Below are 245,428 nucleotides of genomic sequence, written 5' to 3'. Positions count from 1 at the left end.
ACACCTAACCCAGTTTAGTGATTCAGCTTTATTAAGGTGCTGGGTGGGTGATGCCTCAGGAAAGTTCTGTTGCTGTCCTGTGTGTCATCTCTCACTATGAACTCCTCTGTAATTGCTCTCGCAGCAAAGTCCTCAGTCTGCATTGTCTCTGGCAGCAAGATCTTCATGGGATGGGAGCAAAGAGTACTTATCACCCTGGCTTAGAGGCCCTGCTGCTTGGAAATGATCTCTTTGCCACAAAGTAAGGGGTCTTTCCCCCTCTGAAAGCCCATTACCCCCAAAAATATAGGTCCAAATGTAGTTATAGTCAAGGCCGGCTCCAGGCACCAGCTTGGCAAGCAGGTGCTTGGGGCGGCCACTCCCGCTCGGAGCTAAGGACCTCCCACCGAATTGCCGCCGCAGATCACGATCACGGCTTTTTTTTTTTTGGCTGCTTGGGGTGGCCAAAACCCTGGAGCCGGCCCTGGTTATGGTGACTCGTTCACCTTTGGAGCATCTGGCCATAGGGCTTGCACAAGAAAATACTAGGCAGAAATAGAAACTTAAAGGAAATCCGACAACTTGTCAAGTCAGTCTGCAGCTTAGGAGTGCTTCTGGACTTCTCACTGATGTTGAGTTCTCACACAGCAGCATTCATTGGAAATGGATTTACTGTCTCTGACTAGCTAAGAGACTGGAGCCCATCCTTGCTGCTGCTGCTGACCTGTCCTTGGTAATACAAGGCTGGTTCAGCAATAGCATTTCAATGTCCCTGGGCCTGAAAGTATTAGTCCTTAGACAACTACAGAATACAGTAGCTTACATTCACAACCACATCACCCTTTATTATGCTCATTCCACTGGCTTCCCATAGCTCAAGTTTAAGGTCTCGGTCCTTTATTTTAAGGTGCTCAGATATCATGGCCTGGGCCCAGGATAGGTAAAAGATCAATTTACATGCTGGGTCCTTGGCAGCTCCCAATAACTGACACAATAGAATTGTCTAGTGCAAAGATGAATCTCACCCCTGCTACAAATAAAGCCTTTTAAGGGCAGGTCTGAGACTGTGGAACTCGTTCCATGGGAACTAAGCATTACCTCAGAACTCACCACTTTTTGGTACAGATCTTCTTTTTCCGTGGCTTCACAAAAACAGAACAGAATATCATCTCAAAACACACACATTTCCTCAGGAGGAGGAGGGGTATGGAGAAAGAACCACACATGACAAATGTCAGGTACTTTGTTTAACTCATTCTTGAAAGATGCTTAGATATTATAGCGATGGATATACGATAAGATAAGAGCCTGAATTGAACGGAATGTAAAAGATCCTTTTGGAAAAAAAAGGGAGGAAAGTGTACAGCTAATTTGAGGATCTGGTCAGAGCTGTCCTGATCATCCCTGTGTTACTATTTCTTATTGACTCACTCTGTCAACAACAGCTCCACCGACAATTACAAAACACATACAATGCTTGTTATTTAGAAGGGAGTGGAAGGTTATCCCACCATATTTACTAACTTCCCACCTCAGTACTGCAGCCACATTTGTTTAAATACAAACTATAGTTTTCAGCATCCATTGTATTTTAATACATGTTATCACAGGGTCACAGAGAAAAGCTAGATGGGAAGGGAGAAAGTGTGTGTGTTTAACAGCCAAGACTGTTATTGTGGCTGAGATTTGTTTAGCTGTTGTTTGAAGGGTAAGTTTGGCTATAATTGAAAGCTAAAAACTACTGACCGATGGACGTAAGAACCATACTTCTCTAAAATGTTACCCTATCCCAATGAACTTATTGGATTTTGCACTGCAGCCAGGGCCAGCTCCTGGCACCAACTTGTCAAGCAGGTGCTTGGGGCGGCCGCTCCGGAGAGGGGCGGCGCGACCAGGTATTCGGCGGCAATTTGGCAGACGGTCCCTCACTCCACCTGGGAGCAAAGGATCTCCCGCCGAATTGCCGCTGCAGATCGCGATCGCAGCTTTTTTTTGGGGGGGGGGCTGCTTGGGGCGGCCAAAACCCTGGAGCCGGCCCTGACTGCAGCTTCTTGAAAGAGATGTTACACATCAACAATGGGGCCTGTTTCACTGTATGAGGAACACTGCTCTAAGGCATACTGAAAATAGAACACCTAAAAATTGCTACAGTCTAGAGTGTATTACAATTGTAGGGTAAATACTTTGGTGAAAAACAAGGTCAATATTTTATGTCTCATTGAGAAACAGTACTAGTATGCTACTCAAAACAAAAAATAGCAACAACAACAACAACTTATATTCAGCTCTGATTGGGAGTTTTGGTTGATTTAACCTTCTTGTGACTGGATTGGCTGGTTCTTTAGCATCCTGGACAACAACTGGGTTAAATTTCTTATTACCACATTGGTCCTTTCCTGATAATCCTCCTGGGTCTTGCCTAATTCTTTCTCAAAGACCAAAATGAGATGGATAATTTTATTGCCCTCAGTGACCAAATTCACCCCTGTATTCACATGCTATGCACTATTCTCTTTGTACAAAATATGCCTTGTGAGGTATCATTTGAAAAATAATAACTCACTGGTCAGTAATATCATGGGGAAATATGTATAGCAACATTGTATATAAAGATATGAACATAAGCTGAAATTATGACTGAAATGTGTTTACCAGACAGGTTTGGGGAAGGGGTAAACCTGTTTCTACAAGACAAAGGACAGAATGATTCATCCAGCCAGATGTCATCAAAGTTGATTGGCAATCACCAGTCAAGTGACCTTCCTTTGGCAATGGAGGGAAGAAGGAACAGATCAATCTGTGTAAGCAGAGTCTGGATGAGCTCTCCCCTGACATCTAGTGGTGAGCTGTGGGAAAAAAGACTTCAGAAGCTGATCTCGTTTGCACGAACACACCCACCCTGCCTAGGTGCTCAGCATGATAGGACTGTTGCCCAAATGATCACTTGTGGCTGGTGTTGGATCCCCAGCCTCCTGCAGGAGTAATAAAGGGTTGTTATCCTTGTTGTGTGAACTGAGGGCAGCAGAACTGTACCTGGCATACCCCAATGGAGGGACTCACCCTCAACTGAATAGCACTCACTAGGCAGGAGACATGTGTTCCTAAGCCCAATGAGTTGAAAAAGTGTGGGGGTAACTGTTTGACTCTTTTCATGACATAATAAAAGAGCTAATTTAGACTCAATTGAGAGACTTGTTATATGCTCCAGAGCTGAAATCACTGATATCTAGATTTAACTCAGGGGTCTCAAACATGTGGCCCATGGGCTGCATACAGCCTGCCAGGTGATTTTCTGTGGCCTGTGAGCCCCTTGCAGCCCCCCCCTGCCCTCCCCCAGTGTTTACCAGAGTGGCTGGATGAGCACTGGGAGCAGGGCAGCCTGCCTGCCTGCCCTGCCTTGCCCCGTACAGCTCCGGGAAGAGGCTGGAACGTGGGGAAGGGGAGCGGAGGGGCTGTGTGTGGCTGTTACTTTAGGCAGCGCTCCCAGCAGCTCCAATTGGCCGGGAATGGGGAACCACGGCCAATGGGAGCTGCTGGAGGCGGTACCTCAAGCAACAGAAACGAACAGCCCCTCCGCCCCTCCTTCCCCATGTTCCAGCCTCTTGCGGGGGCACGGCAGACAGGCAGGCAGACAGGGAGCCTGCCCTGCCCCCGGTATGCGCCGGGCCGGATCCTGCCCCCCGAACCCCTCCTGCAGCCGAACCCCCTGCCCTGAGCCCCTTGCTGCACCCCCGCACCCCGACCCCCTGCCATACCCTGCACCCCTCCTGCACCCCGACCCCCTGGGGTGGGGATTTCAGGGGAGGGGTTGGAATGGGGGCAGAGAAGGGGTGGGAAGAGGCAGGGCATGGGCGGGGCCTCATGGAAGGGGTGGAGTGGGGCGGGGCTGAGGGCAGTGGCAGGGGGAAAGGTGTCAGTAATGCGGCCCTCAGGCCAATGTACTAGTCCTCATGTGGCCCTTGTGGGTCATTTGAGTTTGAGACCCCTGATCTAACTATTAGATCTACTTTGGGACAGTGTCTATATTGCAAGAAACTGCCCAGTGTGCACCTGCAGTGAGGCTTTCCCACTAACAGCTGAAATCACTGAGAGCTGTGTTAAGTGTGTATGTGGGGGGAGGGCTGAAGACATCTTGGTGAGTGGGCAGCTGGTGGAGAGGTGTGGGAAGCGGCTAGGTGGTTGGTGGAGAGGCATGGCAAGCAGCCAGAAGAGAAACTGGTGGAGAGGGCCAGAGCAGAGCCCCACAGAGGTGTGGCAATCGGCTGTTGGGGTGACAAGCAAGTGCCTGAGCAGTGTAGCATGTAAGGTGCCTCCTTATCCTCTCTCCCACGCCTTCCACACAGCGTGAGGGATCAACCTCTGAACTCTGGGGCTGCACTGGCCAAGGACAGCAACTGTGAGTGGGGTACAAAGAAGGGATGGGCACATTAAAGGTACTTTTGGATTGCTAGATTTAAGACCCTGAGGCGAAAAGGACCCTGCCCAACTTACTTGGGGGTGGGTCTTTTGCTCATGGTTTGTGTTTATGAGCCCTAGTAGCAGGGTTTTCCCAAATGAATGCTGAGTTAATTCCTGCCTTTTATTAAAAGTTTTTGCTACACTCAGACTCTGTGCTAGTGAGAGGGGAAGTATTGCCTCTTGGAGGCTCCCAAGGGGTGGTGTGTAATTGTCCCTGGTCACTGGGTTGGGGCTCGAGCTGGTTTTGTGTTGTATTGTTGAAAAGGAATCCCTAGATACTGAACCCAGCTCTTGTTGCTGCTGGCTTCACCTGGCAGAAGGGTCACATCTGCATTTTAGCAAACAACAGCATAGAACTTCTTTCACTACGAGACTCCATGTCTCCATCCTCACAGCTGGAAGGAACTTTATCTAGGGGTAACCCTCGGGAAAATGCATTTCTAAGGGTGAGTAGACTATAAAAGTAAGGGGCAAAAACAGCCCACTGTTATCATTTTTCTCTTCCATTTTTTCCCCTCTTTCTCTCTCTCTCTCTTTCACCTAAGAAGACAAAGGAACCATCCTTTTTACTTTGGGTGTGATCCCAACATGAAAATTTGGTTAGCAATGTTGCTGGGAACATGTGGTAAGGATTTTACCTTGAACCAAGTCTAGTTTGTTACGTTTTAGCTACCAGAAAGTGTTTTATCTTTATTTCTCTTGTAACCATATCTCACCTTACTTCCTATACTTGTACTTACTTAAACTCTCTCTCTTTGTAGTTAAACAAACTTGTTTTATTCTTTAACCTAAACTAATCCAGTGTTGTGTTTAAACTGAATTGTTTGGTAACTCCAATTAAAGTAGCAAAAAGGGCCAAATGATCTCTAATACCTGAACTGTCCAGGAGAGGGTTGGACAGTTCAAAACACACCTTTTAGGGGGAAATCTGGGACTGGAGTGTGTTGGGATCACCCTGCAAGTGGTAACCAAGGCTGATGGAAGCCAGAGTGTGACTGGAATGTTGCTGATACGCTGGAGCTATACATAGACACTCAGGGTGTGACCTGTATGCTGTTTGGTCCAAGTTGAGAGCTACAGCAGCAAAGCATTGTGAGGCACCCAAGGTTGCAGGGCAGGTGGTGACACAATCCCTCACTAATCTAGATTGCACCACACAAAGTGATGCCCTCCTTATGTCTAGTCCACATTCATCCCTTTGTATGTTCAAACACCACATATCGTCATGGCGTCTCTATTTCCAATTACAGCTAAAAGCTTGACTCTCATAGTACATAGCCAGAGGTTACCCAGCTTCACTAAAACTTTTTATTGGCCCTGGGCTTGGCTTGGTTCAGTCTTGGATAGTATTGATGAGTTGGGCCCAACGGGTGCTTTGCTTAGGTAATCCATGAGCAAGGAGGGATTTCTTCTCCTACATTGCCGGGGTAGAAGAAAACTTATTTTCTGCTCTGGTGGATCTTCCTCATCCTTGGTTTCCTATGCTCCATCATTTGGACTTGCCTGGATTGTTTCTTCCTTTATTCTAGCCCAGAAAGCCATAACTAGCTCTTATGCAAGAACACTTTCTTTATGTGATGTGATATATCCAAAACCAATAAAACCATTTCCCCCAGGTGCTTTGGTACAGGGCATGGAACCTCCTAGACATGTCTGTCCATTTTACTGCTCTTTCCTTTAGATTTTATGGGGCAACACACCCAGATCAAGTCCCTGGACCAAAATGGGTTACATGACCATGTATTGATGCTTCTTCTGGAGAAGGAATTCTTCTCTTATGTGCTTACAGGCAAAGTATGCATTTTATTCAATGGAGTTCCATCAAATTATCCTCTAATAGCCATCTGTCTGACAACAGCTTTCTAAAGCCCATGGTTCTCTCCAAATACCTGAACAGCAAGCATGTACCTTTTTCCATTGTCTGATATACCATCACCAAGATAGTGCACATCCTGGACTCATGATTCCCCTTCATTAACAGATACAGCTGCATCTCCATTGTGTCCTGTTAAGTTATAATGCTTCACTATCACTGTAATAATCCATAGGAGATGCCATTTACAAGGAAATACAGTAGTCCAATTAATTGGATGTCATCATCCCTTAGGGAATCATGTTTACAACTGAGTTGAATTTTAATGTTCAGCATTCCATATTCTAAAAATGTCAAAAGAGCCATCGAATAATCTCAGGAGCTACTCCTCTGATGCCATGTCAGAGATAAATATTAATTTGTGGGATATAAATACAAGCAGTTGCCCTACAAAAACCACTTCAAATAATGTAAAATCCATCTCAGCATCCCATATTCAATAAATCAATGCACAGATCATGATATAATGATAATGTGAAATACCCAGTCAAATATCCAGTTAAAATTCATTAAATTTTGTACTTACAGGCACCTAAGGACAAATCAGTTAAGACAGTTTTGATAATGGCTGCTTGTGACAGAAACATTCATTTATCTTTAGATGCCTATAAGTATAAATTAAATAAGCATTTACTGATATTAATTTGCCTGCATATGGGTTTGACTGTTCATTAGCATATGAGGTGACTGTTGCTCATAAATGCAGTGTGCACAGGGCGGTATAATAGATGAGAAGATTTTCTATCCAGCCTGACTACGGATGTAATTGGTCATGCGTTAGCAAGATTGGCAACTAAATATCCACTCCTGCTCCAATTGAAGTCTATGGGAGTTAGCCACTGATATCAATAGGAGCGGGATTTGGCCCTGTATCACAAAGAAGAAAAGAATTCGGGACTCATTTAGTCACTCATGCTCTGCTTTCCCCATATTACAGATGAACAATATAAAAGATAATTTTAACATGGGGAAAGAACATTTCATTTTATCAGAACAAAAACAATAAGGACTCTAATTTAATTTCATCATGCAAATTTAGCCACCATTGATATTCATAAGAGTTAAGAAGCCTAGGGATAGGAAAATGGACCTCTGATTGTGGTAAAATGTTTTAAGAAAATTCTCTGGAGCTTTATAATAACCACAGAAAGTATGTATTCTTTTTTTCCAGTGGGAGAGGAGTTTGTTCTGCATCCACAAAGAGTCCTATAACATTATTCTTGATATAAACCTAGAGTTTGTAGGACAGAATCACTTCACAACCACATTTATAATCCCCCTCCTTCCAGCTCATAAAGTGTCAATGTTATTTACACACAGCCTTTTTATTTACAGCCTTTTTATGTATTTTATGTTTAATTTAATGTGCAATTTCAGGATCACATCATTTGAAGCACTCACCTCTAACAAATGTTACTAGAATTTGCATTTTACTAAATGCTTTTGCATGTTTCAGAATGTCAGCATGATAGTGAGTGTCGGGGTATGCTTATTCTCTAACAGCACTAAGTTGGTGTATATTATTTTTGATTATCCACCGAGAAGTATTTTTATTTAAAAAAACCAACACTGAGTATTTTGACCTTTGAGAACCAGGAACATTTGTCCCTCCTAATTTATTTTATCTTCCCACTAGTACATAAAACTATATTGATGTTGTCTTGTGGCATCACAATTTTTATTGTGCTACAGTGAGAGAGAAACCATAGGTAATATCTTGGCCTCATTGAAGTCAATGGCAAAACTCCCATTGACTTCAGTGGAGCCAGGATTTCACTCTAAATAATTAGGGACAAATCTGGCAAATTCCTGTTGAGACAGATCCTTTGAGGAGCTGAGCATGCCCAACTGGAATTTAAGATGTACAACATTCTGCAATATACCAAGTACCAGCTGAACAAGTGAAGTTTTTCGAGTAAAAATCCTGGATCTCAGAGTTTTATTTATGGTCAGTATTTAAAAAACAAACAAACAATAAAACAACAACTGGAAGACCTTTATAGCCTATGGAATTTCTATTTAAGTATGGTCAAATTCAGGTACTTTATTGTACATATCTTATTTAAGACGCTAAAGTTAAACCAATGCATAAATTTAAGTTCAAGTGGTCCCATTATAAACAAATCAATTGCATAAATCAATATTCAAAATTATTTTAAAGACAGCCTTTCACACTGGGGCAGATCCACAAGAGAATATTTATTTAAAATAAAAACATGAACAGCAGCTTTCTTCTGTAGTAATGTTCTGTATCTCCCTTGCTATTGTTGCAGCTATTTGTGTCTCATTACGAAAATTCTACCCCACAACCAGAGCTGGGAGAATAGAGAGAAAAAATTATTCTTAAGCATTTACTTCTAAATTCATGCTTTGATTGTCTGTGCACATTTAATTGCCAAAAGCAAATTAAAAGTGCCGTAAAGTTTTGTTTTTGCAAACATTTGCAGAAAGTAAATTTCAAGACTATTGCTGAAATAAAATGTCTTTTGGGCAGAAGCAGAATTAATTTGTAAAGGTTTATTCCATGTGACTTAGGTAGCCAATCATACTATTTGACTGTTGAATTGTGCATACTGAATATTTTAAAGAATATTTGCAATGAACAGTTGGCAAACAAATCCATAGACTAAAAATTGTTTGGAAAAAGAATACAGTGAGGAAATTGGAATGGCAAATAAATTAATAAAAATCTTAGTATGTTTGCAGACAATTCACAAACAGGAAGAAGGCTATAATGACTGAACAGTTCACCCAACTCTGCTGTCAAACAAGTGCCTTCTCCTGTTATAATGAGAGCATAAAGCAGAGTGCTATCACTGTATTGTCATGGTAATTGTGATGCCATGAATTCAGCATGATGACTTCACCGTTGGTTCAAGTAGGAGGAAATTATGGATTGTGGGAGAAAGGCTTAATTTAAATGTCAGTATAGATAATTGGCCAAAGGTCAAGAAAAATTATGCATAACACATGACATGTATATGTATTGCATTATTTAAGTGTGATCTATCTGAAAATTTTCCCACATAAAAATCCCTTTTCAGTATCCCTATGCAACATATTTCATGATTAGTGTGCTTAGCACTATCAAGAGAATTAAAACCTTACAGAAATGGAGATTGAATGCCATGAAGTACTGCACCTCCCCTCCCCACACAGACCATAATGTGCAGTGATGGTATTGTTTTTGACAATCTTAGCAGAAAGGCTAGGACTAATTGGATATACAAACTTCTCTCTCACACCAAAATGTAGTTCTTTCAGGTCAGAAAAAAGGTACATTGGAAGGGTGGTATGGGGAAAATTGTACTTTCCTTGTTCATGATGTACTGGTCTGATTTCTGTTCTGTGGAAAAACAGAAGACTTTGCTACTCAGAATTATTAATGTTCATAAACACTATATGTGAAATCCTGGCTCCACTGAAGTCAGTGGCAAAACTCCCCTCAATGGAGTCAGGATTTCACTCTAAGTGCCTGATCTAACCCTCATTAAAATAATTGATTATTTTTAAAGTATTGTTTATGAATCACTTAGTCACTTTATAAAATTACATAAAATATTTTTAAATCAGTCACCTTTGTATGATATTTTTCACTTAGGCCCTGATTCAGCAAGAACCTTAAGCAGATGTCCCATTGTAAGCACACAAGTAGTCCCATTGAGGTATGTACTTAAGTATCTTGTTGAACAGGAGGCATAGGCCCAGATCCTCAAAGATATTTAGGTGCCTGACTTCCATTGATCCCTCTGAAGATCTGGCCTTAGTTAGCTTTAAGGGCTTCATCTCTGGAACCAGAGAGTTTCTGGTCTTTTCTTGCAGAGAAAGCTCTATCTTTTGAGATAAACGAGCCACCCTCAAATCAATGTGAATTTTAAAAATTATGTTTACTTGAATGGTACTTTTGCAGATGAAATGACAGTAGGATGGAGCCAGTCTGAAAGCTGTTACAGTACTTGTAACTAGAGCCTTCTTTGGGAAGAAGTAAAAAATCGCATGAAAAATTAACTTGTTTTTCCTGCTTCTCATCAAAAAAATGTCGACAAAAATGTTTTGACTCCTTCTGCTCATAATGTATTTGGTGCCAGTACATCAAAATGCATTAATTATTGATATTGGTTTTGTTCTACTACCCAAGAACCTTAATCCAGGATCAGAGAGCCCCATTATACTAACTGCTCTACAAACAAACAAACAACACAAGGACAGTCAGTGCCCCAAAGAGCTCACAATCTAAGGTTTAGTCAAAACATGACATGTACATAAAGACAAAAAAAGAGACAAAAGATGGGAGAACATGGTTATATGAAAGGCAGGAGTGCATGGGGTATATAAACCCCATATGGGGCAGACAGGGAATGCTAGATCCAGGAAGCCCCACAGAACATAGTCGAATTGCAGATGCTCAGAAGGAGGGAGGTTGGGGAGGACAGACCTACTTTGAAGGCTCGTGACAGGGGTGCTGAAGAAGCTTCCAGGAGGGAGGAAGACTATAAACTGAGCCTGGCTGGTGCTGCTGGTTTGGTTACCTTTTCTCTTTCTTCTCACCTTATCTGGGACTGAGAGCAGGGAGAGAAAAGCAGCAGTAAGAAATGATGCGGAGAGAGTAACTCAGAAGCAGAGGTGAAAGTAAGCTGGTACGGTCAGGTACCGGCAAGAGCCGGTACGCCGTGCCAAACTGGACCGGCTTCTCTGGCGGTGATTTAAAGGGCCCAGGGCTTCAGCCACTGCGGGAAGACCTGGGCCCTTTAAATCACCACCAGAGCTCCGGCAGCCAGGCTTGGGTGGGGATTTAAAGGTCCTGGAGCTCCGGCCCCTAAGGGGAGCCCCAGACCCTTTAAAGCACCGCCCAAGCCCTGCTGCTGGAGCTCTGGCTGCGCTTTAAAGGGCCCGAAGCTCCCTGCAGTGGCAGGAGCACTGGGCCCTTTAAATCCCCACTGGAGCCCTGCCGGGGTAGCGGCGGCAGGGCTCCCGCGGTGATTTAAAGGGCCCGGAGCGCCGCGGTAGCTGGAGCCACAGGCCCTTTAATTCGTTCCTGAGCTCCCAACCGCCTCTGGAGCTGGTAGCTCTGGAGTGATATAATTTTAAATCTTAAATCCCACAGCCGAAGCCCCGGGGCCTTTCAATCTTGAAAGGCCCCGCCTCTTCTGGCTGAGGCCATGCCCCACTCAGGACTCCGGTATACCGGTAAGTCCTTTAAGTTACTTTCACCCCTGACTGCACCTCTGATTAAAAGAGAATCAGGACTGTAAGACCAATCCATCAGGAGGGGATACTAGGTGTGCTAACCACTAAGATACCTCACCCCCAAGGTCTCTGTTACACCCACATCATTCTTCTACTTGTATTAGTTGATCACTGGATGACTATGAGCCACCAATGTGATGTGTCTGTAAAAAGGGCTAATGCAGTCCTAGGATGCATCAGGCAAGGTATTTGCACTAGAGAAATGGAACTGTTAGTACCGTTATACAAGGAACTAGTGAGACCTCATCTGTAATACTATATGGAGTTCTCGTCTCCCATGTTTAAGAAAGATGAATTCAAACCAGAACTGGTGCAGAGAAGGGCTACTAGGATAATCCAAGGAATGGAAAACCTACCTTATGGAACGAGACTCAAAGAGCTTGGTTTTTTAGCCTAACCAAAAGAAGGCTGAAGGGAGATATGATTGCTCTTTATAAATTCATCAGAGGGATACCAGGGAGGGAGAGGAGTTATTAAAGTTAAGTTCCAATGTGGACACAAGAACAAATGGATATAAACTGGCCATCAACAAGTTTATGCTTGAAATTAGATGAAGGTTTCTAACCATCAGAGGAGTGAAGTTCTGGAACAGCCTTCCAAGGGGAGCAGTGGGACTTCAAGACTAAGCTTGATAAGTGTTTAGAGGGGATGGTATGATGAGACCACCTGCCAGAACCAACCCTAGGGGGCCCCACGCTTCGGGGGGCCCCATGGTGGCCAGCCCAAATTGCCATACCCTAGGGACGGCTCTGTGTGTGTGTCGGGTGTGGGGGTGCTAGTCTGGCCCAGTGGGGGTGGGTTAGGACACGGGGGGCCAGGCTGGCCCAGAGGGTTAGCAGGGGGCCTGGAACCAGCAATGGGGGTCAGGCCCTCACTTACCGGCAGGAAGTGGCAGCAGCAACCCCAGCCTGCCCCACTTTGCCCCGCCCACTCCCAGTGTCACCTGAAGTCTGTAAGTCTATGAGTCTACAAGTGGTTTCTATAGCTAGATCAATAATGTCAAACAGTACTGGCGGAGTTAGTAGTTATCTAATATCTCTAGGCTTGCCTTCAATTAGAGGAGGAGGGACAAAAATAGAAGTTCACTGATTCTTTATTTTTGGAGAGGAGACAGGGAGAGACTGTTTCATCACACACAGTCCTGAACTGCATCTATACCTGCTGCTGTAAGCTACTGTGACTCACAATTTATTCATACCTGAATACAGTATGCATCTGCTGTTTACTGATGTTTTGGTGCATTTTACTCATTATAGCTTGTGCTCATAATGAGTAAAGCTTCCAATTTCTGCGGAATATACAAATGTTGGTTATATATTACTTATGAAGGTCTCTTCCTCATTCCCCACACATAACATCAAAGGTTGAATAATGTGTTTCCTGCCTTTCATGTTAAGCAATATAAACATCAAAAGATGGATTAGTGTTTTATGTCTTTGACAACACTTAATCATTGTGTCAAATGTCACATGGTGTTTATATTTTTATTCCTATAAGCAAAGCAGTTGGCCAAACATTTTATTATTATTTGTATAGTCAGACCCAAACATTTTCAAGTTAAGCAAAATATTTACTCTCAGCCTGAGATTGTGGGTCAAGTTTCATTCTGGGAGAAACTTGTTTAGGTAGGTTATGAAAATTCTAGTTATTTATGTACGTAACCCTTCTGCCCATATAAGTCGGCAGCAACAAGGGCCGGGTTCTGTATCTAGGTGTTCCGTTTCAATAACGCAATGCAAAACTCGAGCCCCCACCCAGTGACCTGGGACAATGACATACCATCCCCTGTGTGCCTCTAAGAGGCAATACTTCCCCTCTCGCAAGCATGGAGTCTGAGTGTAGCAGAAAATGTTTAATAACATGAGGTAAACTACATCAGCATTAAATTGGAAAAACACCACAAACAGGATTCACAACACAAACCATGAGCAAAAAACCCACAGCAAATTGGGCTGTGTCCTTTCCCTTTGGCTCTTGAATCCAGCAACCCAAAAATCACCCAGAGGGTGGTATTTATGTGACCATCGCTTATTAACACAGTAGTGTCCAGGAAATGGACCGCTTGTGTGGATTGATCTAGGCTGAGGTTGATGGTGGGATGGAAATTATTGAAATCATGGTGAAATTCCTCAAGGGCTTCTTTTCCATGGGTCCAGATGATGAAGATGTCATCAATGTAGTGCAAGTAGAGTAGGGGCGTTAGGGGACGAGAGCTAAGGAAACGTTGTTCTAAGTCCAGTGCTGAGCTGGAATTGATATGCAAACTAGATACAACCAACTCGGGATTGAATAAGGACTGGGAATGGCTGAACCATTACAAACATTGAATCTATCTCCCCTTGTAAGGATTCTCACACTTCTTATCAAACTGTCTGTACTGGGCTAGCTTGATTATCACTTCAAACAAATTTTTTTCTCGTACTTAATTGGCCTCTCAGAGTTGGTAAGACAACTCCCACCTGTTCATGCTCTCTGTATGTATGTATATATATTTCCTCAATATATGTTCCACTCTATATGCATCCAAAGAAGTGGGCAGTTGCCCACGAAAGCTTATGCTCTAATAAATTTGTTAGTCTCTAAGGTGCCACAAGTATTCCTGTTCTTTTAGCTCTTTTGTGATTTCAGCTCTTAGTAGGGGAGCCCCAGTGCTGGTGCACCATTGGCCCAAAGTGAATTCAGCTCACTAGTCTGTAACTAGACTCCTAATGGAATCAAAGTTAGCTCTGACATTCAACAGTGGAGACAGAAGGTGGTACAATTGGTGTTTCAAGCCCTCAGAGGGGGCCCAGACTATCCAGTACAAATACCTACCCCCACCTTCTCTCAATTCACTGGAATAACCCATGCCCCTTGTCAAGCAAGTGCTACTTAGGTAATGGTGAAGGACTCACTTAGTCCTTCTGTCATACAACAGTTCCACTGGCCTTGATTCACAGAATCAGGGTAACAAAACTTTATTCTTCCTACCCCAATAACAGAGAAACTGGGGATTCGACACCAGCCAAAGTAACCACTTTCAGTTGCTGTTGTTTCATGCCAGGCGAGTGGGTGTGCCTATGCAAACAAGATCAGCCCCTGGAGTTCTTTTCCGCACTTGCCATAATTCACCACCAGATGTCAGGGTAGAGCTCATCCTGATTCTGCTTACATCTATATTATGTCATTGCTACTTTGCTATAATAACTTCAGTGGACTAGATTCAGCCTCAAGTAAATCTGTGTTCTACCAGCACAATCCCACATTCTAGCCTCCTGTAATTAATTGGAAAGGATCCCATGGATATGGCTGGAGGTGCAAAGTGGCTTGCCCCTGCAGGCGATCGGAGCTCAAAATATGAGTAGTAAGTGAAGGAGAGAGGAGGCCAGGGCTGCCTTGATCCAACACATCCTCTTCGCCCTCTGTTGCCAATCATCCTGTGGGACCCCTTAGAAAGTAAACAGCTTCCCTCTCACAGAAACCCAAAAGAAAGAAGATGACAATTCAAGAGCTTGGTTTCCTTGGGTGAATTCCCTGAGGTTCAGGGGGCCAGGCCCACATGGGGATTCATAAATTGTACCTCTTTGCACCTGCATTGGTAAATCCAGTCCAGCTTCAAGATTATCACAGTAGTAAAGGGTGGAATTTTACCTACCTAGCTAATAACATATTTCCTTTTAATCCATGCCTGTATGAATGTAGACATTGTTTTTGGCAACTCTAAATAAAGGAGATCTTTTGGAGGAGCAATAAAAGAGATAAGCTCGAATAAGAGGCCTTTGAGTCAGCAATACCATTGTCTACTTTGTACAAATTATAATAAGAGCTAGTTAGTATTAAATATGTGATAAGCTTTATTGTAAAAAAGGGAAGAAAACAATGTAGGCTGTTGAGAAAAATAAATATATTCTTGCCCCTCTCCTTTGTGTGACAGTAGCACTTCAGAAGCTGAAGTCAGTATTGTGGCCTGTTGTCTGGGTAATCTCCAAAAATAGATCCTGCAAATATATAGGTGCATAATTTTATTTACATGTGGAGTTCCACTAAAGTCAGTGGGACTACACATAGGGGCTAAGTCATGGAGGTCTGCAGGATTGGTATCTTAAAATGAAAGAGAGCCCCTATCCCAAAGAGTTTATAATTAGGACTGGGCAGAAAATGGTTTTCCCAACCCACAAGGACAAAATCAGGATAAAAAGTTGATCTCAAAAAACTCTAGTGAATTGACAAACCAAAACCAAAACACAAATGGGTCAATTGAAATGTTTTGATAATTTTGAAACAGTGCATTTTGATTTTGGCCTTTTTTCTTTTATTGGTATTAATAAAGTTATAGTCCTAAACTAATTAATTTTGAACCAAAAAATTAAACTATTCATTGACAATTTCTAAGTTTTTTGAGTAGGAAAACTTACTGAAACTCACCCTTTCCTATTAACAGTTTCAGTTTTGACAAATAGGTATTTTTCAGAAAAAAACATTTTGAGAATTTCTAAACAATATCTATTTATAATTCTGCAGTTGAATTCATGTGGTTGAACCCCTGCACCTGTGGGTAGTATTATTTAAATAATCTCTGATAAATCCTGGCAGACATCGTACTACATAGATTTTAGTAAAAACCTTTGGGACTCTCTTTTATTTTTCTCTTTTGTTTGCAAAGAGAAAATCAATTAACAATAAAAATCTTTGTTAACAATAAGTTACGGTTGCTTGCTATGGAGCTCAAAAGCTTGTCTTTCACCAACATAAATTGGTCAATAAAAGATATTAACTCACCCATCTTGTCTCTCTCAATTAAATAAAGGTACAGAAATTCTTGGAATTTAATCATTTACTTCAATGAAAGCAGAGTATGGCCAACATTGAATGCTTCAAGAAATCCCACCTGTGTGGAAAATAAGCTTTCAGATCATCTTCATGCATAATACATAAGCAAAAAAGGTTGATCTTTTTCTATTGCAGGTCACTATTAATGTTGATGATAGTGTCTCTGTAACAGGCTTTACTGCTGAGTAACCCTAAATTGAGAAGCTGAAACTCTTTATAACAATGCAGAGTAAATTAGTACCCTCATACTGGCAGGTGGCTTCATTTAGCACCAATCAGGATAAGAGTGGGAACTTTTATCAAGAGCAGAGAGTAATAGGATACAGGAAGTTTAGATACATGGAAAATGTAAGCATAGTCAATCTCAAGAAGAAAGGTTAGATTGAGGTTTATGTTTTATTGCAGTTATCTGAATACCTGATAAAAACAAAACTCAGGAATGGTTAAGTTTGGACTATATGCAATGTATGCATATTGTGGAGCAGGATGTAATCTGCTTACAAGCTCTTTAAAATAACATTTGGAACTGTACTGTAGAACATGGAGTGCATTTTGCTCTTCTGGTTTTTTTTTAAGTTTGTGTCTCCTTTGATCTAATATTTTCTAAACGTCACAGTCTTACATACGCTTTTCCATTGAATAAAGAGGTTATCATGTCTTGGAGTGTGAAATAGCTCTTTTAATCTACTGGACATTTCCTTGAACTGTATTAATTTAATTTTGAACATTGTTGGAATGGATATGACGTAGCCTCACATCTCCTGTATCACAAATTTCAACAATTTCTTAACCTTCAAAATCACACTATTTCATAACCAGACCTGTCAAGTCTCATTGATTTTGGAGAGAAACTCCCCCATTTGAGTTATTTTGAAGACAGTTATTGAAGTATTTCACTCTTATAAGAAATGACTTTGCTGTGTATCTCTCAATGAGACCTTTACAATCCCACTCTTAAAAATTGTAACTCTTTCCTCACTTACAGTTAAACCTGGACAAATAATTTATTCATTGTCAATTTTAAATTGTGTTCTTTGCAAAGTGTCTGAACAAATTATGAATTTCTTGAATTAATTCATTATTTTCATTATTTGCCTAATTACGCCTGGTCTATAGCTCATCGATGAGCAATTCATCACGAAGATTCAAAATCCAAGTTGTCTTGACTTTTTTTTTGGTATGGCAAAAGTAGAACAGTGAAAGGAGCAACATGACAACAGTTGGATCTTAAGTTCTCTTATCCAGTCTAGAGCAGAGGGAGTACCCCGGTGAATGGCTGCAACACCTCCAGGATGAGCATAAATTGGCAATCATCCGGAATGTGTCCAATAGTTTGCCGCACGCCACAGTCACAGTTCAGCGATTCCCTCACCTTCAATCTATGGAGTAAGTGTGAGCTTACTGTTGGGGGCGGATACGGATTAGTCCATATGCATCATGGGGAGGAGAAGTCTGGCACTTGCACATTTGGGTCATCAATTAGATTTTTGTTTGGTATGTCAGCAGCCGCCCAGGCTTCAGATCATCTTCCCTGAACATCCTTATCTTCCACAAGGAGGGCTGTGGGATGACACCAGAAAGGTTTTCTTGATTTTAGTTGGTGGTGAGGAGGTGTTCTAGGTCATGGTGTGGAGTGGTAGTGTGAGGGAGGAGATGATAACCTGCTTGTGGTCTCCCCTGCTACGTGCATAAGCACAACAAATGTCATCAAAGTGGTAATCAAATGTCTGGAAAAGGCCTTCTGGTCAGCAAAGCAATGGCAAAAATGGTTGTCTTGACTGAACACAGATCACATGTATCTCTCTCTTCCCTGACTGGAATCTTAGAATAAGATTTCTGGTGTGATTACTCACAGATAAAAAAAAAAGTTCACTTTCCATTAATATTTCTCAACATCTGCTTACAATGTATTCGTTTCATTAACATTCCTGTAAGTAAACCTGATCACTAGAATATTCACAGAAAGTAAATACTAATCGTATGTGAACACAGAGAGTGCAAATTAATTTATAATTGTGTACAAATATTCAGAGGAAAATGTTTGTAGTGTTCATCCAGCTCTATTCAAATTGCCACAGGTTGGGAACTCTTGTGTAATTCACTTTATTAGTTTCTTTCTGGATGGTAAATTTGCAAGACTACCTCTCTGTGTCTCACCTATTCCCTTGTATTACAGATTCTGTCAGGGTTTTTTATTTTTTTTTTTTTGTGGGGTGAGGGTGGGGGGCAGACACTGGATCAGAAGACAAAGCGTGAAGGGAGGAGGACACCAGAATACATGTGAGGAGTAGATACCACTACAAAGCACTACACACCCCTTCAGTGAACACTATTATAATCTTGATATTTACCACTCCTATACCATGAGTTCTCAAACTGGGGTCATAATCCCCCGGGGGTTGAAAACGGGTGTGAAGGGTGCACAAGAACCTCTTCCCTTCTCATTTTACTCCCGGACTTTAAATCTTACATTGTGAGACACCAGCAGCCAAAATGTTTGACAAATATCCAAAATGTGGAACACCTATATTTTATGTATAACACCATAATTTACAGATAATGGTTTGTAATAATAAAACCTGCTTTAAAGTTTGTTTTCTCACTGTGTGGATTAAATAAACCATTTAAAAATAAGAGAGAACTGGAAATAAAAATTCTATCATGTGCAACCAGAAAGTTCCCTGACATGGATCATCAGTAGAGTTTGAAAGCTGAATTTTCAGATCCCTAGCTTCGACCACTACCACTATCGGAATGACTATTATTGGTTATGTGGTCTAGCTACAAGTGGTTGGAGGCTGACAAACATTTTGCCAGAAGTCACACAACTATTCAGTAGAAAGTTGTAGGATATTGGAGTTCTGGTTCCTATCCCTGACTCTGGGAGGAGAGTGTGATGTAATGATGAGAGGATTTTGAAAGCATATATATTGGGCTCATTTATTCTGAAAGCCAGTATGGCTGGGAGGATAAGACCTGTGTTATGTAAGAGATTTGAACTCTAGTCCTAACTCTGCCTGAAAAGACAACAGCTCTGTTTATAAAATGGAGGAGGCCTTCTCATACCCATTCTATGACTACAAGGACTTGGTAAGTAATAAGGACTGTGAAATGCATGGAAATTTAAAGAGTAGCTAGAATAGATGAGATCTAAACTCATGATTTCCTTCTAGCTCAATGGATTTTCCTTTAGGCTATAGGGTATTTGGCTAATAAGTCTCTTTCGCTCCAGCAGTAGAATACTGCCCACCTCCCTAGTGCAGCAAAATAGGCAGCATGATCCAGCAGAATATGGAATATGCTGCAAAATCCAATACACGTGAGAGGTCTGGAAAAAGGGTTTGGGGGAAATGGTTGAGAACCACTGTTCTATCCCAGGATATCTGGGGCATTTCCTATGCTTAGGATGGGTGACATTATAGTAAATGCAGCTGCCACAGGCAATCAATCTTAAAATTTTAATGGTACCCACTGTATTGTGTTCTGTACAGATGGAAAGGAAAGGGATCAGAGAACACAAAACAATGAAAGACAAAGAGGGGGCAGAGAAGGAAGAGTTTTGTAAGAGAAAAAGAAAGTCAGGCACCTTGAAGAAAGGTAAGACAAACACTAGACAGGAGGAGAGAGAGGACAAGAAACAGAAAAAGGAAAAAAAATTGCTCCCCATTTGGAATCTCACTGAAGTTATTCGGGGTGTCTGCATTGTAGTGCCTAGCCCGAGCTAAAAAACGGGGAGCGGACAGACAAGGTGATGGCAGCTCAGGATGGGCGCGCGGGGGAAGGGGTGACTCCAAGCCAACGTGCACTGCAGGAGCTTAGCAGATACAACTGCTACATGAGCCACCCGGGAACAAAGACGATCCTTAATCGCCGCCGCCCCGGAGGTCTGCCCATGTTCCCGGCTGGAGCAGTGAGTACTCAACAGGCACCACCCTGCCCGCTCCTGCACGGGGCAGGGCTGGGGACGCGCGTCCCGGCTCCCCCGGGCAGGCGGAAGGTGGCCCGCGTTTGGCACCTGGAGGAAGGAGCCGCCCAGTGCCAGGCAGCGGCAGGAGTATCGGCAGCGGGCACTGGCTGCTTCCCCGGGCTTCCTTCCCGCCTCGGGCTGCGCGCCTCAGACCCACCCTGCCTCAGCCAGGGGCTGTCAGCCGGGCTCCGCGCTCCTTCCTTTGTGTGCGCGAGGGGGGCTGAGGAGGAGGGGGCGGGGGGCTGAGCCCGGCTGTCAGCGCTGCCCGGCAGGAGGCGGAGGCGCGGGGCGGAAGGACGGAGCTTGCGGAGGCGGCTCTGGGCACGGCCACAAGGGAACCCCCCGCGCCCCAGGCGGAGAGGAGGCAACTGGAAGCGCCGCGGGGCCTTTTCCCTGCCCTGCTGCCGAGCGGCGACCGCCAGCTGCACGCAGCAGCAGAGCCCTGCGACGCCTGAGCGGCGCGCAGCCAAGCCACCGGCCGCAGCTCGCTCGCTGGCTGAACAGGAAGCGCAGCCCCGGCGGCGGCGGCGGCTGCTGCTGCTTCGCACCGTGCGGCTCCCGCACTTGGCAATGGGCTGGGGGCAGCGGCGGCAGCCGGCCAGCAGCAGGAGCCGAAGCCGGAGTCGCAGCGGGGCTAGGAGCTAAGGAGGCAGGATGGCAGCGTCCAGTAACTCCAGTTTGTCCGGCTCCTCGGTTTCCTCCGGTAAGTTTCTCCCACCGTCCCCGTCTTTCGGTTGCTCGGCAGGAACCTCCCGCCCCCGGCTCAGCAGCCCCCGGGTGCTGCTGCTTTGCAGCGCTTCGATGCAGCTGTTGCCTTACTTTGTTTTCATTTGCCAGGGCGAATGTGTGGCTAGTCCCCCGCCCCATCGCCTCCTGCCAGCCGAAGAGGGGAGCGGGGGGAAGGCTGCTGCTGCGGGCAGTGTTTTCCTTTCACTTCGCAGGCAGCGAAAGGAAAGGGGGAAAGCAAGGAGCGGGATGGACACACACGTTGGTCCTGGCTGGCTGCCTCGGTGCTGCGAGGCAGAGCGACGGCGCCTCCCGCGGGTAGCGCGGCCGCGTGAAAAGTCAGGGACCCCCCCAAATCCTCCAGCAGGGATGGGACGCTGCGCCCGAGAGTAAAGGAGCAGCGAAGGGGCCCCCCGCTCCTGCCTCGCCTCGGTTTGTTTCAAGACTCAGCGGTTGTTCCGAGTCGGGAACGTACCTGCGCTTTGGCACTCGCCGTGCAACAGGGACTAGTCAGGTCAGCTCCCTGCTCAGGCAACGGGGTCAATGGGGCCACATTGGCAGCCCCTCTTTCTGGGCTTTTTCATGTCCCTGTGAGCGAGGTGTGACGGGAATGGGGTAGGACTTCCCCGATCTCCTCGTGGGTTCGTGGTAATGCCTTTGGATTATTGTGAAAGGCGGATTTGTCATTATTTCTTTATAGCGTGGTAGTGCCCGACAGGTCCTCGGCCCTTCTGAAATGCAGAGGAAGACGAAAGTCTTTGCCCCAAAGAGTTTGCAATATGCAAATTACCAACTGAGACTTTTAAGAGCCTGGTTGCTTCTTTCCTGGAGTTCATGGGTTCTCAACCTTGGAGGTTGGGAAAAGGTTTCAGAAAATCATGACCCCCCCACCCGCCCTTTTTAATGGCTAGGTGGGGTGTGTGTGTGGGGGGGGGTCTTTGAAACTCGGAAAGGTTGTGATCCACTGCTGTAGTTGATCATTTGGTCTAGTGAAGTAGCAGAAGAACTGAGAATGATACAAAAGTAGTACCATTGCTTCTGTCAGTATGACAGTTTTCTAAGCACAACAGCATAGCAGGAAAAGAATTCCTTCATACTTTCTTCTCAGCTCATTGAATCTTTATACTGACAAATCTTTAAATTGTGGTTGACAAGAAATTGGAAATAAACCATGTCATGGTAATTAAGAGAGAGAAACATTTAGGGGTAAATGTACTCACTGTACTTGTGGTTTGGTGCTTATGCTCTTTACTCTAAAATATTTTAAAAACCAGAGCCAAAATTCAAGCACTTATTCTAACAGTGAGAGAGATTTTCCAAAGACAGAAAATGTATTTAGCATGAAAGCTCTTCAAGGCAGGGACTGTGTTTGTGCAGAGCCTAGCACAATGGGGCCCAGTTCTTGTTAGCCCTTAGGCACTACCTTAATAAACATGATTAATAATAACAGTCATCAATTATTGGGAGTGGACCACAGCCACCCTGACTGAATTGGCCTTCAACACTGGTTTTCCACTTGTAAGGTAACTCCCTTCTCTTCATGTGCCAATATATATTTATGCCTGTACTGTATCTGCAATTTTCACTCCATGCATCTGAAGAAGTGGGTTTTTTTACCCACGAAAGCTTATGCCCAGATAAATCTGTCAGTCTTTAAGGTGCCACCGGACTCCTCATTGTTTTTAAAGTCATTAAAATAATTAAGCTGTTTTCACTCTAGTGAGAACTATAAATACTTAGCAATAAATATACTTAACTATGATGATAAACATGACAATTATATATTCCTGTGATGTGTAAAGATGGACTAGTGTGTATCTAGATGATATACGTCACCACTTTTCACACATTAACGCCTTAGGTTGTTATTTTTTTGTGATTATAGATTAAACAAAATTATTTTTTTCTGTCGTCTTGTTTTTTTTTTTTTTTAAGCCAAGGTTCCTACATACAGTAAAGTGCTCAATATTAGCAGCCCCATCATATCTGACTGTGTGGAGCCACATTTTGGCTGTCTGTGGTTTCAGTTCTCAGAACTCAGCAAGTCTTAGAGCACTTTTTTAATGTCATCTAACCACATATGCTTGGTTTTAACTTTACTCCGATAGAATTATATTTGTCTTCAACTTACCAAGATGAAGTCTTGCAAATGATATATAATTCTTATTATACTCAGCAGAAGTGGGCAGGTTATATTATGTTCTAGTAATGGAAGAGGAAATGTAGTCTAGTGGTGATAGCAGAATGCTAGGGGACAAGACTCCTAGCTTTACCAGTGACTTGCTGTTTAACCTTAAGTGAGTCATAGAACATCTCTGGCTCGGTTACCTAGCTCTAAAATAAATATATACACTAACCTACCTCACAGGAAAGTTCAAAGTTTAAATAAACGAGTGCTTGTGAAGTGGTTTGAGATTTACCCTAGCACTAGGATAAAATATATGTGCAATTCTAGGTGAATCAGTGTTTGTCTACATTAGGGATTTTCCTGTTGGTTGCTACACTGGTGCAACCCTTCCGAGTAGATGTACTGTGCCAGATGGATACCAGATTCTGGCCAATCTCCGAACAGTTGTTCGGTTGGAGAGAAGGCTTAAGTAGCTTCCTTTCCCAAGAACCTCTGAATGATGAAATTTCCTGAAAACCTCTGAAATTTCCATCAAGAATTTGTCCAGCCTGTGCTGTGTGAGCACGCAAGCAAGGGCTGGCCAAAATCTGGTCCATGGGTGGTATTGCATGTTTACAGAGTGGTAATAGTGGAAATTACTGCTAGAAGGATAGATGGGAAGATAAGTTTGCCTTTTTAACATAAATTTTGATGGGACAATTTCCTGCTTTTCTGACCTGCACTTCTTAGAACATTGCTAGTTCTGTTCCTCAGTGGGTGCCAAACTCTGGGTAAAGAGCTGTCAAGTTGACCATGGATCTGTTGTCGAGATAACGTAGTTTACGTTCAGCTCTGAGGAAAAAAGTACTTTATACGCACCAGCTCCCAAAGCCTAAGGACACACGACTGCACTTGACCATCTGCAGTGTAACATTTTCTCTTTCCTATATCTCCATTCTTTGTTAGAGAGAAGTGTAAAATAATGGCTCAAGTACGTGTGAAGAAGCTGCAAAATAATTTTTCTATTTAGACATTTTGTGAGCCCTGTTACGTTTTCTGATCTATTCTGTTAGCTTCTATCAACTTCATTAGGAATTGTCAGTCAAAAACATAATTTGGTCTTCTTTAAACAGTCAAATAGTCATTATAAACATGCTTTACAAACATTAATTAATTAGTACTCATAACACTACTGTTGTTTTACCGATGGGGAAACTGAGGTAGAGTGGCATAACCAGGGCTGCAGAGGGACGTAGTTTTAGAGCCATAGTTAGAACTCAGAATTTCTTTGTTCCTAGTTCTTTGCTTTAACAATTAGAGAACACCTCTTGTTCTCTTACAGAGAATTAACATTCCCTAATATTGGTCTCCTGTAGGTGCTACTGTCATGTTACTAATTATAGTCTCAATATTGTTGGATACTTGCTTGGGGCCTGATCCAACTACTATTGAAGTTAATCAGAGTCTTTTCATTGACTTCAGTGGGAACTGGATCAAGCCTTTAATGTAGAAGAGTGGGTGGAAATGGAGACTATTTGTGCTGTATTTCCTCAAATTCTATGTCACTAGGATCTGAGAATTATATACACTGCTCTTTAGGTCAATTTTTTGAAAGTACTTAAGTCCCATTGAAAGTTAGTGTGACTTGTGCACTTTTGAAAATGTGGATTATTAGTCACAAAAGACAGCATTTTCAAAAGTGTTTGAGGTAAATGGATAGAGCTATGTGAAAAGGAGGATAGTGGTATTAAGCAGTTCCAGTCAATATTCTTTTCTGGAGACTTGGTGGATCTGCACAGCATATGGAGTGTTGAAATTACAATTACTTCCATTGTGAATGCCTTCCTAGCTTCCCAGCAAATCTCCCATTCAAAGCACCCAGGTGAACTGCTGCTTTACACCATTCCCGCTCCTGCACCTGCTCTCCTCAGGAGTACTGATTCATTCACTATCATCAGCACCTTTTCTTCCCCTCATCACACCATCCCCTGCTTAGGTTGGCTCCTACTTTTACATTTCATCCTCCTTTCTCTCCTGCGCACTCTCCGCTCCCCCTCATGGTCTCTGCATCTCAACTTACTAACCCCTATTCTAACTCCTGGTCTTCCCCTCCCAACTCAACACCCCCCATCCCATGGTCTTCCCCCCTCCTGATCTTCCCTTCCTACAAACCATCCACACCTCCCACTTCAACTCGCAGTACTGTCCTTCCTGCTCTCCCCCAGTCGTACAGGTGGCTGAAGCTTTGTTTATACCTGATGAAGTGCCAGCTCCATTCTCACTTTCTATGGGACATAATTTCCATGGTGTGTGAGCTTCAGGTGAAGAGAACTCCATGTTTCCTTGTCCCTGTGGGCTTCCACTCCTCTATATTTGATCACACATGGATCCTGTCCCAGAAGAATATTTTGCACTATGCTTGTCACTTATCAGCAAGAGGGTATTGCCAGCAAGAGGCTCAGACATGTTAATTTTAATAACTTTTATTAAAATACAATTGATATGTTTAAAAATGTTTCTCATTCTGTGTATATTCAGAATGCTTTGCTGAAGAAAACTGGTTATACTTTCCTTTTTTGAAAAGAATGAGTAAATTTAGCTTGTTTCTTTTCTTATTTACAAATGTTAAAATACTAGTCTTAAATTTTTTTTAGCCATCCTGAAGTTTGGAATAAATATCTTAAAGTATCATTGGCCAGTGGTCCTTCATTAATTAACAATGAAATGTATGATTTATAAAAACAATTCTTGTAATAAATCTAAAAGGGTCAAAGGCTATTTTTATAAGCAAACTGATATATTTTGTATAAAGACAGTCTGATTGCAAACTAGGTGGTTTTACAAATAGTGTGCTTTGTGAAAAGGATGGGAAGGGGGAGACCTAGCAAATAAAGAAGAATATCAGGCAATTCTAGTAACTTAACAAGGTCAAAATAAAATATTAAAGAATAATAACTCCCTGGGGGGCCATGAAGGTGCTAAGATGTGAAATAGGCATATATTGTAAAAATGAAAGTCAACATAAGCTGATTTTAATTAAGATGCTAGCCAGTGAAAAGAAATGAAGTTGGTATTGAACACAGATTCAGTATGATTTTAATAGGGAAAAAGATTAGTGAGTGAATGTAGGTTTATTCTTAGTGATGTAATAGAGATAGTGTTATGAAAATGGAACATGAAAATTAGATATTCTGCTGATAAAGTGCTATTTTTGATTGTAAAACGGGTAGTAAAATTCATTTCTCCCTTTTCTCTGTGCAGTGCTTCTGCTAACTGTAGGGTTTAATCTTGACTTTAAGCTTACAAGTCATTTGTCATCTGTGTTTGAGAGACTGACGAACCTATAATTCAAGAAAAAATACAATACAAATTCAAAAGAAAAAAGGCCCAAGTGTCTATCATGATCTAATGACAAATCTAAAATTTACTTACTAACTGTATTGATTGCTGACTACTGAGGATTAATATTAATTAGGTAGCTGTTAGAAACACCTCTGCATTAGAATTGAGTTTGTATTTATTTGCTGAATAGAAAAAGTCCATTTTTCTTCATGATCGACTTGTCTCAAAGACATATGCTTAGACTGAGATGTCCACTGTTTCACTCTGTCGTTATGATGAGCATTTTGGATCCCTGTTAAATTGACGAGGTTCTTACCTTCTGTTTGTCTGGTTCTAGGGGGGTTTAGATGTGCCAGAACTCCAAGGGATTATAAGGGACTCTTGAGAGTGAGACCTTCTGCACTACCACATACGTCACTCATACATGGTTTTGCCCATGCTGTTTTTCAAAAGGATTTTTTTCCCCAGTAAACTGTTTATGTCAGTCTTAAACTGGAATGTTTTAGCTAAAGATTTAGTTAGAAAACATGTTAACAATTCTTTAAAAACAAACAAACAAAAATGTTCCTTATTCTGAAGGGCAATGATGACAATATTTTTCTTTCTGCTCTTTATGTGCTGGCAGAAAATGTTCTCATGCTGGGGGCCAGTCTGTTGTTCCTCAGTGTCTCTTGCTTTTGTAGAAGAGAAGAACTAGGAGAATTATATCTTCAGGAGAACTATATATTAAGACATGCCACATAAATATTGCATGAAAAAGCTTTTGTTGTGGAAAAATGTAACAGGATTTGTACTAAAAGCTATAAATCTATAATTTCATATACATCACTTTCTGTACAGGTATATTAACAATTCATCTGAGAATTATATACAGCAGCTAGCGTAAATGCATACTTTTAGCTTCAATGAATAATAATCCATTCTTGCATCTTTTTCTGACCTTTTGATTATGAGAAAATAAATTTGAGTTTTGCATTTAGAGATGGTTGTTACTAACTATGAATCATACATAGTTCAGCAACAATAGTTTCATCACCTTGTTTTACTCGGCAATAATCCAGTTCCTGAGGTGGGAGAATTAGCAGTTTATTCCTGGTACAAGGGAATTAGTGTTGCAATACAGTACTACAGTAACATTGGTGTGCTTTAAAGTTTGCAGGTAATATATTAGTACGTGACAATATGGACTCCTGCCTTTGGTAAGGTAAATACAATAGAAAAGATTTTAAAATTTAGGAGAATTTGAAGGTGTAGGGTGCTGTCTCACTGCATTGACTTTATTAAAAGGTAATATTAAGATTATCCTCAGAACAGACCATTTTTTCATTGAGCTGATGTTATCAGACATTCTGATTCGCCTTGGTCAAGATAGCTTACTTGTAGCATAATAACTGATAATATAACAAATGCTAGCTGAGCATGATGATAGGGTGTAATCAATAAATCAAATGCCAACCCCTGTTACTCTGTGTCAAGTCAGATTTCTTCATGTCAATCTCTAAGTTGTTACAAAGTATTTTCGTGTTGTTATTGCACCTTGCCATCTCCTCAGCTCCCATTTAAGCATTGATGTTCTTAACTCCTAGAAATTGTGGTAAAATACAATTCTGTGTTTTGCTACCAAAAGAAGGAAATGGAATGGTGGAAATGGTAGAGAACACCATTTGCTGACCCTCATTTGCCACCTTATCTGGCTTGCTTAAGGAAAGGCATGCTCAGCTGAGCGGCTGGAAGTAAACTGCCTTTTTGGTTTTAAAAAAATGACTTGTTGATCATGCCAGTCACTCACCAGTGGACTAATTTGAAAATCCAAAAACACTTAGGTCCCTCTCCTGCAAACACTTATTCATATGTTTAACTTCACTCATATAAGTAGTCCCATTGAAGTCAATTGAATGTAAATTCCTTAATACCGCACCTTACTGAGCATTGTGAAAGGGAAGTAAGGCTGAAAGATGGAAGACTGGTGAGAATAGGTGGGCAGAATAAAAACTGATTGGTTGCTCTTAATTGAGTATTTTTGTGCCTTTCAGTATGTGTGTGTTTTTAAATTGAAGCATTTTGCCTGAGAATAAGGTATATGACAGTTTTGTGTAACTAAAAACAACCAGTAAGCCAATAAACAACTAGCTAAATATCTCTTTTTGGGGAGATTTTGATAATGTTTATTCTCTGTCATTTAAGCTTTAAAAATTCTGATGTCATTTGTAGTATGGAGAAGAGTGAGTGTAGGTGTAAAAGAAAAGCCTGTGTTTCTCATGACATATTTGACATTTAACCTTCCACTAATGCCAGCAGCAAGTGATGTATGGTAAATCTATTAAAGATGGAATTTTTTGTGTAACTGTTTATACTTTTTTTTTCTTGTATATGTTCTGATGTGTGCTTGTGTATCAATCACTTTTGTTATTTCAACTTTAAACATATCTTTATCTGCATATTTAATGAAGGTTGCAGTGTAAGAATGAATTAGGAAATTACAATATTTTGACATATTGAAAGATTATTTGGTTACTCATTCGGGCTCTTTTCAAGGCACATAAGGGAACAGAACAACACTTATCTTGTAGACGTGCTGGGAGGGATCAAGTGAAGGGCAGAGACCTCTGTACAGTATGTTTCCTGGTGTTATGTGGTTCTTATGCAGAAACACAATGTATTAAGGGAGGTGTGGTCTGCTGGAAAGTGATGGGAGTCAGTCTCTTTAATGTGGAAAGTTTCTCTTTAAAAGACATGGAATTTGTTGAAATATTTTTCTGCTCCTCTGAGCTGTACTGAATCAACCTGAAAGCCAAATGGACCACTTCAGAGATGTCATATGAGCACAACTGACAGGAGGAAGACAGTGGCAGCACAGTGACAAGCCAGCCATTTTTAGCATTTCCAAGGTGTCCAGATGACAGGAGAAAACAATTTTTGTACCTGTATACTGTTGAAGTTCTGCGGGATTTCCATTGTGATTTCCTGCAAGTCTCAGGCCTGTTGTGGGGATATGAGGATATGTCTCCTGTCACTACTGCGCGTCCAGCAGGCCAGTCTCACTAAAGGGAGCATGCAATGAATCCTTAAGAGTGCTGATTGTCTTTCAGATGAAACCTGCACAATTGTGCCTCTGTATGTAGGAAGGGGAGGATATATCCTTGTTACTATTTTTAAATACACGTAATCATATGTAACATATTTTTTGCATACTTTATTATGCTCTATTGGTAGTTTAAAAGGCCATAGATATACTGCAATATTTTCACTTGATATATTAATATAGGATCAGATTCTGTCTTCCATATTGGCACAGAGGTACATGACAATGGCAGATTATTTATGCCTGTATTCTGGCTGGCAATGCCTCTCCCTCTTCCTCCCACCCCCCCAACATCACCCCCATACATATTATTCCAGTTAGCAGGGCCATGCACAAGGGGGGGGCAAGCAGGGGCACAGAGCTCCTCCAGCCCTGAGGCCATGGCAGGGACACAGAACGTGCCCCTCCAAAAGTGGTCAAATTTAAATTCCTGCGAATGTCCCTGCCAGTCAGAAAGAAATATAATCTGTGTGTTGTGTAAAGTACGTAGTTGTTGTTGCTGGGTCAGGTAGTATGCACATACAACAAATGGGCAAGCCCTGCCACAATATAGTCAACAGACCCTGAAATAGGGAAAAGGTTCTTGGGATTGAAATGTGGGATTTAGAAGTTCTGTCTTGTAGATCACACAACATGCTTTGTAGTATAGACAATATTATAGTATGTAATATAGAATAGCCTTGTGGTTAAAGTGCAGGGCCGGGAGTGCTCAGCTTCCTATTCCTAAGTCTGCAACTCACTTGTTGTGCCCTTGAAAAAGTTACTTAACCTCTCTCTGCCTCCATTTCACCCCGAAGTGTAGAAAAAATCATAATAGGCCCCTCCAAATAATGATATATGCTTACAAATCATTAAATAAATGAACAGATGTTGTGTTATTTTCACTCACATTTAAGTGCACTCAAGTGACTTATTCAAGATTTTTTTTTTCCCCAATCATGAGGGCTAAAAACTTACTGTATTTTTAAAATGAAAGCAGAAATTTTCATGTAATCACAGGTTTCAGAGTAGCAGGCATGTTAGTCTGTATCCGCAGAAAGAACAGGAGTACTTGTGGCACCTTAGAGACTAACAAATTTATTTGAGCGTAAGTTTTCATAGCCCACGAAAGCTTATGCTCAAATAAATTTGTTAGTCTCTAAGGTGCCACAAGTACTCCTGTTCTTTACTTGAAATCCTGTGATTACATGAAATCACAGCTGGGACTTTAAGAAAGATACTAAATATTGCAAGACCTGTAATAAAAATCACAGGAGTTGCCAATACCTCATGGAAAATTATATTTACATATTTCACAGAGGTGTTGTGAAGCTTATTAATTGTAAGGATTTGTGTGTGTGTGTGTGTGTGTGTGTGTGTGTGTGTGTGTGTAAAACCTTAAATGAGTGCACACCTTTAGGGCCTGACCTACAAAGTGTTGAGTTACTTCTGCTCCCAATGAAGCTGAGGTGGTAACTCAGTTGTTTGTAGGATTGGGAACATATTTATCTATTTTTTTACAATCACCATCATAATAGTATCTACTGTTGTTAAGGGCCAAATTATTATAGGTTTTATGGTGAACCAAAAAGGGAATCACCTCTACCCCGATATAATGCTGTCCTCGGGAGCCAAAAAATCTTACCGCTTTATAGGTGAAACCACGTTATATCGAACTTGCTTTGATCCGCTGGAGTGCGCAGCTCCCCCCCCCCCCCCCCCGCCCCGGAGCACTGCTTTACTGCATTCTATCTGAATTCGTGTTATATCGGGATAGAGGTGTACTGATACATAATACATTCAGTATTTTTTGTATTCACACTATGTGGATGAAGAATAAACCAGTTCCTCTAATAATGCATTTTCAAGAATTATGCACAACACTTAAATTATACATAATTTGTATAAATGTTTGCTCACTGAAAAAGCAGGGGGTTTTTTCTTCCCATTTCCAGGCAGGCAGACTGAGATGATGGACAGCTTTTAGTGACATGCTATTTTTATTCTACAGTTTTATTTTGAAATTCGAAACCTCTGGTTAGGCTGGGTTTTTTTTACTGATCAAACCAGTTACTGGGGAAATTAAAGTATACTGCACCCTATAATGTCTTTACATAAATTTGAGCCTCCTGAAGATTAAGTATTTTGATTTCAAGCTTCCTTTAGCTATGAAAGTATGAATTTGACATATTAGTGGATAGTGTAATTTTTCGTTCAAGCTCAGTGGATAACAGTAAATGATTGGACATGATTTAAACAAGGATGGCTGCCTTGGATAAAACTTTAAAGCTTTGGATCAAGAATGCTTGAGGCTAGGAGAAAAATTAAAGACATGGAAATGGTGATAGATGGGGATGCCCCCCCCCACCTTTTCTTTTTGCCTGAATACTACGAATAGTTCTAAAGATGGAATACCTTTGAGAAATCAAACAGATGAACTGGAAAACAATCTAGATGAGTAAATGTCAGGTTAGTTGGAGTCCAAGAAATTATGTAGAAAAAGGAAGTGAGATTTTATTTAATGCAATAGGAAGGTGAGAATACATAATTTTCAGTTCTCTTACAAAGTGGTGTGGTGAGTCAGACAACAATATTTAACAGAGGTAGATTTATAGACATTTTAAAATGATAGACTCTGGTCATCAGTTTAGTACCAGCTGAGTATATGTGAGTGAGAGAGAGAGAAAGTGAAGTCTTAAGCCTAAATATACACATTGATTAATATATTACTGAATGTTGTGTTAGTGTAGTTAAAAAACCTTGTGCTCTGATCCCATTGGATCTTGCTGGGTGAGTACATGAGTGTGAGACCTCCAAAGAACACCTAACGGCTGCAGGAAATTGTGTTGATAGTTTAGTATGTGCTCTTCTTCCCTCTGATTGAACCAACATAGATGTTGATCTGCTGGAGGAAGATGCATTCTTTTGCATGAGATTTTAAAGAGACTTAAGAATCCTATAGCACTCTTGAAAGAGGAGAGGGTTATAATTCGGTGTCTTTCAAAATTCCAACTTGAGCAATTACTCTGCTTGTTTAAATTCCACTTGAGAAGGCAGAGGGAATAGGTATTCTTCACAAACTGTTGTGTAGTGTCGATGTGCACTGCTAACACTGTTTATGTTGCATTGTTTTAACTCAGAAGTGCCTGTATTTAAATTCTGGATTAAATGATCCAGTATCGCCAACTGTAAGTGTGGTGGTGGTGTGTGTGTGTGTGTGTGTGTTTTTAATTGCAGATTCTCCTCATAAGATTTGTTTTAAAATGAATGCTTTCACGCAACCAAATTTGGTTTGTTTTCAGCCATTTTTTTTTCTCCATTCACTTCTTTATCCTCCTTCTCCCAGTGAAAGACTACTCAATACCTCGCTAGACTCTGGTGGCACAGATTCTGATTTCAGTTATACTAATGTAAGCCTGGAGTAACTTCACTGAGGTAACTACTCATAATCTGATGCTGTCATTCCTTGATCAGTTTTTTTTCTGATAGACATTTCAGAACATATTAGTTGCTTGGTATCTATTCAAGGTAGTTTGATGCTGTTAATTTCTGACACTATTAAAGTACCATGTGGAGTGACAGCTGCTGAGGTAACAACTTGTGGTTCTTTTACTCTTTGAAAAGCAAAATATTGTAGACATGCAAAACCTTTGCAAATGAGCAAGGACATATGGGTCCAAAATTTGCATATTTTCTTGTTTTAACAAAAGTATATATTCATGGGGGAATATTATCTCATTTGCAGATACTGAGTCATGCAAAAAAGTTTCAAATATTTTTTGTTATCTCTAATATTTTTGTTAGCTTCTGAATAATATTTTCTTTCCAACTCCCCTACCTTGCCATATGGAATAGAACTTTGAGAAATATGCTTCCAATCAGAAATGCTCTCTGATAAACTCTGTAGTTACTTCAGTTTACTATATCGCATAATTGTCTTAGGACCTGCATAGTCTATGTAAATACAGGCATTGGCCCTCATTTGATCTTGTTTACACTTGAATAAAACCAAAGTAAATCATTGGAAGTCCACAAATGAAGTAATTAAAATCCACTTAGTCATATCTAAATACTGGTAATGTCATAGCAGAATTTTCAGAAGCCTTCTTGATCCATCGCTAACTTTGCACACTCAGCAGTTGACCTCTCAGTGATCTGCTGCACACCATCTATCCATCTCCTTGCTGATCATCGCCTTACTATGATGTCCCACCACTGTTCTTTTTCTGATGACATTCATCAGGAGTACAGATGAAAATAACCTCATGTGACCAACATGCATAAGTTTGTACCTGTTGATTTCCAAGAGCAGAGTCTGCCTTGTGCCAATATTTCTAATATAAGGATTAGTCTTCTTTTCCATCCAGAGGATACAAAAGAGTCTTCACCAACTTCACATCTTAAATGTATTAATTTCCCAAGATTCACATTCATAAGTCGCTATGGAAAAAATTAAGCTTTTTACCAGTTGAACCTATGTACCTTTCAAGATGGCACAGTTTTCCCACACTTTTGTATGGGAGGCTATGGCTGAGCGAGCCATCCCCAGTCATCTTCTGATTTCTTTGGAGCAGTCTTCTTGGTTGTGTTTGGTCCAAAAACTACAGAAGGGAAAAACTAGTGTATGTGATATCAGGCTCAAGATCACTTTACAAAAAAATTGGATGAGAGGGAGTTATTTTAAAGCCAAACACACAAATTTGACCAGTCTATCCTGACCTCCAAAAATCAAATATATAGTCTTTAAAATCTATACTCCAGGAGCCAAGTTCTCTTTTAGGAACTTCATTTGAGTTAACAGACCTATTCCAATACTCCTGTTTCTCCCCGGGGTGTGGGGAGAAGCCAAGTGAGACTTAGGCCTGATATAATTTTCTTTCAAATCAATGAATCTTTCTACTGGGACTTCAGTGGGAGTTGGATAAGGCTCTTAGTTGCATTCTTGTGAGCATAAGTTTTATGTATGCTATCATTAACTAGGTCACCTTGTACTAACCTAATGGGCTTTTATATTCTTTCAGTGTGACACGCGATGAGGTTAAGGGGAAAATGTCTACACTAATCTTTAAATAAATGCACAACCAATTACCCATTTTACTTTTGAGTATCAAACCCTTGTACACTTTTGTTTCAAAATGTATTTGAACATAAATATTTAGATGATTTGTTATAATCTACTGGTTACATATGATGAGATTCTTTATTTTATTTTTTGTTTTGCCATTGACGTTGTACACGACTGTGGCCAAATCACAGTTGTTCCCCTTTTAGTGCTCTGGTTCCTCGAATTGTAAATCTGAGTAGAAGATCTTTGTTAGATAATTGTGTTTTTCTACTGAGATTCCCTAGCAATAGTACATTGTGACAGTCTGATTCTTATTTACACTTGGGTACCTTTACATCACTCTGGCAGTGTAAAGGTGCCTTAAAGTCGTTGTTATAATTTATTACTTCATACTGCCAGGATGGTGGAAAGGGGCATCCATGTAAATGAGAATCAGGCCCCCAAGTGTTTAATTTAAATGAGAATTAGTAGTCTATTGTATACAATATACTCTCTCTCTCTCTCTCTGAATTTTCCTTTGGACACTTTTGATTTTTCTTTCATTAAAATATTCAGGGAAACATCAATTCTTTGTATGCAGTTAGCTGTATGGAGCAGATTGGGCTTGGTGCACTATTGGGAAGTGGGGGAAGGGAGTGTGCTCCCATGCCTTGCATCTAAACCAGACCAGGCTCAGTCTTGGTCCTTGCACTCCCTGCCTGCGTCAGTGCTTGACATCCAAAAGTGGTATTGAGAGGCAGACTGGAATGCAGTTCTAACTAGCAAAGCTGGCCCAGCACAGTGCACCTCTAAAATGAGATTGCAGACATTACATTTTCCCTGCTTTCCAAAGCAATTGTGCAGATAGTGTCTCTTTTTGTGTGCTACTGCTGGAACCCCATTTTCCACCGATGAACTGTGGCTAAAAGCCATAGGTTATGTTATGTGTGACAACGGGGTCACTTAAATATTAGTTTTTGAAGGTTTTACTGGTTCTACCCATATTCCCCATTTTATATGTACACAGTTTCCAATCTGTAGAAACATTTAGTGTGTGTCCAGTATTGATGAGGATAGAGTGAGAGAGTTTAGCAGAAAGAATAATTTGTACATGTAGGAATTGGGAAATCATACCAGAGTTTTTCAGATTCTAAACTAGCAATATTATGATAGACTCTGGAGGAAATCTTCAGTAAACTCATATCCTGTCTAGTTAGCACCTTTTAAAAAGTGTAGACATGTGTAATAGTGTGTTCATAGGGCCAGGCAGTCCAGTGGTTGGCATGCCTGACTTTCGGTCCCTTGCTTCCCTGGCTGAGATGCCTCCGTTCTTAAGGAGGTGTGGGAAGGGAACTCTCCATATCCACTGGGTCCCAGCCCAGGGTCCTATGTGAAGCAATGCCAGTAGGGTCTTCATAGCAGAGTCTATGTCCACTGCCCTATGCTACTTCCTATCTCTGTCTCTAAGTTTGGGGCATGGCCCCCATAGTCCAAACAGTCTGTAGTGGTTTGCTTGAGTACTGTCTCCTTGTGGACATTTTGCAGCATTCTGTCACGGCCTCAGGTCCCTCTGGGCAAGTTGGATGTAAGATTGGAGGGGCTTAACCCTGCAATGTTTCTAAAGTTAAATCACATGGTTCACTCACTACTGGGTGCTCCTCAGTCCCCTCAGCAATCTCCTCAGTCAGGGATGCAGTACTTTTTCCCCATTGGCTATCCGGTGCCTTGTGATGCTCCCCTCATGTACGGAGGGAGCTAAGTCCTGCCTCTTCATCAGTCAGCCCGGACCTGAGCCAGGTTTTCTCCTTTTCTTCCCCTTCCAGGCCTGGCATTGGCTGCAAGTCAATTCTAGTCAAAACCTAGTTTATAGCGGGGTGGAACTAGCTGGGCCCATAGGCTCTTTTTAACCCTTTTCATGTTGGTGTAAATTTTCTGATCTTCATCACAATATTATTATGTATTGATTATTTTTTATCAGATACTTATGGTAAATATGAAGTCCATAAATATCAATTGTAGTTAATTTTATAACCAAGCAAACTTTGCCCTCCATCCTTTGCCTCTGTAGTAATCTTGTGTAAAGAATTTATAATGGATAGACCATACAGTAGATTCTGGAAATAGAAAACAAAGTTGAAGCAGGTTTCCCATTGTGAGATCTTATTTGATCAGAGGAAGAAATTGAAAAAGGTTATCCCTCAATTGCTACTCAGCAAGGCAACACTACATTTATTTCTTTTTTAAATCTAGCTAAGATTGCTTTTGTGTCCAAGCAATCTCTGAAGCTTGCTCTCGAGTTTGGTTTACTTTTAGGTCTTTGGAACTCTAAGATGATTCTATTAGTATAATATTCTACTTATCCTGTATTGTTAGAAATATTATTCAGAGTTGAGGGTGGGTGTCGAGATTTAATGTTTTTCTTGGAAGCATGAGACCCCTTCTCTTAACATACAGATTATTGCCATATCGATTGCTATGGCTTCAGCAATCAGATCAGTGTCTATTAATAAAGGCCTTTAATCAGCATGGCACCTACATAGTCTAAACAAATTTGATAAGGTATTAGAGGATTGTTAAGTGCTCTAAATGTATCCATATATACAAGCTTACAGATATTTAAACATTTTGAGGATTTTAGATCAGGATGCATCTATTGTTTGTGTGTAGTTTATTACCTGACATTTTATAAAACAGTCACAGTGGTGCTCAAAGAGAAGAAAATAGTAAGCCATTTAAAAATATTGTAATTCAGTGGAGAGAAAAATTTCTCTGATACCAACTCATCAAAAGAGTAAACTTAAAACACATTCTTTGTGAAAATCAGAATGATACCATTTAAACAGGAAGTGATTGCATAATTAATATGTACCCAGAGTCCTCTGCCATCTGATCCACCATGCTTAAATCTTCATGATTTACCACTGGGGGCAAGAAACACACACTTTTTGAAACCTTTTTAAAAACTAGAAACATTTACCTAAAATTAAAACTTCAGCTGTCTTTACATTTCCACTATTGGTTTCCGTTCTAACGTGCATTCCCTTATAACTTTCTGAAACTTTCATCTTTTCAGCTGTTATTCACAGAATTGGTCTTTGCCAGAAGATGAATTTTGGTTTCAATGCCTCTAGAACGCCAACCGATTCAAGGAAAAAGAGAGAAAATACATTGTTAAATGAACATCTTAAGAATTTTACTGTTGCGTAGATTAAAAGAACCTGAATTTTTCAAGCAATACTGTAGTCGTCTTTTATCCATTTTGGAAACAGAGGAACAAAAATTACAGTGTTCTGTGAACTATAATTTTGTTCACAAAGTGGAAAAAAGCAAGATAATCAGAATGAGGTACTTGTAAAAAATTGGGGTTCATCTAATATGGGAACAACATACACATACTTTTAAAATCTGTCAATAGTTCAACAAAATTTAAGTTTCTGGGTTCAAGATGATCTGGAATGGCTTGATGGAATGAACTGGGGCACATGTTAGGCTTTCTTTCTAAATCTGATACATTCTCCACTTTGTTTCAGTGAGCCATTTTTCATGCTCTTGATCCCTGAAAAAAGAACTGCTTACGACAGTAGCAGGACAGACATAAAATGGCCAGTTGGATTTTATAGGGAGAAGGGACTTAAGAGACTGTATAGATATTAACTATTTAGGTCTTTTGGAAATAAAGAGAATTCAAAAATAAACTTAAAAAACAAAAAAAGTGAATAATGAAATGTCTTCCAGAAAACATTTTGGTAGACCAGAAAAATATTTTCAGGGTTAGTAAACTTTCTTGGGAATTGGTTCTGGAAAATAGACAGATTTTGACCTTGTCACCAGGCCATCCTATCTGGTCTGTGCTTGCATTTGCTGTTGCTTCAGTTTTCCCTCTTGGGTGCCTCAATAATCCCACAAAAGGTGGTCTCTGTACAGTAAACCAAAGGTCAAAATGAAAACAAAACGCCCTTTGGCGACTGTGCCCTCTGACCAGGTCTCTCAGAATCCTGAATAAAGTCTGACACTACAACACAATGTTCATGGACTCAGGTTTGCCATTGTCTTGGGGGTTCCTCTTCAGTACTAGTCTCTTGATTCTCCTTTATCTCAGTAGCAACTCCCAGGGCATTTCTGCCTGGAGTCTATCTCTGCTTGTTTGCATGCAGCCACTTCCAGAGCTTTCTACCTGGAGTCTTTCTTACTCCAGAAGAGGATCCAAGACCTCCTTTCTCTGGGCCCTTCCACAAAACCTTGCCTACCTTATGACTCTTCCCGTTACCGTGAATGCCTTCCCTTAGCATCTCTCTTATGATTCAGATGCTAGATTTTCTAGAGCTGTAAATACTAGTTTATATACAAGAAAGAGCACACTGTCTAGTTCTGATTTAAGTTTTATATTTTTCAAAAAAATTGCAATTGGAAGCAGAGACATAGGTGAAATAACATCAATGCTAACAACATTTGTGGCTACTCCAAGAAAACTGGTAAATGAGGTGCTTTCAGTCGACTCAGTTGTCAGCAATTTCTGGAGACACTGAACAAACTTTAGGTCCAATGACTTCAATTTAAAGTTCTTGCATTCCATGTTTGCATCTTGCAGGGGCTATAATTTTAGCATTTTAAAACAATTTTTGTTTAGTAAGATGATTAACTACTTAAGTCTCCTATTCATTTGTAAGATGGCAGCTCTTAAACAAAACAACTTCTATGGACAAGTCTGACATTACCACATGTTTAATTGATAAAGGAATTAAAGCACTTCACTGACTAGAATTCAGCATAAAAGGAATTTTGGGGTTAACTGCAACCATAGTTTTTCAGCATACAGTAAGATCATGCAACAGGTTAATAGGGGAAGCAAGAAAGACTTGTATCTTATTTGAACTATAGAAGGGGTTGTAAGTAGGCAGAATTTTGGGTAATTGGCAAGGATATTGCAGTTAACACCTCTTGTGTAAAAAGGGTCATGAAATCTTTAGTGGTTCAAAGTGTTCTGTGCCTCTGTTTTATGTTTTGCTCAAAAGATTGACACATCCAGCAACACAGTGCCCTCTAATATCATGTTGTGACACTTGTTCAGTAATAAGTCAGAAGGAAAATACCACCTACTGAATCACCACCAATCCACGGACACTGGCTGGCTTGTCTTTCATAATTTCCCATCCAAATGCTCACCAGGACCAACTATTATTATTTCTTGATACTTGGCAAGGTCAATGTTCATGGTGTTATGGCTGCATGAATAAGGTAGTATTAACTAGAATATTGGAGGTAAAAGTATCTAGCAAAGTACTCCATCTATATAAGTTTTTAGTGGCTCATGCTTCAAAACAGAAATATGTATTTATAAAAATTGCAGCATAGCATATATTTCCAGGATACCAGATTGTAACCTCAACATTTGAATTAAAAGCATGGATACTCAGGCACTGTAGTTCATAAATGTATGTAAACATACTTATATTTTGGCAAAACATCCACTTACAGGAGGGTGTAGGGTATTCCAGGGAGATTTTTTTTTATTACTCTGAAAATCATTTTATATATAGTTGTGGAACATTTTATTATTTTTTTGCAATTTCTGTAAAGTGCTGTAGGGCTTTTCACTAATGTCTTGAATCTGATCATTAGACCTGTGGAAAGCTGCAAGCCTGGCCTGATGTTATCTCCCCATAATAACGCCACCAGGGTATTATTTTGTTACATTGTTTAGTACAGGAAACTGCTTTGCCTTTCATCTATAATTCTAGCCTTGCTAAATGTTTTGTTTTGAAGTCATGTTAGTTTTGAAATATCTATTAAAAGGGATAAGGTTATAATAAAGTATTTCTTGGTAGCCTGTATTTTTCAGTTAGTTCTCTCGTGTGAACTTTTGCTTTAGTTACACGCCCTGTATGTTCAAGTGTGGTTATGGTCAGAAAAGTAACAACATAAAAATAGCACCTTTTTTCTCAGCAGATTGTTCTGTGTTTCTTCAAGTCACATCTACAGTTTTTACTGATTATTATCTGAAGTTTTATACTAACACTAGCACTAATGAGCCGATTCAGGTATGTAAAAGTGAATTTAGGTCTGTTCTGTTTGCACTGAAAATGAAATCGTCAGCCATTGTGAAATGCAGAACCTTTGTTACTGGTGATGGTGGAAGAGGCAGAAAGAACAGAGAGAGTTTGACTTTCAGATTCCAGTTTGAGTTATCTCCTGATTTGCTTACTGAACATAGTTGATTTGGAAGTAATTAAGAATAAATATAGATGCTTTAATGTCATTTTAATAATAATAGATAATAGTAATATTTTTATAGCTCATTGTGGGTGAAATTATGGCTTCACTGAAGTCAGTGGCAAAACTCCCATTGATTACCATGGAGCCAGGATTTCACCTAAAATATTCAAAGCATTCTTTTACTTAATTAATTTCACAAGTCCCCTGTAAGCTAGGTGGGTAAGTACTATTCCCCTTGGGTTACAAACTGAGATAGGAAGATGAGGTGACTTGCTCAGTGCCGCACATGAATCAGCTGTGGCGCTAGGATTATAACTCAGGACCTAATGACTCAATCTTGTGCTCATTCCTGCATACTACACTGTCTTTGAGAGACAAGTTTCAGAGTAACTTTTCACAGTGTAAATGCATGTTTTTTGGCTTGTTTATTTTTCTTGACCTTTTCATTTTATCATGGACTTCCCTAACATTATTTTTTCTAGTTAATTTACAGCCGTTCTATTTCTGACTAACAGATATACTCTCATCCTTTTATGGCTATAACCGAGAACACTTTTAAATCATTCTCCTTATTGAGTTGGCTGCCTTCTCGCTGCAAGATGTGAGCATCTTTATCCTTTCACTTTTGTACAGTTACACTTAACAAATGTAGTTTAATTGCTCTGGTATCACCTTTTCCTTAAAACTTTATAAACTTTTGTTATTTGAGTAATTCTTTTCTGAAAATAACATTACTTATATTAAATCTATTTTCACATAGTTAATAGATGTATTCTATTATCAATGTGTAAATATTTGTTGAAGCACTTTCCTTCATATAGAAATAAGAATTTACCCAATTTCTGTATAGACTTATTTTTATAGTGCTGTAAATTACAGACAATTCAGTTGTATAATGTGAAATTCATAGACATGGTTTGGTTCTACATTGTATCCTGTACAAGAGCCTCAGTTATTCTTATAACAAAATATCACAACAATGGTGGAAGTGGCAGCTCCATCCAGTATCTTCACTGTGTCAATGGAAACTAATAATTTATCTTTAAAAAATTCCTAATTATTTCTCCAACCTATGTCTTGCCCTACTAGCTCTCAATTTTAATGTCCTACATTCTCCTCTATCAAATGATGGGGTTTTTTTTTTGTTTTTTTGTTTTTTGTTTTTTTGGAGCATACTGTCATATTATTGTGGTTTAATAGGTATTAATTGCTTTTTTGAGGAAGGAGGTTTAGCATATCCAATGCTCTGTGGTACCTCTTTTTTCCCCATGCTCAAGTCCCTGTTCTTTAGCAATCTTTCCCTCAAAGGATAAATGACCAGGGTCTCCCTTTAGAGCCAATCAGCCTTTCTTGTTAATTGGCATGAGGGTTGCTATTCAGTAAAATAAGGTACTCCCTTCTCCAAGGAAGAAACATAATGATCTGCAACAGTTTCGGATGCCTTTGGAGTGAGAGACCTGAATAAAGTTTTGAACATAGGTTTCTGTGTGTAGTACAAAATACTACTACCAAGCCATCCCTGCATGAGTGTTTCTAGCACTGTATTTCTCACACATATAGCATGGTTGTGCTATAGTATGGAGTTTTAATTCATTATATGCAAGTATTAAAATCTGAACATCAGTTGTTTTCCAATAAGCATTGTAATTAGAGATGGGCCAAAAGTGAAAACTTGATCCTGAACACTTTTGAGTTCTGGAGGCATTCAGATTTGAATCCCTGGCTACAAACCTGCCCCAGCCATTTTGAACCTAGGTCAGATCCAAAACCAAGAAGGGCCTGTCTCCCGATTCCAGTTGAGGTGCAGCCTGACACAGGTGTTTGCCTAACCTGCTCTTAAAAATCTCCAAGGATGGAGATTCCACAACCTCCCTAGGCAATTTATTCCAGTGCTTAACCACCCTGACAGTTAGGAAGTTTTTCCTAATGTCGAACCTAAACCTCCCTTGCTGCAATTTAAGCCCATTGCTTCTTGTCCTGTCCTCAGAGGTTAAGAACAATTTTTCTCCCTCCTCCTTGTAACAACCTTTTATGTACTTGAAAACTGTTATCATGTCCCCTCTGTCTTCTCTTTTCCAGATTAAAGAAACCCAATTTTTTCCATCTTCCATCATAGGTCATGTTTTCTAGACCTTTAATCATTTTTGTTGCTCTTCTCTGGACCTTCTCCAGTTTGTTCACATCTTTCCTGAAATGTGGCACCCAGAACTGGACACAACACTCCAGTTGAGGCCTAATCAGCGTGGAGTAGAGCGGAAGAATTACTTCTCGTGTCTTGCTTACAGTACTCCTGCTAATACATCCCAGAATGATGTTCGCTTTTTTTGCAACAGTGTTACACTGTTGACTCATATTTAGCTTGTGATCCACTATGACCTCCAGATCCCTTTCCGCAGTACTGCTTCGTAGGCAGTCATTTCCCATTTTGTATGTGTGCAACTGATTGTTCCTTCCTAAGTGGAGTACTTTGCATTTGTCCTTATTGAATTTCATCCTGTTTACTTCATACCATTTCTCCAGTTTGTCCAGATCATTTTGAATTTTAATCCTCCAAAGTGCTTGCAACCCCTCCCAGCTTGGTATCCTCCGCAGATTGAATTGCATTGAATACAAAATAGGAGTTTAAGTTCCTCAGTTACACTTGCTAATGCCACTGACTATAGTAGGTTTGCATCGGTGTAAAAGGAGGAAGAATTTGACTTCAACCGTATGTATTCCTCAAAATGTAGGGAAAGCATCCAGATAGGCACAGTCTTTAGGTCCAGCATTCCCTCAATAGATTACAAAAATATTAGCCAAAATATTACAGAGGTTGATAACGGGCTTCATTCCAAAATTATGAGTAATCATTTAAATCCAAGTGTACTTGATTTTTGTGGAGAAATTTAATGTTATTGGAAAACCATTTACATTCATTCTCACTCTTTCTAAATTGTGAACGGGCCAGATGGCGCTGTGCTATGCAGCTCTGAAAATGAATGACTGCTTTTGGTGGCATGACACCAATTTTATATGAAAATGAGCCCCAGTTTATTGATTGAAGCATGCACAGCGAAACCGCGGCACAGGGAAAGAGGGGAGTGCACTTGTGTGTCTGCTTCTCCCTCCTATTATTTTTTATGTGTTTTAACAAATGTCTTATGTAAATAAGAACCATTAAAGACATGTATTTGTTTTCTGCTGACGTGTCAGAAAATCCCCCCATCTCCTCCCAACCATTTTAGAAATTTGACGGTTTTGTTTCCTTACTCCTGCTCACAAGTTGTACCTTTTGGTAATTTGGTAAAAAAGTGTTGTATAGGTTTCTTCTCTGCATTTTCAAGGATATATAACCCCTCATCAGTGGCGACTGGTGCCCATAAATAAGGGCTGGGGCTGGAAGTTAGATACCACCCTCTGCCCCACACCAATTATTTTTGACCCCACACATGCAATCATTTCTGATCTCCCAAATAAAATCAACCTGCTAAAGTATTTGCTCCCCCTGTAAATAAATTCTGCTCCCCCAGCTCCTCTGCTGTAATTCCCACCTCCGCTCCTACTTAGCGTGAGCAGGCACTAGGGTGACCAGATGTCCCAATTTTATAGGGACAGTCCCGATATTTGGGCCTTTTTCTTATATAGGCTCCTATTACCCCCCCCCACCTCCTGTCCCGATTTTTCACACTTGCTATCTGGTCACCCTAGCATAGGGTTACCATTCGTCCGGATTTACCCGGACATGTCCTCCTTTTTGTGCCAAAAATAGCGTCCGGGGGGAATTTGTAAAGCACTCAAAATGTCCGGGATTTCCCCCCTCCCCCGGCAGAGCAGAGCGAGCGGCTGGGAGGGCTGCAGGGAAGTCACGGGCTGGACTCCGGAGCAGCTGTAGAGGAGCTCCGCCCTGCATTCTGAGCCGGCAGCTCTCCCCTGCAGCCCGGCTCCGGCAGCACTGTGCAGGGCCAGGGACCGGGTTTTGTTGTGCTGGGGAGCGCAGCCACGTGTCCGGCTCGCACAGAGCCCAACACCATGTTCTGAGCAGCAGGGTAAGGGGGCCAGGGGGCAGGAGAAGGGGCAGGGAGGTTCTGGAGGGGGCAGTCAAGAAACGGGGGGGGGGTTGGGAGTTCAGGGGGGGGCTTTTTGGGGGGAGTGGAGAAAGTTTTGGGCAGTCAGGGTACAGGTAGGGGGTAGGGTCCTGGGGGGCAGTTGGGGGGGGTCTTAGGAAGGGGCAGTCAGGGGATAAGGAACAGGGAGGCTTAGGTAGGGGGTGGGGTCCTGGAGGGCAGTTAGGAGCAGGGGTCCCAGGAGGGGGCAGTCAGGGGACAAGGAGCGGGGGGGTGGGGGGCTGGGAGTTCTGGGGGGGAGCTGTCGGGACAGGAGTGGGGAGAGGGATCGGAGCAGTCAGGGGACAGGGAGCAGAGGGGTTTAGATGGGTTGGGAGTTCTGGGGGGGCTGTCAGGGGGTGGGGAGTGGTTGGATGGGGCGTTGGAGTCCCAGGGGTCTGTCTGGGGGTGGGGGTGTGGATAAGGGTTGGGGCAGTCAGGGGACAAGAGGCAGGGAGGCTTAGATAGGGAGTGGAGTCCTGGGGGGCAGTTAGGGGCAGGGGACCCAGGAGGGGGCAGTCAGGGGACAAGGAACGGGGGGAGGGTTGGGGGTTCTGGGGGGGCGGGAAGTGGGAGGGGTAGGGGCGGGGCTAGGGCAGGGCTCCTCCCGTCCTCTTATTTGCTTGCTGAAATATGGTAACCCTACCCTAGCAGGCACCCACCCTCTAGAAACTCTATTTTCTACCTTCCCAGGTGACAGGCTCCGTCCCCTTTAATATCTCCTCCCCATGTCACAGGTTCCCTGTTGCTGCCGCAGGTCATAGCTTCTCCCTTCTTCCCATTTCTCCTCCTTCGTCAGAGGGTCCTAACTTCTGTCTCCTTGAAATTAAGACTGGTCAGCTACTCACTCCGTCTACCTCAGCTTTCCCCTGCTTAGGGCTTTGGTACTGTGCCTGAAGTAAGGGTGGAGCTCTTCCCTGAGGCTTCCCAGCCTCTTTGGAGCTTTCCTGTTTCACAGAGGCTTGGAAAGGCAGGCTGTGAGCACGTGCAGTTCAGTCCTGCTCTGTACTTTCAGTGGAAGGATGAGTTCTCATGGAAGTTAGGCTTCCACCAGCCCTGCCTGGCCCTGGCTGCACTCAATGGTGCATTTGTGCTGCAGGTGGGAGTGTGACTGCAGCACTTGTATCAGGGGGTAGCCGTGTTAGTCTGTATCTACAAAAACAACAAGGAGTCTGGTGGCACCTTAAAGACTAACAGATTTATTTGGGCATAAGCTTTCGTGAGTAAAAACCTCACTTCTTCGGATGCATAGAGTGAAAGTTACAGATGCAGGCATTATATACTGACACATGGAGAGCAGGGAGTTACTTCGCAAGTGGAGAACCAGTGTTGACAGGGCCAATTCAATCAGGGTGCATGTAGTCCACTCCCAATAATTGATGAGGAGGTGTCAATTCCAGGAGAGCACTTGTATTCATATCTGAGCTGGCTTTAGTCTAGCTAGCTCAGGTACCAATAGAAGTGAAGAAGTGGCAGCATGGACTTCAGCACAGGCTAGCTGTTCAAGTAAGTACCAGGGGCTGTGACGGGCTTGTACAGCCTATGCTGCTGTGGCTTCCCGGCTGTTGGTATCTGAGATAGCTTGATCAAGCTACCTCAGCTACCTCTACATGTGCTGCAGTCACACAATACCCAACTACAATGTAGACACACCGTATGGTGTTGCACTGAAGGGCTAGAATCTGCCATTTCCTAATCCTTTCCCTGACACACCCTGGCTGTTCTATCCTTTGTGCTGTGCAAAAGGAGGGAGAAAAGAAAGGCATATCTTGCAGAAAGGCATTTGTTTGTTTAGAGAGAGAGAGAGAGAGAAAAAGAAGAGGGGATTTAATATATGGGACTAAGCCCCGTTCATCCCTCAGTACCAGGCACCACGGTTAGGCCATTTGATCTTCAGGATGTAACTTTTATTAAATTAATGTTAATCAAATTGGGTGAAATTGTGCAGTAACCATTTCAATTTGGGAGAGGCTATAAGCCTTATTTTTCATGGTTTTGCAAGTTTTATGTAAAAGCTGATTTTTAAAATATATTTTACAAACAGCCAAAACAAAAGTAAAATATACCTCTAACTTGAACAACTTGAGATGCATCACAAGTTGTTCATCTTTTTCTCTTGTTACTTTTTTCAGAAGTTAGTCTAATTTTTAAACTATTATAATCTTAATTTGCTTGATTTAGCAGTTTGAACTACAGAATTGAACTGTGTATTGTAATGTGACCAAACAGTAGAGTTTACTATATGGGTAGATTTGGAATACTCTGTTTTAGATTATATGGGGAAAATGCTCTATATGGGACTTTTCTGTAAAGAAGTCAACCTTCTGATAAAATTATTCAGGTGTATTAAGACTTTATTTAACTTGGGTTCCAAGTGACCAATCTTATCTATAGCTGAAAGGCAACACTGAAAATTTGAGTCACAGGCCTTCTGTTTGGCCAGTGTTACAGGGTTACATTAGCAAACAAGTTTTAATCTCATGGTTGTCTGCTGCAGGGAGAAATTAGTTTTTGAGTTTTAACCTTAAAAGCAGAACTCCTGCTGAAATGTTATTTTCTTGGCCATATTTAGAAATATGTCATGAAGAAAAGAAGATGGTTAATGAATATAATACTTATGAAATATGTAAAACACCTCCATGCTGATTATGACAGTGTAGATGTCTCTAATTATTGTGGGTAGAATTCAGCAGTGAAATACACTGTATAGCCAGATTGCCAAAAACAGATGTAAGTAACGTTAAATTTCACTGATGAGGCGGGTTGTGAATATGCAAATCTAGTGTTAGCTTATCTATTCCTCCTGGTGGTAATACAGTAATGCGAAGAAGTTAGGAGACATGATGTAGCAGGAAAAGAATAATAATTAGTACTTGGCGTGTTTCGGCTGAGGATCAAAGTGTTTTGTGAATATTAAGTATTTAGATGGCCACATTAGAAATGCTGATAAATAGTGTTATTACAGACAGACAGACTGAGGCACAGAAATGTTTAGTGATCTATGTGAGGCAGGGGAAGTGTACAGCAGAGCCAGGAATGAAACCCACATCTCCTGATTCCCAGTCCTACCCCTTAACTATAAGATCAATAAGATGTTGCTGATTTTAAAAAAAAAAAAAAAAAGCGTGTGCCCGATAAAAATAATAGCTAAGCTCATGCAAAGGTGCTGTAAGGCCACCCAAACATGATCAGGGTGTAGGTAAAAGCACCCCTCCTCCACCTTCCCTCTTTCTTAAAATCTTTAAATGCACCATATTCTATAAACCATCCTCCACAAACTCCCTCTCTCACACAGTTATATGCACGCGCACAAACACACACACACACATCAGGGAGCCCACAAAGAAGCTGTTGTGTTCTAGGAAACAGGAACACCTTCTTCCAGGAAGCAGCCCTGATATATGTATACTACTCGTGGAGTAGATAAGCAGTAGGGCATAATTTGGGAAGCATTCTGTACAGGTGGCTTCAGCAGCATCATGAAGATCAGTTTCTGACAAAGGAAGCATCAGTGGGCATGTAGATGTAGGACAGATGCATCTGCAGGTGGAGATGATGAGTTGTCATCTTGCCTTGGTTGCCAGACCAATGCCATAGCTTGTCATAGCTCTGACATTTGCTATGTCAGGCAGTGTTTTCTCTGAGGACATTGCCTCATGAGTTTCTGTGGTGTGTGTGTGTGTGTATGTACATGATGGCAACTCTACCTTGCATCAGAGCTTCAAATATTAAAATTGTTGGGTTTTTTTATTCCTGCAAGTAGGAGTTGAAATATTAAAAATACATTATTGTATGCCAGATCTCTCCCAATAAAGGCTGCCATAGGTTTTTATTTTGTTATGAAAATAATTAAAAAGTTTATTAAATACCAGGTTATCGCAGCTGGCAGTCCTAAGAAACTGGAGTATGAATATGCATTTTAGCATGTGTGTCTATTTGAGCTGTGCAATATTTTTACATGAATTTAGCTGCAAGTGGAGACACCAGTTAGTTCAATAAACAGATATCATTATACGATGCCTTAAGAGGGAATAAAGAAAACAAAGGCAGCTGTATGTACTTATTATAACACCTTCATTGATATCAGAATTATTTTGAGTGTCCTTTATCTACATTACTAAAATTAGATTAGGTCTCCATTACTAAAATTAGATGAGTGATTCATTGGATTAGAAGTGCATTTTCTGATTCTTAAATGAATGAAAGGGGACCTCTTTTGATAAATCTGTAATAGAATTAAGTGTTCTGTATCACATCTCCTGAAATCTTACGGATAGAATATTAACTTTGTTATATCCACCAGATTAAAGAACATATCAAAAGATGTGGATGGGACAGGATTTTCTGAACTGGAGTTAGTTGGGGAAATAAGAGACATTACTCAGATAACCTTTGTTTTCATGTCACACACTGAATCCTGTATTGGACTCTGTCCTGCAGTTCTTATACAGGCAAAACTTCCACTGATTTCAGAAGTTTTGTCTATTTAGGCCTTGACCCTGCAACATGATGAGTACTTAGGACATTAATTTATTTGGGATTACTCTAATGCTCAAAGTTAAACTGTGCTTCAGTCCTTTGCTTGGTTGGAGCCAGAGTGCAATTTCAGTATTGGCCTCTTAAGATATTTCTACACTGCCGCTTTGGTCGACAGACTTGTGCTTGCGAGGTTTGAGCTAGCATGCTAAAAATAGTCCAAGCCACAAGGTCTGCACTGCTAGTTTTAATATGCTAGCTTGAGTCTATCTACCTGGGCTGGGAGAGTTGCTCCCAACTGCAGTGTAGATACACCCTTAGGAACTGCAGATCTGGGTCCATTTTCAGGAATTTTACACACTCACAGGATGCATTCATTACAACAGACAATATACGTGTGATACAGTATTTTCACACATTTAAAACATTTTTTACATGGCTGTTCCTCTGCAAATGTCATTTCATAGTTGAGTCATGCCCTAATTCTTCTCTGTTTGGCTATCTGGAACATAGATGCAGAGCAAATCCCCAGGAAAGATTTTACAGAAAAAAGGTCTTACCCGGTATCTGTATGGGAGCAAAGTCTCCTGTCTTAGTTTGCTGTCTCTTCTACCAAGCCAAAATAAAAACAAACAGATATTTCCTTGATTCTCTCTCCATTTGCTACCACCATTGTAATGGTCACCATTTGGGTTAGAGGGTAGAGTGCATGGCCTCGTCTCGTATTTTGCTGTAAGTTTTACTCTGTTAATTGGTCTGTTGGTCATAGGGATAAGACCAGCACTCAGTCTTCCTCCCTAGGACCAAGTGGGGTTATATTTAGCATGAGAAAGAAATTGTGTGTTCCATGGGCTTTCATGTAACTGGGTCATCAAGCTTGAGCTGTGTTGCTAACAGCTCTCAAATTATTATTTTAGCATTATGCAATGCATGCTGTGTAATGCAAGCCAGTAACTTTCACATCTGTTGTATTACATTTTACACAATGTAAATTGTGACATATATATTTCAAAATAACATTTTATTTACAGTTCTCATGACTGAACCTTCTTTTATTGGTGGCTGTCACCAGGTGAGCTGGCCTTTAATGGGAATTGGGCTTAGCTTCAGGAGTAACTTGAGCTAACTGTTTGTAATGAAGACCCAGACCTTCAGTTACCTTCTCCTGTCACATGATTCTGGAATTTATTGCTGCCACCTGGGGAGGTGGGGTAAACTTGGTGCAGGTGGGCTAACACTGCGGGGAATCCATGCAATGAATATGTAAGCCTCCATGCTGTGAAGCACCCATCCAAGGAAGAGGCTTTGACTTGGAGAGGAGGAGGAGGAAAGGGGCAGGTGGATCAGAGTTAATATGCATGCCTAGCTAACCCATCCTGTGGAGGGGTCAGAGAAATAGTGGCCAGAGGGTTTATTATATCCTAAGGCTGTAGTAGTGGCTGTGGAGTAGTTCTGCTAGTGCTCTGTGACCTGATGTGAGGAGAACTTCATTCCCTGCCGCTGGACCTAACAGTCAGACTAGTTAGGCTATGTGCTGAGAAGAGGATTTGCTCCTTAAGAATTATTTTTTTTCTTATTAGCATTTAAATATAGCATTTTAACTAACTAAGCCCCATAACCATATCATCATACCCATTTTATAGATGCGCTTACTGAGGCACATACCCTGTGGCCAAGAAACAAAAGTGAATCTATGATAGAACCAAGAAAAGAATCAAGGAGTGCAGATACACTTTCCCCTTACTAATCTAGTGCAGATCACTAGAAACATCAATGCTTCCTCAGAAGAAGGCACAGAAAAGACAGGTTTTGAATTAAAAATGTTATTTTAAATATGATTTTCAGTTTATATGTATGGTAGGAAGCATTGCTTTCTTTCAAACTTGGATTTGTGGGCTGGGTAATATGAGTGCAGCTTTCTGTTTTAAAAGAAGAAACACTGCACTTTCTAAAATGCATGTTTCACAATATGTATTGTTGAAAAATTAATTCCATTTAACTTCATTGAAAGAAATTTGAGGATCTGATGGTGTAATAAATTTCTGAAGTGTAGTTCTCTTCCAAATACAGTTAAATTCAAATTCAATCTTCTTTCTCTTGTTATATCTGGAAAAGTTTGACAGCTGAACCAGGTATTTCTAAGTAATCCTTTTTCACATATTAACTTTTTCGGTTACAATAGATTGGACTACAATAGAAAATTTTCTAAGTTTCTATTCTATTATTATGACAAAAATTACTAAATATTTCTAATGTAATAAATGCTAATATTACAGGATTGTACATATGTTAAAAGTGGGGAAGATTTATACCCCACTTTCAACAAACTGCTGTTAAACTTGCAATACGTTTCTGTTTGTCAGTGACAATATTCAAAATGAATAATGTCCACTGGCGAACTAGAATATACCTTTCTAATTTGTAGAAGGGTAGGGTAACTCTTCCCTGGAAAAGTATTTTGAGGATATGTGTTACCTGGTACAACTCATGCATCCCAGAAGCATGAAGTTGCTCTTTGGAAGTACAGTAAATATTTGAGATTGGAATAAAAGCCATTTCAGGCAGATATGGATTAGCTGTATCTAGAGCAGGGAAGAATTCCACTAGATGCAACCTTGCCCTTCTCCTTCAGTTTGAATATTGGTCAATGTAGGACATAGTTAAACACTTAATTATGTAAATTTTAGGGGAAAGGAGAGGTATGTTTGCCATACTTAATTATATTACATGGAAATCTGCATGCCTGGCTTGTGCACACATGCTGAACATAGGGAACCTGTATGACAGCTTTTCATTAGGAAACATGCAGACTGTTGATCATCCTACAATACTTAGTCATATTCATCCCTGGTATAATTGCTTTAGCTTCAGTAAGTTGCAGCAGGGATGACTTTGGTCCAATGCACCAAATTCAGCTCTTGAATACACTCGCATAACACCACTAACTTGATCTTTGCATAAACACTACAAAAACTTCCTGCATAAACATAAGGATCAATAAAGATTCCACTGATATCTTGACATAAGCATTGGAAAATATTTCTGCAAATGGACTTTTTACTCTTAAAAAATAGTTTTTAAAAATAGATATGTTATTTATATTTTACGATGCTTGGTGAAATGATAAAATGGATGATGGATTGCTTTCCTTTAGTATCGTCTAGCACAGGAACAGATTGTAATTAATCTTTATGTTGGATGTCTATGCAGGGGTGGTGTCTAGGTAGATGTTAGAAGTCTGTGAAGATGTCTAGGCAGGGATGGTGTCCTTAGCCTCTGTTTGCCAGAAGTTGGGAATGTGTGATGGGATGGATCACTTGGTGATTGCCTGTTTTGTTCTTTGCCTCTGAGGGCACCTGACATTGGCTGCTGTCGGAAGACAGGATACTGGGCTAGATGGACCTTTGGTCTGACCCAGTATGGCCATTCTTACGTTCTTATTATAAAGTGGTGGTTCTTCGTGTAAAAGGCAGTTAAAGACTCATAGACAGAAGTTTACTGAAATAAACTAGATAAGTTCTGGTTCTTTGGTTCTAACTTAATTACAAAGGGTCCATGCAACCCAAGCATTGGGAGATTGTCCATGGAGCATGGGTCTCAGGGGGAAAAAAAACAGTTAACCCTTTGCCAATTCAGTAACTGGACAGCTGTTGCAGTTAGATAGTATAGTGATGTACTTGTTGCTATGTTTGTTTATCTTCCATCACTACTTCTGCTATTGTTTAGATTTGTGTTTTTAGTTAGTCATAAAATAGTTATTTTTCCAAGCAGGATTGTTCCTTAGGGTAGAGTCTGTGATCATCCCACCATAAACATTTTGCCTATTACAGGGACATGAACAGACATACACGTAAGGCAGTGTTTGACATATAGAAATCCATTTCAGCACAAAAAACTATTAAAGTCACTGAATCCCAGAGGCCAAAAAACATTAAAGAATGATAAAATGTTGCATAACACTTTTAAAACCAAACCCAGGGTTTCATTTTTAACTAGCATATTTGAGGCAAGGCGTTTTTCATGCTAGAACCTGTGGATAGGATTAACAGAAGAGGTAATAGCACTTGAGCAATGTACATGCTAATTTCAAAATGCTTGAAGCTTATTCCTTTTTCTTCCTTGCTAAGTCTTCTCAGCTGATTAGTGATAAATCACTTTTGAGCTGGTGCACAGGGGAGAGTAGTACAAAGTAAATGAAAGAACTGCAGGCTGATTTACTGGCTTAGGCCGCCAACACATCTGATGTACTGCCATTAGCTACCTTGAGTCTGGAGTTCAGAGTGGCACTTGTCAATGACTTTCCAAAAGGATATGAGGTTCATTTTTCATGATGATGATAGTGGTGACAGCACAAGCAATGGAGACCAGAAGGGAAATAGAGCAACCTCTTTGTGCCTCTTTCAAAGAGGGAAATATGATTTACAGATACTAGATGCAGTGATATTTAGTAGTTAATGAATAACTACACATTGCATTGCCCCTAATCAAAGATTGGAACCATATTTTGAAAACAGAGATCTGGGGAGCAATCATCCAGACTGCCTTCACCCAAACTCTGTGCTACATACCTCTCTCTCTGTGAGGAGCGCTTGTGTTATGCAAGAATTCTTGTCCTATTTTACTGGAAAGGTCAAATCTGAATTCTCTTCCTGGGCCTGAGGAAACAGGTCAGAACACAAAGCAAGAACTGTTCTGTCTCCCTTGTTGGTGTTTGGCACAAACTGAGGCTCTGGAAACATTGAGACCACTATATGTGAAACCGACCCTTGGCTAGTGAAGAGGACTTGTGTCCAAGGTCATTAGTGCTTTTTTCAGAGAGGGCAGCCACAATGTACTGTGCAACAGCCAGCTGTTCTCAGTTGGAGCTGGGCAAGATTTCTTTCAGCCAAAACTTTTTTTGTTGTTGCAAAAACCAAGGTGCTCCGATCCTCATTTAAGCAAGTAACAAATCCTGCCAGAGCTGATGCAGTGTAGTGTTGATTGCATCAAGTAACGATGATATCCTTTTATAATGTTCGACATTGTTAGAACACCCATTTCTAGGCAAATCGTTAATTTAATCTGCTTGTGAAAGAAAGATTCCATGGCTGGGGGAGATCTTGGGAAGGTGGAGACTTGCCCACACTCATTCTCATATGGGTAATAAGACATTTTTTATGCCACTAGTCTTTGGTGCTTTAAATTTTGCAGTATGTTAGTATTGGATGGCATTATGTATGCTGTTTGCTGATTGTATTTTTCCCTGTCCAAGGATGAAGTTGACTGTGAAAGTAGAATTTTCATTATATTAGTATACCATTTAGGAAGAATCCCTGCAGGTGTAGTTTTATAATACTTTTACCAGACACTGTTGCTTTGCTGAACTAAAATATAAATATAATTTAGTTTGTGTCCAAGTTAGACTCTTCCTAGATAGGTAAGATTGTTTTCAGCTAAAGATATATGAAGTCAATTTTTAATTACATAGACAAAATTGGATCAGAGCAAATACATCATTTTTTCTTATTTTATATTTAATATGGTACTTCTTGGAATATAGTGGCCAAACTTATTTCTAAGTTTCTTCAGCAAAGAACTTACGAAAATTTGTACCTTTCAGAGTGAAAAGTTAGTATATACTTTTATTAATGGAGAAACATTTCTGTAAAAGCATGAAATAGGTAAATCATCAAAGCAGAATTAATACCAAACTAAGAAAAATCTTCAAGGGGATAGAATGTGAAGAATTCCCAATACAGAGAGTGGAAATCAAGAGAAGCCCGATCTATGTGATTTCAGTTTTTAGTTATTTATACAAGTTATAGGAAATAGGCTATGCTAATAAGGAAGTCAGCCTTTGAAGTACAAAGCATATGCAAATGTAGGAACCAAAATATGGAGTTTGGAATATAATTAAATGAGCAGAAGAAATATTGAGAGTGCAGAAATATTTGTGTGAATCCAGATGGCCCACTTTAGCTGTACAGTAAATCCTGTTTAGAAGAATTACTGATTAAAAAAACGAACTTTTGAGGTATGATTTCTCTGTCCCAAATCACTTTTATTCCTCTGGATTATAATTGCAGTTGTTAAAACAAAACAATATAGCAAGTTATTTCAGTTCAGGGATGGATCTAAAGGGTGGCATTGTTGCCAAATGCTGAGCTCCCTACTGCTTATGTAAATCAAAGGGGTGCAGCACTTGGCTTGCAACCCTTAGATCTAAGCAAGCACAGCTGGCTGTGGAGCTACTCTGAATTCGTTAGCTCTGCTCCTTCCCAGCTCCTCTTCTCTTCTCATCATGAGACTGCTCCTCCTCAACATCAGTGCTGAGCCCCTTAGAGGATGAGTGAAAGAGGAGGAAGAGTGGAGGGAATAAAGAAAACAGGAGAATGGAAGAGAGAAATAGTTAGAAATGTTTGCGGAAGGGGAAGAGACAGGAGGAGGAGAGAGGGGAATTGAGATACTTATAGAAAGGGAGATATAGAGACGTGGAGGGAGGAAAAGAGCTGAAGATGAAAATGACTCAGTGAGAGATAGGAGAGACAAAAGTAAATGAAAAAGCAAGAAATGAGGTATAACTTTAAGGCTAAAAACTTTTTTATGCTTGTCCTCAAAGTTCACAGTGGACCTTACTAGTTTATTTACTTACTGAACCTTCCCTTTAAATCTGCCTGTGCTTCAGCTCAGGGTTGTTTTTTTTTTTATAAGATATTTTCTTCCCCCCCCAGGCTTAGGCCCACTCCCACACTACTTGCTCTTGTGAATAGTCCCACTGACATGAATAAAGGTAGTGAGTAAAAGTGAGTAAAAGTTGCAGGATTGAGCACTTAGGCTCTGATCCTGCAAACTGTTTTGCATGTGAGTAGTGCCGCTCACACGAGGAGTCCCATTGATGGGACTGTTCACAGAAGCGAGTGCTGTAGGATTGGGCCCTAACAAAAGTAAGCATGAAAAGTCTACAAAAAATCAACTGATGATGCTCCATAGGACTACTTATATGAGTTAAGTTATTCCCATGCCCAAATGTTTGCAGCATTAGGCCCTAAGTCAGGAGTGGGCAAACTTTTTGGCCTGAGGGTTCCAAAACTGTGCGGTGGACTGGGTAAGGAAGGCTGTGCCTCTCCAAACAGCCTGGCCCCTGGCCCCTGCCCCCATCCACCCCCTCCCACTTCCCACCCCCTGACTGCCGCCCTCAGAACCACCTACCCATCCAACCCCCCTGCTCCTTATCCCCTGACTGCCCCCTCTTGGGACTCCCCACCCCTAACCGTCCCCAAGGGACCCCACCCCCTATTGAACACCCCCTGCTCCTTGTCCCCTGATGCCCAAACCCCTATCCACACCCCCACCCCCTGACAGGCCCCCTGGGACTCCCACACCTATCCAACCCTCCCTGTTCCCCATCCCCCCCAGAACCTCTGCCCCATCCAACCCCCCCCCCCCCGCTCCTTGTCCCCTGACTGCTCCCTGGGACCTCCTGTCCCTTACTCAACTCCCCCCCCCCGCTTTCCGCCCCCTTACCATGACGCTCAGAGCAGCATGTCTGGCAGCCATGCCGCCTGGCCGGAGCCAGTCACACCGTCGTGCTGCCTGGCAGGAGCTTGCCGGCCAGAGCACTGGCAGCACAGTGAGCTGAGGCTGCGGGGGAGGAGTGACAGCAGGGGAGGGGCCGGGGGCTAGTTTCCCGGCCGGGAGCCCAAGGGCCAGGCAGGACGGTAGTTTGCCCACCTCTGCCCTAAGTAATGGTTCCAACTTGTCACCAGACTCTGCCATTGGATGCAAACACATGGTTTCAGTCTTCTTTAGTGGATGACACATGCAAGCACCTGAAGGCAGAATTTGGTGGTAGGCTTTCAAGGTAACACCTAAGGCTTGGTCTACACTAAACCCCCAAATCGAACTAAGGTACGCAACTTCAGCTACGTGAATAACGTAGCTGAAGTTGACGTACTTTAGTTCGAACTTACCGCGGTCCAGACCTGGCAGGCAGGCTCCCCCGTCGACTCCGCGTACTCCTCGCGGCGAGCAGGATTACCGGAGTCGACGGGGAGCACTTCTGAGTTCGATTTATCGCGTCCAGATTAGACGCGATAAATCGAACCCAGAAGTTCGATTGCCTGCCGCCGAACCAGCGCGTAAGTATAGACAAGCCCTAAGTGAGGTGATTAGGCTAGCAAAGCAATAGATTTTTATCTTTGGGGTAGTGTAGCTTAGGGGAGGAGTGGTCTTTGCAACTGGATGGCTGTGCATTGGTTTACACTGTAAAGGTTGTAAGATAGTAGAGACTAGAAAAAATATTAAATGAAACCTTATCCTTCTGAAAAGGGATATATGAATAAAATACCTTGGCAATTTTTAACCCTTACACTGTAAGTATGTTCCTTTTTATTTCATTTGCTCAGTAAAATAAAATCGTATAAAAACAAAATCTCTGGAGATGTTTAAGAGTAGGTTAGATAAATGTCTATCAGGGATGGTCTAGACAGTATTTGGTCCTACCATGCAGGCAAGGGACTGGACTCGATGACTTCTTGAGGTCCCTTCCAGTCCTAGAATCTATGAATCTATGAAACAGATTGAGCAGTAAATGTCTCACTTGCAGGTGTCTGACTAGAATTTAGAGATATAAACCTCAAAGGGAAAAGAATCTTCAAAACGATGTCATGTTTAATTAGCCGATTACAAGCATTTGACCTCCAGAAGAATAAAAAGCTCCACATTCATAATCCTGGAAAAACTTCATAAGGTGTAACAAGATTGTAGATTTAAGAATAAAAAGCTGAATCTCAGGTACTAGCTGAACTAAATCTTTAATAACACTGAGGGCAATTTTATGAAATGTTACTATCAAAATGACTAAATCATTCTGATTTTCATTACTAAATGTCTGCTCTGAATTCTCAGTGGTTAAACACTTTGAAACACGTGCTGCGTTTGTTCTTTACTGCCCAGTTACTTTAATGCTTCTGTGCTAAGGAAATTGTATAGAAGTTCACTCCCACATACTTGCAGTCCTCTTGCAGTACATTCAGTTTGTTTGCATCCTGTTTTGTTAAACAGATAATGATTAAACACATTTTCAAAGGAGTACAGCACTTTCACAGAGGCTCTTACTGCTGCACAGTGGTCTTTGAAGATCCAGTATTTTAGCTCTGTTGAAAGAGATTTTAAAATGTTTCCATACTTCCTGTTATTGACAAGTATTTGGGTTTAGTTTCTTTTACTACTACGGAGTATTTTGTATCATCATATGGCCCAAAGGCCCCAGTTAGGATCTGGAATCTCTTGTGATAGGCACTGTACAAACACACGGGGAGGCACATTTCCTGCCTGAGTGAACCTGCTTTGTGCTTAGTCTGTCCTCAGAGATACATAAGTGCACAGACAGCTTTCAGAGGCCAAAAGTGAACACCTTGGATCCATGAACATGAACAGGCTGTGTTTAAAGAAGATTATGCTCCTTATGAAATGAACTTGTCTCTGTCTGTAGTCTCATCTTCATAGACAGAAGAGTGTGGAGTGCACAGTGTTTTTAAACGGACACATTTCTATTGAGAAAAATTGACTGGAATATTCTCCCTCACATAATCTGTGTATTAGTACTCTTCAGACCAAATTCTTTCCAGATGCTACAGTGCTATTTAGAATCTATTATGAAATCACAAGGAATATGGGATTGGGCCCTTTCTGTGTTTGTTTTTTGTTGCAAATATGAAGCATATAAAATAAAGTTGAACAGGGCTTTAACTAACAGAGAACACTTGTGGACTGAAAAGCCATAGCAATTTATTGATATTTACAGCCATACATCTAGAATGGGGTTGGAGAAGAGTTGTAGTGGTTTTGCTGGTTTGAGCTTGCTATACAGTCCAAAGACCTAGGTTTATTCCTTGGTCTTACCGTTATTGTCTGAAAGTCTACAACCTTTAGTAAAAATAGTTTGGTTTAATTTTATAAAGCATCATGATGCTATATTAAATTAATAAATAAGACAAATATAATTACTTCTGGGGATATTTGTCTTTCAGAGTGTGCTTTTTAAAAAACATTTACAAAAATATCCCGAAGAAAAATGAACTAGTGTTGACACACATTAATAAATTAGATTTTTGTGGGAAATACTTTTATGTCACACAGCCTCAGTTCCAAAGATGCACCCTGAAGCTAATAGGAAGCCAGTGTAGATCCTGGAGAACTAGTGTAATATGTTCTTTGTGTTGGTTACTGCCTATAAGGTAGATAGTAACATTCTGTACCTTTCAAATGGTGGATGCAATAATCCGGTCCAGAAGTGATAAAGGCTGTAAGAAGCCTGAATCCAAATGAAATTGTTATAATTTTCTTGTCAGATACTGGTGAAATATGCGCTTGTATCACTTGGGGTTCCAGAGCAGATGTGGGTGCAAGAGCATTCTGGAAATGTTTGCTTGGTGGACAACTCCCTTCACCAGTGGGGCATTCGCTTCTCTTCAATACCTTCAAGATTTGTACACCAATCCACTTGCACTAGCACTGTTGTGTTCAAATGGTGCTTTGGTCAGCTAACTTTCAGCAAACATGCAATCTCAAATAGGCACGGGGAGTGCACAGGTACAGCACCATTTGAGTCTTGTGAAAATAAAACATTTGGTGACAGAGCAGGAGCTAGAATATATCTAGCACCAGGCAAATGGAGAGCTGGCTTAAAGAGCCAGCTAGGGATTCACCTTGGATGGGTGAATCCAAGGTGAATCCCCAGGCGGTGTAAAACTGGCGTAGCTGGCTCTACGCCACCTTTTCCTGCTACTTCCCCCATGTAGTGGACAGGAGGATGCATAACTGGACCACGCTGGCTCCAGGGGTCCTGGCCTAATGGAATGACCCTTGCAAGGGCGGGTTTCCACTGGTGCAGGATAGAACAAACCTGAGACTGCTCTAGTTTAGTCAATAAAAAGATTCACACTTTTTTTTTTCTTTGTGGGGGTAGTTAGTATAGGCTTTAAGTATTAATTTAGAATTATTGAAGAGTTGAATGTTTATTATGTTTGTTATATCTTATCTTCTCCTCATTCTGCAAGAAAGATACCTCACAATATGCCACTATGCTTAAACCTATCAAGAATCAGGAGGTAAGAGACTGTTAGTCACCCAATCCTGCAGAGGATAAAACTCAGCCCACCACCTGCAGTTCGCATAGTTCCAAAGTCAATAACCCAAACTCAAAGAAGAGATTGGCAGTCTCACTTGATATAGAGGTGAATGACTGACAGACTTTCTAACCATGTAGTTCTTGGTACATATAGTCGTATTAGCACAACTATAGTGCATCTTTCTGACAGGATGGGCAAAATCATGACGAATCAAATTCCTGGTGAATTGTTTTCCCTTACTGGATGTTAGAGTGAAAAGTTCACTTCTCCTCCTGAGTTAAAAGCTTAAAAATACAGGTAAGCTGAACTATGATTATTTAGACGAAACTGGGTCAAGCAAATTCTGGTTTTAGTCTCCTCATATGGTGTGGCTGAGGTAGTCAGCTTGGAGTTATTATATTAATCCCTAATTGTTATGCAGTGAAAGGAATGCTGCTTATAATAGACTGACTTCAAATTTCCTATACAATCAGCATTTACATTTAAGTCTATAATTTGTTCTTTAATGTCTGTATTAAGGAAGCATGACATGACTGTACTGACTCTCTGAGATTAGAAGTGCAGAGTGAGTATAAATGTATTGTGAAAGAAACCACCCAGTAAACTTTGCAGACTAGTAATTCATTTTTTTTTCTATTATGCTGCCTATGCTTTAATTTACTCTGCACATGAAGGATTTTTTTTATTAAGGAAGCTTGAATCTAAAGGTAATGAAACAGTTGCCACTACAACATGATTGTTTTGAGAGATGCTCTGAAGGTTGATACCCCCAAATTTTACCTAGTAGTCATTTATTTTTATGGACTTGATCCAGTTTAGACCTGCCTCTAATTCTGCTGGCTTCAAAGCTTCCGGTGCCCAACCATCACCTCGTTCTGCCCTTTCTCCTCAGGCTGCATGGCTGCTTGAGACTGCTCTTTATTTATAGGTTGGAATATCATAATGCTGATTTCTGTATTACACAGCCATTCAAGACTTTTTTCCACATTTATGAGAATGAGGTTAGGGACACAGCGCGAATGGTCAGTGATGGTGGAAGGCAAGTACCCACTGTGATAAGAGGCCTATGTCTGTGGAGAGGGGCAACATCACCTACAGTTATGAGAAGGAGCCACCCAAACCAACAACTTGGATAGTGGGAGAGCATTCCTACTAATTTAAAGTATCTAAAATGTAGAGAGTTTAAAACAAATATCAAATCCAAATATTATTCTCACTCAAGCAGAGTGAAATTGACTAGCAGTCCAATCTTAAATGCTGATGCTGAGTGTCAGAGATCTGAATTTTAGTGACTCTTAAGGGGGTATGTTGCATGTGTACACAGAGTAAACCAAACAAGGAAACAAAACTTTAGGGATTGGAATGTGAGAGAAAGAACTCCAGTCTGGGGAAGAATGGTGATGTGTGAATGGCAACCCTTGCCCAGCTCAGATAAGTGTTGGTTGGTGAAAGGTGCAGATATTGCATCCATAAACTGATGGCATTATACCTCTAGATAGGGAGGCTCAAATATATTGCGAGTGACGTTACTGGTGCAGCCAGTGGAGAAATAAAAACTTCATGGAACAGTTTGCAAAAGTAAGTGATTTGGGATGCCTCCATTTTTGGGTGACCAATGTGAGACATCATAAAAGGGTCTGATTTTCAGAGTGAGAATGCCCAAGTGTTTTTGAAAATCAGGCCCCTTTAAGGCAGAGGTCCCCAAACTGTGGGGCACACCTCCCTGGGGGGGCACAGAGGAGAGTTCGGGGGAGGGATGTGGTGGAACCTGGGCCAGCCTCCATGGGGTGCAGGGAAGGAGTACCACCCAGCCCTGCTCTGCTCCAGCCCTGGTTCTGGCCCCAGCTACTGGCCCGGGTCCCGGCCCTGCCCTGCCCTCAGACCTTGGTGTGGCTCTGTTCCTGTCCCTGTCCCCTCACCCTACCCCAGATTCGGCCCCAGCCTCAGCCCCCTTACCGCTATCCACCACCACCCCTGATCCACAGCTCTGCTCCTGGCCCTGTGGGGGGGAGGGGGGTCTAGAAGTGTGGGACAAGCGTAAGGGATGGGTGCGCAACCCTGAAAAGTTTGAGGACAACTGCTTTAACATATCTTTATTTGGCACCCAAAAATTGAGGCATTCAGAATCACTGAGTGCTCTTGAAAATGTGGCCTAAATACTCAACTGGTAGGGAATTCATGGCACTGTTTATATTAATTAGTATTTAAAAATACTTTGAGATCCCCTGTGAAATACAAAGTGTTATCATTATGCTGATGTTTATACCAACAAAGAACTTAGAAGAAAAATGCCTCAGTGGTGTAAAAGTGCAACTTTTGTGTTTAATGAAATAAGAAAAGGTTAATTAATATATTTACAACCTAATGTTGTTTTGGAAGGAGTTGCACACTTTGTTCTTTTCTATTTGGTTCCAGGTTTTAATTAAAATAGAAAAACCTGCAATATTTTTGACTCAAATTTCTCTGGAGGTTCTTTAGCTTATTCCCTCACATGATGCTTGGAGGGTCACACTTTACAGAATGGGACAGAGCAGCTATACAGATCTGGTTGGAGAGGGCACCTTTTAAGCTTGTGCATGCTTATCATGTGCTTATCATGTGTCAGAAGAGGAGGATTATGGCAACTCATAAAAATGAGTCACCTGGATGACAGGTTAAATGCAGGTTTAGGCATGAATATGCCAAGGGTGGATAGTGGGAGAGCATATGCTTCTAACAGGTGGTCAAGACTAAAGACAATATCAAATTCTTTGGGTAGATAAAAGATGGTGCATTGAACACTATCACCAGCGAGGACAAATATAGTGCTTCCCTGGCTGGGTAACCCCCATGATCAAGGAAAATCCAGTTGTTTGGAAGATAGTTTATGTGTGGGGTTTACATTTAGAGAAGAGATGGTCAAACAGTTAAATCCTACCCTAGGACTTGAGAGACCTGGGATCAGCTCCCTGCTCTGCCACAGACTTCTGATGTGACCTCAGGCAAGGCACTTAGCCACTTTGGGCCTCAGTTCTCCATCTGTAAATTGGGGCTAATAATACTTCCTACTTCATAGGAATGTTGAGAATAAATATAATAAAGATTATCAAGATGGTCAGATACTATGGTGGTGGGATCAAGTTGCAGTTGATAAAGGGAAGGTGACCACCTGAAGATGCTCTAGAAGAGATACTGGCAATTACATGCAGGTGAGCCTAACTTCACTATTGGGCAAATTGGTAGAAACTATAGTAAATAACAAAATTATCAGGTACATAGTTAAACATGATTTTTTGGGGGAAGAGTCAACACTACTTTTGTAAAGGGAAGTCATGCCTCATCAATTTGTTTAGAATTCTTTGAGGGCATCAACAAGGGGAATCCAGTGACTATTGTGTTCTTGGATTTTCAAAAAGCCTTTGACAAGGTCCCTCACCAAAGGCTCTTAAAGAAACTAAGTAGCCATAGGATAGCGGGAAGGTCCTCTCATTGACCAGTAACTGGTTAAAAGACCAGAAAACAAGGCTAAGAATAAATGGTCACTTTTCACAATGGAGACAGGTTGACAGTGGGGTCCACCAAGGACTTGTAGTGGGACATGTGCTGATCAACATATTCACAGATAATCTGGAAAAAGGGGTAAACAGTGAAGTGGGAATGTTTGTATGTGATACAAAATTATTCAAGATAGCTAAGGCCAAGGCAGACTGTGAGGAGTTACAGGAGGATTGTACAAAACTGGATGACTGGGCAACAAAATGGCAGATAAAATTCACTGTTAAGTGCAAAGTAATGCATGCTGGAAAAAATTATCCCAACTATATATATACAATGATGGGTTCTAAATTAGGGGTTACCACCCATGAAAGATCTGAGTTACCATGGAAAGTTGTCTGAAAACTTCCATTCAGTGTGCAGCAGTGGTCAAAAAGGATAACAGTATGATAGGAACTATTAGGAAAGGGATAGAAAATAAGACAAAATATCATAATGCTGCTATATAAATCCATGGTGCACCTGCATCTTGAATACTGTAGCCAGTTCAGGTCACCCCATCTCAAAAAGGATATAGTGGAACTGGAAAAGATCTGGAGAAGTGCTCATTTTGAAAAGGATGATTTTCAGCATATAGGGCTCTTGTGGGATCATGAAGTTCTCCTACAAGCTAATGGGCACTCTCAACTTTCTTTGATTTCAGTGGAAACTGGGGGTACTTAGCTCCTCCCAGCACTGAATTTTCTATGTATAAGTACAAAGATGTTTCTGTTTCCTATTACAGTACTCAGAGCTTCCATAGGGGTCCGAATGTCAAAATACACAGTATGTTGAGCTTTTTTTCCCCTATCCGACATCTGCCGTCTTTGCCTTGTTTGACCCTTTTTAAAAAGCAATTCTTTTTAAAAGCCAAAAAGAGGCAACCCAGCTAAGCAAAAAATCCCTTCTGACATCTGCACTGCTGCTAACAAAGAGAATTTAGCCTTCCCCATGATGGGATCATTGCTTTCATTGATTTGCACTCAAAACTCCCATCACTTCAATGGAAGCTTTTGCATATAGGGATTGCAAATTCAGGTCCAAGAGTTAGCCTACAATAAAAACATATGCTCACTTGTTATCCATTTGTTCCTGAAATCCGTTTACGTTGGAAGAAAACAAAATAGAAATAAAGGGTAATATTTTCAAAAGCACTGAGTTGGCTAACTTTGTGCCCATTAAAAAATAAGGCCAATGTTGAGTGCTTTTGAAAATCTCACCCAAAAACACTGCAATACTCAGAAAGCAAAAGAGTTTTTGGGAAAAAAGTCACTAAACTCATAGCCTAGTATTGAAAAAGAATTTAGTCCTTTAAAATGCCATTGTTCAATCAATGTTGTTGTTTTTATAAAAAGCAACAATCATTTTGTGAGTTTCACTTGTGTATTTTGCCCTTCCTCTGTTGGCTCTGCAGTAGTGTTTAACTAAAAGCTTTTCTAGCGCTGTGCTGATACTAAACAATTATGTCAGTGAACAAACAAAAATGTTCTGTCAAGATAAGATGCTTACAGTACAAACAGAAGACATTGTTAAATAGAAATAGGTTTAGGTCCAATTTTTAGACATGGGCACAAATATGTGAGCTGAACTTGTTACTTGAGAATATTAAATAGGACTTTTTGAACCCAAGCGATGCTATTCGATCTGGACATTCTAGTCATAGAGTTTCGTCATGATCATCTAGTCTGACCATGTGTATCACAGACCATTAAATTTCACCCAGTTATCCCTGCATTGAGCCCAATAACTTCGCTGTCTAAAGTATAACTTAAGTTTTAGCAAAACACATCTTCCAGAAAGGCATCCAATCTTGTTTTGAAGACAGCAAGAGATGGAGAATTCACCACCTCTTTTGGTAGGTTTGTTCCAGTGGATCATCACCTGCACTGTTAAACTGTGCCAAATCTCTAATTTGAACATGGCTGGCTTCAGCTTCCAGACATGGGCATAAAACAGGAGCCATTCTCTACAAAATTAAAGACCCCTTTTGGTGTCAGTATTTTTCTCTCCATGAAGGTACTTAGACCCTGTAATTAAGTCACCTCTCAATCTTCTTTTTTGATAAGCTAAAAAAAAAAAAAAAAAAAATGGCACTCTTCGAGTCTCTCTCAGTAAGGCATTCTCTCCAGCTTTCAAATAATTTTTGTGGCTCTTTTACTGCACCCTCTTTACTTTTTCGTACGGCTGTTGATTAATCGCAGTTAACTCACGCGATTAACTCAAAAAAATTAATCGCGATTAATCGCAGTTTTAATCACACTGTTAAACAATAGAATGCCAATTTAAATTTATTAAATATTTTGGATGTTTTTCTACACTTTCATATATATTGTATTCTGTGTTGTAATTGAAATCAAAGTGTGTATTATTTTATTACAAATATTTGCACTGTAAAAATGATAAACAAAAGAAATAGTATTTTTCAGTTTACCCTCATACAAGGTAGTGCACTCTTTGTCATGAAAGTGCAGCTTACAAATGTAGATTTTTTTGTTTTTGTTCCATAACTACACTCAAAAACAAAACAACGTAAAACTTCAGAGCCTACAAATCCACTCAGTCCTACTTCTTGTTCAGTCAATTGCTAAGCCAAACAAGTTTGTTTACATTTACAGGAGATAATGCTGCCCTCTTCTTATTTAGAATGTCACCAGAAAGTGAGACGAGGTCTTTGCATGGCACTTTTGTAGCCGGCGTTGCAAGGTATTTACATGCCAGATATGCTAAACATTCGTATGCCCCTTCCATGCTTCGGCCACCATTCCAGAGGACATGCTTCCATGGTGATGATGCTCGTTTTAAAAAAAAAAAGTGTTAATTAAATTTAAAGTGACTGAACTCGTTGGGGAGAATTGCTCTGTTTTACTCTCATTCTGCCACATATTTCATGTTATAGCAGTCTCAGATGATGACTCAGCACATGTTCATTTTACGAACACTTTCACTGCAGATTTCACAAATCGCAAAGAAGGTACCAATGTGAGATTTCTAAAGATAGCTACAGAACTCGACCCAAGGTTTAAGAATCTGAAGTGCCTTCCAAAATCTGAGAGGGGCGAGGTTTGGAGCATGCTTTCAGAAGCCTTAAAAGAGCAACACTCCGATGAGGAAACTACAGAACCCAAACCACCAAAAAACAAAATCAACCTTCCGCTGATGGCATCTGACTCCGATAATTAAATTGAACATGCGTCAGTCTACACTGCTTTGGATTGTTATCGAGCAGAACCTGTCATCAGCATGAGCGCACTTCACCATGAACGGAGGTTGAAGCATGAAGTGACACATGAATCTTTACTTTAGCGCATTTGGCACGTAAATATCTTGCAGTGTTGGCTACAACAGTACTGTGAGATCGCCTGTTCTCACTTTCAGGTGACATTGTAAACAAGAAGCGGGCAGCATTATCTCCTGCAAATGTAAACAAACTTGTTTGTCTGAGTAATTGGCTGAACAAGAAGTAGGACTGTGTCGACTTGCAGGCTCTAAAATTTTATTTTTTTAATTAATTTTTTTTTGTACATAGTTCTACATTTGCAAGGCCAACTTTCATGATAAAGAGATTGCACTATAGTACTTGTATTAGGTGAATAGAAAAATACTATTTCTTTTGTTTTTTTTTTACAGTGCAAATACTTGTAATCAAAAATAAATATAAAGTGAGCGCTTTACACTTCGTATTCTGTGTTCTAATTGAAATCAATATATTTGAAAATGTAGAAAACATCCAGAAATATTTAAATAAATGGTATTCTATTATTGCTTAATTGCACAATTAATCGCAATTAATTTTTTAATCGCTTGACAGCCCTACTTTTTCAACATCCTTTTATAATGCAGACACCAGGATTTGAGGCCATATTCTAGTAGTGGTCTCACCAATGCCATATATGGAGGTAAAATCACCTCCTTACTCATATTCGTGACTCCCTTGTTTATTGATCCAAGGGTCACATTAGCTCTTTTTGCCACAGTATCAAACTGAGAGCTCATGCCGATTTCCTTGTCCAGTATGACCCCTAAATCCTTTTCAGAGTTACTGCTTTCAAGTGTCTAGTCACCCAGTTTTTATGTATAGCTTATATTCCTTGTTCCTAAATGTATAACTTTGAATTGGCTGTATGAAAATGCAGTTTGCTTGAATGGGCCCAAGTGATCCACATTGCTTTGTATGACTGCCCTGTGCGACACATTATTTACCATTTCGCTAATCTTCATGTTATCGGCGGGGTTTATCAGGAGTGATTTTATATTTGCATCCAAATCATTGTTGAAAATGTTGAATAGTGTCGGGCATAGCACTGATTCCTGCCAAACCCCCCTAGAAACACCCTCACTGAATGATGATTCCCCATTGATAGCTACTTTGAGATCTGTCAGACAGTTCTTAGTCCTATTAAGGTCTCCATATTTGAATATTTTTTCCCTTTCAGCTTCATCTACATTCAAACAACAGTGAAAAAAATAATTCACAGAAGAAAAAAATATGTCAGTGCTTCTTGAGTGAGTATTACCGACAGCAGAAAGTCTGGCTCTCCATTATAACTCCTTTTTGCTGCTCTGGCTATGTTAAACACCCATCCCCATTCCTACTCAAGAGGACTCTGGCTGGCATACTGCCAGTAGAATAGCTCTGTACTGAGTGCCCTCACAGATCATAGCAAAAGACACATGCTAAGGTATGACTAGGGACAGAGAGAGGTGCAGCTGGAATGCAATTATTCTTTGCTGTGGAATGACACTTAATTGGCCATTTCAGCGGAGTGTTAAGTTAGAACAGCCCTGAGGCTGCTGTAACGTTCATTGCAGATGACCTGGCCCCCAGCTGGCCTAAGAACAGAGTGATGCACAAGGCTTAAAGGCAACTTTGCACTTCTATGTCCTTTGCCAAGCACAGCTCAGCTGGAATGGAGAACTGGATCCAGAGAATTAAATAAACTACTGCTACTTCTCTGTACTTCATGCTTAATTTTCACCTGTCGTGAACTGATGTGGCAACTACAGAGTTTGTGTTGGAAGATGGTCTAGTTTTACTATAAAAATAATGAGGAGTCCTTGTGGCACCCTAGAGACTAATACATTTATTTGGACATAAGCTTTCGTGGGCTAAAACCCACTTCATCAGATGCATGGAGTGAAAAATACAGAAAGCAGTATAAATATTACAGCACATGAAAAGCTTGGAGTTGCCTTACCAAGTGGGGGGGTCAGTGCTAATTAGGCCAATTCAATTAAGGTGGAAGTGTAATCTGTAATCTGTATCATGCCTAATTTTACAAAGCAGCTTCTTTTGATCATGATTCATGTGTGGCTCACAACAAATATTCATCCTTATACCTACTCCAGCATCAATACATTGAAATAACTTACCCATGCTTACTTCCAACAGCAGGGAAAAAAGCTCTCACGAAAGCTTTGCTAAATAGGGCTAACAGCCCATTGTATGTTGATACATTGTTGATGATTTAGGCCCAATAATGTGTAGTGCTGAGAGTCCTCAATTCCCATGGAAGTCAATAAGAATTGAGGACCCTTCTGCATCTTTCAAGATTTGACATTTAAACTGTAAACTGAAACAGCATAGCCTAGTGGGTAAGGCATTAGATAGAGAGCCAGGTGACCTGGGTTCTAGTCCCAGCTTTGTTGCTGACTTGCCATGTGACCATGGGCAACCACCTCACTTCTTTGTGCCTCTGTTTCCCTTTCCATACTTTGCCTGTCTTATTTACAATGTAAACTCCTTTTTAAAAAAAGGTGTTACATTAGCTACCATCCAGTCATATGGTACAGAGGCTGGTTACATACTATAGTTAGTAGTTCTATAATTTAATATTTGCGTTCCTTCAGAACTCTTGGGTGAATACCATCAGGTTTTGGTGACTTATTACTGTTTAGTTTATACGTTGGTTCTAAAACCTCTTCTGTTGAGTCAGCAATTTGTCTACCAAAAAGACTAGCTCTGATGTGGGGATCTCCCTTACAACCTCTGCAGTCAAGACCAATGCAAAGAATTCATTTAGCTTCCCTGCTATGGCCATGTCTTCCTGGACTGCTCCTTTAACAACTTTGTTGTCTAGTGGCCCCGCTGTCTGTTTGGCAGGCTTCCTGCTTCTAATATACTTAAAGAATTACTGTTCATTTTTGCATCTTTCCTAAGTTACTTCTCAAATTCCTTCTTGGCCTGTCTTCTTATACTTTTACATTTTACTTGCCAGAGTTTGTGATCCTTCCTATTTTCCTCATTAGGATTTAAGTTCCAAAATTTAAACCATCATTTTTTTTTTGCCTCTAATGACCTCTACTATGCTGTTGTTTAGCCCTGGGGGCATTCTTTTGGTCCTTCTCTTCCTCCTGTCTTCTTTTTTAATTTGGGGTATACATTTAGTCTGATTCTCTATTATGGTGTATTTAAGTAGTCTCCATGCTGCTTGCATACATTTTATTCTTGTGACTGCTCGTTTTAATTTCCTTCTACCTAACATCTTCATGCTTGTGTAGTTTCCCTTTTTAAAGTTAAATGTTACTGTGATGGGTTTTTTTGGAAAATTCCCCCCTACATTTAATTACATTATGGTCACTAACTAGAGCTAGACCTCTTGGTAATATCTCTTGGACGAGATTCTGTGCTCACTTGGGACTAAATCAAGAATTACCTCTCCCCTTATGGGTTCCGGGACTAGTAAACAGTCATTTATGGTATCTAGAAATTTTCTCTCTGCATCAAGCCTTGAGATGACATCTACCCAGTCAGTATGAGGATAGTTCACATCCCCCATTATTATTGTGTTTTTGTCTTTAGTTTCTCTGATCTCCCTGAGCATTTCAGCATTACCATCTCGGTCAGGTGATCAATAGTATATTCCTTCTGCTATATTCTTCATGCATGGAATTTCTGTCCATACAGATTTTATGATAGTTTGATTAATTTAAGGTTTTCACCTTATTTGACTCTGCTTTTTTTTAAACATGTAGTCCCGCTCCCCGACCAGTACAACCTGCCCTGTCACGCCTATGTATTTTCTACCCTGGTGTTACCATGTCCCATTGATTATCTTCATTCCACCAAGTTTCCACAATACCTGTTATATCAATATCCTCATTTAATGCCTCGTTTAGTTTCCTTTAAGGAGCCAGCACTTTTGGGGGACTGGGAACTAACTGGACCACATACTGAGCTCTGTCCTTCTGTTTGTTCTCCTTCCCCATTGTAGTGGAACAAGCCAAAGGCTGATAGATACTCCTATAAAAAGACCCTCTTGGGAGCCACAAAAGGGAAGCTCTGCTAGGGATTCAGTAAAAGAAAGGGGCTCAGTTTAGATGGCTCATTGTGGTATCTGCAAGCCCACACAAGAGCCAAGACTCCTTTAGAAACATCTCTGTGAGGGTGAGTCTATCTTTCTCATCTCTTGGGAAACAAGTCAGACAATCTTCACCAACCAATGACTCTTCGGGGTAAAATCAAACAGCCCCTGAAGAAGAAAAAGAAAAACTCATAACACAAAAAAGAAATGCTTTTCCCTGCCGCCTCTCTGGGATATTGCTTTATTATGCTGGCTTCTGGTTGCCAGCCCTGCCCCAAACAGCAGTTAACTTGGTGGTTTGCCCTATAGGGAGGCGAGTAGCCTTCCATCCAGAAGAAGCTTTTTTCTGTCTTGTGCAGCTTGTTTCTCATCCTTCCTCCTAATTGCTCAGAAGAGGGGGTTTTTAAAGGTCACCAGCAGCCCCTAATTGGACTTAGGTGTCTCTAGTTATATTGAGGTAACCTCTTTTCAGTTCATAGGGAAAAAGGCCTTCACCATTCTAGGGCTGTGATATACACCTACTTTCCATTACTCTCTTATAGCTGTCAGGTCTGACTTTGTCACAAGAGTCAGTACTAAAGAAAATACGTATTAATGGGCATAAACCAAATGTTACCATACATCATAGATTCAATTACACTTGGTAGCATTTGGGGTAAATAAACTTGTTTTAAAGGATCTAAATAGGGAGTAAATACAAAAGTGAGAATTCCATTCTACTGGATAGATTTAACATTGTCTAGAAATTACATTGACATGACAGACTAGCAGTTTCAACTTTCTTGCAATTTCATGTTGGGGATGTGGTGTGTTTTTTTGGGTTTTTTTTGTTTGTTTGTTTGTTTTTGTTTTTTAAATAAGCTAGCATTCATTGCTTGGAGAAAATGCACCCAGTACTGACCAAGATACTACTACTACCTTGAGTGTTGCCAATTAAAAGTACACTGCTGAATATCTTCATTGTTCAGAACTGGTAGTGGTGATCTGCAGAAAGATTTCAAATAACTAAGGAACTGAATTTTAAAACAACATTAAGTTTCAGGAAATGGAAGGTGACTGCACATGCAGAAAATGCAAGTGCGTACCAAAGTGAATGCTGGTGCACACTCATAAATCTGCTTTCACTTTTTAAAAATTTGGCCCTAAGGGTCTGGCTCAAACTGGCAAAAAACAATAACCAGAGTAAACACTATGATTTCTATCTTTAACTTCTCAATTCTGCTACTGCACCCAATATGTTAGGAAAAGGCATTCACTGTTCACATTTACTAATGTGTTTAATTTGAATACTGTAAGTCACATTAACACTGGAGTTTCATACTCAATTTGCTAGCCTTTGTAAAGTTAAAGGAGGCCTTTAATCTTCACTTAGCATTCCCGTAACATCTGTATACTTTTGAATGAGCTGAGTCATTATCTATCAAATGTTGCTCACAAGGGAAGCTTCTTCAACTCAGGATATAGAAACTAAAACATGGTTTCCTGTCTGTGTGTCAAAAGAAGTCACTTTAATTATTTACATTTCTGTTACCATTTCCTACCTTTGTTTTAAATATGTTTGAAACTATTTTCAAACTGAATTAAGTATGGTTCTAAAGATACACTTTGAACAGAGTTATACAACAGTCAATTTTTAAATATGACCCAGATATGTTCTTCTCTGAACATGTTGCTAGATATTTAAGGCAAAATTCTACTATCAGAGACAGCCTGGTATCAGGGGGTAGCCGTGTTAGTCTGTATCTACAAAAACAACAAGGAGTCTGGTGGCACCTTAAAGACTAACAGATTTATTTGGGCATGAGCTTTCGTGAGTAAAAACCTCACTTCTTCGGATGCAACAGCCTGTGGAACTTTTCTGCATATTTTCCATTCTGCCTCCTTGCAGATCTACTTTTGATGTCAGTGGGTAAACTTTGCTTGCATAGGAACTGCAGAATATGCAGCAGAGATTGTACATCGTGGATTGGAAACAATTTTGCCTTTGACTAGAAACAGCAAAAAACAAACAAACAAACAAAAAGCCGCCCCTCCACCCCCCTTACTACATGTTAGACTCCATTCTCAGGGGATGTTACTGAACTTTCCAAATGACTATTTATGAACAGATTATTTTTCCAAAGTACTCTTATTATTGATTTTTTTAAATAAATAATAAGAGTACTTTGGAAAAATAATCTGTTCATAAATAATCTTCTTTCCTAAGCATATTGAAGACCAAATCTTGCACTGAGGTGAAATCAATTGTATTCAAATGCATATATCTAGCGACAGAATTTAGCCAAAACCTGTTACCACTGAAATCAATGGCCAAACACCTAAATGAACAGGCTTTGGTCCTACAAGATTCTATTTGCCATCAGCATTCCTTAAATTAATTTGTGAATCTACAATACTTGTGCCATATTATTTCACATCAGTATTCAAACATGTCTAAGAACACAAATCCAGCTCTGAGCTATATAGTTACAGGGAGGGTGCATGTGAGAGATTGAGTGAGAGATGTCTATTACTCCTGTGCAAATACTGGAGCAGGATCTCTTCATAGCAGTGTAAATGACCACTAGTGTGTCCTCTTTATATATTTATGTACAACACTATTGCTGTCAAACCAGCCATTCTTTCAAATAACTGAAGATTTCAATGATCTGTCCAGTAGCCATTTCACTTTTTCATTTCATGAAGGCCCACATCTTCCGTTCAATGTACAGCTAGAATATCAGACTCTGTGCTGGAGAAGCAAGCAGATGGAATCTCCCTCCAACCCTTTCTCACCTACACCTACCACTTCTGCAGCTCAGATGCTCCAGTAACCTCTGTGTCCTTAAGGAACATCCCACAAAGGGATAAGTACAGGAAGAGCCATGTAGCAGTGGATCCCTGGGAACACTTTGATCCATCCTTTGTGTGTTAGCACACAAGGAGCCACCATCGTACTGAGCTCTGTGCTGGCATATGGGAGAGGCAAGCACACACCTTGGTGACACCTTGCCCCCAAATCCTACACAGCACAGCAGAACCAGTTCCACTGCAAGGGGCCCTCCCTTCTTCCCCTCTCCCATCTCTGGGGGGGAAAGGATAGGATTTGCCTCAAGACGGCGAACATATATTAGGCATTTAGTTAAATGTCTGATAATAAGGAGTAAGTAATTGATTTCAGGCCTAAATTATACTACATTCTGCCCTCGCAACTTGCACAACCCCAAAGCCAATGGAGATGTATGAGATGAGGGTGGGGTAAATTAGTACAGAATTTGCCTGAGTCACTAAATTAAACCACCAAAGGAATAAGTGTTGCATTTTAGATACTGCCATAAAGATCCTCTGTTATCCAGTAATTGCAAAAGCTGGGTGGGTTTGTATCAATATGTACCTATGTACTGATGTAGGCAGGTGTAAGTGCCTTCCCCCTGCAAATACATGTCAGCTTCACCTTGTTTCTCTGGCTGATTCAAGAAGCCACTGTCACTGCTGCTTGTACTCCTCTGGAGCTTCTACCATGGAAGGGGCGATTTAAAATCCTGTGGGGTATTTCTACGAGTCATGTCAGTGGTCTGCTCAGGGAATGTACTAAGCACTGCACCCTTTGGTGGCTTCCAGTGGGCTTTCTTCCTTGGAGGCGGTCTGCCAGTGTTATACTTCAGAAGTCAACATAGACTTCAGGCTAAATTTAATTAATTATCTGCTACAGTGCAGTAGCTTTTAGAAGCATTTACACTTCCTGGCATTTTGTCCTCAGCATCTACATTTAGTGACTTCTTGACCCACAGTGGAAGATTCTTGTTAAACAGCCTTAATCCTACTTTATCTATTTTAAGTTTTTGTATAGCATCTATCACCATGGTATCTAAGTGTGCTTGAAACAAAAGAGCACAAAAGTCCAGTGCAAAAGATGTTCTTCTCTCTTTCTCTCTTCAGAGGAGGGGGTGTTGAAGATACAGTCTTCTCAAGATTTACATCATTTCAGTCAACCGCTTCTGAAGGTGTATCTCAAACAGGTTACGAGAAAGCATTAGCCTCCATATCCCTGATAGCTGTATGATATACACCGCTACCTCGATATAACACTACCCGATCTAACATGAATTCTGATATAACGTGGTAAAGCAGTGCTCCGGGAGGGGGACAGGGGGGGCGGCTGTGCACTCCGGTGGATCAAAGCAAGTTTAATATAACGTGGTTTTACCTATAATGCAGTAAGATTTTTTGGCTCCCTAGGACAGCGTTCTATCGAGGTAGAGGTGTATTGTCTAATCTATTTCACTGTGCACACAACGAGTACTATATATTATAGAATGGTAATATAAAGTTGGGCCTATTACTCTGAGCCTGATTCACCACTGCAGTACTCCATTTTACCCCAGTCTAACTCTTGATTTCAATGGAGTTACACTTGCATGAAACTGGAGTACCATGGTTGTAAATCAGCAGCAGGGTGCCATGTGTACCTTTCATTTGAAAGGCTGCTAATGGCATTGGATCACATTTTGATGCTTAAAAGTAAGGACTCTCGCTACTCAGTAGTATTGAATGCCACTAAGTAAAAATAATGCAGCCACTTCTTGATTATTCCAGGCAGATGTTGGGATGGAGTTCATTTTGTTTTATGCCTGGGGAGATTTCTTGAGGGCAGGGCCGGCTCCAGCGTTTTTGCCGCTCCAAGCTTCATTCTTCGGCGGCAATTCAGTGGCAGGTCCTTCCCTCCAAGAGGGACTGAGGGACCCACCGCAGAATTGCCGCCAAAGAGATGGACGTGCCGCCCCTTTCGGTTGGCCACCCCAAGCACCTGCTTGCTGTGCTTGTGCCTGGAGCCAGCCCTGCTTAAGGGATATTTATAGTGTCTTGTGGATGTGTTTTATCCTGTAGATTCTAGTGGGGGTTGTGATTTAGCTGTTCTGTTTTAGGGAGGGAAGAATCTTTTAACTGTCCTGATATATTTGATTCAAATGCATTTGGTTTCAGGTTCCTTTTATTCATAACTAGATATTACTGATGTTTCCATATTATTTAATATTTATTGCACCACTTTCAAGTCAAACTTTTGGCATCTCCGGTTTTCTCTATAATGCATTTAGCGTCCCTGATATGTCATCTGCAAAAATGACAGAACAACAAATATACACTGTTTCATTCAGTGTATCTGCTTGAACAAGAAACACAATGTATTCCTGGATTAATTCTATTACTGGAATGCCCAGAAAGAAATGTTGACCTTGACCTTTTAAAATTATTCCGTTTACCCAGTATGTCATCAGTGTGTAAAGTCTATTGCACAATTGTATTTCAGAATTATGTCTCTTAAGACGATATCTCAAAGGTCACCAGGCACTTCTCAAAAGATTTTTCAGTGACAAGTTGTTTACAAGATAAAATACCAAAGCCATAAATGAATAATGAATAGAGATAGAATTGAATTCATAATAATTGTGTTAAAAAAAAAGGGTATGTGTGTGAAGATGACTTTTTTGTATTTAAAAAGAAAACAAAGCATCAGATGAAAAACTAAAATGACATACAGACATGTAGTGCAGCAAGTTGAGAATTCTGTTCTTGAATCAAAGATAATCTTCTCTTCTGCAGCAATCTCTCCTATCTCTATGATTCTTTTCTCTTTCTTAGGTGCTTTGTCCTTGCCATGAAGGATTCACCACCTCCCTTAACTTTATGAAAAATCCTCAGGTGTCCTACAAGGGTTAAATCCTTTCTCCCTCTCTTTGGGCCTGTATTGCATCACTCCCCATTTCAGATGAGCAGGGCTGAATGTAATTCGGAGGTTGTGACAGGGGACGCTCACCTCCTGAGTGCCTCCTGGCAGCTGGGTGTGGTATTGCAATCTTTCCCCCCGCTCCTGTACTCACCCTATAGGTTGCTGACCTCACTAGGCAGGTCTTCAGTGGCTCAGCCCACCAGCCAAGTCACAGCCTTTCAAGGAAGCCCTGGAGGACCCACCTTCATTGCTCCGTTCCTGGGGCAGGGTGTGGTAGGACATGGGGCCTCCAGTAGGTGGCCATGAAGGGCCTAGCACATGTTTCCCAACCTTTTTGATACCAGGGACTGGCTTGCTGCCTTCCTAAACTGTGTCAAGGAAATCTCAGGGACTGATGCTGGTCCACGAACTGGTCACTGAGAAACACTGCCCAGCACACCTTGTCACAGAGCCCCACAATGCTGTTTGTTAATCATAAGGTGTTTAAACTTCCACTCAGCAACCTTCATCCCCCAAGAGATTAAGTGGCATTTTTCCAGGTAAATTTCTTCAGTGCAGACAAGATTTAGACTTTGAAGTTTAAATATTATTGCATGAATAGGTTTAAGGATAGCAGACTTCATACTTTATGGAGGTGAAAAAGAGAAAATGCTTTTCATGCATCATCAGGGCATTAGTAAAGGTACTGCACTTACACAAAGGTATTGGACTTCAGTAGTGTGGTACAATGAACGCCGAGGGCCTTATCCAGGCCCCACTGGCGTCAATGGATTCATTGATTTCCGTGGAGCTGGACCATGGCTTGAGAATATAATTGGAAGACAGTTATGTTGCACAGGTATAGCTTAGGGCTTAATTTGACCTGCAGCATCTTACTATTAGATGATGCATGAGAAGGGAAGATACTCGGTTTGAATTTGCAGAGCTGGCAGTTAATCTCTCTACGGGGAGATGGAGAAAACTTGCTATGGAATCTGTGAGATGCAGTATACTGCGAACTCCACAATACCAGTTTCAGGTCACTTGTCAGACGAACTGTGCTTTAAATTTAACAAGATTGAACAGTTCTATGAGAAGTTGCTGACAACTTTTCCAGTGTGATGTTACATATTCTGTTCGACTCCAATTTAGTCCTCTGATGGCGTTGGAATCTGCTATCTAAGCCAGTACATTAATGTTCCTTTGTCTAATCAGTACTATACAGTAGGATCTAATAAATCATGATTTAGTTTAAAATCAGAAGGTGATGTTTTGAACATGAAATTGCCATACTTTTTATTAGAATATTGATGTTTAAAGGTGTAGTGCACTTCAGACAAAAAATAAGTACTATCAAGTAGTTAGTCATTTTATTTCATTGAACAGAAGTGGTGGGCTTGTTTGAAGGCATTTTAATTACCAGCAGTTGGTTTGTTTGATTAGTGAAAAGGCTACTTAAAGCAATACTAGCCTTCAATGTAAGGTAGATGTAGTAGGGTGAAAGGTACAGCTCAGGGTCTGAGTTTAAAGCCACGAAGGTGAGCAGCCTAATGGCAATAAGTATATGTGCTGAAATGTTTGCAAGATCAGGCCCTTAGACAAACCATTTCAGCATGATGGCCAAGCACATGATTTAAAAAATATCAAGGGGCCATAATAAACAGTTAGTGGCAGTTTGCCTACCCTGGCTTGCTGACAGGCAGCGTTAGGGAAGCAGAAACCATATGAAAGTCTCCTACTAGGTTTTAACCCAGCATTCAGAAGTCCCCAGTGGGCATAGATCTTGCACAGCCACCTCCTTACACCTTCCTCTGTGCAGCCCTGGCAAAGGCACAGCACCTACACAAAGGTATGAGACTTCAGTGATGGTTGTACAATGAGCACTCTGGGCCTGATCCAGTCCCCACTGGCATCAGTGGAACGACTCATTGATTTCAGTGGAGCTGGATCAGGGCACATAGGGAACTCTGGGTCTTCTCAGCTGCATATGGGTCTTGAGGCAGAGTTGCCAGCTGGAGTAAATTAGAATAGCCCTGAGACTGTTCCAACCTGAACCAGCATTTTGCAGAGAAGCAGGGTGCTTTAACTAGTTGGTGGTTCTCAGGCGCGCTTTTACCCTGACTTTCCAGGGTTGCCCTGTGTGGAGAGGGGAGCCATCTTCACTAGGTGCTCCTCCAAGGTACAGCCAGTTGAGCTACTGTTCTGCTCTCCTTGGGACATCCACAGCCTGGCAGGGATGCAGCAAATGGAGCAGCCAGAGCTACAGTCTCTTCCTTTTCCCAGGCAGCAGAAGACCAGCTGAGGAGCTGCTGAACAGCTGCAGCCGGGAAGGGGAAGCGCTTCTCCTGGGGCTGCGGAGGAAGGAGTGGAAGCCAGGGAGGGATGGGTGAGGTGCTATCACCTCTCTTCTCCCCACAGCGGTGGCCTGATTCAAAGACTTCAGTTTTAAAAAATATCCAGGGAAAGCTCATTTTCAGTTCTCGTAATCAAATAACAATTTTCTTCTTCATGCAGTCATTGTCAATTGTCACAGTTTAGCGTTATGGTGGCCACTGTAGCCCTAAAATGTTATTTTTATGGAATTTTATATATTTAACCCTATGTTTAAAATATTATTGAATGAGCCTTGCATTGAACATTGGATTTTCTTCCCCCTCCGTACTGAGTGGCTTGTTTTGAAAATGCTTATTATTATTAATAGCAATAGTAATATTTAGTATTGGTATCACTGTAGGGCCTAGAGGCCTCAATGGTAATCAGGGTCCTATTGTAGTATGTGTTGTACATATTCATAGTAAGAGACAATTCCTCTCCCCAGGGGTGAAAGTAACTTACAGGACTTACCGGTACTACCGGAGTCCTGGGGGGGAGGGAGGGCCTCAACCGGAAGAGGCGGGGCCTCTCAAGATTTAAAGACCCTGGGGCACCGGCTGTGGCTGTGAGCCCCCGGGCCTTTAAATCATCCCAGGGCTCCCAGCTGCAGCGGTGGCTGGGAACCCCCGGGACTCAAGGGCAAATTAAAGGGCCCGGGGCTCCGGCCGCTGCGGAGCTCCGGGCCCTTTAAATCCCTGGCCACTGTGGGGCGGGATTCAAAGGCTCTGGGCTCCTCACAATGGCAGGGACTCTGAGCCCTTTAAATCCTGGCCCCAGCCCGGGCGCTGAACTGCAGGTGGGATTTAAAGGGCTCTGGGCTCCCCGCAGTGGCAGAGAGCTCTGAGCCCTTTAAATCCCAGCCCCAGCCCGGCTGCCGGGCTCGGGCGTGGATTTAAAGGGCCCGGAGCTCCTGCGGCTGCGGGGAGCCCTGAGCCTTGCCGGGCTGGGGCCGGGATTTAAAGGGCCCGGATCTCGCCACTGCGGGGAGCCCTGAGCCCTTTAAATCCCGGCCCCAGCCCAGCTGCTGGAGCTGCGAGCAGGATTCAAAGGGCTCTGGGCTCCCCACTGCGGCGGGAGCTCCCAGCCCTTTAAATCCCGGCCCCAGACCGGGCGCCGAGGGCAGCAGTGGGGAGCCCAGACCCCTTTATATCCCCGCCGCGGAAGCCGGAGCGGTCCGGCATGGCGTACTGGCTCTTGCCGGTATGCCATACCTCACCGTACCGGCTTACTTTCACCTCTGCCTCTCCCCAAATGTGTACAGTCTAAATAGATGGGAGAGGGAGGGAGAAAGGAAGTGTTATCTCCATTTTACAGAAGGGAAACAGAAAAACTTAATCCTTTAGTGACTTACCCAAAGTGATACAGTGTGTGCCTGGCAGAACCTGGACTTGAACCCAGATCTCTTAAATCCCAGTATAGTCCCTTAACTGCAAAACCATCCTTCAAGTCTTAGTGTCTTGTTGATAAGTTACTGGGCTATCTTTTTTTGTGCAATTAAGGATGTGAAAAATTAGTTTAAAGCTTTCAATAATTATGCAATGATTTTATTGTTGTACAATTTTATTTTGCAAATCAACTTTAAAAAGAGAGGAGAATGTACTGATTCTTTCAGCTAGTCAGTTGTTAAAAATCAACTTGAACTTAAATTTTTTTTCCAAACAGCAGCATTTAGTGTGGTATAGTTTATATCTAAACAATATTTTCAAGAATAAAAACTGAGGAGCATCTTGTTTGTATGCACATGTGTATATATATGTGTGTATATGTATACACACACACATGCTCATAGGATATTTCTCCATTTTTATTCTTAAAAAACAATGTAGTGTGTGACTGATTTTCATAGAATAATTAACAGGTTTTCTAATTATTGTAGTCCCCATTGATATAGCTTCTACTTGTTAGAAAGACTATAGATCTTGCTGCTTGATATGCATCTTTACTTAACTTATAATGTATTGCTCCAGCATTGGTCTTTAGAGCTGTAACAACGGGGGAACTTAATTCTGTAGTTTGTGTCTGTGATTAAAAGGATAAACAACTTTTATTCTATTTTCAGCTCCAATATTAGATGTAGTTCAGCACAGCCTGAAGAGAATTTTAAATGTCTGCTCAATTCTGCCTGTGGAGCAGTTTACTTCACAAACTAATTGCTAAGATTGTGGTCCACATTTATTCAAGTTGTGCTTTAGTCAGGATTGCTGAATCTTTTTCTATTTGCAGGGCCGGATTAACTTTTTTGTGGGCCCGGCGCCAAACATATTTGTGGGCCCCCATTGGGGAAATAGGGCATGTGATGTGGGGCGGTCCGCAGAGCAAGGGGCCGGTTGGGGGCAATGAGACGCAGCGCAGCAGGAGTGCCCCCACTCAGCCCAGCACAAGGGCTCTGTTTACAAGCCCCAACTGCTAGACGCACATTGGCTCGCCCAGCCCTGCGCTGCCAGTGTGCCCCTTCCACACTGCCCCCGGGCCCAGTGCCCTGCCCTTATGCCAGTGCCCCCTCACCCAGAGACTTCCCCCACAGATTCCTATGCCCAGCACCCCCTGCCTAGAGACCTCTCCCACTGACCTCCCACCAGAACTGCACAGCACCCTGCACAACATACTCCCTGCCCAGCTCCCCCACCCACAGATCCCCTACTGTCCAGCACCCTCCTCACAGTCCCACCATCACAGCTGTACAGTGCCCCATATTCCTGAGGGAATTCTGCATCAACTTCTGTGCATAATATTTTAAAATTCTGATTTTTTTTTTTATAATAAATGTGGAAGCTCCACCATGGCAGTGGGGAGCACAGGCCACTGGCTGCATGGAGATGGGAGAATACCCTGCAGCCTCCCCCACCTCCCTGGGACAGGGACTTGGCAGTGAGACTGAACCTGACCCTGACACAGCACAAGGGCCATGCCTGCCACAGAAACACCCTGGGGCCCTGCCCCTTTTGTGCCAGGTACACCAGATGTGGGCAGGGAGGCTCAGCCCGGCAGCAGGAGGGACTTAGTGTGGGGGTATACAGAGGGATACTTAGTGTGGGGGTATCCAGATGGGAGTAAGAGGGTTCTGTGGGGGGGGGGGGAGTAAGAGGGTTCTGTGGGGGGAAGGTGGGGGGGGTAAGAGGGTTCTGTGGGGGGAAGTCTGGGTGCAGGCAGCTCAGTGGGGGATCTGGATGCACAGGGAGGTGCCAGGTGCAGGGGCAATGGGAGTCTGCAGGGGGGACCAAGTGAACGTGGTTGGAGGTCAGTGGCTGAGGGGAGTCTGGGTGCAGGGGAGGTGGGGTGGTTGTACTTAAAGTACTGCACAGAATCTTTTCAGGGGGAATAAGGCAAACACCACATTCATTGGTAATACATGCATCAATCAACACTGTATTATATGCATATGATCTATAGTACACTCATGCACTCACATACACACACACACACACACACACACACACACTCCCTCTTGTTGTTGTTACCAACTAGTTGCTCCCCTTAACTTCACTGGCCATGTGAGTTAGATAGGGGAGGGGTGGAGCCGGGCTTCTGACGATCTGGATCAATGCTCCCATGTTGACAAGACCCAGGGTCCTCTGCAAGACACCTCACATTTATAGCAGCTTCCCTCTCATGCAAATCTATACCAGATTCAAAATCTGTGTCCGTTGGTCTGGTGGGGAAGGGGCATGGGATGGGGAAGAGAAGGGGATAGGGCAGGGATCGGCAACCTTTGGCGTGCGATCTGCCAGGGTAAGCCCCCTGGTGGGCCAGGCCAGTTTGTTTACCTGCCGCGTCCGCAGGTTCGGCCGATCACGGCTCCAGGCAAATGGGGGGCTGCAGGACGAGGGATGTGCTGGCTGCGGCTTCTCGCAGCCCCCATTGGCCTGGAGCGGCAAACCACGGCCAGTGGGAGCCGCAATCGGCCGAACCTGTGGACGCGGCAAGTAAACAAACTGGCCCGGCTCACCAGGGGGCTTACCCTGGCAGATCGCGTGCCAAAGGTTGCCGATCCCTGCCCTATCCCCTTCTCTTCCCCATCCCATGCCCCTTCCCCACCACTCCATCTCCTCCCCATCCCACCCCCTTCCTTCCCCACTGCCTCTGTCCCCCTGCCCTGCTTGCCCCACCATGGGCACTCACTGTTGTACAAGATGAAGGATGGCTCCCAGCACACAGAAGGGAGCAGCACTAGGACCCAGAAGGTGGTGTCCAGCTGCAAAGTCCCGGGAACTGAGCAGCATCTTCTTTTTTCAGCCTGGCTGTGCAGCTCTGCAGTCAGAGTAGGTCTCTCATTCCACCCCCACCTCTTCTCTGCCTCCTCTCCCCAGGTGAGCATGCTGCGGCTGTGCTCCTCCCCGACCCTCCTGATGGCAAACAGCTGATCGGCGGCAGGGAGAGGGAGGGCGGGAAGGGAGCAAGCTGTGAGAAGAGGAAGGGGAGGGGAGCTTGGCTACCCTATTGCAACAGGAGCCTCACTGCCAGGAGCACTTTAAGCTTCTGCCCCCACAGGAGAGAGCGGGGGGCCAAGAAGAGTGGACCTGGTTGGGGCCCCCCTGGAGTGTGGGCCCGGCTCCCTGGCGCCAGTGGCTCCATGGTAAATCCGCGTCTTCTCATTTCTGAGAAGGGAAGATTCTCATCACAGTATTGATGTAGAAACAAGTTTTAAACAGGAAGTGAATTAAAAAGTGCTTGGTACTGCTTCTTGTTCTGGGGTGCAGGTAATTTTAGATTAAGATTTCCCAGGAGAATGAATAGATTCTCATTAGCTCAGATACTGCAGTGCTCAGCAGAATCTGTGCTGATCAGCTGAATAGGCTGAGAGGTACTATTGTAGTGTGGACAATTTTAATCATTACTAATACAACAATTATTAATTTAATCTCTGACTAGAAGAGAGTGCCTGCTGTGTGGCGCAACTGTCATTGCTATGCAAGGCCATGGGGTGTGGCTGCAGAAACCAAATGCTTTCATTCTGGAAGGCAGAGCTCTAGATTGTGGCAGGGAAGGATCAGACAATGGCATGTTGCAGCTTACAACAGGCTCTGGTTTCTGTTATGAAATACTTGAATACAAATATTATTGTTGCTGTTAAATACAAGGTCTTGTAAAGAACAACACCCCTGATCACCAGCCCTGAGATCCCTGAGAGGAGTGTGTGAACCTGCTCATATTGATGCCAATGGAATACGGCAATTTACACAAGCTGAGGATCTGCCTCACCCACCTCCCCAAGTTGAAATAATGAACCAAACTTCTAATGTGATTGAGGTCTAGTTCAGTAGCAAGTTACTCTTTTTGCATACCCAAGAAATGGCAGTTTAATGCTAGTTATGTTTTACCACTTACTCCCATTTACATCCATTTTCTGACTAGTTTACATCCAGTATGTAACTTACAGCATGATTAAATCATCAGTGAGAATTTGACGCAGACTTTGGACAGAGGTAAGTAAAATCAGAGATCAGATTAATTGAGACAAATTCAGAGCTGCTTGAGCATGGAGCTGCAGGATCTGTCCTGGTGGTAGGAGGGGGAAAGGGTGGCATGCTGGCTGGACAGATCTGTACAAGAGCAGAAGCTGGTGTGAGAACATTTATACCAAGAGTGATATCCCTGACTTACAGGGATGTAGCAAAGGGTGTGGCTTCTGGGAAATGTTGAATGGTTGGGACACAGCCAGGTAGGTCACATTCAGAGCTAGTACAGAAAGGCAGCTAATACGCAAAGGGTGCTGAAACTTAGGTTTGGCTATTTTTACAGGAATCTAATAAGTTGCAAAGATCTCATTCATAGCAGACATCTAACACCATTGGTACTGAATCAATCATCTATTGTTACAAAACCAGTGGGGCATTTTTTAAAAGGCAAGTGAGCAGATGCTGTTGGGTTAGCATAGTACCCTTATTAAAATTAAAAATGGTGCTCTTTACATAGAATGTAGCATCCTTTCCAAATGTTTCTGTTGTATTAAAGGTGCCTGTAATACATTTCCTGAGATGCTACCTTTTGCAGCACCGACCATAGAACACTACCTCACGCTGATATTTTGCTGGTAATTTTGGAGTACACACAACCTCTGTGCCATTTAGACAGCAGATTGCGTTTTCAGTCTGGTTTTGTATACTGCTGTGTCATCATACATTGCCTCTGGTGAAAACTTGTGTTTCTCCTGTATTCCAGTATCTACTTACAATACTTAGGTGAAAAGAATGAGGAGTACTTGTGGCACCTTAGAGACTAACACATTTATTTGGGCATAAGCTTTCGTGGGTTAAAACCCACTTCATCGGATGCATGCAGTGGAAAATACAGTAGGAAGTTATATATACACAGAGAACATGAAAAAATGGGTGTTGCCATACTAACTATAACAAGACTAATCAATTAAGGTGGGCTATTATCAGCAGGAGAAAAAAAAACGTTTGTAGTGATAATCAGAATGGCCCATTTCCAACAGTTGACAAGGTGTGAGTAACACTAGGGGGAAAAAATTAGCATGCGGAAATAGTTTTACTTTGTGTAATGACCCATCCATTCCCAGTCTTTATTCAAGCCTAATTTAATGTTGTCCAGTTTGCAAATTAATTCCAATTCAGCAGTTTCTCGTTGGAGTCTGTTTTGAATTTTTTTTGTTGGAGTATTGCGACTTTTAGGTCTGTAATTGAGTGACCAGGGAGGTTAAAGTGTTCTCCGACTGGTTTTTGAATGTTATAATTCTTGACGTCTGATTTGTGTCCATTTATTCTTTTGCGTAGAGACTGTTCGGTTTGGCCAGTGTACATGGCAGAGGGGCATTGCTGGCACATGATGGCATATATCACATTGGAAGATGTGCAGGTGAACGAGCCTGTGATGGTGTGGCTGATGTGATTAGGTCCTATGATAGTGTCCCTTGAATAGATATGTGGACAGAGTTGGCAACGGGCTTTGTTGCAAGGATAGGTTCCTGGGTTAGTGTTTTTGTTGCGTGGTGTGTGGTTGCTGGTGAGTATTTGCCAATCCTCACTTACAGACAGCCCCCCAACCTGAAGCAAATACTCACCAGCAAGCCCACGAAAGCTTGTGCCCAAATAAATTTGTTAGTCTCTAAGGTGCCACAAGTACTTCTCATTCTTTTTGCTGATACAGACTAACACGGCTACCACTCTGAAATACTTAGGTGGTGGGCCTCACATTCCTCATTAATCTCCCTCCATGGCTCCAGTCAAGAAGCCAAAAAAGACTGTGAGGGGAAGATCTCCTACCTTCCGCAAGGGAAAGGATAGGACAGGGAACAAGCCAAGACCTGTGTCGGGCAGCTCAACATCCCCCTCAGGAAGTCGGGCCCCAGCTTAAGTCAAGTGGTGAAGCCCATGCCTTGCCTGCAACTCCAGATAGTGATGCAGGCCCTGGCCAGCTTCAGGTGCCGTCGACGCCCAAAGCCCTTCAAGCAGCTCAGGAGATCTTGATGCTCCCAGTGCCGCCCTCACCTGCTCCTGTGGTAACCTGGTCTGGGGGAAACCCGCGTTGGGACCTATGTGTGTGTGAGTCCGCCTCAATGGTACCATTCCCCATTGAGAGGGACGTCCCCCCCCCCCCAGTGTTTGCCCACCCACAGCTGTCACACCTCAGGACGGGAGAGGCAGACTCAGCGGAGCCCTCTTCAGTCCCTGCACCACAGGGGCACCAATCAAGGGACTAGTGGTGTACCTTGCCGGTAGATTGGCACAGACCCTCTGAGGCACATGCCACCTGTCAAGAACTCCGGGACCGGCTCCAACCATCTTCAAAGGCTTGGTACCAATCCTGGTACTGATCAGGTACCAGAAACCACTCATCGCGGGGCTGTCATCGTCTGTATCCAAAAGGAAGGTTGCCGTAATCAGGAGGATCCTCCCGGCAACTGGCTCATAGTAGCTCCCGGTCCCGCTCAACGTACCGGTCGAGTAGCATGAGGCGTGGATCGCCAGGTATCTGACGCAGATCCACTGAACGCTGTCAGTCCCCAAGAGCTGACCAAGACGGTCTCACTTGGACAGGTCTGCTTCAGGATGCAGCAACCAGCACTGGTTGGACAAGAGCTACCGCTCAGCCTGATCCTGGTCACCCAGTACTGACCGCTCTGCTGGTAGCTCTGGCTCGGAGCGAGGTTCCCTGACTGTGGGACAAGCCCTGTTACCAACGATGCTGACTACATTATCCGCACCGAAACTTGTCCCGTGACCCCAAGCATGGTGGCTGGCGCCATGGTACCCATGGAACCCTTGGGGATTCACCCAGCCTTCCCAGGGTGCCCGATCGGTGTCGGGAGCCTAGGAGAGGCCAGTGTCAGTATCCCGTCCCCCTCTGGTGCCTGAGGCTTTGGGAGGTAAGACTCTGCAAGTCCAGAAGGACCCAAGGGAGCAAGCTGCTGGACCACCAATGGATGTGGAGGTTCCCACGGCACCAGCATTGTCCTCGTCAACACCAGACAAGGCTATCATGGGGCCCCCTCACCCAGTTCCTCAGCCTGATTCCAAAGTGCACCAAGAACTTTTGAAGAGGGTCGCTTCTAACCTGGGGCTTCAGGCAGAGGAATTGGAGGAGCCCTTGGACTCTCTGTTTGACGACCTCTGCTCCTCGGGTCCTGCCGGGGAGCTCTACCCGTTCATGGAGGGGTTTCTAAGATCACTAATGCCCTGTGGCAGACCCCCTCTTCCCTGGCCCCTATCTCTAAAAGGGCCAAAAGCAAGTACTTTGTGCCAACCAAAGGACATGAGTGCCTATACTCTCACCCAGCCCCCAATTCCCTTGTGGTCGTGGCAGTTAACCACAAGGAGAGGCAGGGACAACCTGGGGCCACCCCCAAAAATAGAGACTCAAGGAGGCGGGATCTTTTCAGATGTAAGGTTTATTCATCTTCCAGCCTTCAGCTGAGAGTGACCAACCACCAAGCCCTCCTTGGCCAATATGACTTCAATATGTGGCAGGCCATGGCCAAGTTTGAAGGGTTGCTCCCTGAGGCTTCCAAGAAGGAGTTCTGAGTGATCCTCGATGAGGGCACGACCGCAGCCAGGGCGGCCCTCCAGGTGGCGTCAGGTGTCATGGACACTGCTACCTGCACCATGGCTTTCGCTATCTCCATGCGGTGAGCCTTTTGGCTGCTCCTCTCTGGGTTGTCCACCGAGACTCAGCAGTCAATGCAGGACCTGCCCTTCGACGGCCAGGCCCTATTTGCAGAGCAAACAGACAGCAAATTGCATGGCCTCAAGGACTCCTGCACCATCCTAAAAACCCTGGGTCTCTACATCCCAGCCCGGCGTGTAAGCGGTTCAAACTGCAGCACCTGCAGGGCCAGCGGAGTCAGCCTCAGCAGGACCAGCATCAGAAATGAGCCAAGGGCTACAAGCATCACCCAAGCCACCGGCCTCCATCCTCTGCCCGGTTGGGCTCGACCCATAATAAGCAGGGGGCCAAATGGTCGTTTTGAGGGTGTGCCTGAGGACAACCTACCAGACTATTCCCCGGATCCATCCTTTCCTGTGTTCTCCAGCCACCTTTCCCTCTTCCTCCCTGCCTGGATGGCTATAACCTCGGACCAATGGGTCCTCAGCATGGTGGAACCGGGTTCTACCCTCCAGTTCCTTTCTCCCCTCCAGTTCCTTTCTACTCCTGCCTTCCCTGTCCCTCTTCAGGGACCCCCTCACAAGAGTCCTCGCGCAGGAGGTAAAGGGGTTACTACTGGGTCACATGGAAGCGTGCGCTTACATGGTCCGCCATGCCAGGCTCTGGATGCAGTCCCTGCAACAATGGCTGGTGATGGTCTATTCCCAGTCCCGGGACCCCCTGGAAAAGATTGTTACCATTCCCTAGGTTATCCTTACCTTGCTGCGATGGTGGACTGACCACAGGAGAGTCCTGGAGGGGGTTCTGTTCATCAAGTTGGTGTTGGATGCCTTGGATCTTGACTGGGGTGCGCATCTCGGCAACCTCCAGACACAGGATGTGGTCCCCAGAGGAGACAAAGTTGCACATAAACATCAAAGAGCTATGAGCAGTCCGGCTGGCGTGTGATGTCTTCCTGCCCCACCTGTTTAGCAAGGTGGTACAAGTCCTGACGGACAACACAGCCTTGTTGTCTCTCTGTCAGCCGTGAAATCCACCTGGAAGCTTGTCACCTACCCGGTATCAGGAATACGCTGGTGGACCAGCTCAGTACGGACTTCTCCTCTCACCACGAGTAGTCGCTCCATCCAGGGTAGCCTGCATGACCTTCCAAAGGTGGGGAACTCCCCAAGTGGACCTGTTTGCAACCAGACAGAACAGGAAATGCCATTGGTTTTGCTCTCGCAAGGTCTGAGCAATGGCTCCCTCTCTGATGTTTTCCTCCTGTTGTGGTCAGGGAGCCTGATGTACGCGTTCCCTCCGATTCCACTCATCGACAGGGTCCTGGCAAAGGTCAAGAGAGAGACAGCTCAGGTTGTCGTGATTGCCTTGGTATGGCCTCGCCAACATTGGTTTGGCATACTCATGAGCTTGTCAGTGACCCCTCCCTGGCCCCTGACCAACCTCCCGGACCTGCTGTCACAGGACCATGGTCGGCCCCTACACCCCAACCTTGAGTCCCTCCACCTCTTGATGTGGATGCTGTGTGGCTGAACCCTGAGGAACAGACCTGTTCGGAAGGAGTCCAACAGGTCCTCCTGGGGAGTAGGAAGCCCTCAACCAGACTGATTTACCTGGCCAAGAGGACGAGGTTTTCCCACTGGGCATCTGAGCATGGCATCTCTCCCAGATTCCATAATATATTTAATTTGTCTTCATAACCAATTGACTTTAAGCTAAACTATTTTGGTAGGATAAGTGACAGGGTCTGTTGGAAATTGTAGCTTATATGCATATCTTTAAAAAAAAAAACTCACAAGAAGAGGGTATTTTTCTTACTGTTAACTAAACTAAGCTTATGATAAAAAATCTGATAGATAAGCTTTTTAAATACTTACCTGGCAGTATTTTGTGTATATGTTCAGAATGTACAAGTTTCTTTTCAGAAACAACTTTTCAGTCATAGAAGTGTTTTATTCAGCAACTCACAAGGGGAAAAACAACCAAAAACCTGTTATCATGAGAAATTGTAACTTCTGTTTTCTTTCTAAAAATAAACAATCGCTCTCTAACTCATTATAAAAAAGCAAAATCCAGTTGTATAGTTGAGGACCTTGTTTTGAGTCTACTTTATTTAAATATAGTCATCTACCACAGAGAATCTCTACGCATTCTAAAATAGCTAAATGCGTCATATACTTGGCCTAGATGCACCTTTTATACTTGCAAAACAGGGAACTAGGATGTTAAACTGACTTCACACTACAATCAGATTCTTGCTTTACATATCAAGTATCAGAGGGGTAGCCGTGTTAGTCTGAATCTGTAAAAAGCAACAGAGGGTCCTGTGGCACCTTTGAGACTAACAGAAGTACTGGGAGCATAAGCTTTCGTGGGTCAGAACCTCACTTCTTCAGATGCAAGAAGTGAGGTTCTGACCCACGAAAGCTTATGCTCCCAGTACTTCTGTTAGTCTCAAAGGTGCCACAGGACCCTCTGTTGCTTTTTGCTTTACATATTCATAATGGCCAAATTCTGCCCTTACTTGCACTCATGCATGCTACTGAAGGCAATGGCATTACCTTTTAACTACAAATACATAGGCACAACTGAAGATAGAATTCAATCCTCGGAGTCAAATTTTGGATATACTTTGATTTGAAAGTATAGTGTTATATCATGCAGGTACAGAAACATTGTTCAGGCATCTCCCTTTGTTATAAGAAAACAATCTAAATGAACAAATAAAGTCATTTCTGACTTTGAATTCTATAGGTGATGAGCACCTTCAATTATCATTGAGTCAGTGGGATTTGAAGGTTCTCAAGACCATGCAGGATTTGTCCCTAATGACTTTGAAATGCATTGTGTCATTGTTGATACAGATGAGAGTTGATCTGAAGCATTTTCTCAAGATGACATGAGTTAATTTTCAATGTGAAATTTTAGGCATGTGACTCCCATTAAACTGGTTAACATTTTGATTAGCACTTTGACAATGAGCTCTCTATAGCAAGTGACTAAAACAAGAATGAATGGTGTTACAGTTCCCCCTCCATAAGTCCAGCAAGGGCACCCAAACTACGTCCCAGCTTCTCAGCTGGCATCTCTCTCGGGCAGAGAGAGACCCAGGACTCTCTCCCTTCTGACCAGCAGGGCTGACTCCAGGCACCAGCCCAGCAAGCAGGTGCTTGGGGCGGCGAAGGGGAAGGATGGCATGTCGGGCTGTTTGGCAGCAATTCGGCGGCGGGTCCCTCTGGGAGGGAAGCACCTGCCGCCGAATTCCCGCCGAAGAAGAAAGCAGCGCAGTGGAGTTGCCGCCGGAGTGCCTCTGATTGCAATTGCAATCGCAGCTTTCCCCCCCCCCCCGCCGCTTGGGGTGGAAAAAACCCTAGAGCCAATCCTGCTGACCAGTGTATTTCCAGGATGAACAGTTCCCTGCCTACACTGTGTTACTTCCCAAAATCCTTCTCTCTTCAGGGATGTGAGACAGGGTAATTGCCAACAGTTATAAGTAGAGTGACCAGACAACAAATGTGAAAAATTGGGACAGTGGGTGGGGGGTAATAGGAGCCTATATAAGAAAGACCCCAAAATTGGGACTGTCCCTATAAAATCAGGACATCTGGTCACCCTAGTTATAAGTTACCACACATCTCTTTCTAAGCAAACACTTCTTTTCCTAAGGTGAAAACATTATAGAGAAAACATATTAAAAACAATAAAATAACCTAAATTCATGCTAATAAGCTTAGCAGAGATCATCCCCTAAGTCCAGCAAGGGTTCTAGTTGGTTATAGTCTTTCAAATCCCACAGAAGGGTCTTGTGATCATCAGTGTATAATAGCTTTAGCTCTGCACTAACTCCCAAGTCTTATGGAGCTCAATGGACCAAAGCCCTTCAACCGTTCCCTAGCATTGGGTCCCTGCTTTGACCAGAGGTCCTGTCCGTTTGCTGGATCAGAAAGCAGGCCCTGAGTCAGTTTTAACTCAGGCTATTTAATCAAAAATCATTTCTTTGTTTGATGATCCCTGGAGAATTCAGTTTGAATCTGTATATTCAAGCTTCTCTCCAGGTGGTGGTAGCTCACTGGAGGTGTTACAATCTGAGTGCATTTGCTTAACACCCCCCCCCCCCAACTTTTCTTAGAGCCTGGAGGGCTCCCTTTCCCATGGAAATACATACAGTCTCTCAATAGTACATAAATACTTGCATTTTTAATACAATGAATTCCTAAAAGGCTTACACTTTATTCAATAAGAATTAACTTACTTCAGTAAGGTTTATCAAGGATATTGTCGTATCTGTCACAGATAGTTGTAAAAAATATGAGAATACTGGTTCCTTTCAACTACACTTTCAGAAAACATTAGATAAGTGTATTCCAAAATTTATTCTGCTCAGTTCAGGAGAAGGCATATTGCTACATTATAATACTATAAGATCTCTTTAGCAGTAATAAAAGTGCTGTTCACTAGTAAAAGGTTTCTGAAAGAACTATAGACTTTCATAAGGCAATTAAAATTACTCCTGAGTAAGGAAACTATGGGATAAACTGTTTTCCAAAAGGAAATGGTGTGTGATGCTGTTTTAACAATTTTCCAATATATTAGTAGTTTGATTGCTATGATTGTATGGAAGAATATGTATTCATATTAACATTTTTATGACATATGTTTATATTGACTAGGATCTTATTATTGGGTTTAGGTTTAACAACCGGATATAGAAATTTTAGAGGTCCTATAGGAAGACTTGTAAAATTTTCATTTCCATCTAAGGAAGTATGAAGTGTGGCCCAGGTTCAGTGATAGCTGATAATGATCAATCAAATGCAAATGTTAACTCCATATTAACTAATAATTAATTTAATTGGCTCTCAACTTGATTGATGCACTCATACAAAATTGTACATAAAAAAGAGGAATTACATTCCATTTTAATAAAATAAAAAGGTAAAGTGTGCAGAAAGGTACTGCTAATTTACGATTCATGAGAATTCATCACATTTTAATAAAATAAGTTATGAGACACCTACTATAGCTTTTCTCTTCCTAACTGTTACAGGCTAGTTTACAGAAGTAAGTTCAATAAAAAAATTACAAGATATTCCCATGCAAAAGAAAGTCAAAGGAGGAGCTTCTTCTGTCAACCTTTTTAAAAAAAAAAAAAAAAAAGTTTGTCATTAACTGTGGGGGGTGCTGTACCTTTCATCTTTGAAGACCTAGGTTTGAATTCTTATTAAGCCCCCAGTTCAGCAAGATACTTCAGCATGTGAGTAATCTCTTTGAGATCAGTTGTTTTTCCCAAGTACAGTATATTCTGTGATCATTGCAAATATTTAGTGAACAAACAGTTAAGCAAATTCACTAATTCATAATGGGTCTCCCAGTCAGTATGAATTAGTAAATTTCCACTGTATTCTGATTACCCTAAATCTCCAGTGCAGGTTTTTAAAAATATTTGTATGTGTGCATCTAGAGAATGGTAAATGCAGGGTGGGTAGGAGAGAGTAAAAGATTCATAATCTTTGAAAAGCTGTTGGCTAGCTTACACAATCAATTACAGGAATAGGAGGACCCCCTCATTTACCCTTGAATAGTAAGAAGAAAGAATGTGCCCTTGGTGAGAGAGCTGATAAAATGACACATGGCAGACATAACAGAGCCACCAAAAGCAATGATTTGGATTTTGCTAAAGGTTAATAACTTTTCAGGGAATGTATTGGCTCCTTTGATGAGTCAGATAAATGGGCACTGTGTCAATTTATTAGTGCATTTCTGGAACAGGGAAAATGCTGACACTATTTCAACCGAAACATTTCTAATTGCAATATTTCACCCTGACCATTGTGAATATTTGTTGGCACTATTGCAGTTATTTCAGTCAAATGTTTTTCAAATAGTACATGGGATATTTTGTTGGCTTCTTTGGGCATTTGCTCTTTTTTGAGTTGCAATATGTAAATGACTGAAAATACAGTGCCACATTCTCAGAGATGATAAAATGGCGTCAGTGGGGCTACTGATTTGCACCATTTGATGATCTGGTCCTGATTTTTATCCAGGAACTAACTGGTTATTAGTTAGGAAGAAAACTAGATGTGCATAAGATGTGCTGTCTGCTAATGTGATGTCATTTGTTTATTTCTACTAAAATGATAGAAGTCTTTAATTTTTGTGAGGCCTCAAATATGTTTTTCTAATTTATTTTGGCCCTCAGGTTTCTAGCATTAGACTATGAGGTGAAATATGCTACATTTTAATCATTCTGGCTTTAGTTGGAAAATATATAATGGTACCAATCATCAGGCTTAATGTTTGATGACTATATTGAGTGTAATGACAGCCATTAACTAAAACAGATGTTTGCCCAATCAAGCAGTAAGGTAGCAATTCATCTAGCATTTTTTTGCATCTTCATATCTAATTTCTCATGGCCACCAGGTTTTTATAATTTGTTTTAGAATGATGTTAATTCTGTATACTGTATAGCATGAGCAGAACTTTCAAAAGCCCCTAAGTCACTTAGGAGCTTAAATTTGGTGAAGCTCAATGAGACATAGGCTCCTAAGTGCCTTAGACACTTCTGAAAATGTTACCCTCTGTTCTTTCTGTCTGTCCATCCATTGAGGCATTTATACGGTCTCTCTCACTATTAGATGCTCAGTGTTGTCTTTGACACTTATACACTGAAAGTTCAACAGGTCTCCACAAATTTCATAGTTTATGCAGAAAAGCAAGTAAGATTTCAAAAGAGCAATATTTTATTTACTTTTTAAAAAACATTTTTACAGTCAGATGGATATGATCATTTGAACAAACACTGAGTACACTGACAATTCAGTAAACAGATCATCTTGCAAATCTTCTTCTGTCACAGTAGGGCCTTGTTGCCTTTCCTTCTAGTAGGTTTGTACCATTGTTACTTATTTTACTACACCTCTACATCGATATAACGCTGTCCTCAGGAGCCAAAAAATCTTACTGCGTTATAGGTGAAACCGCGTTATATTGAACTTGCTTTGATCCACCGGAGTGCGCAGCCCCGCCCCCCGGAGCACTGCTTTACCTCATTATATCCGAATTCATGTTCTATCAGGTTGCGTTATATCGAGGCAGCGGTGTATTTAGACATTGACAGCATTTTGTCATTTGGTGCTTGGTAATTTTTATCATTACTGCATTTAATTCATTCACAAAATCCGTATTTTTAATCTGTGTTTTTGTAAAATACATCTGATCGCTTTAGATTAAATTCCCTATAGAACTCTTTCACAGTGTTTTATGTTAGTGAAAATACTTTTACTTTTTAAATCTGAAGCAGAAGGATGACAAAGTGAATGAGAAGGGAAAATCTAGAAAGACTGTACTTAGTAGAATGAGCCAATATGCGTGATATATACAGAGGTATAATGCCAAGTTTATGGTAGGCTTAAAAGCAAAAAATACAAAATACTTGTCATTTTATATTGTTCTTATTAAAAGTTTATTGTTTCAGCATAATTACTGTGCAGAACGGAACTCCACCTCTTTTGCTAGAATTTTTGACACTTTAAATTATACGTTATTGCTGATTTTTTTTTTAAAAAAGGAAACAGCACAGTAGGAAACATCTGAAGTCAGAAGGAACATGCTAATTTTTAAACTGTGCTGTAAGTAAACAGATTTGGCGCTTCTTGTTTGGTACATTATGCTGGAGGTGAAATTCTCTAATAGGCCAAAATATAAGTTAGAGCATGTTCTTATCATTTAAATTATTTTTTTTTTAAAATGGCTGTTTTCTGATTAAAAGGAAAGTTTTGCAATAAAGCTGACAACTGCTGGCTTCTGCATGTGCATTCCTATGTTCTCCATGAAACATTAAACAGTGTTCATGACACATTGAAATCTTTCAACAGCTCCATTGCTAGTTATTAACTATGGGGGGAGTTCATTTTGCTCTTCACAGCACAGTCTGATTTAAGAATTCAGTGAGACTCTCATATGATTGTGTGGTTTATTCATTAGTTAAATAAAAGAACTGCCTTTCTTAAAATGCAAGTCAAATAGGATTATAACAGCTGCTTTAATATAAGTAAAATAATCCCCCAAATGACAAAGTAAAATCTGAAAATATTGCATATGTCATAACTATAAAGGGAAGGGTAACAGCTCTCCTGTGTACAGTACTATAAAATCCTTCCTGGCCAGAGACTCCAAAATCCTTTTACCTGTAAAGGGTTAAGAAGCTCAGATAACCTGGCTGATACCTGACCCAAAGGACCAATAAGGGGACAAGATACTTTCAAATCTGGGGGTGGGGGTGGTGGAAGGCTTTTGTTTGTGCTCTTTGTTTGGGAGGTTGTTCGCTCTTGGGACTAAGAGGGACCAATAACAGCTGCTTTAATATAAGTAAAATAATCCCCCAAATGACAAAGTAAAATCTGAAAATATTGCATATTTAAAATAGTTTCCAACGTTACTGAAAATGGTACAGTGATATGGTGAACTGAGGTAGTTTTGTGTGTGTATACAATTTGCAAGAGACTCCAAAACAAACAAAAGGATAATAAGCACTCACCACCTTCTGTACTCTCATTAGGGATTTAGATAAGAAGTGAAAAATGAACATTTGTTATTGGTAAGTAGTAAGTACACAGTGGAAAACAAATAATGCAACGATGGCTTTCATGTTGGAAAAATTATGCAACTGTCTCCTCTTCACTCCCCAGCCCCTCTCCAATCATTTGTATATTATAATTGCAATTATTTAAAAAAATCTGTCAATAAATATTACTGTTTAATCTCACTGTTCTGAAAGACAGCCTTTTAGTTAGCAGTTACATGACAATGTAGATATATATTTAATGTGAAAAATAGTGTAAACAAGAAACCCTGAGTTTAATCTTCATCCTCATTTTGAATAAAAAGTTTTTTTAAAAGAAAACCCCAAGATTAAATAATACACTATCGTAATGCAGGTGTAGTATATAGTGGAACTGTATAAAATCTATCATTCATTCACAGGAAATTTATCTTCAAAAGCTGGATCTTTGAGATAGAACAAAAAAATTGTAGTCCTGGTTCAGAAGACGACAGTAAAAAACAAAAAAATAGTAACCAAGAGACTGAAGTAGTGGATCGTGTGGGTTGTTAAAACTGCATACTAGCCCCAGTCACTGACCCAATGACTCCTAATGGCCTCTTTCTTACCATCGCCCACATGTCACTGTGGTTCTCAAATTACTTGTCAGATGAAGAGGAGGACTGAAGTTGGAGCACTGATGGCAGAGAATTCAGGCTTAGGCCAGGGCCGGCTCTGGCTTTTTGGCCGCCCCAATCAAAAAAAAAAACAGAGCGGCCAGAACGGCAAAGCAAAAAAAAAAAAACCTGTGGCGTGGCCGGAGCGCGGGTGCAGGGGGACCGGCTGGGGGGGGGGGGGTGAGGGAGCGGGCAGGAGAGAGAGAGAAGGGGGCTGCCAGGGCTACAGCAGGGGCGCTGCCATGCAGCCCCTCCTGCTGCGCTGCCGCTTGCCACGAGGGCTCTGCTCCGGTCGGCGGGGAGAGAAGGAAGAGGAAGAGGCCCTCTACAGGGCGGCCGGAGCGGAACAAACAAACAAACCAAAAAAAAAAAAAAAAAGCAGCTGTGCCACCCTAGGATTGGGCAGAATGCCGCCTCGAACAATCTGCCACCCCAAGCACCAGCCTGCTCAGCTGGTGCCTGGAGCCGGCCCTGGCTTAGGCAGACAGACAGAAGTACAAAGATTTTCTATAAGCCTGCATTGAAGCCATGGCAAAGACAAAAAGGTCCTTTTCCCTGTCTTCCATAGTAGCTGCCAAAACATGGCCAACAAGCTATTCAGGGTGACAAACCCTTGATCAACCCAGATTGCCGGTATTCCACAACAGAGCCCAATTCTACTTTCTGGGGAAAACTAAGATTTCAGAGTACCTAGGTTGGACGCCGCATAGAACCACTGTTAGCTGGAATGTAGAAAGAACGATATTACTATGTCACTTATACTTAATGCCACATCACTTGTGAGAATGATACTGCCACTATCATTTAGGCGATATTGTCAGTTTTTAAGCAATCCTATTGACAGAACCTCTGGATAGAAATTAGATAAATTGTAGAACTAATTTGAAGTGGAACTGAAATAGTTACAGTGGATTTATCTTCATAGCTAAGAGTCCAGTGCACTAGAAAGTAAATCCTGATTCTATGATGATACTCAGTAGTAGTAGTAACTGTAGAATTTAATTTTGATCCATTACCAGAAGCACTGATTTTAAACTGTTAATATCAAACTATTTGGAGGAAGTACACTGAATTCTTTTCAATACTCTTGACAAGCTGCAATGGCAAGACATCCTTAAATAAGAAATGTTTTCACTCACTACATGTCATATATGGATCTTAGCAGTTAGAGCTCTTTTCCAATGGGTCATCAATCCTAAAATTTAAAAGAATCAAGAGAATAGTTTGATTTCCATTGGATTAGATGTACTTTGACTGCACAGCGCTCGGTATTTAAACTCCTGTACACCAAAATCGAAGAGCAATAAAAAAAAAAAAGCTGATGGACTTTTTTCTGAATCTTGACAATTGATCATCATCTTTTTGAACTGCAATAATTGATTCAGATTAAAACTGGATTAAAATAACCCTCAAATTCTCTTCTTCAACCACATTCCAAAGAATAATAGGTGATGTCTTTGGTGGCATAATAAAAATCTGGGCCATGCATGGAAAAAATGAGACTTGAAGTCCATGCATTATAGCACATACACAGTTGCACAAAATAATTATTTAGGTCTATAACCTATGGGGTGGTGGTTGCTGTGCAAACAGAATTTGAATATGGACCTCAGGTCTTGTTTTTCACAGGTTGTCCCTCATTTATCAAACATCATTGTTTTAAGATGTTGGCCCTTTATTTATTTTTCTTTAATTAAAAAAAAATCCTTGTTACATGGATCTTGTCTCTTGCATCTTAAAGCTGTCTAAAACCTTTCATACGCTCTTTCACTGTAAGCTTCATATTTATTCAACCGCTATTCTTCTCCTTCAGCCTTACATGAAAATATCTTTCTTAAGCAGTTTTTTATTCTATTTCTTCTTTGTGAAGACTAAAGCAAATTAACTGTAGAACTAATCTGCCATTCCTCATTCCCATTTTCCGGTATCATTTTTACTTGACCAATTTTCTCCACTATTTTTTCTGCCTAATGTGACCGAACTGCTGTATATTGAGAATCCTTTGATTTGTTGAAATATTTTCTGAAGTTAGCATTCAGCATTTCTTTTGTTCTCTCTATTATCCATTTAACTAGCTTCTAGATAGTTTTTTAGATATACTGTAATACAACCAATTTGGAAGACAAATATTTATTTCAAAGCCTTAGATAAACAATATTGCTGTTAGTATTCTTTATGTGAGTATCTATTGCCATTTCTAGTCTTTCCAGCTCTTTTTATTAAATTTATGTTCCTCTTCTGTAGTACATTCCCAATATAATAAAGAATTCAAATAAAATCCTCTGGGCATTTTTTAGTCTTTCAAAGTCAGCCTTTCTAAACTCCAAAATGTTTGTGTTAGAGTTGACCCTCTGACATTTTGTGATTGTTTCACATTTGATGTTTTATGCTCACTGGTTTTTAAGTGATGTCTAGTGCCGTCTAGTGCCAGCCTTATTTGTAACACAGTACTTTCTGAAATTAGGTCCCAAATAGTTGTTGAAAGTGTGGGTCATTCAATAAAACAGCAATAGGAAACAAGCATGTACTATGTCTAGGAATATGTCAGCACATTTATTTTTGCATATTATTATTATCCAATCAGCACCTAATTACTATGATCAAAGCTAATGTTAATAGGCCCTCACCTTCCTTCAACTTGGGCACTATTTTAAAAATGACATGAAACCTGGACTCAGTGGCCCCTCTTCAAACCTCCTGCATCTATACAAAATAGACAAAAACAAAGGATATTAAGTTGTCATAAAGTAACTGAGGGGATCACCCAAAATCTGATGGACAATCTCAGTACTCCAGTGATCCAAACCAGGTTTCACCTGATGGTGAAAAGTGAAGAACAACCCAGGTGATTTCACGTCACATATGAAATAAGGGGGCGGGGGGAAATCTGCAATATGTAAGGTTAATCAACAATCAAATTTTGAAATGTATCTCTTGGCTTGCTTACTGTTTGTGGAGAATGGATATGAACAGTTTTCCATTCTGCTAAATAGAGGCAGAAATGATGTAGCTAATGGTATGAGTAGCATCCAAGGGACCAGGAAACCAAAAAGGAGTGAATTACAGTAATCTTGTCTGCAAGTGATGATGGGAATTGTATGACTACAGTTGGGTACATGGAGAGGGGGGGACTTTCCAAATAATTCAAAGATAGAAATAGATACCCTGAGCTTTTGTTGAGAGCAGCCTTGCATGATACCTGCATTCTGCACCTGTCCCATTAGTAGTGGATTCATCCCCCATTAATGGGACAACAAATTATACCTGTGAGTTCCATTACATGTTTCCCTGAGCCATAAACAGGAACATTGTCACTCTGGATTGAGTTTAAACCAGCTGTCCATCACTTCCACATAGATCTGTGCCATCAAATACCATCCATGATGGTTTGACAGTAAATAACACTGATAGCATTTACACTGTGTGAATGGTAGGTATTATTATGTAAGTCATGTATACGATATACACCTGGAGAAGTAGGATGGAACCCTGCAGTGTCATGCGTTAGAGTCTCTTAGTAATGGCACGTAGGTGCCCCTCACCACTTGTTGAGAACTCCCACTTAGGAACATTTTCATCCACTGAGGAGTGAATCCATCCCCCTCCCGTCAGGGCCACAGCCTGACAGATCTGACATAATCAGCAAGTGAGAAGATTGTCCTTTACAGTGACTAATGTTCTCTCCATACCACAAGTCTGTCTGAAACTAGGCTGTACAGTGTCAAGCCGTTTATAAACATTTATAGCCTCATTGATGTATAAGAACATAACCTGATTCACTTTGCTTTTTCTAACTGCTAGAACTAACATTCATCTGTAAGCAGGGGTGCTGGAACAATTGATATGGGGGGGGGGGTGCTGAAAGACATTCTGTAAACCCTGTATATAATGGAAACAACTTCAAGACCTGGGGTGCTGCCACACCCCCATCACCCCTAGTTCTAGTACCTGTGTCTTTCCATCTGTCCAAACTGTGTGTACTTTCTCACCCAACAATTCATAGGCTTTCTTTTTCCCAGATCAATAGAATAGATAAACCAATAATTGCTACCTTAATGGTTAAAGAGGTTAATGGAAAATATTTCTCAATTAGTAAAGCAGATTTTGTTGTGTTCTGGGAAATGCAGAAAATTTTTAGGAAGCAAGCCATGGAGGTGGGTGTAAACTCAGTAATAAAATGCCTGGGTCAGATCCTCAGCTATTTTGTATGTCAGACAGTGTTTCTCCACTGATCCTGTGTATGCAAAGACCAGAGAAAAGAATAAAGTTTTTGACAATGTATTGTATGTGGCTCATGTTATTAAATTGCATTGTGTTGAACAATATGTGAAGAACCAGTTATACAGAATACCTGGAAAAAGAATGTATTGAGAATTGTAATCTCATAGGGAAAAATGAGTGTTTGTCTCTACTTGAAATTTAAATACATTTCACTGTTTTCATATTAACGTCTTCACATAATATAAAAATAATTACCAATTATAATGAAGTAGAAAGCTAGTTACCCTCGGATTGCTCTAATATACGTACCTCTTTTGGTTTGAGAGCCATTTAAATTTGGCAGTGTTGTCTACAACAGATGAAGTGGATTTATTTGAAATTCAAGTCTAGTGGACTTCAAGAGCAATATATCTGCGAATTGTTACAGATTATCATCCCAGGCAATAACTGTGATAATTGCTAGGTTTTCTCTTTTTAAAAACAAAGTAGTTAAAAGTGGCATACTGTAGTTAATCATTAACATTTCCAGTAAACAAATTTTTTCATGGAGGTATATAAAATGTGTGTATTTATAAATAGACACGGAGAGTGAGCTATTAAAATGTAATTTAATTACATTAGCATAACTCGAGTGGGAGTTTAGTAAATACCAAATACTTTAATTAGCTTGCATCTTTTTATTTGGAAGATTAATGATATGCCCCTACATGACTGTTTACAGTGTTTAGCAATATGACAGTTTAGTGCCAAACTAGTATACGTGACCCTTTTAGAAATAGCTGTTTATTTAATTGTTAGAATTCAAGCTGGGTAGGTTGTTGACAGTGGGGTATTCTGGGATCTCTGGATATTAAAGCATGAACTAAACTAAAATACACAAGTCTGTTAGCCCAGAGTGTAGCTGGCTTGCCCAGTCAGTATTGCACTCTGTCCCCGGCAGCTGGTGGCTGGGATATTTATATGAGCCTACTACAGCCTTTAGTTCAGGTAGTAAAGGCTCATGATTTTAGATCTTGAAGTCTAAGGTTCAATTCCCACTGCAAACAACTTTCCTGGGGGCATCATGTAATGCTTTTGGTAACACAGAGTATCAGCTTTTTGTCTCCTGTGTTTGTCTGTTCTTTGCACCAATGGATAATAATTTTAGTCTTTTACATTCAGTTGCAGTTTTTCCACTGTACTTTTTTTTTTTTTATTGCTAATTCAGTTTCTGGAAAATTTGTAAATCACACATTGGATTAAAGGTAGGAAAATTAATTGAATCATCCATGTTGGAATAATCAGATCTGCACACATCTGAGTCCAGTCTGAGTCACACATGTTTATTGGCTTGATACTTACTTTTAAAGCCTTGATAAATAGGTTAAAAACGTGATCTGAAATCAAATTATAATTTGTTTTATTATGCCAAGCCAAGTAAATATTGTTTGAACTCCCTCCCTAGCTGACCAATCAAGTTAATTACTTTAAATATATTTGAGCAAAGGAGCTATATGAAAATTGGTAAGAAATTAATTCTGTCATATTTAAATAATTTGTAAAAATGGTATTGAGTCCATAAGTAGTGAACGTGATATTCTTCTCTAACTTCTCTAACGTGATATTCTTCTCTAACTTCTCTAACGTGATATTCTTCTCTAGAACTGTACTGTAAATAAACATGCAGTTCTCTTGAGAAGGAAATGTTAATATTGCTAACAAGCTGTGGTCTCTACAGAAGACATATGTTGACAGTCTGACTGAGTTGCCAATTGATTGATTTCGTCTTCTTTTTTTTAATTCTAGATGCTGAAGAATACCAGCCTCCAATATGGAAATCTTACTGTGAGTATATCAGAAATCAGAATAAATATCCAAATCATCTTAAAAGAAGTTTCAATGGAAGGTGTTTTCCCTCTCTCTAAAACAATTACCTAAGTGCGTTCAGCTCTTGTGAAAGTAGCTGCATTGGCAAATTGAAGTTTTCTGTTTATTCAGATAACAGATACAATATGGGTTGCAGCAATGCAAACTCCTGCACTCTCCCTCACTGATGTGAAGTTCTATAGGGGCCATTTTTGTGGGTGACAGAGTAGTTCGATCTCCGTATCCATTCGGATTTGGTTTCCTTGCTGAGGCTGCCAAAAAGGATTCCTGTTATGGCAATTAGTTCTTCACTGTGCACTCTTGCTGAGCCTGAATTAGACTGAGTGAACCAAATTTTTTATACAGGCCACAAAGCTACCTTCAGGTGATAATCGTTTTTGATCCCTAGAAATTTAATCTGGTGGTTTAGAAGTAAAAGGCCCAATATACTATTTTCAATCTTCTGGACTATCCAGTTCTCCTACTAAAATACCATTTATATGAAATGTAATGCAGAAATATGTTGTATGCTGCTTTCATTCCAGTTACACTGTACTATGATGTAGCACTGAGCTGATACAAAGCAGTTGGCTTTACAATCTTGATTAAAATTTGATTTAAAATAAAAGATTAATTTTAAAAACTTCACTGAAAATTTTAATGAAACTGTAGTGGTGGTGGTGTTTGTTGTTGATTACCACATTGTTATTTAAGCATGCTCATAACTTTAGGCACACGAGTAGCCCCATTGACTTGAGTTGCATACAATCTTAAATACCTTGCTGACTTCAAAGATGTCTCCTTAGAATCTAAACACTATACATGAATGATCTTAGAAAAGTAAGAGTTGTAGCCCTGTTGGTCCCAGGATATTAGAGAGACAAAGAGGGTGAAAGTATTGTCTTTTATTGGGCCAACTTCTGTTTGTGGGAGAGACACGCTTTTGAGCCTACACGAAGAGCTCTGTGTGGCTCAAAAGCTTATCTCTCTCATCAACATAAGTTAGCCCAATAAAAGATATTACCTCACCTACCTTGTCTCTCGTGGAAAAGTAATACAGCCCCAAAATGCATTGTTTTTCCACAGTTTTGGTAGAATTATAAGATTATTGCTGGGAATACTTCTCCCTAGACTTCTGTTTTGCCACTGCCTTGTTTTTTCAGAGAAAAACTAATTCATTCTAACTTAATAGAAACTGACAATGTGATAAATTAAGCCTCAGCAAGATTATATTGACTTCAGTGGAACTAACTTATGCACACTTTAAGTTGTGCACACACTTAGTAGCTTGCTGAATCGAAGCCTACATTTGCTACTTCCCCTCCTAATCAAACTGTACTGAATTTTATTGTTTTTAGAGACAAAATGCTTCCTTTAAAAAAAAATTGCAAAATTTAACAATTTTAGCCTGACTATACTTGTAAAGGAGTGCTTTAAATCAATGTTTTTTTAGAGAGAAATCCTGGCCCCGTAGAAATCAATGGAAAACTTCCATTGACTTCAGTGGTCTCAGGCATTTTGGTATGTGTGATGCAGCCTTTTTATGGAAGAGTTCAGGACAGAGCATGAGCTTTTCATATCATTCCAGAGCTGTATCACTTGTCTTGTGTTGACCAGATTAGTACAGTGCAGTGAAGTATTTTTTCTTAGTTTTGTTTTCATGAAACAGCCCATGGAAACTTTTAAGCAAACATATCTAATTTACAGAGCATGATAAATAAGTTATTGTTAAGATATATTCAAGATCCGATTTTGTAGTTGACAACAAAGTCATCTCAGCATCTAAACTTCATGTCTGAATGACTCTGGAAAAATTAACTCAGCCCCAATTTTCATTGTCTTTAAACACATTTGATAGTAGTATAAAATTACAAAGATTACTGTTGAGAATATTTCTCTGTAGACATATGTTTTTCATTGCAGTCTTGGTTTCTTTGAGGAAAAACTACTACTTTATTCCTTCCAAGAAACTGACAATATGATAAGTTAAACATCAGGAAGATTACGCCCAGTGGCGGTATTAACCTATGAAATGATCTATCATTGTGTAACATCATAGTTTTTGTTTAAATTAGCGTATGTATTTCTCTTGAAGTGTCTGTATTCATTGATGTTGATCATTATTCATGTATTTTAGTTAATTTTTCCCTTTTTTCAGTTTGTCAGAATACTACTAGAATATCCTGTATACAGTTTTTAGTTTAAAATGTCTTTAATTACTGAGACAAGGTAGGTGAGGTAATATTGGAGCAAATTCTGTTGGCAGAAGTAATGTTCAGAGCTTTGTGAAGCTCAAAGCCTTGTACCTTCCACCAAGAGAAGTTGGTCCAGTAAAAGATATTACCTTGCCCACCTTGTCTTTCTCATATCCTAGGACCAACATAGCTGCAGCACTACTGCATGTAACATTTAATTTCTGTATAAGTTTAGAGACACTGTGTTGTCTTTTGATATTTATTGACATACTAATCAAGCTCCCAATCCTGCAATCTGTACCACACTGGCCCTATATCCAGGCAGAGTCTCATTCAAGTTTACAGTGCTCACGTGCGTGCAGAGGTCCACCCATATGGAACTGCTTGCAGGATCCAGGCCTTACTTAATGACAGCCTAAAAGATTGTTTTAACAATATTTGGAATCACAGCTGTGTAGGTCTGCTGCAGAGAGGATGCCTATTTCTAATGTCTGAAAGGTCTTCGGGGTCAGTGATTGCACTGTCAGAAGATGCACCACATTCTGTTTCTTCATATATTAGGGGATGGAGAGGACAAGTGACCATTACTTTGATATTACTAGTGGGAACCCTGGTACAAGTTAGAAAGTAGCTAGCAGCCAGTGAACACTGAGCTACATCGTGGATTAGATTTCTATCTCAGTAATCAGTCAATAAGTAAACATGTTTCCAACCACTAAATTGTTTGTGTTCTGTGGCACATTAGGAAGATTGTATTAAAAGATGTCTTTTCCCCTTCTGCCATTACTAAAGAAAGGAAAATAAGAACTGTAGTGTAAGCTAAACTAGTCTCCATGCTCTGTTTCATATGTGAAGCAGACAGTTATTTTTATATTTGAAGTAGAATAGGAACAGTTTTTGTTTTGGCTCTCTAGCAGCACTGTATATGTGTGCTTGTGTCCTGGAGAGGAAGAGGACCCCAGTTTGTTCTATTCTTACCCTAAGAACATACCAATCTTGAACAAGTTATGACTACACTGCAATTAGACACCCGTGGCTGGCCCACGCCAGTTGACTTGGGCTTGTGAGGCTTGGGCTAAGGGGCTGTTTAACTATGGTGTAGACTCTCAAACTCTGGGACCCTCCCACCTTGCAGTGTCCTCAAGCCCAGTCTCCAGACTGAGCGCAAACATCTGCACTGCAGTTAAATGGCCCCTTAGCCTGAGCCCCGTGAGCATGAGTCAGCTGGCATGGGCCAGCCGCAGGTTTTAATTGCAGCGTAGACACACACTTTCATTCAGGCTTGCTCTGTCACTAATTTCAGCGTTTGGAAAGATTGTCCTTGTCACATTGGTGTTCACCATACAAGATGCAGAGGGCATATCCTAGCACCAGCAGACCCCAGTGGTCTACTCCCTCTGAAACGCTTACTTCCTACCCCCGAACAGCTGGAAAAGGTAGAGTAATGAGACAGAACATCTGAGTCAAGGCTCAGTCAAAAACTAAGGCTCCCTTTCTGCCATGTTCTTAGACATGTGTCTGAGGCCATGTCTACTACCACTTATGCCGGCAAAACTTATGTCGCTCAGGGGTGTGAAAAAACACCCCTGAGCAGTTTTAGTTTCGCCAGCATAAGTGGTAGTGTGCACAGCGCTATGTCGGTGGGAGAGCTTCTCCCACCACATAGCTATCACCACTCATTGAGGTGTTTTTATTATGTTGATTGGAGAGCTCTCTCCCATCAGCATAGAGTTGCCACATGAGCAATCTTACAGCTGCATCAGTACAGCTGTGCCACTGTAAGCTTGCTAGTGTAGACAAGGCCTAAGTCTAAGTAAGTGAGTAGTCCCACTAAAGTCAATCAAACTACTGATATGCTTAGGTAGGCATGTGCTCAAGTACTGCTTATATTGAGGCCTAATGGCATAAATCAAGGATCTTTTTAAAACTTCTCCAGAAAGGAGGCGCAGTGGTTTCTATAGATTCTTAAATAAAAACAAAGATGCACATATTCCCTACCCATCAGAGTGTAACTGATCATTAATCTTGCATAGTTTAAGAGGGGAGTCTTGAGTTCTTGACACATTACAGAATTTAAAAGGCAGCTGGAAGTCGGTCACTTTTTCCCTAACAGAAGGGGGGTGAATATAAGGTTTTCAAATGCCACTTGGGATGGGAGCTACAGATATCACACAAAACCCAGGCAGGCAGTGGTTGAGAATCCACCTTTCCTGCAGACAGGAAAACCAGCCATGCCACTGCTCAGTTGTGAGAAATTTCAGTTATGGGAGAAACCTCTCAGCTACTGTGGGCAAGCCCAAGTATAAAGAGGGAGAAACAAGAAGAGAGAGGACTGAAGAGTTTGAGACTTCAAGGGAGCAACATCTCTGCCACAGGAGCTAATATAACACCGACAGACACCGGTCGTCGATGATCCTGGGACCTTTGGAGCTAAATGCATGAGCCTCTACTGTATGAGCCAAAAGCCACATGGCTGTTAGCTAAAGTTGTAGAGCAGACTCATTAATCTCTCTCTAAGTGGTCTCGGTGCCACTAGATGGGACAGAGCACCACACCCAGGAGGTGTGTGAGTTACACTAGCACCAGGCTGGCTCTGAGCTTCGTAAAGCCTCCTGGAGTACAAGGAAAGAAAGTACGTAGGGATGAAAGCCCTGAGGGCCAAGGGCTTTCTTTGGAGTTCATTTATGTTATATGTATATACTCTGCCTTTTTGTTGATTTTAATTTAAGCCACCGCTGCCTGGGTCAAGGACTGACCCAGACCATTTGTATTAGGATTTTGCCCAAGGTGGTGGTATCCTTGACCACTGACACCATCATTTTGTTGCTTGACCTCAACAGGTTTCACGGTAAGAGAATAGGCTCTCTTGAAAAGGAACTCTAGAGTTTCCCTTATTCATTCCAAAAGACAATTCAAGCCCTGTCCTCTAGCTGTAACAAAATAAGAGATTTGTATGCCCTCTAGTGCCTGTACACCAGAGCAAGTGATTATTTAAAGTTTTGTTAACCCTTAGAAGATGCTTAGATTGGCTGTAGTGCACACCAGTGCCAGACACGCCACTTACATTACAAAGTTATTGTTCAAATGCCTGCTGTAAAGCCAATTTTTTAACTTTGATATTGCATTTTAGACCCATTATTTTTGTGACATCAGTGTGCACTTCATCTGTGTTTCATGCTGGAATAAAGAGCCACTGCGAGTCTGTGGCAGTCTCTAAGTAACAATGAATCCACTTTTTCCAAGGCAAAAATAATAATGAATCACTTTGTTGAAAGCATCTCCTTTTTTTGATCAAGGAGAATTTGTCTCTAACCTGTCTGTCAGCTCTAAAGGTAGAGGTAGACTGAGTCAGATGCAATCACATATTTCGTACTATCACCAGCAATTATTTTGCTGGCACTTCAAGACACCGTCATCTTGTATATTTAAAGACTTTCAACAACAACAACAAAAAAGTCTGGATTTTTCTCAAGTTCTGAGCACTGAGCAGCTCCTGCTAAAGGGAATGTCAATCAGAGTGCTGAGTGCTCAGCACTTTTGAAGATGTATTGAAGTTAATGGGAGCTGCCTGGTGCTTATCACTTCTGAAAATTAGGTCACTTAATCAGCCATCTAAATACGGTCATAGGAATTTAGCTGTAGGTACCCATTTTGTAAAATCTCGGCCATAGTATTTTACTTGTATTTGTATCACATCCGTAGACTTAAAAATAATAAATATTTGATATGTGAACAAGATAGAACACCTATAGAAAAGGACACAGCTTTTGATATCATTGATTGCTCTCACTCTCCTCCTTATCATCTCTTTGTTTCTGAGATGCTGTCTTTGGCCACTGACACTATCAGCCTCTTTCTCCAGCAGCTACTCTGGGTTGTCTTGCTGTCAATTTAAAGTTAACGCGACCAAAACTGAACTCCTTGCCTTTCCAATTCACAACATTTCCTTGTTATTGTTGAAGTCGCCTGCTTGCCACCATCCAGCAAGTCATTCAGGCCTATGACCTGGGGTCATTTGCTACTACTGCCTCTTTGTGATGGGGTCCTCCGCTCACCGCTGGAATGGCTTCTTCTCCTGGGGTTTAGTGCTATATGGCCAATGCTCCTTCCTGTAATTGCAGGCTGTCTCTCTCTCTGTCTGCAGCCTCACTTTCACTGCAGGAGCTGTTGTTGCCTCTTCATGACTTGGCCCTCTGGCCAGGTCACTCAGCGTTCCCCCGCCCCCTTCTGGGGTGGAGTTGTTCAAAGTCTCTTCGTTTCAAAGAGCATCCAGCAGTCCTCACATGTGGTGCCCTGACCCTGTCACTCCTGGAGTGACCCAGGCACTCTTCCAGTTCACTGCTCTGCCATTACCACTTTCATGGTGAACCAGGGCCTGCCCTCTATTCTGGATTCCAGCCCAGGGACCCTACAACACGCAGTCTGTTCAGTCCCAAAATTTGCTGCTTCCTACCCTGCATCCTATAGGCTCTCTTCTCCCGCCTGCTCTCTTCAAGGTATGCCCTTCCTTCAGGCCCAGGCCTCCAGGTTCTCCTCTTTCCCTGGGTTTCCTCCATTGCTCTCTACTAAACAGAGGGTGATTACAAACTTCCTCCCAGCGGCCTTTGCTGCTGCCAGCTTCCTGGCTTTATAGTAGCCCACCCACCTCTGCACAGGTGAGCTTCCCCCTAGTTAGGGCTTTTCTCTCAACCTTAATTCTCCTGCATTGCAGCCTACTTGGCTGATTGGGCCCACCTGGTCAGCTCAGGCCTCTCACAGCCAGTGTGGGAAGTACACCCCACCACACTCTTCCTCACCCAGAAGGAAGATCCATTCCTTGCTATTCTGAGCTATAGATCAATACCAATAGCTGCTACTGGATAGAGTCCAATACAGTTCCCGATGGGAAGACCACTCAGATTCTTTTCCAAAGTCAGAACAGTAGTTCTATCTCCAAAGTGGCCAGACATGAAGAGAGTAGCCAAATTGGGTAAAAAGGCAAAAAGGACTTACAAACACTTCTATACTAGACATCACTCAGAGAACAGCCAGATCTAAGGAAAAGGAATTCATCGACCGGATTGTATGTGATTGAAACTGATGAAACTGGTGGAGAGTTCAACAGAAACCATCAATATCTTCAGTTTTTTTCTCAGAAAGAACAATCAATAGAGCAAACTCTACAGATGGCAGATGCAGAACAAGAAGACAACTGAATGATTCTGAACTGACCACACCCAGACATTGCAACTAATGGATAGCCAGATGGACCAAGTTGTTACACATTCGGATCTTGTATAGAAAACCAGTAAGATTCTGAGACACTTAATAGACTGATACGTACTCATCATTAAAGATAGCATGACAGTATGATTTTTTTTTAAATGAGGAAAAGGTAAAACTAAAAGGGGGAGACATGATGGAATGTTAAAACTGTGTTCGTGTTCACCCACTAGGTTGCACCATGTGCAACATAACTTACCTGAGCTGGTAACAGCCATACTTGGCAGTGCATTAAAGTATCTTAAAAGAGAACAGATCTCTTATACTGCTCTCCATGACAGAATCTCTGTAGCCAGTCCATCTCTGGTACAGAAGCCGAACCTGCTAGTAGTAGCCTTGTAACCTACTACTTCCTCCATGTACAAGGAGCACATGACAACATCAAAGCAGTATCCAAATTATTAATTATTATTACTGGTGCATTACAGTTGACTTACTGCTTCTTCCTCCATGACATTTCTAAGCTCAGAGCTCTTTTCTCTCCCCTCCCAGATAAATCTTTTCCAGACCCTTATCTTCCATCTCATTACTGTATAGATGAATTACCTAAGGCTCTCTGAAAACCACATCTCCCCCTTCCACTCTGCACAAAACATAATCTTTCTTGCTTTTCATTCTGATTGAACCTCTCCACTGATTATTCTCACGCCACCACATCAACCTCAAGCTTCTTATTTGGCTTTCAAAGCTGCTCATCACTCTGCGCCTCTCTACTGTAATTATCCTCCTTGAACTGTTGCTTTATCCCCCTCTCTTTCCCCTCTGCTCTGCCAGTGATGTCAGCCTGAAAACCGCATTTGTCTACTTCATCCCAGCCACTTCCACGCTGTCTTCCAAACTGTTTCCTATACATGGAACACCCTTGCTGAGCTGTTCTGCAAAGCCATTACTTTGTCATCATTTAAATATTTGCAGAAAACCCACTTCTTCCACAATAGGTACAAAAAACAAGCTTTCTAGGTCATGTTATAAATTGTTTCATTTATTTACCTTGTTAGTATGGCTGATTATTTTTTGACAGATTTTTTTTTTTTTTTTGGAGTTGAAAAATGGAATTCTATCCAAGACTAAATTTGTGTTTGACACAATTTTGATCACTGGAAAAAAACTTTAAATGAAAAGTTCTGGGAAAAAAAATCCCCCCCCCCATTTTGAAATAATAGAAAAATTTCCATATTCTTGTAATATTTTACTTTCCTAATTTCCCCCCCACCCTCCGCCTCCCTCTCTTTTCCACCAGAGGAAAAAAACTATTACTTCCCTCTTGCCTATGTCTACATGCCTCAATCACAGGACCCTCTGTTGCTTCAATCGTCTTTGTTGTTTTAGACTGTGTATTCTTCTGTTCTTTTTAAGACTATGCCCTCTGTGTTTGGAAAGTGCTTAGCCCACTGTGGGTGCCAGCGCAATCGGAGTAAATAATAATAGGTATTAAATAAAGACACATATTCAAACTTGACTTACTTAAAAATAGTATTGTTGGAGTATCAGAGGGGTAGCCGTGTTAGTCTGGATCTGTAAAAAGCAACAGAGGGTCCTGTGGCACCTTTAAGACTAACAGATGTATTGGAACATAAGCTTTCGTGGGTGAATGCCCACTTCGTCAGATGCATGTAATGGAAATTTCCAGAGGCAGGTATAAATATGCAGGCAAGAATCAGTATGGAGATAACGAGGTTAGTTCAATCAGGGAGGGTGAGGTCCTCTGCTAGCAGTTGAGGTGTGAACACCTGTACAGAAGCAGTTTCTCCTCCCTTCGTGTTCACACCTCAACTGCTAGCAGAGGACCTCACCCTCCCTGATTGAACTAACCTCGTTATCTCCAGACTGATTCTTGCCTGCATATTTATACCTGCCTCTGGAAATTTCCATTACATGCATCTGACGAAGTGGGCATTCACCCACGAAAGCTTATGTTCCAATACATCTGTTAGTCTTAAAGGTGCCACAGGACCCTCTGATACTATTTTTAGATATTTAAAGATTTTATATTTGAATATTGATTGTATTTAGTGCTCAACGGTTGTTATCCGATATCAAGTTAAATGCCATGCTATTTTTAAACATGCTTCTTAAATTCTCATAAGGCCTTGATTCAGTAATTAATGCCTAACTTCAAGCACTTGAATAGTTCCAATTAAAGTTAATGGAACTGTTTACATAGATATGTATAGTTAGGAACAGGTAGCTTGCTGAGTCAGCAGTATCTCCAACTCCAAGCATTCAAAATCATGAGATTTTTTTAGAAGATACAGTTTGGGTTCTTTGTAGTTTAGTTTAGTATTAAGTCTTTAGGGTATGCTGGGGGCCACAGTTTTTCATGTTCTACTGTGTAACCATGAGGGTTGCAAAATAGCTTTTTTTCTTTTTAAATGAAAGCTGAGATCCTCACTTATTCACATGATCAAGGAGCTTTGAAAAACGCCATTTATCATGAGGCTTGTGAAAAAATTATGGGAGTTGGCAGCACTGAATCAGGCGGGTCCATATACTAATTCATAATATTGTGTATATATTTATGGCCAGATTATACCCCTGTGCATAAAAACCTATATAAGAGACAGGAAATCCTGAAGGGTTCTCCATTTTCATTTTCCATGCTATTTCCCAACCAGGGAGGGGATAGGGTTTTTCATCCCCTGCTTCAAAACTAGCAGGGAGCATAACACCCCCAAAACTTGCATGTTCCCGAAGACTAGCAAAGAAGTCAGAGGAGTTACAAGTGGTGGAGGTGTCTGTGTGAAAGTCCAGTACCTCCACACTTCCCAAGTTTCTTCACAGTTTTCTTCATCCCTTCTTTTAAAGGGTGATCTATGGCACAAAGGGGCTCTGAAGAAGAGGTAATACAACCACCAACCATATTAGCTTTTCAGTAGATACTCCACAGTTTTCCAAGGCTGAGGGAGTTCCCCATCACTTGTCGTCTTCCCACAACCTGCCATCTTGTTGATCCACAGCCCATTGGGATCTTGGACTGGGGATCACAATACCATAGAGATGGGTTGCCCATCTCCCCTCTATATGTGTATAGAGGTCTACATACAGAGGGCTTCTCTTCAAGGGAGCAAGCAAAGCTTTGGGATTTTTACTAAAGCTGAGAAGAGAGGCACTCTATTTGCATTGTAATTGCTTGCCGTTCATCATGTGTCAACCCACATTCACTACTTGTGGAATAGAAAGAGGAAGGAAGAAGCCTCCTTGAATACATGAAGGGAGAGCAGTAGGGGTCAGCTATAAGGAACGATGGGAGAAGTGAGACCCAGAGTTCACTCAGTTGCAGTGCCTCACCTTAGAACCCGCAGAACGAATTTGACTTTGGGAACCCTTAGGATGAGCAAAGTTGATCTGAAATATATTTGAGGGTCTTAGGTAGCACATTAAAAGGAAAAGGAAAGTGGGGAAATGTTAGCATGTGGAAGCACTAGGGGTCTCATTCATTCATAAATAGTTATCACTCATGTCTTCAGTATGCATTGATAAGATTCTAGTGAAGTTTCTTGCAGTTCTTTCCTAGCCAAGTCAAAGACACTGGAATTTTATTTAAAAATTCTATTATTGAGCTCTTCAGTAATACTATCTGCAACAGAGGAGTTTTATCTTGAAACATTCAGAAGGATTTGTTATATCTAGCCTTGCAAGCAAAGTATGGAAATACACAGTGCCAGCAACAATACAAAACTAAATTGGGATTATATGAATAAATAAATGTTACCAGTGTACAATTCCATGACTAATTTCCATATAAATGACTTGACTTGCATGCATTCTAAAAATGTCTCTGTACCCCCACCCTTTTTTATATTTATTTGCGTTTTCTCAGAAGCATCTGGCTAAAAATATCTGAATGAAAGTTTGTGTATATTGCAGTCCTCTAATTATTATTGCTTTTTTATATTTGACAGTGTATCAGTTACAACAGGAGGCACCGCGTCCCAAGAGAATCATTTGTCCTCAGGAGGTCAGTTCTTCTTTTACTGTATCTTGTTAAATCTGATGAATTGTCAGTAGTGTATTCATATTGGGGATCTTTCTATATGCTGAGAGCAACTGTCTGTTTCCATTTTCTAAAATACTGTGAAACATATTTTATATAATTGTTTTCAGATTATAAGGTGGGTCTTTAAAAATGGATTAATATTTGTTAAATCAGCACAGAGATGGGAATACACAAGATTTAACCACTACAGAGACCCCTTTCCTGTGGAGATGCTAATCAGGGCATCGTATGACTCTGCTCTATGCAATACCTAAATGCTGTGTTTCCCTTTTTTCATAGTGTTGTAGGAGAAGATCCATATATTTACATATTTAAAGATATGCAACATGTCTTCACTCAATTCATGCAGTTTGTTCACAAAAAGCACTTTTTCATGAAAGAAGGCTCGCCTGTCCAATGTTAGCAAGAGCGTTCAAGATAAAATATTGAATTAATAGCAATTTTGTTCTGGCATATCATGGAAACTTTAAAGTTTGTAGAATGTAAGAAATCTATGGAACTGAAAAAGATTGCTGAATCAACATTTTCATGCTTGTCTGCTTTTTTTTTTTATGCCATTCATCTCTCCTAGTTTATCTAGTTAACTTTTGAATATGGTAATACTCCTTCCTTCCGTACTGTGTCTTGGTAATTATAAAAATAGGATATTGTAAGTATATATTGATTTCTCCAATAAATCAATAAAATTGGGATGGTTTTGGCTTCTAACATGTCAAGGACAAAGTGGCTGCAAGCTCCTACAATACATATAGTTACAATAATAAATATTATGATATTACTAATAATACTGAGTTCTTCGCTATATAAATTTTATACAGTAATCAAATGCAATTAAAAATATACAAGTTGTGATGTTAAAACCCCCTGAATATTTAAGAAGAAATACAAAGAAATGTATCAGTGTGATATTCCCAAAAGTCTTAATTATCTGCTTTGCCCTCTTCCACCATGCTATTGTCTCTTTAAATAGCCAATATCAATGTAGTATCCGAGTGCCTCTCAAACATTAAAACATTTATCCTCACAACACTTCTGTGGTGCAAGGAAGTGTTGTACTGAGGCACAGACAGCTCAAATGACTTTCCCAAGGTCACATAAAAAGTCTGCACCAGAGCCAGGAATTGAATGCAAATGTCCTGATTCTCAGCCCAATGCTTTAATCATAAGATCAAGTTTTACACTTTCTCTCATAGATGCCAGCTAGCAGTTATCTGAGAGTAGGGCAAAATTTTGGCATAAGAAGGAAAGCCTTCATGCTCTTTCAGATGAAGGTGTAAGCTGAGCGTACAAGATCATAAAAGGGACAAGCAAATGTGGTTAAAGTCTCTCTCAGTCTGTCCCTGTCAAAAATGCTGCTCAAGAAAGACACCAACATGGTGACCCTTTGGGACTCCAATGCACGTAGGCCAAAAGGCTTTAACAAAACTTTTCTCTTATTTTCCCATACAAAACTGATGATAGTTAGTGCTCAAGGGCTGTAGCAGTTTTCAAAAGGAGAGCCCATTAAGATTTTTATTAAGTGAAAATGCAGATAATCAGTTCTTTCATAGTCATTCAGTATCATATCTTCAAAAGAGCCATGGGTAATAGGCATGGAAGAGTATCACTCACTCCCCACTTCTGCCTTATCTACACTCACGACTCAGTTGTAGGTTGAAGAAATACAACTTAATCAAGAAGCATAACAACGATACTGCTAGTGGAGTAAATGTGTAGGCAAACAGGCCAATCAAGAACTCTGCAATAGCATACTGTCTCAAGCGTACTGCCTTGCTTTGGTGGCTGATGACTCTTTTGGCAGGCGAAGTGCACATCACAAAGTCTCATAAATTCCAGTATACATCTTCCTCCTTACAGTCCTGGCCGGGGGTCTCTGCTCTGCCCCACCAGGACTGCAGCTTCCCTCCTGCACCTGGCACCTGCAGGGATCCAGGGTCATGCAGGGAGTTCTCTGCAGCTACACTGTCATGGTCCCAGCTCTCTTACTCACCAGCCAGGTGTTTGGGAGCCCTCCACAGGCAGGAACTGTTCAGCAGAGGGGTGGGTTCCTCCATGGCCAGGGACTCCTCATTCTCCTCATAGACCTGGCCAGGACCGCAGCCTCTCCCCTACCCATTGCACCTGCAGTACGTAAAGTCTGTGTAAAAGTTAAGACAGGACTGTAAGTAATTTATGGCTCTGTATCTTTGAGCTTTCCTAATTACACTCTTTTCCCACTACCACCTGCATAAAAATCTTGTCAGCAAGAACAGGTCATCGCTCCAGTGAGATACATGCTGAACTGTTGAGAGTTGGGATATCTAATGATTTCTAATTAATAACCACCGGCAGTGTGAGTACTGTGAATATCCTCTCTTTCCAATAATATTAGATTTCTGCCAGTATCCTTGCTTTTTCTAGATTCCTTCCAATATTTTAATGGGCATCCTTTACAAATAAAAAGTTTATTTTAAAAGCAATGTTCAGCTGGAATGTGAGTTTCTAGACAGTGTGCTGGTGTTTGCAAGTATAAAGATATACAATAAAGAAGTGTATTCTTTTATTATAGAAAGTCAATGTATGTAGTGGCTCTCTGGGATTATTCTACTGAAACGGTGGTTGAAAATGGCACATTTGCAGTAAAGAATTAAAGCAAGATGTGCCATTTTTTGTTTTTATACCAGAATAATATTTTTAATAGCATTCAGTTTGAAAATTCCATTTCAACATGTTATTTTTAATTTAAGTAAGTTTTTTCAAAAATATTTTAGTGTTAATAAAGTAAGGAATTACAGGATGAATGCTGACAGTGTTTGACTTGGGGACATTTTCAGTAACTGTGGGTAAACCGTGAGTTTGTTACAGTTTTCTTTCTTTCTCTCTCTCTTTTTTTTGGGAAGAGGGTGATGGGGGGTGTGTGTGTGTCTTGCAATGAGTCTTGAAATATATTATATTCTGTACTAGGCTACATATTTAAAGCCACTCCATTTAGTTAGCTTTTACTGTTCTGCTCAGAGCAAGTCTTATTGACACAGTGCTGATAACAGTGTGCAGGTTAGTGGGCTTATCTACATTAGGGCTTTCAATACTGTTAACAGTGGTTCAGCTGAACCAGTGTTAGCAACAGTGAGAAATTTGTCTGAAATTTCCCTAGTGTAGACAAGGCCTTCGAGCTCTAACCTATATTATTATGTAAAGAAATGTCAGCTAATTGCTATGTTCATTGTTCTGAATTCCAGCTGGGTTGTGTATAAAGCAAGCAAAAAATATGGTTCCTAGAAAAAGCAGTTTCCTCTCTAATTTTGTATGATAATGAAAGGGAGAGGGTTTTTTTTTCTCTTGCAGAAATGCCTTTTTCTCAGCTGAAATGTGAGACCTAGAATTCTAAGGGAACAAAATAATATAATAATAATAATTAATCATCAATACTAGAGCTGTCAAATGATTTAAAAAATTATCGCAATTAATTGTGAGATTAAAAAAGTAGCCGTGATTAATCACAGTTTTAATCTCAGAGTTTTAACTCTACCCCCTGGGGTGGCATTTTGGATGTTTGGCTTATCTTGACCCTCTGGGTGTGTAAGTTGTAGGGTGGGAAGAGGACAGTGGACATTCCTCATGCCATCCTTTTGTCCAGATGGACCTACTGAAGGTGGAGGCCATCTGTAACTAGACAGCACCCTGGACCATCTGAGGACTTCAGGTTTTCCTGAATTTTGCAAATGTTTATGGGCAATTCATTGCCAACTTCTCTAATGAACAGTCTCCCCCCCCCCCCCCCCCGACTTCCCTCCTTCATAAAGCCATTTGTTTCACGTGGTCTCCTGATATCCAACATGCTTTTGACCATCTCAATACTGCGTTCACCACGGCTCTGATTCTGGCACATGCCTCAATGTGGCTATTGGGTGGTACTCTCACAGCAACTTGGACCCCAGCCAGTTCTGCACACATGTTCCTACTACACTTGGAAATTCACCCCCATAGTAATGAACTATGAAATACTGGGCAAGGAGCTGCTTGCAATCAAAATTGCTTTTCGAAGAATGGTGTCACCACTTTGAGGAAGCTTGGCACCCGGTACAGGTTTTTACTGACTAGAAGAACTTCATGTACCGCTGCAAGACCTGAACTTTGAACCAGAGGCAATTAAAGTGGGCCTTGTTCTTGTCTCAATTTGAGTTTACTATCACCTACTGCCTGGGAAACCAAAGTGGGAAAGCTGATACTCCGTCACGAAAGGGGGAATACTACCAGGAAAACAAGGTACCTACCTTCAAGCCCCTCTATCTCCAAGCCTACTAATTTTGTTAATGCCACAATTAATTAAGAACTGGTCTCCCACATCCAGTCCACCTCAGAAGAAGACCCATTCACCCAAGGAACCAAGTCAACGCCATTAGGGGCTAATATGCCTCACTCCATGGGGGACAGGATAACATCCTTCCCATATATGTTCCCCTGGGATGCCCCCAACTGGAGGTGCTAGAACTGTGCCACAACACTCCATTGATGGGTCACTTTGGCTGCCTTAACATCTCCTGCATGGTTGTCCTTTATTTTTTCTGGTGGCTCCACATGCGGGTCAAAGTCCAAGTTTACATAGATTCCTGTGAGTGCTGTGCATGTACCCAGATGCTCCGGACTAGACCCCAGGGCACATTAGTCCCTCTGGAGACTCCAGTTAGGCCTTGGTCCACCATCACCCCAGACTTCATTGTGGAACTCCCAGGACCAGTGGTCACACCGAAACATATAAAACTTATCATTTCATTACCTAGGCAGGATTGCTTAGACCAGGGATCGGCAATCTTTGGCCCCTGGCCTGCCAGGGTAAGCACCCTGGCGGGCTGGGCTGGTTTGTTTACCATCCGATCGCAGCTCCCACTGGCCACTGTTTGCCGCTCCAGGCCAATGGGGGCTGGAGGAAGCAATGCGGGCCATGTGCCAAAGGTTGCTGATCCCTGGCTTAGACTGTAAACTGTTACTTTGATCATAAGATCTTTGGGGCAGGGACCATCTTTTAATTAAATGTGTGTACAGTGACTGTGTGTAAAATGGGACACTGATTCCCAATTGTGGCCGCTAGGTGTTACTAGTACTAATTTAAATAGTCTGACAGTGTCATGAGATAATTCTTTTTGCAAAACCAAAAGTGGATATTTTGATCCCTCATTGACTGACTGACAAGTAGGTAACAGTTCAATTATAATAAAAGGAGGTAAGTAGACTCAATCACTTGCTAGAATTGTAATATTGTAGTTACGTTTTTTTCAAGGTTAAGCTACTTAGGAATCACTTGTAAAATGAGCTCTCCATTTCTTCATTATGTTTAGAAGGACACTTAGTCTCGCTAAGTCTTGTGAACATAAGGTTTCTAACTAGGTGTTTAAAATGATTTGTTTGAAGTGAGAACTTTACAATAGCCAACTGCTGAGATACTACACAAGACTTTTCGGTTTTGTTTTAAAGGGGCTTACAATCTTGTCTAACCTGTTGCATTGATGAGTCTCTGAGATGCAGTTTGTGGTTAGCTCATAGTGGTAATCCAGCCATAACATGAACTAATCTAAAGATTAACTCCTCCTTTTTCTGAACCTTCACATCTTACTAGGCTTCTCTCTTGGGGTCGAATTGAACTGAGTTGTTTTTATGGATGGTAGAGTGGAAATGATTATAAAATTATTAAGCATAATTCTAAGTGCAAAAAATATCTGGCTAAACTTTTAGAGAAATTGAGTGGAGAAGAAATTGTCTTTATTGCCAGAAATGAGCCCACTGACATTGCTGAGTCTAAGGTCTTGATTCTCCACTCTGTCCATGGATTGGAGGGACATGTGAACCAGTTCCCTTATTTAGGGCTGCCTAGCACTGGTGTAAGTTAGGGAGGCAGAGGAGCAGCCCTAAATTCCCCAGAATGCAAGGTCCAGGAAGGATCCTATGCCATTGGGATACAATATTAGGTATAATGGAGCTCCACTCTGCTATGGCTCCCCCTTCCCTGTCCTACCCATGACCCACTCCCAACATATGATTACTGACACCAGGAAGGTAGTGCCCCAAAGAATCAAGTCCAAAGCAGTTGTTAATCTTGCCACACATGAAGGATTGTCTGTCATCTGGAATACACCTCTACCTCGAAATAACGCTGTTCTCGGGAGCCAAAAAATCTTACCGCATTATAGGTGAAACCGCGTTATATCGAATTTGCTTTGATCTATCCGAATTCGTGTTGTATCGGATCGCGTTATATCGGGGTAGAGGTGTATATGTATCATTGTACCTTTTTGGTATACACATAAGGCCAAAACCTGTAGTCCTTACTCAGTTAAAACTCCCATTGACATCAGATGAGGGTTTTGATAAAGATCGGAAGATTTGATCAATAATGCAATTAAAGTAGCACTATTTAATCTCTATGATTTGAGAATAAATGGCTCTTACCTCCCTGACCCCTTTTTACTTTAAACATTTAGCTCTTTTTTAATGGCTAAATTAGAGTGTATTTCTCATAGAATAAAGTAAAGGAGAGAGAACATTTATTGAAATTAGGGGTGTTATTTCTGTGACAGTACTTAAATGGAAAGAACTCTTCAGGGTGTCTTCTCATTTCAGTGCAGTGTGACTTGGATGCAGATGATATACATGAAATGACAATCTGCCATTTTAGGGCATATTCATCTCCCAAACGCATGATTCCCAATAGTTTCGTGAAGAATTATCCTGCACAGTGGCATAGGACTTTATTGCAATATGCTGTACACTGAATATCACTCCTGGTCTAAAAAGGAATCACAATTTCAAGGATATTAAAATGTAGTAAAGCTTTAAAATTATTTAAAAGAACTATGCATAATTAGACAAGTTAACGAATAGATTTAATGAGAGAGGTTAATTTAGTTTTAAGTATTGAATATAAACTTCTGGTACTACACCAGACTGTGTTTCGGAGAATATGCTGTAACATAGGGGGGGGAAATCATGGACCTAGAATAAATGTTTCAATAAGTGTTTTAGTAGGGGGATGCGAGAATGTACTTTAACTGTCTAGGCATCAGGGTTGGAATGCCCAGATTCTCTGAAACCTGAGCTTCAGAAGGACAGTTCAGAAGTGCGGTGGTTGTGTTGGTTTAATTTGAGTTTAAGCATAGGAAGTCTCCGACTCTAAAATTAAATTTGTTTGTCCAGCTTGTGTATGGATCCTGGAATAGTTACGTTTACAGGCTACTCCACTACAGTTCTGATTTCTTGATTGAGTTAACAAATTGCTTATCTACCCTGGTGTTGGAGTCACTGAGGCTTATTGCCCTGAGTGATTTTAGCATCCATGCAGATGATGACTCTTCAAGGATCTCATGGCTAAAACAATAACCTTGGAACTATTCAGTATGGTTTCTGGCTCAATAGACAATAGTGGTCACTCTGAATTGTGGGAGGGGGATTGGTTTGGGATTGGTGATGGCACACTTCTTAGATCAGACCATTACTGCCTACAGTTGGAGGTTAGGGCTCATGCTTACTCTTATTGTAGAGAGGTGACCGTTTTTATTGGTCCAGGCTGGGTGGTTATGATAATCACAACTTTTGTATATTGGCATGGTGGTCCTGAGTGCTCCCTCTCTCTGCACTCTCCTCACTGGTCAACACTTTATAATGCTGATCTGGCACAGATGATGCATGAATGGTGGAAACTGTGTTGGTCAGTTGTGAAATGCAGCTGTTTCTTCTTCTTCCAGTGATTACTCATGTGTATTTCCACAATAGGTGTGTGTGCTTGCCATGTGCACTGGTGTTGGAAGTTTTTCCCCTAGCAGTACCTGTAGGTGAATGCCCCTAGCGACCCCTGGAGTGGCACTTCCATGGCGTGGTATAAGGAGTGCTGCACACTCCCCCCACCCTCAGTTCCTTCTTGCCACCAGTGAAGGTGCTTCGGAACTGCTCTGCTCCAGCTTTGCTACAGCTCTTCTCCAGAACTCTTGTTCATTCAGTCTAGTAGTACCTGTAGTTTGATTAGTTTTAGTTTAGTTTAGTTAGTGCGCCCGTGCTGGGGCATGCCCTGTGCCCCAGGTTTTAAGTCATGCGACACTTGTAGGCGACCGATGCCAGTGAGTGATCTGCATTCGGACTGTTTACGCTGTTTGGGTGAAACCCATCTCAGCGATCGCTGCAAGATTTGCAAGTCGTTCAAGCCTCGGACCAAGAGAGAGAGACATTAGACTCCAGGCCATCCTGATGGAGTTGGCATTGACCCAGAATCCAGCGCACCGCTTCAAGTCAGCACCAGGTACCACGGTGTCAGTGTGCAGCTACCACCCGGCGCCATTTACCAGTTGGCACCGCTTCCCATCCGCAGGCCACGCCAAGAAGGCTAAGAAGAGGCCTCCTCCGCCGCCGCACCGGAGCAAGACTGGGGGAGAGGCTAGACCCATGTTGGGCAGTCCTCGGTCCCCATCGGCCTCTAGGCCTCCAACTCAGGTCAAGCGGAGTAACCAAGCCCATTCGGAGCAGGTTTCCCCTGATATCCGGATGCCCTCCATGCCAGAGGCCCTGCAAGTGGCTGGTACCAGGAGCACCGCCAATGTTGGCCCCGCAGCCCAGAGGCAAGCCGCCGCTGGGATCTCCACAGTCCCCGCCCCCCACTTGGTACCGGTCACAGTCGAGGGAACGTTCCCGATGCCCTTTGCCGCTCAGCGACCGTCCCATGCGTAGTCCAAGCAGGTCGCCTTCGACTCCCACCAGGTTGCCTGGCTGGGTTCCAACTGACAGAGACTCCAGGCACTGCTCCGCCTCGAGGAGCAGATACTGATGGGACTGAGGCAGACACCGCCGAAGGTCCTCGTCTCAGAGGGGCTATCGTAGCCAGTCGTGACATGAACGTTGATGCCGTTCCCGTTCGTCATCTTGCTCCAGGACCTTGCCATGGCACTGCTCCCGCAGCCCCAGGCATCGATCACCATCATCTTGTCCTTGCGGAGCAGCAGCTACCAGCGGTACCATTCCTCCATGTCAGGATCACAATCTTGTGGTTGGCACTGCTCCCAGCATCACCACTCCTCCAGGTCCAGGGACAGCGGCAGGTTGTACATCAGCCCAGCCTCCCTTCGTAGTCGTTCATCGATGGGTCAGGCCAGCCAGGCCGAACACCCTGCTCCGCCGGTGCCACAGCCGGTGGCACCGGGCTCCGTGGCTGGCACAGTGGGGGCTCACTCAGTGGCCGGAGCCTCAGAACAGCCATCGGCCTCCCTCTCCCAGCCTCCAAGGAAGGAGTTGGTGGGACGTGCATCTTCAGCACCGTGCCCAGAGAGCGACCAGGTGGTGGATCCTTCGGTGTCAGTGGACAAGCAAGTACTGTGCCCGCCTCCTCACCCTCCCCTGATGAGGCAATTATGGCCCCTCCTCCCTCCATCCCGCAGGAGGACTCTAAAGCCCACCAGGAACTATTGAAAAGGGTGGCATCAAACCTGAACCTTCAGGCAGAGGAGGTGGAGGAGCCCTCGGACTCCCTTTTTAACATCCTGGCCGCCTCGGCACCAGTCAGGGTGGCCTTGCCACTCCACAAAGGGGTGACAAAAATTTCAAATGCCCTGTGGCAAACCCCGGCCTCATTGCCCCTCATCTCTAAGAGAGCAGAACGCAAGTATTTTGTACCCACCAAAGGGCATGAATACTTATACGCCCACCCTGCTCCTAACTCCCTCGTGGTCGAATCGGTCAACCACATGGAGCGGCAGGACCAACCAGCCCCCATTCCGAAAAATAAAGATTCAAGAAGGCTGGATTTATTTTGGAGAAAAATGTATTAGTCCTTGAGCTTCCAGTTATGGGTGGCAAACCATCAGGCTCTCCTGGGCCGGTATGAGTTCAATCTGTGGGGCTCTCTGCCCAAGTTCGAGGACTCCTCCAGGAGCGTTGCAGGAAGGAGTTCAAAGCTCTGGTGGAGGAGAGTACAGCGGCTGCCAGGGCAACCCTGCAGGCAGTATCAGATGCAGCGGTCATGGCTGCACGGTCCCTCCACAGTGTCCATGAAAAGGGCTTTGTGGCTCCTGCTGTCTGGGCTGTCCAGTGAGGGGCAGACCTCCTTGCAATACCTCCCGTTTGATGGCAAGGCCCTGTTCGTGAAACAGATGGGTATTAAACTACATGGCCTGAAAGACTCCCGTACTATGTTTAAGGCCTCTATGTTCCGGCTCCAGCTAGACTTAAGTTTAAGCCACAGCAGGCTCCCACCCAGGCCACCCACTCTAAATACAAGTCCCCTTATAAAAAGTCGCAGGACTATAAGAAACGCCTGCAGAGGCAGTCTCGGTCTGCCCCGAGCCTGGGTCTTCCAAGAGCAAACAGGCAGGGAAACGGCAGTTTTGATGGGGTGCCCGGGGAAGACCTACCAGTTCACATCAGGGATTCACCCACAATAAAGCTTCCCTTCTCCAACCGGTTGTGTGCTTTTCTCCCCGAGTGGTCGCGGCTGACCTCAGACCGAGGGTCCTCAGCACCATCTCCCGGAGCTACACCCTCCAGTTTACCTCTACCACGCCCAACCACCCTCCACCCCCGTCCCTCCAGGGGGACCCCTCTCACGAGGCCCAGCTCGATCAGGTGGTGGGGCTGCTCCTTGGTCGAGGCGCGGTGGAAGTGGTGCCAGCGGAGTTCAAATGCAAGGGGTACTACTCCCGCTCTTTCCTTGTCCTGAAGACCAAAGGGGGGCTTGTGCCCATCCTGGACCTGCGAGGCCCGAACCAGTATATGGTGAAGTTCAAGTTCCGCATGGTCTCCCTGGCCTCCATCATTCCCTTCCTGGGGACTGGTACGCTGCCCTCGATCTGCAGGACGCGTACTTCCACATCCATATATTCAAGGGGCACAGGCGCTTCCTCCATTTCATGGTTGGACAGGAACACTACCAATTTACTGTCCTCCCATTTGGCCTGTCCATTGCCTCCAGGGTGTATGTCTGTGGTAGTGGCCTACCTCAGGCGCCGCGGGGTCCAGATCTTCCCCTATCTGGATGACTGGCTGGTCAAGGGCAGCTCCCGGTCGCAGGTGCAGGATCACGTGGCGCCACTCTGGGCCTGTTGGTAAATGACACCAAGTCCACATTAGTCCCAGTACAACGCATAGAGTTTATCGGGGCAGTCCTGGATGCCACGTCAGCCAGAGTCTCCCTCCCACTGGACAGGTTCGAGACCCTGAAAGGGCTTATCAGCACAGTCACAGGGTTTCCAGTGACAACAGCCAGAGAGTGTCTCCAGCTCTTGGATCGCATGTTGGTGTGCACGTATGTGGTTCGCCATGCCAGACTCAGGATGAGGCCCTTCCAGCTCTGGTTGGCCTCGGTGTTCTCCCAGGCCAGTGACAGAAGAAGAAGAAAAGACAGTTACCTCTTCCGCAGCTGGTTTTCTTCAAGATGTGTTGCTCATGTCTATTCCACATCCCGCCCTCCTTCCCCTCTGTCGGAGTTGTCTGGCAAGAAGGAACTGAGGGTGTGGGAAGCGCACAGCACCCCTTATACAGCACCATGGAAGTGCCACTTCAGGGGTCGCTGGGGCGCTCCCCTACGGGTACTGCTAGGGGAAAAACTTCCGACACCAGTGCACGCGGTGAGTACGCACACCTATTGTGGAATAGACATGAGCAACGCATCTCAAAGAACACCAGTTATGGAAAAGGTAACTGTCTTTTCCATAGAGAAATTGTGGAAAAGTATGGTGTGGCGCCAATGGAGATGGTGAGAGCGTTCTTCTCTGCTGTGATTTCTGTGAAGTCCAAGTAAGCAGAATGGTCCTCAAAGTGAGCTTGTTTATTTTGGACTCATTCACATCAGGTGGCGAAACGTAACCCCAGTCTGAGTTTCAGTCTGTCTTGCTCACTGAGATATATAGAACTTCCCTTGAAGTTCATGCACAAATTTCGGATAGTACAAAATATTACTACAAGATTCCTCGGGAGTGTAAACCTGTGCTCCATACACATCACGGGCTTCCTGTTTGTTCACAGGTGTACGTCAAGGTGTTGATTTTGATCTATAAAGTCTAATATGATATAGCTCTTAGTTATCTTGAAACCTCCAATCTTGTCATGCTCATTCCTGGTGGCTGAAATCAATGAGGATCTTCTCAGTGATAGGCCATAGATTGATATAGCTGCAGTAGAACATTTTCAGCAGCTAGGTCATCAAGTCTGCAATGTGATTTCCTCACTGGTCTGACAGAACCTGAGTTTATGGGCCTTCAGGATAGGTTGCAAGATCTGTCTGTCTATTCAGGTTCCTGTCTAAAGAAATGGCCTGGCAGTAGTTGAGTGTCTGAGGTTTGTGGAGGTATTTTTAGGTTGATTGTGTCATTCTAGTGTGTTACGTTCTTGAAAATGATCCTGAGATTCTACAGACAACTAGAAATAAATAAAAATCCCAGCCTTGCTGACTCAGCCTTTTAGCCTTCTGAGATAAATTGAGTGCCATGATGTTTACTCTGCATGTGTCTTTCATTTGAGACCTTAAAATCTGAGGTTTTGGCTTCTCTGTAAGAACATTAAAGATGTAATTTCATTTTTTGCCAAAAATCTCCTCCTTGCACCTTTGTGCAGTGCACTGCCTGCTGTAAGGAACTCATGCAGCGGGGCTGGGCCTGTAATTGTGAATTAGTATTGCTTACGCGCTATTGATTTTATTGTGTAGCAGAGGCCACCCATACTGGTTATATAAGAACTCAGCAAATGCCGGTCAGTGTTTTCGCAACACAACAGCTGCCTGGCTTTTTATCTGCTAGGTGCAGTGCTTCATTTGTGGGATAAAGACTGACACAGGTTCAGCTGAACCGGAGTCTGTTGTGAGTGTTCCATGCTGACTAGCCACTGTGTCCACCTAAGAGGTTGTATTCAGGGGTTTCGCATGCACCTGGGGCCACATTTGATACCCTTACTCAGGTTGAGTAGCAAATTATCAGAGTCTGGCCCATAGGTTTATTAAGATCCTCCAAGAAGAAAGGTGCTATATGTCATAGTTCAGGGCAATTGCACATGTATTTCCCCTCCATGGTCCACCAAGGGTACCAATTCTAGGCCATCACCTCTCTTGGGTGGAGACTCACATCTCTCTCTCTCTCTCTTTTCCCTTTCCCCTTCCCTCCCCCCGCCCCCCGACCAGGATTTTTCCAGGCTGCATAGTTCCCTAACTACATTATGTTACTCCCAGAAAGCCAGAATGCCTAAACAGACTAGTGTCTTTGCTTTCTGTTTGAAGGCTATGAACAGCTGTAATAGCCAGCGGTCACAAGCTCCAAATAGTCCTTTATAAGCAAGCACACTTATTCTTAAGATGAAGGCACTAGGGGAAAAAACATAAAAAGCAAAGTTCCTGTATACATGCGAAAAGCTCACCAGAGGACACGCATCAGTCTTATGGGGCCTCGGTCAGCCAAAGTCCTCCCAACCCTTCCCAGGAAGGAATAGGGTCCACCGTGGGCAGGAAGTCCTGTCCATTTGCTGGATCAGAAAGCAGGCCCTGAGTCAGTTTAAACTCAGGCTATTTATCCAAAAGTCTCTTGGTTTTTTTGTCTGTTGGTCTCTGGAGAATCCAGTTTGACTAATATACGTGAGTGTCTCCAGGTAGGAGTACTTCTCTAGAGGTTTACTACCCAAGTGAATTTGCCTAATCACCTCATGCTGTTCTTAGTTCCTGGAAGAGCTGTGGTCACTCTCCCTGATGGAATTACATACAGTCCCTGGCCCACAATGGTACATAAATTTAATACAATAAGATCTCACAAAGATATTGCAGGAAATTGCCATGTCTGTCACACTATGTAAATGCAAAATATGTTGCTGTCCTTCTCTCATTATCAGAATTACATTATTTTGAGATTTACTTTTCTCTAGTTTTATGCTTAGGTGCATGGGTGGCGTGTGAACACCCCTTTCGGGGAGGCTAGCTCACCTGGCCCCCACCCCTTCCACCTGATTTCCCCCTCCCTTCTCCCCACACCGTGGCCAGAGAAGCCCTGCTGAACCGCCCCGAGCACTGCCCAACCACCCCAGCTGCCCTGATCCCCGAGTTGCTGCCCGTCCCAGCTGTCCCAAACCCCAGGCTGCCAGCTGGCCTGATCACCTGCCCGAACCACCCCAAGCTGACGGCTGGACAAGCCCTGAGCTCCAGGCCTCTGGCCCAAGCTGAGCTCCCGCCGGCTTCGGGGAGATGGGGAGCAAGGGCAGGGCCTCGGGGCGGAGCATGGGTGGGGCCACATCCTGGGTTAGGGGAGTCTTAGCCTCCCCTGGCCTACTATACCTGCTGCCCGTGCTTAAGTGTATGTATATATGGGTTTCACATGAGCAGATTTGAATGGTAAATATTTAACAAAAGAAACTCAACATCCTGCACATTTCTGTATTTTGCTGGTTACTTTAATTTAATAAGAGTAATGCCTCCCCCCCTACTCCCTTCTTTCCCTTTCATTTAACCCCTGTCTACAATCTCATCAGAAATGAGCTAGGGAGGTTAAAACCAAAATTCTAACTGGCAATCCTGCTAAAAATTCTCTGACCATCTGCACTGTTTAAACAAGATCTGTATGTATGTGTCTAGAAATTGAAAACCTGTGCTCAGATGTGCCTCAGATTTTGCTCTGGGTTCACTCTACAAGATTATTCTCTTTCTTTTATTCCTGCTTCTCAAATATCCAAATTACTGTACTCTGTTGTAGCAATTTATGGTTCTGAGGTAGGGGATTCAAGGGCTTGATACTGCTGTTGGACTATTGAAAGGAAGTAATTTCTAACTTTAATTTCTTTATATCATGTCTGAGATGCCTAGCCTCTGTGACCTCAGGGTACCAGGTCAGACATCTCAGTACAGCAGTGTATGGATTATTGCACCAGCAGAAAATTACTTTTTCCGTAATTTCATATATTTGTTGTTTGGAAGTATGGTGCTGGCTTCCGGTGCACAATAGAGCTCATTTGGAAAAAAAATAGAGCTTATTTGATTTTTATTTTAAGTTTACAAGCCTACATTCTGGTTCCAGTTGTATTTTTCATGCCATATAAGAGGGAAGTGTCAAAGGCTACAGCCAAAGATCATAGCTGGAGAGAAATTATAGTGCCAGTCATGTAAAAAAAAAAAAAAAATCCAGCTGTATAAAATATCCTCTGAGGATTTTCCTAACACACTATAGATAAATTCAGGTGGGCAGTAAAAAATTGACATTTTATAAATTAATATTCAAAAAAAATATTTTTCTATAAATGTTGAGCAAACAAATAAAAACCTTGTGTATGAAACCTTGGAAAGAAGTGCCCCCTGCTGGTGTAGTGTTTCTTTCACTTGTAAACTGCTGAAAAATGAGTGTGTACTTCAGGGTTCTCTGGTGCTTCTTATGCTGCATCATATTTCTGCTGTCTCCACAAAGTCTAAGATAAACTATTTTGTAAATCTGTTCTTTTTGTCTGTATATAAACCAAGTCCATGAACTTTGAGGATTGAGGATTTTTAACTTCATGTAACTTTTTTTGTGGAACTCAATACCTAGTATACACCACACAGTGGAACATTCAGAGAGTAATACTAAACCAGTTTGTTTACAATTGGTAAAGAAAGTCAGAACTGAAATCGGATCCTTCTCATTATACAGAGCTACCATATAGTTGTCTGTGGATCACATGCTGAAATTGAGACTATGTAATAATTCAGATAAACCAGGCAATTAAATAATACAAACGATTAAAACAAAGGCTTTAGATAAATTAAGGCACCCCAGCTCAGAGTTCATTGCAGGATTGCAGCCTGAGTGGTAAACCAACATGTCAGAATATCTGAAGTTTGAGTATAGGCGTGTTACTCTACTAGGGCTTGGTCCAAAGCCAAATTGGAAGTCTTTCCATTGACTTCAGTGGTGTACTTCAGATTAGGCTCATGCTTTGTTGAGACATTAGTAATTTCATACCAGAATTAAATCCATAAACCCTGGTGGGTTTTTTGTTTTGTTGGGGTTTTTTAAAATCTTCTGAGAACATTAAATTTTTCAGCTTTAGACATTTGCCATTTATAGGCAACAATGTCTGAGAAACAGCACAGGATAAAAATAATCTTATTATGTAGTATAAATAATAGATGAGAAAAAATAGTAAATTATTCTTCATCTGTTTGATCACATCTAATACAATTGACTCATGTTGCCCCATTTGTTTCACCATTCACTATATTCATAGTCATCACAAATCCATGAAAATAAAACCGCTTATTTTTATTTTTTATTTTATTTTTCACCATATGTTCTCTGTGTACTATAACTTCAGATTAACATAACTTCACGTACCATGGCACTCTTGTTTATCTTTTTTTGATAGCTTAAGCATATGCTCTGAATTTGATGCTGCAGTCTTCATTGATGATCAGTATTTCATTTGCTTGACTTTTATTTTAATGTTACTGGTGTAATTTTGAGTATATTGTTAATATTTTTCTTTCTTTTCACATTTAGGTGGAGAACCGACCAAAATATTATGGAAGAGAGTATGTATTATACTATTCTGTTTTTAATTATTTGATAAATAATCACTTAAGGTATCATGCATTCCTTTTGAAATTATTAATACAGAAATAACAATACCATAGTGGAGGTGTTATGACAAAATATTTCATTTCACTTTCCATAATCCTAGCATGAAAATGTTTTGAATGTCTAATATTCTACTTGCACATAGATTCATTATTGTTGCCCAACAGTGCATGGCCTGTACCATCACTTCAGCATGTATGTCAACTAGAGGAGGACAAAACCATGGATGGTGACTAAAAACAAATCTGGGGTTATTTGAGGAAGAATGGTTCAGATTGTTTCAGCTCTCCCATCCTTGATCTTTTTTCGGCTGTAACTTTTAACCCCCTTTTAGTTTTACTGTTTTTCTCAATCTCGTTCCTCCTATTCTTCCTTCTTTTTGATGTGTGCTTACTGTACTTTCTTCTCACTGATACCCGGTATTACAGTGTCAGTGAGAGTATGAGACTGCTTCAGGTCTAAAGGCTGCCTTACCCCATGGGCATACGAGGCCTGAAATGGTGTCCAGTGCAAGGAAGGGAAAAGGGCAGGCAACTCCGAGGCCTCAAAAGAGGGACTCCATTCTCCCACTGTGCAGTGGGAGTGTTATCTCTAAATGGCTTGCATGTACATTGACCCAGAGCCCTGTATAGATAGTGTTCAAGGGCCACAGCCATTGTTACAGCTCGTTCGAGACCCTTTACTTGAGCTGTGTGCATAGAATGAGAATTTTCCCTTTAATATGGTACTTTTCTAAGGCCTGCAGTTTAGCTTGCAATAAGGATTAACTATATAATTTCATTTTTAGGGTTTTTTTCACACCCAGGGCATAGCAGCTGTCAAACTATCAAAGAGCTCCTAATGATTATAGTTGCATTTTTAAAATATAACCTGTGACAATAGGGAATTCAGTCATAGCCACTCGAGTACAGTAGAGTTTGAAAGACAGCATCTAGCTAATTGAACCACCATGCTTTCTAGCTCTAGAGCTTTTAAAACTATTATCACTGTCTTTTGTCCAATGAACTGGTTGTTATTGATAGTGTGTGTATTACAGCTAAGAGCCTAAACTCATTCTTGTTAACTGGACTTGTTTGACATTAATGACAGTGAATTTATTAATAAAGATGCATTTAAATTGTGTAATTTTAGAGATGTTCATTCTAATTGGCTGTAGTAGAAAATGCCCGTGGTTCATCAGCATAGTAGGAAAGTCCAAATCCATCATAATTTTAAAAAGGAAGTATGCCTAGTAATGCTTTGGAAAGGTCACCTAGAACCTAATGCCTCTAAGGCCTGGTCTACACTAGGCGTTTATGTCGAAGTTAGCGCCGTTACATCGATTTAACCCTGCACCCGTCCACACCGCGAAGGTATTTAGTTCGACATAGAGGTCTCTTTAATTCGACTTCTGTACTCCTCCCCGACGAGGGGAGTAGCGCTAAATTCGACATGGCCATGTCGAATTAGGCTAGGTGTGGATGGAAATCGACGCTAATAGCTCCGGGAGCTATCCCACAGTGCACCACTCTGTTGACACTCTGGACAGCAGTACGAGCTCGGATGCTCTGAACTGCCACACAGGAAAAGCCCCGGGAAAATTTGAATTTGAATTCCTTTTCCTGTCTGGCCAGTTTGAATCTCATTTCCTGTCTGGACATCGTGGCGAGCTCAGCAGCACTGGCAACGATGCAGAGCTCTCCAGCAGTGATGGCCGTGCAATCTCAGAATAGAAAGAGGGCCCCAGCATGGACTGATCGGGAAGTCTTGGATCTCATCGCTGTGTGGGGCGATGAGTCCGTGCTTTCCGAGCTGCGATCCAAAAGACGGAATGCAAAGATCTACGAGAAGATCTCTAAAGACATGGCAGAGAGAGGATACAGCCGGGATGTAACGCAGTGCCGCGTGAAAATCAAGGAGCTGAGACAAGGCTACCAGAAGACCAAAGAGGCAAACGGACGCTCCGGATCCCATCCCCAGACATCCCGTTTCTACGAGGCACTGCATTCCATCCTCAGTGCGGCCGCCACCACTACCCCACCAGTGACCGTGGACTCTGAGGATGGGATAGTGTCCACGGCTGGATCCTCGGACATGTTAGCGGACGGGGAAGATGAGGAAGGAGATGAGGAGGACGAGGCAGTCGACAGCGCTCACAACGCTGATTTCCCCGACAGCCAGGATCTCTTCATCACCCTTACAGAGATCCCCTACCAACCCTCCCCAGCCGTTACCCCTGACACAGAATCTGGGGAAGGATCAGCCAGTAAGTGTTGTAAAAATCTAAACATTTATTTGTAACAGAACAGGAATATTAACAATTTAAAAAATGGGTTTCTCATGATTAGTTTGATTAGCTTAACGGTTCAGTCATGGGCAGTGCAACTATTGAAAAAAAATCTAGCAATGTCCGGTTTTGCATGATTGTCCTGCCCAAGCCGCTCTACTGGTTAGTCACTGCTACAGCAGCTACAGTAAAATGCGGTCTATATGTCCGGGGATGGAGCAGAAATCCTCCTGTGACATCTCGAGGAAGCTCTCCTGGAGGTAATTGGAAATCCACACCACGAGACTATCAAGTACTCTGGAATCATTGCTCTGCACAGCATGGCGGCATACGGCCCTGGTCTTTGCAGGCTTTCCCGGAGCATTCTCTCTTTCTCGCTGTCAGAGATCCTCATGAGGGTGATGTCGCTCATGATGACCTGCTTTGAATGAGGTAGGGGAATGTTAGTGTTGGGACTGCTTTGCCGTTCCTTTACAGAACTGTAACCGCTGGTTTGCAGCCACGCGGTGGAGGCGGGAGAGGGGCAGCCGAAAGGGATCGTTCCCGGGGACAGCCGCGAGGGTGTGGGACAGGAGCAGACTTCCTGCTTGCCGAATTGCTGGCAGCAGGGACCGACATTGATTTCAATGTGAAATGAGGCCATTGCTAATATTAAAGTTTTAAGCTGCCACAAGTCTACGGCTTACCATGTCTGCCTGCAACAGAAATTCCGTTCTCCTGAGAGGCTTCTCAAATGTGCTGTAGAAGACCCCAGGCACTGAATGCGAAGGCCGAGAATTCGACCTTGTGCTGAGTGCGCATGTGATAGGTGCTGTGCATGGTCTTGTTAACAGAGAAAGACTATGTTCTTTGTTCACAACTACATTTATCTTTCTGAGGAATTCACTCCCTTTTTCCCATTCCCACAGCCCCATCTGCGACTGTCTCACAACCTAGCCTGTCATCACACTCCCAGAGGCTAGCGCGGATTAGGCATAAGAAGAAGAGGACACGGGAGGACATGTTCTCGGAGCTTATAGCCTGCTCCAGAGCCCAGGCAGCACAGCAGACCCAGTGGCGGGAGAACTTGACCCGAATGCACCAAGCCAACATGGATCGGGAGGAGAGGTGGCGTCAGGAAGACCAGCAGGCGACTCAAACCCTGCTTGGACTAATGAGGGAGCAAACGGACACGCTCCGGCGCCTTGTGGATGTTCTGCAGGAACGGAGGCAGGAGGACAGAGCCCCGCTGCAGTCCATCTCTAACCGCCCTCCCCCGCCACCAAGTCCCATACTCCCCTCACCCAAAGTGCACAGAAGGAGAGGCGGCAGAGTCCCTGCTAACTCTCACTCCACCCCTGCAGAGAGCTCGAGCAGCAGAAGGCTCTCATTCCCCAAAATTTGACAAGTTCTTTCCTTCCCGCCTGACACAAGCCCCCGTCCAAGTTTCACTTTCCCAGTTCCATGTTTGGTTGATAATAAAAAATACGTTTCTGTTAACTACTGTTTCCATCATGTTCTTTTGGAGGAGGGGGGGATAGGGGGTTGGTAATTCGACAGGACAGTCACCTTTGGCAGGGTATATAGTCGGGGGCAGGCACAGCAGCAGGGCACATACATAGTGCAGTGATGCAGTGACTAGTTACCCTGGTTAGTCTGGGAGGTTGTTTTCATGTTATGTGGTGGGGGGTAGGTTGCTCTGTGACTTTGTGGCAGGGGAGGGCAGTTACAGATCTTAAGCGGCGGTCCTTAGGCAGGATCACAGAGCCACACAGCAGGGGATCTGTAACCGTCCTCCCCCTGCCACAAAGTCACATAGACCCCCCCATACACACAGTCCCTATCAGGAGGGGTGACAGGCTCCGTTGAAACAACCATCCCACCGCAGCGGAGCCTGTCAATCCTTGAGTTTAGAAGCTGCATTCGCGCCACTACAGTACACCCGCTCCGCACCACAGTCTGCGTCCCAGTTTTAAAAAATTCCCGCGAATACAGTATTAAAGAAAACGGTGTGCTTTAACAAAGTAGAACTATTTTTATTTTGAAACGTGTGTTGGAAGTGGGGTGAAGGGGGTATGTAACTGGATAGGATAGTCAACATTAACTGGGCAAAGAAACGGGGGCAGGTTTAGCTTCTCAATACACAAACTTTAAAGTCACAGGTTACCCTGCTCACTCAGGAACTTTGCTTTCAAAGCCTTCCGGATGCACAGCGCTTCCCGCTGGTCTCTTCTAATCGCCCGGCTGTCTGGCTGTGAGTAATCAGCAGCCAGGCTATTTTCCTCAACCTCCCACCCCGCCATAAAGGGCTCCCCCTTGCTCTCACAGAGATTGTGGAGCACACAGCAAGCTGCAATAACAATGGGGATATTGGTTTCGCTGAGATCACAGCGAGTCAGTAAGCTTCTCCATCTCCCCTTGAGACGGCCAAAAGCACACTCCACCACCATTCTGCACTTGCTCAGCCGGTAGTTGAAGAGTTCTTTTTCAGTGTCCAGGGCGCCAGTATAGGGCTTCATGAGCCAGGGCATTAGCGGGTAGGCTGGGTCCCCGAGGATGACTATAGGCATCTCCACATCCCCAAGAGTTATTTTGTGGTCCGGGAAGTAAATACCTTGCTGCAGCCGTCTAAACAGACCAGAGTTCCTGAAAACACGAGCGTCATGAACCTTGCCCGGCCATCCGACGTAGATGTTGGTAAAACGTCCCCTGTGGTCCACCAGTGCTTGCAGCACCATGGAAAAGTAGCCCTTTCTGTTAATGTACTGGCTGGCCTGGTGTTCCGGTGCCAGGATAGGGATGTGAGTTCCATCTATGGCCCCACCGCAGTTTGGGAATCCCATCGCTGCGAAGCCATCTATGATCGCCTCCACGTTTCCCAGGGTGACTACCTTTGGCAGCAGTACATCAACGATTGCCTTGGCTACTTGCATCACAACAACCCCCACGGTAGATTTGCCCACCCCAAACTGGTTCGCGACTGACCGGTAGCTGTCTGGCGTTGCAAGCTTCCACAGGGCTATGGCCACTCGCTTCTGGACAGTCAGGGCTGCTCGCATCCGGGTGTCATTGCGCTTCAGGGCAGGGGACAGCAACTCACAAAGTTCCAGGAAAGTTCCCTTCCGCATGCGAAAGTTTCGCAGCCACTGGGATTCATCCCAGACCTGCAGCACTATGCGGTCCCACCACTCAGTGCTTGTTTCCCGTGCCCAGAATCTCCTTTCGACGGCATCAACATGACCCATTGCCACCGTGATGTTCTCGGCGCTGGGTCCCCTGCTTTCTGAGAGGTCTGTGCTACTCTCAGACTTCAGGCCATCACCGCGTTGACGTAGCCTCCTCGCCTGACTTTTCTGCATCTGCCTCAGGGAAAGGTGTATGATAAGTTGCGAGGCGTTGAGAGCGGCCACAACTGCAGTGATGGTTGCAGCAGGCTCCATGCTCGCAGTGCTGTGGCGTCCGCGCTGTCACTGACTAGAAAAGTGCGCGAACTGATTTCCCGCCGGCGCTTTCAGGGAGGGAGGGCGGGAGTGATGGACGGATGACGACAGTTACCCAAAAGCACCCTGGACACATTTTTTTTACCCAGAAGGCATTTGCGGCTCCACCCAGAATTCCAATGGGCAGCGGGGACTCCGGGAACTGTGGGATAGCTGACCACAGTGCACCACTTCCAATGTCGACGCTTTCCCCGTTAGTGTGGACTCACAAAGTCGAATTACTGTCCTTAGTGTGGACACACACGTTCGACTTTGCAATATCGATTCCAAAAATTCGATTTAAGTAAAATCGAACTACTCTCGTAGTGTAGACAAGGCCTAACATGTATTCAATATGAAAAAGTGACAAGTGCAATTGCTGTTCAGCTCCCTTTACATCTAAAATGTTTTTCCTCTTCTTTTTCCCTACCAAACCAGAGGCAGCATTTTAAACCTACCATTTCCGACGTATTATGTCAGAAAAAAGACAATGCTTAGGGCTAGAAGCTTTTAACATATTTACTGTATTTTTAGACAGCAGCATTTAAAATAGAAGCTTTTAAAAGCTCCAAGGAAAGGTTTAGTGAATCAGCTAGCAAAATATGTGCACAACATAGCATTTAAACTACTCTAAAGACTGTATTTTGTCCTTGTTTAAAGGTCATAGCTGAAGAACTGATCAATGTAAAGTCAGCTGTTTGTCTTAGGGCCTGTTTCTTTTGTCATGGGGGAATGAATCACAGAAAGAGTCACTTTCTGCAGAAACTGGCCAAGGAACTTTATTGAAATGAGGAAAACAATATTCTTCCTAAGGCTACTCTTCGTCTATTTCTCTATGTCACTATAGCACATCTGACTAGAACCTTCACCAGCGCCTTTCTGCCACACATTTAAAGAAGCAGTGCAGATATCCTCACTCCTTTTAAAAAACATATATATGAACAATAAAGGCAGATATGTAAAAAGGATACTATCTAGAATATGTGCATTAATTTTAATTTATCTCTTTTTATTTGAAGGTGCCTTCATTTCTGCTCTTGTTTCATTCCGCTCATATAAAGTAACCATTGTAGGAAACTCCAGGCCTGATCATGCTCCCTCTTAGAGCTGGCTTAAAAAAAATGCTCAGAGTCTAACTGATCACTATATTTGGGGTTGGAAAGGATTTTTCCCCCAGGTCAGATTGGCAGAGACCCTGAGGTTTTTTCTGCCTCCCTCTGCAGCGTAGGGTCACTTGCTGGTCTGAAAATGGTGGATTCTCTGTAACTTGAAGTCTTTAAATCAAGATTTGAGGATTTGGCCTTCATGTTTTTTTCTTGTTCTTCTATATCTAATTGTTCCTGCTCCTTGAGCTGCCAAGTATTGTGATGGTAGGAATGTCAAGATTCACACACCATTTTTACCTGCTCTAAAGTCTTTACTTAAATTCAGATGGTCATGCCCACAGTATTTTCCGGAAGCTGGGGTTAGACTTTCCTGGGCCAAATTGAAAGACATTATTCTAAAATCACTCAGTGGAGTTACTCAGGTAGTGAACAACATTTTCTCTTTGCTCTGTCATTTCTCAGTTCAATCCCATCACCTGTGTGAAGCTTGATGTCTGTCAGTTTGGGAATTGGGGACCTGAAATTGTTCCCAGGTTGTTTCACTGATGCAGTATTTGGTGTTGCTATCCTATTATAATCTACTATTAGTCACATATGTCTCACTTAAATCAACCATGATTTCTTGTAGTTTTATTTCTACCTATGATTATTCCGTAAATTGCTGAAATTTCTCCCCTCAGGTTTCATGGAATTATTTCTCGGGAGCAAGCAGATGAAATACTTGCAGGTGTAGAAGGAGCATATATTCTTAGAGAGAGCCAGCGGCAACCTGGATGCTACACTCTAGCTCTCAGGTAAACTCAGTTTTAATAAAACATTTCTAGATTAACTAGACATTTGGAAGGGATGGCGGAGATAATACCAGTCCCTTTGATTGAGAGAACCCTCTGCCTTTAATTGCTAGGGCTTGCAACTAAGCGTGATTTTAAACCTGTTTGACAGTCACATTACTTCAGTAACCTAGTAAGCTTTTTACCATCTGCATCTGGCTAGGAGTTTGCAAACTTTCTCTGTGGATGTGTACCTTGCCATTATTATGCAGGCTTTTGTTTCCTCAAGCTTAGACCATTGCAGTGCTCTGTACATGGGACTACTCCTTAAAACCATTTTGAGACTGCCGCTGGTGCAGGATGCAGTAGCTTGCTTACTGATTGGGCATCATGCAGGGAACACATGACACTAGTGCTCCTCCCGAATCTGCACTGGTTGCTCATTGGTCTCTGGGTGGAGTGTAAGGTCTCTGTTATGATCTACAAAGCCCTAAATGAGTTGGAACAGGCCAACCTGAGGAGTTGTCTCTCTCCTCATGCCACAACTGTGGTCAGAAGGGGCACATGACTGGATCCCTCTCAGTATAAATGAGAGGGGGCGCTTGGTAGGATGCCCTCTGTGAAGGCTGCAGTACTCTAGAACTAGCTCCCCTCCTCCCCCCGGTCTGATTTTGGTGACCTTCCAGGCATACTGCAAAAGATATCTGTTTGACGGAGTTTTTTAGAAGGTAAAGTTGTGCTCCCCCAATGATGGCGTGGAAAGGAGGCTCTGTAGGCGGCTCGCTGAATTCCTGTGGAATGACGACTTTTATGCTGCTGATTTTGATTGTGAGAGTAATAATGGTAGGGTGCCTCAAACCTTGGGTCGGGGTCCTTTTATATATTGAATCTAAATAAAATTATTAGAAACCTAAAGCTTACTTTAGCAACTTTCTTTTTAAAGAGACATCAAGCTACTCAAGTGCAAAATTTTGTACATCATAAAACTGTCATAGTTTCGTGGGATATATCCTTCAGATCCTATCACCTTTAATAAAATTTAAAAAAAATTAAAGTTTTAAAAACATTACTATTTTTGTGGAACCTGCAAAAAGAGTCTCCAATTTTATACTCCCTTTGGTGAGTCTGTAACAAAAATTTCCTAGAAGAGATTTCCTAGAGCTATGAACATTGTACTGAGATCATCCTGATTAGTTATATTGGTGCACAAACAAGGCCGTCAGCAGTCCAGCATTTAAAACCATTTTGAGACTGACGCTGGTGCTTGCTGTGTGAACAGTGTAGGAAATGGATAGCAGTGTTTGTCAAATGGAAAAGAACAAAATAGGGGATTTTCAAGGTTCTTAACAAAGTATTACAAAATAAAGAGTAAGAAAAGTATAGTATTTGATTGTCCTTATTAAATATAGATAGTGGTTGTAACAGAATACTTCAGTTGCTAACATCAAGAGCTAGATTTTCAGTCTAATTTCTAAATTTACCTATGTAAATACTTGTTGATTCAAAAACGTACGTTTGTTTGCAAATTGGGAATTTATATGAAAAAAATTATAGCACAAATCTAGAGACCATTCTGGAACTTTTAGCCTGTAACCCATTTAACAAAGAAAACATGTACATTTGGACTGAAATGCTGACCCCACTGAAGTCACTGACAAAAACCTTCCATTTACCTCAGTGAGATCGGGATTTCACCCTTGATGTGCTATAAAAGAAACATTTTAAGATACTTTGTTTTTAATATATATATTTTTTAAATCGTATACGATACATGCCATAAATAGCACTCCCCAGAATAGGCTTTTGTCAATCAGTATAAGCATTCCTCTGATGTGTTGTGCCAGCCCCTCAAGATGAGCACATACTGACTAACTGCACATATTTCTGGGTGGTGTTGCTTGTTAAACACTAGGTGGCTTAATCCTTCAGTCAGATCCACATGAGCACAATGAGGTTCTGTGGGATACTCATCCACACAGATCCATTTGCAATATTAGGACCTAAAAATGTATGTATAATCAGCAAGATTGTCTCCTGGTTGTTCTGATATTTTGTATTCCCTTTCTCTTCTTTTTTTTATGCAGGTTTGGTAATCAAACCTTAAACTACAGGCTTTTCTATGATGGGAAGCACTTTGTGGGGGAGAAAAGGTTTGAATCTATCCATGATTTGGTAACAGATGGCTTGATAACACTGTATATAGAAACCAAGGCTTCTGAGTATATTGCCAAAATGACCAAAAACCCCATCTATGAGCACATTGGATATGCTACTCTGCTTAGAGAAAAAGTATCCCGAAGGCTGAGCAGAACCAAAACTGAATCAAGAAAAGCTAGTGTAACAAGTGAAGAAAATACACCGGTTGAAAAGGTAACTATTAAGTATTAAATGGCAACCAATCTAATGCTTTCTTTATAGTCTATAATCTAAAAAGAAACAAGTGTTTACTTAATAATAATAATTAATAACTATTAATTTTGCTGTCATTAAAGTGTTCCTGAGCCATTGAAATGTTTATATCCTGTTAACTGACTGATAACTAATCATGTGTACTTGAAATTACTATTTAATTGGGGCTTTTGAAAAGATAATAAAAACTTCCCATCCACTACCAACACAAATGATTTTATGCATGTAGTGTGGGACCTGACTACCATAGAAACTGCTTTTCCTTATGCACCATCACAGTGGCTGGGACAAGCTGAGGTGTTCGCTTGTCCATGAGCATTCTAAAGTCATGGCATTCTCCGTGGCAGGTCCCAGACTGTGAAACTTGTGCCCATTGGCCATTCACCAGAGCTCAAGTTTGTTAGCTTCCAGTGCATGGTGCAAAGCTCCTCTTTTCTGCAAGTCCTTTGGTGAATGGGTCTGAAGTGGGGTATTGTCTTTGCCTTCTTTCTTTCTCTTTCTTTTTCTGAGTTAAAATGGATTTTTCTTGCCATCTCTCACTTGACCATATGCTACAGCAGTGTGTGAACTAGAACTTACTGACTTAATACTTTGAGAACTCCATCCGCTTAGTAATCAGGTAAAAAAATAATATTAAGAATTACACCATATATGATAAACACTTTTGTAAACAGTGATGTGTGAGTTTTCCCATTTCTAGGTGGACTGTGCACTAAGTATCCCAAACAAAACTTTCTTCCTGGTGCAGATGTTTTGGATGAATTAACTAATTCTCATTTGTGGGAGGACTGCTGCATCATGATTTAGATGATTTTAATGTTCAGTGAGATAGTTGATATTTGGGAAGCAGTGACTGTATTTGCTGGAAAATAACATGTATCACACATGTGAATATAGCAGAGATAATTATTTTCCTGATGCCTCTGTCTGTCCCACTGAAAGACATTTCCAGGCAAGTTACTTTCTGTGATGGGTTACATATCAGCGCTGACTGAACACTTACTGGTTTGCATTTCTGACACACAGTAAAACAGAAACAACAAAGAGTCTGGTGGCACCTTAAAGACTAACAGATTTATTTGGGCATAAGCTTTCGTGAGTAAAAACCTCACTTCTTCGGATGCATAGAGTGAAAGCTACAGATGCAGGCATTATATACAGACACATGGAGAGCAGGGAGTTACTTCACAAGTGGCGAACCAGTGTTGACCAGGCCAATTCAATCAGGGTGGATGTAGTCCACTCCCAATAATAGATGAGGAGGTGTCAATTCCAGGAGAGGAAAAGCTGCTTCTGTAGTGAGCCAGCCACTCCCAATCCCTATTCAAGCCCAGATTAATGGTGTTGAATTTGCAAATGAATTTTAGTTCTGCTGTTTCTCTTTGAAGTCTGTTTCTGAAGTTTTTTTGTTCAATGACAGTGACTTTTAAATCTGTGATAGAATGACCAGGGAGATTGAAGTGTTCACTTACTGGCTTGTGTATGTTACCATTCCTGATGTCCGATTTGTGTCCATTTATTCTTTTGCGGAGGGACTGTCCGGTTTGGCCAATGTACATGGCAGAGGGGCATTGCTGGCACATGATGGCATATATGACATTAGTGGATGTGCAGGTGAATGAGCCCCTGATGGTGTGGCTGATGTGGTTGGGTCCTCTGATGCTGTTGCCAGAGTAGATATGGGGACAGAGTAGGCAAATTGCAGCAGTTTAGGAATTGTTCTCCGTAGCAGTTCTTATTCTTGAATAAGATGAAGTGGCATCCAAACATAGTCATCCACAGTAGCAAATGAGTTGGATTAATAATGATGGATTTTTAATAAAGTCACACAGCCTGGAGAAGATCTTTGGACAATAGGGTTGTGAAAAAACCCTGATTTCAGATTCTATTTCAGCACAAATCCAGTGACAGTGATACAGTAGAACCTCAGAGTTCTGAACACCTCAGGAATGGAGGATGTTTGTGACTCTGAAATGTTTGCAACTCTGAACAAAATGTTTTGATTGTTCTTTCAAGTTTACAACTGAACATTGACTTAATGCAGCTTTGAAACTTTACTATGCAGAAGAAAAATACTGCTTTTAACCATCTTAATTTAAATGAAACAAGCAAAGAAACAATTTCCTTACCTTGTCAAATCTTTTTTTAAACTTCCCTTTTTTTTTTAGTAGTTTGTTTAACACAGTATTGTACAGTATTTCCATTTTTTTGTCTCTGCTACCTGATTGCATACTTCCTGTTCCAAATGAGGTATGCGGTTGACCAGTCGATTCGTAACTCTGGTGTTTGTATCTCTGAGGTTCTACTGTACTATTTGGAATAACTTAGATGGTGTTTTAAAAAACAAAATATGGAAACAACAGAATTTGGTCCAAATAAAAGATATTACCTCACCCACCTTGTCTCTTTAAGATATGGGAAGGAATTATAGAGAGACAAGGGTCCTGCTCATTCTGCTGATTCCTGGGATTGGATGCTGGTTGTTTTGGAATGCTAAATCAGGCACAAGAGTCTATATTTTGACTTGTTTGGGGTACAGTGAGCAAGATGAAGCAAAGTTTAGTACAGTATGACTTTTCTCTGTATGGGTGCGTCAGTAACACCCCTACAGACGGATGCCCTACAGATCATGCTCTGGAAACTAGCAGTTTTTTATGTTGAGAATATATTTGACAAACAGTATGTTGACTTTAAAACATTGGTATGTGCCATTAGTGTAATAACAGTAATCACTACAGTCTTAAATCCTAGACACATTCCTTAACTTATGGAAATATGGTATCTCTAATTAGAAACAAAACCAAAGCTATTAAAAATTTTTTAATCTTAATTGCAATTCTTGTCATATTTTTATTATTGAAAATCTGTGATTTTTCGTATGCTGCAATGCCCTTGAGCACTTCAAAGAGTTTTATTTTAATCTACTTATCTTTATAACTGATCATATTCTCTTTCATACTGGGACTTTGGCTGAAATTCTCAAGTTTTGGTGCTTAAGGTTAGGTACCTAAATAAAAATGGTCTTTCAGAGGTGCAAAGTGATGAGTGCTTGCTTAGCAGCTCTGAAAATTGGACTACTCTGATTTAGGGGCCTAAATATTAATTTGCACCTACATCTGAACATTTCTGAATTTGGGTCTGAGCCAACTCCCAGTGGAATCAATGGAAAAACTTCAATATGGGTAGGCTCGGGCCCTTTGTGTACTAAGACTCAGCTAAGTAAAAGGGGCGGGGGGAGGAGAGGGAGCAGGAGGAGGAGCTCCCGTCAGAATCCTTTTCTAGCTTTCAGGAGCAGGAGCCATCAATGCCAAAGAATGGGGGGGATGTGGGCTTCATGAGCAGCGGGGTTCAGGAGATACTGTTGCAGCAAAAGGGTGCCTGCTCTCTGTGTGACCCCAGGCATGCCCATAACAGGATAGAAGATTCCTCTACGCTCCCCCAGTGCTTTTAAATCTGAGACCCCCAACACGGAGGACTTGAGCTTTGCAGCAGACGCATTCATCCTTTGGTGGAAACCAGGTAGTATTTCCACCATGACCATCACATGCAGGTTTCCACCAGGGAAGGCTACTTTCCACCCCTATTCTATTCTGTCTATGTGTTGAGACACAGTGCCCATCACAGTGGCATCTGCTCATCACTACATTATTTGGACAAGTTGATGGGCAAAACTTCAATGATGGGTGGAGTTTGGAGGAGTACCTCCACCTATTTTTCCTCAGCCTGACTCCTGATAAAAAGGGATTGGGCTGTGAAATAAACCAGCAAAATATGAGTTTAGTTTTGTAGCAGCATAATAATAATATGCTAGATTCCCTTTGGCTTGCTTGGTTTATTTCGATGCTATACCTCAAAAAAAAATTTTTTTTTCAAGGAAAATTTCTTGGGGAAGTAATGGCTCATGGTTGGTTGTACAAAAGACTTTGCTTTTGTTTGGGATTTGTTGCATACCATTATAGATTCAAGGCATACGTCTCAGTTACAGATCAAAACCCACCCAAAGCACTAATAAAAGGTAGGCAACCAGAAAGAACTAAAGTAACATTCAGGTTGACATATTTCCATGAAGTAAATTACTTGACTTGTGTGTGAATATAATTGAATTTTGTACAAGATGAGTTTTCTTTGGCATTTTGGAGTGAACAGGTGAGGTGAAAGTTTTGAATAATTGAACTGTCTTATTTGATTGGCCTGCCTGGAATATTTTGAACATTTCTGAAATGCTTGGAAAGAAAATAGTGGAGAGGCTTTCATTATTTCCCCAAAAGGGCTTGAGAATTTGGCACAGTACAGGTTATACCCGAGTACTCATATTATAGATTAGGTTTTTTTGAAGTGAAATTTCACTTCATATTGATACCATTTCCAAAACTGTGAAACTGGTGCTCAAGGCATTCATTTCTTTAGTAGATTTGTTATGCTATTTAGGAGATCTATCCATTCTTTCTTGTCCTGTGTTGACAACAGAAATTATTAAACATCTCAGTCATTCCAGAAGCCCTTTTCCCCTTTGGGTAGGTCAATGGAAGGTTGTCACAGAGGCACTATCTAGAAAGAAGATTCACAAATTTGAATAGAATGACTTGGAATCGCCTGAGGTACCTGTCTACTCCCATGATGTGGATTCTTGGAGGTTGTAATTAGTGGAGTACTGCCCATTGCAGTACAAGAGAGGTGGTTCATATGCCAAATTAAGCTGTTTTTGTTTGTATATTTTTACGAATCATGTTTGGAGTAATCCCGAGAGACTGTTTACCTTTGAGATACCTGATAATGACTAAGTATCATGCAAACTTCTTTCTGTCTAACTGAGTAGTCATCCACTCGCCACATTTTATTATAGTGGGTTAAAACATGTTTAATCCAAATGGAGGTTAAATACTCTTTAAAATGAGGAAGATAGGGGATATAAATTCTGCAAGATACTGGTTTAGCAAAATAGGTAATAGTGACAGTCATTTTAACCTGTTTACTTGCATAGGGATTGTGAAACTGGTATTGCATGAAAAAATGAACAAACCCTTATTGGAACATTATATAATTGAGCATACTTAGGGTTCCTCTCCAACCCATACCGGGGATTGTGATTGCATATTCTGCATTTGTTCTGTTCATCATACACTCTTCACATTGGGCAAGTACAGAATATGCAATAGCAAGATGCAGATAAACAGCTCACAGTATGAATGCTGGAAGAAAAGTTTGCTTGCTATAAGCAATTAATCTTCTTTTAAAAGAAAAAAATACAGTAGTCATTCATTAATAAAATATATGGTTCTGAAATTGTGTATTGCCATGATCACAAGATAGTTTTTATTACTCTAAGCGTTCTGTATATTACTGCCAAGGAGAACATTTTTTCCTCTAATACTATACTGGTAGTACAAAATTTAGGAAAATATCTTCAAAAGGTTTTGCATTTCAAAATGGTGGCAATAAATGTAGGTGTCTCTTTCCATTGCAACTATCTATTTGATAGAGGACTAGTTGTAAGTAACTGCATTATTAGAATGTGTCTGCAAAGTTATAATGCCCAGTCTTCCTCTTGTTGCACGTGATGGCAATACACCTGTTGACTTCAATGAAAGTAGAATCAGGCTCAGTGTGTATAAGTCAATTCAAACATATGCATTGTTTGTATATGGAATGTTTGTTTGAGTCCAATCACAAAATGCCTACAGACTGCCCTATGATTATAGGCAATTGGTTAGATGTGCTTCTAACAATAAGGAGCCCACATAATCTGTGAGGAAAAACTTGGCATTTGGAACAAAGATCATGAAGGGCTGTGCTCAGAGATTTCATTAAACATCAGGATAGTAGCAATCCCTGATTGGTGCTCTGTTTCATAGAAGCTGAAATATTGCTGCTTGACATAGTAACCTTTTTACCCATTTTGCTGGAAGCAAGTATCAAGCATTTATGTGCAAATGACACAGCCCAAAATTAATATTGCAATAGGATTGAAGAGCTGAAATGACAATTATATTATGGAATCTGGAATGTCTTAGATTACCTCAGGAGAAAAAATCCCACAAAAATAATAGTGAGATAGATAAGACAGTTGTTCTTATTCAAGAACAGGTGACAAAAAAGGAAGAATAATTTTGCTGGAAAAAGTAATGGGTGCTATTGTGGTCATTAGTCATGCTGCTCTCACATGCCTTCCCACAGAAAATAATAAGGTAGTTTGAGAACAATATACCTCAGTCTCAAAGTATATTTGATTTTAGATGTAATCTGATTATGGAACTAGATCTCATTGAGATCAGTGTTTCATTACAATAAATCAGAATTAGCTGGAGATAGCCAAACTTTGGAAGCCTCTGGTTTGATTCAGTTTACAGAACATCCACACGTGCATTATTATTCAAAGCTCAGCTGACTCTTTTGAAAGGTTCTCCACCCAATCCTTCCACTCCTCTTCCCCCCCTCCCCCATTCCGTGGACTACTCCCAGGTCCCACTCCTGACCAACACTAAACAGGCCCTTCTGGCCTTCTCTTCCTTCTTTATCCTTTATTTTCTGCAGCCCCCTGCTAGCATGAGAGTCTATCACAGGATTCTAGCTGGTCTCTAGTGTCTCTGCTAGAACAGATGTCCGGATAGTAATTCATGTACATTGAGGATTTCTTTTCAGAAATGTCCCAGATTATGCTGTGTGTTTCTAACAGGGGGACCCTCCCAATCCCCCCGCCCCGCCTGTATAAGATTTGAACTGTTCTGCCAACCTGGAGCCACAACAGACTCTTTAAAAGACTGAGAGGGAGTGATCTTTACAAGATTGTACAGGAGGGAGGAGATGCCTACCTGAATCTGTCAAACCTTACAAAAGGTTCAGATGCAATTTGGGGAAGGAGCTGATTTTCAGAATGGCTTGCTAGCTTTGTCTTGGGTACTGTGACAATTCATGAAGAAATGAAAATCTGGTAACAGTGTGAATAAAGCCAGTTTCTCTAATTTTTAAAATAATTTTTGTTGCGCTAGTAAAATGTATAGAACTAATTTACATGTTAGGAGCAAAACAAAAACAGATACATGATAAGACATCTACAGTATATTAATCTAACATTACCAAGAAATTGATAGATCTCTCCTATGCAGAAGAAATAAGTGGCATAAATTGATATTGACTCAAACTAATGTCGTGGTATTGTGCAAGAGAAAAACGATCACTTTAAAATATGTTCTGCATAAAGGTAGTTACTAGTTTAGCTTTGAATTATGACGTTCCTAAGCTACCTCTATATATGTAACAAAACTCAGGTATAAGACTAAAATCTGTCAAAATTCCATTTTTTGAGGTCCGTCCCCAAATTCACCTTCGTCCAGTTTATCCTGCATCCCAGTTCTTAAGTCTTACTCACATTATTCTCCATTGCCATTCATCTTCCTCCAATGGAAAGTGGGTGTAAAATTCTACCAAATTAAAATGGTTTTGTTTCACACTCACTTTGCACATGTGTAAATCACTTCACAAAGTGTGGGATAAGGAGGAATCAGACCTGAGAAGGTCCTCACTCCCTACTCATATAAGAGCTGCTCCTGTGGGTGAGATTGCATTCACAACAGCTTCTACAAATATTTCTGTCTCATCAATACTACAACCATTTCAACACACAATACGTATGTGAACAATAACTTGTCTGAGGTTCTGATCCTGCAAAGGTCAAAGGATCTCCATGTGAGCAGAAGGGTCTGTGGATGCAGATCCCTTTGCAGGCTCTGGGCCAGAATAGCATTAGTTATTTGAGCCCAGCATATTGTTATAGTTCCTTAATTCCCCTCACCTCTTACTCTGAGCTACCTAGTAAGAAGGGTAAGTTAAAATGATGATAAAAACTGTGAAGACAAGCCATCAGCACCTCTTTTATTAGGGGTACATTGCCAACTACATATGCAAGTCCATGAAGTCCACTAGGGACTTTGCTGATGCTATTGATTTTTATATGGAGGACGCTCAATTACTACAGTGATGGGTGGCAATATAAAACCCTTAGACAGATATAGCCGTCAGCTGCATATCGTCCATGATTATAGTGCTGTTCCTCTGAGACCTAGTGAATAAGAGAGAGAATATTATTATTTTATTATATACAGTGACAGAAATGTATTTGGCATTTTTACAGCTGCCAGGAGCTTACAATCAAGCTTAAATATAAAAAAACAAATAGTGACTTTTTGGTGGGGGGCGGAGGTGGGATTAAGTTGTCTTTCCTTCTGCCTATCGTCATTACTACTGCTCTGCCTATAACAACAGTATTATAAAGAAATAGACACACTGGTACCTGGTACTGCAAGATGCTACACATGTATATCTAAGGCTGCAGAAAAATAGATCTATTATACTAGTTGAGAAATAATACAGTATATGATCATGCAGCCCTAATTATAGCATTTCCTGATTTGAGCACTTGAACATGCAACCTTAAGCTTTTCTTTACATATTTTTTTACGTTTAATATTCATTTAATATAGCTAGATTCTTCTTTCACATTACATTACAGGGTGTTAGAGGGGGTATGCATGCAGTAGTTTTAATAGTATATTAATTTTAGCAAGTCATGTTATATTTTCATTGTAGTCAAGATAATGTCTTATTGAAAACTTACTGATTCCACAGTTGGGTAGTGAATTGTTTTTTGCCTTTAATATAAACATCATGTTTTGCATTTTACCTGTTTTTTTTTTTTTGTTTTGTTTTCTTGTAAAACAAATATTTATTTTCATTGTCCCCGTGTGGCTGTGTGCATGCAGAAGTAGGGAAGCTTCTCTGAAGTCCTCTTCAGCATTCTTTAATCAGGCAAAACTCCCCAGTTTTTGCTGGCTCATAGATGTCAGTGCAGGGTTTGTCTCTGGTGCCTTAAGCTGAATCAGTGCTGTGATTATTCCTTCAGTCACTGTGCAAGTTCTAGGAAAGTTAATGTTACTTTATGTGCAACCACCCTTCACAAAGCTAACATAACAAAATGATAATGAGCCCAATCCAACGCCCATTGAAATTAATGGAAAGACTCCCACTGATTTCATTGTGCCTTCGATCAGGTTCAACGGGATGGGGGTGGGGGCTGTACTTGTAGTACAGGTATCTATATTGTTTTTATAAAAGTCTTTCTTAATCCAGTCTTTTAAAAAACTTAATCAAATAACACAAATGAGGTGTACCTTCCAAACCTAAACAAATCAGCTGTTGATAGATATTTCCTGAAGTCAAAATATCAAAATAATTCTGCAAGTAAACTGATACATCTACAGTGTTGGATTGTTTTTTTTTAAAGCTTCTAAGCACAACTCCATTAGCCATTGTTTACCTCTTCAAATACCAGCACCTTATCTGCCTCTGTGCTCCGTTGAACACCTATATCGATCTTTTCCTTTTGGCCTTTTTCTGTTTCAAACACATGAGTGATTAGAAAGATTCCTCAAAAAGTGAACTGTACATTATATGCAAATATGACTACATTGGTGGTTGTTAAAATGAAATGCATACTTAAGTCTTGAATTGTAAATGGTTCAATGCTATTAAAAATTGTATAAGCTAATTCCCATAATGACAAGGGTGACATGCACTGGGCAGCAGCCTCCAGCTTAAGCATTGCATTTGCTCAGTCAGTGGAAAGTAAAATGCAGCTTTGTAGCTAAAAATCCATATTTGACTATCGTGCATGAATATCTGGGACATTGTATATGACTATTCACTAAACTTTTACAAGTGTCCCTGAACTACTGCCTATTCAGTTTTAGGGCCAGATCCTCAGTTGGTGTAAATTGGCATAGCTCCATTAAAGTCATTAGAGCTACCCCAGTGTCCAACAGCTGAGGTTCCAGCAGTAGTGTCAAAATGAGCATGTTTGAACAATGGCTAATATTTAGATATTTCAGATTTTATTTTGAAAGCAAATATTGCCAATGACTTCTTTTTTTATTGTAACTTATTTGGCTATCCTGTAAGTATCTCAATATCTCCCTGATCCAACTCCTGTGCAGTTACTTATGAATAGTCTTAAACTGTATGATCTTTAATGTTGGCTTTCCATGGGGTCTTGCCATATTGACATTCATTTCACCACTTGCTAGATGTCCTGAGTTTTGGTCCTAAAAGATGCATGCCTAGTTCATCATATTGTGAACTGAGACTTTTTTAAAAACTCATGGTGCTTTAAACAACTATTGATAAAGTTTGGGGAAAGAGGAAAAAGTAAAAGTTCAAGAAAAGCAAAATGTAGTACAGGTACCGATTTTCAGAAAGGAAAGGAGTAAACCTGTTGCTTACTCTTCTGAAAGGCTTAGTCTTCTTCCTTAAGAAAAAGTTATACCATATTAATAGAAAAAATAACTAGGTATCTGATCCAATAGATCCTGTTTTTCAAAACGGTTGGCCCTACAGAGTAACAGAGCTGTGAACAGAAAGCAGCAAGTGTTTTTAAAGAATAAATATTGCAAGTCAGACTTGATTGTTTTGGGGTTTTTTGATAGAATAACAAAACTAGTAAATGAAAAGAAAGAAGCAGATACAATTGTGCATCATGTTGTTCTGTGTGTATGTATGTGTGTAATCTCTGGAAATTTATAAACTATCCATAACAACTCTAAGAGTATCTCCTGATCAGTATAATTATGCAGAAGCAATGGCTAACTTGTTAGATTTTATGCACTAGAGTATGGCCCAGGTCACAGTATACATTCCAGGCCACACACACGCAACATATCTACTACTTGTATTGGACTAGTCAAGATCTGTCTGTCCTTCTGAATCCATAGGAACAGATTGTAGTGTTTGAGCCACTTGCCACTATGGGGTGAGGAGGGAGAATGCTGCAGCAGCAGCCCCAGGAAGATTCTGGCTAGATAGAGCTCTAAGAAGGACACTTAAGGTCACTCTTTGAAAGACCCCTTCACTATCTACCTGTCCTTTCTTCCACCTTGGTTCTTATACTGATGCCTATCGCCATGGTACCTAGTCATCCCCATTCAGAAAGCTGGGGCTGCCACAGCCAGGAGCAGTGTTTCTGCTTCTGAAAATGATTGTGCCCAACCCTTATGCAGGGATGAAGAAGTGGAGAAAAGCTCATTGAGTCTTCTATCTCCTTCCTTCCCCCTGTGCACCCATGTGCAGATGGACACAATTTAGCTCATGGTATTGGTGATCCGTGCATAATGCCCACCTTTTATTAGTTAATCCAGATTTTTTAAGATTCTTGCTTCTCAAAGTGGAAACGTTGGCAGCCCTACTGCCATAATTGGTCTGTCACATGTTTAAAGAGACCTCTTTAAATTGCTAACCACAACTTTTGGCCTAGGAAGAGAATGCTAGATTGGGGAGTTTGGATTGATTGTACGGAAGAGGTGTAGTGCAAATCAGTCAGCCTTTAGGAAAGAGCCAAACAGTTGCAGAGGACATCCAGAGAAGAAGAAAGTGAGCAAGGAGGCCAATTTTGATAACAATACAAAAGTCTTTCTAGATAAATTTATTAACTCCCACATGATGCACAAGTCTGAATCTCCTATGTAATAGCTTTGTAAGAGTCAACTGAGATGACTTATGAATGAGATAAGGTGGGTGAGGTAATATCTTTTATTGGACTAACTTCTCCTGGCAAAAGAGAGAAGCTTTTGGGCTCCACAGAGCTCTTCTTCAGATCTGTGGAGCCTTGAAATCTCTCTTTTACCAACAGAAATTGGTTTAATAAGATATTACCTCATCTGCCCTGTCTGTCTCAGAATCCTGGGGTCAACACAGCTTCAACAACATTGCAGACATAATTAATGAATGTAATTGCACCAATTAAACACAAGGTGGCAGCTTTACTTAAGAGTTTTCACGGACTTTACTATTGCTTAATTCATTTATCAGTTGATACCAGTAGATGTCTGTCCATTAGCAGCATGGATCGTACAGATGCAAATATATGATTAATTGGAGTTGTGGCTACGTTACATTTGTACCAACAATCATCCCTCCACATAGCTTATTTCGCTCACCACTGTCCCTGCTTAAAATATAATGCTTTGACAAACAAGAATCGAAACAAACATATAGTGCTTTGCTTTGACCTTAAGGTCACTGTTCAACCTCAAAGTTGGTTCTAAATTAATATTTAGTTATTTAAAGATACTATGATCAGAGATGTGTATGGTAATCATCTCATGCAAGAATCCAGCCCCCAGATAGTTACTTAAACAGTGAGGGCAGTCACACACAGAGGCATTATTGTAGTTGATTTATTTCACTTGTTTGGAGGGTTGCATGTGTGAAGACATAAACTGTCCAAAACAGCTAAATGAAGGAGACTTACTTGCCCTCCTTAATTCACTTCACTGTGAAAGGAAGGTACAACTATTTGGTTTCCGATTGGATGTTTAAGATGGTGTGGTCTAGTAGATACAGCACAGTACTGTGAGTTGGGAGACATGTATTTTATTCCAGGCCTATTACTGATTCATGGTAACTCAGGAAAGCACTCAGCCTTCTTGTGCAACAGTTCCCTGTCTATTTAAAAATGAGAATAAATTAGCTTATCTTTGGAAAGTCTGTGCATAAAAACTGATAATAGGAAATTCTTTTTCATAGAGCGTGCAAACAGCCTGTGAAACTATTGCCACAATTATCACTAGGGCTTGGAGCTTAGCCAGATTCAAAAAGGATTGGTTATTTATATAGTAGAAGGAGTTAAAAATAACCGTTTTTTTTGTTGTTTGTTTGTTTGTTTGTTTTTTGGCAGGGATATATAGGCAGATACTTCAGGGCACAAGCCAACTTCCCATTAATGAGGATTAGGAAGAAACTCTCCTTGTAGGCAAATTACTCCAGATCTGCCTTCCGTAGGGGTTCTTGCCCCTGCTTCTGAAACAGTTGGTACTGGCCACTGTTGGAGAGAGGCTGCCGGGCTGGGTGCATCACTGTCTGTTCTAGTATGACAATTCCTATGTATCTACAGTCCAGAATAGTGTGGCTGCTTTATTAATATTCATCTTTTAAAAACAGGTTTGACAAAAGTATTTGATGTATGCAGTGCTGGCTCATACGAACAAAACAGGCTGCTCTATAAGGGAGTAGAATATTTAGGGCTAACCTGTGGCTTTGTCACACAGTGTGTATATGGGACAACATGTTTATTGTGCTGTCCCAGGAGCAGAATGGGAGGTAGACCCTGCTGTGGGAGAGGGTTAGAAGGGGACATACCCTGCAATAGCCCTGTGTCTGGCACAGCATACATTCCCTGGTGCTCTGGCGAAGGTACACTGGCCGTTGCTTTGGAAAGGCCTGGTCAAGGCTCTGCCCATTCCCCACTCCTTGCCTGGGGTGGGACATAGCTACCAGCTGACATAGGGGACTAAGAGGGTGTGAGGACTGAACATTTTCCACTTTGCTTGAGGACATCACAAACCTTAGAACTGATGTTCTCTCTGCATGAGAAACCAGAATGGTTCATATTACAAATAGGAATTTATGCCTGTTTTCAAGCATAGGCTTTTAGTTCATGTTCGGTAGGTTTTCTATGTGTATTATTTTACCAACTGATCAATAAAGCTGTAAGAAATGAAGGACCTTAGCAGACAAAGGCTAGAATACTGACAGTGAAATAACATCTGCTCCCCTTCACACACTCTTCACAGATCCCTAGTTGCTCCTAGAGCACAATGCTTGCTTGCCTTCATAAGACTGGTGTGTTTAAATATAGGTCTATGGAGAGAGTTCTGGGGCATTCCTGCTGTTATAAATAATCTCATTTTTAAGCTTTTTTTGTTAGGTACTAGAGAAAACATCTTCCTTCAATTCCATAGTAGTTCAATTAATCCAGTTTCCCAAATCCATCTGGTCTGTAATGCACTGACAAACTATCTGTCCAGCCAAATGGCTTTAGCTCTAGAGTTTAGAGCAGGACCAGTATGGCTGGAAATAAAATCTGCTGGCAGCAAAACAGCAGGATCAGAGCAAAGAGAATGTGCTTTAAATGACTGTGGTCTAGCCATCTGGTTACTTTTAGACCTTGAAGTAGTAGTAAAGAAGATTGTTAGTGTGTTTTCCACTTTACAATAAAGTGGCACAAGTTCTATTTGCTTAGTAATGTAAGTGGTACTTAGACCTTGTACTGTCTCTCTGCACTTAGTGAATTTCACACCAAAAGCATTAGACATGAGCAAGATTTTTGTATTTTTTTTTCCTACCAGTTGGGGTGTGTATAACATGCTCCCTTTTTTTTGCAATATGTACTAGGCACATGACATCATGATATGACCCATTATATTGACTGATTTGATGCCCTAACTTTTTTACCATCTATCAGGTAGAACTAACTTGACACTTTTGAACTACATATCTGTCAACGAGTTAGACTGAGTCCAGAATTCAGAGGTTTATTGATATAAGTAGAACATAACATTCCTTTGAACTACGGTTCAGTATTACACTTGAGAATGGAGTGTTATAGGGTTGGAGATAGTACTGTGTAGTGAATATTTATATGTACTCTACTTCAGAAGACTCCTTTGCAGTGCAAACAAATGCGACTCTGCAGCAGTTTTTAATTATGTTTGAGATAGAGAATTTCAAATAAAAAGAAAATGACCACATTTTAAATGTTTTCATATCTTATGGCCCATCTGCATTACACCTAAAATGTGAGTCCTTACTTTTAAATAAAGATAAACATATGAACATTCTGTAAATGAGGAATATGGGATTTTAAAAATTCTTTTAACCGAAACCTGCCATTTTCCATTGCATGTAATATTTGGGTTATACTTATCACCGTCTGCAAAATAAAAACAATATCAATTTTTCTTACCGGGGCAGCTAAGGTTTTGAATAGTAGTATTGTTACAAGTGCACACAAGAATCCAGCAAGGTCCCGATATATTAATTATTCTAATAATCACAGAAAAAAGTAAAGTATTCTGGTAGTTGCTACCAATTTCACATCAATATACAGACACCTAAAAAGCTAATTAACTGAATAACTAAAGTTATTCTTGAAGAACCAGCTGGAAATGTGTCTAAAAAACTAGCATCAGTGTTCTTATCTGCATACTATTGAAAACTCAGTTATTGAATATTAAATTCTGTGTCCTTGTCATAAGCAACAGACAGAAAGGAAGTCAATACTAAATATATTGAAAAGGGCAAATATAGTGCCCATCTATAAAAAGGGAAATAAGGACAACCTGGGGAATTACAGACCAGTCAGCTTAACTTCCATACCTAGAAAGATAATGGAGTAAATAATTAAGCAATCAATTTGCAAACACCTAGAAGATAATGAGGTGATAAATAGCAGTCAGCATGGATTTGCAAAGAACAAATCATGTCAAACCACCCTGATAGCTTTCTTTGACAGGGTAACCAGCCTTATGGATGGTGGGGAAGCAGTAGATGTGGTATATCTTGACTTTAGTAAGGATTTTGATACTGTCTTGCATGACCTTCTCATAAACAAACTAGGGAAATACAACCTAGATGGAGCTACTATAAGGTGGGTGCATAACTGGTTGGAAAATCATTCCCAGAGAGTAATCATCAGTGGTTCACAGTCATGCTGGAAGGGCATAACGAGTGGGGTCCTGCAGGGATCGGTTCTGGGTCCGGTTATGTTCAATATCTTCATCAATGATTTAGATAATGGCATAGAGAGTACACTTATAAAGTTTGTGGACATTACCAGTTTGTGGAGGGGTTGCAAGTGCTTTGGAAGATAGGATTAAAATTCAAAATGATCTGGACAAACTGGAGAAATGGTATGAAGTAAACAGGATGAAATTCAATAAGGACAAATGCAAAGTACTCCACTTAGGAAGGAACAATCAGTTCCACACCTACACAATGGGAAATAAGGAAGCAGTACTACAGAAAGGGATCTGGGGGTCATAGTGGGTCACAAGCTAAATATGAGTCAATAGTGTAATGCTGTTGCAAAAAAAGCAAACATCATTCTGGGATGTATTAGCAGGAGTATTGTAAGCAAGACCCGAGAAGTAGTTCTTCCGCTCTACTCCGCGCTGATTAGGCCTCAACTGGAGTATTGTGTCCAGTTCTGTGTCCAGGAAAAATGTGGACAAACTGGAGAAAGTCCAGAGAAGAGCAACAAAAATGATTAAAGGTCTGGAAAACAAGACCTCTGAAGGAAGATTGAAAAAATTGTGTTTGTTTAGTCTGGAAAAGAGAAGACTGAGAGAGGACACAACAGTTTTCAAATACATAAAAGGTTGTTACAAGGAGGAGGGAGGAAAAATTGTTGTTCTTAACCTTTGAAGATAGGACAAGAAGCAATAGGCTTAAATTGCAGCAAGGGTGGTTTAGGTTGGACATTAGGAAAAACTTCCTAACTGTCAAAGTGGTTAAGCACTGGAATAAATTGCCTAGGGAGGTTGTGGAATCTCCATCCTTGGAGATTTTTAAGAGCAGGTTAGACAAACACCTGGTCTAGATAATACTTAGTCCTGCCTTAAGTGCAGGGGACTAGACTAGATGACCTCTTGAGGTCCCTTCCAGTTCTGTGATTCTATGATCCATTGCAATAATGAGGATATATTTTTCATGAGACTCTTCCCATATTCTACTTGGACTGTAGTTTTGTTAATAATAGTCTTTTTTAGCTGCAAAACAGAAGTCAACAACTATGAACAGTTTTATAATAGCCCATGTGGGACAATGGAAAATTTTGGATTAGCTATGGGTAAATATCTTGTTGTTGTTATGTATTTCAAGATGCAATCCGTGGCCTTTTGGGGTATAATTACATTTTTCACTGGATATATAATTTAGTTTCTGGAATAACAAGCCAAAAGGTTATTTAGAATCAGAACTGACAACCAGGAAGCTGAAGTGCTGACATCAGTTTACCTCCTGACAGGTCTATAGCTCAAAGTACATTTAAAAAAAGTCAAGAAGCCTGGCAGAAAGGATTTTCAGCCCACATGTGGGTGCAGGTTCACAGCAGAATACCCATCACCCAACAGTCTGTTTTATTTTCAGTTTCATGATTGTTTTGTTTGCTCCCTTCAGATCTAATAGGAGTGCTTGTTGTGAATAGTGCCAGAGGACGGGCCCTTAATGTTGAAAAACCTATTTAACTTGCTCACTCTCATTTTTCATTTTATTGCTAGAGTATAGGACTCTATTAAATATTCAGTAATAGTGTCACACTGATTTTTCTCTCTTCATCGTCCCTCCCTCCAAGTCAGTGATCCTGTTACCTAGCAAACTGAAAACCTGAGAGTTATTGCTATAGTTCTGTACTTACTGTGACTGAGCCAAAAATGCCAGAGATTTTACTTTATTTTTTGGCATGGTATTCTTCACTTCCTATCTTTTATGGATGTATAGATTTCTATACCTTGTTAAGTAGCTGCTGCATTTCAGTAGTGAGTGAGGTTATTCCTGTGGGCCTGATTTTTATTGGGGCCTTGTCCCAACTTTTGTTGCATGTGCACAAGTTTACACAAATAGTTTTACATATGAAAATTCTCTTGCCTGTGCATACAGACACTAGGGCTGGAAAAGGGCAGATGTGCGAAGGTGTACACACAAAGGGGAGCTCAGGATCAGTGCCAGTATCTTTTTAGAGTGGTAAATCTCCACAGTGCTTGGGGATTCTTAGTGCTGAATGTGCTATGTAAATATGTGATTGCAATGATTTAAGTTATTTAGAATGCTGATATATCTAACCTGAGGTGCAATTGTTTTTCTTATTTAGTTACATTTAAACAAAATACTTGAAGAGGTTTTTTATCTGTGTCTGAGGAACATGAGCCCTGTTCTGCTGATAACTTCAATGGGAGTTTTATGTGCAGTTTGGCAGGACTAGGTTTTAAATTGGCACTAAAAAAACAAGGCCAGTTAGGTTTTCAGAGAAATTATTTTGTCTCTGAATCTAGCTGACCCAAGCACCTGTGATAGATGAGATGGCATACAAAATTGAAATGTAGAATCTCCAGCAACTTTTCTTCTTGTTGTGCCTCTTTACCAATTTCAGTGGCAGATACTGACAGAAAAGACAATTACTATGAGAAGGCTGGAGACAGCCATTGGTAGTATATCTAATGAACCTTTCTAGTAGAAAACTGTAAAACTATACACTCTATTTATGCTGGGCAATTCACAGCCTCCGTCATCAAAGATTCTGTTTTATTACTACATCAAAGACCATGATGCTTTAAGGCTTGATCATGACTTCCCATAGCATTTAGAGCAGTCTTGAATCTATTGAATCTCATTAGATTAAACAACCTTTCTACAAGCATCTTTAAATGTAATATTAGAGCAAATCCAAAATACATAACTCTAGAACTGTTCCTAGATTTATTTTTCTAAAGCATTGTACAAATAATAACGAATCTTCATTAAGACCTTTGTGAGGTAAGCACATTACCTTCATTTAAGAATGGCAAAATTGAGACCGTATAAGTGACTTGGCCAAAGTCACACAGTCGGTCAGTAGCAGAGTCTCCGTTAGCACACAGGAGATTTGGGCTCCTAATACTATTCTAATTCACTAAGACCACACTGTCTCATACTTAAATGTTTTAGATCAAAGAGCTATTCAATGTGATATCTTGCATTGTATGGCATTTTCACTTGCAACCTACCTAACCTCATCTTGGGTATATCTCCAGTGATGGTGCTGCAACCGGTATTTCCTTTTTAGCCCAAACTTCTCCTTCCTTTGCTTTGGGCTATTTCCTTCAAGGTTATCTTTCCTGTTTATATTGCTTTCCTCTTCTCATAGAGCCAAGCTTGAGAGCTTTTGGTGATGTAATAAAGGAACTCAGGGAACTGGTTTGGCAAAGGTGGCTTTCCCACCCAACAGCTGATGAGTCTTTTAAAATTATGGCCTCTAGGAAAAATGTTAAGGGAGTGGCTAGATTCAATCAGATGAAAATTGAAAGATTTTAAAATAAGGAAACTGTGTTGGATCTACAGACCATTGTGGTTTGTATAGGAAAAGTGTGTGTGTGTGTAAAATGATACAAAATATGTATTCTTTTTTATTTTGTTCTATTTTCAGTCTTTACTGATCTGTCCCTCTGACTTCTTAAAAAACAGCAGCAACCCAGTTGTAACTTCAGAAGAGGTTCCTGCTGCTCAGCTCACCAGTCACAGCAATGAGAAACTTAGTTTTACCTTTCAGCAGCTATCGCTGCTGCCATCTCCACCTACCCTTCTCCTTCTCGTGGTAGGTTGAGCCCAAAGAGATGAGGTTTAGTGATTTTAATCAGCCCTTCTCCATTCCCGAGCTGAAGGATAGTAAGTATCTGGGCAAGACTCAAGGGACACTATGAAGCCCCATATGTCTAACTTCTGCCATTGCTCACTTTGACTTTTCCCTGCAGGGTGTGGACGGGGAGGAGAGGAAGTGGGAGTAACAACCACTCTTCCTCAGAACAAGAGCTGCTGGGTTACTGATTCCCATGTTGGAAAAGAAGCCACTCCCTGTGTTAGCCTGCCACCATCCCTCTTCAGCAGAGTAGGACCTCTGGGCAGGCGGAGAAGGAGCCACTCTACTACCACAGCCTTGTAGCAGATGAAGAGTGATCTGCCTGCTCAGCCTTTGGGGAAGAATTGGCAGCCAGGTGTTCCCTCCTTTTTCTCACTCCTGGGTAGGCAGCAATACATAGCCTAGTACTCACATAAGGAGATGATCTATAGCTCCATTTGGTATCACTCCTTTCCATTTCTGGGGAATTAGGATTGTGCTGGCAGCAGTTCCTGCAGGATACATCATTGCTGCTTCCAGGTTATTCCCACCATCTAGATATAGTCCTTCAGCATCATGATCCAGTCCCCATTCTGCAACCCAAAGCCCTCCTCTGGTCTGAGTTGCTGAGGGAAAGAAAGGGTAATCTTTGGAATAAAGTGGCATTTTTCAGGTTTACCCGAGTTCCATGGAAATAGAGAAGCACCATCAGTTAGAAACTGAAGTTCCTATTACTTCTACTAGGGAACAGAGCAGCAAGATCCTCTTCTGATATATTACAGCAGCTACTAAAAACCAAAGAGGATAGAGGAGTAAACACAGAATTTATAACAAATCCCAAGATATGCCCTTATACATCCAGTGACATTACATTTCTATACATCCATCTGCTGTATAGAAATACCTTTTTTCCCTGTGTTTCTCCTTCGGTCAATACCTTTCGGTACCCACGCAGAAAAATCCTCCTGTAAAACACTCCATACCACCTTTGTTTCCTCATTATTTCCCATCTTCCCTTCCCAGGACAAGAAAAAGTCTTTCTCTTGGCTTGTACCCACTTTATGCATCTTCAAAAATTCCACTACAGATACTCTGGTGTCTACCAAAGGAACGTCAGCACCGCAAAAGAAAACAGTCACGTTCCACCACAGCACAGAAGATGCAGCAAGAACCAGCAGCAAAGTGGCTAATGGAAGTCCTTTAGCAAAAATTTGCAATGCTTTGAAAATGTAGAGGTTAAACTGCAGGCTCACCTGGAAGAACAAATATTCTAAATAGAATTGTTCTTGGCCAATATAGTACTCTTGGTACTGCTTGTTTAGGAAAGAAAGGGATTGAAATTCTCATTTTTTTTAAATAATTAGGTTCTAAATTTCAGAAGCAAAGCCACCCATAGAGACACACAGAGCTTTGCATCATTATAAGTGCAAAAGTAGTTGTAAAACGGAGTATTTAAGAATCTCTGGGTTTTTTTGCCAATATGAACATACCCAATGTCATAATATGTGTTTTACCCTGATGTTTTAGCATCCATGCAAGCTACTTTATTGCAGTGGTTCCCCAGTTCTGCCACCAATGCCACACAGACCATTTACTGGTGTTACATAGAGAGGTGGCTAGTCATATGGCATCGCCTCATCTTATAACAATACATTGTGTTAAAGATGGCTAAAAATATGGTAAGCACTGTCCTAACTTCACTGCTCCATGTGAGCAACTGCTGCAGTTGATGGCAATTACTGTTAGTTGATGCTTATTGGGTGGGGATGTGGTCTGCACCATTGCAAATGAGGGGAGTTGATCCATAAAACAAATGCACTGTTCAGACGAGATCCATGCTACGAAAAAGCCTGGGGAATCTCTGCTCTGAGGGTCTCATTTAAGCCTACAAGGAGCAGGCTGCTTGCAGCATGAGGAAGTCTGCTCCAGAAGCAGGTGGCTGTCCGAAGGGGCACCCAAAACCAGCTGCTGCCATTTGAATAGGCTGAGGGAAAGTTGTTCCCTCACCCACTGCTAATGCTCCTTGTTTACCTGGGGAATGAAGGTGGCTCCCAGTCTGCCCACACTGACTCCTTTTTGGGTAGTCTAGGAAGGAGGGGGCACCCCCTTTCCTTGTCTGGGTAGTTGGGAGTGGGGCACTGCACCTGCCACTCCAAGGTTGGTTAGGGACATCCGCACCTCCTGGTGTATAGGATCCAGTGGAGGAGCTTATCTCCTGGAGCAGAGGTCCCAGCAAGGTGGCCCCACTACTACTACTACTCCTAGAAGACTATTCCAGATTGATTACATTATAGGTTGTGTGGTGTAGGTAGGCTGCCTGACATGATCCATTAAAAGACCCTGTTTTCAGCTGCTTATAACTTTGCCCAACTTCAGCCATTTGGGCTGAAGTTTTCCATCTCAGTTGTCTGCCCCAGGATGAATTTTGGGGGGAAATTTTCAGCAAAAACAGCTCCTCTGTTTATCAGAGTAACGTTAAAGAAAAACACATTATTTTGCCTTTGTTAAAAAATTCTTATAATGAGGGCTGATTGGGAATCTTTTCACAAATTTCTCATTTTGAAAAGTTTCAAATAAAAGTTTCAGAAGTGTTGAAATAGGCTGTTTTGACATTTTCTGAACAAAATGTTCTGTGTTTTTTGGTTCAAAATGACAGTTTGTTTTGAAATTTAAATTTAGCTAAATTGTTAAATTAAAATGTCAAAATAAAAATGAAATGTTTTGAAATAATCAAAATGATATGATTAGTTTGAGCCAAATTGAATTTTTTTTCAGTTTGTGAAAAATTTTGAGATTTTGATATGTCATCCCAATTTAGGAGAGGAAAATATTTTGATATCTTGAAAATGTTCCCAGGATGGGAAACCTGTTTCCCGCCCAGCTATACTTACAGCTATTTCATTGAGAAGCTTTTGCATCTCCATGCTTTTGAGCACGGTTTGAAAATTGGCCGTGGGATGGCTTTTCTGTGTCACATGTGATTTTTGCCAGTCCTGTGAAAAAATCAACCCAAATTTGACCAAGTTGTAAGCTTTTGAAAAATTCCAGTTTGCACATGCTCAGTAGAGACTGGTTAGTTTGGTAACTAAATTATCCAAAAATTCCATCTGCACTGAAGATGTTCAGTCCGGCCTCCTGCAATTTTTTTGGCCTGTAATTGCTTTTTCAGGTTGCTGCAGCACCAGAACTGACGGTAGGGAGAGTCTCTCGCTATTGTTCTCATTGGTCCCTCTAATGGCACCCAGGCAGCAAGGAGGAGGAGGAAACTCTCTGATTGAAATGAGGAAGAGTGGAACTAGGCCAAGAGGACAGGAAGGGGGTAGACTGGCATACAGATCTTGAGGGAACTGGGATGAGGATGGAACGCTGGGGAAGGGACTAAGAGCTGGGGCATAAAGAGGGTATAGGATCTGGGATGTGGAACTGAGTAGCAAGAGAGACTGGGACAAAGAGCTGAGCGGTGTTGCAGGGGCATTGGGACACAAGCAGTCTAGAGGCACCATGGGCAGAAGGAGTCAGGTGTGGGGAGGAGGCAGTGAAAACGGTGCAATCTTAATTCATTCCCTGTGTGCATTCGCATTATGATATACGATCACGTAATTAAAGAGTGTATTTTTTTCCACCGGACCCTTACCTCATTCAGTGCACAGGATGGATGATGCTCAGGTAGTGAATTAGGGTTGTGTGGTTAATAAGCCTCCGATGTCATTTGTTGTGAAGCTGGAAGGTGCACAGTGAATGAGGTAGGGGATTGCAGGAAGAAAAGGATGATCTCAAGGTTCAGGGGAATGAATGCTGCATAGAGAATTGGAATCTATCCCTGCCTCTGCCACAATGTTACTGTTTGATGCTGGCCAAGTTACTTAACCAAACTTTTCACAGGTGGATACTAATTATGTGTTCCTCCTTTTCTGAATGCCCACATTGAGATCCTGGGATCTGATTTCCAGTAGTGCTGAGCCTTCAGAACTACAGCTGAAGTCAATGGGAGCTGTTCTCTGAACATATAAAGTGCTATAAAATGCTAAATTCTCTGAAAAATTATGCCCCAGGTTTTCAGATAGGAAGTGCAATGTTAGTGGACACTTTTGACATTAATCTCTCTGCTTCAGTTCCCAACCTGTAAAATGGGGATATTCTCACCCAGCCCCATAAATGAATTAATGTTTGTGAAGTACTCCGATATAGTAGTGATGAGTGCCATAGAAAGGCCCATGAGGAAACTAGTAATGCTCTGTTCAGAACAGGGTTTGGATGGTGTGAATACATACATTGAATAATGAGGCTAATGAGCAGCTATTCAGTATTTCATTTTTAGTGAGGACTGTCCATCCTGTACACTGAATGAGGCAGAAGTGCTGTGGAAAAAATAGTCTTTCATTACATGATCACAAACTATCTTAATGCATAAGTGGTTGAATTAAGGTAGATTTTTTTGGATGTACAGCCAATCGTAAAATCCTGCCCACATCAAGTCAATTTCAAAACTCTCAGACTTCAGTGGGACCCAGGATGCCACTCTAGGTCTGCAAAGTAAATAGGAAATTATTTTTTTAACTTTGCTTTGCAAAAATGTACTGGCTTGACAGTGAGTAATCAGCTGTTCATTGAGTGCTCAACAGCATGATTTTGGAAAACAGCCCCGGTCTATTTCATTAACCATTGGAAAGAAACAAAAGAAATAGGAAGTGTTTGTGGTTTTAGATCAAAATGTGACTGAATATACCATTTCTTACCACTAGGACAGAGGCCTGCCAGCTTCATGGCTGACACAGGCATAATTTTGAGTCCTATTATTGTAATAAAAAGGGAGGGAAATGAATATTACGCAGACCTCTTTCTCAGAAAATGCTTCCTCCATTAGACAAAACATATCCCTTCTGTGGTCAGTTACTTTCCATCAGCCACAGGCAGGAGTCTTGCTGATATGCTGAGAATTCTTATTAACATTTCCTCCTTACTATTAATAGTTATTATGGGTAAAGGTCCTAGTGTGTACTAGACACTTTACAAACAAATAAGGGGACAAGGTACTTGCCCTGGGCAGAGGGAACTTGCAGTCAGTAGGTGTTTTCCTGAAGTAAAATGAATATCGCTGGGCCATTTTATTTATTTATTATTATTTTTAAGGATTTATCCAGCATGCATAGCCTTAGTAGTTACTGCAGATGTTGTTTTCCAAAAGTTAGAAATGTCATAGGCAACCCACAATGGAATGCAAATATGACCATGGGTATGTTAAGAATTAGATTTTTGAGTAAACCAAAAAGGAAACCCTAACAACCAAGAAAACAACCTCAGAAGTTAAACCAAACAGATGTACCTTTATAATTCCCTGTGGGTTGCCAAACTCCAGCTCTAGAAAACCACGAAAGGGACTAAATTCCAAACATAGGGAGCCAGTAATGAGAAGTTCCCACTGCCAATCCAGAGGAGTTCCACCCTGAAAACTGACAGAGTATTGTCACTTATTTTAATTGTCATGTTAGGACAAAGAGTGAGGTATAACTGCACTTTAAAATTAAAAGGAAACTAGAACGGAGAGTTCTTCAGCACAGATGGTCAGTGCTTACAGCAGCCCACTCCCACTGAAGAGGCTGACAACTACATTTTGTATCGTACGGATCTTCAAGTTAGCCTTCAAGGTTTAGCCCTAAGCAAAGCACATTAATTTAGTTCAGCTTGCAGGTGACCAAGGCATGGATGATCTTTGCAAAGTCTACTTTAGAGAGGAAATTTCACAACCTCATGGCCAGATTAAATGAAATAAGATGTTATGGGCCAAAGTTTTTACCTGACAGTCCAGGTACAGTATTGGTGGAGAAAAAAAAAACATTTTGGCAAAAGCCACATATGCACCCTCAATAGACAAAATTAGGTGTTGATCCACAACACCTGTGTCTTAGTTATTACACCTCTTCCACCCTGTACACTAACTGACAGAGGGATTCTGTAGAAAATAAACTCTGCAGTACATTTAAAGTCTGTCTCATCATGCACACAAAGTTTTTACCTGACAGTCCAGGTGCAGTATTGGTGGAGAAAAAAAAAACATTTTGGAAAAAGCCACATATGCACCCTCGATAGACAGTGCAGCACCACCGCTGCCCTGTTCCACCATATGCTTCCAGTGACTCTCAGCACAAACAGTAGAATGCAACCGCATGCTTCTGCTAATTCTCAATACAAGCACTAGCATCTAGAGCTAACACTGTTTTAATATTACATTTTCTAATATCTCTTTCCAACACCCTCTGGTATTTCAAAAGTACAGTGGAACACTGAGGGTGGCACTCTGAGTTAGTGCCATGTCTTTTTTTTTATCTTTGGAGACTTGGTTCAACAATGAATTAAATACAAATGAAAAATTTATTCAGTGCTTTCAAACTGCCATGCATAGCCTCACATATCCAGTCCAGATTAAAAAAAATTGATTCTATTAAGTAAATATAAAATCATTATAACAATCAGATTTTGTTAATCTGAAACTCGTTATCTGAATGTTTCTGATATTCCATGAGACATTCAGATGGTCATAGTTTACCTGTACACAGTTTGGCAATGTTACATCAATCTAGCAACCTCTGCTTTAGAGAGGCCCAAGACTCTTGGTAGCCTGGGAGTTGGAAATAAGGATGAATGTTCTTCGGCAGATCCATGGGGGCACAAGCTATGCATGGCTTTACCTGGCACAATTGGTCCTTCACTTTCATTAGCCCTTTACTAAATTTAACAACTGTATCCAACTAATTAAAAATACATATACTATTGTGCTGTGCAAGTCTATGAATTAAAGTACTGAAACGCTATATTATATGGGCATAATAGTGCATAAATAGTAATACTCTTATTATACTTGGTTTTTCAAATAGATTGGTGGTGCAGCATTACACGGACTAAGCCTCCCTGGATGTTGTACAATGAATGAAACAGCTGTTCAATATTTATTTTTATCTTCACTGTTGAGCGAGAGGACCCCCTGTTTGTTCATTACACAGTCCTGGGCTCATTTATTGCACGCTGTCTGTCCTGTCCTAAGAGCCCAGATATGAGCTCAGTCAAAATTAGGTGTTGATCCACAACATTACAGTGTACAGGATGGAAGAGGTCTTAATCATTACACCTCTTCCACCCTGTACACTAACTGACAGAGGGATTCTGTAGAAAATAAACTCTGCGGTACATTTAAAGTCTGTCTCATCATGCACACAAGGGGACAGAGTTCAGGTTGCACAAGTAGCCTTAACTTAGGCATTTCCTGATTTCTGAATGCTTCACTTTACAACCTTACAGTAGTTTTTTTAAATTTTAGTTTCCTAAGTTAAAACAAATAAGGAAACCGACATTCTGTGATATGGAAGTACAGCATTTTTTAGACAGCAGTGCCACTCAATATTGTCTAAACCTTTTTTTGGTCGAAGTTCCAAAAAGCTTTAGCCAACGAAAAGTTACCCTGAAAGGTAAATGTTTGTCAAAGTTATAAGCAACTGAAAAGGCTGTTTTCAGATGAAAATGTTAGGCAACTTTAACTGTGGCTGTCAGTATAGTCTCCAGCAATATTTCCTCTCATTTATAAATTCATATTTCATGACCATACATATGTGGTGTGGACTTGAGCTTTTACAGCAGCAAGGTTTGTTTCCCAAGTAGGCTGGGGTTTGTCAGGAATTACAGCTGAGGGTTTCTGATTATAAAATATTTAAAGTTCCCAATTGAAGGGAAATTCTAGGCTTTAACAAACAGGCTAAACAAATTTTCTGTTTTTCAGTTTATAAAAGGGTTGGGGCTTTTTTTTACTAGAGCCAATCGATTTTCTGAAGAAATAGGGGGGGTTGGTTACTGTGGGTGAAACACTGACTGTGGGCAAAATCTGACTGAAAGGCATATTCCTCAGTGAATTGGAAGCAGGGTTCTCCCTTCCCCCCCTCTTTTTACTTCACATGTTAATCACTTCATCACTAAACTCATGTTAGTCAGTTCTTAAAGGAATTTTAAGTATTTCATCTAATATACTTTTCAGAACACTATGAAATACTTTTTGGTATTCTAGTGCTGGGTCCTTCCCGCCAGTGTTTGTAATTTTTCATTAAAACCTTGAAAATAAAATGTCTTGTTCTTGAAGGGTTTTTTTGTTCCATTTTATTAATTTTGACTCCTACCCCCTGTGATATTAAAGAGAAAAACTTATTTGTTATAAAATTAGATGCTGAAAATAGGGGCTGCTTGCCAGCCTGTCCATTCTTTGGGGCAGGGATGGTCTTTTTTGTTCTGTGTTTGTACAACACCTAGCACAGTAGGAACGTGGTTTATGACTGGGGCCTCCTGCATGCTATCACAGTATAAATATACCGGTTGAACGTCTCTAGTCCGGCACTCTCTGGTCCAACAACATCCGTGGTCCGGCATGATTTTAGTTAGCCGGATGTCCGCTTATCTGGGTGGAGCCAATTTTCTCGCAGTCCGGCAAAGTTTGTTTACAGCCACCAGTCCTGGCTCTCAGTGTCCTGTACTGTTATTTAGCTCTAATTTACCCCTAACTATGTCTTCTAAGAGACCAACAAGCAGTGGAAGTGTTGGTAATGCTGCTAAGCATAAGCATATGTAAATATCCATACAGCAAAACATGGAATTGTGCCCTTTTCCAATTTCTGCAACATCAGTACGTTGTTCTGTTTATTCACCTCAGAAAAATAAAAATAAAAAGAGACTCGCTTGCTACAATACTATTCTGACCTCCCATGGTTTGGCAAATTCTCTGGTTCGGCACCGGTCAGGTCCCGAGGGTGCCAGACTAGAGAGGTTCAACCTGTATAATATAACAATAAGGGTCTGACTGCATAGTGAGTGGGAGTTTTACTTGAGTAAGGTATGCCTGCCCAGTGCAACCTGTGCACACGGTTCAACACTCCACATTATGATTTATTTAAATGACTACTGTAGTTTCTAAAGTGAAAAATACAGCTGGCTAGCAAATTCACAATCTCTGGAACACTAATTGATAATAGATTACTTTGAAGTTGATGGGATTTATTGTTCACAGTAAATCAGTGGTTTATTATGGGTTTAATAGAACAAAGCAAAAATCTTCTCACTGGATGATTCTACAGTTTCAAAAAGCAAAAGTGTGCCCAAAACTTGAAGTGCTCCTATAATCATAAATGAGTATAAATTGCTAAACCACTAATGACATGTACACTGAAGTGCTTCTAACAATTAGGAGTGTTCTGCTCGCTCACTTCACTTTGTGTCACTATATAGTTAAGAACATCATTTCACTGTTGGAGAGTTGTGTTTTATTTATTTATATATTTTAGAAAGGCTTTTTTCGGCAATAAGTCAGTGTGATTAGTGATTCAAGACATATTGCAGATTTGAAGAATAAAAAGATAACTCTCCCAGAGGCATTAGCTAACTAAGTATTTTATCCTTTCATGCTTTATGCAGTTATAATAAGAGTGCCATCTTAGCTTAATATGATCAAGGAGTGATTGGAATGTTGATAGCAATGCTATGTCAAACTTTGTAAAATTATAGAGAAAATACTGGTCTGATTGTGCTCAGTCGGATCGCCCACTCCCAAGAAAAGACAGGCAATTACACAGAAGTGGGAAGCAGATGATGAAAACAAAGTGAAAGCACTGTCATGATGGGGACTTACACTACGAACCATCCCAATGATTCTAAACTGTACTAACATGTCGTCAGAATATTCACTGACTTCTTCACATCCAAGAGCAGGCTTTCTCTGTCAAAGAAAAAAAAAAGATGATCCTAATAGTTATACATTTTCCTTGACATTGCATTTTGGGGGAAAGAATATTCACAAACAGATTTATTGAGATGCCCAAGAAAAATTCCTAATCGTCAATTTGTATTTTTCTGATTCAGAGATGCATTGGAAAGATTTACTAAAATCTCACCGTTTCTTTTAACTTGGAGTATAAACTTCGCATGACATTGTTTCATGATAAGTTAGTGAGCTTATCTCTTTATTTGTCCCTATTTGATCTCTAAGACTCTTTAGAGCTGATTTGGTATTAAGCACTCAGCACGGGCTTTAAGAAGCAGTGCAAACTCCATTACAATGCCTTACCAAAATCTGGTTAGGTGACACTATTACACTGGTACAGACAACTGGATATCTAGATGTCACATATCTCCTTGTCCTGTATGAATCTGGGCAAAGATCTGTGGGTGTCACTGACAGCCCCATTGGTAGCATTGGTAGATGGTCTACTTCTGGTGATAGATGAAGACCAGACATCATATTGTGTTGACCTGCCTATATGAATGCTAATAAGAGTAGGCAGAGGTGCTTTTTGGTGGCTTCATTTTCATGTATGTAAGAGATGCCAATGGGAAAATTTCCAATAATTACATCTTTGCCCCTAAGCGCTCCCTCAGAGAGTCCTTCACAGGGCTCATCTTGCCCCTCGTCTTCTTCCATGAGTGCAAGGGATTTTTGGGTTAATGAGAAAGTATGGGCTATAGTGCTTTCTCTGTCTTGATTACATCTGATTTTGTTTCATCTGATCCAGCCAGTGATGTAGATCAGGGGTTCTCAAACTTTTTCTTTCTGAGGCCCCTACCCCAACATGCTCTAAAAACTCCACGGCCCACCTGTGCCAGAACAACTGGTTTTTGGCCAGTGTTAGGGGGTAACAAGTGGTGCAATTGCCTGGGGCCCCTGCAAAGCTACGTTGCTCAGGCTTCGGCTTCAGTGCCAGGTAGGGTTCGGGGCCCCGAGCTGCAGTCCTGCATAGCAGGACTTTGGCTTTCTGCCCTGTACCCTAGCAAGTCTAATGCTGGCCCTGCTTGGCAGCCCCCCGTAACCTGCTCACGGCCTGCCGGGGTACCCCAGACCCTTTGTTGAGAACCCCTGCTATAGAATACCTTCCTCTGTGCTTGTTAGATCGGTAGACTTGCTGAAGCAGCCAGAAGGCTCATTGAGGAATTTATCTGTCCCTGTTGAGTATATTCATGTGCCTGACATTTCTTACTAGAATCTGCAGCCTGAGAGTGGTGTTGGACCCTGAGCTGCTGTTTGATGTTCAAATATAGCCGTGTCTAGCAAAGCTTTTTTTCACCTACTTCTAACTTGGACATTACAATGGGTTCTTTTGGAAGTGGGTCTTACTAACATGATCAATGCCTTTGCCACTGCCACATTACATTATTGCAATGTGCTCTGTGTTGGGCTACACCTTAAATCAATCTGGAAACTGACGCCACAGCAGAATGCAGCAGCTCATTCAGTAAGTCATGCGCTCTAAGACTACATGACATAGGTGCACTGAGAGCTGCATTGGCTGGGTGCCTGTTAGTTTCCAGGTAGAATTCTTAAGATTTTGAGTTTTGACCTCTGAAGCCCTCTGGGTATGTCCACTCTGCACCTGAGAGCTATGATTCCCAGCCCAAGGCAGATAGGCTGGCCCTAGCACTGCTTACAAAACCAGTGTGCATGTTGTGGCACTGGCAGCGGCTTTGGCTAGCTGCCCGAGTCCCAGTCTACCCAACCCTCTGGATCCGAAGTCAGGCAGCTTGCCCAAACTGTGCCAGTGTTGCAGTGTCCACACTGCTATTTTTAGCGTGCTAGCTCGCGCTGAGCTAGTGTGAGTCTGTCTATCCGTGCAGTGTAGACATACCCTTCGTGGCTATCTTGCCCACTAAAGAGATCGCCTCTATCCTTGTGTCACACTGCCAAATGTGCAGTCAGCTAAGGTGCTCGAGCTGGATTTTCCTTGGTAGAAAAAGAGAAGGTTCTCCCAAGTGGGGGGCCCTCAGCTTTGGAATGTACTGTCCCCTTTTGGTCCAAAACAACCCATATCTGACCCGTAGGGTGTCCTCTCTTTACCCAGGCTTTTGGGTCAGGGAGGGGCATGATATGAGCTGGTAATTGTGGAAAATGCAGAGTATAGTTTGTGTGTGATTTGAGTTGGCTATTTTCTGGTTTCCATGGAAGCTGTTGGCTTTCTTTTGTCATTGGTCTTTCAGTTATGTCAGAGAACTTAAGAGCCCATATAGGTTTTTTCCAAAAATATTTATTATAGGTTGAGATGGTGAGACAAGAGTGAGACAAGATGGCAGTCCCCTTACTGAAATTCCACTGTATTACAACCATAATAGGCTAATTTGTTAAGCTTCTTAAAGCAAAGCAGATGGCTTTAACTGTAAAAAATGCACTTGAACCATGAGGGAATTAACTTATTTGAATTGTGTCTACAATATAAATTATTTGCAGCCTAGTTTTTAAAAATATGGCACCCAGGAGTTGTAATTCCTAGTGCTGTGGTCTTAAAAAAATGTTTTTGTTTTCCTCCTAATTTATAAATATTCTTGATGTGAAGAGGGTAGGTATAGAATGAAAACATATTATCCAGTGAGAATGTGCATACATCTAGAGTTTTCTTTAAATGCACTGAAGTCTGATTTTAATTCCTTTCTTGCACACTGGAATGCTTTTGTATCAGCCCCATGCTGAGTAAATCCTTCATTAATACCTTCTATAATAAGTATGTCTCCCTGTCCACCAGTGCTGATGTGCTACATGTTACAAACAGCTGAGAGTCTAGGACACTGAAGCTGGGAAATGTATCTTGAATAGGCTCCAGCAAGGACATGACTGTGGTGTGGCTTTCTCTGGTAATGTTTAGATTAAGTCTGTCTTTCAGTTGACGTCTTTGGAGAGCAAAAATGAAACCAAGAAAGGGCTATGATTCATATCAGACCACTCATGACCTGTTTCTTTTCTTATTGCTCATTTTCAGCCATGAAAATAAGCTTTTTATTTTGTTTCCAAACATACTTTTAACTGTTTGTTAACTAGCAGTGCTAATAATTTCTAGGCAAGACTAAGGTTTTCTTTGTAGTTTAACAGAATATCATGGAATACCTGATAAAACAAATCATGGAATACCTGATAAAACAAAATGTGTGTGTTTGTGTGAAGTGTGTAACTGAAAGTACAATCTCTCTTGAAATTCTTCGGCAGAATTCCTCCTCTAAAACTGAGAGTTTATCAGAGCAAAGTACTGTAGTATGTATTGCTTAATGTGCAACTAAGTAAAACTGACACCACCTTACTGAATAGATCCTGATCCTATGTGCATAGAGAATCATATCTACTGGCCCATATCTATGAGATGTCAAGCACACTCAATTCCTATGAGCTTCATTGAGAGTTGAGGGCTATCTCTGGTAGGATTAGACCTTTAAAGAGACCAAAAAAAATCCCTAAGGTTTGCTTTGTTTTGTTTTGTTTTCTCTAGCTCCTGTTAGCACTGTAGAGACGGTACAGTTAAGAGGGAGCTTGATGCACTCTGTTACTTTTTGTGTTAAGCACTACCACAATGTAAATGTTTAATAATAATAAACATGTAATTCCATAATGCTATGTTTAGAATCAAATCACAAATAGAAAGAAAAACAGCTAATTTTACAATTGCTTGTGTCTTTAATCTCCTTGCCTTGATTTATTAATAGTGGATAACTTTTTCCAGTGGGCTATAATTAAGGTGCTGTTACATCTAATGAATCATTCTGCATATTTTTATTCTCTGAAGAGAGGCTGCCTGTTCTTCATTATATATGTACTAAGTAATAGCAGTACATATGTGATTTACAAGCTTGGGTGAACTTATGTTTCACTAAGTTCAGCAGAATACAGTAAAATCATCTTTAAGCTTTGTAAATAATGGCTCACTATGATGCTCAGTACCCTGAATAGAAAGCGGCAGGAATGGTGGATCATCTCCCTAATCTGAAATACTGGATTAGGATCTGATTCTGAGTGGTGCTGTGTGCTCTTAACTCCCAAGTGGCTCCAGAGGAAGCTGAAGATGCTCAGCATTTGCAGGAGACAACCAGTGGCTCCTAGGATCTACCTTTTTATTTGCTGTGATGTGCACTCCTCTCCAAATCCCAACATTTCTTCACATTTACTGTCTGGCAACTGTTTTGTCAATGGTGATGCAGGACGGTTATGACCATCCCCCTGGAAGAACTGAGGTGCAGAGAAGTTAATTAACTTTCCCCAGTTCACACTGCCAGATACAGAACCCAGGAGTCCTGGCTTCCAGCCCCTTGCTCTGATGACTAGATAACATATCTATTCATTACAGCATCATATTTTAAAAAGTCCTCTTACATGTGCTACTAATGTTTTCTTGCAAGTTGTCCTATTAGAAATATTTGTTTGTTAGGTCACATTTAAAATCACAGCCTTTGATTTCATGATTTCTTGGTTTGTTTTTCTTCCGAGCATATCACATATGCAACATCTGCACACACATCTTTTGCTGAAGAAATATGCAGAATATAACGTACTATGTGTAAATACTGTAGGTCAATTTTCTCCCCAAGAACTAATTAGTGAGATTCTAAGAAGTATGTTGATTTTTATAAATATTGTCTATATAAAGCTGCAAAAATACTTTAATTGGACAAGATCTGGTGCTCTGCTAACTGCATTGCCTCCCCACTGAATACAGAGTCCAGCTCTAGGGCCCTGACCTGATATTCAAAGCTCTCCAACGGACTGAACTTCATAACCTGAAAGATAGTCATTCCCTTTGCAACTATGACATCCTGCAATAGCTGCATTCCATTGACACAGGGAAACTATTGACCAATAGTGGGAGGCTCATGAGTGCTGAAGACATATTAGGAGTTGGACCTAAAATATGTAACTCACTCTCACAAGTGAGAAGAATGACCACAGAACTAACCGCTTTCAGAAGTGAGGCACCAATTGTGCAAAGACCTAGGCACTTGCTTAGCTTCATGTGCTGAGAGTGGCTAGTCCCATTTGCTTCGGTGACGCTATGCATAGTGTATAAATTTAAACACGTATGTAAGTCTTTGCAAGATTGCTGCTTAAGTGCAAAACTAAGTTTAGTTTTTAATTTCCCTTAGTTTCTACACACACATATACACACACACACAGAAACAAAAATCAACAAATGAGTTATAAACAAATCAAACTATTTATCCTCTAGGGTGGGAAAGATGAGAACTAATAAGAACCTCAAAATATGTTTTTAAATATTTGGAAGGTACTCAGATAGATTCTATGATCACAGGACTATATAAGTATTATACAGAACAGCTATAAAACTATATTGGAATGGTGGCAATTATGTATTTCAAAAAAGGCTTCATTACATTTGCTGTGCAATTTAGAAATGTTTGTGTTGAGGAAATGGAATTTACTGCATTTTTATTGTATCTTGCTGCTAGCGCCATAGAGGTAATGGAATAAATTTGAGGCAGAGTAGTGATGTCATTCTCTTTTTTTTTTCTTTCTTTTTTTATTTAATCCTTTTTTTGTATTGAGAGCAGCCATCTGTCCTTCTTAGAACAATCACTGAAGCAGCTGTGCATGTAGTGCCATCAATAACAAAAGCTTCTACTTCATACCAGAGGGCAGCAGACTAGAGGTCGCGGGGAGGTATAAGAACGATCAGGGTCAACTGACACCTGATGCCACTCTGTATGGAAAAATAAAACTAGGATTATACAGCCTTTATGTGCGCATTGACTAGTAGATCAGTAGGGTCACCCTTTTGTTTGTGCTTTGTCTTTAGCAGCTATGGGAATGCCTGAGTGTGTTATGTATATTTCCCCATTACCACCTTCAGGGTTAAAAAAAAAAAAGGCAGGAGGGGGAGCCGCAAGCAAGGAACAAAGCAAATATTACACATCATTTCTTTTGAAGGGACAGAAAAGGGGCATTGGCAGTCAGTACTTTATAATAGTTCAAGATAGACCCTGTCAAACATTACATTTGTATTCTATAGCAAGCTGTGCCATACAGTGCAACGAATCATGATTTTGATGTTGCATCTGCAGCATAGTGTAGTTCCCTTGGCTGACTACGGGAACAGAGAACCTGATCCAGGGCCAGCTTCTGATCAGACATTCTAGAGGTGCAGAAGCCTCAGAGGGCTACATAAATAGGCTGCATCTCAGGCTCACCTGTCCTGGGGAGTTGGGCTTTGTGCGTAATGGGGTGGAGGGAGAGGAAGCAAATGCACATGTTACATAGGATAGACTCGCCCATTCCCTAAGTAGCTGTTCAGATCAGGTAAGTGAGACCTTCTTCCCCCTAAGCAGCCCTAATCTTATGATTAACTTTTACCTTCCTTGTTCTGGGTCCCTATAGAGAATGGGCAGTGGTAACCTCCTTATATACCTCCCGGAGGAGGAGAGGAATCTATGGGACTCTGTTCATTTTTATTAAAAATAAAAAATATATACCTTGTGGAGTGGTGACCAGTGAGTGCAGCATCTACCCTCTTTTCCCGAAAGCCAGATTGCTAAATGGGGGACAGCTTTTACCTAATATGGTGCCTCTTGTCAGGCTGAATTCCAGTTTTAAGCCATCTGCCAGAGATACAGCATGCAGCCTTGCATCTCCTTGGATAACAGTCATTTAGGGAGGAGTCTGCTCCTTACCACAGACACAGGGAAAACATTCAGTGAAGCCTGGTTGGGTGGAGTCTGATTCTACAGCTGGAAAGCTACAAACACCATATGCAGCCACCGCAGTGGGATCCATCTTTGGACACAGAATAGTGTCCATAGATGCAGAATGCAGGCAGGCTACATGACAACCACAGCTGCAGAAGCTGATAGGTACAGGAATAGGCCCAGAATAATAGTGCAACACTTGGCTTTACATCTGCCTGTCTTCTCTACACTAGACTTAAAATTACACATATATATAGTTTCCCATGGCCCTCCCCTTGCTTCCAAGCTGTAGAAAGATGCTGAAACAGCAGGTTGTGATCATATCATAAAACACACGATTCTGCAGCAAAACTAACCTCCTCTCCCTTTCTCTAGAGACATGACTGTATTAATCTGAAGCTGTTTGTTTTGTCAAGTGTAATGGTTAAGGTTTGTTAAATTGCTTTTGATGACAATACTCCTTTCAGCTGTGTTCTCTGTGTTCTCTGATGCATCATGTTCTGCTCTCCACTAATTGTCCACTTCATCTCCTAATTTGTATGTGTAGTTGATGTCATCATGTACTTGGCTGTATAGTTTGTAATTTTATTACAAGAAAAAGTCACAAGACACAAGACTTTGTGGAAAAAATGTGAGCAGCAAAACAGAATAGAAATGGATAACATGATGGAAAATATATAACAGATTTCTAGTTCACACCTTTGGTATTATACGGTGACCCCACAATCTCTGTAGGCTAGGTAGATTAACATTCATATAAGTGTTTACAAGAATAAGGCTGACATTTTTTTGTCTCTAATGCACAGCCTGAAAATAGCAAAAGTTGAAAACAAAACAGGGCCGCCCAGAGGGGGGAGCAAGTGGAGCAATTTGCCCTGGGCCCAGCGGCAGTCCGGGTTTTCGGCGGCGGGGGGCCCTTCAGTCGATCCACGCCTTCGGCAGCACTCCAGAGCCCCCCACCACCGAAATGCCCCGCGAGCCCTGGCCTGGCGGCGGTCTGGGTCTTCGGCGGCATTTCGGCGGTGGGGGGCCCTTCAGTGCTGCCAAAGACGCGGAGCGATTGAAGGGCCCCCCGCCGCCGAAAACTCAGATCGCTGCCGGGTGAGTACAAGCGCCGCAGCTACCCCGCTTTGCCCTAGCCCCCCTGAATCCTCTGGGCAGCCCTGAAACAAAATCACATATCACTAGATGCTGCAGGGTGCTAATCATTCTCAACTCCCAGTGAGGACCATAAGGGATAAGACCTGTAAGAATCATCTCCTGATAAACTATGTTTTATAAATTGCCAAATCATATAGTCTCAGCAAGTTATTTATGCTATTTCACTTTATATCAATCTTTTCTTCAACTTGTGACCTTCAAGTTCACTCACATTTAGCTACCTTGCTCTAGGGGAAAACTCATGGCAATATTTGCTGTTAGTTCCAGAGAATGCCCCAACAGGCTTTCCATTCAGGCAGCTCTGCCAAAGTTACTTATGCAGTCCTTTCAGAGGTCAGCAGACTCTGATGAGTGGTTAGTGGCTCAGAACTTCATGGCTATTTTTGTCTGACTATGTGATTTCTGGGAAACGTCTCTGAAAACTATCCTCCTCCTCCTCCTTTTGTCATAAACCCACAAAGACTGGATTTTTGGTTCTCAGCATGAACAGCAGCACCGACTTTGGTACATACTGTTCAAAACAAGCCTACAGAATTAGGCCACAATATTGATTTAGTCTCATCCCGAAGGAAGATTATTCCCCCCATCACAATACAGTATTAGAACTGCTATGACAAGAAAGTGAAATAAACAAAAGTTATTCTTCAGCTACAGAAATTTACATTTTAAATTTCACTGTCTATGCCACAGCCAACCGATGATTACAAGCCATGTGTTACTGTCCGATAACGCCTACCTCTAGGGCAGGGGTGGCCAACCTGAGCCTGAGAAGGAGCCAGAATTTACCAATGTACATTGCCAAAGAGCCACAGTAATACGTCAGCAGCTTCCCATCAGCTCCCTCCCGCCCACCAGCAGCCCCGCCGATCAGCACCTCCCCCTCCCTTCCTCCCTGCACCTCCTGATCAGCTGTTTCGTGGCATGCAGGAGGCTCGGTGGGGGAGGAGCGAGGGCATAGCAGGCTCAGGGGTGGGAGTGGGAAGGAGTGGAGTGGAGTGGGGGAAGGCCCTGGGGCAGAGCCAGGTGTTGAGCAGTGAGCACCCCCTGGCACATTGGAAAGTTGGCACCTGTAATTCCAGCCCTGGAGTCGCAGCCTATACAAGGAGCTGCATATTAACTTCTGAAGAGCCGCATGTGGCTCCGGATCCACAGGTTGGCCATCCCTGCTCTAGGGCATTGTGACCCTTGAGACAGAGAAATTATAATTATCCCATAAGCAATAATACATGACTTGGTGTGTGTTTATGGTGCCATATACACTCTTGGACATGTGGTGAGATATGAGGTTAAACATCCAGTCCCCATGTCCACTGAGCAGACATGTTCGCTATATACTCTGGAGTTTATTATTGAACTCACTTCTTTTAATGTTCTGGCTGGCTGAGTTCAGCTCTATTCAAATATCATCTCATGATGTCATAGCTCTGAAATGTTGTAATTCAGAGCTTGATCTGTGATTTAGCTCAGTGGGAATTGAGGACTATCAGCACCTTACAGGATCTGTCCCTCAGTTAGATGGCTTCTTCAAATCAGAGACATTATCTCATGACATTATCTCATTGTTACTCATGACAACTTCAACTTTGAATTATCCTAAAGGACCCTAACACTAAAACATAAATTTATCAATAACCAAATATATTCTACCAAAAAGGAGTTGTGATTACTAATACTTAATATAGAATATCAGGATTGGAAGGGACCTCTGGAGGTCATCTAGTCCAACCCCCTGCTCAAAGCAGGACCAATCCCCAGGCAGATTTTTGCCCCAGATCCCTAAATGGTCCCCTCAAGGATTGAACTCACAACCCTGGGTTTAACAGGCCAACCCACTGAGCTATCCAAGCTTCTAAAATACAGAAGCACTTACTTAATTTATTCTAAAAGATGTATAGAGAGATACTAAATGTCTGTTATTTAAAGAAAATACTGTCACAGCTTTGGCACCTATAGAGAACATTGCCAATAGGATAACAGGATCATCTAGGACTTTTGGCAAAATTTGGGTTAACTACTGTATCTGGATTCTGGTTAAACTACAGAAATAATTATCACTGGTACTTTTATTGTTTATAGATGCAATAATTGTACACTGCTTTACAGATGCACTAATTTAAAATGTGCCTGTCCCAAAGAGGTTACAGCCTGACTCAGTCAGATGCAGTACATGGCATAACAGTTCAATCATAATAATATGTGCCATGGGCCCCTATAGAGAGCAGGAGGGAGTACAGATACAAATTTAGTGAGAAAGTCCCAATTTTCAAATGAATTGGGATCCCAAAGGTAAAGTCTTCTATTAAGATTGCTTCAAAGCCCCCATGGGAGGTTTATTTTTGGATATATTGAATTGGAGGTGTCAGAGACAGTCAGATGTGAGACTGAGATGTTTGGGAGGTGAAGGAGACAGATCAAGCACAGAAAGATAGATTTGGGTGTTCTGAACATCAGAGTGGTAGCTGAAACCCTGGAAGCAGATTGGGTTGCCAAGGGAACTGTATAGAAGGGCAAGGATAGAGGACTGAGGACAGAACTCTGAGGAATACTGACACAGGGGGCCGGGATCTAGGCCCACCAAAGGAGATGCTGAAAGAGCAGCCTGTGAGGTAGGAGGAAAGCAGAGACTCACAGAAGCCCGGGGAGGAGGAGTGATTCACACTGTTAAGGTAGCAGGTAATAAACACTAAGTACAAAGAACAGGCCCATCAGGTTGGCCAGGTCATTAGTAACCTTGACAAGGTTGGAGCTGGATTGGAGAGGATAAAAGAGAGAGTGGGAGACAACAAGAATAAATAGACTAGACCTGCTGTTACCGTGTTAATCTTGTGACTCTTCAGGGCTACTCAAGGAGAGCATAGTAATACTTTCCTCCTTCAGATCCCTCTTCAAGACCCACTTCTGCCATGATACCTACAAGATATTAGCTGACTTGTATTGGCTAGTTGGAGGGGCATTTGGGGCTTGATAATATTTATTTTCTTTGAAAAACGTGTATATATATATATATACTAATGATTTTGTTTTACTCCTGTCTTGAACCTTTTCCTCTTAGATTATGACAGGGACCATGTCTTCATGTATACTTGGGCAGTACCTAGTGCATTGTGGGCACAACCATAATATAAATAATAAGATTTATAATGAGAATTTTGCTTGTGTCAACCAATCTAAATTAGAAAATACTGAAATCTTCTTTGGATTAATTTATATTTAACACATGGCACATCGCACCTTCAAAGTGCTGAATACAGACTTAAATGTAATGTTTGTAAGAGCTAAACAATGGTTTATTTTAAAAAAACTTAGAAATGAAAATACTATAATAGACTCTTACTGGAGTATAATAGTTGTTATAAAATATATATCTTAAAACAGTAAGCAACACATTTATATAGCAGCAGAAAGAGTTCTCGCATTCCAGTGCCCATTATTTTTAATTGGAGATGTGTATGTGATCACACACCACTTAAGAATGTACCCACCAGTAGTTGTTCCAAAAATTGTGTATTACATTAATACTCCATAAGAAGCTTACAGCACATATTATTTTTAGTAATGGTCCCTCTAGTCTCCTCCTGAATCCAAAACATTTCATCTTTAGCTATCATAGTTTTGTTCACTACATTGTTTTGAGAAAAACAATCAGAGTATATTAAGAGAAATCTGATTAGGGAGTATTAAAATAATCTTAATTCAAATTTTCTAATAAAGAGTATGTCTTTCATTTGGGAGTTGCAGGAGGTAAAGTGTGGTCTGCTTTGCAGTAGCTAAAGTGTGGTCTGTATCTATAGCTGTATCAGCACAAATATAGGAGTGGAGGGCGGCATAGAAGCCCGCTCTGCTGCTGTTGAGGACTCCGCTGGGGGATACAGCCAGTCTTCTCTTTCCTTGTGCCATCAGAGAAAAGTAGTGCAGGGGGGTCGACTTAAGTGGATTGGGGAAAAAGTCACAGCCCTAGTCTGCTGCTTTATGCACTCAGTATATATTATTGATCGTGACATGGGGAAGGGATCTCTGTAAAAAAAAAAATCCAAATGCAACAGGTAAACTTTATAGTGGTCCCCAACCAAAAAAATAAAAATAAAAATGCAAGTCTTAAATTAGAGCTGTGTGGGTGTTAAAAAGAAAGAGAGGGGAAGAAGCAGACAGCACATAAACAGAAAATGGTGCTACACACACAGCCTGGACATGCATAGTGTGGTGCTGTCTGAAAGAGGCTTTGGGTTGTAAGCAGATGAACGGTCTCCTGTAGTTTTGGTCTTCCTGTGTTCAGGGGAACAGGATTTTGTACATTCCTTGTAAACAAACAAGATTGCATCCCTGGTACCTGACTCCATTGTAAATTTCTGCTCCTAACTGGAACAGCCTGCAAGATCCCAAATTTTTGGCTGGTCGCTCAGGCCCAAAAAAGTATCTTAATACGTTGAAGAACCTAATGTCCCATTCCTACAGTTCTTACACAAGGCTAGAATTTGCAAATGTTCAGCTCATGGAGCTCCCGTTGACCTGAAAGAGAGTTATGTGTATGGATCCGCTACAGCATTGCATCCTTTTAAGGGGGAGCTCACAGCCTGGAGGAGCTCAAAGCGTCTTGCATTCAGGCAAAATTTTTACTGATTTCAGGAGGAGTTTTGCTTTAAAAAATAATAATAAAAAAAAAGGACCATAAGTGAGAGCATCAGCTGATCAGTGTTCTCAGTGCCACAATATTTGACTACATAGTTATTTCCTCAATATTGTTTTGTGCTCCTCTCACAGCACTGGTGGAATCTAGATTAGCTGGTGTGCAGATAAATTATTTCCCTTCTGATGGAAACTTCCATCAAAAATATTCCAGGAAAAGTATGTTCTGCTTTGATTTAAAAAAGCAGCAGACAAAGTTCCTTATACTCTGCTCTACTTTCCTAACTTGGAGCTCAGTTCTGCAAAGCTTCATTCACACAAGTAATCCCTACTCACACAAGTAGCCCTGGTGACCCTCAGTGAGAGTAACAGTTTCTTATATTATTAAGAAGATTGCAGGACCAGGCCCTGAAGCACCCCACCATGTACATCATGTAATGCTCAATGTCTATCGCTGTTTCTCATGGAGAGCTTGTAACAACACAGAAGCCTCTTTTGAACGTTCTCCTTTCATTCTCTTTTGCAGTAGGATCAACGTACTGATTTAATATTTTGTAAACACAGCCTTTAGTTCAGTAGCCCTCACGACCATTTCTCTGAGCTCCTTTGTGACTTGTGGATTATTATCAGTGCATTTGGAATACTGTAGCATCCATGCTTCTTTTGAGGTGGCTGCTCTGAGTGTCAGAGGCAGAACTCTTAAGGAGGAAATTAGAAAAAAAAGTCAATACAGTTTGCAAGATTAACACACTGTGTGTCATCTCCAAATTGTATTTTTGACTCAGGCAAGAATGTACCATCCTGCGTACTGTGGAGCATATCACACCAGTGAGGAAACAGGCAGCACTTTGTTTATTAAGGGCTCTGTTGTAGATTTGCCACAACACCTGGGCATGGAGCAAGAAGTGGTTGCGCCGCCCCAGGAGCGGCCCAGAAAAACAGACTGTGACTCAGAGAGGCATGATCAGCCTTCTGGTTCATCTCCTCCTCCAAGACCTGCACCGACCTTATAGCTGAACCAAAGTGTGCCCCTCAGCAGATGAGCAGGTGGAGCCAGGGCTCCCCCACTTACCCACCCCTGCCTGCCCATCCCATACACTTGCATGGGGGTTGTAGAGGGAGATGCAGCAGACCCATGGGGGCTGTTCTCCCTCCCATGCATCTACCCACAGTATGGCTATCTGGTGCAGGGGGCTAGCAAGGCATTTTTTGCTCCTTTATTCCCCTGCACAGGCATGCAGGATGAGCCACAGCCTGGCCTTTACTTTCAGCAACTCTTCAGAGCTGCCCACACAGCTAAAATCGAATTGATGCAACAACAACAAAAACTGAAGATTTTTCTATAAATATTTATTCTTTCCTAGCCCCCAAGCCCTTTTGTTAGCCAACAAAGTTAGTCATGCTTTGTGGAGGATTCTGTTCAAATCGTTCAATAATCTCATTCTAAAAAGGCATGCTGAAAATGCTGCCACAGCTAAACAACGCTTTCCCTTCCCTTACTATCTAATTCTGGTTTAGTGATATTTACTGTACTGTAAATGCCCAACTTACTGTACAATGCACATGGCTCACTGAGCGACTAAGCAGCTAAAATCCTACATTCCATGGAGATCCCCCGATCCTCTCTACATCTTACATTTGGTTTTCGATCGTTATCAAGGTAAATATTTTGTTAAAACTAGCAACATATTTTCAGACACCAGGAGCCTCCATGTTAGCCAGAGGTACGTCAGCCTTAGCAGGAAATGTTCTTTAAGTTAGTTGGCACAATGTCCTGTACAATAGATCTTCTAAAAAGGAAGGGGGAGGGAGGAATGAGTAAAATGAATTGCTTTTGAACTCTTGGAATGCATTGGGGCATGGGGAAGGAACGGAGCATCAAGGTTCATTATTTTGAGAACAGTTCAACTTGTTCGATTTTGCTGCTATTTGCCCTTTAAGTAGGGGGGGAGGGGGAAATTTGTGTCCTATAGTATTGTGCCCTGAATCAGATCAGTTTTCAGCATCCTTTGTTAGACATTGAATCTAGTGTGGCTTCATATGATCAAGCCTGTTAAGAGAATGCATTTACTGTGCACCTGCCCATTTTACATCCTGTGTTTGTAGTGAATCCTATTAAACAAATACCTGACAAAGACATCAGCATGGTGATAAAGCAACCTAGTGGATGAATACGATTTCAAATACAATAAACAACAAATACTGATCTGCCCTAGACATACATATGAATTCGATTAGCTTGGTTTTCCTTCTTTAAGTCAATTAGTTTAAACAATCCTATGAGAAACGCCCGTATTTCCATTAGGTACTATGTCTGTCCTTAAGATGACATGTAATATTTTAAAAGTAATGTATTCTAATATGTAGATATTTTAAGATGTACACTATATCATCATAATCCTGTCGTTTGAGTGTCACATTCACAATGTTATGTAAAAATATAGCTTATATAATGGGATTTTTATCAGTCCAGTGGCATCAATGCAAATGCTAAAGCATTATGAGGAAGCTGACCTCTCTGACCTTGATTCAGTCACGCTGGATATCAGAGAGGAACTATTTAATGTTTACGTTGAGGGTTCATAGCTACGTAAGTGTCTTAAAAAAAATGTCCAAAGTTAGTTACTGGATTATGATTTTCTCTGTCAATGTAACAGATAAATCTGAACTCATTTGAAGCTGAAATACTGAAATATAACATGCTGAGTGTTTAGGACAAAAGCCTTAAAGTGATGTGTTGATGCCCTAAGTTTTCTTTCCTAAGGGCCTTATCCTGCTCCCATTGAAATCTATCCCTCTGAGGAGATCACTGTTATCCTCATTAAATGGGAGCAAGAACAGGTCTTAAACGAGTGTTAACGTGATTCCCTGAAGTAGATGCTGAAGATATTTGGGACAGGTATAACATTCCTCTGGATCTAAGCCCCTAATGTCTGCTGAGGCTAGATACATGCATCAAATTGTACGTCCTGTCCTAAAACACTAAATGTCTAATTAAGAGCCGATCCACTGGAGAAGATTTTTTTGGGTTCAAAGCTCTGATTTCTGATCTGGCAGTGAACAGGATATATTAATTGAAGGATGCACAGAATAGCACCAGACAACACCTCCGGGCTGAGCAATATCAATGCAGCATGTTTAGAACTGCCTGCTGATCAGTTAACAGTGCCACTCAGTTGTGCTTTCAGTTGGAAAAGAGGGTGAGAGTGGCAACTGCTTATTTAGCAAGAGGAGTCTCAGGGTACATCTACACTACAGCGAGGAGTCGATTTAAGATACGCAAATTCAGCTACGTGAATAGCGTAGCTGAATTCGACGTATTGCAGCCGACTTACCCCGTTGTGAGGACGGCGGCAAAATCGACCTCTGCGGCTTTTTGTCGGCGGCGCTTACTACCACCTCCGCTGGTGGAGTAAGAGTGTCGATTCGGGGATCGATTGTCATGTCCCGACGGGACGCGATAAATCGATCCCCGAGAGGTCGATTTCTACCCGCCGATTCAGGTGGGTAGTATAGACCAGACCTCAGTGGAAACAGTAACTAACTACCAAGGCTTCTAAATCAGATAGGGGGGAGAGAGAGAGAGTTATGCTGCCAATTACGTGGAAAAGAAAGGGAAGAGAAGTACATTCAGGATAGAAACAACTACGTCATGTCACGTTTGAAAAGCTGATTTTGCAGGTTACAGACCTTGTTAAATGCCCTAAGTAGGGCACTATATGAAATTACACAGTCTGATCTTACTGATGGTTGGCCATCTGTCCCTGCGGGCTTTCATAGCAGGAGAGCATAATTTTTACTGAGAGCATGTAAACTATGTGGTGATATTGTTTTAAGTCAGTAAATTAGATGAACCCCCTAGGATGTCTAAGGGATTGGGGTGTGGGTAGAGCCAAAGGAAGAAACGACTTCACAAATTAACAAAAGTAAGTCTGTTTAGATCATTTAATTTGCTCTTGTCTTTGGGTTCAAGTGTGGAAAAGAATGAGCATAAAGGCAGAAACAAAGAGTGGCAGGGCGACTCGGGCGGGGGGGAAGAAAGGGGATAGTGGGGGGAGTTTGGCTGGGCCTCGAGTGCATCTTGAGGGAGCCCGGCCGGGGCAGGCCCTGGCCTGGCTGATCACACCACTCCCAAGGGATCGGAGCGAATCCTGGCCCTGGGACCAGCCCCGGCTGCGCTGCCGGCTCAACCTTGCAGACACAGTTACTTCCCAGCAGGGCCAGTGCGTGCGGCCAGGAGGCAGGGCCAGGGGGAGTGGGTCTCTTGGGGGCTTGGGGGGGGATGCTGAGCTGGGAGGGGGTGGGGAAGATCTGTGTGCCGGGGCCCTAGGGAGTGGGGGTTCTGTGGGGGGTGCTGGGCATTTGTGTGGAGGGGCCTGAGGGGGCGCTGGGCATAGGGAGTATGGGGGAGTTGGGAGGCTGTGTGGCACAGCAGGGGCCCGCCCCCCGAGGGGAAGAGTTACGTTGGCAGCAAAAGGCCGGGCAGGCCATTGTGCATCTGGCAACTGCCAGTTTGTAAATAGTGCCCTCGCACTGGGCTGGGCAAAGCGGGGCCACCCCTGCTATGCCCCATTGCCCCTGGCTGGCCCCTTGCTCTGGGGACTGACCCCCCCCGCCCCACGCCATGGTCCACTGCCCGCATGGGGCCCACAAAAGGTTAATCCGGCCCTGACTATTACTGGTCAGTTTCTGAAGCAACTCTCCTGGTAATATTGTCCACCTCTGTAGTACCTTCCCTCTGAGCACGTCAAGCATGTTACAGACACTAGAGAATGAAGCCTCACAATATCCCTGTGAGGTGGGTAACTATTATCCTCCTTGTACTGATAGAGAAACAGAAATGAAAAGATTGTGACCTGCCCAAGGTCATTCAGAAGGCTGTGGCAGAGATGGGATTAAATTCCCTGAACTGGGCTTTAACCACATGTTATCCTTTCTCCCAAACATATATACTACAGAAACTAGAGAGTGGGGGAACAGCTGGACTGGTGCCAGTTAGGCCCTAGACCTGCAATCCGATCTGTGCAGGATGCACCCCTTGCATCTCTGCAGAGCTCTGTTGTCTTCCATGAGATCTCTGTACAGGCTAAAGGTCTCCCCTTGTGATCAGATTGAATGGCTGGGGACTTAGTTTCCAATTTTTACTGAATGTGATCTAATTGCTCACTGCTAAGTGGACCCCAACAAAATGCATGCCACAGAAATGCTATTAATCTTCGGAGTACTACTAGGTTTTTCACTTGCACAGGATATGAAAAAAGAGATTTTAGCCCTGCAAGATTAAACAATCATCAGGGTTTAAAGGGTTTAATCCATTGGTGTTCAGATCAGAATGGCTCATAAGTCTCCAGGTCTGAGTGTAATTGGATGCAGCATCAGAGCCATATTTTTTTTTAACATGCTACCAACTAGAAGTGATCTTTCCTTTGAAATTTGTTGTGGCATGAGGCCGTAAAGCTGTCTCCCTGCCTGTATTTCTTCAGTCTCTCGCTGGATACCATTGCTTGGGGGAAGGGGGAGTTTTGTTCAGTACATGAATTCCGACTATTGTTTCAGGCACACGTCTGCCTTAAGAAATAGCACAAAACAGGCCGTTACTTATTCAGATGCAGAAGCTCCTTCCATCACACAAGACGGCCCATTCAAGTCACATGCCAGAGGTCTCCACAGAATGGGCTGCAGCTGCTTCAAATCTGCTGTCTAACATTAGAAGCAGTTGGACAAACCTGAGTACAGTAAGCCTCCCAGCCGCAGAGGAAGACAGGGAAAAGATCTGGGATCCAAGCATTATGTTCTCTGAGGATCTGTGGCTTGAAAATGAGAAAAATTGTGCTGTTGTTCACAAGTCTAAGCGAGGAAGGAAACGTCAAGAGCTGCTGGCAGTGGCATTGGGGGTTAAGGCGGGAGTAAAGGGGGCACTATTATGGCAACCTCTGAAACTCTTTGCCTATTCACAGATCACCTCTTTGGTCAGAAGAGCAGCTTTAACTCAAAACGACAACCATTTCAACTATGAAAAAGCACACAATTTTAAGGTAAGAACAGCTTTGGAATGCTTCTGGTTTAAAGATTTGTTTGTTTTCCCTGTATAAAGTTTTGCACTGAGATTATATCTTTCCATGTAACTCTTTATGCCACATCCAAGAGGAGTATTTCAGAAAGTAGTTTTCTTCCTGTGTTAAGATCCATTGGTTGTATAATTCTTAACACATGTTGACAGGGCTATTTAATATGAATAACAATCTCTCTCTCTCAGAGCACAAGCAAAGTCAAGAATCTACTGGATCCTGCCAAATGACAGATTTATATTTGAGCTCCTTAGACCCAGATGTATTTTATTCGTTTCATGGAAATGATACTTCGGATTGGTCATCTTAATCTTAAAATGTGTCAGTTTTGATAATAAAAAATCTGACTTCTGAAAATCTAGATTTTTATAGTGTGGTGGTGTTAGTGCCGTTTTAACAATACACATTTGTGCTATTTCTGTTTGCACAAAGTTATGAAAGCCCCAGTACCTACTAACAATAAAACAAAGTGCTGTGGTGGTATTGTCTGATATCTTTTGTTCATGCACCGTATGCCAAGGAAATGCTCTTGAAGTCCCACTGAGCTATTGGATATAGGCTTGTGCTTGCTTGTGAGACTAAAATGAATAGCTATACAAACTCAAGGATGCTTAAACAGATTGTCTTGTTGCTAGCTTATAGATACAAAATCAGATTCTTTTTTCAATCACAGCGTCTGGAATGCTGTGTGCGCTGGGGAAGTGACTCAGTCTTTGAAACTAAGCTCCCAGTCATCTTGCTCTAACATCTTTTGCCAGAAGGACTGAGTTAGTTCCAGAGTGTGCCAATCCCCAGTTATCATGGTCAGAGCTGTCAAAAAGTGGTTTGATGGTAATTGGGAGTGGATACAAAGTGTCTGAGGGGAATGAAAAGGAGATAAACAAGAGAAGAGAGACATGCATTATACTTCCTTAATTCCTCTATTTTCTTAATGCTCCCTGGGGATTATAATCTAGGTCATTGTCAGAATAATTTGACTCATTATCAGAAATAGTATTTTATCATGGTGACTTCTGGACTTTTAATAAAAGGGAAATTAATGTTAATTAAAATTATTTAGCAAGTATGCTTTTCTCTTTGTTCATCTATTATGCTTTTCCCTTAAGAAATTAAATGTCTGTGCTGTGGTTGGAATTTATCAATAATTCAGTATTCACGAGTAAAACTTTATATTCAACATTTTATACTCCTTGCCATTCCCCCTCCTTAACACAGCACCCACATAAAAGTCAATATTTATCTCACTCCTAAATACTGAAAGAAATAAGAGAAATATTCTATTCTTTTTTCTTGAATAAAGAATCTTTTATGCTTTCTGGTTTTAGCCTCATTATCATTTAAATATGAAAACTGTTTTAGGTTAACTAGAAATATTTTCTCATGACAGGGACTTTTTTCCACTTTGACCTATACATTCTTTCCTTTCCTCTTCAAAATTCCCCTTGTTTTGGCTTTGATTTATAACTGGAAATGTGCCCAGCAACATTGGATTTTCACAATCTAGCTGTTATACACCCTTTATTACTTTCTGTTTGAAAAGAGTTAAGTTTAGCTGGTAAATCACATTATTTTTAAATATTTAAATGCATTGCTTGAAAACAAATTTTGGATAATTATGTTAATCTATAAACAAAATAGTAAGTCTGTCAAGCAATTAAAAAAAATATTGTGATTAATTGTGCTGTTAAACAATAATAGAATAACATTTATTTAAATATTTTTTGATGTTTTCTACATTTTCAAATATATTAATTTCAATTACAATACAGAATATAAAGTGTACAGTGCTCACTTTATATCTATTTTTGATTACAAATATTCACACTAAAAAACAAAAGAAATAATATTTTTCAATTCACCTAATACAAGTACTGTACTGCAATGTCTTTATTATGAAAGTTGAACTTACATATGTAGAATTATGTACAAAAAACTGCATTCAAAAATAAAACAATGTATAACTTTAGAGCCTACAAGTCCTCTGAGTCCTACTTCAGACAAACAAGTTTGGTTACAATTTGCAGGAGACAATGCTGCCCGCTTCTTGTTTACAATGTCACCTGAAAGTGAGAACAGGCGTTAGCATGGCACTGTTGTAGCTGGCGTCACAAAACATTTATGTGCCACATGTGTTAAAGATTAAGATGTGCCTTCCTGCTTCAACCACCATTCCAGAGGACATAGGCACCAACTTTCCCCGGCGCGGGTGGGTGCTCACACCCACGGCCCCGCCCCAACTCCACCCTTTCCCCGCCTCCGCCCTGCCCCCATTCCAACCCCTTCCCCAAGGTCCCTGCCCCAACTCCACCCCCTCCCTGCCCCATTGAACCCCTTCCCCAAATCCCCGCCCCAGCCCTGCCTCTTCCCCGATCATGCTGCATTTCCCCCTCCTCCCTGCTCCCTCCCAGCCGCGTAAACAGCTGTTTTGCAGCGCAAGCGCTAGGAGTTAGGGGGAAGAAGCGGGCACGCGGCATGCTCAGGGGCGGAGCGGAGGCAGAGGTGAGCTGGGCGGGCGGGGAGCTGCCAGTGGGTGCTGAGCACCCACCAATTTTTGCCCATGGGTGCTCCAGGCTCGGAGCACCCACGGAGTCAGCACCTATGCCAGAGGACATGAGTCCATGCTGATGATGTGTTCTGCTTGATAATGATCCAAAGCAGAACAGATCAACGCATACTCATTTTCATCAGATGCCACCAGCAGAAGGTTGATTTTGTTTTTTGGTGGTTCGGGTTCTGTAGTTTCCATATCTGACTGTTGCTCTTTTAAGACTTTTGAAAGCATGCTCCACACCTCGTCCCTCTCAGATTTTGGACGGCACTTCAGATTCTTAAACCTTGGGTCGGGTGCTGTAGCTATCTTTAGAAATTTCACATTGGTACCTTCTTTGCATTTTGTCAGATGTGAAAGTGTTCTTAAAACAAACATGTGCTGGGTCATCATCCAAGACTGCTATAACATGAAATATATGGCAGAATGCAGGTAGAACAGAACAGGAGACATACAACCCTATGAACACCTGTTCTCACTTTCAGGTGAGACTGTAAATAAGAAGCAGGCACCGGTATATCCCATAAATGTAAACAAACTTGTTTATCTTAGCGATCGGCTGAATAAGAAGTAGGACTGAGTGGACTTATAGGCTCTAAAGTTTTACATTGTTTTGTTTCTGAGTGCAGTTATGTAACAAAAATAATCAACATTTGTAAGTTACGCTTTCACGATAAAGAGATTGCATTACAGTGCTTGTATGAGGTGACTTGAAAAATACAATTTCTTTTCTCATTTTTACAGTGCAAATATTTGTAATCAAAAATAATAATATAAAGTGAGCACTGTATACTTTGTATTCTGTGTTGTAACAGAAATCAATATATTTGAAAATGTAGAAAACATCCAAAAATATTTAATAAATTTCAATTGGTATTCTATCGTATAACAGTGCAATTAATCATGATTAATTTTTGTAATCGCAATTAATTTTTTTGAATTAATCGCGTGAATTAACTGAAATTAATCGACAGCCCTACAAAATATGAATTTTAAGAAAGAAACATTTTTAAAATAAAATGTAACCTAGAAAGCTAGGTCACTCTGAAGTGTTACATTTACTTAACAACACAAATATTACCCACTGCTCAAAAATCTACAGTCTTCTATAGGATGATACTAAGATGCACATAATGGCTAAAAACAATCGTGAACAATGTGCTAATAATGGAATATTTAAATTAAACAGTCAACCACTTTAAGTTTTAAATCTGTTGACACGTTCATAAAAAAGTTTAGTAGTACAAAGAAGAGAAAATTGTTGGAGGGTTTTTGAAACTTAAGTCCTAGTTGTCATAGACATGTACACAATACTAATATGGGGCTGTGGAACCTAAGTAAAATATAATGGGCTATTTCATAGGGATGCAAAGAGGTGTTTTGCCCTTTTTTATTTTACTGAACACTTAAAATGTATTGTACTATATCTTCTGCATGCGTTATTGTCAATAAATGCACACTAAAAAAATCTTTAACTTGGCACATTTGAACCTCTTGGGATGATGAGTCTTTTAAAAAAAAAAAAAGGCTACATATTTGGTATAACTGATTGAGACGTGTAACAGTAAAACTGGCAGAAAGGGAAAAAGCAGAAAAAAGAGATGGGTACAAACTTCAGAGCCAGATCTAGACCGCCTTGTGCCCTTTTAAAAAGGCACACCTGAGACACTGCTATGGATCCATCTTTTCTGATTTTGACTCTTCGTCTCCCAAAGTTCAAGGTGTTCAAGCCAAATAATTAACTAAAAGGATCTAGGATGTGTTTTGCATGTTTAATACCCATTTTGAATTTTAAATCGCTATATGGGGGGGTTGGTATAAAAGTTACAGCCTGTCGTGCACTTTGTATTTAAATAATATTGTGAGGAAGGTCATGCTAGATGCTAGTGGAGATATGTGTATGTATAGTAGTGGAGGGAGTGGAAAAGAGCAAAACCAGACTTTCTGTCTTTGCCCCATCAAAGTAACTGCACAAGCAAGGGGATCGCTCCTTCTTAGTGGCCTTGGAGAGGCACAATTGACCCTGCACAGGCTGGGGAAAATTTGGAACCAAGACCCTGCCCTCCTACTCATAGGCCAGCAAAACTGGCCTGCTGTGGGGAGCATGCTGCACTATACAGAAGGATGGTTTAGTATGCAGATCCTTCCTTTGCTCCCTGCAGCTCCTCAAGGGATCGCAGGCACAATCTCTTCCAGAACTTGCCCTGGAGCAGTGCAGCTTTGTATTGCCACAGTGTGGAGCAGTGTAAAAAGCAGACCATCTAACCCTATGTTAGGGCAAACTGTTGAAGTCCTTCCCATGACCATTCTTTTTGGTCCTAAACTATGATAGCAAACATCCTATATTTTTTGGAAATGGCTGAACAGTTCACATTGTATCAGACTAGTGTTCAGAAACTGAAATTAAAAATGGAGTAGATTCATTAGCTGACACATCTGGGAGTGGAGAGGACTTATATAGCAGTAAAGAAAGTAAGTCCTTGAGGCCAGGTCTTGATGGACAAAAAGGTGCTTTCTTCAATTGTATTAGCTCATTTGAGTTAGCTTAACGTAACTGGAAAGTTCCCTTAACTCTCATTAAGGTCCTGATCCTGCAAACACTCATACAAGTGGTTAACTTCACTACCTTGAGTAGTCCCATTAACTTCAACAGCACTACTCATGGTAGAAAAGTTAAGCAGGTACGTAAATATTTGCAGAATCGAAGCCTAAGGGCATGGCTACACTGGAGTTGGAGGTGAACTTCCAATTTGGGTAGAAATATGGATGCTAGTTTTGATCAAGCTAGCATGTTAAAAATTGAAGTGTCTCTGCAGCGGCATGAATGGCAGGAGTGCAATCCTACCCTGAAACTTGGGTACGTATTTGAGCAACTAGCCCATCTTGCTGCCCATAGCACCATGGCTATACTGCTATATTTAGCATGCTAGCTCATTCAAAGCTAGTGCACGTATGTCTACGCAAGCTGGAAATTACACCTCCAGCTCCACTATACTCTAAAGACACAGGCTAGCACCTTTTAGAATGTTTCCACTCCTTGTGATATAGACTCAGGAGGGAGTTAACTCAATTGAGCTAACATAACTGAAGAAAACGTATGTTTTGTCCATTGAGACGTGGCCTGAGTTAGTCGAGTCACAGCAAACGTGGAATGGCATATACTCTAGAGTTACCTTTTACAAAACAAGATCTCACTTTTTATAACAGAAATTAACATAGGACCAGATTCTGCCCTCACTTCTTATTATTAGACTACACAGTCTTCTGAATTTCCCATTACCACAGGTTTCAAGTGGTATCATGCCCGATTCTACATTGATAGTAATGTTTGTTGAACCCTGTGCCAGCACAGAGTTCCAGGAACATCAATGGGGACCAAAGGAGATGCCTCGGGACAACAGCATGCAGTTTATTGTAGTATCAGGGCCCAATGCAGGAAAGAATTTGGCCCATTATAATTGTAGAACCTTAGAAGTGACCTCAGTGTACATTGCAACATATAAAATTTAGTGAGCAGTAAGGGTTTTAATTATGGCATGTACACTCAATGTTTTTTTTCCCCATGAGTCTGTTTTTTTTTTTTTTTTAAATTACGCCTTTGTGAGAAGTGGTATTTTCATTGTCCCAAAACAAAACTGGTAATGGATTCAATTCTGTTCCCACTGAAGCCAATGGGAGTTCTGCCATTGATTTCAAAGGGATTCAATTCAGGCCCCAGAGCTGAGGTAAAGGGTTCCTACTTTCAACTGAAAGTCTGAAAATCTCTTCATCTCTTTTTGATACGAAAGAAAAAAAAGCTTCAAAACCAGGTCAGATAACCAAAAAATTATCTGAAAGCAGCTCTGCATATTTCATATGAAGAGCACACATGTCTTCCCAAGGCAGTTCTTCATTTGCTGCTGTAGTGTTGTTATTAATGGATTCACTCTCTGTGGCTTTGGTGAAATCACTTAACTTTTCTGCCTTATTTTCCTCATCTGTGAAGTAGAGAGAATACCTACCTCACAGTGATATTGCAACTATTAATGACTGTGTAAAGCATTGTACACATGCAGATTCACAGAGAAAGATGGAAGGGACATTAAAGAGACAGTATGGAAGCAATGGTAGTAGAGAGATGAAAGTAAAGGAAACAGAGAAGAGCATCACTAATGAAGACAAAATGTAATATGTGTGTGTGAGAGAGAGAGGATTAATATGAAGAAGAAACTACTTTTCAGTGAAAGCACTGGAGAGAGAGAATAATACAAAGAAAGGAGATATAAATACGGAAAATGAAAGGAGATGACATGGAGATGAATAGAGAGAGTCAGACAGTGGGAGAGGGGAAAAGAAGAAACTAAAGAAGGGAATAAGAGGAAAACACATTTTTAGACTAACATTTTGTTGAACTATCTCACAGACAACTCATATCTCTGGACAGTAAGTTTGGAGCAAAGGGATGGCATTTTGAGCACTTACGCAATATTAATACTACTGAGTCCCCTGCATTCTACAGCTAAATAATGGTGGGAAAAGACAAGAAAAAAGTTTACCAGAATGTACATCAGACCCCTTTCATTATTGGGGTGAATAGGGGATATTGACCCCAAAACCTCAGCTAACATCGAGAATTGTCCCTTGCTGTTTCTTTTTAAAGGTTGGCAGTATGCGAGGACACCAGCACAAGCAGCTCAACACTAACTCAACAGTCCAAAAATTTGAAAGGGGGCGGGAGGACTCAAAAAGTTATCTTGATGATTCTTCAAAAAGCCTATGCCCAATTCAGTAGATAGTGTTGTGATCATAGGGATGTGGGTACAAAACAAAAAATATCATCCTATCTCAAAATACTATGACTGCCTCGGAACCCTTGCACAGTATAAAATAGCTCCGGGATCAGTTCTGCAGTCGTTTCTTAGGCAAAACTCTCATTTACTGTGACCAAAGTCTTACTTTCAGCATCTGCCTTAAGAGTCAGTCTGAGATGAAGTGTTATTTTTAAGAATACAGACCCTTCTTTTTTATTGACATTGAAAGTAATGGTCAGCCAAACTGAAGACACAGTTCAGATATGTATCTTAAATTATATTACTGCTTATCCAAATTTCATGAAATTTCATCTAGAAACCTCAAAAGATCATGCTTTTTACTTGTGAGACAGCAGTATTTCTCTGTTTCAGCTGGACCAGAAATGCTGCAAGACCAGCCTTTCTCATGTAATTTCAGCCAAAACATGGAGATGTGAAAGTAACATGAAATAAATAAATTTAACTGAAATTTTGGGGCATCAAAATCAATGGTAGATGAGGGTGCTCAGCAACTCTCAGGTTTGGGTCCTCGCTGAAAATAATAATGACCACTTCCCATTTGTGCAAGAGATACTGAGAATCTAAAGTTTAGCGATATCCCTCAAACAATTTCACGCTTGTAGTTAAAGGTAAGTGCAGACCCACACATTACATAGTTACACATCTAAAATTGGTAGCATTGCAGTCATAAATAATTGTGTCTGCAATTTTGTACCTACAACATTATGCTGGAGGCCACATTTTAAAATTTAAGCCTAAAACTCCAAGAGCAAGATTCTCAGCTGATGTAAATCAGTGTCAATGAAGCTATGCTATTTGCACCAGCTGGGGATCTAGCTTTAAATGCATGTTAACTGATCCCTGTAAGACAACCTATGAATTGAACAAGAAGTGATTGAAACGCATACATAATAATTTGAGTTGGTCAAATGTTCCAGTTTAAGCATTTTAGTACCAAAAGAGATGGAAAAATTAGCATTGCTTTAAGCTAAATAGCGATTGCTTTACAGCTGCAATTAGTTACATAATTATTGACTACATGGATAATTAGGAGTAATTTGTTGTCAAGCTATGCTAAGTGAAAATGTAGTTTTTAATCATCAAACTAGAAAGATAGTAAGATATTTAAAAATACTTCATTTTACAAAGGAATAGCAATGTTGTTATCAATTAATACAAACTCGTTTCAGAAAAAAGTAAAGTGAAACAGGAAAATGGGGGAAAAAGCATTAGTTTGGTTTATTAATTAATACATGTTTTCCAACACAAATGGATGGAAATATTTGAGTATGTTTGTAGCTGTTAATAGAATCATAGAATATCAGTGTTGGAAGGGACCTCAGGAGGTCATCTAGTCCAATCCCCTGTTCAAAGCAGGACCAATTCCCAATAAAACAAGTTCTGTTTTCATAGATTCATAGATTCATAGATTATAGGACTGGAAGGGACCTCGAGAGGTCATCGAGTCCAGTCCCCTGCCCGCATGGCAGGACCAAATACTGCCTAGACCATCCCTAATAGACATTTATCTAACCTACTCTTAAATATCTCCAGAGACGGAGATTCCACAACCTCCCTAGGCAATTTGTTCCAGTGTTTAACCACCCTGACAGTTAGGAACTTTTTCCTAATGTCCAATCTAGACCTCCCTTGCTGCAGTTTAAACTCATTGTTTCTGGTTCTATCCTTAGAGGCTAAGGTGAACAAGTTCTCTCCCTCCTCCTTATGACACCCTTTTATATACCTGAAAACTGCTATCATGTCCCCTCTCAGTCTTCTCTTTTCCAAACTAAACAAACCCAATTCTTTCAGCCTTCCTTCATAGGTCATGTTCTCAAGACCTTTAATCATTCTTGTTGCAATTCTTTGGACCCTTTCCAGTTTCTCCACATCTTTTTTAAAATGCGGCGCCCAGAACTGGACACAATACTCCAGCTGAGGCCTAACCAGAGCAGAGTAGAGCGGAAGAATGACTTCTCGTGTCTTGCTCACAACACACCTGTTAATGCATCCCAGAATCATGTTTGCTTTTTTTGCAACAGCATCACACTGTTGACTCATATTTAGCTTGTGGTCCACTATAACCCCTAGATCCCTTTCTGCCGTACTCCTTCCTAGACAGTCTTTTCCCATTCTGTATGTGTGAAATTGATTTTTCCTTCCTAAGTGGAGCACTTTGCATTTGTCTTTGTTAAACTTCATCCTGTTTAACTCAGACCATTTCTCCAATTTGTCCAGATCATTTTGAATTATGACCCTGTCCTCCAAAGTAGTTGCAATCCCTCCCAGTTTGGTATCATCCGCAAACTTAATAAGCGTACTTTCTATGCCAATATCTAAGTCGTTGATGAAGATATTGAACAGAGCCGGTCCCAAAACAGACCCCTGCGGTACCCCACTCGTTACGCCTTTCCAGCAGGATTGGGAACCATTAATAACAACTCTCTGAGTACGATTATCCAGCCAGTTATGCACCCACCTTATAGTAGCCCCATCTAATTTGTATTTGCCTAGTTTATCGATAAGAATATCATGCGAGACCGTATCAAATGCCTTACTAAAGTCTAGGTATACCACATCCACCGCTTCACCCTTATCCACAAGGCTCGTTATCCTATCAAAGAAAGCTATCAGATTGGTTTGACATGATTTGTTCTTCACAAATCCATGCTGGCTATTCCCTATCCCCTTACCACCTTCCAAGTGTTGGCAGATGATTTCCTTAATTACTTGCTCCATTATCTTCCCTGGCACAGAAGTTAAACTAACTGGTCTGTAGTTACCTGGGTTGTTTTTATTTCCCTTTTTATAGATGGGCACTATATTTGCCCTTTTCCAGTCTTCTGGAATCTCTCCCGTCTCCCATGACTTTCCAAAGATAATAGCTAGAGGCTCAGATACCTCCTCTATTAGCTCCTTGAGTATTCTAGGATGCATTTCATCAGGCCCGGGTGACTTGCAGGCATCTAACTTTTCTAAGTGATGTTTAACTTGTTCTTTTTTTATTTTATCCGCTAAACCTACCCCCTTCCCATTAGCATTCACTATGTTAGGCATTCCTTCAGACTTCTCGGTGAAGACCGAAACAAAGAAGTCATTAAGCATCTCTGCCATTTCCAAGTTTCCTGTTACTGTTTCTCCCTCTTCACTAAGCAGTGGGCCTACCCTGTCTTTGGTCTTCCTCTTGCTTCTAATGTATTGATAAAAAGTCTTCTTGTTTCCTTTTATTCCCGTAGCTAGTTTGAGCTCATTTTGTGCCTTTGCCTTTCTAATCTTGCCCCTGCATTCCTGTGTTGTTTGCCTATATTCATCCTTTGTAATCTGTCCTAGTTTCCATTTTTTATATGACTCCTTTTTATTTTTTAGATCGTGCAAGATCTCGTGGTTAAGCCAAGGTGGTCTTTTGCCACATTTTCTATCTTTCCTAACCAGCGGAATAGCTTGCTTTTGGGCCCTTAATAGTGTCCCTTTGAAAAACTGCCAACTCTCCTCAGTTGTTTTTCCCCTCAGTCTTGATTCCCATGGGACCTTACCTATCAGCTCTCTGAGCTTCCCAAAATCTGCCTTCCTGAAATCCATTGTCTCTATTTTGCTGTTCTCCCTTCTACCCTTCCTTAGAATTGCAAAGTCTATGATTTCATGATCACTTTCACCCAGGCTGCCTTCTACTTTCACATTCTCAACGAGTTCCTCCCTATTTGTTAAAATCAAGTCTAGAACAGCTTCCCCCCTAGTAGCTTTTTCAACCTTCTGAAATAAAAAGTTGTCTCCAATGCAGTCCAAGAATTTGTTGGATAGTCTGTTCCCCGCTGTGTTATTTTCCCAACATATATCCGGATAGTTGAAGTCCCCCATCACCACCAAATCTTGGGCTTTGGATGATTTTGTTAGTTGCTTGAAAAAAGCCTCATCCACCTCTTCCACCTGGTTAGGTGGCCTGTAGTAGACGCCTAGCATGACATCTCCCTTGTTTTTTGCCCCTTTAAGCCTAACCCAGAGACTCTCAACACTTCCGTCTCCTATGTCCATCTCTACCTCAGTCCAAGTGTGTACATTTTTAATATATAAGGCAACACCTCCTCCCTTTTTCCCCTGTCTATCCTTCCTGAGCAAGCTGTACCCATCCACACCAACATTCCAATCATGTGTATTATCCCACCAAGTTTCAGTGATGCCAACAATGTCATAGTTGTATTTATTTATTAGCACTTCCAGTTCTTCCTGCTTATTCCCCATACTTCTCGCATTTGTATATAGGCATCTAAGATACTGGTTTGATCTTTCCTCCCAGTTTTGTCCTGACTCTCCTTTCTCTCTGCCAATATAGCCCACACTCCCTCTTGTTTCCGACTCATTTCCCCGGTCTCCATGTTCCCCACTTACCTGTGGGCTTTGCTCACCTGTCCCCGTCGAACCTAGTTTAAAGCCCTCCTCACTGAACTTGAGAGCAAATGGTGCAATACCATTGAAGCCTTTAGTTACACAAGGGATTGATTTTTAGGGTGACCAGACAGCAAATGTGAAAAATCGGGACGGGGGTGGAGGGTAGTAAGAGCCTATATAAGAAAAAGACCCCAAAATCAGGACTGTCCGTATAAAATCGGGACATCTGGTCACCCTGATTGATTTGGCCAAGACAGTTAGTAAAATCTATAACGTATGTTGTATTTTTGTGCAATTTTGTTTGGTATTATTTTCAGACAAATACCTCTGATTTCATAATAACATGACAAATATTTTCATTGCATGAGCTGTGATTTCCTGATGCAATACACTAATGCAAAATACAATAATGCTGTAAGTGGTGCTGTAGACATAGCAGGGCCATGATATTAGCAAGCTGTCTGTTTGCTTGAAAATTGTGTATCGTTTATTTGGAAAAGGGCAATAACTGCACTTTTCCCATCTAAATATACTTTATTAAAAATTAAAGTAAGAAACTTTTTCCCCAGCCAGTAGTGACCTTTCAACAAAGTACCCAGGGGATTTAAAAAAAAAAAAAAAAGAAAGAAAGTAAAGGGTTAGTCAACAGAGAGGAAGCATTAGCAGCCTCAGTGTGCACAATTTATGTTTTGTTAAATAAAGTCTCTAGGCAGATCTAGCCCATGCTGTGTCCATTTACACAGGACTATACTTGACTATTTACCATGTTGTTCAATGAAAATTAAGTGCACACTGTACCAGACCAATTGCAAAGGGCTCGAAAGGCGCCAGTGTTAATTTTGTACTAGATAGCCATATTTTAAATAACAAAAAGATCCCCCATTATAGGTTCTTTAAAATGCAGTTGGTGAAGCAAGTGTTTTGTGCAAAAGGCAGCTGAGGAAACTGTGTTCTGTCTGCTCTTTTCATGCCACTTTCCCCTTATTGTACTGATATGTGGATTGTAGTAAAATGAGACTGAGTGTGACTTTATTGAATAAAGATCTATTTTGTTTGTTTGTTTTGTTTTTTGGTCTATGTGAGATCAGTTTAGTTATTGAGGTGGTTTGGTAGGGGGAGTAGTTTGCTTATGACTGTAATTGATTCAGTCATGCAAAAGCAGATGATTGCCCAACTTTTGCCTAGAATGTCTACGCAAATTGTTCATTACTCCTTTTGATTCCCTTGGCTTTTGCTTTATTATTCTTTTTTTTAAATGGTGCAAATGCCCACATGACGGAGCCATGCCATAATCCTATTGTACGAATACCTATGCGATATTCAAAATATTAGAACTTTGAAGCTGCATGGGGGGGGCAAATTTTGCCCTCAGTACCCTAGTCAAGACCCCCTGACATCAATAATAGTTGTGAAAGCGTATTGGAAAGCAGAATTTGGCCACAGCATGACAGCGGAGAGAATTCAGTGGAAGAAAATATCTCCATCTCTTTCCAATGGTCTGTTGCAGAGTGGGTGAATCTCTGAAGCTTTCTGATTTTATTTTAGCTAGTCCAGTAAAAGGAATGACTACAACTCCTTGGATTATTTGTTTTATTTTTGTCTATTTTGATAGTGGACTAAACCCAGTTACCACTTCTGCATCTGCACTGAACTAAATGTAGGTGACACAAAAGATACACATCAACTGGCACAAAAAAAATGTTTTAAAAGTAATTTGTTTCTATGCCATACAGTATCCAGTTCTGTGTTATGATAGGCCTATTGTGAGATAAGAGACCATAAAGATCAAAGCACATTTATTTTCCCAGGATTTATTTCATACAGACTTTGGAAAGACGTGTGTACTGTATGCTGAAGACTTACTCCTACTGAGTCCTTTGTTGTTTATCTCTTTTACTTGTTCCATCTGTCAGACCATCTGCCTCCTGATGACCCCATTTTTTTGATTGTATTACAGGTCTACACATTCCGAGGTCCACACTGGTGTGAATACTGTGCCAATTTCATGTGGGGGCTCATCGCTCAGGGAGTCAGGTGTTCAGGTAGCTTTACACATTTAATTTATCTTGGTTCTTTCTTCTGAAAAATAAAAGGGTAAGCTCCGTGAGGGAGGAATGGGGGACAGTTTCATAAAATGTAACAAGAAATTGCTATCTAATTAGTCCAAGGGCTGAATTTGCTGTAGTTTAGCCCTTTTCAAGAAGTGCTGAGCACTAGGTACATATTTTAACAACAACCAATAAGGAATGGGAGTTGCACAGAAATCAGGATCCAGTCCCAGTGTTAGCAAGGGAGAATAAGGGGGAAGAGGGAGGGAGATCTTTCCACTTTTTATATCTGAAGAACAGAGAAATTAGCAGCACCAGTTTTTGTTTTTGTTTTAAACTTATCCTGCTTGTTTCTGGACTCCTGTAGGGCCTTACAAGAATATGTAAACATATTGGGAAGAAGATGGTGCTATATTTTCCTTTGGAAACTTGATCCTTTTTTTTCTAAACAAAGGACTTAGAAATATTGTCCTGTTTATTTTTCCTGCTTAGTTGGCTTAGAAGTAGAGGCATCTCTCCATGGACATCTTTATAACAGTATGTTGGCAATGTGTATGCCCCAGTATTTTGGTTTAGGTTTTTCATCAGCATCCTGTAAATCATCTTTCTTATGGTAGTGCCAGGTTTTGGTTTATATGTTTTTACATCTTAAGAAACAAGATCTGAAGATGGCACAAAGCCAGCCTCAGCTAGACTTCATAATTCATCTTTTTGCCACTCACTCTTGAAAAATGTCCTCCTCTGGGGAAAGATGATCACCTTTGACCAATAAAAATACCATATGTTGCTACAAACCTCAAAATATCCTTCCTCGTGGAAAAGAAAAAATGTTACCCTCATTTCCAAAAGAATTAATTTTCTGGTTTTTCTTTTACTTTGTTAACCTTTTAATAGGTTTTAAATTTTATTTTTTTCCATTTGTTTGCTACATTGCTACAATAAACCAAGAACCATTACTCCATGATTTTGTTTGATGCAGGAATGGAAAAAAATGTTGATGCATCACATGCAAATTTTGGTAACTACATTCTGCTAATCGAAATTCTCCTTCCACTTTCAGTTGAAGATAGCGCTCCCTCTCACTTCCTGTCCTAACCTTATGGGAGTTACAGTGCACCGATTAACAGCAGCCACTTGCAACCCCACATCAGACTGTATCTGAGGGGTGGGTGAAGTGACGCCACATAAAATTTGTATAGCAATTTGAGGGTCCTTTAAGATAAAAGTTGATTTATAAATTTAAAGTATCAATACATGCATGGCCCACTTATTGTACTTTACTACTTCATCTTCTCTACCTACAGATGGGTCAGAGGCAAGACAAAGAGTATAAAAATGAAATAAAAAAAGGAAAATGAATAACCATTACTGATCAGACTATTTAATCCTCAGTGTAAATGGGTAAAAATTGACCGTGTGGATCTAATGAATATTGTTGGATTTGTTCCCCTAATTTAAAATATCTAACCTATGAAAAGGCTTATTTATTTAGTATGAAGCTTAATACTTTCCCGCATTAAATTACCAACATTTAACTCTAAGTAGACAAACAAGTTTTTTTTTAACCTCAGATGAAATGTTTTGCAAGAACATTGAAAACAATAAAGGGAGTATCCTAAATGCAGCTGGCCAGATTTACTTAGATTTCACTGAACAATAATGCATTATGCAGTAGTTTCTGTCTGAAGAGACCAAATAAACTAAACTGATTCCATTAAACTTATAGAAGGTTTGAATTTTTTTTTTTTTGGTGACAATTTGATTTTGTTTGATTGACATTTTATGGAACGTAATATTGAGATGTGTTTCAAGTAGTTCAGAGAGTTGTTTAAAATTTTAGTAGTTCAGCCAGTAATCAATATGCAAAAGGTATATTTGCCTTACCAGTGACAATTTCAGGAATGTTAAGGAGGAGAATGATTATAGCATAAGGGCCTTGGTTAATAACAAGCACACTTTTGCTTTGCTCCTCTACACACACTATCAGTGAGAAGCAGAACTGGAAATGCTTTGCAGTAGAAAGCAAACTTCTGTGAAAAGTACATTGGAGTGTAGTCCTTGTTCCTGACCCTGTTTTTTTCCTAACACGCTTTGTGGCTGATGCAAGATAATCGTCTTCTGGGCTCTTCTCACTAACTTTTTTCAGCGATCCTCCATCCTCTTCACAATCTCAGCATTGCAGTGACCCTCTCTTCCGGGTGTTGGATGTTACCAAGTCCTGTCAATGTTATTGAGTGAGTCAGCCACAGGAGTCACTAGAGAGCGATGTGAAGTGGTTTTGTGTTTGTTCTGGTTTTGTCTGAGCGGTGAGGGTTTTCCTGTTTGTTTGTATAAGCTCATGAAACCATTATTAGCAAAACCTATCAATGGAAGCGTTAATTCTGGCAAAACTTTATTCACAGACTGTGGGTTGAACGTACACAAACAGTGTTCCAAATATGTGCCCAATGACTGTCAACCAGACCTCAAGAGGATCAAGAGAGTCTACTGCTGTGACCTCACTACACTAGTGAAGGCCCACAACACACAGAGACCCATGGTTGTGGATATATGCATTCGAGAAATAGAAGCAAGAGGTTTGCATGATTTTTTTTGTTTGACTAGAGTGGAATGTCACTAGATCTATAATATTACATTAATTGTGATCAAGGAGCAGCAGATACACACAAAAATTAAATCAACTTTGAATTGCATGTTAAGTTGGGAGAAAAAATAGGCCCAAGTAAATGGAAGAGTGGACAGAAGTAGTTTTTTTAGTAAAAATTCTATTGTTTTGCATTGGCTAGTAAAGTCCAGTTCTGTCATTTCCAAATGCAAATTATTTAAATTGCTTTTTAAAAAATATATTAGATAGCTCTTCTAGAATGAAAACTATTCATGTCATACTTTTTAAAAGGGCAAACTTTAAACTCATTTATGTGTCTTTTCACTTGGTTAATTTACCTTTGGCACATATATTTACAATATTTTCATTTCAAAGCAATCAGTTTAATTCCGTGAAAGTTATGAATAGTTTTAATTTTAAACTATTTCAGAACATCATATGCGAGAGAACACAAAAGAAAGGAAATGGCTCATACAAAACGTGAAAGAGGAGTGCAACATTTTGTGACCTGTGGCAAGCCTCTCTTCTAGTGAAATTCACATTACATTCTGTTTCTGACTGATGAATGACATAGCCAAGCAACATGTCACAGCCAAAAAGCCAGCTTGTGATTTGTCTTTTACTGCACTGACATGCATTCCACATTTACAAATTACAATAACACCAAGTACAAAATGATTACAAGCTAATGATCATGTATATGTTATTGGTGGCTTGCAAGTGAGTTGTGCCACCTGATAAGCCATGTTTTTTTAATTTTTGACATGATTGTAATCTGCATGGTAACACACTGCTGCCAGACATGGAGATTTCACATCAGTGTAGGGAATTTAGCCACACATCTTCCATTAAAATTAATAGAAGATCTGCAGCTAAATCCTCTGTACTGCTCTGCAAATCTCAGCCAGGATTATATCATCACTGCAAGAACAAATGGAGAGAGAGGATGGGTTTGAGAGAGAACAGTTTTACTGAAACATAAGTATGTATGATAGCAAAGGACACATTAGAAAGCTATATTGCATTTGATATATAAATATTCTTTCTTTTACATATGTCAGTTAAGACTAAATTGGTTGTCCTCTTTCATTATCAATACCTTAACATCTGTAAGAACTTTAAAAATCCCTCCTGTTGGGATATTGGTTTTGGTCATGATACAGGCTCAGTAGCTAAGAAAGGCTAGTGTCTGTTTGTTGGGTGATGATCGTCACAATAAGGAACCGGTGAGTTAAAACAAATAACAGCCATGTAAGCCACTTTGACTAGTTGTATATGCTGTCTTGGACCATGCTTCTTTCCTGTAGGGATGGGAACAGTGCAAGAAGATTTGTGGAGGCTAGCAGCAAACAGATCTCCAGCCAGGCAAAGAACAGTGGGAGGGATTTGTTGTGCGAAAGAACAGTGCATGCTGCACGTACCAGTTAAGATTGACAGCAAAATCAGAGAGCAAAAAGGGTCACAAGAAGGTAGAGTTAATTGCTGGCATCACTATAGGTAATTAAGAACACAGACACAGGGAAGGCAGAATTTAAAGCTATAGTAATTACAGACCAAAAAAAAAGAGACCAAATAAGACGTGATCACACCATGAGCTGCCAGTATAGGCAAATTGCAGTATTTTGTAGCTGATATTGTGTATTCCCTACCAAACTAATAAAACCAGAAAATGTAACCAACTTGTAGTCTTTAAAAATTACCTTAATTCTTCTTTAAAATATTCAGAAGTTTAACATTAAAATTATTGCTCGTGTCACATTTCATATATGGGATTATTAACATAACATAAAATAACTGTGACTAGATTTGACAAGATTGAATATTTGTTGATATATATCTGTTGATAGCAGAAATAAAGCTAAATCAGATGTTTACCTTGCAGGTTTAAAGTCAGAGGGCCTTTACAGAGTCTCGGGGTTCACTGAACACATTGAAGATGTCAAAATGGCTTTTGATCGAGGTACAGTGTGTTTTAATATTAGATGGGTTTTCAGCTGAACTTTTGGTTTAAAGAAACACTGTTCTCAATGATATCTGGGTGCTCAAATACCATGGAGAGGAAACTGGTCTATAAGCAGAAGCCCAAAATGTTACCTATCTTTTTTTCTGATGTTATTATTTTTTACTTTATTATTTTTCACTTTTCACATGAATAAAATCATATTTCATAGTTGGAATAAAGTAGATAAACACACAACAAATAAATGTAGCTAGGGAGGTGAAAGGTTCAGATGACTGGTAATGGGCTAGAGCAGGGGTCAGCAACCTTTCAGAAGTGCTGTGCCGAGTCTTCATTTATTCACTCTGATTTAAGGTTTCGTGTGCCAGTCATACATTTTAACATTTTTAGAAGGTCTCTTCTATAAGTCTATAATATAGAACTAAACTATTGTTGTATGTAAAGTAAATAAGGTTTTAAAAATGTTTAAGCTTCATTTAAAATTAAATTAAAATGCCCCCCGGTCAGGTGGCCAGGACCCAGGCAGTGTGAGTGCCGCCGAAAATCAGCTTACGTGCTGACTTCGGCACGCGTGCCATAGGTTGCCTACTCCTGGGCTAGAGCCTTTCACCTCTAGGCAGGGGCGGCTCTAGGCACCAGCAAAGCAAGCACGTGCTTGGGGCAGCCCATTTGCAGGCGCGGCAGGGATCCAGCATGGGAGCTGAGAATCAACAGGGGGCCCTGGGAGCTGTAGTTCCTTGGTTAGCTCCCTGCCTATAGAGCCATCCCTGGAGCAGGGAAATAACTACATTTCCCAGCATTCCCTTGGCCACTACCAACAGGAAAGGGGGAGGGAGTGAGGTAGCTGAGACCTCATGCTGCAGCCTGCTATGAATGGAGAGCTGCACTGTGAGTAAGGATTCCATATTTTAACATTCAAAAAATAGGACACTCCACGGGGAGGGAGGGTAGCCCCACCCTGCCCCCATCCACTCCCTCTGACTGCGCCCCACAGAAACCCCAACCCATCCAACCCCCTTGCTCCCTGTCCCCTGATCACCCCTGGGACCCCTGCCCCAACTGCCCCACAGGACCCCACCCCCTATCTAAGCCCCAATGGTCCTTGTCCCCAACTGCCCCCTCCTGAGACACCCCCCCCAACTTCCCCCCAGGACCCCACCCCCTACCTGTCCCCTGACAAACCCCTGGGACTCCCATGCCTATCCAACTGCTGCCTGTCCCCTGACTGCCCCCCCCCGAACCTCTGCCCCATCCAACCCCCCTTGCTCCTGCCCCTTGACTGCCCCTCCCGGAACCCCCTACCCCTTCTCCAACCCCCCACCCCCTTACCGTGCCACTCAGACCAGCGTGTCTGGCTTCGCGCAGCGCCAGACACGCTACTTCATACATGCTGGCGTGCTCCCCTGCGGAGCCACAGACCCCCCGCTCCTCCCCCCCCCCCCCCCAGCGCCTGCCTTCCAGATTTGAACCCCTCAAAATTCAGGAGTGCTCAAGCTTAGTTTGGGCAGCTGTTACTTCATTTCTCCCAAATCAAATATACTGATCCATTGTAACTTGCTGTAGAAAAAGTAGGATAAAATTGAGCAAGAAATGCTTCCCAGTGGTTTTTAGGACTGGAATTGCTATTTTCAACAGCCATTGCCTTTTTGTTTGTTTGTTTGTTTGTTTAAAAGGAAGACAGTGATATTGCATTGGCAAATTCCCCATAGAAAGAAAGAGTGGAACAAAAGAATAATAAAGGCACCTCAACTTTTCCTCATTTACGTAGGACAGTCTTATAATATGCATCCAGATATCCTCCAATCACACAAGCTGAAAATTGTTCCGTTTTACTGCAGTTCTGTAACCATATGGGAACCAATCCTGTCTGTGTTCTGTGCACATCTAAAATTCCTGCTGAATGACCTGCCCTGGGAGTGAGTTACCAGTGACCCAGGGCTGCGGCGGAAGGAGGGTGCAGGTGGCGGGGGGGCTGAGCCCAGGGCTGGGGCAGCAGGAGGTGTTGGGGGGGCAATGGTGGAAGGGTAGGGGGAACCCAGAGCTGGGGTGGCAGGGTGTGTGTGTGTTTGTGGGGGAGAGCCCAGGGCTGGGGCGGCAGGGGGGGTGCGGTTGAGGGGGTGAGAGCCCAGGGCTGGGGAGGCAGGGGTGTGCAGGTCAGGGGGTGAGAGCCCAGGGCTGGGCAGGTACGGGGGTGCGGGTGGTGGAGAAGAGCCCAGGGCTGGGGTGGCAGGGGGTGCGGCGAGGAGCCCAGGGCTGGGACGGGGGACAGCCAACATTTTTTTTGCTTGGGGCGGCAAAAAACCTAGAACCGGCCCTGGCTCTAGGTCACCACTTCAGACAGGGACATTCCTGAATGTCTGGAAGGCATCTAGCACATAGTGGATGCTACAATAATAAATAATAATGAACAATAATGATCTTTGTCCAGGAAGGTAGACTGCAGTTGTCATTGTGCTGAATGTTATACTCTGTGCTAAAATGGTCAAAGTGCAGTCATCTTAATAGGCAAGCGGATTTACATCATATACGGGAATTCACAACAAGGGTCCAAAAAACCTCCTCAAAATGTTTAGCTAATTTTATATAAAGAATGCTTTCTTAAAAACCCACAGGATTCTGCAAACCACATAGGCCCCACCACTTAGCTAACAGCACTGTGTCTGTCTGTATGTGTGTGTCATAGGGAGACAAGGTGGGTGAAGTAATATCTTTTTTTGGGCCAACTTCTGTCGGTGAGAGAGACAAGCTTTTGAGCTTACACAGAGCTCTTCTTCAGTTCTTCAGCTCTGTGTAAGCTCGAAAGCTTGTCTCTCTCACCAATAGAAGTTGGTCTAATGAAAGATATTACCTCACCCACCTTGTGCCTCTAATATCCTGGGACCTACAACAACACTGCATACAATGTGTGTGTAATTCACAGGCTACTTCTGTGTTTGCATGCTTCCCTGGGTACTTGTCTGTGCACTGAATTGCACATGTATCCCATACCTGTGCTGAGTGTTCACATATGCTGAATGGGGAACAGGTACACGCTGTGCACAGGGCATATACCTGTGTTCACACTGCCTCTTTTTTGTCTGCCACAGTAGTGCTAACGTTTCAGGGACAGTAACCCAGAGTCCTGTGCATCACAGGAGACACTCCGGGAACCGCCTTGCTACGTGTTGCTGGTACTGTACTCCGCCTTCACACATTTGGCAATGGCAGCTCCCTCTCGCTTCTACCAAACTGTGTTGGAGACATGGAGATGTGGTTCTGCTCTTCCTCACGGGACAAATGTTCCTGCGGTGCAGTACTGGATACTGGACAGAATCAACCCACATAAATTCGAGTCAGCAAAGACAGCTTATTGAGTGGGGGGAGAGGGGGATGAAATCCAGTAGGATCCCAAGAAACAGGTGTGTTGAGTGCTGGAAGTGCAATGGTATGCCCATGGGAGGGCTACCATGTCTGGTCCTGGAGAACTGTCATGGTGTGGTGGGATCACTTTGTTTTGGAAAGCTGGGCTGATTATTAGTGGCTGCAGCACTTCAGAATGAGGAGGCAGACCTTCATGGAATTGCACAAGAAGCTTGCACCAACTCTCCAATGCCAAATCACTTGATTTCGGAAACCCATACCCCAGTGCAAAAGTGGGTGGATATCACCCTTTGGAAGCTGGTAACACCTGACAGCTACACGTCAGTTGCAGACCAATTCAGGGTTGGGAAGTCAGCTGTCGAGGCAGTGGTTGTACAGGTTTGCCAGGGTATCAACACTGTGATCTACCCATGAGTGGTTGACAGAGCCAAAATCCCTGAAATGGTAGGGGGGTTTTCAGAGGATGGGGTTCCCAAACTGTGCAGGAGCATCAATGGAACACATATCCCAATACTTTGCCCACCCAAAGGGGCCAGTGACTACATGAACCACAAAGGTCACTATTCACTGGTTCTCCAAAGCTTAGTGGACTACAAGGGTCAATTCGTGCGCGACCGCTGGGCACATAGGAAAGGTCCATGACACCAATGTGCTTAGAAGGTCAGGGCTGTACCACAGAGGGGAAGAAAAGACTTTATTCTCCTGAAACTATATGATTCTATATGGTATTTCTGTGCTGACATTTTTTCTGGGGACCCCACAAACTCACTCCTACCTGTGGCTCATGGAACGTTAATCTGACATCACCAACCCCAGAAAAAGAAAGTTCACCTACAGACTCGGTAGCTGCAGGATAGTGGTGGTGGCATGCACCTTTGGGTGCCTGAAAGCCCCTTGGTGATGCCTGCAGACCTGTCCGGCTAGCTTTGTGGCCAGCACATTTCAGTTTATCGTGGCATGCTGTGCCTTGCACAATGTGTGTGAGGCTAAGGGGGAATACTTCCGCAGCAAGTGGGCACAGGACAGATGTGTTGTTCAAAGCCTGTATAGGCAGCCAGATCCTTCCTGTGTGCACAGCTCCTGGTTCCCGGCGAGCCAGGGAAATTAGCAATGCTGTGTACTCATACGTCATGGAACACTGGGGAGCCAGAAGGCTCTGACAAGGGATGTTAATGTGACCCTCTGGTGTGGCTGGAAAAGCTCAACAGACCATTGCCATATACTTACATTGTGAGATACCTCAGTGGGTTTCAGTCCCCTGCAGTTCATGTTACTGTACTAACTGAAAGCAAACAACTGAGGAACAGCCCTTAAGGTTAATACCTTGGGCCGTAGTTTTGTGAGGTGAGCTTTAATGCAATTTAAAGGCATCATTGAGCAATGTGTTTGTTATATGTTAACTGCTGCATTTGGGGTTGCTGTATGGGATGTACTTAAGCATTGTTAATGTTATTTTTAAAAAGTTCTGCAATATTTAGGGAGGGAATTCACACATTCCTTGCACAAAAAATGTTTTCCTATCAGCTGTTTGCATGAGTACTCCCATGATTTCTAGTGGTAACTATTTGGTCTGGGTAGGGGTCTTAAATGCACTGCTCAGTGTCCTATATTTTCACTGTTAATTTATTTTTATTTCTTTTGTCTGTGTTATCAATTATAACAAAGCCATAACGACGTCTCAGGTGACTCCTCTTCTGTTTTTTATTCTGGCGCTTTTGGACAGTGACAATTGTTTCACAGTTTACTTCACTGTAATGAACCCTGATTGTTTTGTTTCTTTGTTCAACATTAGGAAATTCATGGCCGGTGGGGGCCAGGGGCACAGGAGGGACAGAATTCATTGCATTGCTTTGGCCCCACACTTGTAGAAATCACAGGCAAGTGCTGTGAATCCTGCTGACTCCTCCCTAATGTGTGGAAAACTTGTTGACCATACTCAGAAAGCAAGGTGCACACACAAGTGATGTGAATAGTAACTTTTATGGACAAACATAGAGCTAAAACAGTTCGTAACAAGACCAAATACACAACAACAACAGGTCAGATTCCCTCGAAGGTGGTCAAACTTTAATTGTTTCAAATATGTCTCCTCGCCCTTCCCCTCTCCCTGATAAGGGAGGAATGGCTTCAAAATATTGGAGGGTGAGGGTAGAGGGGGACAAATGGAGATGTCTTCAGTGTGGGATTTGGGGACTGTACACAAGCTGGTCTACCGGAACTGGATCAGGCTCATCGTTCCCCTCCTGAATGCTCTGGAGGTTCCCCTCTCAAGGGGTTTCAGGTGCCTGCGGAGGATGTTGTGCCAGGCATCGAGCATGTTCCTTCCTGTCAGGGGTGATGGTGGGATTCACTGCCTTAGCAGCAGCCTGGCAGGCCACTGGAGGAGGACTAGGAGAAGGAGGGGCTGCTGTTTGTTCATGCAGGGGAGCAGGTGCTACAGCGGTAGGTAGGGCCTAGAAGCATGCCGCCAGCGACTGGACTATGGATTTTCTGAGTGCATGATCCTGCACATATTCCCATTGCCTGTGCAACTCTCCATTTTCAGGAAAGCCTTAACTATGCCTAAGAGCCCAATCGTTCCTTGCTCTAAGAAACTTGAACTGCTCATGACTTCCATCTATGCTAATGAACAGGTCTTTCTGTGTCTTTCTCTGCGAGCTCTGTGGTGCCACTTCTGCCTTTCCACTGGAATGGCTTCTTTGTTGGCACCGGAACGTCCTGCCAAGTCAAAGACAAGAGTAACATTGTATTGCATTTTTCCTTGGAAAGTAACTAAATCCCCCCACATCATGCAATTGTGCTATGGAAGCCACAACACTGATACATTTTAGAATCCTGGGAATGCAGCTGTTACAACCCCCTTCCTTCAGACTACTTTTGCAGCCCATTAGGAAGGAGCTGAGATTAAAAAAAATAGTAAGATGCCTGCAGTACTGTTAAAGTGTTATAAAGTTTACAGTGGATGGATGGACCGCTTGAGGTGGCGTTTGGTTCCTTCAAGGGTAACGTTACCAAGTCACCTTTCTGTTCTTTAAAGGCTGGCCATCACTTGGAGAACATAGCAGAGACTGGAATGGAAAAGAGTAGTGGCTTTCCAGTCCTGTGGAGGACACCTGGCCACCTATGCCAGAGAGATGTTTCTGATAATGGTGACCCATCTACGTATTACTGAGTGGTGGGGTTTAGTGAGCTACAAAGTTGGACCAAGCACATTTGCCCTGCTATTAAACATGAAGAACCATCTTGAATTTCTGCTACACCAAAAATTTGCTGAATTATGGTTACAGGACTGGGTGGCAATTCAAGAGAAAATGGACTGTATTCTATGCTAGCAGATGGAGTTGCCATGGAAGAGGAACAGAGACCCACAGAAAACATCCACCCACCCCTTAATCGCCTCTGCGTCACAAGAAAGTCCAGCCCCTGTGTCTAGTGAACAGCATTGAAAGGGACAGAGAAACAGAGAGTGACTCCAGAAGTGTATTTTCTTCCCTAAACTTTTGGATTAACACCACAAGTCTATCACCTCTCTGCTGCTAAAGGGCCTGGCATTTGTGCAACCACTGGAGTGGATGCTTCATTCACCCTTGCTTCTCCTGGCTTCTGCAGAGCGGCTCAGCATGGGGAGAGACTAGACACCAGGGAGTAAGAATGGTAGAAAGCATCTGAAGTGGTCACAGGGAGAATGGACTGCTCTGACATTCCTCGGACAACCAAATAGTTCCCTTTGTCTTCCTGGACATAGGCAGGCCTGCATACAAGGAACTAAGCACCCCCACCCCCCTTCCATTTGGCTCCCATTCATAAGAGGAAGGAAAGATGGGATATTGGGTGGGAGAGGAATGATGTTGGGTCATTGTACAACCATACGTGTCATGAAACTGTTCTTTCCCCACTTAGGGCCTTGGGGCCTTTTAGCATTCAGCCTCCCCCTTCTCCGCCCCCCCCCCATTTTGAGCAGCACAGGGACTATTGCTGTCAGTGATGGCCAAGAAATGCTCAGACACAAGGGCACAGGGACTGCTCATTAATAACCTGTTATGGCTTCTGCTAAATGCTTTATAGTGGTTCATGAGATTTTGATAAAATCATTGGTTTAAAGCTGTGCTGCTCCGGGACCATGTTGGGGTGGGGTGAAGGGCTGGGCTGAGGCATGTATCACCAGAGCAAGAGGGGATATTATCAGAAAGGGTGGGGGTCTGTTGTAAAATTTACCAGTGTCAGATTCTGGGGTCCTCAGGCTTCTTGGTGGAGGGGCCTCTTCAACCAGAACTGCCCGGTAGAGGTGCAGAATCACATGCTCCTCTTCCTCTGTCTCTCTTGGGGCTTCCTCTGGGAATTCCTCTGAGTCTCCGCTACCTCCTCACCCTGCCCATCATCAGTCCCAACTGATGATGAGGCCAGCAGGATTGAGGAGGGGCTCATGAGTCAGTTCAGGCTCTGTACTTGCAATCCTGGAGAGCTCCCAGTCCAGCTCATCGTAGCATGGGTATATGCTAGGTCCACTCCTGGAGCAATTGCTGGAGTCCTTCACCCTCCAGTACAAGAGCCTGGTGTACTTCATGTGCACCCAGCACTGGGATGAAATCCAGTGAATGGCAGCCATCTCCAGCCTCTGTGAAATCTCCTGGTACAGGTGAGTGTTCCTGCCAGCTGGTGAAGGTGTGAAGGACAGTCTGCTCCGAGCACACGATGAGCACCCAGGTGTGCTCCAGAGACCAGGCAGTTGCTCTCGAACCATGATCACCTGTACTGATCAATCAATTTTAGCAGAAAACTGTTCTATGGGAGTCAGGATAGGTTGCTACTACTGCTGGCAAGTGAGTTTCAGGGACCTTCATACTTTCCATTAAGGGTCATGCAGCAAAATGATCAGTGTACTGTGGGAGTGGCCCTGGAGTACTATTGCTACCTGTGTCCTGGTATACGTCCCTTGCCCCTGTCTACGCTACACTGTAGAACAAGTACAGGGTCATGCCACACCAGAGGTGCTTACATACCCACACCCCTCAGGCGTGCTAGCTTTCATGCACTAGACTGTCCATCAGGAATGTGCCTCAGGCTTCAGATGTGGACAATAGAGGGGTTGTGGCACAAAAACACACATGTATCTGTGTTCAGGCTCAAATGTAGATGCCCCTACATACACACACAAAATGCAGCTTTCCTTGTATACCTATCATCTTACCGTATTTGGGAGAGGATATTCCCTTTCTTTCCTTGTGTATGATATATCATCCTAATCCTCTCCCATATATGGTATTTCCCTCCTGCTTTGTTTCTTCAAATGTTAGTTTTGCAATTTATACTGTTTTTTTCTTTAAAAAAACAAACATTTAAAATGGTGTAGATCACATTATCTTAGAAATACTTTGTATCTGAAGTTTTCCTTGTTTGGAAGAAAATTCCTGTAAAGGCTACACTAGCTAAGGAAAACTAACCACAAAAGGAGGGATTCTGAAGTGATCATGCTCAAAGTATAACTTACAAACATTAAGAGGATGGCTTATTGTTTCTGTGTTGGATGCTGGCATCCTGTCTGCTGCCACTGTTCCCACACATACAAATCTTATTGCTCTGTGTGAGCTGTGTCTCCACATCATGACTGTAGCAGCCTGTATGGAACTTGTAGGGAGAAGCACAAGTTGCAGGAGGGAAGAGTTTGGAGGAGGCACCAGGAAGTCAGTCTGTGTGCACATGGCTAGAATGTTAGCTGCAGTAGCGGCATCTCTGTAAATATTTCTCTTAAAAAACACCGTTAGTTTACACACATGGAATCTGTGCATTTAATTACCTGGAACACAGTACTAACAATGATCTAAGAGAAAACTATTTTACTAAAACTTTTAAGACACACATCATCTTCGTCAGACTATAGGAAATGAAGTACAATAGAACGTTATAGAAAATCTCGATTAACACTATGTGTCAAACTCCGTCTAGAATAGCAGAGTTCCTGTTGACTTAAACTGGACTTGCAGGGGTACAATGAAGGCAGAATTTTACCCCCAGTGCCATAGGATTCTTAAAGGGACAGTGTCTTGTTCCTACAAAAGCATTACAACATAAATCAGAAAGGAAATTGAAACTTAGAAGTTAAAGTCATTGGCAGAGAATGTTATCTCTGGATATATTATCTCAGGTTGATAAATGCTGATGAAGCTGGGATATTAAACAGGAGATGTGCCTAGTTCTTACATACAGTAAGTTCCTTTTTACAGTCAAATGGTGTAAATGAGAATTAGGCTCACTAAGGTTGTGACAATGTTCTGTTTCAGCAATTTTTAACTAGAATAAGAGGAATAATAAGGATTTATTTAATCTAATGAATGTGGATGCTGTAGAGCAACAGTCGTTCTCTGTACTGCTGTTGACCTGCTGCATTCTGATGGCACAGAAAACACTCATTGTGCAATTTGTCCACAGAGACGCCATTGTAGTAAATGCATTTTTGTCCTTTTATTTGTTGTTGTTTCTTTGATTGGCTGGCACAACACATTTGTTATAGTATTATGCTGTTAAATATTACTTGGACCATTCAAAAGCACCCTGACTTTTATTGGCATTCGTGTAAACTGTGTGCAAGTGTCTTTGTTTTACTGGATTTGGAGTTGGACAGTTTTTTCAAAGGATCAAATCCTAAAGTCTTTAACTTGGGCAATTCTCACAATGACACTTGATTTGGCACAATAAGACCATTGGGGCCAAGGACCTTTGAAGGAAAATGTGATTTTAGTGTAAATGTAATTCAATACTGAATGTGCATAGTTTAGATTTGTGGAAGATAATACCAGTTCTGATCTCTTTCCCTATAAATTATTATTTATATCCCGTCTAAAATGTGCTGTGCCCTTTATACAACAAAGAAAAGACATGGTCCTTGACTTGAAGAGTCCAAATTTAGACATAACAGGTGGTTTGGAAGAGCAAGGAACAAGGGAAAGAAGAGTTGTTGGATGGGAAGAAAGAACAGAAAAACTTAAGTTGTGCTATATTACTGTGTGCTAAATTAATTAAATTTTTACAGATTAGTACACACAAACTTTTGGTATTGACATCATAATAGCTGCTTTATGGCAATTTATCTTATTGCAGAGCTGTGGACAATTTTGGTAATGAAGAAAGAAAAAGGTATCATTGTAAAATGAATTAGGTTCCTTTAAGTTAATAGCACTGATGCTCTTCTGTTTTACATTTTGTCCTTGACTCCACACTTCTTCCTTAATGGCTTTGAACATTTCTAAAATTTTTAAATACAAATCCAGTCATCCTGGGAAAATAGAAAATAAGTGTAGCTTGCCAGAGTTGCTTTAAAAGGGTAGGGGGAAGGAGAGAAACATCAATAGGTATCCGTTGGAGAAGATTTTAAATTTGTGATTTTTCATACAACAGAAATGTATTTATATTCCCTTATACTTTCAAAAATTTTCTTCAGTTGCATTTTTTATAGACTTATGTTTATTTTTGAAGTGCCACAGTCTCTTGAAACAACTCATTTTGTGATTCATGGGCTAATACACTTTTGTTACAGTGATCTTCAAGCAAAGATATAAATAAAATGTATGTTTGTGTGGCATTTGATGCAGCTAGAGTGCCAGTTTAAGGATGCTTGCTATACTACACTGTAAAAACATTGACTAAATAGCACTTCCATTTAGTATACTAGTGACCTTGCTGTTAAATAAAGACAAGTAATGGATGCAACATTCAGATTTGCCATATCTGTTTGATGCAGCTGCTGACTTCTTGAAAGCATCTGTTTTCAGTGTAGCATTTTTAGCATTCAGCATACAGCAATTAAATAGAGCTGTCCAAACAATGTTTTATAATACTAATGCTACTGTGCCAAGTATGTGTGGATAAACAAGAGATTGGGGCAGAGTAAACATTCTGTTAGGGGTATGGATGCAGTGTTAAATTAAATACTGATGTATGTGTTCAGACTACTAGCTATATCAAAAAAGGCTGTTTATTTTAAACACAAAGCATATAATCTCCTCTTGCTGAGTACATGTAGCTCCTGTTAGTGCTAATGAGAGTTATGTGCATGCATTAGACAGAAGAACAGATTCCTTAAAGATTAATGCAATAGGTTTGTACAGAACATCTAGAATCAACACAAGCTGTTTTCTCCTGCAGTGAAAAATAAACAGAAGCATGTTTACAGTACATTCCCTCTTAAGAAAGATTGTCACCAGCACCTTAGGAGCAGTACACAGGACATACACACATTATCTACTTATATGGTCCCTATTAGTATCTGAGCTCCTCACTGTGTTTCATGTATTTATCCTCACAACACCCCTATGAGGCAGGGAAGTACTACTGTCATTACAGATGGAGTACTGAAACATGGAGAAAATAAGTATCTTGCCCAAGGTCATACAGTGAGTCTGGGTGGAGCAGGGAATTAAACCTGGACCTCCCAAGTCCCAGGCTGCCACCCTAACCACTGGACTATCCTTCCTCTCTCTTGTGTATGGGTATACTGGGTATGGCATATTCACCTTTCACTGGGGCTGGTTGAAAAAGACAAAGAGGAGAGCAAGCGTGTCACTTTCAGGTGCAGGGCAGAGAGAGAATGCCATGAGTCCTGAGCAATTCTCCAAGTAAAGAAAAATGTGGACATTGTGGTCAGGGCCAGCTCCAGGCACCAGCCTGGCAAGCAGGTGCTTGGAGCGGCCGCTCCGGAGAGGGGCGGCATGTCCAGGTATTCGAGGGCAATTCGGCGGATGGTCCCTCACTCCTGCTGGGAGCAAAGGACCTCCTGCCGAATTGCCACCACAGATCACGATCACAACTTTTTTTTTTTTTTTTTTTTTTTTTGGCTGCTTGGGGCGGCCAAAACCCTGGAGCCGGCCCTGATTGTGGTACTGAAAATAAAGGTGGAGAGAGGAAGTTGTACACATGCAGGAAGCCACACACACACACATCCATATAATCTGACATGGGTGTGGCCAGTTTCTGAGAAAAGGAACGGGTGTTTATGATGCACAAAAACTAGTCCGTTTCTCCAACTCTTCAGTGGGATGGAAGGAAAAGAGGTCTTTTCAGGAATAACAAATGCTGACTTTTGGAAAAGGTCAAGTCAGTGCCTAATGGAAAAATGTCTGCAAATAGTCATTTGAACTTGAAAACTAACTTTGATTCAGCGATATTTGCAATTCGTTCATTTTCCTTTTCAGCAGGCATTTCAGTGGTCAAGCTTTACTAGCATCAACTGAGTGTTGAGCTAAAATGATTGAAAGGGAGTTTTGAATCATTCTCTGCAATATTTGAAATTCAAAATTCATGTAATTTTGGTTACATGAGTCACGTAATCATTTAACAGAAACAATACCACATGACTTACGTAGCTAAATGCCATGGCGGGACTATTTAAATTGAGATATTTACCAGAAACTGTTCACCTGCTGTTTGGATAGGAAAACAAATTTAGAAGACAACAGAAAATTTCAAAGCAACAAGCAGAGTCTGTGATCTGTTTATCATTGTGCCCCAGCAAATAGATCATGTGATTAGGATTCAAAAGAGCAGGGTTCTTTTCCAAACTGTTATTTGTCTGCTTGGTAACCTTGAGCAAGTCACTTCACCACTGTGTTCCTCGGTTTCCCCACTTGTAAAATACAATTATCTCCTTTGTAAATGGCTTTGAGATCTGTGTGTAAAAAGTGCTATATAAATGCTAGCTATTAGAATGTTATTGTCAACATTTAACAAACAGGCAGAATTCAGCAGTTGCATTATTCATCCTGACTGTTTGCACTCAGCATTAGAAATCCTACGTGGGATGATATGCTGTAGATTTTGGTGTTGTATTTGCCAGTTTATATTGAAGCTATGAACCATCAAGACTTGCAAAAAGTGAAGGAAATACTATTCATTGATATCTGGAGAATTGGTGGTTTTATGTTTGTTTCAAATGCTGTCTGCAGATTATTTCTTGTAAGGATGGAAGGAATAAACCTTAATCAGTATTAAGGAGGCCAAGCCTTGCTGAAGTAAAATTATGCTATTTTAACAAAAGATTTCTTGCTTCTCTTCTAGATGGTGACAAGGCTGATATCTCTGCAAGTTTATATCCAGACATAAACATTATTGCTGGAGCACTGAAGCTATATTTCAGAGACTTGCCGATTCCTGTAATCACCTATGAGACCTACTCCAAGTTTATGGAGGCAGCAAGTAAGAATTGCATAACAATTCATATAATTTTTAATTACATTTTCTCCTAAAAATGTTTTTTATAAAAAAAATTCAAGCCTTTCTAACAAAGTGGAAGCAAATACATTGCTTTGTTCATTGCTCTTTCATCATTTTCCTCTTTTAAATGGAATGTTTATATCAGTGTTGATATAGAGCTGTTCCCCTGCAGCTATGTATGGCTGTGTAAATCAGGGTAGCTTCTCTGAGTCAAGGGAGCTACACCTTACACCAGCTGAGGATCTGAGCCAATCTGTTTGCTGTAATGGGAGCTGTTTATGCAGTGGTCTTAAAAAATACAGTTCTGCTTTAAGGAATTAAACCGTTAGGGATTAAACTGCTTTAAGGCATTGGGAGATCCCTAGGGACAGGAAAGGAAGCATCTTTTCTCTATTCTATGAGCTACAGAGTAGTAATGGAGCCGTTCCTCAGCTGCTATTCTATTCACAGGGCAGAATAGCTGCTATTATGCTTATTCCTTTACACACCCAAGACTAGAATAGTCAATGAATCCACCAGGTCCTGCTTTTCATACCCCAGGCCCAAATTGCCATTGTGAGGGAGCATGCAGTGAGCCCCTATGAAGCTGAGCTTTATGGGAAGCAGTGGATGCACATCCCCTGTATTATTTCTCATGTTCTCTGCTCCCCTTGTGTAGCAGAACAGCACTGGCTCCAAAGCAAATCTGGCAGAGGAAGAAGCAGGCTTTGCCCCCAAGTTTCTTTGTTAATGGTACTGTGTTACACATGATGACATTCCATTATAAAAACTTGCTGAAATGGAATTGCACAACTCTGAAAAGATTCCAGAATAAATCAATTTAAGATTTCAAGTAAGAAATCATGCATTTTTTAAAACAACAAGGAGTCTGGTGGCACCTTAAAGACTAACAGATTTATTTGGGCATAAGCTTTCGTGAGTAAAAACCTCACTTCTTCGGGTCCAAAGAAGTGAGTTTTTTACTCACGAAAGCTTATGCCCAAATAAATCTGTTAGTCTTTAAGGTGCCACCAGACTCCTTGTTGTTTTTGTAGATACAGACTAACACGGCTACCCCCTGATACTTGACATGCATTTTTTAAATAACTGAGTCCCATTGACTTTAAAACTGTACTGTAGAGCAAAGAACATAACGACAGACATACTGGGTCAGACCAGTATCTAGCCCAGTATCCTGTCTTCTGACAGTGGCCAATGCCAGGTGCTTCAGAGAGAATGTACAGAACAGGTAATTATCAAGTGATCCATCCCCTGTCGCCCATTCCCAGCTTCTGGCAAACAGAGGCTAGGGCCACCATCCCTGCCCATCCTGGCTAAAAGCCATTGATGGACGTATCTTCCATGAATTTATCTAGTTCTTTTTTTGAACCCTGATATAGTCTTGGCCTTCACAACATCATCTGGCAAAGAGTTCCACAGGTTGATTGTGGGTTACATGAAGAAATACTTCCTTTTGTTTGTTTTAAACCTTCTGCCTATTAATTTCATTTGGTGACCCCTAGTTCTTGTGTTATGAGAAGGAATAAATAGCACTTCCCTATTTACTTTCTCCAAACAAGTTATGATTTTAAAGACCTCTATCATATCCTCCCTTAGTCATCTCTTTTCCAAGCTGAAAAATCCCTGTTTTATTAATCTCTCCTCATATGGCAGCCGTTTCATACCCATAATCATTTTTGTTGCCCTTTTCTGAATCTTTTTCCACTTCCAGTATTTCTTTTTTGAGAAGGGGCAACCACATTTGAATGCCGCATTCAAGATGTGGGCATACCCTGGATTTATATAGAGGCAATATGATACTTTCTGTGTTATCTATTCTTTTCCTAGTGATTCCCAACATTCTGTTAGCTTTTTTGACTGCTGCTGCACATTGAGTGGATATTTTCTGAGAATTATCCAGAATGACTCCAAGATCTTTCTTGAGTGGTAACAGCTAATTTAGACCTCATCATTTTGTATGTAACATTGGGGTTATGTTTTCCAATGTGCATAACTTTGAATTTATCAACATTTGTTGCCCAGTCACCCAGTTTAGTGAGATCCCTTTGTAACTCTTCGCAGTCTGCTTTGGACTTAACTATCTTGAGTAGTTCTGTATCATCTGCAAATTTTGCCACCTCACGTTTACCCCTTTTTCCAGATCATTTATGAATATGTTGAACAGCACTGGTCCCAGTACAGACCCCTGGGGGACACCGCTATTTACCTCTTTCCATTCTGAAAACTGACCATTTATTCCTACACTTTGTTTACTATCTTTTAACCAGTTACTGATCCATGAAAGGACCTTCCCTCTTATCCCATGACAGCTTATTTTGCTTAAGAGCCTTTGTTGAGGGACCTTGTCAAAGTCTTTCTGAAAATTTAAGTACACTATACCCATTGGATCATCCTTATCCACATGCTTGTTGACCCCCTCAAAGAATTCTAATAGATAGGTGAGGCATGATTTCCCTGTACAAAAACCATGTTGAATCTCCCCCCAACAAATCATGTTCATCTATCTGTCTGATAATTCAGTTCTTTACTATAGTTTCAACCAGTTTGCCCAGTACTGAAGTTAGGCTTACTGGCCTGTAATTGCTGGGGTCACCTCTGGAGCCTTTTTTAAAAATTGGTGCCACATTAACTATCCTCCAGTCCTCTGGTACAAAAGCTGATTTAAATGATAGGTTACATACCACTGTTAGTAGATCTGCAATTTCACATTTGAGTTCCTTCAGAACTCTTGGGTGCATAGGCACTGACTCCATGGGTGCTCAACACCCACCGGCAGCCCCCATATCCCCTTCCCCTACCGCCTCCAGATCGCCGGCGGCCCCACTGATCAGCCCCTCCCAGTCCCTCCCACCTGCCATGGATCAGCTGCTCCACAGCATTCAGGAGGCGCTGGGGGAAGGGGAGAGAAGCGAGGGTGCAGCCCGCTCAGGGGAGGGGGCGGAACAGGGCGGGGAGAGGCAGGGTTGGGGTGCAATCTTGGGGGAAAGGGTAGAGTGGGGTGTGGCCTGGGCCAGGACTGGTATACTAGAAAGTTGGCACCTATGCCTGGGTGAATACCATCTGGTCCTGGTGTCTTATTACTGTTTAGTTTATCGATTTGTTCCAAAACCACCTCTAATGACACCTCAATCTAGGACAGTGCCTCAAAATTTGTCACCTAAAAAGATTGGATCAGATTTGGGAATCTCCATCACATCCTCAGCCATGAAGACTGATGCAAAGAATTCATTTAGTTTCTCTGCAATGGCCTTATCATCCTTGAGTGTTCCTTTAGCATCTCAATCATCCAGTGGCCCCACTGGTTGTTTAGCAGGCTTCCTACTTCTGATGTACTTTTTTTGCTATTACTTTTTGAGTCCTTGGCTATTCTTTAAATTTGTTTTTGACCTTTCTAATTATATTTTTACACTTTACTTGCCAGAGTTTATGCTCCTTTCTATTTTCCTCAGTAGGATTTAACTTCCACTTTTTAAAGGATGCCTTTTTGAAGCATGGATAAGCAATAAGCATAATGTTCTTAACTATTGTCCTTTCCCTTCCTCCTCGCCATACAGTCTTAATAATATCACAGGCCTCTCACTTACGCTCCTCTCTCTTTCTTCCCTCATCACATGAAATTCTTCAAGCTTGGCATTAATCTTCTAAATAACATGCTCAGATCAACTTACTAGCATCAGTTTACTAATCTTTTAAAAAGCATGACAAAGATTTTTGGCCTTCTAAGGTTCAATCTGTTTGCGCTCCTACATTTTGATGAAAAATTATGTAGCAAATATAACTTTGACTTGTCTTGGAACATATAATGCCATATTCTTCTTATATAATTCCTGACTAGATAGTTGGACATTGCCAAATATTTTAAATTACCATCACAATTCCCACATCACATTATCTACAGTACAATACATGATTTTGTGGTGATGTTTGATTTTAGTTTCATTAGCAAATTTTTAGTACAGTCCAATATATTTGACCGCTGCCTCAAAGGATATATTTAACTTAAATTTCCATTGCAAGGAACTCATGCCGCCTGTGCTGGACTTGGATGTGAATTAGTATAGCTTACCCCCCGTTGGTCATTGCGTACCAGAGGCCACCTATGCTGCCTATATAAGAACTCTGATCAGCATCTGCTCAGTGCAACGGCTGCCTGCTCCTCACCTGCTAGGTGTAGTGCTGTGTTCTTGGAATAAAGCCTGATACTGCTTCAGCTGAACCTGAATCTGTTGTGTTATCTTGTTTCATGACACCCATCTTTCTTTGACGGATAGTCCAGATATCACATAAAATCAGAGTCTAGATGAAGGGTAGATGCAAGTCAGAATATTAAAAATACTATAAGAGAAGGCTCAGGTGCTGTAGTCAGACATGCAGGCATGAAAGTAATTACACAAAGTCTCAGTTGTTGATTGCTTGACAGGTTAAAACCATTTTATTAGCTATCTTGGCATCCTTGCAAAAACGCTCCATATATAAATGTAATATTTATCCCCAGCTGCACATTCAAGAACTGGACTATACCATCTGTCCTTATAAATGGTTCTGTAACATTATTGTAGCTTCTTGCATTATTGCCTATTTATGTGTGTGTAAAACTACTGATGTTAATTCGGTTTTGTGTTTTACAGAAATTTCCAATCCTGATGAACGATTAGAAGCTGTCCATGAAGTATTGATGCTACTTCCTGCTGCGCACTATGAGACACTTAGATATCTAATGATTCATCTCAAAAAGTAAGTCAGTTTGCATGCAGCATAACCCTTGAACAGCTTACATCTTTCTACTTTGACACAGAGATATAATAGAAAGCAATTATAAGCCTCCAGCCCAAAGGTTAAAACTACACTGCTACAAATAAGATGAGAATAAACAAGCAAGAAGAGTAACTTTGCACTTACACAGCATAGTGCCTTCCATCAGCAAATCTCAATATATGTTAGAAATGTTAATTTAGTTTTGTAATGACCACACACAGTCACAAAAGAACAAAATACAATAATTTTCCTACGTGAGACATAATAAATAATTAGGTTATACTTTGTAATACAACTGTAGTTACAGATGCATGTAGGGGATCCATGCAAGACTGGAATTTCTCTAAATAGTTGTGTCCATCAGGGCCACACAGGGTCTCCTTGGGCTTCCATAAGTGCATTAAGGGTAAACTCCCTCATTTTCCTCTTTCCACCAATGGGAGTCAGATGGAACCTGGCAAGTATCTGACCCACTAATTTTTATTTTTGACTAAGCCTTCTAAAAATCCTCTTTAGAACTCTTCTGATGACCTTGATTTTTGACTGCTGTGATCACTTCGACCCATCTGGACTTGGTACTGACTGACAGCTAAACCCCTGTACAAATCCCCCTGTAGAGGGGTCCTTAGCATGGTGGACTCAAAACCTGTGGTCTTCACATACTGTCCATCCTATGATGGCCTAATTCTCTTAAAAGATGGCCACAGAAAGTTCCTCAGCTGTCTAGGAAAGTCTCACATTCTCAGCAGATGCTCAGTGTGCATGTCATTCTCTGCTAGGACATGTGAGACATGAGGCTGAAGCTCCATCTTCTGGAACAATCCATGAAGGTCTCCTCCGACCCTGAGGAGACGAGCTCTAAAATCCTGCTAGTAGACAAACCAGCATCATCCAGTGCCCCATTTAGTCTTCAAGGTAACTTGTCTGCTAGCACAGAGAAAACAGCACTGACACCCCAGCACCGAAGCTGACCTCAATATCAACAGCATCAAAATGGGCACTAAGACCTCCAGTGTTGAAGTCCAGCATGTAGAGGGGCTTCTTGAAACACAGAGGCAAAGACTCCAGCTGGAGCTTAGCATCCTCCCATAAGGACAGACAACACGAAGCCTCTAGAGATAAATCCATCAAGTCCAGCACAGTTCAAGGGTCGGGGAGAATGAGCTGCCTCCAGTGCCAAAAACCCCACTGGCACCAATCGGGGCTCCAGTGATGCAACCCTCAGCATCAAAGCCAAACACAGAGAATGAGCTCAAGGGAGAACTGGAACAGCCATCAGTGCTGAAGCACCTGTAGGTACCAATACAGACCCTGGTAGTGGGAGTGCCATACACTTTGATGCTGTCTCTGGAGGAGATCTACCCCTCCTCACTGTCACCATGGCATACGTTCTCCCCCTCTTCAAGTAGTAAGCCTTCTCTTCTGAGATCAGCGGTCAACACTACAGAATAGTTTGCTGGCTTCCTATGCAGGACCCTGCCACTATCAGTCACCATGGCCCTACTGGTGTTACTGGGGTCCACCATCTCGTGGATCAAAAAGCCAGTCTCCACTACACTCATGGAAGAGGTCACTCTCCCCATCAGCATCTCTGGCCAGACCACCTACACTGGAGTACCAAGAGGAACCAGATCCAGAGACAGAGCAACACCAGTTCCCTGTATCACCACCAAAGGCCCTCATCTTCATCTCCTGACAAAGCAGTATCCTCAGCACTGGTACCAGGACCTCATGACTATAAACACTCCAAAATTTCCATGTGAAGACTGTTGACGCTCTGGCGATGGAGATGGCAATGATAATCAGAGAAATCCCACAAGCTATTTGATATAGTGTCAGCTTCTGGTCCAGCCAGGATTGTCTCTCATAAACGGAGGACTGCTCCATGGTGAGAATATGCTTCAGGTTGGCGGGCTGTCTGTGGGTGAGGACTGGCCTGCCACCCAAGGCCTGTGAAGTGAGGGATCGTTGTCCAGGATGGGTTGTAGATCACTGATGATACGTTGAAGAGGTTTTAGCTGGGGACTGTATGTGATGGCCAGTGGAGTTCTATTGGTTTCTTTCTTGGGCTTGTCTTGCAGTAGGAGACTTCTGGGTACATGTCTGGCTCTGTTGATCTGTTTCCTTATTTCCTCATGCGTGTATCGAGAATGCTTGGTGAGGATTTTGTAGGTGTTGGTCTCTGTCTGAGGGGTTGGAGCAGATACGGTTGTATCTCAGTGCTTGGCTGTAGACAATGGATCATGTGGTGTGTCCGGGATGGAAGCTGGAGGCATGAAGGTAGGCATAGTGGTCGGTGGGTTTTTGGTATAGGGTGGTGTTAACGTGACCATCACTTATTTGCACCGTGGTATCTAGGAAGTGGACCTCCCATGTAAATTGGTCCAGGCTGAGGTTGATGGTGGGGTGGAAGCTGTTGAAATCGTGGTGAAATTTTTCCAGAGTCTCCTTCCCATGGGTCCAGATGATGAAGATGTCATCAATGTAGCGTAAGTAGAGAAGGGGTATGAGTGGACGAGAGCTGAGGAAGCGTTGTTCCAGGTCAGACATAAAAATGTTGGCATATTGTGGGGCCATGCGGGTGCCCATAGCAGTGCCACTGGTCTGGAGGTATATATTGTCATCAAATTTGAAATAGTTGTGTGTGAGGATAAAGTCACAGAGCTCAGCAACCAGTTGCACTGTGGCATCAGCAGGTATAATGTTCCTGACAGCTAGTATTCCATCTGTGTGTGGGATGTTCGTGTAGAGAGCCTCTACATCCATGGTGGCTAGGATGGTGTTTTCTGGAAGGTCACCAATGCACTGTAGTTTTCTCAGGAAATCAGTGGTGTCACGGAGATAGCTGGGAGTGCTGGTGGCGTAGGGTCTGAGTAGGGAGTCCACATATCCAAACAGTCCTTCCGTGAGGGTGCCAATGCCCGAGATGATGGGACGTCCAGGATTTCCAGGTTTGTGGATCTTGGGTTATTCTATCTACTACCCCAGTCGGGGCTCTAAGGGTATGTTGATTTGTTCCTGTGTTAGTGTAGGAAGTGTCCTGAGTAGATGGTGCAGCTCTGCACTTGCTAAAAGATTCAAAAGCCACAGAGACTGTCCCTTACAGGTTCATCCAAATTCTTATCCAAAGCAGGAATTCAGCACCAGGAAGACTTACTCCTCCAAACAGAAAAGACGGTCTGGAACAATATGGACCCTGTAGAGGCACCAATACTGAAAATCCTCAATTATATGCAGCTCCTAAAACAGGCTGGACTAGCATTTGGTTCTCTCAAGGTCCATTTAACAGTTCATTTCCACCTGCTATCAGCTGGCTGGAAAGTCTCTCCTTCTGAACATCGAGGTGCACTCTATCATGGCACAGGCTGTTAAGCATTATACCCTTGACATGGCAGTCAGGGCAGACACCATGTTCAGGAGAGCAGTGCTACAATCATTGTGTGACTGATATGGCTGGAACTCCTCACTTCAGACGTTCTGAGAAGACACTCCTTGCCAGTCACCTACAGTGGGATCCACACTGACACATACTTGAAGAAAGAACGGTTACTTACCCTCCAGTAACTGTGTTTTTTCTAGATGTTGTAGAGTGTGTTGATCCAACGACACATCTCCAACACCACTTTTGAAGTCCTAGGGTAACGGGTTTTGAATTGCAAGGGAATTGAGGCGAGGATTGCAGCTGCCACACCCTTTATGTCCTTGAGGAACGAGTACAAGGTAGCACAGGGCTCATGTATGGCCCTGACAGACACTGCTATTCAAAGAAATTCCAGTCTCACGTGCCTAGGTACATGCGCACCGACGATGGGATCCACACTGATTACATCATCTCAAAGGACCACAGTTACTGGAGGGTAAATAACCGTTGTTTACAGTGTAATTATCCTGTGATTATTCTTTTTGATAAAATAATTACTACTAATTCTTTCTAACTGGAAGTTTAACCATATGACTGAATCACTTCAGTGTCATTCCTAATATATATTTTAAGACTCCACATATGGTAACCATATTATATTTATACTGGAGTTATCAGTTTTGTGGTGAATTTTCCATTTATATGAATAAGTAGCATTTAAAAGTTTTCCATAAGCAAAACCACGGTGAAATTGCACTGTAATTGCTGTGTGACTACAGTGAGATTATAGTCACTAAAGTGTAACCAAGATTGTATGCTGCAACAACATCATTATCTAACAATGCTTGAAGCAAAACAGTCTCATAACATAACGCTACTATATATTAGATTTTTCTAGTAAAGAAATTGCTACTTACTTATTTTATTTTTTCCTACTTTAGGGTTACCTTGAATGAAAAGGAGAATTTTATGAATTCTGAAAACCTGGGAATAGTGTTTGGACCTACTTTAATGAGACCTCCAGAGGACAGTACTCTTACTACCCTGAATGACATGCGGTACCAGAAGCTTATTGTGCAAATTTTAATAGAAAATGAAGATGTTTTGTTCTAAACAATGAAGAAGTAACTTCATAGCCACCTGCTTTGAAATTATTAGTTTAAAGGAAAATCAACATTTCTTTATAGTTAAAAAAAAAAAAAAAAAAAAAAAGAAGAGAAAGTTCCTGGGCTGCACTTCACTTTCTGCGATATTGCAGATGAATGCCAAAATGTTTAATAAAGCCTATGTCTTATAGACATATGCCTCTTTTTTAGGGGGAAAAAAAAAAGTCAGAAAAAATCCTTTACCTTGTATCTTTTGCCTTGCCTCATATGTATATTTGTTTTGAGAAGCTGCAAACACTTTTACTAACTTAAGGAACACAAAACATATTTTAATATGGCTAAAGAAGCAAAAAGGTACTTAATCAGTGTTACTTGTATACAGCTATACATTTCCCCACTCTGTAAGACATAATTGTGTGTGTCAATTGTGAAACAGAACCTATATTATCAAGATATTTTACTTTAATTAGCTGCTAGAATGGCATTTTATTTTAGCAAACAATAATTCAATGTGATGCATTTTTTCCATATATCCTCTCCTGCATTTTTGTTATGATATACTGAAATCATTTACCACTAGTGCAGTATTATCCTGACATACCTCTTTTATTGCAAATGTTTTAAAAGAAAGAGACTTCTTTTTTTAAAATGTGTATTCTAACTTTCTTTAGGTTTTTGTTTATATTTTAGGCATTCTAAGATTGAATAGTACATTTTTAGTCATTTGGTATTTTCTAACAAGTATAGTCTTATTTTATTTTTTCCCATCCAAAATGTGGTGTTGAAGGTTTTCAAAAGTCTGGTGGTAGTATCAGTTTCACATGCCAGATGTTTCTTGGAGTACAGTAATGTGTAAGTTAAGTGATGCTGGGACACTGGATATTTTCTGGCCCTGTTGAAAAGTTAGCACTTTTGTTTTACTTAATTATGATTTTTTTTTTGTAAAAAGCAATTTGTCATGTTTCTGTATTTATAAATGTACAGTAAATCTGCTGAAAATGTGAGTATTTCTCTTGAATGTGTTTTCTGATGGTTTGTTTTTAAAAACAAGAATGTGTAAGAAGTATGGGAGTTGGTACATTTAAATTTATTACCAATTTTTTTATTTTCCTCCTCTCACAAATATTGACCTACATGGTTCGTAATCTAACTGAAACATATTTCTAATGTTAAAATGTTTCTCAGCATGAGATTTTTCTAAAAACATAGACAGGCAGCATACTTTACTACCAAACTGAATTTTCAGTATGAAAAGCTATAAACTCTCTTTGTGATTGTATGGATCACATGCTTGGTAACTCTGTGATAGTTTTCTGAATTATTTCAGGGAGCATAGCTTTCTATTCAAATTGAAAAATGAGTGTAATTATGATAATTAAGGGGGGAGGGAATACTGTAAATTTGTTGGTCTTTAGAGACATTTTCAAGGCCTAGGTAGATTAACCCAGATTGCACAGCAGATGCTAAATAGTTCTGATTTGCTGATACTACTATAGATTCGCCTAAATTGTACAGGTTTATTTGTTGTAGGTTCTGTACTAAATATTGTCATAAAAATGATCTGGAAATGGCTTTATTTTGTGAAGTAAAATATGCTTTGTAATTTATGATAGTGTAAATGGAAGGAAAATCCCATTAAATGTGTTAAGAGTTCTGGTGTCTGTTGTTTTGACCATATAGTAACCTGGGAAACAAACCAAACTCAGTTTCTGTCAGTCCTCCCATCATTGCTGAAAAGTTCATTATTGGTAAAACTCAAAACTAGTTTTACTATCAATAGTTTTGAACTGGTAGTGGGATGCTCATACTTCTGCAGCTTCCCTTCTGAGCTGTGCCACCAAATTTCTATTCTTAGAAGGTCAAGTAAGCAGAGAACCAATATATCCCAATCAACTATACACACAATGCCTATTCCGTGAAACCAAAGCAATTTTTTACTCTACTCACTTGCATGCAAGAGTTTGAACATGACAATTTTCCTTCATTTCTTTTCAGTCGGGATTTTGTTGTTTAAGAGAGCGCTCTGTTTTACTGATACTTTTGAATTGGAGGAAAGATGAGCGAAGGTCTGCAATCCTACCTTTGACTGCTTCACCTCTCCCTACGTAGTGTGAATTGGTGCCTTTGATATACCTCCTGTACTGAGTGTCAAACTATTGTAGAAGGTAGTGCCTTTAGAAATATCCATTTAAAAGCAGCTTTGGGTGGAGAAGGCCTCTAATTTATACTATGGATGTTACTTTAAAAGAGAGGGAGGTGGAACCAGAGGGAGAGGGGAGTGCAATTATTCTTCTACACACTCCTAATGCTAATCTGGAATTGATGGTTGGTCTCTGCCTCAGCTGGATGACAGGTAGCATCACCTATGGAATGTGAAACTCCAGCCCCCCTCCTGCCATCTCCCTGGTGAGAGTTCTAATTGAAGCAAATGAAAAACAAGCAGAGCCTGCTCCTGTGAAACAGAATGTCTGCCAAAGAACAGAGCCTGGCAAACAAACTTCTGGAAAGCAAGAGTATGCGCCAATGTGGAGAGTGAGCTGGTTCTGACTGGATTATACCAAGGCTCTTGGTCTCCTCTCACAGAATACAGCAGAGCCTGATGCTGTGATGGCTCCCTCACCAGGCACTGCTAAAGAGTGGTGAGAGCAGTTTGCAAGGTGTCCCAGAAGGTTCCCCTGTGGCATGCATCACTTCACTGGTGGACCATCTCCCTTCAGGGGACACTAGAAGCAGGTAAAGCCTCTACTCTAATAGGAGTCCGTTTCATCGGCAGGTGTTCCGGAGGTGAGAACAGTAGCATAGTTGAGGGTAAACATGGGTAAAGGAAGAGGACCTGCTTCTCACTGCAGGAGTAGGGACTCACTTTAGATTAGTTTATCCACTTTTTTTTAAACCACTGGGTGTGACCTTGCACATGTCCATGTCCCTGAAGAAAGCTGTTGTTCAACCTCCTTCTCCTTTAGTTCAGAGTGCTCTATCAGCTCACGGCACATTCACCAGTACTGCAGGCACTACCACTCTCAGGTTTCTGCCATTCAGATGCCCTTGTGGCTTCTACTTGTATATGATTGCTGCTACTCCGCCTGCAGCCTACACCACTCACCAGCCTCAAGTGTCTTTCCTGTGTGTTAGCAGACGGGGCAACAGTCATGTGACTCCCTACAATAATACTAATGCATATTGGACCTACTTACATCAGCAGAGAAACATTTCATTTTTTTTTCCTTCTGTTTCTTGGTGGTGGTTAGTACCTGCTATGGGTCCAGTAGAACAGTGTTGAATCCTACTCTTTAACCCTGCTCTTGTGAGGCTCACTGCCAGCTAGTTCCAAGAGAGGGAAACTGTGGAGGCAATTGTATGAAGAACTAAAAATGAAGCTACTTAGCAGTAAATAGTATTCACAAAAGATACAGGGCCCAGTTCTCTGCCAGTGTAAACAACTGAGCTAGTTTTAAGATGGAACTAAATAAATTTATTAACGGAATTATACGATCCGGTTGCCTGCATTAGCAGGGGACTAGACTCAGTGACCCAGAAGGTCCCTTCCCTATGCTCCTAACTCCATTCAAGCTGCAAAAAGGTGTAACAGAGGGCAGAGCAGAGATCATTGGCTTGGCTCCACATTCAGTTTCTCCCTGTTTTCAGTGGCTAACCTATCCCATCAGCAGAGGAAGACTACAGACCAGGGTGGAATCTAAGGCATAGCTGGAAAGATAAATGACCCTGTGACACACTGATTACAAAGAGAAATATGACCACAAATCTTTCTTTTAAATCCCTTGTCCTGCTAGGATCAGTGACACGCCACGTTTGCTACAATGGGTCACACCACAATTGTATGTGCGAGTCTGGTGAGGAAGTAACTGCAACTCATCAGACAATGGGCAAATCAGAAGATGGTAGGTGGTATGTCCAATCTGCTATAACATGTATAGCCCCCTACCACCAGAATATCTGAGCCACTCTGCTTCCTCTGGGCCAAATTCTCAATGTTGCCCACAGCCCATGTAACTAGGAATGTGCACAGGGGAGAAGGAATACTCCCAGCCCACAGAGCCTCACCACAGCTACTACTGCATCCTAGGGGTAACAATAGGTCCCAGCAGCTGTTGCATCCTCAACTCCATATGGAGGAAATGGCCATAGCTCTTGATCCACCAGCCATTCTTAAGCGCCATGCTGAAACATACAGGAGCCCCTTTAGAGTTTTGTTCCATAGAATATGTGGGTTGCAGCCCGCTGGCTGAGGCAGTCCCCCAAGCTCTCAGACAACAGAAGACTGGTTTTTGGTCCTATATGCCCACAAAGAAGAGACAGGAATTACTCTTTTTTGTATCCAGTAAAGTATCTAGTTTTGTATCTAGTTTCATTACTGTAGCATCTAGCTAACATACACTAAAAGAATTAAGGCATCAGTTACTTTCCTATTTCTCTTATATGAACTCCACAACGGTATGCAGAAGCGTGCTGACTAACTGCAAAGAGAAAATGCTCTCTGACCATACAATCAGCAAATGCATGAGTCAGCATTCTGAAAGAGGAGAGTAACAGCAGCATGTAAAGTTTTCACTTCCAGAGAAGCTGTTTCTATGTAAACACTAACCTTCGTAACAATCTTGTGTCAGTCAGTATTTTGTGACTCTGATATGCACTGATGACTTTCAAATACAGAACAAGTTTTAGTGTTCCTTTGGCCAGGCATGCAACACACACATTCACACAGAGTTCACTTCCTTCCCCGCTCCCTATTAGAGAAAGGTGCGTGCCTTAAAACTTCATAGAAAATTTCAGACAGGCTGTGTCTTTCTCAAGAATGGACAGATCTTTCACTAGATAATTTTAGAAACAGACCTGAATCAAAACCCCTGATATGAATAACTGAATTTTGGAGAAGTTTGAATCTTTATCTGAATTTAACAATTCAGGCCCATAATAAAATAATAAGAAAAGTAGCATATTATAATTTCTCTGAGAAAGATATGGAAACCATTATTAATGATTGATTATATTAATATAATACAATGGTCAGGTTATCTATATGAATGCCTGGGGATTGGGAGTAGGATATTCTCATTGGAAGGCCCTTGACCCTGAAATGGGTCTGATAGAGCTCAAAGCCATGATCCTACAAACACTAAAACAGGTTAGTTGATTGCTAGGATCCAGTGCAACATGCATCTTTTCTCTCAGGTTACTTAAGGGGAGAGTCTGTCTTGTAGGGAGCATTTTATAAAGGATTACATATACATACTTGGAGTCTGCCCATTGTGCCTCTCTCCCCCATTAATACATACTTATTAATGCCCACATAGCTTATCCTGATGGGCATTGAGGGGAGCAAATGAGCCTTAATCAAGCATAAAACCATATGGGGAGACTATGCAGTAGAGAATTGGGCTGCAAGGTAGTATTCCATGCCACCATGCAGCAATCACAAACTCATCCACATTGTCCCATGGAATATGGATTATGAGGGATGTGGACAGCCTGAGTGGGGAAGAATCAAAGGACACGCGCTACATGGCATATTCCTCCAACCAACAAGTCACCATTTTGAATCCTAAAAATGCTGCTTGAGTTCACACTACTGTACTTTCTCACCCTACCTAGACCCTGAGCCTTCCAACAATTAGGCATGAACCTTAAACATTGGCACTACTCACACACATGCTTAACTTTATTACTGTAAGTGTTGGAAGAATCAGGGCCTAATGAGTCCCACTGGAGATGTCTCAGGATTGTTAGAGGTGGGGAGAACCAAAGGATGACAAGGAAGATAGCCAGCTTTGCGAACAGGGGCTGCTAAAAGGGAGTTTGGAAGGGGAGTGTGAAGGGGGTAAGATATACTTACCATTCTTTAAAACTAAACTATAATCAAAACTCCTTGATTTAAACAAAAACCCTATCATTAACCTAGGTAGCTGTAGGAGAGAATGCAGGCAGAAGCCCAGCAGCAAAGTGGGGGCTATCCTCTTTATTGCACTCAGTGTAGCATGTATGATTACCTCCCTGTGGGCGTGTGGCGTATGTGTGCATTCGGTGCAAGGAGTTCTTGGCCCTCAGAAACCGCTTCCAGTTCCACAGGCAGGGCCAGGTAGGCAGGCAGAACTTCAGAGACTTGATGCATGGATGAGACAATGGTGTAGGGAGGAGGGGGTTAGATTTATTAGGAACGGGGGAAACTTTTGGGATAGGGGGAGCCTATACAGGAAGGATGGGCTCCAGCTAAACCAAAGTGGATCCAGACTGCTGGCACTTAGTTTAAAAACTGCTCTGCAATCTTTTTAATGTTAAGAGATAGGGGAAAGCCAATTGCTGTAGAGAAGCACATGGATCGGACAGAGACTTCTCTTAGGCCTGGTCTACACTACGGGTTTAGGTCGACTTTAGCAGCGTTAAACCGAATTAAGCCTGGACACGTCCACACAACGAGGCCCTTTCTTTCGAATTAAAGGGCCCTTTAAACCGGTTTCTTTACACCACCTCCGACGAGGGGATTAGCGATAAAACCGGCCTTTGCGGGTCGGAATTGGGGTAGTGTGGACGGAATTCGATGTTATTGGCCTCCGGGAGCTATCCCACAGTGCTTCATTGTGACCGCTCTGGACAGCGCTCTCAACTCAGATGCACTGACCAGGTAGACAGGAAAAGACCCGCGAAGGTTTGAATTTCATTTCCTGTTTGCCCAGCGTGGAGAGCACAGGTGACCACGCAGAGCTCATCAGCACAGGTAACCGTCATGGAGTCCTCCCAGGATCGCAAATGAGCTCAAGCATGGACCGAACGGGAGGTACGAGATCTGCTCGCCATATGGGGAGATGAAGCAGTGATAGCTGAACTCCGTAGCAGTAAAAGAAATGGAAAAGTATTAGAAAAGATCTCCAAGGCCATGAAGGACCGAGGCCATAACAGGGACACACAGCAGTGCCGTGTGAAAATTAAGGAGCTAAGGCAAGCCTACCACAAAGCCAGAGAAGCAAACGGAAGGTCCGGGGCAGAGCCGCAAACTTGCCGCTACTACGCGGAGCTGCATGCCATTCTAGGGGGTGCAGCCACCACTACCCCAACCGTGTGCTATGACTCTCTCACTGGAGAAACACACAGGGAAGACGGTTCGGGGAACGAGGAAGATGACGATGGAGGTACTGTAGGTAGCTCACAGCAGCAAGGAAGCGGAGAAACCGGTTTCCCCAACAGCCAGGATATGTTTGTGACCCTGGACCTGGAACCAGTAACCCCCGAACTCACCCAAGACCCTCAGGGCACACAGGAGACCTCTGGTGAGTGTAACTTTGTAAATATTTGTAAACATTACAAAAAAAAAGCAAGCAAGTCTGTTAACGTGTATGGGGATGGAGCGGAAATCCTCCAGGGACATCTCCAGAAAGCTCTCCTGGTTGAAATGGGGTGATTTTATTAAGGGGGACATTCAGAGGCGCCCGTTCCTGCTCTTCTGACCAGAAATGTTCCCCGCTGTTAACCACGCGGTGGGGGGGAGGGGTGAAGTGATCATCCCAGAGAATCGTGTGTGTGTGTGGGGGGGGTGGTTTACTTGTGTTTGTGCCGCATGTTAACCGGGAAACCGCAGCCCCCTCCTTTTACATTGAAACCCCATTTTAAATGGACAACCCAATTCATCCTTGATATGGGAAATGCGCTGCTGTTTGCAACCTTTCCCGCATGTTAAGAAGGTTAAAAAAGCCAAAACACTGTGGCCTACGATGGCTGCCTGCAAGCCGAAATATGCGACCTTGTAATGAAAGAGTGTACCCATTGTTCCCTAAAATGTGTCTTTTTTAACCACCTCTCCCTTCTCCTCCACCAGCTGCAAATGTTTCTCCTTCGCAGAGGCTCGTGAACATTAGAAAGAGAAAACGTAAGACGAGGGACGAGATGTTCACGGAGCTGCAGATGTCCGCCCAGGCTGATAGAGCACAGCAGAATGCGTGGAGGCAGTCAATGACAGAGATGAGAAAAGCCCAATATGAACGAGAGGAGAGGTGGCGGGCTGAATCGCGGGAAGAACAGAGCAAGTGGCGGGCTGAAGACGATAGGTGGCGTCAGCTTGCAGACAGACGGCAAGAGGCAATGCTCCGTCTGCTGGAGCATCAAAGTGATATGCTCGAGCGTATGGTTGAGTTGCAGGAAAGGCAGCAGGAGCAGAGACCGCCGCTACAGCCCCTGTGTAACCAACAGCCCTCCTCCCCAAGTTCCATAGCCTCCTCACCCAGACGCCCAAGAACACGGTGGGGGGGCCTCCGTCCACCCAGTCACTCCACCCCAGATGATTGCCAAAGCATCAGAAGGCTGGCCTTCAATAAGAGTTAAAGTTTTAAAATGCAGTGTGTCCTTTTCCATCCCTCCTCCCCCACCCATCCCAGGCTACCTTGGCAATTATCCCCCTACCTCTGTAAGGAACTAATAAAGAATGCATGAATGTGAAAAAACAATGACTTTATTGCCTCTGCAAGGGGGAGGGGAGGATGGGGTGGAGTGGTTGGTTTACAGGGAAGTAGAGTGAACCGGGTCGGGGGGGGGGGTTGCAGGGTTCATCAAGGAGAAACAAACAGAAGTTTCACACAGTAGCCTGGCCAGTCACAAAACTCGTTTTCAAAGCTTCTCTGATGCGCACCGCGCCCTGCTGTGCTCCTCTAACCGCCCTGGTGTCTGGCTGCGCGTAATCAGCGGCCAGGCGAGTTGCCTCAACCTCCCACCCCGCCATAAAGGTCTCCCCCTTACTCTCACAGATATTGTGGAGCGCACAGCAAGCAGCAATAACAATAGGGATATTCTTTTCGCTGAGGTCTGAGCGAGTCAGTAAGCTGCGCCAGCGCGCTTTTAAACGTCCAAATGCACATTCCACCACCATTCGGCACTTGCTCAGCCTGTAGTTGAACAGGTCCTGACTCCTGTCCAGGCTGCCTGTGTACGGCTTCATGAGCCATGGCATTAAGGGGTAGGCTGGGTCCCCAAGGATCACGATAGGCATTTCAACATCCCCAACGGTCACTTTCTGGTCCGGGAAGAAAGTCCCTTCCTCCAGCTTTCGAAACAGAGCAGAGTTCCTGAAGACGCGAGCATCATGTACCTTTCCCGGCCATCCCACGTTGATGTTGGTGAAACGTCCCTTGTGATCCACCAGGGCTTGCAGCAGCATTGAAAAGTACCCCTTGCGGTTTACGTAGTCGGTGGCTTGGTGCTCCGGTGACAAGATAGGGATATGGGTTCCGTCTATGGCCCCGCCACAGTTTGGGAATCCCATTTCAGCAAAACCATCCACTATTGACTGCACGTTGCCCAGAGTCACTACCCTTGCTATCACCAGGTCTTTCATTGCCCTGGCAAATTGGATCACAGCAGCCCCCACCGTAGATTTGCCCACTCCAAATTGATTCCCGACTGACCGGTAGCTGTCTGGCGTTGCAAGCTTCCACAGGGCTATCGCCACTCGCTTCTCAACTGTGAGGGCTGCTCTCATCTTGGTATTCTGGCGCTTCAGGGCAGGGGAAAGCAAGTCACAAAGTTCCATGAAAGTGGCCTTACGCATGCGAAAGTTTCGCAGCCACTGGGAATCATCCCATACCTGCAGCACGATGCGATCCCACCAGTCTGTGCTTGTTTCCCGGGCCCAGAATCGGCGTTCCACGGTATCAACCTGCCCCAGTGACACCATGATTTCCACATTGCTGGGGCCTGTGCCTTGTGAGAGGTCTATGGCCATGTCAATTTCCTCATCACTCTCGTCGCCGTGCTGCAATCGCCTCCTCGCCTGGTCCGGGTTTCGCCTTGGCATGTTCTGGCTCTGCATATACTCCAGGACAATGCGCGTGGTGTTCATAGTGCTCATAATTGCCGCGGTGATCTGAGCGGGCTCCATGATCCCAGTGCTAGCTATGGCGCCTGGTCAGAAAAAAGGCGCGAAAGTAGTATCTGATGGACCAGGAGAAGGAGGGCGGGAGGGAGGGAGGGAGGGCCGAGTGACGACATGGCGTACAGGTACAGGAACAGGGAGAAACACAAACAACTGTCACACAGAATGGTCCCCCCAAAGATTAAACTGGAAACCCTGGGCTTAGCAGGCCGTTGATTTCACGGAGGAAGGGGAAGCAAATGAACACAGAACAAATCTATTTTTTACATCTTAAGGTGGCAGCCGACGCTGCAGCATGAGTGACAGCCATACCAGTACGATGATGATGGGTACCAATCATAATATACCATCATCTGCCAAAAGGCAAGGGGCTGCTGCTGTGTAGTAATGCAGCCCCACGTCTGCCAGCCCCACGTCCGCCAGCACCCAGCATCGCCCTCGGCCTCTTCTGGGTGCTTAGCAGACAATATTGGGCAATTGGCAGAAAATAGTATATTATGACTGGTAACCGTCATCATCGAGACATTAGCATGTCTGCCCAGGTGGCCATGATTGACAGCCACTCCAGTACGATGACGATGGGTACCAGTCATAATATACCATCGCCTGGAAGGGGCTGGTGCAATGCAGCCCTACGGCTGCCAGCCCCACGGCTATCACTCATGCTACACCGTCTACCGCCAAAAGGCAGTTAGCAGCTGCTGCTGTGTAGCAATGCAGTCCCACGTCTGCCGGCACCCAGAGGACATATGGTGATGGTGAGCTCAGCTGTGCTGAGCGGGTTCCATGTTGTCTGCACAGGTAACCCAGGTAAAAAGGCGCGAATCTATTGTCTGCCGTTGCTGTGACGGGGGAGGGAGGGGCCTGACGACATGTACCCAGAACCGCCCGCGACACTGTTTTGCATCATCCGGGCATTGGGATCTCAACCCAGAATTCAAAGAAAAGGCGCGAACCGCTTCTCGGCTCGAGCTGTGGCGCAAACGTAGTATCTGACGGCCTAGGGGAAGGAGGGAGGGGGGCCGAGTGACGACATGGCGTACAGGCACAGGGAATTAAAATAAAGAACGGTGGCTGTGCATCAGGGAGAGACACAAACAACTGTCACAGACTGGTCCCCCCCAAAGATTAAACTGAAAACCCTGGGTTTAGCAGGCCGTTGATTTGACGGAGGGAGGGGGAAGCAAATGAATACAGAGAAAATCTATTTTTTACATCTTAAGACGACGGTGCAGCGTGACTGATAGCCCTCGGCATCTTTCTGGGTGCTTGGCAGCAAATACGGGGCGGTGTATGACGATGGTCTTCAGGCCTATTGCACGAGCTGCTGCTCAGGGAAGACTCTGCTAATGTGCGATGACCCGACTTGTAATAGGCCGGCTAACAGTCATAATACACCATTTACTGCCAAAAGGCAAGCCCCACGGCTGCCAGCACCCAGATCGCCGATGAAGGCTACCAGTCTACTGCACCGTCTACCGCCAAAAGGCAGTTAGCAGCTGCTGCTGTGTAGCAATGCAGTCCCACGTCTGCCGGCACCAAGAGGACATATGGTGACGGTGAGCTCAGCTGTGCTGAGCGGGCTCCATGTTGTCTGCACAGGTAACCCAGGTAACCCAGGTAAAAAGGCGCGAATCTATGGGAGGGAGGGGCCTGACGACATGTACCCAGAACCGCCCGCGACACTGTTTTGCATCATCCGGGCATTGGGATCTCAACCCAGAATTCCAAGGGGCGGCGGAGACTGCGGGAACTGTGGGATAGCTGTGGGATAGCTACCCATAGTGCAATGCTCCGGAAGTCGACGCTAGCCTCGTACTGTGGACGCGGTCTGCCGACTAGAGCACCTAGAGCATTTTATTGTGTGGACATACACAATCGGCTGTATACAACCGATTTCAATAAAACCGGCTTCTATAAATTCGAACTAATTTCGTAGTGTAGACATACCCTTAGAGGAGAGTCTATTGATAGAGATTCTCTAGGTTTAATCAGGAGGAGAGGATGGAATAAGAAAGTATGGGCCAGATCAGATGAGAAACATTCACATAAAAAAGAATCTGATGCATCAGAAAAGGGCAGACAAATCAACAGTGACAAGTTTTTTAAAGTGATTGTACACAAATGCTAGAAGTCTAAATAACTAGAATGCCTCGTATTAAAGGCATCACAGAAACCTGGTGGAGTGAGGACAATCAATGGGACACAGTCATTCCAGGGTACAAAATATATCAGAAGGACAGAACAGTGGGATGGGGGGGAGAGAGTGGCACTATATGTGAAAGAAAATGTAGAATCAAATGAAGTAAAAAATCTTAATCCACATGTTCCATAGAATCTCTATGGATAGTAGTTCCATACTCTAATAAGAATATAACAGTAGGGATCGACCACCTGACCAGGACAGTGATAGTGACTATGAAATGCTAAGGGAGATTAAAAAGGCTATCAAAATAAAGAACTCAATAATAGTGGGTGATTTCAATTATCCCCATTTTGACTGGGAACATGTCCCCTCAGGACCAAATGCAGAGACAAAATTTCTCTATATTTTAAATGACTGCTTCTTGGAGCAGCTGATACAGGAACCCACAAGGGGAGAGGCAATTCTCGATTCAGTTCTGAGTGGAGTGCAGGATGTGGTCCAAGAGGTAACTATAACAGGACCGCTTAGAAACAGTGATCGTAATATAATAACATTTAACATTCCTATGGTGGGAAGAACACCTCAGCAGCCCAACACTGTGGCATTTAATTTCAGAAAGGGGAACTATGCAAAAATGAAGAGGTTAGTTAAACAGAAATTAAAAGGTACAGTGACTAGAGTGAAATCCCTGCAAGCTGCATGGACACTTTTCAAAGACACCATAATAGAGCAATGGGTCTGCCATGTGTTCAGGACAGAATAGAGAATTTGAACACAGAGTAGAATATCATACGATGAATGAATGAAGATTTGACTTCAACTTCTTTTTTATCATCACTAGTGGCTCAACACGATCTTTATGCTAGGTTTCCTGGGATGAAAGAAGTAGGAATTCATCTCTTGCTACTCCCGGTTACAACAGCTACAGCTGAGCGTTCTTTTTCATCATTTAATAGAATTTTGTGTTCTGAAAGAAGTCGCCTTCTGCCTGATCATGTGAATGAACTAATGAGCCTATCAATTGAAGGAATGGAAGTACCAGACACATGAGAAGCCACCAAAGATGAATCCACTGCATTCAAGAAGTTCATTAACAGAGTTGTGCAAAATTATAACAAGAAACCAAGCAGGATGTAGATGCAGTACTTCATAGAAGGCTTGAGTAGCCAACTTCAATTTGTGTGATGATTTTAAAACACGGGTTAAATCTGATCAAATGGTAATGAAACATTTTTCAGTTTTTACTATGGTACCATTCAGCCCACCTTCACCCTCACGGTCTCACCCCTCATCGGGCCTGACCCCTCCTGCAAATTCAAACACCCCCCCTAATTTCTATTCCTGGAGGAAACACTGATTATAATGGTTAACGCACATCGGGGCTTGAATGGAGCCACTGTACTATACATGGTAATCATCAAGAACATTTTCATTAAACATTTGAGTGGGGGGAAGGATTCTACTTTTAAAACAAAAGGAAGAGAAAATTCTTCCCTGCGACTGGCGTGATGCGCCCTGTAGCTGTGAAACCAGGGCCTCTGCTGGGCTGCACTGCCTAGCGGCTCCAGTCCTGCCTCGGGCTGATGTCACCCTTGGCCGCCACATTCCCTCTCCCCGTCACAGCCGTGGCAGGAGCTCTGTGGGCAGGAGCGGTCTCTCCCCACGTGTTTGCACCGTGCTTAGAACTAGGGCCCTGCTCTCAGCGCAAACAAACCCCGAGGCCCAGCGCTGCGCTGTGCCGGCGACAGGCGCAGGCTGGTCTCTGGAGGCAGCCCGCGAGCCACAGCCTCTCCCTCCCTCCAGAGCGGCCCTGCTGCTGTTCCACCCCGCCGGGCCGGGCTCCGCAGCAGCCAATGAGCTTCCCCGCCGTGGGGGAGCGCCAATGGGCTCACCTCCACCTGCCTCCTGCTCACACACTAGGTACGCAGCCGGGCAGGCTGGAGAAAGCGAGGCGGGCGGGCCAAACCAAGTGTCCCTTGAAACGCATCCGCCACGCAGCCGGTCTCGGCCGCACCGGAGGGATGGTGAGGTGCAGGTGGCTTCTCTAACGGACGTTGCCCGAATGGCCTGTTAAGGAGCGGCTGAGAGGCTCACCTGCAAAGCGGGAGGGCGGGCGCCTGAAGGTCGGCTCCGGGCTCTTTTCCCCCGGCGCCGGCCGGCAGCAGCAGCCTGTTGCATTGGCAGCGGGAGTTCCCCTGGGACCAGAGCCGGCTACCTGCGTTCTCCGCCCCGCAGGGACACTCGCCGCGGCTCCCCCCTGCAGGCGCGGGCCCTAGGGCGGAGGGAGCCTCGCCGCCGCCGGCCCTCGCAGATTCCCGCCAGGTGAGAGCTCGGCCCGGCTTTGCCCCGCGCGCAGGTGCCTCCCGCCAGGCTCCTTCCCTGCTCGGCCCCGGCCCCGGCCACTCTCGCTCCCCGCCGCTGGCCCCGAGCGAAGCGCTGCCGGTGGGGCGCTCACTAGGCGGGGGTTTTGCGTTCAGCCCAACGCCCTTCCCGGCCGGGTTCGGCCCAGCCCGTCTGCCAAACTTTCCCCGGCGTGTCCCGTCCAGCCGGGGCTCGGGCAGACGCGGACTTGCCTCCTCAGGTGACTCGTCTCATGGAGCCAATTGCCGCTGATGACCGAACTCAGCTGCACCTGGCTGGTTCCCGGACCCGGGGCCCGCTGGCTGCCCTGCCCCGCCCCGCGCGCCCTTACACTGCGCCCGCAGCCCCCGGGTCTCCTGTGGGCGCGGGGGCAGCTTCTCGGGCCGCGCTGCAGGCGGGGGCGCGAGGGATGCAGCCACTTGGCAGCGGATCCTCGTCTGCGCCTTCCCTTAGCCTCGCTGGTGTTCGGCCTGTGCTGCGCTAACCCCAGGCTAGCGAACAAGGAACCTGTCCGTTCTTAACCTTTCTGTTCACGCCACTGTTAGAGGCCAGGCAAGCCTGGTGCTGCGGTCCTGGTGGGTTTGGCGGTGTGCGCGCTCGCTGGGGCTAATATCTCTCTCTTTCTCTCTCTCTCGGTGGCTCTGGCGTTGCGGGAGGGCAGGATCTTGTGGGACGGGGACCCTCAGGGCATTCTTGGGTGTGCAGTTCA

At 42.0% G+C, this 245,428-nt stretch overlaps 2 protein-coding genes across 2 annotated transcripts in view; both read left to right on the top strand.

The window, feature by feature from the left end:
- The first annotated feature begins 20,365 nt into the window (after positions 1–20,365).
- On the top strand, positions 20,366–231,994 carry CHN2 (chimerin 2). The gene is made up of 13 exons (XM_054020062.1): positions 20,366–21,036; positions 103,660–103,698; positions 115,079–115,134; positions 131,622–131,653; positions 139,210–139,323; positions 141,384–141,669; positions 189,112–189,189; positions 202,901–202,985; positions 205,394–205,567; positions 207,479–207,556; positions 220,964–221,101; positions 225,748–225,853; positions 230,177–231,994. Exons 1-13 carry the CDS (start codon positions 20,988–20,990, stop codon positions 230,346–230,348), a joined length of 1,407 nt encoding a protein of 468 aa, XP_053876037.1. The 5' UTR covers positions 20,366–20,987; the 3' UTR covers positions 230,349–231,994.
- Positions 231,995–244,331: 12,337 nt separating this feature from the next.
- The window catches only part of PRR15 (proline rich 15), a 3,446-nt gene continuing 2,349 nt past the window's right edge, over positions 244,332–245,428 (top strand). The window contains exon 1 of the mRNA XM_054021130.1: positions 244,332–244,680. The gene's annotated coding sequence lies outside the window, so the exon portion shown is untranslated. The remainder of the gene's footprint in view (positions 244,681–245,428) is intronic.

The sequence above is a fragment of the Malaclemys terrapin genome, chromosome 2, assembly GCF_027887155.1.
Source record: "Malaclemys terrapin pileata isolate rMalTer1 chromosome 2, rMalTer1.hap1, whole genome shotgun sequence".
Taxonomy (NCBI): domain Eukaryota; kingdom Metazoa; phylum Chordata; order Testudines; family Emydidae; genus Malaclemys; species Malaclemys terrapin.
The sequence above is the reverse complement of the archived record's forward strand: the minus strand, read 5'-3'. Positions and strand labels throughout refer to the sequence as shown.

What these genes read in the sequence shown, in the direction of transcription:
- CHN2 (XM_054020062.1), top strand. Translation starts at nt 20,988, where the DNA reads ATGGCAGCGTCCAGTAACTCCAGTTTGTCCGGCTCCTCGGTTTCCTCC. An exon ending in CGGCTCCTCGGTTTCCTCCG is followed by an intron (nt 21,037 to 103,659) that starts GTAAGTTTCTCC and finishes TTTTAATTCTAG; the next exon opens with ATGCTGAAGAATACCAGCCT. An exon ending in TCAGGGAGTCAGGTGTTCAG is followed by an intron (nt 202,986 to 205,393) that starts GTAGCTTTACAC and finishes CTTTATTCACAG; the next exon opens with ACTGTGGGTTGAACGTACAC.